The following is a 215751-nucleotide window of genomic DNA, read 5'->3' as shown; positions in this document are numbered from 1 at the left end:
ACCCCAGCCCGCGTCCGACAGAGCACTAACCGAACCCGACCCCAGCCCGCGTCCAACACAGCACTAACCGAACCAGACCCCAGCCCGCGTCCGACAGAGCACTAACCCTAACCCGACCCCAGCCTGACATGCATTTAAATATTTACGTCTGAGCCCAACCTATTTGTAGTACAAATAGTTTCTGTCCGAGCCCAGCACGCGTCCAACAGAGCACTAACCGAACCCGACCCCAGCCCGCGTCCGACAGAGCACTAACCGAACCCGACCCCAGCCCGCGTCCGACAGAGCACTAACCGAACCAGACCCCAGCCCGCGTCCGACACAGCACTAACCCTAACCCGACCCCAGCCTGACATGCATTTAAATATTTACGTCTGAGCCCAACCGGAGACAGACACTCATACTAATGACATGTACACGTAGCCTAATATGCACGTTTTGTTGTCACAGCTACATAAACAAATTTCTGCACACAGGAAGACAGATGTTAGGGTAATAGTTTAAATTTATTTTAATCACAAAAACGAACCTTTGCATCAAGTGAAACGGGCCCATTGGCTACCTACATAATAAGCTGATTTAAATTTAAAACGTTCAATGTCTTATCGCGCTGATGTGACCGAGGCCGACCCAAACCCCAACATCATTTCTAAATATCTGTCCGTACCCGTCGGGCTCGGGTATCCATCGTCTACTGTGGACCACATCGCTCCTATACAGCTGCAGTCAATGTAGTCCATGCAGCAATAAATATGTGGAATACGAGTTAGAGGGTGTTACTTTTCGTAGCTATATGTACGAATGGTTCATGAGAACAGCCTGGTCAACGTTATGAACGCAGCTTCAATCTATTCGGTACAGCCCTACAAATGTCTCATGTGCTGCTCACTTGTGTAAGAAAAATCCACAGAAATTAGGACATTAGGCGATGTCAAAGCTTGAAAAGAATCACAGGATAGTGACAATGACTTTGTATTTATATGCATAAAGGATTTCCTTTTTTTTTTTAAAAGTCAAACCATTCATAAATGCACATGTAGCAAATGTTTTATATCAAATAAAGAATGATCAAAACCTGGACAAAAGTGATGATTTTAATGATCATCATCCACACTGTTTAAAGCTACTGAAGAAGAGATTGAGAACCAAAACATTGTTTAACTGGTTGTTTGCGATGATTTAAATTCTTTGTGATTGCATATAAGGTCTGCACACACACCTGCAAACAGAAGAAATGGAATGCTCATCTGCTGTCATGCTCACTAGAGCAAATTAAAAAGAATTATAAAAACCAGAATGACATCTAGAAGTAAAGACACTAAAGACAACACTTCATTTCACATCCCTAAGCTTCACTTGTCTTGTGCGTTGCACTGTACAAGGGGACCAAGAATGTCTGACTGAGCGTGGAGCAGTAGGTCCGTGCTGATACAGACTTATACATTCATCCTATGCGTAAGGCTCCTCCTCGGGAATGATTTAACTGCCCACAGGGACAGCAGACAAATTAAGAGGGCGTTTCATAATGCAAGGCCATTACAATAAAGGACAAAGCATAATTAGCATTTTTTTTTCTCCCTCCTTTTCCCTGCATTAATACAGGAATACAAAACCAGAATCACCCAAAGCTGTTAAAAACAAACATACTCCAGAAAGTCACCTTTGTAGAGTATGTATATTAAAGCCACACTGCTATAACAGATAATTATGGCATTATTGTCCTTATTACCAAGGTTACGATTATTGGCATATCCATCCAGACACAGTGGTGGCTGCAGAGATAGAGCAGGAGTGCTTTTTGTTTAAGAGCTGTAGCTCTGTACTGCAGCAGAACTGACACCCCCGTGGTATCCATCTGCCTTCAGCCAGATCCTCACAATCACTCAAAAGGCAGCAGCCCACCATTTTATCATGTACAACACAGAATCTTCTCGCATGCATAAGCAGAGGGGTTTGTGTTTTTTTTTATGAGGGGAAAGGGGTGCCAAGACCCTGAGCAAACACTTCCAATTAAGGGTGATTTAAGAACAATGTTAAACTTCAAAAGATTTGTTGAACTAATTAATCACACATTATCTGTTTCAACCCACTTTTCAAAAGACTAAGCTAGAAAGGTATGGAGAGAAAATAAACACTGGTTTCATCCTGATCTTCTAGACTCGAGTGGGACAAATTGATATACAACAGTTAGTGAAATCAAAGAAGCCCACACACACATTTAGAATAAACAGAGAAATCATGTTACATCAGGCAGCTGTAAGTTGCGTTTTATCCTGTGAATGTTTCTACATTTGATCTGAAAGAGGGAAGAAAATGTCTGTTTTCTCACATTGCTTGAGGCTCTTATTCACTGATTATACCAACAGCACTGAAAAGAATGAGCCTCGCCTATGGAAACTCATCCATTTCAACTGAGAGAAGTCAATAAGACTGACTTCAGTCACTCCAGTACAGATGCATTGTGCTCCTCCTCTGGATCTATTCGACTTGCACACTCATGACACCTAAATTCAAATGATTTTGTTGCGTTTCTCTTTTTTCAAAACAAGCCCCGTGTTTAAAAATACATAAAAATGACAGGCTTTGAAAACAGGTGCAGTCAGATCAGGTAGTGTTTTGAAGAGGGAGCATGTGGGTGAAAGCAACATGTGAGCACGGCAGATGATCATAAGGTGCTGTTACTGAACGAGCTCCATTTATAGCATATATATCTATATTCTACAGACAGACTCAGTGAAGCAGGAACAGCTTTGGTGTACTGCTCACAGAATATTAATGCTACTCATCTTTCAACTTATGTGCATTGCAATTCAAGACATTTTTTTTTTTTTTGTTAGGCTGAGTGTGTCTGTATATGGCCTGGTAAACCCCACCCAAATCATGCCTATGCTGTGTATCTGAATGATACTGCTACAACCAGAAACAACTGTAGTGGTCAAATGCAGACAGAAATGTACAAAAGTATCAAGTGAACCCAGTCATATGATCAGAAACGACATTGTGTCGTGAAGATCATGAACGAAGAGGACAAGCTGTGAGGGCGACTTACTGTATAATGGAATCCAAAAGTATTTCTTTTGATAATTAACAACAAAGGGCGACATGAGTACAAATTGTAAACTTGAGAAAGAACAAATAATCTGAATATTTTCTCAGCCTGAAAACAATAACAACATAGCAAATTGTTTAAATGCCATCGTGTTAGACTTGCTGTTAGCTTGTTATCAATAATCTAGTCAACGTTAAAGCAGCATTCATGTTATATAGGTTTTGCTAATATCGAAAAGGTAACAGCATGTTTTTACTATTCTATTTAAAAACCAGTCCAAACAAAAGACAACATTAAATTAAAGATAAAAGCGATATTATAGCATTTTTAATTTGTGTTTGACTTCTCATTTCAACTGGCATTTCCCACATACAAAAGGACAATAAATTCACATTTTGGCTATCTAGAAATGCTATTTCTTTCTTCCCGGCATTCCTAATAAAATCACAATTGTAGCCAGACAAAACCTTGGCAGTTCGCTTGTGGCCAGCTGATATTATTTGGTCAACAATAAGAAGCTATTTTGCAGTTGACTGTCAGAGGTAAAACTGGTGCCTGGTAAAGTCAAACAATGAACCAAGAAGAAAAAGGTGTGCCTATGAAAGGATAGGAAATAAAGGATGAATAAAGGACATCTATAAACAGACAAATATTCTTATTTCAATATGCAGAGGACAAAAATATAAGACAAATGTGGTAACATAAGTCAAGTAAAAAAGGCCCAAAACCAGCAATCCCATGTGCCTTAGGGATGCTCAGAGATAAACAATAATCTCAACTATCATTAAACCCATTTCCCTGTATAGCATCCTACGATCCTAACCACACCAGGCCATCCCATATAATACAATACAACATCCTTCAGTAAATCAACGGATAATACAATCACTGCAGGGCAAACAGGGTGACTTTTGAGGAACTGTCAGTGTTTTCTGCATTAAGTTAGTCCATCTAAATTCAACAGACATGGATGGAAAAAATAGATATGCTTTTAACCGGTGGCAGAAAGCATATCTTTTCGGCCAGGCCCTGAGGTATTGTGGGGCGGGGTGCAGAAATTCCATGTAAAGATCAGGAAGGAGACAAAAATATCACAGGAAATTAATGGCACTTCTTACGTTTTGAGTTAGAATTGAAATCCCCTGAAATGGTTTGAAGTTGCAGATTTGACCAGCCAGTGTTCAGTGGTCATAAAAAGGTCACCATGGAGAGAAAAACGACACACAGAGGAATCAATGTATTTGTTAGCCGACTGGCCAGCCACCCACGATTCCCTACAGCAGGAAGTGGGGACAAGCATGTTGTAGGCGGAGATGTTCAACCCCTCACTGAGTGGACAGAGGCTCTGTGACAATGTAACGCTTACTGAAAAGACTTACTGTCTTTTTTGTTTGTTTTTTTGTTTGTTTCATCCATGGCTTCCAATCTCCCAGTTGACAGGAGTTCTTGTGCAACTGCGCCCACATACACTTGTCCAAAGAACAAAATCAGAAAAAGAAAAAAAAAATGAACGAATCTAACTATGAAGTAGGCAGGACCGTCCTCTGTATATTTGGGTTAAAATCCCAGCTGAGTGGTAGACAAAGTGTTGACTGTTTGGTTTGTGTGGGATATTCTTTTCCTCATTCAAGTGTCACTGATAAACAGGAAAGTAAACTCTTTGTGTCTGCACGTATGCAAGTGCGAGAGTGTGAATGTGCTGCTTAGCTCAACGGCAAAGAAGACAAGAGTTGAAGGTTGTCGGCTCTCCGTCCTCAGCCGGGCGGGACTCTTTGTGTGCTGTGTTGCCCTGGCTGGGCCTAAGGGGTGGGTCTCCCTCACTTCACCTCTCCTATCACCAGTTGGCTTTGACAGCTTTGACATCACTCACCAGGTTTTGAGCAAGGCAGATACCAAAAATCTGCAGAGGAACACACAGGACAACAGGTTAGAGAAAATGAGATCAGATGTTATAGTTACTTACAAAAAAGAGCAGACTGCTGTATTGCAGGGGTTTGCTTGACGTTACCCGTTGTCACCATGAGATGGCAGTGATTCCAATTCAGAACCCAGACATATTGCTACTTTTAGGTTAACACTTAATTTCAAATGCAATAGGTTTCCTCATGTAAATGTTTGCAAGAAAAAAACATCTACAAAAAAGGGATATCTTACCTGCAAAAGTGCAATACCAACAAAGATTCCAGCTACAATGATCAGGTTGTCCTGAAGCCATTTCTCAAACTGTCCCACACAGCCCTTAGTATAGATATATTTCTGCCGGTCCAGGTCCTTTTTTTAAAAACAGAAAAAGATTAGAAGTAAATTAAAATGAAGAGTGAATACATTGTTTCTTAAAACCACATTAGAATGATCAGATCCCAGAAAGGACATTGGCCTTTTGCATGATTTAAACAAACATCTGAACTCTTACCGATGACTAATGCTGAACAAAGCAAACAACACAGATAGCATTTTGCCCAGTGACTCCTTCACTGCTGAGGAGGGCATGAGGAAAGAGTGATGGCTGAGTCAATCGTAGATTACAGCGCGTCACTGTCTGGACATCATGGAGAATATCAAGGCAGTGTATTCAGTTTCTCTAAGGACACTGTCAGGGCTGAACAAACAGGCAGAAGCTGTTTCCTGTTATCGGACAGCTGGCAGTTTGTGTTGTCAGATTCAAACGATGATGTACATGGTCTATTCAGAGATGGACATAAAATGGTGTAATTTAGAGCTGCAAGGGGACTAAAATGGGGAGAGGGAATGGGTGTGAACAGGACCCTATACAATGCTCTCTTTGTTACTCTTCAAGACAAGTCAACCAGACAAACCCTTTGTTCTCTTCGCAAAACCTGAAAGCTAGCTGTCAACCAATCGGAGGTAAAGGGAGCCCCTTGGCAGCCAATAATAAAGCAGGAAACGCAATGTTGTTCTGGCTGTGAACTTCCTCTAAAGCTATTTCAGCACCTCTGCCTTTTTTGTGCTGCTGTCCTTCCCATGTCTCTTCCTCTTCTCCAGCATGCACTCCACAAACAAGCTGGATAGAAACTTACTGCACATCCCTGATAGTTTCAGCAAAATGTCAAGGCCAGGGCGTTAGCAGAAGAGCACACAGAAAAAATGAATTCATACCAACTCAGTGGCAGGTGGTTCACTGTATTGCAGTGCGCCTAGCAACAGCAATCTTTCCGACTGCAGTGCAGCGAGTTGTAACCACCACACCCACACACAGAGGAAAAGGGAACGGACTGGCATAACCCACTGAGTCACCAATTACAGAGTGTAGTAAGGCTGCTCTCTAGGCTATAACTGGAGCCTAATTATCCCTGTTAGAAGAACAATCTGTTATTAAGGCAAGCAGCACGAAGAGGAGCATGTGTGCGACTTAACCCTATACATTCTCTGTGTCTGCTGCATTGGCCAAATGTTTCTAGGTACACTTCTATTTTGTGTTTTTAAAAAAGGCAACTATTCCACATCCTTATCAAGAATATAAGTAAAGATGCTGTAAAATCTCAATTTGACTGATTCCATTCAATGTAATTTTATTTAAACCATTAATCCATTTTCACTGGGGGCTTGAGACAAGCAATCAAGCCTAAAACAAATGAACCTGATCGCTACTCCACCCTCCACGAATGCTTAGACTGTTTCAATCAAACAGGCTTGCAGCTTGTCAATCAGCTCGCCCTCAGAAGTAATTCCACTCAGCAGCTTCACTGTCCTTTTAAGGATGACACTGCCTGCCAATCATGCTACTGCCACTGACTGTACTGTGAATTAGGTTTTGGTTCTGTTTAACTGCTATCATTTTTAAAGACTTTTTAAATCTCGATTTATTTGAAAAATAACACAATAGAGCTAGGTCTTAGAGGATAAGAATAACTGGAGAGTGAAGTAAAACAAATATAGGGTTAAGTATATAGAGAGACCTAGAGATCTACAGAAGTGTTATAGTGCGTTCCATTTGTACTCGAAGTCGGGTTTTCCGAGGTCAAAGTCGGAAACGCCCCCTGACCTCGGTTTTCCGAGCTTGGAACTCGGACAATCACAGAGTACCCCGAGCTAAAAATCCAACTTGGCTGCTTGCCTAGTGCATCAACAGTAATGAAAGCTGTAGTAACATACAGATATAAGCACTTCTGTCCTGTTTGTGTCTCACTAAATCAGTCGTACACGCAGTCCTGTCCAACTTCTCTCTGTGGACCTGTTGTTACGCTGTTGGTATGCACAAAAAAACAGCGTAATGCATTGTTATAAACCGGTATTGCTAACAATGGTTAACCTGGCTAGAGCTAACCCCACAATGAAAAATCCGACTTGTAAATGGAACGCATTCGACTCGGGTGTGACGTCATTCCTAGCTTCGGCTTCTGAGTTCCGAGGTAAATGGAATGCACTATTAGAGACCAGAGATACAAACCCCTTGAAGCCGAACATCATAACCACACTGCGTGTTGATGACATCCTCCTGTAAGAACAATACAAAAATGTGAGAATCCTCTCCATTTCAACAACTGCTCACAGTGTTTGACATGTCGGAGTGACGAATAAACTTAACGACGATAAATTAAGAACTGCCTGCTTCATAAAGTAACTTCATAACAACGTGTTGATAAGACAATGGGTCAACTGAGTATGGAATAATACTACAATAATGCAATGAATAATGGCTACAATAATTATATAGCTATATATTGGAGTCATTATTTGTCTGAAAAAGCCAAAATACTCTTTTGTACTCCATCATGTCCATATTTTCTGAATTCAATTCTACAAGCCTTCAAAATGAATTAGAATGCTAAAAGAAATAAAAAAACTAGTTTAGGGCTACAATTTAGCTTTCTTTTCATTATCGGTTAATCTGCAGATTATTTTCTCGATTAATCTTTTTGTCTATACAATGCCAGAAAATAGTGAAAAATGTAAAAAAAAAAAAAAAATGACTCAAACTATTATTTGATTATCAAGATAGTTGCCGATTAATTTTCTGTTGATCGACCAATCCTTATAGCTCTAGATTATGAATTAAAATAATGATATATAATAATGCCCGATTAATCATGCATTACTATGGTTGAATGACTCACTGCAGGGTCTTTGACACAGCAGGAGAAGGGGACTCCACAGCGTTCCCTACTGGGGTTCAGGTCAGTGCAGTTGAAGTAGATGTTCAGGTTCCAGTCGTCGGGCCCGTGAGCTCCACAGCATGACCACTGAGACATCAGCAACAACAGGCAGAGATTAGGCAGCCAACTCCAGTTAACGGACAGATTTATTTTCTCTGATCTGGTCTTGAAACCTGGCTCAGGTCAGCTTGGGTGGGTAGCCAGCTTACTGTGGTGGGTAGAGACTACAGATAGTGAGACACAAATGGCGAGACAACAGCAGATCTAATTGCCTTTACAGTACGCCATGACAGAGCCCAGTGTTTACACCCGGGAGCCAATTATCTAAACTGTCTCATTCATGTAATTGGATAATCATTTGAGGGAAATACAATCACATTAATCACAAGATTTAATCCACAATTGCAGTGGCTGACTCAGTCTCCTCTCTGCCCAGAACTTAGCTAAGCTGATTGAAACTCATATAAACAACAACCTTTCTAAAGAAGGGAGTGACTCCTTCCAGCTAAGAAATGTTTTACTGTTATTGACACACAAGTTATAGCCAGTAGGTGTGGACTCACATATTCCTGGGCAAAATCAATGAGATTCTGCAAGTCTATGTCATCGCGGTAGGCCTTGACATTATTGTTGATAAAAAAGTTGAGCTGGTCTTTGATCCAGTCCTTAAAGACGAAGGCAAGGATCCCCGCAGTGAGCTCCAAGAAGAAGATCAAACCCAGGAACACAGAAAACTGGAAAGTACACAACACACACAAACATGAAACACACAAGCACTTAAACAATAAATCTGTCACTTCAATCAGGAGATGTGGGTGTGCCAAAGAGAATCCTGTTTTCTAAAGGATCACAACACTAATAACGTTCTTCTTCATTCAAGCATTTCTTGTAAAATAATGAAAAAGCAACAACTCTGACGTAATGTCCCTGTGCAGGTCTGGTTGTAGGTCTGGTTGTAGGGCCTGTCCTGATTTGCTGAGTGAGAGTGTGGCAACAAAAACCGCAGTCCCAGAGGTGCCATTATATTTTCCCTTTACAGTAAATGTAGGAGGAGACGGGGCTAATGATAAATGCACAAAAGCCACATTAGCTCCTCGCTCGGACGCCTGACTTACTGCTGCTAATGGACATCGGCTGGACTTAATAGCTACTCAGCATTGCAGGCAGCAATAAGACAAGTGTGTTTCCGTCAGTCACATGTAGTTATCAATACAGCTGAACCCAAACAGATCAGTGTTTCTGATCACTGCTTTCTGATGAAACAGGACTGGTTTAGTGATGAGATAACACATATTTGTGCCATGCAACCAGCATTTGGCTTGGGTGAGACAAAGTGACACCTGCTGCTGTGACAGGCTCAGCTCTGGTGTGAACTGCAGAAATAGCGGGGTGTGAAGTGGGTGAAAATGGTGTCTGCGTTGGGGAATTCGGGAGCTGGCTTACAAATTTGAGCAGGGAAGTGTTCTCTCTGAGTGCTCCGATACAGCCAGCGAAGCCCAGGATGAACATGACCCCTCCTACGACGATGAAGAGCCACACGGGGTCGAAGCCCCCTAGGTCTGTAATGGTTGACAGATTGGCCAGCACGCCCTGAGGGAAAGGAAAAAAAGACAAAAGAGAGTGGTTAAAATTCTGACTATAATACGTCCAAAATCAAACCTTACTATGTCTATTACAAGGTCCCATCAAAATCACTCTCTCTTCAAAAACACACAGTTAACCTTGAAAAGAGATTGTGGTATCAAAAAGAAATAGTGAGAATTTAACTAATCACACAGCCAAGAGACCAGCGGGGGTTGCCCTGTTCAGATATGCAGAAGCACAGCATGACAATCTATTAAAAGGCAATACTGTTATTTGATTAGAATGATATCTACCAAGTCTGTTGCTTCCTAAATACAATAACAGAGCCCCAGAGGGTTTTTTGATCAATTTATCTACAACACAATTTCACTCTCTGGCAGATCTCGGTCCAACCTATGAAACTAGTAACATTTATCAGAAGAGGCACAGTTCAGAGCCTTCAGCAAACATTCCCAAACGGACATCTGTCCTTCCTCTCTGCACATCCTGCCCTCACAGCCTCTGGGCCACAGTGCATCCAACATTTTTTCCTGTCAGTCTCTGGTCTGCATCATGCCTGCCTCTCATTCACACAATTATCTTGTTTATGTTTACCTTGTTCAGCTTCGTTCTCCTTGTTTTTAGCCATATGTCTATTTCTGTGCATGTACTCTGAGAGCAACAAAAAGCCAGGAGTCAAATTCCTTGTAAGTGTGTCACACTTACTTGGCCATTAAAACTGATTCTGAAATGACACCCTGACGTCAAAGAATGGGCTCCCTGGACGATGAGTCAATGTCACAGGGTAGCACATTAGAAGGAGGTGCAGTTTTGTGTGTAAAAGCAAGTGTTCATATATGACGTGTGTTCCGAGTTCATGCATTTGATCCCACCAGGGTAAATGTGGGCGCCTGCTCTTTCAGTTCTGACATCCTGTTTGCATGTCATATAGAGTGCACATGTCAAAAACTTGCAGCTAAAGCCCAAGAAGCTGAAATCTCATACTGTTTAGGTTAAGCTTCAACTGCACTGAGCTAAGGGACATCGATAGGATAGAGGCATAACTGCATTCTTGTGTTTTTATGGCACTCAAGCAGAATGAAGTGCCTTCATTTGAATTTAAGCATGAAGCCCAGAAACAATGTAGCCTGGCTGTTTTCTGGCTGAACGCAGCAGGCTAGAAACTAATCTCTTAGTCACAGAGACCCAAACTCACCATTATGCCTTTCCAGTACCCGCTATTCATCATTCGGCCTAATCCCTTTAAATTATTAATGCTGTTCCACCAAGGTACTCCGGTGCAGGCCTATTTGCACAAAGTTCATGACCAGACGTAACGAATCAGTACATGCTTCCACGCTGGTGCAGCATTTATTGAACAGACTGGTACAATTTCTAGCTAATTAATGAACAAATTGACTGTTAACTCAATTGGAAGGAGTTTTAAATGTGGCCACGACCCACTGCACATCAGAGGCTAATGGCAGCATCTGATCGCTGTAGCTGGTATACTGTGGTAAATAAACAATAACTAGTTCCCATGCAAATTTGAGGCATTCATTTTATGACGGGCAGAGGCATTGAATTCCTGGTGACTATGCGTCAAATGAGTTTGTAATGTTGGCCTTATGGCTCCTTATTTGTAGCTATGCCTATCACTAGCTTCAACAGCCACAAATCACACATAAGCTGCAGCAACATCATTTATTTCCTAAGAGTCAAGCATGACATGTTTACCAGGACTATTATCATGCAATATGCCTTGAAGTGCTACAAAGCATTACAGGAATAGTGCCTCTATTTTCCACGCCACTTCTCTTAAAAGCCCTGTTTTCATCTAATCTCTCACCTGCAAATTGTACTTCCATCTTATTCCCGACGGAATATGGAGAAGAATTTTAGCTATGCTGTTGTACTTCAACAGTATGCGTTTGTATGCATGTGTTTATACTTACCTTCTCCGCCCATGCCCACAGGCCTATGCCCAAGAATGCAGCTCCTAGTAACTGTAAAACAAAGCACAGAGGAGGCTTGGCTGTCAGATGGAAAGCGACGGTGAAATAATGAAGACATTAAATATTTTGGACTTAATAAGCATCAACTAAAGTTAAAAGATAGAAGGAAAAAAAACTTTCTCAGTGACAAATAATAGAACTGTCTATCACAAAAATGTGGATGTGGTGTGTTCACTTTTGATTTACAGTTGTGTCTCCCTGGCAACATATTATGCACACAACCCAACAACAACCTGTCTGTTGTTAAACTCTGATTGATCCATAGTAATCCATGGTATCACCCTTTTCCAACAGCCTCACCCACATCAAACACACGAGAAGAGCACAGTCAAATCTCTCAGTGAACATAACCAGTATTCTTCTAAAACAGGCAGATAAAAGTGTGTTCATGTAGAACTCCATCATCATTTATAGGAAAAAGCTAATTGAGAACATTGGCTTTAGGAACCTTTAACAAAACGGACTTCTGAGAAGATGTCTGGACTTGCTGTGAACAGAGTGAATCATTACATCTGTAGATTATTGCAGGTAAGAGTCATTGCACTGGGCAGTTTAAGAGGCTGGAGAATCTGATATCCTGAGAGTTAAGGAAAATCCCTTTGGCATTAGCCTCCCGTCCCAGTGAAGGATGGATGCAGGACTCACAGATTAAAATAAGACAACTTCAAAAGAGAACTGGGTGACTGCTTGAGATGGCCACAGTACCGGCCCACCCTATGTAAAGAAACAACATTTAAGAAAACAACAGTAAGGCTTCAGAATTATACTAACCAGAAAGCATATAGGTAAAGAAAATCATCATTTTTGGGTAGTGTGGTTTTACTCCTATAATGTTATTGTCTACTCAACTGCTTAGCTGCCACAAAATGTCATTCCTTAGAGATTTGGGACGGTAATGAACTTAACTGAGGCACACTATAATGGCAGAGCCTGAAATATAATAGCTCCATTGAAATTGGATTAAATCATATTGTTGAGAAGCTGATTAAATCTGGGGAAGCAGGTAAACTGATGGCAATCCGTCAGCACACATAACAAGAGCAACAATGTGACAGTATGCAACACAACAACAGCAACTGTGAGCGGTTAATGCAGGGTTGGCCTGCTAGTTACATAAAATGCTGTAGGGAAGGGTGTGGTGGCTTCAGATGGAAAGTGACATGCAGGAAGAGACAAGGTAAACATGTGGAGATCGAAGATTCAAAAGAGGGGACAAAAACACACAGAGAAAACAACTCTCACGTTACAGCCTGGAAACATACTCCTACACAACTCCATCTAAAGTATAATGTTACACAACGGTTCTTTAGATATTCTGGATAATTACCAGTTGTGAATGCTTAATCACAATTAATTATATAAACATTTAATAACTATTTTCATTTTAAACCAAAGAAAATCTGTAAATGTTGCCAATATTCTTTGATTCTTAACTGGGGAAATTAAAATAGGGATACAATTTACACTGCGCTATGAAGACTAGCTTCAGACAGACTTCGGCAACAGGAAATCAGGAAGAGTTGATTAAATTGGATGGGTAATATCTGCTCACATAAACGTGTATTTCCTTAACAATGGTTAATATTATCTTACCATTGATACAGTTGGGAAACATTTAAATTTGTCATAATTAGCCAGAGATCATTAAGAACAGCTTGAGCGGGAACATTACCACAATCTAGTGACGGCGTCGAGTGCTTCAAAAATGATTGCTATAATGTGGGGAGAGCAGACATTTCTGGTGATACCAGAGTGGCAGAAATGCAACATATAGGGAACAAAGAGCACAGAATCCATACTGACTGATGGTAGGCTGTGTCATTACAGTTTATCATGCAGTAGTCCATGTTAATTATAGGTACTTAAAATACATACACAACTACTTATGGCTAATGCGAACATTTAATTACAAGATGCCCTGGTGGTTCAGTACGGACGCATCACACTGTCATTTCCCATCTCTCCTGTGAACTATCCAATAAGGCAGAAAGAAAAATGATCCCTATTCACTCTGGTGCTTTTTAAAAAAAAAAAAAAAAAAAAACAGCCAGACACCAGAGAAGTACAAACCCAAATTCCAATGAAGTTGGGACGTTGTGTAAAACGTAAATTAAAACAGAATACAATGATTTGCAAATCCTTTCCAACCTATATTCAATTGAATACACTACAAAGACAAGATATTTAATGTTCAAACTGCTAAACTTTGTTTTTTCTTGCAAATATTCACTCATTTTGAATTTGATGTCTGTAACACATTCCAAAATGGCTGGGACAGGGGCAACAAAAGACTGGGAAAGTTGAGGAATAACAAATGCCTGTTTGGAACATTCCACAGGTGATCAGGTTAATTGTGATGACTGGGTATAAAAGGAGCATCCCAAAAAAGGCTCAGTGGTTCACAAGCAAGGATGGGGCGAGGGGCACCACTTTGTGAACAACTGTGTGAGAAAATAGTCCAACAGTTTAAGAACAAGGTTTCTCAACATACAATTGCAAGGAATTTAGGGATTTCATCATCTACAGTCCATAATACAAAAGATCCACAGAATCTGGGGAAATCCCTGCACGTAAGCGGCAAGGCCGAAAACCAACATTGAATGCCCGTGACCTTCGATCCCTCAGGCGGTACTGCATTAAAAACCAACATCATTATGTAAAGGATATTACCAAGTGGGCTCAGGAACACTTCGGAAAACCATCGTCACAACATCTACAAGTGCAAGTTAAAACTCTATACCATGCAATGCGAAAGCCATCAACACCCAGAAACGCCGCCGGCTTCTCTGGGCCCGAGCTCATCTGAGATGGACTGACGCAAAGTGAAAAAGTGTGCTGTGGTCCGACGAGTCCACATTTTAATTAGTTTTTGGAAAATCATGGACGTCATGTCCTCCGGGCCAAAGAGGAAAAGGACCATCCAGATTGTTATCAGCGCAAAATGGGTCAATATTTACAAAAAAATACATAAAACAAGTTGCATTTCCCACTGCTACAACTTGAGGCAACCTTGAAGGCAGCATTAAGTGAGACAGCTATGGAGGTATCCATGCCTGGTACCTTGCCATTTTGGCTTACCATTTCTTCCACTATTTCGCAATGTGTTTCTCTCCCACTGAATAGCTCCGTTAATTTTATTTATAAAACACACAATAATTGAGACCCTTTTTGGGAACTACTAGATAAGTAGAATGCAACACTCCTTTTTAGGGAGGCCAGACTGCTGAACAAAACTTAAAATTCACAACTAAAATGTAGTCAATTTAAGCACAAAAGAAAAATGAAGCTCAACTAAATGCATTTTCATTTTGATCACACTATTAAAAGAGACTAGACCTACCGTTACTTCAAAGTATCACTAAGCTGTGTTTTTTTATTCAGCCTAACACACTATTTAACATGTACGCATATTTGTACCGGTATTATGTCTTTTAAAGCCCTATCTGCAAACCAAACTTCCTCACGAGACAAAAAGGTTTCGATCAAAGTGAATTTGACTGAATGAGCACATTGAAACTGAACTTAACATGCCTTTGTACAGCACTTGCGTTATTTCCTTTTATCTAACTTATCCCACAGTGTGGGTAGCCAGTGTCAAATTCAGGTCACTTGGTGGCATTGAAACACACTACCTGTGCTAAACTCTGTCAATGCTACCCTGAGACTAAAATGTTCTACAGCTTTTAAGTGAGCAGTAAATAAAAAAACCAAGTGAAAATTAAACATAAAATGCTAATTTTACACGAGATCCACATAGGGCTGGGCGATATGGAGAAAATCAAATATCACAATATTTTTGACCAAAAACCTCTATATCAATACCGCAACGATATTGTAGTGTTGACTACTGGTGCTTTCACAAAATATTTACACAATGAGATTTTTGATAAATAATCATCAGTAATGTGGATATAATGACTAAGTGAGTAAAGGCAAATCATAGAACAGTTACAACAGTCTGGTAAGTTCAGAAAATGACATCACTTTACTGTAATGCAGCCTTTCAAACCAGGAAAAGACAACACTTATGCCATATTACGATATCCAAAATCGAAGACGATACCTAGTCTCATATCACAATATCGATATAATAATCAATATATTGCCCAGCTCTAGATCCACATCATATGTATCTCCTTGTATCTCTCAGCAATTAAAACAGTAAAACCAAGAAAAGCACAGTACTGCATCTTTCTTCTTGCTTTGTTTATACTCCATTGCTTCTGTTTATTTGGAGACAAGATGTTTTAAAAGACCATCAGGATTTGTTTCTTTAAATCTCACCTGCTCTAGTAAGTAAGTTGTTTCCCTTACTTCTGTACATTTGTATCATTCTATCTAATCTATGATCCTTTTATCCCTAAGCAAATAAACAAAGTCTGGAACTAGATGTCCCTGTATCCGCCTCGTAATTCAAATTAGGCTTTTCAGGTTATTTTTTTTTGTCAAGTGCTGCTGCAAGATGTGTGTGTCCCAGAGCGAGGGCTTCCTCTCCATGTGGACAGAGAGATTATCAACACTTGAGAAGATGCCTCCCTAAGCCAGCTGATCCCATTAACCTCAACTAACTAGCAGACAAACCAAGCTCCACGCTGCCTGGACACACACAAATACACAGAGTATAGACTTACTCAAGTGTGACTGCCCTTTCGCTGACTCCCTAAAAAGCTGAATCTCTAATGTGGCCGGCTGTGTGAACGCAGCCATTCTTGACGATATGATATCAATGGCGCTGGCAACAGGGTGAATAAAATGTGAAGCTCCCACATATTTTACATTCACACTTCTCAACACTTGATACTGCAAAATCAATGTATCAATTTGGCTGATTAATTACAACAGCATGTAACTAGAGATGCACCGATTACAATTTTCTAGGCCAATTCCGATTTTTCATTGAGTTTGACCTGCCAATACCGATTTTAGCCGATTCCAATTTCATTTTTTCTAACCACTTTACAGCGCACACAAAAATTTATTTTCTATCTTTATTATTTTTATCTTCTTCACACACACACTGAAGAATTTCCAAACAGCTGACATGTTGCAGGTTCATTCACAAGGTTTCCTACATGTGCGTTCCGTGTGCACATGTGATGCTGATGTTGCGCGATGTTAATCATGCGGCGCCCGAGTGCATTTGTACAAAAGGCCGTCTATAAGCAGTGATTGTTAGAGTGCATGTCAGGTCGGATTTTGGCCGACCTGACATGTTGCGTCGGAGGGTGGGCAGTCGGACTCCATGACCAATCTGATTGATGGAGATGTATTACAGGCTCAAGTCGGCGTCGCTTCGGTGTGTTCTGAGGCACTTTTTGGACCTCGGGGAGCCGACTGATCAGTCCGACTGCCTTTTCTGCCAACGGTCGGCCGTCGGGTTAGTGTGTCAGGGGCTTAAAACAAGTTTCAGGGCCAGAATGTATCTGACTGGAATGGACTATGGACACTCAAGGCTGAGGCTATAATGGAAAGAAGGTTATGTCCTGTTCAAAGTATTATCTTGTACTCAAATATATCAGATATTGTGTAGACCCAAATGAGACAGACTGTAGTTGACACGGAGTATCAGAACATATATCAAAATGAATCAGTGGAGTCAGAGTGGACTTTGACACCTTGTTCACATTTGATATTATCTGTGGGAAACGGCAAATACTCAAACAGAAAAACATACACATTTGACGTCAGACATGAGAATAGAAAAGAGGAAAACAGCTGTGGAGCCCTATGATTTCCCCCATGCGGAAAACATGGAAATAATTGGATTTGTACTGTACTGTAATTTTTTAAAATTAGGGTTTTCCCTACTATTTATTTTTTTACAGCGGCTATAAATGAACAGAAAAAAAATATATATGCTTCCGTGTTTTGGAATAAAACAGAAAACATGGAATTTGAGAAAAAATAAAATGGAATCTGGAAAATATTAAAACGGATTTCACAGCGCCCTATAGCCGTTATTTGGTGCCTTGTCTTGGATACAGACATTAACTAAGAGGTTTAGCACGCTACACACTGGGGGTGCAGGTGCAACTAGAACTGGGCGATATGGCCAAAATCTTCTATCACGATATGGGTTTCAAAATCTCAGCACAGTTCGGCCGCTGGTTTTTTGCCATCGCAATAGACACGATATAGAAAAATATCAAAATATATCATTTTGAGGCTATGTATCGTCATATCGCCCAGTCCTGGGTGCAACTAACAATTTCTTTTTATTATCGATTAACCCGCCAATTATATTGGTTTTGCCAAGAAGTTGTCTGAAAAAAGTGAAAATGGCCGTTCTGATTTCCCAGAGCCCAAGGCGACATATTCAAATTTGTGTTTTGTTTGACCAAAAGCCCAAAAACTCAATATATCCATATAACAATTCCATTAGACAAAGAAAAGCATCAAATGCTCCCATTTGAGAATCTATAACCAGCTAATCTAATTTATAGATCAACTAACTGAGTAATCATCTTATTATTTCAGCTCTACTATACGCACAGGCAAAAGTCTACTATGCTTTCTTCCATTGCAATCACAGATGCATACTGCGTATACAGAATGTGGAAACATGAATCCCAGTCAACCTCTAAATGTGGCTTGAGTGACATGTCCTCAAATGGCTGCATTCACACTTGGTTCTTTACAGCTGTCCACCTGTGATGTGATAACCCAATGTCCCTTTTAGACACTTATAACTGTAGCTGGCTACACTCAGCCTGCATCCAACCAACTCAGCAACTTGGTTACAGCTTAACAAGCTCTTAATTACAGCATGCAGAGCTTCCAAACATTTCAGCAGCTCAATATCAATATGATTAATTAAGTGGCTGTGAGGAAGGTGTCTATTGTAAGGACGAGAGAAGGTATGTCGTTCTTGGGTGAGAACGTCTGGCTGTCAACAGCGAGCTCAGGTGCTGGAGGAATTCACACAGAAAAGGAGGCACTAGGTTTTACTGCTCTATTTTGTTCACAAAATGTAGGGTCTTACAAGCATTCTGTCTCAATTTAGGCAGCATTTTCAAGCCTGACAAGATCACTTTAGGAAAGACAAATAGGTTGATTTGTAGAGAATAAACCCCATCTCTCTATCTCGGCAATGCACTAGCTTGTCTGTCAAATCCTGTTTCGCAGCACCACAGACAAGAGAACATCTTTTAGCAATTATGAACGGAAACAGCCAGCGAGCCGGAACTTGTTCTACAGTTTTATAGAGAGCTTAGACACAGGACTGTTAGCTTGGCCTGAGTATCAAAACAGTCTGAAAGAACACAATATGAGTCAAACATGACACTATAGCCCTATGACTCAATATTTCCTGTTTGATTACTCAGTCATACTGAACTTTTCATTTGTGAGGCCAATTGTAAAATGAATTAGTGCATTTAAAAAAAAACTCTGGCCTGTGACATGTTTGGCAGTTCATATCACCTTGGTTTCAGACAAAAAACATGACCGAGATTATAGTGTGATACTCGTCCTACATTTTGAAGGGGAGTGTTGAGGTTGAGAAATGAAAAGGTGGTGACGAAAGGACGACGAATAGGAAGCGTTCCAGTTGCATGTGGTCCCATGTGCCTGATGAGTCCGTCAGAACAAGCATATGAGGGGAGAAAACACAGAATCCCCCCCCCCCCCAGTCTTTGTTGGCACCATCCCTCTTTGTGCGTTAGTGGGTGTGTGAGTGAGAGAAACAATGCTGTCCCACAGAGCCGGAGCACTATAATGGTGGATGGAGTGAAAAGGGGTGCTTGAAAAGAGCAGGGCTGGGTGGTATTCAGGCCCATGTAGCCTTTTCCTTCCAACAGTGTGTGGGAAGACCCTCTGGGGCACACAGACACACCATTCCTTCACCCACAGACATTATAATACACCAGCCGCACAGATGCAATGCAGACGGGTGAGGAGGGTGGGGTGGAGGAAACTGAACAGAGGAATTTTTCAGACTGTGGAGGGATAAATATGGGGGGGGGGGGCATTGTGAAGGAGATGTGGGCTCACTTTCTACTGGTCTAACAATACAGACGAGACATGTCATTTCTCAAACACAATAGTACCAATCCTACTACCAAGTCAGAGCAGGGAGAGAAACTAGCACCAGCCCAGCTTTTGTCTGTGTAACTGTCCCTTCACCAGCTACTCTTAAAGATAATACAGCCATCATACTCTTCTAGAAACTATAATATTAGTTAGCCAATGAAGTACTGGTTATATTTGTGACTTAGCTTCAAGCCAAAAGTTAATTTCAGAGTTTCATCAAAGGAAAAGTTGCAGCTACCCAAATGCCAATAAAGAAAACACTTGGGAAAAAGTGGACGTCTGCTAAAAGAAGCGAAATTTAATATTTTAAACTAGTTACTTGTAAGCACACCTTACTACTACTATCCTTCGCCAAAAAGTAACGTTAATTAGCTAGCTAGTAACATCCTCTAGGACACTCCAGTAAACAATTTGTTATGCAAGTTACCACACATAAACAACAATACATGGCAGGAGAAAAGCTGATTTAATACTTCTTTAGTAACTTAAATGATATTGATAGGTGTATTACTGACACCTTAAAATTCGCCAACATCAACAGTGCTAACGTTAAGCTAACTTTACCAGAATATTAAGACTTTAAGTAAGAAACATTAGCGTTATTTACTTATGATATTGACAGACAAACCATACAAAGACTGTATTTACTTACCCAGAATAAAATGTTGAATCCAAATAAAAAGTATTTTACGCAGCAGCTGACTTCGGCTCCTTTAAAGTGACGGTGTTTTCTACTCATTCTTCCGAAGGTAGTGGTGGCTAACTGGCAAGCTAACTAGCTAGGTAACTAACTACTACGATTGGTACTTTAAAAGCTTAACCAAAGCTGCAGTTCTTGAACAAATGAAGCCAAGGTTAGCTGGCTCCATCAGCTACACAACGCCGAGTTTACTCGTCGGACAGCATTAAGTAAATCAAACATATGCGGCAAATTATCTTTTCCTCGCTTTAACTATTAGCTTGCTAGGCCAGCTAGCTCGCAACTTATATGGTTAGCATTAGCAGCTAACAACAACAAATGCAGGGGCACTTCAGGCACAGACATTCATCTGCAGTTGAGTCGATATTCAAATTGCCTGGCGTTAATTTCGTCGCGCACACCGGGAGATAGAGATAAAGCTGATGGCCTTTTAGCTAAACGTCTCCTCGGTTATCTCTGTTGTCGCATCGTCCATAGGAATCTTCATCCTTGTTGTTTTGTGCTGTAAAACAAGCCCCTGCTGTCAAACGAGGAAACCACTGCGCTGACTTTCGCCCTTTTCACCTCAAGAGCGGCCTCTTGTGTCTTAATGAAGACTTTCACTTTACTGTGTGGACAGCAAAATGGAAGAGAGGATATAAGCGCTATATTTCAAGTTAATAGGTGCAGCAGGGATCACAGAAGTTTATAATTTAATCCATGCAAAATAGAGGAAAAATAGAGTAACCAGTACCCAACAGTATTTCGACATGGTTCACTGTCCACCTTGTTGTTAATTTTGCCATCAACAGCAACATAGTTCCATTTAACAATACATGATTATTATACTATTCTTTATCTTATGGTGTAATATATATTTGGCAACACAAATCCGTAAAAAAAGAGAGGAGAGTTGTCAAGGGAAACTGCTCAGCTTTTGAATATGAGCTCCCAAACCTATTGTACATGCTGACTATATGCCACCTAATTTTCAGTTCTCTTGCAAGGCTTTCACTTTTTGAGTTGAATGATCTGATACCTAACACAGAGTTATCACTTTTTTCCCTTTAACAAAGCGGCTGTGCAGAATCACACAAGTTGTAATCATGGGATGTAAGAAGTGAGCATCCAGGTTAGTAGGAGTCTGTACCGGACTGAAATTGATAGGATAAAAGTATTCTTAATGTGGACACTGACACTGGGAAAGAATAGGAGATGACAGAATTTGATTTGTCATAGCAGGAAAAGCACAGGTGTTAATAATAACATTAACCATGACTGCATTTAGTTATTCCCTGTGGCTATGACATGTTAAAATGTCTGCAGTGAAAAATCTCAGTTTGGAATTACATTAATTTCTTACTTTGATAAGGGGATACTGAAGTGAAACTGTATATTTCATTTCTACTGTCTTATTTTTCTTGCCTCCTTTTCATTACTATGATACATTCTTTAAAAATATATAGATCATTAGATATGTGAAATGTTTCTTTTTAGAAACAGTTGCATGTGTACTCAAACAGTTCAGAGTTGCCTCATTTGAACTTCTGTTTGGAGTCCTACAGATGGCAGTCTATGAACCTGTGATGAATGTGGCTTTAGTTTTCTTTTCACCCTGAGGAGTTGCTGTAAGGGACATTTCAGGCCCTCTAACTATCACATTGACTATGTAGGATGTTGCACTGAAAGGGAAGTATGACACAAGACTGTAAAACTAAAGAAATATGTCTACTAATGTGGTGATTGATCCTGTACATATATGTCAGTACTTACTTTAAGAACCTATTCAAAGGGTAGTCCTCTAGTTATTATGTTGATGTCACATATTTTTACCTTATTTGCTCTGAGTACAATAAGGGTAAATGACATAAATAAATAAAAGACTAATTTAACAGTATTCATGTGTGGAGAAATGTGTTGTATATGAATTAATTCCATGAATTACCCAATTAATGTTTCATTTGGTACTGTATATTTAAAAAATGGAAAAGAAATACTACTACAGCTTTCATTATTTTCAATTGTACCAGTATTTTAAACACAGGGTGTTATGAAGTATATTAATAACACAAGAGACAAACATACATGTACATTATTTGAATTGGTGTGCCATCACTCTTTATTTAGCATTCATTTTCATACATCATACAGTTATGAATTGAGAGAAAAATTAGCTGTATTGAAAATAAAATGCAGGCATGCAATCACAGAACCAGAAAAATCCTGCTTGCAAAACTAAAAAAAATGCAATGATTATGTTCTGTGTTTGAGGATTTCAGCTGTGTTTGGTTTGTCCAGAGGAGACGCAGGTTGAAACCAATCCATGACAGTAATAGACTTAATCCTGCTGAAGGAGCCAGGTCATCATGTAGCTGGTGTCCCTGTCACTCAAAAGACACACAGAAGTAAATATTGAAAAATGTGCTGATGCTTCTGGCATGGATGTCAAGGAGTGATGGGATACTCTGTTGTGTGTGCTGGTACAGGACTGGGCAAAATGAGAATGGTGTAAACAGAAAGCCAGATGTGGTTTGAAGGCTACAGTCAGGTTTACAGCTAATTGCCACCATCAAGGTATTGAATTGTGCAAGAATGATCTCATTGTTAACAGTAGGATAATTATTTGCTGGTTTTATTGTGAATGACACCTTTTTGAGCAAATCAAGTTTTAAACAATGCCAATTTAGCCATTGAAATGGAATGAACAGAAGTGCAAATCAAGTATAAAAAGAAACTTCAGAAGTTAAAGAGAATGTACATTAGAGATATGTATTTAAAATACAATCCATTCCTCTTATTCTTTTCTCAAAAACACTTAGATTAATACTTCACAACATACAACATTCTTCTAACCTTTTTTCAACAATGCTTTGTTGTACCTTCTCTTACAGTACATACGCATTTGCTCCTAAACCTCATCCAAACAGGCAATTTGTACAATAAGTACAGGCACAAAATATGTTAATCTGTTCCTCATGAAAGACATTACAGGTGGTCAGCAAAAGCGACAACACTTAGGCATACAAACATTAACCTCCAATATGACTACTACAATCAATATGCCATTTCATTTGCACGTTGACGGCTAATATTTGTTCTTTGAATTGTTCATCAATATTTAAACTTCAGCAAAAAAACCTTTGGAATCTTTTTTTCTCCTGAATCATGGAAACAGTGTTTGAACAGGTGCGTCAATGCCCCATCGAACCTCCACACACAACTCTTCATCTCTTCATCTCATTCTCTGTCAATCTGTCTGTAAAGATTACATTCGTTTTAGCAAATGCGGTACATAAAGCAACATATAACATACATAACATAAGCTGTGTTAAATTGAATATTGCACTGCGATAATTATGCATATGATGTATTTCCCATTGATTAAAATGGATAATAAACTGTGGTGAATACTGTGACCATGTATGATAATGTGAATAGCATGTGCCCCATCTACCACTGTTTTTTCTTCTGTCATGGAAAAATAACTAATTTTACCCAGTATAATCTAAATCAATATTCCTTAAATTTGATCCTTTACTAATACAATGATAATGCCAAATTACTGTACAGTGCAATGAGCTATATATATTTATACATTATTCATTCCATATGCCCCTTCTATGCCTTAACATTTTTAAGTCTCTTCCCATTTGGACTTGCGTCAGACCAGCAAACATAATGATGATTCATTAATAACATTAAAAACAGATTTACTTAAACACTATTTAACCGGAACAATGGCTGTCAATGTATGTATGTTGTAAAGGTGTAGAACGTGTAATATCTTTGGCTACTGTATTTTGAGTCTTTATGGTATGTAAGAAGCGTACAAGCCACAGCAACTGCGTTATGTAAAAAGCTTGTTCTTGTCAGTCCATGCTATGAATGTGAGTCATACAAAATACTAATACTACCTTGATACAACGTTTACCATTGTCCAGGATCGGTATTCAAAGTTATAGAAGGGTATCTTCTATTAGTTTGATGAAATGCCATCACAAACTCCTTTACTGGTTGATCAAATGCCCCAAAAGTCTATGAAACTGATTTCATGCTTGATTGCCTGTCAGAAACACCCTCACAGATCAGTGGAGACGGTGGTTCTCTTCACCCTCAGGCTACCGCCCCAGCCGCGGGGACAGGTGTTGTAGGAGTGCAGGCCAGGCGATCGGAGGCCTGAGTCTTCAGACTCAACAGAGGCATCAGAGTCAGTGAGGGAGCGAGTGTTGTAGAGCCTCACAGGGGAGCAGATCCTCTGCGTTGGGGTTGGAGGAGGGCTAGTGAAGGTAGGGGACTGAGCCCCAAATGCCCGTGACTGGAAAGGGCTGATGGGTGGTTTGTGACAGTCGTAGCCATGGTGGGAATTCCCCAGAGGGGAGATGGGGAGGCTGTGACCGCTCAGTGCTCCAGGGGAGGGGCTGTTTTTACGTTTGGCTGCATTGATGATGTTCTTGGCCAGGAGGCGATGGTTGGCTTTAGAGTCTGGGTTATTAACAATGGGAGACATGCATCGACTGTCTTTGGGTGGGGAAACAGGAGAGGTGGCAGAAGATGTGTACAGAGGTTTAGTGGCGGGGAAGGATAAAGTGTGAGAAAGTGCAGGAGACTGGGAACGTGAGCCCCAAGGAGGAGAGACAGGAGATGTGGCTGTAGATGTTTGGGTTGGTTTGGAAGTAGGAACAAAGGAAATTTTGGAAGACTGGGTATTTTGGCTCACAATAGGGGACTGGCATCTTGATCCCCAAGGAGGAGAGGGGGATGTGGCTGTAGATGTTTGGGGGGGTCTGGACGTGGACATTGAGGTGACAGTGGAAAATTGGGTATGCTGGCTGACCATTGGGGACTGGCATCTTGAACCACAAGGAGGAGAAAGAGGGGAAGTAGTCATAAACGTTTGTGATAGTTTGGAACCAGGAATGGAGGAGATGCTGGAGGAATGGGTATTCTGGCTCACCATTGGGGACTGACTCCTTGAACCCCAAGGAAGAGAGCGTGAAGAGGTGGCTGTAGATGTTTGAGAGGATCTGGATGCTGCAGTGGAGGTAACCGGGGAAAATTGGATATTCTGACTGACCATAGGGGATTGGCATCTTGCACCTCTGGGAGAGGATACAGGGGAAGTAACTGAGCGGCTAGAGATGGTGGTGGAGGGCCGATTAGTTTGGAGGCTGGGAGTCCAGGTCCCAGTGGCGGGGCCCTCTGGGCTGTTGAAACGTCTGGTGAGTCTAGGCGTCCTGGTTGACGTGGGAGTCTCACTGGGGGTTTCAACTGGGGAGGATTCCTTTGGTGTCTATTGGACGATAACAAATAATATTTTTTTTAGATTCTTGGAAACCACACAAACACAAGAAAAGAGACATTTTTGTATAATGCTTGTACAACTTTGGTATAAATAAATGTCCTCATTAAGGAAATTCAAAGATTTTGATTTGACCATGACAAGATGTTTTGTTTTGCATTAACTCACAAAAGACCAATTTTACAGTAAAACAAACCATATATCTAGTCAATAAGACACATTTTAATTATACTAAATAAAGGAGTGGTAAAATAGTTAATAATGTGTTCAATGTGAGCCCCAGTGGCATTCAGGTCATCTCTGTGTGTTCCCTTCTTCTTCTTCATTAAGCCTGGCTGCCAGCACCCATGGGCCCAGTCTTTAGTGTCTCTCTCATGTTACTGTCATCTGGCCTTCCTGAGGTGGTTAACCTTAACAGGGATATGAAGTTACCCAACTGCAGCACGAGCAGCATTTCATCTTGTGCACATACCCTACCAATTAACACCACTCGTGATAATAATATGAAGACTGTCTGTAGTGTTAGACTGAACTGTTGTGCTCAGTATCATGAGAAGTTATGGTCTTTTGAGGTTTAATGTTACTGGTCACATTTCAACAGTTCAGGGACTCTGTGAAAGAAACAAGGCACAGGCCAAAGGTCATTCCATTTGTCTGAATGTCTGAGCCCCTCAAGACCAACAAGACCAAGGGCCAGGTCTTCTTATTAAAGTCTAAGATATCTTGCAATGCCAAGCTGAAATAATGATTTTCATTTAAAGGTCATATACTGTGTTCCAAAACAGATCTGTCTCTTGTGGCAAATTATCTGTGTACTTAATGGAGGCATAATGTTTATTGTGTTCCAAGTGTTTGCAGTGATTGCAAGAAAGGCAGGAAAGTGAAATCACAAACACTAAAGTGAAATTAATGGTTGAAAGAAGCCAGTGAAGTCAGGAAATGAGAAAAAGGAGAAAGAGGTCACAGCAGTGTGTTAGCATAAAGTTTTAATCAGAGAAGGAAAGACTCACGCTAACATAAAGAACTCAATCATAACAGACAGGATAACAGCAGAAGAGAGCAGTGAATCAAAGTTTATGAAATGAAATAAACATGAACCCTGTAGTCTAAAACAACTGTGATTGATGACGTCCTGTAAATAAATACTCTTTTAAGTCACAAAAACAATATATATGTAGGTCCATGATGCAAATTAGTTTGCAGCCTGCAGATTTGAAACATTAAAGAATCCACGTACACACCATATATTTAGGTAGAAAATGCTGAAAAGCAGAGTAAATTACCCTGAAGACATAAAGACATAAAAGGAGTTCTCTCGCTGCAACTTTCACGTCAGTGAGCGGCATTAAATTGCAAATCATAGATCATAAAGCAGATGCCAGACCATCTGTTAAAGTGCTTTGTTGAGCAGCAGCATCACCCTGGTGCCCACAGAATTGAGAGACAAAGTGGAAAAAGTGTGAGGTTATTTCTCATCATATTTCAAAACGTATTGAAAATTAGAATATTTTAGAACTGACGTGCTTAGAGGCTTTGCACGTTATCTGATTACATCAAGGCACATTTTTATTTAAACTGAGGGTAAATACTGCTCTTTATGTGTTTGTTACTGTGGAAAAAATACAATTAGAGATTCACTTAACAATTAGGATGTATTTACTTAGATAAGGTCTGGCCCTAACTGCAATTATTATTGTGTTGTTATACATTACATCAATTGCTTTCTGATACGTGAGGTTAAAAACGGATTCCACACGTTAAAAGATTCCACTCTGTTATATACTTACAATACAAGAGATAGTACTAGGAGAAGGCACGAGTTTAGCCATACTAAAATCTGTTTCAGTTTTCCAACCATCCCTCTGATGTAAACACATTTTCTAAAAACGGTACAGAGAGGGTTTCCACACCTGTGGGGCAATCCCTGCCTTCTTGGCAGAAAACGTGGGCCTTGGTGACTGGACCCCTGACCGAGGAGAGGACACTCGCTCTGGAGAAAAGGCCGACATAGGAGAGCTGATCCTTGGCTGCCCATAGGCTGGATTTGGTGGATATTCTGCTTCTCTTGTGGGGCTGAGAGGCAGCTGTGGAGACATACACTGGGTACTGTAGTGAGAAGGAGCGTTATTAGGTAAGGAAGTCTGTCTAGAGAAAGACTGGGTAGATATCAGGCTCTTGGACTGTGGTGCTCTTCTGGGTGGGGTACTAATGGGGTCCTTGACTGGGTTAAGGATGAAGAGGGAAGAGGAAAGCTGGTAGGGCTGGTGCCTTGACAGGTCCATCTCTATCTTGGAGCAGCCATTTTCTAAAGGAGGCGGCTCTGGAATTGGCTCTGGTGCTGGAGCTTTTCCCCTTGGTTTTTGCTTGACTGCTTGTTGGGTCTTTAGGGTTTGTGAAAGCTGAGCACTCATGTCAGAGTTTTTAGCAATGGCCTTGACTCTGCCAGGCATGTTTGACGGAAACACCCAAGATGGTGGCAGAGACATGGTGGGAGAAGGAGACCTAATTTGTGCTGCATTTTGCTTCTCAACAACGTATTTTTCCATCCTGGACTGACGCTTGGCAAACAGCTCAGCCCCCTTTCCTGATACATTGGTGAGGGTCTGCTCTGGCCTGTGCTCTGCCCTCGGACGAGTCCTGGAGGTCTTGAGGCAGGAAGCCCACTCTGGAGCTTTTGCCTCCTCTGCCCTGTCCTCTTCCTTGGCGAGGAAGTTGGAGGCCTCTGCACCCAGCGCCAGCAACTCTTCCTCGGATGCTGGCTCAGGCACAGATCTACATCCTTGCTTCTTCCTTTCATCCACCCCCTGCACCAGAGAGAGCAGCTCAGGGTTCGGAGCCACCACTGTCTTCTCTTTGAATGTGAACATTGCTTTCCTACTTCCCCTTCTAGCAGCACCCTCCTCAAGTATTCCTGTTTTGATTGGTGCTATTGGCATCCTCTCTCCAGCAGGCTGAGGAATGAAGGTGGAGGGCTTTGGGGCTGTGGGAGGGCCATAATGGGGCATGGGTGGGTACTGAGATACAGAAGACACAGGGAACTGAGATGGTGGAGGGGAGGAAGGAGACATGACAGGAGACATAGGAGGTGGACTGGAGTAGTAGGCCTGCGGGGGTTGGCTTGTAAAGGCCGGTAGAGGAGGTGTGGGATATGACGGAGGCGGAGGTGAGAACGCCAAAGGTTGAGGAGCAGTGAAAGCAGGGAGAGGAGGAGTGTTGTAAGAAGGAGGAGGGGGAATGTCCATGACCGGGCTGACTGCCTCTGGAGACTGCACTGTCAGCGGTGAGAAAAAGGGCCTGGCAGTTCGATTGATGATGGTGCTTGTCTGCTTGGATGTGGTAACAGACACCCTCTCAGGTCCAGAGGTACTGTGGCAGCCATTATGGATCTTTCCAGTGGGAAGTGGCCCTGTGTGGCTCCCATTTATCTCTGCTTCACCTTCAGCATGCCCCATCAGAACTGGATTAGTATAATGACTTCCAGGGGGAATTTCATCCTTGACTTTGTCCTCCTCATGGATTTTATCTCTTGCATTATCATCTCCCTCCTGCTCTTCCTTGACAGGGAGGAAATGTCTCTCTTGGATAACACTGTCCTCCATGTCGTCTTCCTTGTAGAGATCCTTACCTTGTTCCTCCATGATACCACCCACTGAATGTACTCTCCCAGGTGGTGACAAGACTGGATTGGTAGCGCTATTCTTAAAGTTCAGGTCTCTATCCTTTTCCTCAGTGCTCCTCTCTGCCCATGTTAGTTTGTTAAATGAGGGGTTTGTTTTCACATTCTCAGCTCTGCTCTCCTCTGACCCCTCTCCACAGCTTTCGAGCGTGAAGGCGCTGACCCTTTGCTTGCGCCGGTTAAAGAGCTGCACGCCTCTGGAGGTGGAGTTGGAAGGGACGGTGAGCTGTGCAGCGATGATCTGACTCCTGACACGAGCCTCCTTTAGCTCCTTGTCTGATAAACTGGCGCTCCTGGTCAGATCTGGAGTGAAAGAGACAAGGAGATAAAGTGGACAGCCTGATCAATGACAGAAACAAGAGATTGACTGACTTGTCCCCCTTCACAACAGAGATGTTTGATTTATGATAAAAGGAACCATAACTTTGGGAGACTTAGCAATGTGCTGCAACTGCTGTTTAAACAAAGACAACCCTCAACATCTTATTAAAGCTCACCAAACTGCTTTTATGTACAAATAGAGAAAACCAGCAAGGACAAATTTTTAACAAGTCTGGGATTAAATATTCTCTTTAAAAACTTTGTTTATGCACCATATGGTTTTGATTTTTCTTTGCAGCGCTTTTGATTCCAAATAATTGGCTTTTTGGACACTTGACTCAGCAGACAAAGAACTAACAGACGTATATAGGCAGAGAAACATTTTAATAAGCTTGTTGAATAAAGTTAATAAAAAAATGTAGGTCAATGTCTCCTACAGTACCAAAATAAATTGTTGTCAATCATGGCTTACACTGATGTTGCAGTTTTGCTGATTACCTTGAAATGATGTCTATGTTCAAATTGACTGTTTGTTTTTCTGAGCTTAAGAGCTCCATTCCAGGCAGCGGAGCTATTTCCTCTGCCATCTGCAGTAGTCCCTCCCTGAGCATTCCTCCACCGCTGAGAAAACTCCCTGCCTGAGCTTCCAACATGCCTTTGGTTTCTCTCTGTACTTAATTTGTGCAATACTGCAGCTCGAACCCTTAATAGACCACTTTTACAATCTACGGCTTCCAAAAATGACATCTTTGGACGGCTGTCTATAAACATACTATACAATCAAGTGTTCCCACCTTAAATATAGGGACTACACCATGCTTCAAAGTTCACAAGAGAAAAATCAAAGCTGCATCTTTGCCTTTTTATAAACAGAATAAAAACTGTAAGTTATAAGTCTCTGATTGAGATTTTAAAGGAGAATAACTGGTTGTGGTGACACATCTGGTAGGTTATTCATCTAATTTATGCAACTCTGACTGGTGGAATATATTCAATCAGTCTCTCCAGGAGGTTTGTCAGACAGCTGGCACAGCCATGACTTTTTCTTCATTAATAAGGTGACGGATCCAGATAGCTACATTATTTGATCTAACCATGTGCCAATCACAATGATTATGAGTAAATCAATCACTTGTAAAGCTTTCCTATAGAGCTCATTCTGCATGCAGTTTTTCCTGGCACAGAGTATAAAGCTAACACGATTTTTTCCCCGGTAAAAAGGAATAATATGCATCTGTCATTGATTTTACAGACTTTCAGTCTGCTCTCACAAAAATGTAATTAACTCTTTGTAGGTGACCCACGAGTTCCTTTTACATGAACCCACGTAAAGTTCAATTGCATATATCATCTCATTGTTCTAATATATAAAGAGGGACAATAGGGCCAATTTGGATTATGAACATTTGCAGTGCATTTTAAATGATACCCTTTGATGATGGCGGTGGTTATGGCTGCAGGGAAATACATCAATGTCAGCGTCAACTGTGGTTAATCAATCAACCTGACACGGACAGAGGAAAGACAGAATGTGACACTATTAGAGGGAGATATATCAACCACCTTACATATTTGTGACAACAATATAATAAGTATGAAAGCATTATTACACAACCCTTTAAACAAGCAGTCCTCTCACCACTATTGACATGAGCATAAATCACCTTCCTTTATAGACCGCTGCAGAGAACCTACCACACGGTATACTTACTGTATACTCAGCGCCTTTTATCAACATGGGTGGCAGTTCCACCACAGGCCCAAATGACATTTTTATTGGCTATTTCATTATTATAATTCAGACTACCTGTTTATACCAGAGCCGGAGCAGTGAGGCTTGAAATGAAATGCTCCCTCATTGTAAACACCTTTAGTACCTCTAGTGGGAGCCAGCCAGACTGGTTATCAAGTAACACGCAGGTGCAAATCCTATCAGTGATTTATAGAAATGACCGAAATAGTGAAAACAAGTGATAGCTTACTCTTTATGGAATGTGGCCTTTTGTTTAAGTTGAGTACATTTGTTCAGAAAAAGTTGGTCATTATTTGATTAAATGACACCTTGACATTCCCAGTAGCCTAATATGTAAACTAATAGAGCTGTTAATCAACAACCAATTAACGGAAATACATTTGGGTTGAAGAAATGAATTCATGTTCTTTAAGTTCCAGCGCATGTTACAGATCTCATAAGAACATTATGACACAGAACAGTTCAAAAGTTCAATGACTTCGGTTATAATTTTTTTTTTTCATTTATGAGAAAACAAATCACCTGAAGTTTATAGACGGTAGCCGATGTCTTCAGTTACAAAAAAAAAAACTAACTACTAACAAGTCATAGCTATATCTTCACAAAACCGGCAAACACGGGTTCTCCAGTTTCCTCAAAGTTAGCTGAACGTTGAACTGATCTTGCTCAGTGCCTGATCCCTTACCTTTTTCGTGTTCAAAATCAGAGCTCCGCTGTTTTGTTGTACTTCCACAAGAGTTTTCAATTTAACTGCGTCTGATCGCTTCACACCCCCTTTCTGCTGCGAGACACGGGATCGGATTTCTTTTTCTCCGCAGTCCCGGCACACAGGCAGGCACACAGGCAGGGAGGGAGGTGGTCTGTAGCTGGAGGCTGTGCTGTCTGTCATTCAGCCTCCAGATCGGTTTCACTTTTTCAAATGTGCACCTCCACCTCCACAGGGTTCCCAGTAATTATAAAAAACGGAGACGTAATTATGCCTCTAAGGAAAGAGCTCTTCTGTTGCCAAAGTATTGATGTTTTCCTAGTTGCACACGCAGACTTCCCTTTGTTTTGACAGTTCTGGAAAGGTGTCCAATCAATGGCAAGTATTGAGCGGCTTATCTCTGTCTAATGTCCTGTGATGGCAAAGAAGTGTCTGACCAAAGATACTTCAGTATGTATGGATTAGACCACTAAGACTCCAGAGATCCAGCTCCTGACCTCTGCTGCCCTCCGTGTCTGTCTGTCTGGATATCACCATGTAAGTGTGTGTTTATTGTGCACTCTCCCCAACCAAGTGTCTGCCCTCTCTGAACCGTCTGGGCCCTAAGCTCTAACCTGCAAGCACACAATAGGAATTTCCTGTCCTCCAGCAGAGACAAAACTCAGCCCTCGGCAATGAGCCTCCACATCTCATTGTTCACCCCCTCTTTCTTTCCCTACCTCATCCCTCTGCCCTTCGTCCCATCCCCTCATCCCTGCGTGGGTGAGAGCGGACGGCAAACTGCCCCCACAGAGGGAGGATTTAAATCAGGGGGCCAACCCTGCATTTGTGTATGAAAGGTCAGATTACCCTGTCGGATGTTATCTTTCTCCGGACGATGGCTGTGGGGTGAGCAGGATGACAGCACCGGCCCCCGTGGGTGATGTGTGAAGCGGTATGGAAAGACAAGGATTAACAGGGGTCCTGGGGTTTTTACCCGACTGAATGTGACTTAAAACTCTCAGTGGGGAAATAAAAGACCAAGCTCTGCTGCTCGTAGCGTTACTTTTGTGGGTTACGAAATGTCTCTGCAGAGGTGCAGTCGACTATTGACTGTGCTCGTGTTGTTTTTGGATGATCTGTGTTCCATTTGAGGAAACTAATTAGTGAGTAATGAGTGATGGGAACAGTGTTGGAGGTAGAGAGGCTATAGATCTATATCAGGTTATCTGATGGCCATGACCTTTTTGTTATGCTTCCTCACAACACAATGTCTTTTAACTCCCTTTGAATATTACATCTGACAGACTTGTCACAGCCCAGAGGTAATTATCTTTCCAGCTGAGTATTTGTTTCAGTGTTTTTCCATTTTGCCATGTAACAACAACATGTTGTTAGTGTTATTATTAGTGTGAACTCCTCTGTTTTTCATACTAATTTGGGGGCTGACAGCTGTGAAAGTAAAAAGAAACGTTTGAAGAAGTTTCCAAACAGCTTTTGCCCCAAGTTAGCCCATTATTGTCAGTGGCTGTGTTGTATATTAAGACTGGCCTTTAGCAGTGATGCATGATTGCATTTCCATTGGGCAGCCTGTATTTTTACGGCATGGAAACAGATGTTTCATAGAGAGCTTCGCTGTGTCAAGTTGCACTGAGGAGGCAGGGCTGCCTGTTTTCTCTATTTGCTGTCTACTCACCCTTAGTTATAGGTTTTCTGATATGATGATATACTGCAGTTCAAGCCACACTGTAGCATTAAGGCAGCACTGCAAACAAACCACCGGAAATGTATTTACAACCACAGTATTTCTGTGTAATGAAGTAACATAGTAACAATACACTTTCTTGCTTCTGCCTGGGCTCCCCGAATAAGGACGGCAAACGCCAGATAAACAAACACTTACTTGTTTTCCGGCTCATCTGTTCGTTGTTTAATCCTGTTGTCTCCCGTGATGCATTGCACTCTGTCCCAGGAGTATGCATGTTTTGTGTTGCCTGGAGAGGTTTTCTCAGTCCTCCTGGACTCCAGCTCACTCCTCTCCTAATAGACGTATGTCCCTTCTCCATCTCCATCGCCACGGTAAAATGCTTCTGCTTGCAGCAAAAACAAAAGCCCTCGGCAGGGAGATATGTGAGTGTTTCGTTCCAGTCAAGCTCAATCTTCTCTCCTGATAAGATGAAACTGTCGTTCCAGATGGAAGATGAAAGTTTTAGTCCTTGCTGGCAGGAAGTGAATATGTTTGGAAAAACAAGAAAACACACAAAAATGGACAAGGGAACAAACAGGGGACAAAGGAAAGGAGTAGCTTAGCTTTCCAAGTTGCTGCTTCCGGTTTTGGCTCCCCTTTCAGCAATAATCCTTCCAAATGTTGTCCTGCAGTCAGCTGAAATTTGACGGAAAAAGTGCGCTCTTACTTTGGTGTTAATGAAGTATTAGTCTCGATCTAACAGGACCTCCCCGGAGGGTCAGCTCCGATGTGCCTTGGATGAGTTCCCATGGACAACTGCCATGAAAATTGCACAAGTTTGTTGTGGTCTGTTGAAAATCTGGCAAAAAGGGCTGAGAAACAGTCTTCTCTATTCGCATCTCTCCAATACTCCTTTTTTTTCTTTCCCAGACGTTGCTCTTCCTCCTCAGCTATTTTGGTCACCAAAACATGCTTTTCGTCTGTGTCCCAATCTCCAGCCCACAGATTATTTTTCTTTCGGAGAAAAGGATCAGCCCTTTATCTTGGAGATCATAACTCTTCAGTGACGTGAAGGGAAACTGTGTATATGGCAGCTTCCTGCTGTTAGGTGCATGTGAGGAATAACATTGCACTCTGGAAAGGTCATTCCAGAGACTGTTTTGTATTCAGAGCTCCAATATATTCAAATAAAGTTGCTTTACTCTGGTGTTCTGTGTTATTTCTTATACATTAAAGCCAGACACAGCCTCTTAAGGAAGGATAATCAATTTTGTTCTTTTGTTTATTCACAAAACCACAATTGAGAAGGAAAGTTCTCATTTCTTCTGGTGGTAGTTTTGATTAATACTGAAATGCATCGGCACACTACAACAAGAATTCATCATGAATAAAGTAATTCTGCAGTTGGCAGCGCCACCAATCAGATTGTCAGTTTGTTTGTTTTGCTCCTTGTAGGAATGATTTGATGTCTGGGTTCTGATTGTTCCCCCAGTCTGTAAAAAAACAGTTTTAGTTTGGCGGACCAAACTTCAGCTGTAGATGATTGATTAATTCCTCTCCGTGTCCATTTTCTGTCCAGAACCACCTGCAATAAAGAGACATATGCAGGTTAAAATTCAGTTATGGACACTTTTCTTCAATTAGGCCTATTCTATTTAAATGTGACATTTGCAAAAACAAAAGCCGAATGTAACATCTACCCACAACTCTGGCAATCTGCAGCTTTGGCAAACAGCTGGTACAAGAATCCTACTCAAGTTTTCCATCATCAACCTTTGTGTAATGACATGAGTTTCAACCCACTGCTTTGTACAGGATTTAAAGTATTATCTGTGATGATTTCAAGACAGCAATCCAAATCAGAGTCGGCAGTTTTTTACAAATTGGAGAGTGTGACTCCAAAAAGAAAGAACAGTGGCTTATCTGATACTTTTAGTGAACATTGGTTTACTTCCAAAAAGCATAAATCTCAACCTGTCCATTTTTGAGACAATTGAAGTCCAATTCTCTGTCTTCAAAGATGAAAATCAGCCTTCTCACTTTGAACTGTAGTCAGACTAAAAGGGTGGAAAAGGAAGTGAGGAGACGCCTTTATAAATGTCTGAACGTGATAAACTCTGTTCTCTGTGATGTCTCCAAAGACGGAAGAAGGCCACAATTTATTAATGCTTTAAGGTCAGAAATGTGTATTAAACCTGCCCCCCAAAAAAAGCTTTTCTCTGCCTCGGGGTCTGTGATGAGATACAGAATGCTGAGAAATTGAATGTGGATTAAAGATTTCCACGCAGCAAGGAGTAAAGAAACAAACAAAGATGTAAATGTCCTACACTGACATCTGTGGTATCCATCCCTCTCATGTGATAAAGCATTTTCATTAGATCCACAGTGTCATGTTCCCCCTTCAAAGCTAATAATCCCCACTGGCAAAGTTTGTAATGATAAGCCAGTGTTTGCACGTCTCTCTCCTTGATCAGACTTGCCTCTCCTTGAAGCTGATGGCATTTGTTATTGCTCCTGAGTCACCACTGTAACACTCTGTGGGAGCGCTGTGCAGAGAACTACACACATAATCATTATTTTCCTTAGAGGCATAGCAGCCACGCTCACATTCACCTTTTTCTGAAAGGTGTGAACTTGTTGGCATCCCTTGAAGATTGTTTTTTGTAGAGACGCTCTCCTTCTGACATGACAGCTGAGTCATGACAGTCTGTAGGAGGAGTGCTGATGGGCCTCCTGAACACAATCAACCCAAACAAAACGCTGCCCCACCTCCATCCAGAAAAGAAACAACACTTACTGGCGTGATCGTGTCAAGTGAGAAGGGATGAAGGCCGGTATTGTTTAGACACACTGACAACAGCTCTTTGATTCCCCCAGATGTGTTTGGATCTATCTGGATCTAATTCAGAGACTGACATTGTCCTTTTAGATTAGCACCTCATAACGCTACATTTTCTTTATTCACAGTTGTCTTTGTTGTTCCAAGATTTCATGTTTACTGTAATCGATGAGAACAGAGAGGTGAACATATGTTGAGGGCGTGTCCTAACACTTGATTGATTAAAATATGGTTTGATTACATGTCTTTGATCCAGTCTGCAAATATTTGTTAACCGCCTGACAAAGAACAGCTGTAGGATACTCAACACTGACATGAGCAGAGATGCAGACTTAGCTCAAAAAGAACTGTGACATATGCCGAAAATCCTTTTTTTTTTCATTGGTCCCAGCTTGTTAATAATATCCAGCTTGCTTGTTGTATTTGTGATATCTACTCCACTCCAACTGATTTTATCTACTTGCCATACCTGAGATCTGATGTTATCCCTCTTTCCCCCCACCCTCCAATTACCTTCAAGTTCATAATATTTTTTCTTTTTTTACAGTGCACACCTGTCCCACCCCCACACAGCTTTCCTGTGCCACCTATTGACCTCCATGATTAGAGCCAGGGATATCATTTACAGTCTGGCCCGTAGGCCACTTTGGTGTGTAATCACAGAGTTCCTGTACATCGTCAACGCATGATGGATCCATACGTGGACAGCAAATCTATCCCACAGCTCTCTGCAGCTTGTCTCATATAGTGATGACGCACAAAAAAATGGCTTTGGCAGCCGTACAAACTGTAATCATTCATTTGTCCCTCATGGCCGTTGTCTTGTTCATTTATTACACATCTGCATCAATAGCCAACTTGTAGACAGCATGTCAGCCACCTTATAACTCATGCACTGCATGCATTTTCACCTCAGGTATGGAATCTGTACATCATCAGTTGCTCTGGGCACACATGTGTTGGTGTATGTGAGATGTGTGGATGTCAGGTGAGTGTGCATTCCACCTACTGTAAGACTTAAAAGTGTATCAGTTACCAAGCTTATAATGAGGCATCTGGTCACAACATTGACTGGCAAGCCTTTATGATTGAATCCCTTCGGGGCAGAGCTCCTGTGCATCTTTCCTTTTTGCCCGGATCCTTTACAGTATGGCAAGCAAAAATCATTCAGCCGTAAATGCTGAAGGCTTTAGCAAGGCCCTTTGCTCTCTCTCGCTCTTGCTCAGACAAAGAACCATTCAAGGGCCCTCACAGCACTACGAAATAATTTTGGGTAGTGCTCCAAAACTGGCATTCCTGGTTCATAATTCCTCAGGAGGCTGTGATAGTCAACATGCCTCGGCTTGTGCTGGCTGTTGACTGACATCTAACACACACTGCAAGGCACAGACTCCTATAAAAGTCACAAATGTCTCTGTTTCCCTTTTCACTTTTATGATCATATCAATCATAAATCATGCAGAGGAAAACCTTGTAATAAAGTGACTGCTTCATGTAGAGCTCATCCTAGTCTCAGAGTCACAGGTGGAGAACATCAAGAGGCAAAGATAAAAACTGTAAGTAGGTGTGTATGATCTGGTGCCAAGAGGGGGGAACCTTCTCAAACATCTGATCTAAACTGTTAGACATCAAAGGGGCAAAGTACAAGCACTTTTAAAAAATGTAAAATGTGTGCAAACAGTATAAATGCTGTGGTAATTATTTCCTGGGTGGTACTGACTTTAAGCATTGTTATTCTCTTCACAGTAAGACATTTGGCAAAACAAGTTTTCTACAGTTTCAAAGCACCTTCTGTCACGGCAGACTAAACGGGTATCATTAGTGAATATATCTATGGTAACATATGGCTGAAGAAAACCTACAGTTGCCCCCCTGTAAAGCAGTTAATGGGCCTCACCTGTTGTGTTAACAGGAAACAATTACTTATATATGTAAGTCAATACAGCTCCAGCCAGGTATTTCATTGGATACACCATCTAATGTTACACAGTGCAGTTCAAGTCTATAACCTGGCTACACAGCAGGCTCCACACGGTCAGGACAATAGGCTCGGATATCAGTGACCACAGTGCTAATGTAGCCAGTCAACCTCCTTCTGCAAATCTGCAGCCTGCACCGAGGGGGGAAAAACAGCGGCCACAGATGTTTGTCATCCACTCAAACAAAGACTTTCAAAGTTTCCCTCCTCTTCTGCTTCAGTTCACTGCATTTCCCCTGCACTCTCTCTCCCTCTCCAAACAAAGATAGTGTCTTACCCCGTAAAGCTAAATATAATGGGCTGCAGGTGACAAGGTCTGCAGCAATCACAGTTTCACAGCGACAGATAAAATTCCAGCATTCAGTGCTCCTTCCTGTTTGGTGTGTGTTGGTTTAGTCATGTTGCTCACCTGTACTCCGGTGGGTCTGGCTGTGTGAGGCAGCGAGTGTGTGTACTGCCCCTTTTCAGTTCCTACAACTCTGCACACACAACTCCCCCTTTTACCTCTCCTCTCTCCCTCTCTCTCTCTCTCTCCCTCTCTCTCTCTCACTTCTCTCTCTCTCAATTGAAGCAGACGAAGGATGAGGGTGGGAGGGGGTCAGTTGGAACACAGAAGGCTCTTTGTCTGGGATCTTTTCATATGGTTTCCTTCAAGCTTGCATACTGAACACATTATGCTATAATATATTTTCATATTCAGCACAGGGATGTTGAGGGACCAGTGCCCCTCAACATCACCCCCCCCCCCACCCTTTTCCTTTCTTAACTCATTTTCCCGCCGTACACACCGGGAAGAGAAATCCAAATAAAGAGTGAAAACTATGCGAGAAAAATGTAGATGAAGTTCCTGCTAAACCCACAGAAATTGTGGATGCAGTCCCTGGCTGTTTTTGAATAATAAAACTCAAACACAGACTTAAGAAAAGAAACATCAGCTACAAAGACCCTACAGGGCTTTTCACCATGTGTGCAGATTGCTCAGAACACACAACTCATGGACAGTTACATTCATTTTTGATGTACGGTACACAACTTTTAGCCACTCTGCAGGGATGTTAATTCTAAAATTATGATCCTCGCTAATGTAACTTTTGATCTCCAAACATTGATTTATTCAAAAGATCCCACAAGAGCCATGAAATGTCAGTAACATCTGGTTTACTGTATAGTGTCTGAGGCTTAGAAATGTTTCGATCTTTAGACTTTTATATCTGCAGTTTTCTGCAGAGAAACCTTTGGATGTATTTCGCTCATCTTTAACATCATTGAATCCTGAAGGCCCTCAGATGAGGACTGGCTGTGGGCACTGGGTTGCACAGTGGAGACTGTATGGCTGAGTCGTATAGTGGAAAAAAATGTATCTTGAACAGCTGCCGAGATTTAGGAGTATCATCTTAATCTCCTTTCAGACATAGGATAAGCTAACTTTACTTAATGGTGCAGTTACTCTGCTTGCGGTTCACCACTCTTTCAAACAGTAGGTCACACAGAGTTTACCAACCTCTACTTCCCAAATCAGTTTGGATCATTTTCAAAGCATTCTCCAGCATCTTTTATGACTCTGAAGGTGTTTTTGGTAAGGATTTTGATGTCATTTGTTTATCTGAACTTTTCTTTTTCACCAGCTTTCCTCACCTGACGGATGGTGCTGCTAAACTGCTCAGACAATCCATCACCTCAAGGCTACTTTAAGTAACGTCTAAGCACTGCCTCTTCTCCTCCTTAAACACTCCTTCCCTCTGCTCTCGCTCTTCCTCTCTGTATTCTTCTGTCATTTTCTTCTCTTTCCTCACATCTGTCAGCCCAGATCGATTTTCCTTCTCCTTATCTCTGTATTTTCTTTCTTTATAGTCTCACTTTAGGCTACTTATTCCTATTTCCCCCCTTCAATTTCTCTCTCTTCATCTCCATTCCTGTGTACACTCTCCTTTGCTCCAACATCTCCTGACATGTTTATATGTGCAAGACCCCATGCAGCTGGGAGAGCAGCCATTAGCAGCGGTGTCTATCTTTCCTTTCCCCCTCTGCCTTTTCAGTGGCCTGTGCTCTTTTGGCGTGTCTCTCTGAAGGGCAGCTGTGTGTGTGGGAGAGCAGGGAGCGGAGGGGAAATGTAAGCGCACATTCCTTCAGAAGAGGGGCTTTTGCTGCAAAGAGAGCGTTGTGGAATTTCCTAAGAGATCTGGTTTGCATTCCCTCTCAAGTCGGATCCATCTACAGAAGTTATTAGAGAGCGTTGGCTACAGCCGAGGCCTGCATTGATTAGAATCATACACAGGCCCCTCTCTGCTTTCTTGCTCACCATACCAACCCTCAGCTCATCCCTCTGGATGTAATGGGATACAGCCATGGGGCTGTTCAAAGGCACAGCTTCAGTATAAACACAGAGAGAGAAAGAGAGAATATTCATCATGCTTGTGGCTGTTTTGATGGGTAGATGTTTCTCATTGATAATGCTGCGCAACTCAGTCGAGCTCACATCTCATAAGAGTACAACTGCATACCGACAGTGTTGATTACCAATCTTCTGGGATACGGTATGTATGCAGGGCTAATTCGGTTAAGGCACACTCATGTTTCAGCGCTGCCTCTGTTTATTTTCAGTCAACCAGACATCTGTATTTCTCATAAACTACCTCAGAGGGTGTTGTGGTCTGAAGCAGAGATGAATAAAGCCTGGTAAAATGAGGGTGTGTCCACTTGTGGTTTGATGATGTAAACTACTGTAAGGCTTCATTAGAAAAGTCTAATTCCCAGTGGTGAAAAGTAACTAAGTACATTTACTCAAGTACTGTACTTAAGTACAATATTAAGGTACTTTACTTGAGTATGTTTCATTTCTTCATACTTCTACTCCACTACATTTATTTAATAACTTGTGTTACTATTTACCGACCCCGGATAAGCGGACGACGATGGATGGAGTTACTATTTACCTTGCAGATTCAGATTAATGAAACAAAATATAATCAACAAATAAATTATGATGTATTATTATAGGTTATGATAAAACTTCCCTGGGGGATTCACCAGCACTTAAAGTAGTTTGAAATTAGCCCCACCAACAGCTCAAAGTACACATTCATGCATCAATGATTGTAATCCAATAATATAATATGAAAGGGGCGATTCTGCATGAGTACTTTTACTTTTGGTACTTTAAGTAAATGTTGATGCTAATACTTTTGTACTTTTACTCAAGTAAAAAATTGAATGAATAGCTTTTACTACTTTTAAGTACTCTTGTACTAAGGACAAATCCGGCGCAAAATGAACCTAGGGGTTAATAACACATGTAGTCGACCGTTCTCTAAATAGCGGTTTGCGCTAAAACTGGTCACATTCGATTAGCATGAAAACATATCCCAGAGAACAGTCGACTCGGTACACGTGTTTTTAACCCCTAGGTTCATTTTGCGCCAGATTTGTCCTTTAAGTACAAGATGTCTTCCACCTCTGCTAATTTCTAGCTTGGATGCCAGCCTGGCGCCAGCTAATATATTCAACCCACACAAACTCCCCAAATTCAATATATACACTAAATATACTCCATTGTGGCACAAGTCCCACTACGACATAGTTTAGTGGTCTAAATTGCTTCCACAGGCTGGGCAGGGCATCTGAGCTGCTAGTGCACCCTGGAGTCATTTTTGTTGTTGTGTGTGTGCATCTACATTGTGTGTGTGTGCGTTCATTTATCAACTGTATGTGTTTGGCAGACTTAGACCCACAGCACCAGAAGCATACGGTGGGAGCCCCGGTGCACTAACACACAGACTGAGACTGAGCCCAAACCACAATCAGCTGGCTCAGTCTGTCTGTCTGTCTGGGTAATGTTGCAACACAGGCAGAGCCAACGATGCTATTTACACATAACAAAAAAATTTAATCAGCTATATGACAACATCACCTTCTCCCTAATATGTTCCTGGCAACAATGCTGCTCAGACATGAGGGAATCTGACTGAACTGCAAATGAATGTCATGGGCTTGCCCTGGACACAATCACCGATTCCTTCACTGCCAGCTCGTCTGGGTTTGATTTGTAATATTTTAATGTAATAAATTTCTGGTTCTGATTCAGTTTAAAATCACAATCATCAGTGTTCACATGGCTCGCGGCAGCCAAATCAAACAAACACCGGATGTGGCAAAAAAAAAAAAGAAGTTTGGTGAGTTTGATTTAGTCTCAGTTTATTAGTGGAAGAACAAACATGCATTTTGATTCCTTGTATTCATATATGGCCACCAAAAGACCACGTATGTCACATTTTAAAAGCTAAATGAGTATTTGTTAAGTGAAACTGAATTTATATGAAAGGTACAGGCATCACAGATCAGTGATTTGGGTGTGAGCAGCAGTACATAACAAGAGGTCTTTCACATCCAGTCAAGGTTGTAATCTGTACAGGACATTACTTAATTCAATGGAATGTCCTGCAACATTTATTCATTATTCACTCTATTGCAATGTTAAGTGTTAAAGAATAAATGGAAGTGGGTGGGAGCTCAAGTATTTAAAAAAAAAAAAGAAAACTCACACACTCACACATACTGTAACTTGTCACTTTGCTGAAGCCATGCTTTATCTTCTCTATGCTGCCTCCTTCCAGCCAATCAGGTTTCAGCATCCAAATTATTAAAAACCTGCACTTTTCATAGCAGCCTTTTATCCATCAAATCAGAATATGGATCAATAGATGTGACATTCTGGTCTGATTTGGTTCGGTTCAGCCCATTTCCATCTAAATGCCTTTCTGCTTAGTAGCCAGGCCGCGCTGCAGATGGGATAGGAACAAGGCAGGAATTATTCTCCTAACAAGAGGCTCACTCTTTGTTTGGATCAACGCTCTGCAGAATGTAATCAAAATTTACCGGGAGACAAAAACAAAATGCCAAACACTGCTATGGTTCAGTGCCATGCAAGCTAAGGACTTAATCTGTGTCACACAATGCAAGGTCCTGACAAAATATTGACTCGTCTTCCCTCCTGCAAATGACATTAGTGCGTGAGCCCAAAATATCTACTGCAGTCATTGTGCATGTGTAATGTAGTGAAATGCCAGGAAATCATAGGCACCAGTGTGTGTGTGTGTGTGTGTGTGTGTGTGTGTGTGTGTGTGTGTGTGTGTGAGAGTTTATTTCATGTCCTATTTTTTATTGTAAATTACGTTCTAGTGACGTCACTATAAGCCCCCCACGGGTCTTTCTATGTGAAAGAAATATGTTGTGATTTATGTTGTATTTTTTTATATGAATGTGTGCAAACTAATAAATAAATAAAATGTATAACAAATGTGTTTTCTAAGTGGTAATTACTGTAACACATCACTTAAAGGTCCAGTGTGTAACGTGTTTAGTTGTTCATTATCAAAATCTGTGTTGCCCGTTCACAAACTTTTTCATGAATATTTACCACCAACATCAATTCCAAGTATTCCTTTTGGCTTGAAATTTTACATTTGCATTCACATGAACTGGGGTAGACGCTGCCATCTTGAAATACGTTAGCCGGTAACGCCTTTCACGTTTTTGCTGTCACATGATAAACTCACAGATGCTGCTAATGCTGCTAATGGGTATCGTAGCTTCCCGGCCCTGGCAAGTTTGAAGAAGGAAACATGGACACACACATTCAAAATCCAAATTTCAGAAACAGGAGTCTTCTTCTTCGCCCAGAAAAAGGATATTGAAAAGAGCAAGAGACTGGCTTTTTGAAGTGTGAAGGCTACCGTAGCTGTAATACGTACTTTGAACTGCATGGTGCGAGTGTTGATTGCTATATATGATCTCAACGCTAGATGGGAGAAATTCCTACACATTGGACCTTTAATAAAAACAAGTTGCACCACAGAAGCAAATTTTTAGATTGAGATTAGTTGTTGAATATTTTACACTTTTTCATATGTGAACTCCGGACAATGTCCGAGGGATAAAGTCCCGTCATAGTTTACCTTTTACATAATATATGTAGCACACAACAGGAGATTGTCCGTGTCAGATGCGTTCTCACTTACTGGAAATACTTAGTACTAATACTTAAATACTTTGGTTTAGACGAGTGGTGGCTCTGGGTAGAGCCTGCAGCAGACAGGACATAACGCAGATTACACTGGTCATGGAACTGTTCGTAATTTAGTCATAAACAACTGAGTCCCTCACCGTTCCTCGAATTTCCTTTCATTAAAGTCTGACGATTTCGGCCCTTAGCGACAGAAGTTCCCGAATCTTGTTGTCTCTCCAGTTAGACATTTCTGTTGCCGTCTTTGTGTACATTACCCCTTCTTTTTTGTTTTCTTGCGGTTTTGCATGAGTCGCATAAAACATCCTCAAATTGCACACTCGCTTGCTGTGAATTCGCACACTTTGGGCTCCATCGGATATTACACATCCACAATAATGCATTTTTGTTTAAAAACGTATATCTTTTGCTAGATTTATGCTTGCGTCCAGACTACTACAGCGTGTCAGAGCCCGATCCAACTGATTTGGACATTTGCCGCCAGGTAATGTCTAGATAATTTCAGGTTTGCAGTGCATGTTTAAAGCGGCTTTAGAAACTGCTGTAATTGTTACTGACTTCTGACAAAGCTAACGTTAGCTTATATATCCCGTTTGTATTGAAGAGTAAAATACTGTTAAAATATGGTCGACATAGCTGACCTGACACTGAACTAGGAAGATTTTAAATTATGTTTCCCAAAAACAACACAAAATACATCATATTGCAAAACATTGTGCTAATAACGTCACACTAAATATTACAGTAAGTAGCGTCAGTTAGGTCAGGATAAATCAGATAGTTCCCGCTCATGCTGCATAAACTGCATAAAAACTACTAACTCTGAAACACATACATCTCCAATAAGATAATACAGACATTTTTCAAAAGTTTGATATATCATTTGGCCAACTAAAACTCTTATTTTTGAAAGTAATGCTACAGCTTGTGATGCTATAATGACTTTCTGTTTACATAGTTGGTTGCTTTTGATTTGAAAATGCTGCAGATGTGTCCTAGCAACCAATTACACAATAAGATCTTAAGTTTTAATGGTGCAACCCGATTTAGTAAATTACGAGTTTGATCTTGCTAGTACAGTAGTTACTAAGAATTGAGGAAGGACTTCACACACAAATAGTTATAGTAATGGATTTATGAATAGCTAGTGAAACCCTGGAGCGGAAAAGTCATAAATAGTGACATCAGTAGAGGGCTGTCATCACGCTGCCACAATGTTTCATGTTGCTGAAGATCTAACCAAAACCCATGGAGCAACTTTCAAGTCTCTCCTCTGTCTTGCTCTGACCTGATTTTGAAGAATTAAGACTTTGACCAGAGATTATGGGTCAGTGCTCAGTGTGATGGTGCTGCTTATGCCGACACCACAATTCATTTCAGTAATTCCTGACTTGTAAATAGTAAACCAGTAAATAGACTTGTAATAATATTCATCCCCATCGGAAATCTCTCAGGGTGTGTTTGTCCAGTTACAGTACCTTGTACCCCCCTCTGTTTGCATTGTGTCTGGAAGCAATTCAATTCATACCTTTCATACCATTTGGGGTCTGCATGGTCTTCTCACTTTTTTACTCTCTGAATTAAGAGACTAGGTTGAATCTTTTTTTCCATTCTGCGGGCTCATATGTATTCTCAAAACACTAGAGGCTTTGTATGTTCAGTTTTTCTTAGTCTCTTTTACATTTCTCAGAGAAATAAGCCACTGGAAAAGGTTTCAATCGCTCACCTGGGAATAACTTACTGTAACAAGATTTACTGAGTTAATGTACAAATATCGCAGCTGCAAAAACAATCATGTTAAATTATGTTATTAGATGGTTCATAGTGAGCCATGGTCTTGATGAATGATTTCATTCATAATGTAAAATCAGTTCACAGGGCATTTTAAAGAGAAATGTCATCAAAGAGCAAAAGCTAAAGCTCAGTGTCATTTCAGTTGCCAGGTAATGCCTCGTGGTTTGCCAGAAGGTGAGTCAGGCTGGAATAGGTGTTCCTGCTGTTCACATTTAGGCAGAGTCTCCACAGTATGCTCTGCTCATCACTGTCACGCCACAGGTTTAATGGTCTTTCACTGGCCTGCAGTGGATCCAATTACTTTGAGCTCAGTGCAGACACTGGCATGGACATGACTTTTCCATCAAGGAAAAAAGTGCTGAAAGAGTCCATGGAGGCCTATGGACGGGCCATGCCATGGTGAAGCTGCTTCATCAGATGCTGGAGATGGTTATTAATCCTCTTTGGACAGCCTAGAGAAACCACAGTGCCTAAAGAGGACCCCACTGAGCTGTCCACCAGCCGCCTGACAGATGGGACAAACAGCAACAGAGACAGCCTCCCCTACATCGTGGGAAAAAAATCACACTCAGGAACTGATAATGAGCAACATCTACCATCTCACTCTCAACAGCTTCTCACTTCCTTCTTTTTTTTTCTTTTTTTTTTTTATAGCTCTGCCCAACAGGAAGGTGTGAATTGCACAAGCCTTGACCAGAAAAGTTGCAGATACCCACTTGTGTTACACCTATTTAATAAGATTTTACATGATGCTTTAAATGCATGACGATTTGTGCATATGGATGTGTGTTTAGGATTAACCGCCGTCAGTAAGTGTCATGGAAGTTACCCACAAGCAGTGGGAGCTTGGTGACTCTTTTTATGGCCCTCAGGGATTGGCCTGTTTAACCACAATGACGTATTCAATAGTGGTTTGTGTCAGTAAAAAAGATTTTAAAAAATCCCCAATTCAAACCCCAGGAAGTTTTAGGAAAGAATTTCCTCTGTAAAAGTTACAGGCAACTTGATCACAGTTGTATGTAATGGAAAGTTTTGACACATTCAGGAAAGTTCACATGCAAAGTAAATCTGTGTGAACATCAATTTTAAAAAGGTTTTTTTGGGAATCCTACAAAGTAAAGGAATACTGGAGCTCATTGTGGAAGTGGTGGGGAGCCACATAGACAAAGTTTTGTCCATCACTTTGGGGTTCAGGGTATGTGCGCGTATGTGGATGTGTGTGTGTGTGTGTGTGTGTGTGTGTGTGTGTGTGTGTGTGTGTGTGTGTGTGTGTGTGTGTGTGTGTGTGTGTGCACATACAGAGCGTAGAGTGATGCTCCAGTCATCTAAATTACTAACATAGCTCACAAGGGCATAGAGAAAGGTGGTGTACCAAGTTCAAAGAGTTAATGTTTTTCGACTCCTCTTTTGTGCTTTCACAGACTGAATCATCCATCTGTGCGATTAAGAAATGTTTTCAGTCCTGTCTGGTATTTAGCTTCCCATGTGAACCATTTTATGAGTTATGCGTCATTTGAGAGTCGGTGTGTGTGTGTGTGTGTGTGTGTGTGTGTGTGTGTGTGTGTGTGTGTGTGTGTGTGTGTGTGTGTGTGTGTGTGTGTGTGTGAATATAGGTGATCACCATCTCTTTCATGTCTTTCATTTCTCAGGATGAGAATAATGACCGTAGTTTTTCAGCCCAAACTCTGAGAACTGGTCTGATTGGACACATTTTAGTCATTAGTCAGTGATGGCAGCCAATCATAAGGCCATTTAGGCACATTCAATAGTTGATTTGTTGAATGCACTCACGTAGTGCTTGTATGGGACCATCATTATGTAAATCTGTGTATTGTCTGCATAATTATGGTATCTGCATTATAGTGGGAACATGTATATATTAAACCTAAATCATGGTTGCAGCTGTCGCCGTGGTCCTGCTTGACGCCCTGCTACACCCTACTACAGCCTGCTACGCCCTGCAGTGCCCTGCTACGCCATTAACTACTACAACTACTATTTCTAGTCATAGTTCCATTATCTTTATTGTGACTATAATTCCCACTGTTCATTGTACCCCCAACTGGCACCGTCAGACAACCGCCCACCAAGAGCCTGGGTCTGTCTGAGGTTTCTGCCTTAAAGCTCCATTCAGTAATGTTTTGAGTTGATTCTTAGCAAAAAACCCTTTGTTCTTTCACAAATATGTGCTCATTCATGTATAATTACTTCCACCAACTAATCATAGTATTTTTGTAAGCGTAAAATCTGCCATTCAGAATCATTCAGAATACATACGGGCGAGTCGCTCGAATGACGGCCGCCATGTTTTGCCTCCATCTTTAAAATACATTAGCCAAAGAGGGACATACCTCCGCCTTTTGCGCTTTTACACTCAGTGGCACCGTGACGAATGCCAGGGAGTGGGAGAAGATTACTCGCGACTGCCGGCAGATTTGAAAGCCTGTTGAAGATGGAGGATCACACTTATTCTCAAGGACATGTAATGGAGTCGCCAAGGAAGTTAAAAAGAGAATTAAAACGACAACGCAACAAGCAAAGCAACAAGACCAAAGTTTGGGTGGCAGTAGCTCAGTCCGTTGGGAGTTTGGTTGGGAACCGGAGGGTCGCTGGTTCAAGTCCCAGTACGGACCAAAGTACAGAGTGTGGATTGGTAGCTGGAGAGATGCCAGTTCACCTCCTGCGCACTGCCAGGTGCTCTTGAGCAAGGCACCGTACCCCCCCAACCGCTCAGGGCACTGGTCCAGCACTGGCAGCCCACTCACTCTGACATCTCTCCAATAGTGCATGAATAGGTCCTGAGCATGTGTGTGTATTTCAGGCCTGTGTGTAGTGATTTCTAACGAACAGAGTGTAAATTGTAATTCCCCCACTGGGGATCAAAGAATAAAAAAATATTGGAGTGGCTTTTCCAAGCTGGAAAGAGCTCATAAGGAGCAAGGATTTTAAAAGGGATGCCGAAGTTGCCTGCTTTCTTCTCAAATGGTAATTCTGCCTATTTATGTAAATTCGAAGTTTTATAGTTGCTTGGCTAACTATAGCATGGTTGTGCATAACGCTAGAACGACGTCTAGGATACTTTTCCTCGCGTCAATGATGAAAAGGGATTGTCTACCTTGTAACGTAAACATAATCATATGTGTCGTGATTTCCCTGGCAGCTCACGTCATGTGCAGTTGCAACACAGACTAGCTACAGCTAGAACAGCTGCGTGTAAACGATGGAGATACTAAGAGCGAATTTCGGCTTCATTGATATTCAGCTGTTCATACTGCTCAGAGAAATATTTTAAAAACACAAACCTCCGTTGCTTCTCTCATAGCACTGATACTTCACTAACATTAGCTTGCATGTGTTTGGGAACCTGATAGCTGATGTTAGCAATGAAATGGTACCAAAAAAACGAAAACGTAAAACTATTATTACACTGGAAGGAACACTCACAGATGAAGTCGTACTTCTTGGAATAATACGGCCACCGTAGGAGTTAAAATGCGCTCGGAATGGGAGGGGCTAGAAAGTAATATTCAGTTGGTTGTCATATACAATTTCACCGCTAGATGGGAGAAATTCTTACACAATGTAGCTTTAAAGGAAGTTTTCCTCACCACTCGAGGTTTCTGCATAAAAGGAAGTTTTTCCTCGCCACTGTTGCACTAAATGCTTGCTCTTGGGGGAATTATTGGAATTGTTGGGTCTTTGTAAATTATAGTGTGGTCTAGACCTACTCTATCTGTAAAGTGTCTTGAGATAACTCTGGTTATGATTTGATACTATAAATAAAATTGAATTGAACAGATGAGGCCCGAAAATCCTTCAAATAGGATTCAAACCAGTTGGTCGACCGATAATACCAACTTAAAATTTTACTCCACCGCCTGTGTTTAAGTAGACGTCATTTAAGGCCTTAACAAGAGCAGTCTCTGTGCTGTGGTCCAAATCCTGACTGGAAAACATCATGACAATTGTTTAGGGCTAAGAGGGTCTTAGGCTGAGAGGGTTGATTCGGACCTGTGACTGTTCATTAGTGAGGTGTCTAGATTGTTCTTTAAGAGTGGCTTAATGACGTGATGAAGTTTTCAGGGGCTGTGGGAAATAACCTGAGAGTAGTGTTGATTATTTGCAGAAGATCTGATGCCATGCACCCTTATTGTGTGTGGGCTCCGTCCATAGTTATCCAGAATACAACACAGTTCGTTAGTGCTGCTGTCCTGGGGGTTGTCAACATGAATGTTAAAATCCCCAACAATAGCTACACAATCAAAGTCAATGCAGATGATAGACAGGAGTTCAGCAAGTCATCAAAACAGTTTGCACTGTATTTAGGTGGCCTCTAGATGTTTAGGAATTGAGGAATTCAAACATAATACATTTGATAAACTTGCAGAATTAGTTGCGTGCATCTTGTTTATTTTAATACTTCTCTAAACAGGAATAGGAACATTAAACCTTTGGTGACCTTGCTGGCCTTATCAGCGCAGGCAGGAGAGAGTTGTTTTCTGTTTTTGTCGTCTTTGTTATCAAGGTTGGTGTTACACAATGTGCTTGGTTGCGGTTGGGGTGGCAGTGACCAGGGATAAACGTAATTCCAGTGTTAACCAGCACTTCCATTTTGATCAAATCCTAAAAGGGGTGAGGCAGAGGAGAGAGAAGGAATTAGGAGACTAATACATAAGCTGGTTGTCAACATGCTGACATTGAGGCTGTGGTGTTTTGTCTTTGTGACACATAAGCTGCTGTGTGGGTCATGGGGCATCATCACTAGGCCTGGCCGGTGGGTGTCACAGACTGAATGAAAAATGGTCCATCAGTACTTGAACTCCAGATCTGCTTGGGCAGAGGCCATATGCCCGGAAAAGATGCCTGCATCCCCAGAAGAAGTTATAAATGTAGTTGATCCCTTTGAGACCACAGGTTTTGATGAGCCATGTGTTGAGTGCTAAGAGTCTGCTGAACTGGTTGAACCCTCTGTTGACCACTGGCAGCAGTCCACTAATAAAAAACTGGGCTTCCAATCTGTCTCCCCCAACCCATGAGACTTATAGGCATTCTCCATAATACTATGTCCAAACTCAGCAGTAGTCCTCTCCACTTCTGTCTCATTGAGATTTATTAAAAGTTCAAACCTGTTCTCCAGTTATAATGTCGGGGTTGACTGTGGTCTGTGTTTATGTCCACTTTTGGTTGTCCACCAGAAGTCCGGGGTAAAAGTTGGCTGAGCTAAATCCAGTGCTTACAGTGCGAATATCCAATCTTCTATAACAATTTATGACAGTCTGTGTGCTTCATCGATTCTGATGAGCAGAGAGCAGAGTGCACAGTTCTGTCTGTAGTCCATTAAGTTACTGTTTGGGTCACGTATGTAGCAGAAGGCAGTTCAAAGTAGATAATCACAGCCCATACTTGCTATAAATTCACCCCACAAATGATTTGAGTTGTAATAGGAAACATCCTTAAATGTGTTGTAGTTTGAGACGAGCGGCAAAACATTAAAAAAAACACAGTAAGGAAAAGAGAAGAGCGTCTGAACTGTAGCGATGCAGGAAGTGTACTTCTGAAGTTAAGTCTGAGAGGATGTACAGTAGATTTGTATGACAACCTTCACATTTAAAAAACAAACAAATATAATCACATTTTAATACCTTTATATTTTAAGGTTATGGGTAGAAAAAGTTAGAAAATTAGATTAGAAAATAGAAGCTACTGTGTGATGAATGAGTATACTGGTTCCACTGGGCAGCTGGAAAGACATTTACGTCCCCAGCAGAGGGGGGATATATTAAAATGAAGGTGATTATCCCTGCTTGTATCTGTTGGCTTATGGTCTATTATTTCATCCCAGAATCTCTCTCTGGTTGTTCTGATTTATTAGCTGGCTAATCAGCTTTATATGCCTCAGTGTTTTGGGAGGCGATATTACTGTCGGCTCATGCTGAGGACTCAGCATCCTTGGTGTATTCTCTGAACTCCTGTCAATGCCAGTCACAGCTTAGTGGTCATGTTAACACTGATGGCAGCGTAATCGTTTCTTAAAGATACAGCTCATTATTTATTTCACTCTGCACAAGTAGATTCTTTAAGAGGTTTACTTGTATAATCCTAAATACTAATACTAATAATAATAATAATAGAAGTTTTGGAAAAAGACAATTCTGTTTCATTGTCAGTCTCCGTTCTTTTTAACAGCATTCAATATACAGTTGTTATTTTTTAATAGTTGCTATTAATCACTATGGAACCAAAGCCAAAGCAAACCACAGCATGTGTTACTGTGCTGGAATGATGCATGACATTGTTCTCTACCATTGCTGTGTTTTACAGTTAAGGATTACAAACGACAGCTTCAACTAAAGTTAAGCCAAGTCTGACATGTAGAGTTGAGCCTGACATATCAGTACACACCAGCCATATTTTCCAGAGCAAATGAAACATGAGCTTGCAGATTTGTCTGGTTTCCAGGCTAGCAACAAACACAAGCAGTCAGAAAATCAGAGGGGTAGCAGTTAAACCGAAAGAGCACCCGTGATGTCACCAATAGTCCCTCATTACACAGTATGGTAGGTTATGTTGACCCAGGAGTTGGTCTATAAACTGTTATCAATGTTTACAATGGAGAGCTTGGGTAATAAGATTGTTTCCTGTATTTTTGTTTTCTCATCCAAATAATTTTGACTAACTAGGGGGTTTGTTTAGAGCCTGTAAGATTGTCTGGCCGTTCATGCTTGTTGCCCTGTTGGATTCATTTTAGTCCTAAAATCTCAGTAATTACTTTTGTCTGTACAGTGTTATCAAAACTGATAGAACCTATGGCAGGAGCTACAAAAAGAAAACAAAATTGAAATAAACTATAGTTTTACTTTAAATTAGGAAAGAACCCAGCCTTTAATCTAAATGCCTAACAAATGTTACACTTCTGCTCAAGTGGGAAGGATGTAAGAACGGCAAAGTCTCTGTATTTTATCCTTCCAACTATTGTTTTCTGATGCGTAATGATAATTACAGCCTCACAGTCTCTTGCGTGGTGAAAGATTTTTAGTCTTCATATTTTTTTTATAAACATACCAAAAGTAAAGAAGCAACTGAAGCGCTTCATCAGGATCTTCTCCATCAACTGTGACTGTAAATGACACATATCTCATAAAATGACTCACATGGGAAGCTAAATACCAGACAGGACTGAAAACATTTCTTAATCGCACAGATGGATGATTCAGTCTGTGAAAGCACAAAAGAGGAGTCAAAAAACATTAACTCTTTGAACACACACACACACACACACACACACCTTTACTAGAACTGTTAAATCAGCCTCAGGTGTATTCAGCCTTACTGACAGCAGACATCACCTCAACCGGATGTCTGGAGAAGACGCTGCCGCTCTGACATCATCGCCTCTTCCCATAAATACCAGATCCTCCATCATGTCTGCTCCTGCACCTGACCCCTGACAGGCACTTTGCAAGGCAGGACAATGTGGAATCAATACCCAAATTATTCACACAGCATGCAGAGGAAGTGTCCTTTTCAATTTAAAGTGAACTAATTTGTTATTGTAAAGAGGAGGTTACACCTTAGGCCATCCAAGTTGTTTATCCATAACTGCCTGTGAATACCGGTTAGGTTTAATCCCATCTGCTCAGCATATGTGTTTGAGAGAGAAGAAAACTGTCTTTGCTCTTTACAATGACCAATTAGGAAGACATGCTTTTTTTTTTTTTTTTTTTTTTACCAGACACAATTTTAATGGAAAAACTACGCCTCAAGAAAACCCCTCATCCACTGTTACCAGCCACCCACCTGGATGATGATACCGCTGTGGCCCTTCCGTGCAGCGCACTAAATAAAAACAGACACAGAGGCTCTTTTTTTTAGGCATTCCACACAAGCATGTTTTTAAGCTTTTGTCCCACTGGCATGACTGAGGGAGAAATGTAATTCATGCAAACTGCTGAATACCCATAACCTCTCTTGTGTGGATGCCATAGCCTGCAGCTCTCTTGATTATTGCTCTTTCAGTCAAATGCAAGCATTCCAGACAGCAGCAATGAGTGTGTTGTAAATAGACAAAACATGCTTTGACAGGCTTCCTACATGGTCTCCTATTTTTGTGACAGTTGCTTTCTTTTACTTCCCTCTCTATTTTGGTTTTTCCTACTCTACCTGCTTTATTAGTACTCTTAAAACCACATATATTCTCTGTGAACCAAGCCAGTTTGGTTCTGAAGATGGAGGGCAATGAATTGTCCTTTTATAATCGAGCCAATGCCTTAGCAGTTGGAGGGGGCTAAAGTCTCAGTGCTGCTTTCCCAAAAGCTCTTTGTGCATGACCTAGGGTTATTTTATTGGAGTTAAAGTGACAGCCGTCACAGCTCTGCGGTTCGTCTGTCTGTGAGAGGCAGATGGATGCAAACAAAGCTTCAGAAACAGTTAAAGTCACCACAGAAGAGAGGGAACCTTATGGATTGGCAGATGAGTGACAAATTAGATATACAATACTTTCAAGTGGATGTTTTGGCGCAGCACACATCTTTTTTGTGTTTTTTTATGTCTGTGGTGGCATTTGATTGTGTGCACTCATGAGCATGCAAGCACACAGTGCGTGCCTGTCTGTGTGCGAGTGTGTTTAGTCTACAGGCAGAGGAAAGGAGCTTGTGGTTTGACAAAGACAAATGGCCGAGTTTGTTCCTCTCCTGTGAACGCGTATCAGCATATGACATCATCACTTCCATTTTCATGCCGTCGCCTAACTGGGGGGGTCAATATGCTCGGGGCACGCTCAGGCACTGAAATATATAAAAAGTAGGATGAATGATTGGAAAGCCGAGGGAGTGAGAGAAAGACAGAGCGAGGTCGGGTGCAGTGGATGATTAGATAGGCGGTATGCCATTGTCACAGGACAGAGAAAGCTACTGTGGTATTACCAGAGGGTTAACTACATGTGCAACATCAGCACAAAAATATACGCTGAGCAACAGTAACAGTTTCTTTTGTGGAGAGAAAATCATTATATTGAAAATATAACACACTCACTTGGAGGGGGCAAAGAATGCTAAAGAGAAGCTGTGAATGCAGTTATCCATCCATCCATCCATCCATCTTCGTCCGCTTATCCGGTCTCGGGTCGCGGGGGTAGCAGCTCCAGCAGGGGACCCCAAACTTCCCTTTCCCGAGCCACATTAACCAGCTCCGACTGGGGGATCCCGAGGCGTTCCCAGGCCAGGTTGGAGATATAATCCCTCCACCTAGTCCTGGGTCTTCCCCGAGGCCTCCTCCCAGCTGGACGTGCCTGGAACACCTCCCTAGGGAGGCGCCCAGGGGGCATCCTTACCAGATGCCCGAACCACCTCAACTGGCTCCTTTCGACGCGAAGGAGCAGCGGCTCTACTCCGAGCTCCTCACGGATGACTGAGCTTCTCACCCTATCTCTAAGGGAGACACCAGCCACCCTCCTGAGGAAACCCATTTCGGCCGCTTGTACCCTGGATCTCGTTCTTTCGGTCATGACCCAACCTTCATGACCATAGGTGAGGGTAGGAACGAAAACTGACCGGTAGATTGAGAGCTTTGCCTTCTGGCTCAGCTCTCTTTTCGTCACAACGGTGCGATAAATTGAATGTAATACCGCACCCGCTGCGCCGATTCTCTGACCAATCTCCCGCTCCATTGTTCCCTCACTCGCAAACAAGACTCCAAGGTACTTGAACTCCTTCACTTGGGGTAAGGACTCATTCCCTACCTGGAGAAGGCACTCCATCGGTTTCCTGCTGAGAACCATGGCCTCCCATTTAGAGGTGCTGAACCTCATCCCAGCCGCTTCACACTCGGCTGCGAACCGATCCAGTGAGTGCTGAAGGTCACAGGCCGATGATGCCATCAGGACCACATCATCTGCAAAAAGCAGCGATGAGATCCCCAGCCCACCGAACTGCAACCCCTCTCCACCCCGACTACACCTCGATATCCTGTCCATAAATACTACAAACAGGATTGGTGACAAAGCGCAGCCCTGGCGGAGGCCAACTCTCACCTGAAACGAGTCCGACTTACTGCCGAGAACCCGGACACAGCTCTCGCTTTGGTTGTACAGAGATTGGATGGCCCTGAGAAGGGACCCCCTCACCCCATACTCCCGCAGCACCTCCCACAGTATCTCCCGGGGGACCCGGTCATAGGCCTTCTCCAGATCCACAAAGCACATGTAGACCGGTTGGGCATACTCCCAGGCTCCCTCCAGGATTCTTGCGAGAGTAAAGATCTGGTCCGTTGTTCCACGACCAGGACGGAATCCGCATTGTTCCTCTTCAACCTGAGGTTCGACTATCGACCGAACCCTCCTTTCCAGCACCTTGGAGAAGACTTTACCAGGGAGGCTGAGAAGTGTGATACCCCTATAATTGGCACACACCCGCTGGTCCCCCTTTTTGAAAAGGGGAACCACCACCCCGGTCTGCCACTCCTTAGGCACCGTCCCAGACTTCCACGCAATGTTGAAGAGGCGTGTCAACCAAGACAACCCCTCCACACCCAGAGCTTTAAGCATTTCTGGACGGATCTCATCAATCCCTGGGGCTTTGCCACTGTGGAGTTGTTTAACTACCTCAGCAACTTCCACCAGGGAAATTGACGACAATCCTCCATCATCCTCCAGCTCTGCCTCTACCATAGAGGGCGTATTAGTCGGATTTAGGAGTTCCTCAAAGTGCTCCTTCCACCGCCCTATTACCTCCTCAGTTGAGGTCAACAGCGCCCCATCCTTACTGTACACAGCTTGGATGGTTCCCCGCTTCCCCCTCCTGAGGTGGCGAACGGTTTTCCAGAAGCACCTTGGTGCCGACCGAAAGTCCTTCTCCATGTCTTCTCCGAACTTTTCCCACACCCGCTGCTTTGCCTCTTTCACGGCAGAGGCTGCAGCCCTTCGGGCCCTTCGGTACCTTGCCACTGCCTCCGGAGTCCTCTGGGATAACATATCCCGGAAAGACTCCTTCAGTCAGACGGCTTCCCTGACCACCGGTGTCCACCACGGTGTTCGTGGGTTACCGCCCCTTGAGGCACCTAACACCCTAAGACCACAGCTCCTCGCCGCAGCTTCAGCAATGGAAACTTTGAACATTATTCACTCGGGTTCAATGCCCCCAGCCTCCACAGGGATGCACGAAAAGCTCCGCCGGAGAGTTGAAAGTCTGTCGGACAGGGGCCTCCTCCAGACGTTCCCAATTTACCCGCACTACCTGTTTGGGCTTACCAGGTCTGTCCAGAGTCTTCCCCCACTCCCTGACCCAACTCACCACCAGATGGTGATCGGTTGACAGCTCCACCCCTCTCTTCACCCGAGTGTCCAAAACATACGGCCTCAGATCAGATGAAACAATTATAAAATCGATCATTGACTTTTGGCCTAGGGTGCTCTGGTACCAAGTACACTTATGAGCATCCCTATGTTCGAACATGGTGTTCGTTATAGACAATCCATGACTAGCACAGAAGTCCAACAACAAACAACCACTCTGGTTTAGATCAGGGAGGCCATTCCTCCCAATCACGCCTCTCCATGTGTCTCCATCATTGCCCATGTGCGCGTTGAAGTCCCCCAGCAGAACTATGGAGTCCCCCACTGGAGCCCCATACAGGACTCCACTCAAGGTCTCCAAGAAGGCGAATACTCCGAACTCTTGTTTGGTGCATATGCACAAACAACAGTCAGAGTTTTCCCCCCCACAACCCGCAGGCGTAGGGAGGCGACCCTCTCGTCCACCGGGGTAAACTCCAACGTAGCGGCGCTCAGCCGGGGGCTCGTGAGTATCCCCACACCCGCCCGGCGCCTCACACCCTGGGCAACTCCGGAGAAGAAAAGAGTCCAACCCCTATCCAGGAGTATGGTTCCAGAACCGAGACTGTGCGTAGAGGTAAGCCCCACCAGATCTAACCGGTAGCGCTCCACCTCCCGCACCAGTTCCGGCTCCTTCCCCCACAGAGAGGTGACATTCCACGTCCCCATAGCCAGCATCTGCTGCCCGGGTCTGGTCCGTCGAGGCCCCTGACCTTCACTGCCACCCATGTGGCAGCGCACCCGACCCCAGCGGTACCTCCCACAGGTGGTGGGCCCATGGGATGGAGTGCAGTTATAATCAGTCAAAACCCAGTAATATTTATGATAGTTTTACATTATTGCTAGCACAGACAGTATTTTGTCATGCAATTGATTACTTTTCAATAGACATGCAAAAACAAAATTGTTGGCTACTTGGGGGCAGCAGAAACAAAATTTAAACACAACACGGACATATCACCTTTTAAGTCGATATGACTAACTTGTCAACAATCAATTTACATACTTAGCATTCATTTGGAGTCTTGCATTTGGCCATCTGACAAATGTACAAGTTATCCTACCCATATGACCACATAGGTGGTTTAGTCCTACCCTCTAATACGACCCACAAAAAGTTTCCAAAATTAGTGCAGCAGATCAACACGTCCTCCACCTTAGGAGGTCAGTTTGAAACATGTGGTTAACCGTGGGTAAAAAAATCGTGGTTTAGCCCTGTAAGGCCCTTAGCTGCTATATTTCAACTTTACTTGTAGCCTAAAAGTGTAAATAAAATCTGTAATTGTTTTTTTAAAGACCACGTTCACATGGTCAATGGGTCCTACTGTCCTTTTAGTATGATAATAAGGGAGCATAACAGGCTAGCCAGACAGGGGATATAACAAGGGTCTCCTATGTCAAAGTTCTGCACTGATGAGAGTGGTGAGAGTGAACAAAAATAGAAAAGTTGTGGGCCATAAAACCAAAACAATGAGCTGAAAGTTAAAATGTTCTGTAGAGTTGAGGAGGAAGAGTCGGGTGATAATTCTCCCTGGGATCATCATGCTACAAGCGACCCCCTCCCCTACATTACACATCTTCTAATCCATTGTTATTATGAAAATAATGTGTTGGCTATGTTAAATAAAATACCAAATACCAAGCTATGTAAGGAAAATTAATTTGCATCGCTAATAATAATAAAAATATGTAAGAACGCTTATATTGTAGCCACTATACATACAGTCTACAGCTTGTCACTGTTTTACAAGCTATTTTGTCTTTAGTCCAATAATGTACAGCACCTCATAAAATGGCATTTAACTCAATCATATCACCATGTTCCCAGCAGAGAAAATAACAACTCAAGGCCTACAGTGAATTAGGTTGTTGGCTCTGAAGTCAAGAAGTGTAATTTGTTACTGTCGTTTGAGTCTTATCACAGTTCCTGTAGTCCCATTTCTCTCCTTGCTTGGGCTCACTAACATTTCCCGCCATATTCCTTTGATTAGGAGCACATCTGACTCCCATTAAAACTTCCACATGCACATCCAGGGGCTGCCTTGGAGCTGGATGGAAAAGGTTGTTGTTTTTTTCTCCTTTTTTTCTTTTTTTCCATCCAACAAGCGACCAACTCAAGCGTTCAGGAAAGAGAGCAGGATGCCTCACAGTAAGCATTTAAGTATAGGGAATAAAGTGTTAAATCAACCGTTTTCTCATTAACACTTTCGAATTTTAGTAATACGCTCCTGGCTTTTATCACTCAAAGCTGAACTTACCATCAAATGAGCAACTAAATGTTTCTTTAATGGTTTAACCAACACCATATACGGGTATGGTTTTGAAAGATTGTTGGATAAGTGCTGTCTGCCTTTGGCCACACAATAAAGTCCTTCGCCAAATGCCATTCAAAGCCTGGGAATTATAATGAAATGGATGACAGTTGCACTTTCCCAACTGTTAAAAGGGAAAGGAAAATCCAAAGCAAATAATGTTTTTGACAATGTGGACATGTGCTGACTGTGGCACAACCATAAGGCCATAAAAGCAGCCATGGCCAAAGAAGAGCTGCAGCCAAGTGGGCCACTGCCTGACAAGGACATTAGGAAGTGATATGACTAATCCACGGATTCCAGGGAGGAAATGACACACAGTGGAAAGCCTCAGAGGCCTTGAATCCCACGGAACATCAGGCAAGGTGGGGTCCACCCCTGAAGGAGAGGAAGTTATCTCAACAAGCTGGGCACACATAATTCCTGTGTTACTGTCCCTCTGGCCAGCGTGTCACTCTGACAGCAGTACAACGTGTAATACAAGAGATGAATTCTGTCAACTGAGTCATCATGATGTGTCGTCTTCATGTCTTCCAGTCCATCAGAGCTCTGCACCTCCATGCTCTATGTGTTTTACTGGAAACCATTACAGCATGAGTGTCTTTGCCTCTATCCTGTCTGTCTTTTGGTCAGTCAGCCTACCACTTGGTCTCAAACTGACATATCTCAACAACTATTGGATGGATTGCCATGCAATTTTGTGCAGATGATCACGGTTCCCAGATATGTATCCTACTGGCTTTGGCGATCCCTGTCACATTCATGTTCTCCTTAAGATTAATGGACCATTTTCACAGCAGACATTTTGACTTGTCATAGTAGGAAAAGCACAGCTGAAATTGATAACCTTAACGACGGCTCAATTCCATCAAGTGTGCCAGTAAGCTGTTTCAGTGAGTCAGCATGCACAATACCAGGGTCTCTCCTAAGTGGAATGCAGCCATCATTAATGGTTTTGAACTGTGCTTTTCCTATTATGACATGTCAACATGTCTGCCGTGAAAACGGTCTATAGTAATAACTTTGGTGATGCCTTCCCTTTTTATCAGGTCAACATTTCAGTTTGTCCAATATTTTGGTTTATGACCAAATACCTGCAAAACTAATGGCATTCCCATCAGCCTCAGCTGTACTTTGTGTTTAGTGCTAATGGACAATGTTAGCATGCTAACACTCTAAACTAAGATGGTGAACATTGTAAACATTGCAGCTAAACATCATGTTCTGATGTTAGCATTTAATGAACCACTGTGCAACTTAACAAATGACATTCTATACTTGAAACTTACATACGTATGTATTTTACAGGCCTCAGTATTTTTATACTCAATATTTTTAAAATTGAGGCCAACAAATGGCAACTAAAAAATAAAGGATTAAGTATTTCCCTTCCCTGAATGAATTCCTGGCAATGTGGTAAAGACTGTGAAATACCATAGAAATTACAGAAACTATTAGTCATTAGTTGACTGAAAAATATGATAATATAATGAAATATATATAAAAAAAATCCAAATAATTATTTATACAGTATGTGCACACGTCCATCACACACGCCTATTTAATCAATCTGAACAGAAGTCTTGAAATATTTAGACTTCTTACTGTGTCGATTAAAGCGTGGAATACCATATGGAATATATTACCATTCACACTCTGTTTCATATTGGCTACCAACCCCTCTATATCATAGCGGATTCATGGCACTGACAGACCAGCTATTTCAGGTCAGGCACCCCTGCCACATCAGCCCAAGCATGTTGTAATTTGAGCCTGTAGCCAGGAATTAATTGTCTACTTTTTTGCCAGAAAACATAAATCAGTTGTCTGCATCCTTTCAGTGTCAGCCCCCTTTTGCACAGTGAGAGGCAGCCAGGCCTGTGCACTTCTGACAAACAATAGGGTGGGCCATAACCAACCATGAAATCAGACATTCAGGATGCCAAGACAACATCTATGTAAAGGTTGAGTTCAAAGCCCTTAAAATAAAATATGTATAGAAGGGAAATAGCAGAAAAAAGTACTATGTATTTAATATTATTTGCCCCAGTTATCAATCTTTTTGCTTCTTTTATTTTTGTTATCTTAGTGTACTCAAAATGAAAACAAGATGTCCAATAACATCTGGACACATAATCAACAGCAACATATTTTTAATGAATGAGTTCAACATAATAATGATGCTGAACAAAGTTGCTTGTTTTCATAAGTCCCTATTTCCTGCATGTCTGGCTCTTTTCTAGGATTAGCCAAGTGTTCGAAAGGTCCAACTAAAACAAAGATGACGTTGGTAGCTCGAGCACTGCCCTAATCCACCATCCAATCTATCTGCTGATCTCAGCCTAGATCCTGTCCAGACAATACCCGGCTTCCCCGTGCTGCACCAATCAAAACACATGCCATTATATGGCAGCCGGGTGAGAGGCCTGGAGACGAAAAAAAACGAGAAAGGGAAGGTGACAGAAAGAGAAAAGAGAGGAGGAGGAGGCATTTAGACAGAAATACCAGGGTAAGCTCTTACTGCTGAAAAGCCAAAGTCATGAAATGAAGAGAGGCATTTGTGTAGTCTATTTAGACCACCCTCTCCGTCTTTGTTTAGTCTTTCGTAGTGTTTTCATACCCATGACTCTGCTGGCTGCATTGGCTCTACTCTCCAGTGCTCTCAAAGAAAACCCCTTCAGTGGGATGGAGAGCAGTCGCCCAGTAGCTGGCACTGTGCAGACCAGTGCTCTGATGAACTAAAAGGGACTGGGGCTGCAGGTCGGGGGCAATGAACTCGGTCCTCCCCTGGTGCTCTCTGACAGAGTCTAATCCATTTAGGTCGAGTCCTGGCAGAGAATCTGAGGTTTAACAAAGCCCAGCTCTGTCTCTGTGATCCAGCCCACTGAGTTTTAAGCTTTTACAGATGTGTGGAGAAAGTGGGCATGGAGCAGGCCCAGGCTCGGTTGGATGAATAACTGGACGCAGGGTGCTAAATCTGCCTTTCAACAACAGCCTGATGAATCCTTCGCGTCTGCAGAGCTAACCAACACACATATGAACTCAGACAGCCAGTGCCTGGTGGGTATTTCCAAAACTGATATGGCAGAATTTGGCTTTTTTGTTGTACAGGGCAGGCAGCCAAGCGTCTTATCAGCCCTGATGTTGTCTTTCTTGGTTTCTGTCTCAATGCTCTCCGTAGGCTACGCTCTTTGACTCAAATTTCCCTTCAGATCACTCATGAGCGATCGTCACACTGTTTTCAACAAACAAACCACTGAAAAATCTGAAAAGCTGTAGCTTCTCTCCAATCAGACTAGTCATAGCAGGCATTACTGTACGCCAAAAGTGATATGGAGGACATCAAAGCAGACAGGCAAAGTTGACTTTGATGACAGGCAGAACATCTAGATTATGCCATGGCAGCTGAGCACAAAAAGATTTATTTAACATGATGCTGAAACAGATGTCAGCAGTGTGCCATGTGAAAGCCCCTTTGTTTCATTTTCCACTCAGGAAAATGAGTTATGGGGCCTTCATGGTGAAATCCAGCTTCTCTTTGCCCCCCCAAAAATACTCTGTGAATCAATTTCATCTTGCTCTGATCAAGGCTAAAATGCAAACTTAGAAAGACAAGGCACATCATGAATCTATTAAACGGATGAAGGAATGAAAACAGCAACCTCTAGTGTACTAAGGTGTAATAATGGTGAGATACATTATCAGAGATACATGAGCTAGAGTAGCAAATCATTATTTCACTAAAAGCTGTACCCATGAGCCAAGATACACACCTACTCCAGTGGAAGGTCATATGTGAGCATATGACACACGATTTGGACAGGATAGACAGAGGGTGTGCAGGATGATAGACTGTGGGTGTGTGTGTGTTGAGAGATGCAGTGCATGAGGATGTGGTGGTTGACTGAAATAAAATAGGTTTGTTAGGTGTTATAGCAGCACTTTCCATGTTTCATTTCCTGGCCACCTGTTTGCCAGCGAGCATGAGTAAGACAGTACTGTGCTTCTCTAAGTTTGCGCTCCTCCTCCTCCTCCTCCTCCTCCTCCTCCTCCTCCTCCTAGCACGTAGAGCACAAGTTAGGTCAGACTCCCTTTGAGAAAAAGAGTAATCAACTATTCATTCTGCCAAACATTTCCTGAGAAATGGAGCAAGGTTTAAATGTTGTGTGGGCTGTATATTTTCAGATTTTCGGCTGAGACCAGCACGTCTTATAGGCCTGAGCCTAATATTTCAAGTAGACCAAATAGTTGGGAAATCAATGTTGAGAAAGTTACTAGAAGAGGAGTGGAAGTTTATCAGAAGGAGTGGATAAACAAGTCACAGCTAGATGCTTAAAAGAAAAAGAAAATTCAACTGTGTTAAAAAAAAGAATAGTTTGACATTTGGGAAATAACCTTACTCGCTTTCTTGCCGAGAGTTAGATGAGAAAATCAATACCACTCGAAAATGGTATCGATCATCCCAGTTTACTCTCGACAAGAAAGCAAAAAGGCGTATTTTGACAAAATGTTGAGTTATATCTTTTAAAGGTTTTGGCTATTTCTTTGTGCAAGGAGCTTGAGAGCATCATGCAACAAAAAACTAACCGTACTAAATGCAGTCAATGTGAGTAATCAAGTCGACACAAGACTGAAAGCCCACACCAGTGTAACACAATGCTATTATTGTCTGTAGAATCAAAAAAGAACCATTTCTTCTGGGATTAAATCCAAACCAGCATTCTGCCTCCTAAATCTGAGTCAGTACCATCGTGTGTGCTTTCCAATGGCATGCCCTAATTACTGGCTGCAGCCAAGGTTAACTGACAGTTTGGGTTCTACCATATTTCCCCTCATAAACCTTTAGTAACATGAGGCAACACCACACTACCAATTAAAAACAAGTATGTGACAAATACCTCTTTTTGCAGAAACTGCACACCCATAGGTTGCAGAGGTTGAAGAACGTGAAAGAAATGGGTTCAGCTCAGGTTATTTGACTGCAAAACTAAAATCATATTGTCACATGCAGCTGAATATACTATAATACTGTGTTTTCTTTCTCACTAGCAAGGGACTAATGCCAGGGTACAATATTTAAAAGAGCATCCAGGAAAAGAAAAAAAAACACTGGTGTGTAGAAACCGAGAAAAATCGAAATCTGAGAAAGTCCTCAGTCTAGCAAAAGTATAATGTGTAAAAAAAAGAATCCATAAAAAAGAATGAAAAACATCAAGTAAAATCGTTGGAAATGCAGTGCTGTTTGTAAACTCATCGGGTATTGATATAACAGCCATGTAAGTTATGAGAGTATCCCTGGAGACACACCCAAATATAAACAGCCTGAAATACACGCCTGCCAATCCAGCCAGCGGCAGCCATCTGGGCCTCTCCAGTTACAGTGCTGAATAAGAAAATGAGAAAATAAATAGCCAGCAGTACCAAGTTCCTGTTCAGGCTGACTCGAGAAAACCACCTTCCCCTGTTCCAGCCCACAGGTGATCAAGCCAATGTAAAAGCTCACTAATAAATTCAGCACCACGGTCCCCGAGGTGTCTGGGATTTGGGGGTCTTGATTGAGGGAATGTTTGACCTTCTGGTTGGAGCTCATTCTCTCCAGACGGCTGTTTTGAGCACTAAAAAGTCGTGCCTGGGTTTCAGTTTCGTGACCCACTTAAATGCTGTGTGCTGGCAAACGTGCCCGAAAGGTTTCTCGCCTGGCAGCAAACCTGCTTTGCTCGACTCGAGCTTAGCAACGCCTCTCTTATTTTGACTTCCCTCTAATTAGGGGCTGGGTGGACCCAGGAGGAGAGAAAGGAGGGATGGACAAATGAAAAAATGGCCAGAGAAACAAAGAAAAGGGAAAAGAAAGTAAAGGCATCTATAAAAGCTGTGAATAAAAAAGGGAGAGAATGAAAATGTATGGGGAGAGACGTCAATGATTTCTATTGTGTGCAGAAGGAATGCTTTGTTTCACTTTTCATGAGGTCATGTTACGATAACCCTCAGCAAGAAAATAAAATAATTTATGAACTCAGTGAAGTAAAGGGGAAGAAAATAACAGATCATGTTGGACATAAGTTCCTGCTAATAATGGTGTGCAAGCTACACCAGAAATATGAAGTCATTGCAGTCCTAAGGCTTACACCCACATGTTGTTTTACTCATTTAAAGGAATATCTCAGCAGCAACACAAAAGTCTCCATGTGACTCTAATCTGTATGAAACTACACCTCAGAGGTGGTCCCTCTTTCAACATGCAGCGAACAGAAAGCTTTTTAATGCTGAACAGAGTGATGTTGATACAGTGGGGAATGTGTTGCTCTTGGTCAGGGTCAAGTACTCAGGGGTCAAGCTCATCCATCCCCTGGCAAATGGAAAAATGTCAGGGATGTATTACTACTGCACGGCCTGCACTGCATTCCCATATACCTGTAGCTGTGGGTGAGCTGCTGTGTGCACACACTTTCCATTTCGTAGCCCTGCTAATGATCACATTATTGTAGATCTTGTTTCAAAACAAAAATAATAGTTTACAGAAACACATGTGCAAGCAAGGGCGTAAATCCCAGGAGGGTCGGGGGGTCAGGACACCCCCCCATCTAAGGGTTGTCCCCCCCCCCTATAAATATCATTAAAACAATGCTGTGTATTGTAAATAACATAATGATGTATACTTAAAATATCTGTGTAAGTAATAAAACAATACAAACCCCAAAAAATGCTTTTTAATTTAGAAACATTTTGAGTCCCCCCTCCCTTGCCTCACAGTGGTTTGGTGCACTGCCTGCTGTATGTTAGGAATCGGATCGGCACTCGTCTCACAGTCACATCGGGTAGTGACAGGTATGTAGTAAGTAAGTAGGCGGTTCAAGGCTGTTTTATTCACATTAAACATCGGATGAAGTTGTTCTTTTCTCAAATAGAAATTATGCTGAGTAATTAATGAATTAGTTATGACAAAAAGTTTGCTATGTTAGTGTAACATAATGTAACGTTAGCTAGCTTGTTTAATAGCTTGTTGGATAGAAATGCACCCACTACAACTAACGTTACCACGGCGATAAGCCTAACGTTATGTTTGTGAACTGATATTAGGGTTAATATTGGAGATCTACAGTTGTGTTTGAAGTGGCTGATCAGTGGGTTTGCTGCAGTTAAATATCCTCTGTCCCAGAAGAAACCTAATATTTATGCGGAGGACGCAAGATCATTTTATAATTAATATGACCGCGTGGTGAACCTATGAACCTAATTCATATTTGATGAGCTTTACTAGTGGCTCGCTAATTTAACAAGTGTACAAAAGTATTGTATTTCTTTTATATGGGAACACTTTTTCAAAATAAGTCATTATGTTTTAAGGTATTTTTGTGGCTTGTGTACACATGTCCTCTATGAGTATAATTGTGGCTGTATTATTTGTGTCCCCTTCAAAAATTGCTCTTTAGAAATTTTATGTTTATTGTCCCCCCCCTACTGTTAGATCAGATTTACGCCCATGTGTTCAAGAAGACCAATGTGAATTCAAATGAGCGGCTGAAGAAGTGAGATCCTATGAGGAGTCACTGTTGCTAGGTTTCAACCATTATCATGGAGGATGTTGCACAGGAAAGGAGTGACAGATGCTTCAGATTGGTCCCAGACCAAAATATTCCCCTCCTTTGAAGACATATTTTTTTCCCGCAGGGCTCCTCGCTCCCTCCCCGTCCTCAATCTTCATTAAGAGTCTCTGATTCCAGCTTCTTAAATGTGAATGTTTTCTAGTTTCTTAACTCCTCTATGAAACTAAACTGAATATCTTTCAGTTGTGGACAAAAGACATTTGTGGACGTCATCTTGGGCTTTGGAAAACAGTGATCGACATTTTACAGACCATACAACTAATCGATTACTCAAGAACATAATTGACAGATTCATTGACAATGAAAATAATCGTTAGTTGCAGCCCTAGTATAATGTATTATACTGTATATACCTACACTGGCTCTCCCATTTTCATTCTCTCCAATACACACTCTCCCACCAAGTCTTATCAAAAGTAAATTCTGAAATTACACATAACAGCGAGGCCTATCTTCCAACAGTGAAGGTGGTGGTGGTGGTGGTGGGGGGGGTTGGGGGCTAGTCTTAGATAAAGTCGCTGTGGTTTACTGAGGGGAAATTCTCCCCCACCAAAGTCAGCGGATTGGCAGCAAGATTATCTTTCCCGCGTAGGCAGGAAATCAAATCTGTGAGCCCCATCAACAGGAAATTAAAGAGAACAACATGGTTTAGACAAGAGCCAACAAACCCCGGTCTACCCAGATCCTCTCAGCAGCCACTTCAACCACTGACTAGGCCTGGCAATGCTTGAGGACATCCTGACAGTGGAACACTCCTCAGTCCAATCTGTAGATAAACAGCAGTTTGAGTACTCAGACAGCAGATATCCTTATGTAAATAATAAATGTTTGGACATTCCTACCTCAAACACTAGTAAATGCAGTCTACGTCCTCTTGTCAGGCTTATCGGGGCTCATTTCATTTATATCTCTGTTTCTGCTTTTAAAAGTTAATACGGCCTCTTAGATTTAGTTTTTCTACTTTTCAAACACCGTCTCTGACTACAATTAGCTTTCCCTTATCACACAAACTGTGTCATGATGATCTCAGTATATGTTCCTAGTGTTATTGTTTCAGTGGGGATTGCAAAGTATAATCTAGTCTTAAATTCCTTTTGTTCTTTGCCGATAGTTCCTGTGGGATCTTTACTTTGACTTTGTTTCCACAGCTGAGCTTGAGTATCTATAAAACTCTTTCACAGATGATGCTCTCATTAATTCAGTGGGTGCAGGTTTATAGTTAGTAGTGTGTGCAGGGGGAAAACAAGATCACTTTGGACTTAAAAAGAAAGAATACTGATTCAAAATCATCATCATCTGCTAGATAATTCATTATGCAGGAAATGTAATGAAACCTTACACTCCAAATGAGTTTGGCAAACAAAACCTACAAGAGTCATACCATATGTCCGCATGTAAATGTGCAATTAAATGTATGTATGAACGCACAGTATTTGTAGGTTTTGTCTTGCATGGTTATGGCCATGTTACAATATTACAATTATATCATGTAGTTTTGTATATAGTAGTTCAGAAACACGTCTTCTGCCCTCACTATGTGTATAGTTGCACATGTAAACACACTTCCAATAAAGGCTGAAGACAAGGAGCTGAACTTTCAAGTCTTCGCTGGAAGCAATTTACAGCAAAATAGACAACAAAATCAACGATTACAAGTCAGAGAAAGATGATAGCCTACCATAAAAACAACGACAAAAGGTGTTACACGTATAACATTAGTTGGATTGTCCCTCATGCCAGGAAGTAACAAATATTAAGTTCTCACAGGAAGAAAAACACAGTAACTTATCTATTAAAGGTCCTATGACATGCTGCTTTTTGGATGCTTTTATATAGGCCTTAGTGGTCCCCTAATACTGTATCTGAAGTCTCTTTTATATAGGCCTTAGTGGTCCCCTAATACTGTATCTGAAGTCTCTTTTCCGAAATTCAGCCTTGGTGCAGAATTACAGCCACTAGAGCCAGTCCCACAATGAGCTTGACTTAGGATGTGCCATTTCTGTGTCTGCAGCTTTAAATGCTATTGAGGAGGAGAGGGGGGGGCAAGGTGGATGGTGGGGGTGTGGCCTTGACCAACTGTCACTTTGCTTGTTTTCAACATAGACTGTATATATAATGGACCAACAGATCCCATTGCTCTGGACGGAGACCAGTGAAGGATTTTAGAAGCACTTTTCCGGTGAGCGCTGAGCGTTACTGCGCAGCTTCCAACTGAGACGGGTTAGGGTTAGAGACGACATAAATGTGACGTGAACAACCTGTCTGAAAGTTCTAAGTCTTGTGGTAGCTGTGCCAAGAGAAATCTCAATCATTCCCAATCTTGCAGAGACGGAGAGCGTAGGTATATGTAAGGAGATAACATGGGCACAGGCTAATTATTGCTAACTAAAATGCTAGTTAACATTAGTAAACTTAAACAGCTATGGGTTGTTGACAGACGCTTGCCCCCTTGATCTCCACAGCACTGGGGATTAAGGTCAGGCTACCCCAAACACAAATTTGGGGATAGGAGAAAAAAAAACAACCTTTCAGCTTGTTTGCATTTCTTTAAACCAATCACAATCATCTTAGGGGGCGCTAAGCTCCGGAAGCAATTACAGTGCCTCTTCAAAATAGTAGAAGGAACATTTGCATGTAGGCAAGCTCTGTAATGGTTAATTCCCCGCAAAAGAAAACACCACATACAACATTAACTGAAGTTACTGTTCACACAATACAGTAATGTTTATTTTATTTATATAATTAACTTATTATACAAATTATCCATTTAAACTAGCCAGATACATAGTTAAACTTAATTTGCTCTTACCAGTGTATCGCCATGTGTCCACAGCAATCCCCACCAATCGGTCCCGCTTCAGAACGTTGGCATTTGCAGGATGGCTCTGTTTCTATAGTTGCCAACGAATGTTTCTGGTAATACGTATACGATGGAGAACTGGCCAGCAGCAATTTTTTCATCCGTGTCTTTATCTTGCCTGGCGGAATAAGCTGCACCTAGCCCCCTTGACTGCAGGGTATTCAACTGGTCCTCCATCCACTAACTGCTGGTGACAGTATACAGCGTATATGCCACTAAAATACAGTTTTACGGTTCTAATTAGTGGTTCTCAACCTTTTGGTTTGTGCACTACTTGTGACCTGTCATCACAGGTTATGGCGTGTAGTCGTGGGATGGGAGTAGTGATTTTCTTCCTTCCTTTGATGTATTGTTCAAAGGCTTGAAAAGCTGAAAGTATCCAATATTCCAAAAGGTTTTATCTTGGGATACTTTGAGGGGTCCCAAGCCAAAGGTTGGGAACTTCTCAATACATCTCATATATTATACATCTCTCATTTAGAAAACAAAGTATAAGCTTTAATGATGCAAGTAAAAACACACTCATTGACACCTTTCAGTTCAAAAAGAGGACCCAAAAGCAGAACACCAGGCAGGTAGGATGACTGAACAAAAAGCAATCTTAAATGTAAAAGCTGGTTGCCGAAAACAAAACAGGCTGGCAACAAAACTGAAGGCACAGACTGAAGTACAAAGGAAAAACAAAAACTAAACTGAGAACAAACCTGGCACGATGAACCCAGGAAGGAAATCCAACAAGGAACCAAGGACGTAGGACAAAACTTCTGGGCCCCTATAGAAAAGCATTCTCTATGGTCCCCTCCCCGCATCCACAGCTATTCATTGTAGCATCTTTTTGGGTACTCAGTTCCCTTTCCCTACCCAGTACACCCCCACAAGGAACAGCGAACAAGCGAGTGACTAATGCAGAACTGACAAAAGATAAGGGGAGCACAAGGACTTAATACAGGAAAAGGTGATAACGAGCTCGGGACAGGTGACGGCAGGGTTGATGAGTAACAGGTAGGAAGCAAGGTATCTGAAATGAGAAGGAAGTGAGTATTTCAACGTAAAACAGGAAAAAAATAATAAATGACAAGAACCAATGAAAACAAACTTAGAGCAAAACGGGACATGACACGAATACTGTATGTGGATATACAGAAAAAGCTTTCAAATCTGTTGATGTTTACTCCTCAAGTCCAACTACAGTGGATTTTTAGGGCCTCTTCAGCCTGCAAAATATGCCACTGATAGAGTCTACAACAAATCCACATCTACACTTTGATATTTCATATCCCTGCACAGTAAATCCAATGAAGCTCCCATTGATTCCCTGCATTGATTTAACTTAGCCTCTCCTGTGTGAAATACGGCACTGCTCAGTGATGAGAACTTGTGTGTGTATATACTGGATGTGGATATACAATATTTGTGGTGTGGTGGCGGGTCATATATGGGCTGGGCTTCTGTGGGTTTGGCTGCATATCCCTGGGACTGCTGCACAGCGGAAACCAGCCGCCTTTGTCTTCAGTATCTATCCACAAGTTCTCAGCTGCCAACACACTTTCAGCAAGACCTAATGGGGCCAAGCTGCCCGAGAAGCCTCCGGTTATACCGTCCACAATGAGACAACAATAGTGCTTCTTACAAGTGTTGCCCTAATTGAAATCCTCTAATTATTGAACTTGCATTATTGCTAGCGTGTGGCTGGATTTCTTTGGGGCATGTAGTTCATTTTGGCAATTATTGAACCTTGTTTGGGTGGATACTGGTAGACTACAGAGCATTATCTTGTGCTTGGCATCATTGAATTAAGATCTTAGCGTGGCAGGTGCAAATGCATGATTCTTTTCTATAAATGTCAGAGGGTCATAAGCTCTGCTCTGTTTGCTAATATAGGCAAATAAATAAGTGTCAATGACTCATTGGTGTTTCAGGGTGAAATATCCTGTGACCAGAATGACGTACAAAGAGACCCAAAGCCTTTAGGGAAATTCAGGCCTAGGATTATGGTGTCAACACATAAGTACTACATAAGTGTAGGCGACATACTATAGTGGAAATCAACTCTTACTCAATATGGGAAAAGCTTTTTTTGCTTTTGCAGCTAGCAGCCGTTTAACTTAGCATAATTTAGCTAATCGGCGGCCGGCTCACACACCTTAGGGGATGAGTCAAAATGTTATTTTTTATTCAGCAACAGATTACATCTTCCAGGGTTATTTTGTGATCTGAATACTTTTTGCCCAAAATGATAAATTCAACATTTCCACAAACTGCGCCGTTCTTTACTCTTAGCTGGAATGAAAGCTGCTGTAGTCTTAGGAGAATTATTGTGTTTAAATGTTTTGCTTAAAACTGGTAAAACATTTCATCTTTTCTTTTCGGGACAGAAGACATCTGTGGGATCACAAAAATACCTTTGAAGGTAAAAGAAAATGGCGTTTTTGAATTCTCATTCGCTCATAACGTTTGCAAAAAGAACACTGTGTGACCAAAAAATGGAGCTATCTAATTTCCTTCACTAAATTAGACTAATTGTGATTGTCTGATTGTCTCTCCATTGAGTGGGAAGATGTGGAGCAAACAGCAGACTTTCAGCCCTCCCGTTGCTTCTGTGATTCCCCCGGGGGCCCCAATCTGTGGCACTGGCCTTAGCTCAGGTTGCTGACACACTTGTGCCCCTAACACACGTAATGCACCCGGTGAACAATTGAGCAAATAATAAAAGAAAGCAAAGAGCGAGCCTGCAGTCTGACAGGGGCTCAGAGGGGGTGTCGAAGGTCAGCTGCTTTCTCAGAGCGATCTTTTTCAACCAGGCGTCCAAAGTCAACATTCCAACTAACCTACAGCCATCAGAATGAAGACTGAATGAAAGCGAGAGGAAATGGAGGGAGATGGAGAGAAAATAAAAAAAAAAAAAAGAGGATCGTGGAGAGTTTTCTTTCCTCCTGAAAAGCTAATGTTTCACAGGTTTGGCTTTCCAAGCTTTGGAAGCCCACATGCCTACAGTTATTCGTCTGGGTAGACATCATCCATTACCTCTAATTAACCAGATGATGGTCTGGTGAGCAGAAAATGAAGGAGGCGATTAATCACTCACAGCACCTCCAGGCCTACTGCTCACCCTAACAAAAAGGGGGAAATGATCGAGAAAAAAGCTCTTGGGCTTTTTTGCGCTTCTCCTCCTCATGCCCAGAGACAGGACATGTCAAAATTATTCTGGAAAATAGAGACTCCTTTGAGGATTAGCAATATCCATGCACCTGACAGATCTAATGAAGAAAGCACATCATATACTCATACATATTGTACACACTGTACAGTTGATCCGTGAGAGGAGTAATACAAAGAGAAATGGTAGTCGTGCAGGCTTCTATATGCCATCTTTTTATTAGATAGAGGAAATTTACTGCCTCTGTTGAGGTATAGTTTTTCTCTTCTTCCGCTTGTTTGTGTCATGCTTCTTCTGCGGGTGAGTTACTGGCGGTTTGGGTGATGACGTAATTGTGGAAAGGTCCTGGGTGCAGTCAAACTTGTAATTCAGTGAAGAATTTCTCATCTGGTCAAGGCTGGCCGGGTCTGTCTTTATAAATAAAGATGTTAGTCTTCAAAAGACGAAAAACAGAGTTAGAGGAGAGCAAAGGAGAGACATGAAAGCCCTTTACTAAACCACTTACACACTCAACACTGCTGGAGAACTAGGATATTCATTTCTAATCCCCATAACATGGTCACAGGTCAGATTTCTGTGCTGTTTACAGTATGAGGTTCTACAAATAAGAACACGCTGATGCTGAGCATGAAATAATTGGAGTCTTGATCCAGGAAAATATTATCCTGACCAGAGGAATCCAAAATTTGTCTTCCAGACAGTTTTGGGGGAATTGTTCAAGGTCTGTTCATAACGAATAAATCTCCACTGCCATATGCAATATGAGTAATTTTCAATCACTGTCTTCTTTGTTTATCTGAATTAAATTAAGGACATGACTATATATAAGTTTAGCATAGCAGGCGTTCATCTTTTAAATAAAATATATTTCTAGCAGGAAAGCGACCTCCCAGCATGTGGTACAGCAGGTACAGCACACCACTGCTGTGTGCACTGAATGTCAGCTACTGCTATCATCAGCTGTGTTTGAAGTGGGAGTCTGGGCTGTTTCAGTGGTATGGTCTCGCCCCATGCATGCTTTATTACCTCATCTTCAGTGGTGATATATGGCTCTCACACAGGCCACTCTTCTGAGCTGTTTAGATCTGCCGAAGATAAAAGAAAATCATGGCTTTATTACCCAGACGGAGTGGGTCTGTTTACACAGCAGACAGGCCACAATTGGAGAGCTGCAACAGGTCTGCATGCACATATCTGGTCTGCCTTTTCAGAGGCAATAAACTGTGCAAAGCATTACTGAACAGGACTGATATGTGTTAAATAGAAAACGTTATCTGTTGGAACACACATTCCATTATTATCTACTCCCTAATGTTGACAAGTAGACATTTTATCCTCATGACTCACATCCTGAAAAGAAACATCCAGCTTTGCTTGGATTATTATACAAATTCTTCTATTTGGATCAGTGTCTTGTACCTTCTCAGTCAATCATAATTATAATTAGACATACGGTTTTATTTTGTAGGGAAATTCAAGATCATACTAAAGAACACATGTCCCTGTATGCTCTTGAGTCTTTCCAAAGCCCTCTGACATGCTGCTATTAATCTGTTTGCCTGCAGTGCCATCCTGTGGTGAGAATTAAAAACAACCATCACAAAGCATTGCGTGATCCAAAGAGCCGCAATTCATGACAAAAAAATGCATGCTTTAAAAGTTATGTCAGCCCTCAAAAAAAGAAAAAGTCAAGAGGTCTGTTACAGTATGACATTATTTTATTAGCCGATACAGAATTAAGATTAACTGTGTTGTGAGGCTATGTTTTACTAACACGCTTGAGACCAAAAATAACAGCAGCTTACGATATACACTGCCACAGAGGTCAGTGAGTTCTACAAACCAGGATACATTTTTTAAATCAGAAAAAAAAATGATAGTGTCTCAATACATTTAAATAATGAACACTTTGTCTTCATGTAATTTACAGAGCTCGGCATACATCCTCTCCATAGTGCTAGTGATGGTTACTGTTTGACTTCAGACAAAAGTAAAAGTATGTGCAGGTCTCACCTTCAACCAAAGAACCTTTCTGCTCAGGATCAGTAACTGTGATGACTTGTCTACCGTGTGCGATATTTACTATAGTTAAAGCATGCGAGTTAATACAATATTACTGTCTGCACAAAAGAATGTTGACGAGGATACATAAGCTGAAATTGCAGTGTGTGCTGCATGGTCTGGGATCGTTTGGATTGTTCTCAATTATGATTTCTGATTCTGCTCATTTATTCTCTACAATTTCTATAATCTCGATGCCGTTGTATAAATGTATAACCTCTCATCTTTGAACATAAACTGCTATTTTCTACAAACTATAAAGACTCACTCCAAAAGTCCACAGCTAATACTTTGAAAATGACATATTTTGTAGTTGCTTTGCCATTTAAGAAAATACTGTATGTAGTACTAAGCAAAGTAAGCACATCAGTGGAATTTCTAAACAAAACGTAACATGTTTTAACAAGTCATTTTATGTATATATAAGGTTGTTTCCTGTAGGTAACCTCACACTAAAAGTGCTTTTTACCGATAGATGCTATAGTATTTAAGCTGAGGAGAATGATGATGTTGTAAAACACTATATATCGCCATGTTTTTGGCTAACAAAACAAAACAAAAAAAATCAGTAAGTCAAGTTAAACGTGATGCACTTAGCAGTCTGCAATCAGTCATGGTTTCCTGTAGTTTTATAAACTGGGCTATCATGCAATCACTGTATGTTCTACAATGTATCTGGTGACGCAGCTTGAGCTACAACTCTGAAACAACTATGTCAGGCAGATCATAAATAGTTCTTACAGATCAATGAGCAGAATCAGAAATCATTTTTGTAAATTAAATTCATCCCACAGGTTTACAGAAATTAGTTAAAAGAACTCAACAGTAGGACTGTTTGATAGTAAATAGATAGTATTCATGTTCAGGGAGCGAGTGGTCCCAGCCTCAGCTCTACGTGGTGCGTGAGCCAAATGGCCTCAGCGGTGGTTTCGGCTCCCTCCTCGCTCTGCCTGACGGGAGCTGCGAGGTTGCGGAAGTCGTGTCGGATCTTAAATGAAACGGTGACATCCGCATCCTCTTCTTTCTGTGGGATCACTTTGATGAAGAAACCAATCTTGTTGGATTTCCTGAAGGCAACAACACTGTGGAAAGAACAAAGGGGTCAGGTTAAGAGCTACCTCACGCGACATGGGCAGGAGTAACCATGCCAATGTCCCCAAGACTATGCCTTTTGGGAGATAAAACAGAAACACCAACCCTGACAAAAAGCACACATTCAGTTCTGATGGTTGGGATAGCCTCTGCTGCCAGAATTATATTGAGATACTGGAAATCACCCATAAACAATGCGGGAGTAGAAACTCCTCATGAGTGAGACAGCATCATATGAGGTTATGCTGGCTAGAATAAGGGGCAAAGAGCTTGAGACTCTAGGGATTTGGGATTACTTTATGGTCCATCTGACCTCTAACTAGTAGCCTGATTATGGGACTGTAACCGGATCTTTATGCCATCTCTAACTTACTGACATTTTGTTTGATTGTTTTATTTAACTAATACCACTGTACTTTCTGTCTGCTCATCTTGTACATTTTTAATTTTTTACACTCCTTGTGATCAGGATATCCTATGCTTTGGCTGGAATGTTATTTCACTATCTGACCTCTGTCTTATTTGTCTTCTGTAAACTGTACCGCATGAGCTGTTATTTGTCATATTTGCAAATAAAAATTTTAATTACAAAAATAGTTTGTTTATGTGTGTATGTGTGTGTGTGTGTGTGTGTGTGTGTGTGTGTGTGTGTACTTACTCAGGGTCATCCTGGAAGTCCTGAGGTTCAGCCAGTTCATCGTACTCAGCAGCAGCATCCTTTCCTGCCAAGACCAGTTCTTTCCTGGGTACCATAACCTAGAAGAGACAGTCAACCTAGATTTTAAAACATCATATAGCTTCTCTGTTTTGAAGCAAGCCAATGTCAACTTATGTGTTTTTTGGAAAAAAAAAAAAAAAATCCCCCTCCACTCAAAAAATGTGTTTTGCTTATTGTTGCATCACTTGGAAGTTTCCCCTTCACTGTGCAGAATGATGGATGTGCAGACTCTTGTCACTAGAAGGCTGTTTTACAATTCATCTGCTGAAGGAGGAAAGTTTTTCTGTGCTCACCTTAAAACTGAGTTTAACAGAGGGTGGGGGGTAGGAGAGGGTTTTTGTTCTTGTTCAATTTGTGTTTATCTGTTCTGTGCACCATCTGCTATTACCAGTCACATGTTGTGTAATTTGTTTTTTATGTCTGAAGGTGGCAATAAAAATTTTTTAAGACATGGGGCCCTATCTTACACCCGGCGTAGTGCAAAGCCCGACGCAAGTGTCTTTGCTCGTTTAACAGTCCTTCCAGAAAAACAAGTTTTTTTGTGACTGTTGCGGGCAAAAATCCTTGATTATGCGGCACGTTTTCTTAAGAAATGCGATGGAATAGGCGGGATATTAATGCAATTTTATGCGATGAAATTGCGGGAACTTGCAAAAACGGTGGTTTCATCATGGCTTCATCGCGGGGTTTGCAGCAGCTTTTCGATGATGTTCACGTCGCGTAATTACGTCACTTCATAACATTCCCATGGCAACAGGGGCAAATGGCTTGTGTGAAGTAAACGCAACATTTTTCAACTTTCTGCTAAGATATATGTGACTTTTTTGCAACGATAATGCAGGGACTATGAAATCATGCAAGCCCCGCATATTTTGCGCGGAAATCGGCAATTTATGCAGCGAAAGTGCATCGTATTTGAAAAAATGTGGCCCCCACATAAATATGTGGACTTTGGCTGATTATGCATTGAATTATGTGATCGCATAATTGCGTTTTTCTGGCGGGACTGGTTTAAGACTGAAGCAGTTGTCAGTTTCCCATCCAGCGCCCACGGCGTTTAAATAGCAAATGCACCTGCGCCCATCTTTGCGCCCATCTTTGCGCCCATGGGCGTGCTGGTCTTACAGCGAGGTGTGTTCAGGTGAATTGTTGGCGTATTCCTATCTTGAGGCAGCGGGAACTGATCGCGCCATTGACCAACGAAAACCTGGTCTAAAGTCAATAGCGCAGCATTTCTTTGTTATTTTAACAGCGAATTGGTAAAATGCGCCTAGGCTCGTGCACAGCGCGTGCACACTATGCTTGTTACACACACACACACACACACACACAGGGAAGCGCAGCAGCACACAAACATGCAAAAGATTACAAATAAAAATATTACAGTGCAAATCCGCCATCATAATAGCAATGTGCCAAGGTACAAACACGCCTGGCATTTAAAGGGAATGGGAGAGGACACTCTGACTGGTTGCACGTTACGCCCAAAACACACCTGATTAATGAGGACACTAAGTACAACCCTTTTGAACCATGCACCTGGCGCATGGACCCTTTTTTCTGCCGTCAAACTAGCAAAAGTGGATGTTGTGTTGTTGTGATGTCTATGTATATGTATATGTATATGTATATGTATGTATGTATGTATGTATGTAAGAGGTGAGCGCAGTCAGCCTGGGAAAAAGCTGGTCGATAAAATCAACCAAGCATGGCTCGCTGTGGTTCATGCTGCCCTCCAGGTGTTTGACTATCAGATCAAGCAGAATGACAGGACTGCACTCCGTTTGGCCACTATGTAAATGGAAATGGGTCATGGAGATGCTCTGTTTTGGCTGGGAGCTCTTCCTTACCCAGTCTGGCCCATGACTTCATCGCTAAAGTAGCCAAGACAAACAGCCTGTAGCTCGCCGAGAGCCTCGCAGCAGCTGCTGGCCGCTCAGCAGACCGTTTACCACAGGAACACGGCACACTTGGCCGTGTGTGACAGCTGACAGATGGAGGTAAAAATGGGACCCAACTGCTCTGCATATAAGATGATGACAAGGCTACCTACTCCATAAGGAACAGGCTGTGTGAAGGAGCAGACCACCCCACGCTCTCTTAAGCTGGCTGGTAAGATTGCAGGATTTGATAGAATATGCAATATTTAAGAGTAGGCAGGTGGTAAACAACTGCCACAGTCTGTGACTTTGCACTTTTGTTATACTCTGTATTTGAGCCATGATGCTCTTTCCAGCTCAATTTATTGGTGTTTGGCCACCATGTGGGGCAGAAGTACTCCCAAACAAGCTGATAAACACACAGCCCTGACATATTATTGCCTCATAAAGTGGCTTGGTATAAACAACTGCGTACCCAGCAGAGAACATTGAACACAATTATCACCCCAGTGAAATGTTTCTGACTATTTGACAAATTTAGGACAAATGTTCACTGGCCTTTAAACTCAGTCTCAACATATCTGGGTTTTTAGCTGTTAGACTGCAGAGCTGGGTTATCATTCTCTATAGATTTGTCATGAGAGACCACTTTCAGATTTAACATATTCTTTAGATTCAGTATGGATTCACACCATTAATGTTTAAATCATAGTGTCAATATTTAGTAGTAGTTGGGCAGGTAATTAGTATTCACAGTAATTCTCACTACTTGAAACTTTCTGTGACTACAGTTTGTTTCAACAAATAAAAGGAAAACGTAGAGTTAAATACCTTCGCAGTGCTATTGATATCATCAGGATCGTCGTCCTCACAGGCAGCCAATGTGACGTGGGTGATGTTCTCCACCGGGTTGGTCAGGGTCAGCAGCACTTGGCTCTCCTAAATAGAAAGGATGAGGAAAAAGACAAAAGTTGAACCCAAATTACCTTTCAAAGCTAAGTTCACTTATAAGGCCTGGTCTTCTTTTGATCAATAGAGTAGACCATCTAACTCAGTAAATGTAGAACTAGGAATTCTTGTTGAGGACAAGGTTTTGTCCTGATCAGGTATGCTTGTAGCTAGCAGGTTCTTAGGGACGCGAGTTGCATTTCAGCCTTTTCTCACCAACTCTTGCATTAGTACTTCGATCTATGGGCATCACGCTTGACAAGTACTAAAAGATGCGGTGTCTCCTTAGTGTTACAACCCCGTCCTAAAACACAATACCTCACTCTTACATCATACTAGGGTTGGGTACCGAAACGCGGTGCCAGTAGGGCACCGGTTCCGCCGTAAACAGTAGTAACAAGACCGAATAAGAACGAAAATTTCGGTGAGCGGGGGGACGCTACGTTACCGTTAGCTAGTAGCTGGATGGTTAAAATGCTGACAGTTTACGTTAAGCGGTGTAAAGTGTGACAGTATTTCCCTGTAGAGGATTCCAACACCGAGACGTAACAGTCCGCAGCTGCCGTTATCGGAAAAACAACACACAGGCGGTGCGTTCACTTGAAACTCGCCAGCCTTGTGGTGCATTCAAAGTTATTGTAAAATACCCATTTCCCATTTGGTGCTTGTTTTTGTCGTTTACCAGCAATTTACTGGTGAAAAAAGTTGTTATAAGTCATTGTTAGTACATTATTAATCAATCATTTAATTTTTACCATATGGCCTTAGCAATTGTTATCGTGTGGTCGTATGTATGTATGTATGTATGTATGTATGTATGTATGTATGTATGTATATATATATATATATATATATATATATATATATATATATATATATATAGGTTCAGGCACCGGCACCATTTTAAAAGTATCGTTTTAGCACCGGTATCGGAAAAAACCCAAACGATACCCAACCCTACATCATACACTCTGCTAGTAGCCTCTGTAATGTTTAAATGTCCTTTATTATCGTATTTTTTTAATTTAATTTGTTACTTTTATTTTATTAGTTAACAACGTATGCACTTTTTTTTCATAGATCTGAGTGACAGTTTTTATACCTGAACTTCAAAGCAAATTTCCCTGTAGGACAATAAAAATAGAGACTGACTTGACTTGAGCTCAAAAAGCTTAGTTACTGGTGAGTTACTAGTTAGTGCAGTGCAGGGGGTAAAGCAAGAAACCACTTGTGAGCCTGAAATGCTGCCCTGGAGGACATGTGAACAATGTATTAAATTAAGTATTATATAAATGTAAAACTGCTCAGGCATGGTGCCTGACAACTTTAGGCCCTGTGCAGTGTACAGCATGTTACAGACTCAACTTCTTGAGGTTGAAGGGGAATTTTAGTATTTTTCAACCTGCACCCTATTTTCCCAATTTTTTTAATGGGAACAACACTGCAGCCAGCAGCCGTGAACCGGGCTGCAATGTAATCCTATGGGGCAACAGCGACCGTCATTGTACGTCCACTGAAAGTGCCTGTTTTTGCCACTGACAAGCTCAGATTGTTATTCTAAGTGTCTGACTACATTATGGAAAGATGGTGAAGTTTCCGTTAAAGGAACACGCCGACTTATTGGGATTTCAGCTTATTCACCGTATCCCCCAGAGTTAGATAAGTCCATGCATACCCTTCTCATCTCCCGGCGTGTCATAACTCTGTCTGACGCACCCACCAGTAGCCTAGCTTAGCCCAGATCCTGGAGTTAACCGGCTCCCTGTAGCCTTCTGCTCCCAATAAGTGACAAAATAACGCCAACATTTTCCTATTTACATGTTGTGATTTGTATAGTCACAGCGTGTACAAATAAGGTCACATGAGACACAGCCATCTTCTAACCGTATACAAACTGGGAACTATATTCTCAGAAGGCGAAGCACTGCTACTTCTGCTACTTGGGCGGAGTGATTTGCATGCAGCACCTGAGAAGCGCCATGATGAGGAGCAGAGAGTAACAACGGTGCTTTTCAGGTGTTGAGCTAATCACTCTGCCCAAGTAGCACACAACACACACTCTACCCAGCACTGCTCTTTCCAACTCTCTCACTCATGTTCCACACCACTGTCTTCTGGCAACAAGTCACCTCGCGAGATTTCCGATCAAGACTTCACCATCTTTCCATAATGTTTTCAGACACTTGTAATAACAATCTGAGCCTGTCAGTGGCAAAACAAGCACTTTTAGTGAACGTACAGTACATTGATAGATCGTAATTGCCCCATAGGATTACATTGCAACCCGTTTCGCAGCTGTTGGCTGCATGGCTCTCCAGTACTGGACCAATTTAAAGAAACTGTTGTTCCCATTAGTCACTTAGACACAAATACATGGGAAATTAGGGTCCAGGTTGAAAAATACAGAAATGCCCCTTTAAGATTATGAACAGAAGAAACATGACATTAAAAATATATATTCAACGTGCCAGAACCAGTACACACACTGACCTTCAGGTTCCGGAGATTTGGAATGGACATAATTCTCACTTCAGGGAGGTAACTCCTGTGGGAGGAACAACACAAGGCCAATCAATAGCCAATCAATCACAGCTACACTCAAACACACTGGCCTTGTTCAACACAGCATTCAGCCAGACTCACTAAAAGCTGAGAATTGATCGTTGGTGCTATCAGCTAAAATGCGACCATTCACAAACAACGTGAACCTGAGAACGACAACATGCTATTTGTGCCGTATGGATTACCCCAAATCAGTCAATTGGATTTATTTTCCAGGACACCATTTTGGATCATGTATCATTTTTGGTTATTTTCCCTTTAACAATAACAAAATGTGTTTTAAGATGGAGCTACTTTTTCATGGATAATTTCCTGAACAGGTGATTATAGTTGATCTTGGCTACAATGTAACTTTAGGACCTCAATCTAATTAAACTACATCAGACTTCAGGCTGATTTATATTTTTTAAAAAAAAAAAAAAAAAAAAAAAAAGGATCAGCATCATCATGAAGACACGTGTTTAGGACAGAATCTGACGACCAGTACTCACACAGCCACCAGCTGGATTTTAAACTTGATTGAAGTAGGATTAAACTCTGGCTTGCTCAAGTTGTGCTCACATTTCTGGAGGAGGAAATTAAGAAAACAAAATGTTATCTAAATGTGATCTACATAAAAACAACAGCCATTGATTGATTACAGGAGAGTAAAACACGGAAGTGGTACCGACCCTGCAGCGCAGTGAGCGCTTCATCAGGAGGTGTTTGTGTCTGGGGTGGAGCTGAGATGCCACTGCAGGCTGGAAGTCTGGCTGCAGAAGCCGCTGGCGCAGCGTGGTCACTGGAAGGACACAACACAACTTAGACTCAACTCTACTGCAATTAGAGAGACACAAACTATCAGTGTTGTTTAATGAGCCCCAAACAAACGCTTACCCTCCGGTAAGCTGATGGGCCTGGTATAACAGTCTTCAGGCAGGGGTTCCACTTCATCAAGGGCCTGGGCAGGTTCGATGGTGATCTCCTTCTGGTCCTCACCCTCTTTAAGGCTGGTGAAGTTACACAAATACTGCTATCAACATTCTGTTGTATCTAATGTATTTATTATAAGATGGCAATTTAATGTAAACTGAAAACTGTAAAGCATAGTGAGATTTTCTAATGTTTACACCAATCAGACCACATACACGTTACAACAAATGTACTAACAGTGTAGGGTTTTTTTTTTTAAGTTTTAGCACATTAACTACTAATAACCTATGTTTATCTTAAATTGCCACTGAGTACTTTCCCAGCATAAAGTAAGGCTTTAGACTTATTTTGTACTTTCTTGGTAGCCACTGGTTTAACAACGTACAAAGACTTGACCCAATATGTGAGGTAGGTTATGCAGTTGGCAGTCCAGACCAGCAGCTATTTTTTAGTCAAGTTTAAATTAAAATTGCATGGTTATGCAGTTGAGAAAAGAGACTTTTGAGAATGCAGCGTTGGTGCCTGCTAGGGCACTTTGACATCTGAGATTTTAGACTTGGCTACTGAACGGCAACCTTTTCAGACCAGAGACCAACGTCACTTAATTACTTTCATGTTTTACGTGTCTCCTGGATCTGACAGCAAACTTTGTCAATAAAGTGCCTTTTGTCAGCCAATTATTAATTTCCAGACGTTAAGCAGGGTCCTTAGAATGCATCCCGGTGGTGGAATATAAAGATGGTGATCACTCACAACTGTATTGGTGATGACGTAACTTTGAAAAAAAAATAAGGGTGACGAACTGTTCACTGTGATGGATTACCTATGAATCTCAGTCCAAGTTTCTTTCAAGACTCTACAAATTAAATTAACTAAAATTAATAAAACAATGGCTGCTGGATGGTAAGAAATCAATTCATCTAAGTCATCAATAATAATTTAATAAGTTATACTCTTTATTGATCCCCAATGGGGAAATTATAATTTACATTCTGTTGTTATTACACACAGTCCTGGACACACACACACACACACACTCTCTAATGGAGAGATGTCAGAGTGAGTGGGCTGTGACTGCTGAACAGGCGCCCTGAGTGGTTCGGGGGGGGGGTTTGGTGCCTTGCTCAAGGGCACCTTGGCAGTGCCCAGGAGGTGAACTGGCACCTCTCCAGCTACCAGTCCACCTCCATATTTCGGTCCATACGGGGACTTGAACCAGCGACCCAACTCCCTACAGACTGAGCTACTGCCACCCCCCAATAATATGCATGTACTATACTATGAAAATAAATGTTCCATGTGTGGAGTCAAAAGCAGCAGTAATTCCCTGTATTAGACAAAAGACCACTCACGAAAGGCCAGACAGGCTTGATATGGGAGCTCCAGGCCTCTGCCTCTGCAGTCTGGTTCCAAGGCCATATTTTTCCTGAGTGAATTAAAGGGGGGGGGGGAGAGAACAAGATCAGGCATTTTCCCCGTTGAAAATAAAGGAGTACTTAAGACAATTTATGAAATTACATAACCATTTTTCTACATGACTACTTTTAACACAAAGTCTTGCCCCCCCCCCCCCCCCCCAAAGGGGAATTTTTACTTTGCTTTAAAAAACAAAAATGGAAAGAAATGGTATTTGTCATTTAAATAAACAAATAAGCCAAAAACAATTCCATTTGTCTTGTGGTAAGAAACCAAACAAGAGCCTTACTGCCCAGGATAGTGAGAGAGACTCTCTGACAGACTGAGGGTGCAGGACGTAATTAGTATAACAAATATTGTGATCTGGTTACACAGATTTCAACAAAGTCTTCTATTTCTTCTCTCCCTCTAACCACTAGAAAGGCTCCCATTGTGTGGATCTCAGTCTCATTTACCCAAGGAGACATTCATGTGACCTTACTCAGTAAGGGATTAGACACAAACAGAGGTAAAAGAGAAGACAGTGCTACTCTAAAGAAGACTATCCAAGTTGTGAAAAATACAACTCACCACCACATGAATAGTGTGTTGCTGGGGAGCAAAAATCAAAATGTCAGAGTGCATTAGCAAAGAAAAAAAGAGAGAATAAAGAACAAGGTGAAACCAAAGCAGTTTAGCAAACATTAGTGGCATTTGGTGACATGCAACAGCAACAGAAATGCATCAGTGATGGAAAACAACAGCGAGACATCACAGCGTTAAGTGTTTCAAATGGTTCCATTACACAATAGGAAAGACGGGTTTGCATTATTGAATGTGAATTATTGTAGAAGCAGAATGCAGGAGGTGTAAAACCATGAGCCAACAAGCTCAAGAAGCATGAAGACCATGTCCACACCAGGGCAACTACATTCCTTTGTCCAATAGACGGACTGAGCTGACTTTTTGCTGCTGTTTTGGAATTTCAATGTGGATGGAGAACTTTTTGAAAGCAACCCAAAAATGTTGACGTTGTTTCCACAAGTAAACAGCATTTTCATACTTATCCACCTTACTATAGACATGGTGTAAATTTTGCACTCCAACCAAGCACTACAGCAGCTGATATAGATCCTGCTTTGATTAAAGGTGAGCTAATCATATAATATTCTCAACGGCACATACTTTGAGTATAACTTTGATAGTGTTATTGAGATTACGGTAGAACCTCTGTATCAAATAAATCTCTTAAATGCATATAATTGTTGATATAAATTCTGCTCCGACAGTACCTGCACACATTGTAAGAGATTACAGTGAGACAACAGCTGTTTGACATTTAAAAGGGTTAGGAGGAAGGTATGGAATTTGTGAAAAGGCTGAACTGGGCTCAGATGGAGTAGAGTACCGAGAACGCCAGAGGCATGCACTGTCGTCTCCTGGCCAGCTTCTTCCGATCTCTCTCCTGCTTCTCTCGGTGGGCCAACTGCTGGTAATACTCGATCAGCTTGTTGATCTGTTGGAAACAAATATTTTCATTCAGAGAGTGGTCATCAATGTATTTATTTTAACCTAGCACTACATATTGTCCGGTTACACAACAGTTTGCAGGGTTTGAGGTAAGTAAATATAATTTAAAAGGGAACACATGTTGACCACCTGTACAATAGACGCCTCTGTTACATGTTTGTGTTGTGAAGCAACCAATTGTAGCACTATGTCCAATACAAATTTCCCCTCAGGGACAATAAAGTGTTTTCTATTCTGTAAACTGTAAAATACAGCACACCAGGATTTTACATCTGTGATGTACTTTTATGTCACACAATAATCCAGGAGGTATCGGGTAATTTAACTTGTAAAATGTGGTGCAGAATAATGATCAACTCCTATTACAAATTACTAAAAACACAAAAAATTATTTTGTACAATTGAAGGTGTATAAATTAAAATAAATGCACAATTTTACTAGATCATTTGCTTTTCTAGATAACCACTTTAATTATTCAAATTGAGAAGGGGGCATTAATGGTTTGTTACTTGTGGCGCATTTGTGGCCTCAGCAACTAAGCAACCACTTAGTTTGCTTTTGCCTCTGGCCGACTTTGTGTCACTTATTCAGAGACATATCTATTCAAAAACAAGTAATGCATGATCAGGAAACATGTGAGAAACTTGTGAGAATTTAAATGACTACAGGCGAAAACTTACCCGCTGAGTATGAGGGTTCTCTGGCTCCTGCCATCCACCGCTGGCTGCAGTGAACAGAATTAACCAAAGCATGAGACTTAAGACAGCCATAACCAACAAATCCAACGGATAATAGCTTTCTTCATGAGCTGAGTTAATGAGCAAATGTAGACGTATAGCAGGACTTGGACACATGGTGGTATTATTGTAATGCTGATGCTTCTTACTGGTATTTGAAGTTGAAATTGTGGAAATACTGTAACTATGACCACATGCATGTGTCTACATTATATCAGCACCCACCAACTGATTTGTCAGCCATTCCCACGTCCCTGGAGGTCCAGCGACAGAAGCCACAGGCCAGGTAGTAGGCCTTTTTCATGGCCGTCTTGGTAGGATCATCAGGCAGAGGAGCTGGGATGTTTGTAGCTCGCGTAGACAGTGTGTGCATGCAACTCGGGCAGTCGAAACAATTTGCACACCTACAGCAGAGCACAGATAATCAGGAATGAGTGAAAGGGCATTAATGACATAAATATGAAGTATGGAGACCAGTCAGGTCAACAGTGACCTGCACGAGTGCTGTATGTATGTAGCTTTTTTTATGTTTGTGCATGTCAGTCTCACCTGTTCTTTTTAAGCTTAGCCTCTGCAGATGGCATGTTCTCCAGGCAGCTTGGACAATAGTGGGAGTCCACCTGATCACCAAAAACAGGGGTACAAGAGAAGAGTCAGTCAAACTGTGCAGCCACATATTAAAGTTATTGTTACACAGTGGCTTCCTAACTAGGATCATCAAAGACTAGCATCAAACATCGTTAGCATGTATTTGGGCAGTGTGGTACAATGACGAAGATGGGAGCTGAATATTATTTTCAGGAGGCAAGCTTGGCGTTCTTTGTATTCTCTGTTACGTTAAGCAATCCCATGTTTACAAAGAAAAGTCACTGATGTGATCTGTAGTTGCAATAGGTGCCAAATCTAAAGCACTCTGGGTGTGGTGTCCATAACTGTGAGCCACGTTAACAAGATGGATTTTGATAGCGAGTACGGTAGCTAGGGTGGACTAATGTTGTTAACAAATAGATTTACTTGTCGGACATAGTCTTTGTGTATGAGCTAAGCGAACACTTGAATGTTGAGCTCAAAAATGGCAAGTTGTTCGTTCATTTATGCTGTGCTCAACATAACGCTAAGACCCACGGAAGTTAAACCGTCGCTTGCAGCCAATGAGATGAGTAGACTGTTGGGAAAAAAACTTGATTGACATGCGGCTTAGCCATACAATGCGCGAGTTTGTTAGACTAATCCCACCTACCTCAAAGCTACTAGCAAGCCGGCTAACAACAAAGTAGCTGCTGACTAAATTAAGCTAACGGCTAGCTTGAGCATAGTGAGGGGAAAATGTTAACGTACCTCGTGAGACACACATTCCAGAGACCGTAGCTCACTACAGTAGCGACAGAAATAAAGTTGAGATAAAGGGGCTCTAATCCTTTTCTCTCCACGAACCAGATAGACAACTCTATCTGGCTGCAGAAGGGACGCCATCTCTGAGCAGCACAGCCGAGTCCGTGGATCACTGTCTGCACTGCTAGTATTGATGTCACCGCTAGTTGTCTGGCCCTTGAGGAAACAGAAACAGTGTGCTCAATGTTGACCTCATGTGGTCAATATTGAAACTGCCAGCCCCACACCCAGGAAGAGATGAACTAATACCTTATATTTATGGCAATGACTAATACAGAATGGACGTATAGCTAGCTTTGTAGCCTATGGTTTCAGCTTTCAACCAACAGCTTAGCCATTCTTGCTCACACCAGACTAGTTTTTGTAGATTATTATATGCTAAAAAGTTATAGGTGTGATACAGAAATAAATAGACCAAAATCTCCATAAGAGATTATGATTGATAGTGTTTTGTACTCATTGCAACAGTGTTGCGTGCAGTCATAGAGGTGTTGGTTAAAAGTTCTCCGGGCGAGACACATCTGCATTTCCAACAAAGGAAACTGTTTTAGCTTAAGCGGTAAATATAAGATAGTTAAGGTCACAGTGGCATCAAGAAAAGTACAACAACAAGTACAATCAGGAACAGAATGTACCGCTCGTGTGAGCAGAAGAACGAAAAATATTTTGGCCGGCATTTTGACAGCACCGCAGGTTTTACAGAAGCGCCCGCTCCTAATTGCTAGCTGGGAAAAAGCAACACAGCACAGTGGCCCCGACCCTGGCGTGTGTTGTGAGAAGGTAACAGTCCCGGTGCGGGACAAGAAGACTACGCCCCAGAGCGAGGGCGGGGGGGGGGGGGGGATAAGAGTTAGGGAAAGGATAGAACGGGGGGCTCACTCGGCTGAAGAGATACTGGACAGACTCCTACTATTTGTCTGTTGCTAGGGAAACTTAGTCTCTGTTTTGTGATCCCACAGATCTGCAGATCATGCTTGACTAATTAAAACGTACTCGTTCAAAATAGTACTATTGTCTCATTGATTCTTGTGTAGGATCAGTGTAAAACCAATTTAAGAATACACGGGGAAGAGTAATTGGAGTCAGGTTTTGGTACCCTTTTTAGGGACACATGGATATCCCCAACATTTTGCATGAAAACGTCAACATATTTTTTTTATTTAATCATTTTGCCAGTCCAATTAAATAAAATTTGAACTGTAAAAGATAGGCTAGTCAAATTTGGACATAGGCCTAGCTAGGTCTTAGTTCTGAGTCATAGCCTACAATGTAACTTACCTGTATGCCTATATTTTTATTAAAAATACTCAATGCTGTAATAGTGTCTGCTGTCTAACGTTAACTAGCAGCTCCAGGGTCCGTCACTCTGGGATTATAACATAGGCCTGAAATATATATTTTTAAATCCCTCAAAGAGACTGGACAAATTCACAAATGTATTATGGCTTTATGTTGCCCTGCTAGAAATTGAATGCATGTGGCCTTATCTAAACTGAACCCTGTGTAAAAGGTCTGTCAGCCACTCACAGGGCATAAGTAGCTCACCATGGCAACAGCTAAACCATACAGAGAAGAAATTATCCCTGAATAAAAATCAAACCAACAGTAGTTCTCCTTTTTTCAGAAAAGCTGATGCTTATAATCTTGTATACTATTCATTATAAGATTCAGTTCAACTTGCCTCTCCAATAGACTCTTTTATTCATTTGTATCTTATATAATTTTAATTTTTTTGTACACTACCGGTCAAAAGTTTGGGGTCACTTAGAAATTTCCATTCCACTCCATTACAGATAGAATACCAACTGAGATCAGTTGCATTGTTTTTTTTTAATCAGGGCAGCAGTTTTCAGATTACATCATGTGCTTACATAATTGCAAAAGGGTTCTCTACTGTTGTAGAAAGAAGTGGCTGATCTTTAATGCAGTATCTACATTGCCCATTATCACCAACCATTCATCCAATGTTCCAAAGGCACATTCTGTTTACTAATCTGATATCATTTTAAAAGGCTAACTGAGAAAACATTGGAGAACCCTTTTGCAATTATGTAAGACCATAATGTAATCTGAAAACTGCTGCCCTGATTAAAAAAACAATGCAACTGATCTCAGCTGGTATTCTATCTGTAATGGAGTGGAATGGAAATTTCTAAGTGACCCCAAACTTTTGACCGGTAGTGTATATGAATGCTTTTTATGGGCAGCTCACACACAGAGACCTAGTTGATTAGGTGTGCTTTGTTTTTGGCAGATTCAATTAATTATGGGAAGGGAGAACTTCATTCAGTTAAATAATCATTGGGCTACTAAATAATAGAGATATCGATTGCCCCATGAGAGCTCTCAAACAGTGGCTCCTCCTCATGTGAATGCTATGAAACCAGAAGAGTTATCTATCTACTACTACTAACCCTAACTTTCCGCCTAGCCTACCCATAGACAGTTAAAGAAACTAGATGCATTTATTGGGCCTTTTGCATGGTACACGTTACGTCAGCAGTGGGCGTCATCTTAGCCAGCTGTGCGCCACCTTCGCCCCCTTCCAGAGCAGTTATTTATCGTGAGGGAGAAGTGGACAGTGAGCAGTCGAGTCTCGGGGAAGGAGGGCATGATGCGACACTTCTTACCGCTGCTGTTGCTAGGTCTGCTGCGACCCTGTACCGCCGAAGCAACGTTAACACAGGTAGGCTACCTGCTGATATCCACAGACACGCACGGCAATTTCTTTTTATCAATCCAGATAGATATAGGCTAGACAGACGTGACAACTTGACTCCAGATGACATCACCTATTTTCTAATAATACACCGTTCACACCTGCGCTGTGTTAAACTGAAGCAGGAAAAAGTATTTCTTTGTTTAAATGTATGGTGTGACCTACAAAGTAGACTAAGTAGGCTAGCTGTAACCTGTATTGTGTGACACAATTTGTGTCATAATTTGATTTAGGACCTAAATGTTAAAACAATATAATAAACACTAAATCACAATCCAACTTCTACAGTAGCCTATTTCGCTTGGTATTTAACAGCACCTGTCATTTCTTATATTCCATGTAGTGTTGACATTATTGTGACTATATCTGGGCTTGCCAGGCATTCTCTCAGCAACATATGGCACAATCAGCCACAACAAAAAGTTAGTTAATCCACATTGAGTGATTACAGCTGTTTTCTGCAGCTTGTTTTTAAGTGTATCAAATACAAGTAATGTTTTAAATAATGGCAAATGTTGGCCTCAGTGGTTTACATGTTTGTACAAATGACATATAAAGCAAACAGAACAAGGACACCCATGTTACAGACAGTCCCAGCTTCTCTTTTCCACCTCTTATACTGTATACAATTATGTTTGTTATGGTTTATTGCAAGATATAGAGGGCATTATTTCCCAATGGGTATAAATAAATTTAAAATTTAATTTTTAGTGTTAATGTGCCTCTGGTTCTTTGATAGCAATGTCCTGTGGCTCTGTTGACACTGGGCTTGTGTTTTGCAGTTGGACAGATGTCAGTAGCCTAGCCCACATAACAACTAAGGTAGTAGGAGGAAGAAGGTCAAAGTGTAGCAGCTGTTACTGATGTGTCTTTTTTTGGTGGCGTTGGGATCCATTTGGTAAATAAGCCCCTGATGTTTGCATTGCAACAGGTCACACAGACCTGTCAACAGTGGAACTGTCTGGTTGATCTTTTCAGTGCATTACAAATATGATTTTGTTTTCAATATAAGATATATACATATATTTGGGACACATGTAGGGCTGCATCTAACTTTATATATTATAAATTATTGTTTTAAAAGTTCAATGAAATTGACTCAGGTGAAAAAAAATCATTAAAAGGAGTAGGCGATTGAAATGTTACAACAGCACACCACCCATAATCAAACATTTGTATTAAGTGAGAGAGGTCAAGGCCTACTATCGGCTAGAAAATGGGCATTGTAGAGAATAATAAACTAAGACAAATAATAATGGACATATCATCCAGTCTGTTGGAGCCATTACACAACTTTGTTTTGTTTATATACCACGTTGGTTATGCTAATTAATCTGCACTTTCATGTTTGAGCACTGGGTGGAGCATTGCCTTTGGGAAGGCATATGGGTCACAGCCAGGGATACACAGGTGTGTGGCTAGGGGGAAAAGCAGACAGCTTTTTACCGTGTCAGGATTGCATGTCATTGTTTGATTTGCAAAAGAAAATGAATGGAACTAAACCAGAAATGAAATGAAATCGACTGTATTGCTTGTGCTTCGGTGAGCAGGCCGTCAGGAAAATAAATGGGTCACAGCACCGAAATGCAGACAGATTGCGGACATCGATTACTGGCACGCAGAACACGCGTCAAAGCAAGTTCTTCCCTGGTCCCACCTCATTGGCCTAATGTAGGAGTTGGTAAAAGACTCTACACAGTCCATATGCAAGAAATGCATACATACAGAAAGCATCTTTTATAAGCAAAAATTCTACACAGAAGAAATACTGATGGATGATTGTGTTAGCTGTTGGCCAATTAAAACAAATACATAACCTGCGTTGACCTGTGTATGTACTTCCAGCGGTGTGAATCCACACATGGCACCATTTACAAATACCAGGCAAAGACTCTAAACCAGAGTCGCACTGTGAACTTCAGTGACTACACGGGCAAGAGTGTCCTCTTCATCAACGTGGCCACCTACTGAGGATACACCTTCCAGTATGTGGGTAAGAAACGGCACGACTAACATTATTTTGTTTTGCAGTATAAAAAAAACAAACAAGCTTCTCTACCTGAATACGTTTAACTTTTTATTATCAGAACTGAATGCACTACACGAGGAGATGAAACCTCTTGGACTCACCATTCTTGGCTTCCCTTGCAACCAATTTGGGAAACAGGAACCAGGGACAAACCGTGAAATTCTGCCAGGTTTAAAGTGAGAAATGTTTCTCTTTAAATGCAAATGAATATCAGATCAACCACAACTCACTGAATGAAAACACCAGAAACATAACAAAACAAGTAGGTTAAAGCCATATATCATTTCAGTTAGGTAAAAGAAAATATCAGCTTTTTGGAAACTTAAAAGGCCTTTTTATACTGGAATGTTTTTCAGCTTGTAGAAGTAAAAATGTGAAAACATGAGAATCCCCTAAATTTCAATCGCAAGCTTCTCACACGACAGTATATATATTGTAATGTTCTGTAACATAAAACCTGCAAAGCTGGATGTAGAGAGGAATTTGCAATATTTGTAAATCCTCTGTCAATCAGCAAAGCTTCATTTAATCAGGTAAAACATTCTTTGTTAATAAGATCAGTTTCTGTTAGAGGCCTCTCTAACACGCTTAGAATGTATGTCTCAGGTTCCATCAGTACTCTTCTATCCATAGCAAAGCCATTGCTATAGACTTGTGTGGAGTTTTCTCAGCTTGTAGTGAATCTAGGGCAGCTGCCAAGCCATAAAGTGCTCAGAGGCTCATCTACTGATAAGCTGCCCTCTTTCTGGATTCCAGGCATGTTAGACCGGGCAATGGATTTGTTCCAAACTTCCTGCTGTTCGAGAAGGGTGATGTAAATGGAAAAGACGAGCAAGAGGTTTTCACTTTCCTGAAGGTACGTTATGGTCTGTGTGTGTGTGTGTGTGTGTGTGAATAAAAACTTTAATGTATACTGTAATGGAGGTAGCCTGTTTATAGTTTATATCCGCATATATTTGTGTATTACGAATGCTCAGAGGTGGAATGTAACTAAGTACATTTACTCAAGTACCGTACTTTAGTACAATTATGAGGTACTTTACTTGAGTATTTCCCTTTTTATGTTATTTCATACTTTTACTCCATTTTGAAGGCCAATGTTGTACTTTTTACTCTTTTTACTTTTTTATTTATTTAACATTAGTTACTCGTTACTTTACATATTCAAAATATAAACTAATAAATTATGATGTCACATTATTAAGCTACCTGTCGGTATATAAAGTAGTTGAAATGAACCCTGCCTTTACCAGCTTCAGCATCACTAATTATAATCCAGTAATATGATATATATTATTTTTGAAATGATCCATTCTGCATAATGTGTACTTTTACTTCTGGTACTTTAAGTATATTTTGGTGTCTATACTTTTGTACTTTTTCTTGTTTAGAATTTTGACTGCAGGACTTGTAACAGAGTATTTTTATACTGTGGTATTACTACTTTACTTTCTACTAAAGATCTGAATACTTCTTCCACCACTGCTAATGCTATACAGTACTCCAGCTCTGCACAAACTCTTCAGAATCTCATTACTACTAGCTATTAACAGATATGAATAGGTCTTTGATTTTAATGTATGATCCACTGGAAAACATCCCCACTAGGTTTCCTGTAATGGATGAAGAGCAAGGAGTTATTATAGCATCATGAAAATTATTAATTTACTTAACAAAATAGATGTAATTTGCAAATCCAAGTCATTTCTGGGCCCATACCCGTAAGGTGGTTGGTCACTTGACAGTGCACAGAATTTGCTGCTTTTTCATTATAATCTTGTGCTTTATGCCATGCAGAACTCCTGCCCTCCAGTTGGAGACGTCTTGGGTAACCCCACCAGAATGTTCTGGGACCCTGTGAAGCTCAGCGACATCAAGTGGAACTTTGAAAAGTTTCTGGTGGGACCAGACGGAAAGCCAGCAATGAGGTGGCATCCAAGTGTCAACATTTCTGAGGTCCAAGCTGACATTCGCAAATACCTGCTCCAACTATACACACAGGAGGTGTTTAATTAGAGCTCTGATTCAACATATGGTATTGTCCATCTAATGAAGTACCTGTAATGATATACACAGGATAAGTAGAGCTAGTGTAGAATGTAAAAGAGCAAATGTTAACAGATTCTGATACACGAAGATGGCATGTTGAATGAAGAGGAGGCTTGAAAACAGGAACTCTGTGGTGCCTCTTCGGAGTCTGGGGTTCAGGACAGCTCTTTAGTGCATTCAGGCTACCCTGAAATCTCACAGCATCATGTCATCTTCTCATCCCAGGACCTGTTAGTCATTACAGCTTAAATGTTATTTACTTCTAATAAATCAGAGAACACACTGATGACCTGACCTTTTTTTCTTTCTTTTTTTTTAACGAGAAACGGATATAATCTGGGTGTCACGTCATGGAAAGGTGAACATGATGTAGCAAATTTGTGGCGCGACATTTCTATTGTGCAATAAAAATAGAAAAAAAAAACTGAACATGAATAAGCAGGGTAAGATGCTTATAGACATTTAGAATAGATTTATTAAGCCAGTCAAATACAAAAAGTCTCACATGTGCTTTTGCCTACAGCAAAAAAGAAAAAGGGCTACAAACCAAGAAAATACAACTGCCAGTAATTACAGCATACCTTTCAAAGTGCAATTCTTCTAGTTTCAGCTCTCACCCATCAGGAATTTGTTCCCTGTAACCTGTTTGATAAACTGGAGCCTTTTCTAATTCATCTGCACACATTTTGAAGCCCTTCATCTGACTACTTGACATACACTATACTAAAGGAAATGTAATGGGTATTCAGTTAAAACAATGGCTTGATTTGAGATTGGATCTTCCTTTTTAAAATGGCAACACACATCTTGAGGTGTGGATCCTATGTCTGTTATCCGGGCTCTTGACTTAATGTTACAGCAGTACACGGGACTGCATGGCACGGCATGGATTGCTGGTTGTTGAAGTGGCACATAGCGCAAAGCCAGATATCCTGGCAGAGGTTTTCCTCTGACGAGCGGCTGTACTGCTGCAACACTAGATCTAGGGCCTCCAAATCTTCCCCTTTCTGTTGCTTGAGCCATACTAGGTGTACTAGTTGCACTGATTACAACTCAATAAGTAAACATGGAATGTATGAAGAGGAATACCTTTCATCGCTGCTGCCTAAAGGTTTTGGTGCTGTAACTTCTGGATACTCTATGTTGGGGCTAAACTGTGGGCAATAGTAGAAGATGCAGTAAGATGAGTATGAATGAGTGGTCAAATCATCAAATCAATTGTGGTCAAGTAGAAGTGTTGTGTTTAATGAGATTAGGTCCATCATCATGGGGGAAAAAAGGTTGTGTATGTACTGTGCATTGTATATTGTGTCTGATACAAACATACAATGTCAATAGCTCCAATATATTGGGATTACACTAACAACATAGAAAGAACAGCATTACTAAAGACAATGATTTACACTTAGTCAATGCAACTATCAAAACAGCAGGTTATAAATAAATTATCAATAATCACAATCATGTTTTTGGTATGAAACCATCAAAATTCATTTCCCAAATTTTTTGTTTTTCCAACAACCACTTTTGAACAGTTACACGTATGGGACATTTCTATAACATCGATGGTACGGAAGCAATCTTCATAAATCAATCAACATTCACATTGTAAATTCTAAGGTTCAATGTACTATATATTCATTCATTGTTGGAATGAGTATATGTTGTCTTAGTCATATTGGGGAATGGCTTCCTGTAACCCTACAAGTAACAAAGTGTATAGTTGTTACACACTTGCAGAGATACAAGCACATAGGTATATTTCCTGGAGAAAAAAAAAATGAACAATGTTAATTATTCCAACCCATTTAACAAATGACTTCAGTTCCTGATAAAAAAAAAAAAAAAAAAATCTAAATAATATTTCATGTACATATATTCAGAATAGCGAAGTGTTTCACAAATAGCCTTATAAAACGCAAGTATAAACAACATTACAATAGGATATCTACAGTTCAGTAGGAAAATTATAGATCAAATCACACCTTGTCAACTCAAAAACAAACTGATTTCATGCTACTACTCAGACTCCATTTGGTGGGTACGGTGATGCGTTAGTGCTTTCCAGGGTCAATGTTCTGTCTGTCCCTTTTTCCAAATCCTGCTGCTGCTGCAGCTGCTGCTGCCGCTGCCACTGCCGCAGACTGATCTGCAGACGCACAAAGAAACAAGACGGCATTATCTTCACAGTCACAAACTTTGCTGCTACACACGACCTTTCATGTGAAATGAATACAGTAAACATTTAACCATTTTGTGGTGTAATCTCATGAGTCGATGAGGATTTGCAAGAAAGGATAATGATGGCAATATTCTACATTTTTCTTATCTATAAATTTAAATTTGTAGCCACAGACGGGGAACTCAAAGTATTGAGAGATGGACTACTACTACAAACACACTGTTGGTTCTGGTCTTTTGATGGATTTTTAGCAATGAAACCTTACAAAAATGTTATTTATAACAAACATTAAGAACAAAATGTTGTACTTTGCTGGCTGTACCATACCTGCATTCTCTGGTGGTGGTCTTGAACTCTCTCCTACTGCTCTGGCCCCTCTCGGCTGCGGGAATGACGACTGCCAAGGAAAACCCTGACCAAAGAGAAAGCACCACCTTAGTTGAAATCACTAAATACACCAATTCACCACAAACAGCAGCCCTCAAAGTCTTTGCCTTAACCTAACAATGGTTATTGAATGTAAGCGTGGCTAGGTTGAGCTACAGGTAGACCTAATTACAACTGCTTGTTAAGGGGAGTAGAGGTAAGAGAGAAAGTAGCCTTGTTTCCTCAGTGAACCAGAGTCACTCCAGAGACAGAGACAGAGGGGCCTTAGAGGACCCTTACCGGGGTAACAGGCTGGAAGTCTCGTACAGGGGGTGGTGCTGCGGCTGCGGCTGCGGCGGCTGCGGCGCCTGCTGCATTGGGCATCCGGGGAGGGAAGTGTATGGGCCAGCCCTCAAGGCCCTGCGGTCCCACCTGCACAAAGGGACCACAGTAGGGAGGGCTCAGCGGGCCGTTCACTGAGCCTGACGTGGGGTCTGAGGTACGTCTTTCCTGCTGCTGCCCCTACGAGGGATCACAAGTACACACGTGATCCCCAATCAGTGCACGGCTGCTACTCTCGGCGAGCGCAGTGGCCCTTTCATGGCATGGGCCACTGCTAACCAACCTTACTGCAGCTGCCTCCCACTGAGGAGTGGGACTGTTCCACCTGCTGATCCCGAATGCACTGACAAACAACCTAGTCGGGGTGAGGCTCTTGTGCTTGAGTATTATTTGTTCAGTATGAACTCATTACAGTCAACATCTATATGACTGCATTCTATCACTAGGGGGCGCTAGTCTGCAAGATTTACAATAACTTATCCTACTACAAGATGCATCCCGAAGGCTTGTAGAGCAACTTTCAGTCAATGCCTTGGCCCTAATCAATTAGTTGAAAGCATGGCCAAAATGGCCGTATCACCTATGCAGGCTGACGGCACCATTTCATTTAAGAAATGTCTGCAATGCTACCAGGCTCAGACCTGAGCTGCAGCCAGTACCTGTTTGTGATGCTGCATCTGCAGTCTCTCCAGTTTACATCTTTCCGTACGTTCTCTCTGACACTCGTTCTGTGCCTGATGAAGCTGAATAACAAACACACAATAACAAAAACAAATCCCACATTAGAGAGCACTTCAGTTATATTTGCAATTCAGTGCAAGAAACAAAAACTAAAGCATAATCATGCCACATATACAGGAGAGTATGCTGTAAACACAGCTTACCTGATTGGTCAAATTAGTAATCTGACCCTGGAGTCTCTCAACTTGCCGCCTCAAATCCTCTTTTTCCTCATTCATTCGCTCCCTGTCACTCCTCTCTTTTCTGAAGTCCTCTTCAAAGATCTTTACCTGAAGTACAAAACAATTAAAAAGCAGTTGAGGGAATATTTGTATAATTGCATGTATAGAATACAGAATGCATGTATGTGATTATGTTTTGTTGCTTGTCTGACCTGTTCCTTCAGTACAGCAATTTGAGTGAGCAGTTCCTGTTTCTTCAGGTTATTGGCTGCATCGGCAAAGTTACCCTGACCAGGTGGTTGTTGGGAGGATGAAGGGGTGTGCAGGTTTAAGGCTTCCTCTAAAGCCTGAAGTAAGACAAAACCAGTATTACACAGAAGGTAATGTAGCGGTGAAAGAGCTGCAGAAAGAGAGAGAGAGAGAGAGATGAAGTACACTCACTCTGTTTAGGCGCTGGATCTCCTTCTCCTGGTACTCCCTCTGTTTGCTGAGGGGCAGCAGCTGATCTTGCAGGTAGCGAATCTTCTGCTTCAGCTCAGTGGTCTCAGAGTTGAGGCACTCCTTCTCCCCCTGACATATACAAACCCAAAACATTGAAAACGCCTTTCATAAAAAGTATCCTGAAGCTGTCTTTTTCCCCCATGATTCTGTGTCCTGGGTTTTAAAGGCGACATATTATGCTTTCCGTATTTTCGGTCATATCTAGGTTATAATGTCAGATTTCCATGTTAAACGTGGCCAATACCTAGTTGGCCTTCTATGATTGGTCATCTGCTTCAGGCAGGAACTACTGGAGTGTTTTGGGTTTTTTTAAAGCTAGTGTGGCGTTAACATTGTTGCATGTAGCTACATGCTAACGGCAGTAAAAGATGTAATCTTGGCTGCCAATGTTAAATTCTCCCCAATTCCGCGTCACATTACTCTGGAAACATTTCCCATAATGTAGTATTTGGTTCAGAAGCCTCTTTTTTTGACTGTAGATAGTGCTGCTATATTCTATTACTGCCCACTGCTAACTATAGTAGCTGCATGCTAAGCCAAGGAAACCTGTAATCTTGGCTCCCAATGTTGTTAAATTCTCCCCAATTTCGGGTCACATTACTTTCTAAACATGTCTGGTTGGGTAGTATTTGGTTCAGAAGCCTTATTACTTTTTGATGGTAGAAAGTGCTGCTCCATTCCATTACAAACTAACGTTAGCCTACTGCTAACTATTAAGTAGCTGCATGCTGACGGCAGATAGCTGTAATCTTGGTGGCCAATGTTGGTAATTTCCCCCCAGTTTCGGGTAACATTTCTGCTGGTACATGTCAGATTGTGTAGTATTTTGTTTAGAAGCCTTTATTGGTGATTTCTCATGGTACAAAGTCCTGCTATATGCTCTGCTGCAGTCAGTCTCCAGCTGCAACGAGTGCAAAGACAGTGGAGATTCCAGGAGACTCATACCCCGTTTACACGTACATGGTTATTTAGAAAAACTGAGACATTTCCCTTCGTTTACACGCAAACGGAGAATTCGCCTCTGAAAACGATTCTTTCTAAAAACTCCGGCAAGAGTGGAGATTTTAGAAAACGTTTTCACATGTAAACTGAGACAAACGGAGGTTTAGGCAGCCGACGTCACAGTATTTAACAGGAGCTCTACCGCCTGGTCAGTCCATATGAATGATGATCCTGGCTCCATCTTTGTTTAAAAGAGAAAGAAGTGATTTGTTGCTGCTGTTGCTATTTTCCAAGGGGTTAAGCCTCTCCCCAAAACATGAACCTCCTATGACGCCATTTTGATGCTACCAAGCCATCACCTCCCGTTAGCATTCCATTGACTGCCATTCATTTTGGCGCCACTTTGACAGCGAATAACTTTACATCTGAAGCGTTTAAAAGACTTTATTTGTCCATTGTTTATTTCTAAAGAAACACGACAATGTATAAAGGGCTCCATTACCTTGTACCTCACGTTATGGCTCCGTAGCAGACGTTTTTGTAAAAATAGGCTAAAGATTATGTCATAACCACACAACTTACTGTCGCATAGAGGAATTACCGTATAGTACAGGAGAAGCTCGCAGGCAGTTTCGACTCACATTAGCTGTTTAAGTTTAATTACTAATGTTAACTAGCATTTTAGTTAGCAATAATTAGCCTGTGCCTATGTTATCTCCTTACATATACCTATGCTCTCCGTCTCTGCAAGATTGGGAATGATTGAGATTTCTCTTGGCACAGCTACCAGAAGACTTCCAACTTTCAGACAGGTTGCTCACGTCACATCTACGTCTTCAAGCTCAGTTGGAGGCTGCGCAGTAACGCTCAGCCATCACCGGAAAAGTGCTTCTAATACCCTTCACTGGTCTCCGTCCAGAGCAATGGGATCTGTTGGTCCAGTTTATATACTGTCTATGCTATTTTCGGGATTCTGATTAGCTAACATGGGCTTGAGCTTCTCGTTACACTGCCACCTACAGGTTTGGCATGCTCTTGACGGCATATATACACGGGTTCGTGTAAACGAACACTTTTCTGAAAACTGACAGGTGTGCATGATGTTATTTTTGAAAAAGGAGAGGGTGAAATGTCCGTTTATGAAAATAGCCGGCCACGTGTAAACGTAGTCTCAGAGATGCGTAAACCCGCTGACCAATCAGAGCAGACTGGGCTTTTTCAGGAGGGGGGCTCAAAGAGACAGACGCTCCAACAGAGCGTCTCAGACAGAGGGTGAATACAGGAGCACTAGCCAAGGGCAGTATAAGAAAAATAAAGTGTTTTTGAACATTAAAGCATGTAAACATGTTCTAGTACAAAACACAAAATACAAGTATGAACCTGAAAATGCTATGTAATATGTCACTTTTAAAATGTTAGACCAATTTCACCTGGGCTTTGTGTCCTTGCACTCTCACCTGTACATTTTCAATCTTGGACTTGGCCAGCAGCAGCTTCTTGTCATAGTCGCGCTGCCTCTGCTCTCGCTCTGCCTCCAGCTCAAGCACAGTTTTCTGGGACTCAGCCAGCCGTTGTCTGAGGTCTGTGATCTGAGGGACAACGTAAACCATTTAGTTAAGGACAGCATTCACCGAGTCCACTAACCACAGTTCTAAGAGACAATTCTCATAAACAAACCAAAAAAAAAAAAAAAAAAGATTTAGTGATAACAATCTCTGGTTAAGATAAACATCAGCTGTTACATGTGTTAGGATACGGCTTTAGATATGCGTGTTGTGAAATTATAAACTAAACCACAGCAACAAGGACACATTTGCAAACACACGCAGTTCTGTTTTTGTGTAAAATATGAACAAACCTAGTGACGCAAATGGATATATCTAGGGTTCTGTGGTCTAAACCCAAGGCTGCATGGTGTCCCCGTCTCAACAAAGTGTGAATGTAGGTCTGTTCATGATTGCAAGTGTGCACACGCAGAGGTGTGTGAGTACGAGTGTGAGAGTGTGTACATGTGTGTCTCTGCTGCCCTCTGACTGCACCACAGGAGGAAGTCAGCGGGTACCAGAGAGGTGAGGGGAATTCTTACTGAGGTGTGACAGGCCTTGTGGTAAGTATGCTCAGATAGCGAGCTATTGCAAGATTGCACCTTTCCACTGGACAAGCATATAGAAAACACACACGCAGCTGCTTCACCGCCAACTGATGCACACTAACATCAGAGTCCTCTGTTCTTTAAAGATATTCCCGAATTAGTAAATCCCTGCCATCGTCATTTCACTTCTTTTATAAAAAAAAAAACAAAACAAAAAAAACATTAATGGTAAAAGAAAGATAATTATATATTATTCCACTGGCATAATGCAAAATGTGTTAAATAGTTATTTTTTAACTAGGGTTGCAGCGGTACACCGGTTTCACAGTATACCGTGGTAAGAAAATGTACAGTTATCATACCATGTACATTTGCTTATCTACAGGTACGGAAAAAAATATTTCATTTATTTTCAAATGGCAGACTTTTTACACATACTTCCTTTCAAAAAAATGGTTTCAAGTTTTAATTATAAAAAAGTGCATGCCACAAAGCCCTTCTGTTTTCATTCCTTTAAGGATCATTGTAACTGACAATAAAAATAATAATTGTGTAATACCGTACAGTATAGCACAACATTTTCTTATCCTACTGTTGCAACCCTATTTTCAACCTATGGCAACAGATAAAGAACTGTCCATTCTAAGGACATACATTAATTATATTGTGTGAGGACAGTTTCATGGAAAACGCAGAATAAATACTCCCATGTACTTTTTGTACTGTTCATGTAGATGGATTTCTGTACAATTTATTTTTTGTGCTTTGAATACATTTGCTTTGAATCTAATAAGAACCGTGGCAGGCCAAAGGTCCTAAAAATTAAACAATTCAAATGATGCGATTTCATAAAAATAAACAAAATGTTTGAGGTGAGATTTTGAAATGACAAAAATGTAAAATGTTTTTCAGAAGAATTTGGAGAAAATTAGGTATTAGTTCTCCTTCAGCAGCTCTATATCAGTCGAGGACACACTGATGTCTTCCCACATCCTTCACACATCCTTCACAACAGCTGTAAAGTCATTACTGTACCTTCTGTTCAAACTGTGACTTCATGGAGTTCCACTGAATGTCCCACTGCTTGTTCACCTCCAGTACCTGTAAGCAGCGACAGAAAGTGAAACAAATGACACTGAACATATAGGAAACTAAATGCACACAGACTTTCCCCTATGGCAAAAGAGGATGAGCAGTAAGAGCTTAAAAAAAAAAAAAAAAAAAGACTCACATCCTTTCTCTGCTTCTCCAAAAGCTTGATTTTCTTCTCATACACCTCTACATCACAAGATTTAGTTGGGGTTTTCTCTGCAGCTTTTCCACTCTGGGGGCACACAACACGTTCCTAATCCACAACATTCCTCCATTACTTTAATCCCACATGGTACGAGTTAATGAGCGGAGGACTTTTAAAATCACTCAAGTTCACTGACAAGAACCCTGCATTGCTAAATAGAGTCACATATGTATTAATGTGGAGGTAAAGTGTGTCTGTACATAACAAAAAAAAATATTTACCATGTAATTGAATTTAAACTACCTTCTGCGGTGTGGTGGCCTCCATCTTGGGTCTTACAGCGGCTGATTCCTCCTTCACAGGCTCCTCTTTGGCCTCCGGAGCTTCGGTGTCAGATGGCGCTGCAGACGATGCTGCTGCTGCTGCTGCTGCTGCTGCTCCCGTGACCAGCTCCTTAAGTTTCTGATTCTCCTGTCTGAATCGGCAAGAAAATGAAAATGATAGTGTTTGTGAGCCATGTCCCTTCCCAGAGTTTGTTGAAGTTTTCACACAGCTTCAGGATGTCATTTGGGAAGAACCTACGATACCCGCTGGGCACAATGACGCCAACAGAAAGCAGTGGAATAATTCCCCATCAAAAGTGAAAGCATTGTCACCGGTCAACATCCAGGACAAAGTCAAAGTTGTGTAGGGTTTTGTCATCCAAAACATTAATGGTGGGTTGATTCCAGTTGCATTCAAAAGGTCATGAGAAACTAAATTGTCCCACAGTTAAAAAATAAAATAGACCAGAGAAATGAGAATGAGGCGTTTGTATTATCTGAAGGATAGATACATATATAGCAGATCTCACAATGTTTTCTCTTTGTCCTTACTAACAATACCGTTTCTGCTCCAGCAGAAGCAACAAAGCCCAGTCAAATGTAAAAGAGAAGGAAACATTACCTCAGCTGTTCCAAATCTCGATTCCTGATATGATGATCCTCTTCCATTTTCTTTCGAAGCTCATTGTTCTCCTGTCTGAGCTGCTCGCATAGAGTCTATAAAACCAAAAAAATTTGATTTTTATTTTACATCTGTATGCCCACACAGAAGCAATTACCTTTAACACAATGCTACAACGCAAAAGTTACTTGAGTGAAATTATGTTGGATACTGTACATGTGTATGAGCAGATTCGTGAGGAAATACCTCCCACCTCTGAGGCACAAGATACTCTTTTTGAGACATATTGTCTAGAGCTGGGCGATATGGAAAAAGTTTAATATCACGATATTGTTGACCAAATACCTCAATATCGATACTGCGGCGATATTGTAGGGTTGACAATTGGTGCTTACAAAAAAATATTTACAGAATGAGATTTTTGATAAATAATCATCATCATCAATGTGTATATAATAACTAAGTGGGTAAAGGCAAATAATAGAAAAGCTAGAACAGTCTGGTAAATAAAAAAAAAAAAATGACATCACTTTACTGTAATCCAGCCATTAAAACCAGGGACAGATAACACTTGCGTCATATCACGATATCCAAAATCTAAAACGATATCCAGTCTCATATCACGATATTAATATAATATCGATATATTGTCCAGCCCTAATATGGTGCTATATTTCAGTGAAAACCATGACTTTTCTATATAGACCAAATCCCTACAAATACTGCTTTACTTTTTGTATATTAAAATTAGGCCGTAATGCGTTTCAGAAGCTCCAAGTGCACTTCCACTGGTACTGGCTACGAATCCACAATCTCCTCTTTATGCAAACATCGATGTAACAAGATTGATATTGACAGTGTTTTTTTTCATGTCATACTGTTACTCTGCTTATGTTGTAAAGCACTTTGTAAAATTGTTTAGAAATGTGCTATAGCAATTAAGTTATTACGGTTAAAATGACAATTTGTTCAACTAAAGAAAGCTTGTGTTGTGTGCCAGTAGTAGTAGTTGTAGTCGATTATGCAAATGCCAAGCCCACACGGACTGTGTAAGACACCAAAACTACGTTTGCAGTGGGAAAATAACATTTGTCAGAAAAGAATATAACTTTGTATATGTCATTACATTAAAAACAAAAATACTTTTGTCCTCTAGCTACAAATAAAATCTACCACCAAAAGACTCATTTCCTGAAACACAGCTCACATCTTTTACAGTTTGCAGAGATTATGTACATTTTACTATAAAACGTAGCCCTTAAAATGATCATATAATCATATCTATGAATCCATAATGTCATTAAAGTCAATGTGTAGCATTTCATGTAAATCAGCCTGTAAATGGTTTGCAGTTAATACATTACATTTTATGAAATTCAATTAAACATGATAAATCATTCTGTATACACATTTCCCCACTGTATAATGCTAATTAAACAACAACTCTCAAGTGCCTATAAAGTCATGTTGGAGAACTAGCTTAAATCTAAGGAGTGGGACGGTTGCTTTGGCATGCATTTATTTCTGTCATACCGTCGTCGTGTGGTGCTGTGTACCTGTAGGAGGGAAGTCCTCTGCTCATTCTTTTGGACCTTAGAGGAAAGATGGTGAAACTCCACAGCCATGCGACCGAGGTGAGCCAACAGCTGGTTTGGGTTGGACTCCTCTGCGAATATGCTGAAGGAGCTCTCTAGTCTCTTCAGCTGGCTGGCTAGCTCGATGTTCTCCTGAGGCAGGACAGGGATTACGGCTGCCACCGACGCGGCCTGGAGATAACCACACAGGTAAACAGTCAGTCAGTCCTCCCGCTCAAGCCAACTCAGTTGAGAAGTATTTCAACCAGCACAAGACTGAAAGATCAAAACCGCTGTAAGAGTCATCGTGATACTATTTCTATGAAGTGCAGCAGCTGATTTATCTAAAGTCAAACCAGTTTATCCTGTTGGATCTAAATTTAGATCTCACAGAATATGGTTGCCTGTGGTAACACTTTGACCAAAGATATTCTGCTCAGGTGTGATACTGTGCCGAAGTAAAGCTATAGAATTTTACAATACGACACGCTAGTCAATAACAGTTTTGGCAACGTGTGCTTCGAATATACTGACATAGTGTCCTATTAACACATCCTCTAGGATGTAGTGTGTGAATGAATCAACAGTGTATTTCTAGTCAGTAATAATCCTGGACTTTCCCCTGGCTGACTCAGGCTGGAGCTACCAGTATTGAGTTTGTTTGTGAGTCACCACCCCAAGGATATGTTCCTAATATTAAGGAAATGGCTATATATAAAAAAAAAAAAAAAGGCAAGGTTGAATTTATCCTAAATGAATAACGCAAAAATAATTCCTGTTGGGAGTCAGCATCAAGAGCATTGAGATATCTCAACATAACAGATAACATATCAAAATGTTTGGTCAAATTAAAGATTCTTTGGAACTACAAAAAAAAAATTTAAAAAATTGAGTTACTGTGCTAGTTGGAATATTATTCATCATTTGCGTCACAAAAAGTCTTGTACGTACAGTCAAGGCTTCTGAAGTCTTCCCATCTACATTCACAACCTCAAACTCTGCTGACGCCTCCTGTTAAGACCAAAAAGTAGCATTATAGTACACACAGTGACTGTAATGGCATCAATTAACTTGTATATAAATAATAAAGTAAATATCCTCCATTTGAGAGCTGCCAGGTGTCAGTCTCTTATGTCTGCATCTAATGTTATTTATAATTCTGCAATCATCATAAAGTTGTTCCTGCCTGTACCAAAAGCTCTCACTTGCAGTACAAATGACTTACATTGGGCTTCTCAGGCTGGAGGGTCTTCCCTAAACAGCTTGTTTGCTCCTCCTTCTGTTCTGCAGTGGGGTGTAAACAGGGTCTACCTGAAATAAGCCATACCAAAACCAAGGTTAATGCAAGTTTCAGTAAAGTACAACAGCATGCCGTTTGATTGCAACACTGTCCAGAGTAATAATCCACAAATATGAAAATATGTCTACAAGTTTAATTCACAATTACCATCGAGTATGTGAGACCTACTTTGTGTTTCAGCATGAATGTGCCCTCCCATACACAGACTGGCGGCAAAGCTGGAGGACTTAAGGGCCTCGTTGTCTCTCACAAGTTCCTCCACTCGCTGCCGAAGCCTTGATGCCTCTGATTGAGACTCTTCCAGCAAATCACCTGCAAGTTTCAGAGAGATCTTGTCTCTGTCCAGCAGCCCTTCATTTGAATTCCACTTGATCTAACTTAATTCTTTCAACAAACACTAGCTAAGACTAGATCTATCAGCATGAGCAGTCATCAAATGTGATATGGTAGAAGTATAGTGAGAAATTACGTGCAATAGCACTCCTTTGGTGAGTCACAAAAGGAGCTATCAGGCCGTTCACCTCGCATGCAAGCTTTTCAACAAACTACCAATGAAGATCATCAGGTTGAACTACATTCCACATCATTTGGGGCACGACAGTTTCCCTCCTGCATTTGCAAATTTTGACTGGAAATTCAGTCATGTAATCTGTTATGGAAGGCGTCTTTGTGGGTGTATCAAGTTAAAATCAAATCACGATTAATTTAGTGCTGCTACAAAATGCAAGCTAGACACCGTTTCTGTTATATACTTAACAAGTTATAGTCAAAAATTGAATCACACACACACACACACACACACTTTATATTATACTAATTTATTGATCCCTGAGGGGAAATTCAATTATTTCACTCTATACACATGCATTAAATGAAGAGATGTCAGAGCTAGGGGGCTGCCCATGGACAGCTCCCCGAGCAGCCCTCCATCCACAGCTTTAGGAACCTACCTAAACTCTTAAGTCCCTTCATTCGCTCCCGCAGTATGCTGTTCTCCTCCAGTAGCTGTCGATAGCTGCTTCCCCCTCCGGCCTCCTCCCTGGCCCTGACCTCACTCCCACCTGGATCATAGATGCGATACGGGCCTTTCCCTTCCATTGCCGTTGCTCACTTCCTAGACATGGTCCTCTGAACTGTGGAAAGAAGAGGAAAAACTGTTATTTTGAGCTTAATTAAAAACAAAGCGCCAGAAACTACTCAGCGGAAGATAACAGATTTTTTTTTAAATGCAAGGGTAGCTGACAAAGAAAGTGGGAAAAAAGTGCTGATAGTAACACCTTTAAATTTAGAGGACTGAGGACTTGTGGTCCTCCACCCTTTGTAATAAGAGAAGCAACTTTAGCACTGAAAACAAATCACATTTGAATCCTAAGTTAAACATGTACTGCTTATAGAGGCAATTTGAAAGTATAGTAGGTACAGCATGAGAGCAAACAGCAAATGTCGACACCCAATTGTTTATGCTGAGGAAGGAACCAGTTGAACAGAAACATAAGCTGTAACGTTACAGTAGGAGAGAACATAATCTAAACATTAAGTTACCTCTTGGTTCTCATAGTCCTAACGTTACAGTAAAAAATCCCCTTAAACCACAATTTATGGTGTAGCAATATTACAACCACCAATAACAAATTACACCATAACAAATGATGTACCCTTTACTTTTGATCGCAGATTAAATAAATACCACCCACTCAGACATGCTACTGTATGTAACGTAACGTTACTGTTAGTTACCCAGCTAGAAAAAAAAAAACCTTTGCTGCCCTTGTGTCAGTTTATAATTTAACGTTATAGCAGGACGAATAAACTATCGGGGAAGCCTGGTGAAGAGACAAAAGACCAACCGACAGCAGAGAGGACAAAAGCAGCAACAATACACCCGTGACGTTAGATCTAACCCTGCCAGAGTGAAACATTATGGCAAGAATGTGCTAATGTTAGTAATAGCTAAATATGATAACTACAATCTTCATATCCGAGAGTAAAAAGGACAAAAGCAGAGAAAAATATACTAAATGTTACGTAAACTCCGCTAACAAACATATATACAATAGACGAGAGTGAAATACAGCACAATCTAGCAAATGATAGCTACCTTGATTGGCTGAAGAAGGCTAATATTAGTTTTCGCTGTTGTCATGCAAATTGCTAGCAACATCTTCGTTAGCTCTCGGCTAGCTAACACTAGATGACAGTGCGGGACAGGAAGCCGCTAGCTCTTCTTTTTTTTACCCACTACAGATACTTTTATCGATGCAGTAAGTCAGTCGGAAAGCGGAGTTTAATGACAAACAAAAGAACAAAGAGGTGTCTTTTGTCTGGATACCTTTCAGCTCGCAGTGGCCTCGTCTCTCTGCCCAGACATCTATTGCGGAAGTGGTCTACTGGTCTATGCTGTAACCCGGGAATTTCCACCTCGTTTGATGTAAACAGCGATTGATTGACAGCCCGGCGGACCAATCAGGGCACAGTTCTCTGTCAGCGGGGCACCAACAGGAACCACTGACCGTAATGTAAACAATGGAGCAAAATGCTTCACATAATCATATTTCACGGTAGAGATTTTACTAGAATAACACAGAATGGACTTTTAAATATGTAAATGACTATTCATATATAGCAAGAATGGTTCATATGGCACGAGCGTGAGAAAAACTGATCATCAAAACAAGCCTGATGTTTCTCTTGAGTCGTAATGATTTTAATAAAACAACTTCTTATTCTTCGTTTTACTTCTGGAAACTCACCCCTACACCCCCATGGCGCAGGGACAAACCCGACCATTTTCACAGAATAACTTTTTTCTTCATTGATAAATTTAGAGAAGGGGCTGGTGGGGGTTTCTGTGATTGCATCACACATTTCCTCTGAACTAGGAGGCCTACTTCAAGTTACACTTAGTTTAAATCCACACAAGAAATATTTGGTATGAAAGATGCTGTGAGATTTATACAGTAATGTCCATATTGTGATTTGGGCAACACATTATTATTTTCATTATTGATTAATCTGACGATCATTTCTTGATCAATTAATTGTTCAGTCTATAACATAGGCCTACATATAAAACAAAAATAGTAAAAAAAAAAAAAAAAAATGGCCATGAAGCTAAAATTGACGTTTTTAAACTGATTGCTTTGTCCAAAAAAGTCTGAAACCTAAAGGCACTCCGATTACTATCAAAACAATAATACACTATACACAGCAATACACTAAATATTCATATTTAAGGATTAAAAAATGATGCTAAACAATTAATCCATTATCAAAATAGTTACTTATTAGTTTTCTGTCAATCGACTAATTGATTAATTAACTAATCATTTCAGCTTTGACTGTGATACGTTAATATTACATGGGATTTTGGTTACTTTAAAATAAACCACAATGGGCGCCTGGGTAGCTCACCTGGTAGAGCAGGTGCACATAAATAGAGGTTTACTCCTCGATGCCGCAGCCGTGGGTTCAACTCCGCCCTTTGCTGCATCTCATACCCCCTCTCTCTCTCCCCTTTCATGTCTTCAGCTGTCATATACAAATAAAGGCCTAAAATGCCCCCAAAAAACACAATTAAGTTCAAATGTCATGTTTTCCTGGTCTTGAAGTCAAATGTAATATTTTTTGTCAGTCACAGGTTAGTCTCAGGTTAGAACAAGTTTGTTGAGGGGCCCTGTGCCACAGTGCCACAGTTGTCAGAACTTAGTTTCAGGCTCCTGACTGACCAAACATGAATGATTTAGAGCAATAGTGACATCTTGTGGGAATAAACAAACAGGTAATCTGCGGTCATATTTACGAAGATCATTATTCTCAGTTAACTGAATGCACAAACTATTTCTGATGCAATTAATCTAATTACTGCACACAATTAGACTAATCCATACTAGGGTACTTAATAATCCAAACTCAGTAGTGCATGTTTTTAAAGCTCTCTAATGGGTCTAATTAATTAATTTAACTACCAAAAAGTCTTATATGAAACACAAGTAAAAACATACTGCTACGTGTCCACAAAGACAATTAGGACAAACACCCTCCATAAGGATTTCAAAGCATCAGCCTTGAAGGTCTTATCGGGAAGAATACTGTGTTGACAGGAAACACCCAGTTTCCAAATTATGTTACACTAAACATGACATGATTTATGATGAATAAATCTAAACTAATCTGAATCACACCCTTGTTTTTCTCTTTATTTGCCCACCCTTATTACTTTCTGTAGGGCAAAAAAGTACTAATACTGAGGTACAGCTAATGTTAAAACTCCTGTGATAGAGAAATAGCTTATATAATTAAATTAAATAGCTTCCACAGCTAATCATTTAAAATAGGATGTAATATACTACTACTGTACTCACTAAAATTGTAAAGAAAGAGTATAAGTGAATTAGTGAGAATACAAGAAAGTGGGTCGACAGCCTGTAATGTGTGTACGCTGTAATGTGTGTGCTTTAATAACATTTATGAATTCCTTTTCATAAATAGCAATGCAGCTTAAACTGCTTTAGATTCAATTGAAGATTCCCCTGCTTGCAATTAAAACCACATACAACAACTAAAACGACCGACAATAACATTTTAGACCATATAGTATGTAGAACAGCAGTGACAACACTGCTAACATGTGATCTTGTGTTCCCAAAAGAGTTTTCAGCTTGCAACAGGAAAAAACAAAACATTCAGTTCACACGGCATGCCACCAAACCAAACACCTTATCCTTGTTTATAGATGCACAATGTTCCAATCTCAGGCTGCTGAAATAATAAACAGGCCTGCCAGCACAAAAACAAAAGCCAGAGGATATAGGAAATCAATGTCCCATATCATTTAGTCCTCCTGGGTAACAGACTTTGTTTCCTCCTCCCATTTACTTTTTCCAAACTATTTTAAAGCATTTTCTTTATTGCACAAAGACAGAAGAGTGCACAGATGACATGTGAGAAGGGGTAATCATCAGATTGAAGTCCACAGTGTCACAAGTACAGAGTATGCACCCCACCCTGCTGAGACACAAGGACAGTCCAGTCTCCCATCTCCTTACAGCAGAAATCAGCAGCTGATAGTCATTAGCTCTGTGCTGCTTAATACAAAATGTCCTTTTGTTAGCTGACTAGTGACTAACGCTGTCCTCTCGAGGCCTTGAACCAGGGACATCTTCGCTGAAGAGTCTCTATCACTATGCCAAAAATGTGGACAACATTTAGATATGCCTCAATGTTAACTCTAACAGGGACTTCATATCACTTTTTATTTTACAGTAACTCTAGACTTTAACAAAAAAAACAGTGTGACAGATTGCCAAATACATTTCTCTCAGGCTTATGTATAAATAAAAATAAAATGTATTCATTATCATTATTATTTTTAAGCTACATTTTTTATTTTATTCTTAACATGGATTTAGCAACATGTCCATATTTATGTTGTAATTCATTTTCCATTTACCACAGAGTATTTGCTTAGGCAAGCAATACAGTACCCTCTAAGACAGAAAATACCATACAAATATAGCTTATGGCATTTTTTTTCTGGCATATAGGGCAGAAATCAATCTTTTCATTATATAACGTTTTACTCCCATGTAATGTTCTAACACAGAACAACACCACTTATTTCAGTGACAACATAAAGTTATTCAACCTGCCCTGAATAAACAATGATGACAAATGACAACAAATGATTATATATCTAATATGCTCCGTTACTGCACCTAAAATGTTAAAACAAATAAACAACAACTCACCCACACATTCAGCTTGTGTCAGAGAGAGGCACTTTTTAAGGAAACTGGTGAATGGGGGGGAAGCAATTTCAGTGAGACTTGGGGAATTCCCATAACCCAGTAAAATGGCCTGATGCTGTAGCTAAAAGCTTGAACACAACCTGGTGTTTGTCCAACTGTGTGGCCCGCCTTTATTCAGTAACACACACACACACACACACAAAAACTGAATGCATTTAATGACTCTTTGTACAGGTGCTTGCTGCACGTACGCCACGCTGCATACATTCATTAATGCATGTCAACAAAACTGAATGAAAGAACAAGGCCACAAACATATCACATCATGATGCCACTATAATCTTGGAGACTAGATAAAAAAAAAGTCCAAGGCCAAAGCAACAAACCAAAACTCTCTTAGAGGACGTAACAGCTTTGAAATATGTAAATTTCAATCTACCTGCTGTGCAAGCTGCACTGAACAACACCACAGTACAAACCTCCCCCAGCTGTCAAAAGGGAAATTCAAAATTGTATATTTTGACATTGGCTGCATTTAACAATGTGCTATTGAAGTGATCTTTTAATCTTACTAATTATCATCAAATAGAGCAATTTCAGGTTGGGTGTGCCATTAAAACCAGAGTGTGAATTACTGCTGCAGACTCTATTTGTTGCCTTGGTTTTTTTGGCGTACTGCAGGGGATTTCCTCACCACATACGTCTTTTTTCTTCTTTCCTCTTTCCTCTTTTAACTCAAAGATGGCCTGACAGCAGCTGCGCTCACACATACGCAATGAACTGAGACATTGACAAGAACAGAGACAGCTGTCTTGTACTTTTAGTTTACTGCACTTTCAAGTAAACAAGTCCAACTGAGACACATGAAATGAAGTGTTGAGTGTAAACTACTTTTTTTCTTTTTTCTCATTTAAATGTGTAGGGGTATAGATAACTGTTCAGTTACGGTATGGTAGTCAGGTAGCCAAGGAAGTCATGCTATACTTCTACAGTGTGTTTAAAAGGGCTAACAAGAGCCTGATTTGTTCAGAATTAGGCCTAAAAACTTTAGCTGCTATCAAAATATCAGTTTGAATGAATTATTATTCTGTAAATGCCACCCTTTATTTCACATAGTTAACCTTTATGAACAACAATAACATATGGGTATTTTTAAGTTTGTTAAGCAGAAGAGGCATTGAATTAGAGTGGGAGTTTCCTGATGTTAAATATTCTAGTTCTCATTCTGCTCAGCCCATTGCTGTTGCCAGTATCAACACAGCTAATCATCGAACTGCCCTGCCAAACACAAACCAGGGCACCCCACCCTGAAAACATACTGTAAGAAAGGGCAATGAGCTTGAGTTAGCATGATTTACATTTATGAATCTTAGTCATACAATAAAATGTATTCAAATGTTTTCCAAGAAGAAGAGCGATAAACACACATTTCTTTGTATTTTTAATCATTTTATTCTACATGACACCTTAAAATCACAGTAATCATTGGACGGCCTGCAATCTGAAGGCACTATTCAACTGGTTAATTTCCAATATGATGCTCATGTGAAGCACCTTACTACACGGACGTGAACATCTTCATGTTACATATGACTGTGTAAAAAAAGAAAAGAAAGACATCATCCTGACGGACAGGACGATCTGACATGAGAGCAGAGAACTGGTTTGGAAGGCTGGGAGGTCATAGGTCACTTGGTTTGGCTGAGGAGTGGCAGCAGTTTAGGGACAGTGACAACAGATACTGACATTAACCACCGCAGTTTCACCGTGTGATCAGGCTGAGTCTCGTGGTTTTTCATGGTTGTTTGTCTGTGAACGGAGCTGCAGAGTTGACAAGTTTAATCTTCCCCTCCACAGAGCACCAGCAGGGTTTTACGGTAGTCTCCTGAGGTATCACCCTGAACAATGGTGGAGAACACACACAAAAGGAGCTTGAATGAATGGGGAATACTGTTTTTGTTTGCTGCCATTTGGTCATCACAGAGCTGACAATGGAAAACAGGGTCTAACAAAAAAAAGCAAAACACTGTTTATCTTTCACTAATGTTGAATGAATGTGAGTCATGGGGACAAAGAGAACTCACAAGCCACAAGTCATGAAATCAACTCAAATCAACAAGGGAGTTAAAAGTGGAATTACCCTTTATATCAGTTGACACTCATATATAGAGATTTATATCTTTATACTCATCCTCACAATTATTAAGACTACATCTTTTTAAAGGACTAGCTCCTCATTTTGGGAACTACAGTAATTGGATTTCTTGCAAAGAGTTCAATGAAAAGTTGTGAAATGTGCAAATGTGAAGCTACAGTCAGCAGCCAGTTAGCTTAGCTTAGCACAAAGACTGGAAACAAGGATAAACTGCTAGCCTGGCTCTATATGAACAAAATCCACCTACCAGCACTTCTAAAGCTGGAGCTGGTAGCTTTAGAGCTGCTGGTAGATAGCATTACTGGATCGATTTGTATGGATCTCCTCATCTCAGTCTCAGCAAGAAAGCGAATAAGCATAAAATATCCCATAATGTCAACTTCATTTATTTTATTTTTTTTTTAAATGCACCTGCTTGCATGTCAGTGACACAACCCTTTCTGTTCTGCACATCTCTAAAAAAAATAATTTACAAAAGATTGTAATTTTTGTTCACTAAATACACACTTTAGAATAAACAATATATAGCAACCCTTGCTGTTGCATAATCTGATAATATTTCTGACAAAGCCAATCCAGGGCACCCTACTTGCTTATTGGTGTCACGCAGATTTCATCTGTAAGTTATTATAGAACTGCATCTGGGTACTTCCTGTCTCTGCGTCTGTCAGCCAATCACACAGCGGATATAGAGGAAGTTAAGCATACAAGGGAAATTCCTAAACAGCTGTGCAATAGCCACAGACCCATAGTCCACCACAGAAAGCTATAGATTACCCCACACACCCACACACACACACACACACACACACACACACACACACACACGGCAGCAGAAGAAGGATGTGCAACACACACACTCACACAAAGATGGGATGAGAACACAACAACACACCAAACAGGAGTGTTAGTTGACAAGGACTCCGACTTACGATCATAGTTTCTACCTGGATGAATTCATGGAGGGAGACATCATGTGTATCCTTGAATTCTTTGCGAATGTTGAAAAGGTCGACCTCACTACGGGACACCATGATGCGGATCAGCGCTCTGTCGTCTGTACCAAGGCCCTGCAGCGGAGATCAATAAATACTTATGTATCTATGTTCTATGTACAGTTTATTCTGATTTAGTTACAGTATGTGCTACTGTCTGGGAGCACTCAGCAGCATTATTACCAAGAAAGTATGAAGAAAAAGACCCAAAACCTAAATATATTACATCATTAACAAATATGACCTTATCACTATCTGGCATCCAAGGCCCTTATGGTGTGCTGCAGAACTGCAGTTAGAATTATACAACTGCATATTAATCTGCCATATTATTGTGAATAAATACCTTCATAGCTTTGTACAGACGGTCTGCAAAGTAAGAGGGCTGGTTCTTTACACTGCGAACTGTAAAGAAAAGAGAGAGCAAAAAAGGGCTGAGGAGGAGTCACAGAATTGTTGTCAGTAGTGACAGTTGTCAGCAGTATACACTGTGACACACACAAAAGTAAAATAAAGTCAAAGATTACCTATGGCACAAAAGGCATTTTTGACATCTCCTGACATCTCATTCCTGATAACCTGTTCAATGTCCTTGTTGGAGCATCTCACAAACTCCTGGAATACTGTGAATAGCAAGGAGTATGATCAGTTATCATGAGCTGGATTGATTATATTTTTTGTTTAGAGAAACACACACATTTAGATTTGTGATCTGTGATCTATCTGTCTTGACATTTACCTTTCCTAAGATGGGGGAAGCTTCTGGTGCACAGAATACTCATGAACTTCAGCTCCATTTCATCAGATTCGGCATTGCATGCATCGGCAAGTTCCTGATGAGTTCAGGAAGAACAAAAATTTAAACCCATTCTTTAATTTCATATTTTAGCACAGTAAAATGTTATAAATTCATACAGTAAATCACCTGAGCATCTGCACTAGCTCTTTCCTCATCTGCAGGGCCCTCCTCCCTTGCACCCTGAACAGAGTAAAGACGGTTAAATACTCAACTTTGATCTATTAAATATCAGTGGTTCACTGAGAACATTTGGTTTTCCTTTAATATGTAACAGAAGACCGTGTGAAAGAAAACTGTTTAAATTGTTCGCTTGCTACAGTCAGCAGACAGACTGCAACCAGTGAGTGGGCGTGGAAACAAGACACAGTCTGAGTTCTCATGATGATGAACATACCTGCACGAGAGAAACAAGGATGCGACAAAAGAAGCCTGATGTGTCTGAATGAAGGGCTTCCTCCATGGACTTCTTATAGGCTGTGATGTAAGAGGTTTGCATGTAAAAAGTTTCCAGAACAAGAAAGTGATGTGAATGTCTTTTTTGGTATCAAACTCACCATTCTTATAAGCAGCATTCATGGCAAGTATTTCCTCATTGCTCCTGGTGACCAGGATCTCAATTAGAGAATGTTCATCTGTCCCAGCCCCCTGTTCAAAATATTAAGAGTATTAAGAACATAAAAAGGTAGGGGAAGTTTCACAAATGCAACAAAAAACTAGAACTGCAAGCAGTTATGAACAGGGTCCAAGCCTCCCCGGCGCCAGTCCCCCTGGCGTGAGTCGCCCCTGACGACGCTAAGAGCCCACGGAAGCGGAGCCCGCGAAAGGAGAACCCAAAGCACGATGGCGGCAAGGTAAAAGTCAGGAAATTTGACCACGTGTGAGGTACAAAGTCTGTAGTGAAATGCAATTGCAAATTTCCTCTTCATTGCGTAAAAGGCCAAAACACTCCTACCTCAATTATAGCGCCCCCTAAAGGGCGATCATCACCAAATCTGGTGGAGAGCCACAGAGTGGCATGTCGAACAATAATCTCAAGTTTTGTGATGATAGCATTTACTGCAGCAGAGATATTTCCATTGCAAATTATTCCCATTTAAATGCATTGACTTATTTGCCAAAAGGCCTCTACGTTCATTATAGCGCCCCCTAACGGCCGATTTTCATCAAATTTGGTAGGGAGGCTTCGAGTGGGATGTCGAACAATAGTACCGAGTTTTCCCCAATACCTATTGATTTGGCCGAGATATGCTAACGTTCGTGTTTTGTGGCTAGCTACGAAAATTAGTTTGCTTGTAAATTGTGAATGGTGTAACGTAGCCAAATTATTTTGATAACTTTAGGTCAGGTCCGTATGGAGATGCTACCTACCAAGTTTCGTGCCAATACCTCGCACGGCCTAGGAGGAGATAGAAAAAGTTTGTTTTGCGCATTGCGCGATATTGCGAAAAAACTTCTTAGCGCAAATGGGCAAGGCCTATATTGTCAGACTCAGATGGATTCAAGGAACACGTGGATATAAGGGTTTCTAATCTGCGATGTAGACTGTGGGAGTTATAGGCAAAAGCACGTTTTTATGTCATTATAGCGCCACCTAGTGGTCCATGTGTGTAATTTTTGGTAGGTAAGGTCCATGAACCATTGTCCATCTACACTGTAAATGTTAAGTTGCTCACATTAGTGTAGTGGTGAATCCAAACCTGGGTCCCATAGGCCACGCCCACTTTGACGAATCAGTACCCAACTGTAGGCGTGGCCTCAGGAGTGGGCCGAGATGGTACACTCAAAATTTCGTAAAAATCGGATGAGCCGTTCATGAGATATAAACTTTTTGTACTTGTAGCGCCCCCTAGTGGCCATTTCTTTGTAAAATTGGTTGGGGAGCATTAGAGGGTCATGACAAACAAGAATCTAAAGATTCGCGATTATACCATTTATTTTGGCCGAGATATGGCAACATTTGTGTCTTCATAGCTAGCTACACAAATTTGTTTGTGCGTAATTTATGCAATTTTCATCCGACAAAAATTCTTTTGATAACTTTTTGTCAGGTCGGTCTGGAGATGCTGTACCAAGTTTCATGCAGATCGGTCGCACGGTCTAGAAGGAGTAAGAAAAAGCAGGTTTACGATAAATCACGATTTTACACGCATAAAAGTCGGAAATGGGCGTGGCCTATATCATGTGATTCAGTTGGATCCAGGGAACGCGTAGATGTATGGTTTTTGAATGTCGGGTGTACGGTGTGGGAGTTATAAGGCCAAACGCATTTGTTCTGCTATAGCACCACCTAGTGGTGTAAGTGGCTGGATTTTTTTGCCCGAGGTCCTTGCAGGGATCTGGACCAGTCCTGAAAACGGCACCCCCCCCACCATGTACGGTTTAGGCTGTAGCATCTGTTTTATCGGCGGAAGAATAATAATAATAAGAAACCTTAGAAAAGCAATAGGGTTCCACAGCCCTGCTGTGCGAACGGCGTAGCTTCGCTACCGCCCGTTCTTCCAGCCTCGGGCTTGGACCCCTAAAAAAAAAAACTTATTCTAACCCTAACCACATAAACAAGAACCGCACCACACTGCTAAGGAAGAGAGTGCGTGTGAACTGTGCCTCTTCGTATCTACTGACAAAATCCATGTTTAGCTATTTTTGTTCCATTTTATAATCTCCATTTGTACTTTAATGACAGATCTTCCTGAAACTGTTGATATATATTTAGTCCTCGTATTGATTCATATTTTCCTATATGTTCAGAGTAATGGATGAGCCAGGTTTCTACACAAGGCAATTCAGTCAGTGTTTGATAAGTTATAAATGCCTAAAATGTAAAGTTATTTGACTTCCAAATACATTCTGTGTAAATGTCATGCCATCCAAGCATCAACTATACCTCTCTGGGCCTGACATCAACCATCACAGACTTGGAAAATAATTAACTGTGTATTTATGAAGGTGTAAATTCCACCCACAAGCTTCTCTTTTTACTGTACTGTAAATCAACAATAAAAAAATCATTAGGTGACTTGGATCAACTGTACCTCCATTGCCTTCCTCATCATTTTGGCATCAAACTCTGCAGGTGTCAACATGAGCCCAATGATCAGCCTCTCTAAGTTCTTTGACAGCTCAGACTTCAGGTCCTTCATCAGATCCTGAGGACAAAACATCAAAAACACACTAGGTTACATGTGCAGGAAACAGCTTAAAGCAAATAACCAATGAGATTGGGTTGAGTTTGAGATGTTGAGTTTAAAACATCCGGTGGTCCATGTAACATGAAGAGGTAGGACATATCTTCCAGCTTGATTATGTCAATTATTTTTGTTGAGGTTTTGATTTTCAACAGTTCATGTCTCTCACCCTTCCCAGTAGGGATTTGAAGGCCTGTCTGATCTCTTGCCTCTGGGCATTGCTTCTCTGTGCAACAATATCAATGATCGCATCTTCGTCTGTTCCTGTAGGAAGTAATAGGCAGTAACAATTGTAAAACTTGTTTTGTAAAAGTTGTAGCGGTGTAAATGTGCCTTTCAGGGTTGCATACCGAATCCCTTCATAGCTTTCCTCAGAGCTTGTGCGTCAGCAGCAGGGTCAAAACTGGGTGCAGGGCGGACTGTTGGCCTCAGCTAAGGTAGTGGGATGACACGATTAGAAGTGTGAGATTCAATCATTACATCCACACATAATGTGGAGTGGCAAAGTGAGACAGTTTCACTTGATACATTCATATTCAATTAAATATGGCAAATACCCCAGCTGTGTAAGTTTAAAGCACTTGCAAAACACACATGCAAAAGAGAAAAGAGTTTGTTGAGGGGGAGTGTGCCCTCTCGAGGTTAGAAGCCATGACACCACCGACAATGAAAAGGTGGGTAGGCTGAAAAACATCTACATTTTATAGAGCGTTACTGAGACGAGCTTTTGTTGCAAAATGCTGAGATCTATTTGACATTCACTCCAAGGACAAAGCGATGCAAACGGTGGTTTGGAGAGCGCATTATAACAAAATCGATTTGTATTTGAGTAAACAGCATTCTGATCTTATCCACAGTTACACAAAGCCTTCGCTGTGTCGACATGGCAGAAAGTTTGTGCAGAACTACACAACTCTTAACGCTGCGCTGCACTGCACTGCACGAAGCAGGTCATTGCAGTGCCAGCAGGTAATTAGGATGCATGCCACTGCCAAGTTAAACATGCAATGACACATCTAAAGTGGGTGCAGATGGGGCCCAAACCTGGACTTTGGTCATGGCACTTGTTTCCCACATCTTGTAGGCTATCTGAGCAGCTTCAGGGAAGAACTCTCCAGCTAAACTGCAATGATCAGTTTGACACAAGACAACACGGTCAGCAAAGCCAAAACTTCAAGTGGTACAGAGTGGGTGCATTTTCTGGGGACAGGGATCTATTATTAAATACACTGCTGCTTCACTGCTGCTTTACTTTCAGACAATCTTTGGATATCAACTTCAGCATGTAGTTCTCACGTCTCTTCACTGTTCCAATCTTCTCCCATATGTCAATAAACGTAGTTATACTCCCCTCAGAAAACAATAATTCCTGAAAAGTGATGCTCTATCACCCCCATCTGGTTGCTGATGTTGCCTGCAGCCATACTGTAACTTACTCATCATCTCCTCCACACAGATTAAGGAGAGTCCTCTTGTAATCCCCAGATGTGTCATCCTGAGAGGTTTAAACATACACAGAATCAGGATATAGGTGTACGATCTTCTGATGCTATTTCATTCAATTTAAAAAACATAGTTTTAATGTTTAACCAACCTTTATCATGTTATAAAGTGACTTTTCATATGCTAAACGGAAACACTCTCGAATGTCCAACATGTCTATTTCAGAGCGAGAAATCATGATCCTGATCAGGGTGTTGTCAGCTGTACCGAGACCCTGGGAATGAAGGAGAGGACAAGTGTTCAGGGTCAGGACACTAAGGCAACTTTAAGTAATCCTGATCAATGTTAATATCATATCAAAATATCTGCCACTGAGAAGAAAAATGTGTGTGACTGTGTTACAAAGGCATATCTGTCTACAAATAGTTTGGTACTAGACTGAATGGCTACTTTACTTTTTGTTTACCTTCATTGACTTGTAAAGGCGCTTGGCAAAGAACATGGGGACATTCCTTATGCACTGGACTGTGATAAAAACCAAGAGAGAGAGAGCACTGTGTTAAATTGACAACTTGACACCCCGCAGTGTAACTTTAAGTGTTTCTTACCAACAGCCAGCATCAGCCTCTCAAAGTCCCCAGACAACTCATTCTTTATGCTGTCCTCTATGGACATGTCTGCAATCTTCTCGTATGCATCGAAAACTAAACAAACAGAAGACAACATTTTATAATGTTATTTATCTCATGCTAATTGAGTTATCTTAATGTTCTGAGAATAATGATACCAAGGTTCCACTAAGATGGTGAGCCTGGTTAATATTATCTTCTAAACATCAGCATGTTAGCATTATCATTGTGAGCATATTAGCATGCTTAGCTTAAAGCACCACTGTGCCTAGTTCAGCCTCTTTACTATGAACAGATGCTACAATTGGCTTCCACTTCTGCCATATTTCTTCTTTATCTTTCATGATCTCATCTCTGTGATGCACGTGTTTTAATTTCAGCTCTGAACAGCAGGCCTCAGACAGTTGTCTTGGCATTAGACAGTGGTAAAGGACAACAATGTTTAAAGTGCCATTAACTCTTAAAGAGATTTGTGGTCACAGTGGGAATGTGTGGATGCCTCACTGTGGTGTTAGTTATGCTGAGAGCTGTGCTTACCCATGCGGAGGTGGGTCACACTGCGGCTTCCCAGGATCATGATGAATTTGGCCTCGTCAGTCCCCCACTGCTCTTCTCCGGCTGCATACAGATCCTACGCAGAGGTAAGAAAGCAAAGGATGATAATGTAAAAGAAAAAAAGAAAGAAACAAAATAGTTACCTAATCGTACATTGCTAATTAACATCATAAATGGGTACTAATTTGGTTCATTTGGTGAGACTGTTTTTTTGCTATGCTACAACATAGGCTTTAGGCATTGGAATGTTAGTCAGTTGGTTGGTTGGTCGGTCCACAACCTGGATTTAACTAAAATATCTCACCCACTGTTGGATGGATGCAGACAGTCATGGTCCCTAGAGGATGCAATCTACTGACTTTCACAATCCCCTGACTTTTCATTTAGCATCATCATCAGGTCAAAATGTCTCAAAATCAATGCAATTCCCCATCTGTACTTTTGGGTTTTGTGCTAATTAACAAATGTTAGCATGTTAACATGCTAAATTAAGATGGATCAACATAACAACTGCTAGCATTGTCATTGTCAGCATGTTAGCATGCTGCTGTTAGCATTTAGCTCAAAGCACCCAGCACCAGTGTTGAAAGAACAGCCTTACAGAGACACTACAGTAGCATGGATGCAGGGTCTTAGTCAAATGCTACAATTGGCATCCAGTAGGCTGTAGACTCTTAGTCTTGTTGATATATACATTATGTTTCAACAATGTGTTGAATAATAGGCACAATCGTTTGGTACAAAGTGACAATGTGTTATAATGAGGCCATTCAACTGTCATGCTACTTTAAAAGATTTTTAAGACAATTATACACGCAAAGGTAAAAAAAAAAAAATTAAATTACTTTTTGAATAAAGTAAATAAACCCAAGCATGCTGCATTTCTCTGCTAATCATAAAGTGTTCAAATTCTCACTTGCGCATCCTGCTCCACCAGGTCTGCGTCCACCACTCCTGACTCATCTCTGGTCCCCTGGAACCATCACACCAAAACAATCTGTCAGCGGTTAAAGCTACTTTGGCTAAGACATTAAGTGTATGGTTGACTGGATACTTCCCTGGTGATTACATCAACTCCTCAGTGAACTGACCTGAAGTAAAACAACCAGCATCTTCTTAAAGTGACCTGATGTGTCTGCGATTACATCCTCCTCCATGTCTCTGCCATAGGCTGGAGACACAGACATAAATGTCAAATGTTGAGAGATGCTAAGCAAATAATATGTTGATTTAAAATGACATCTTTTTTAACAGGCCTTACCGTCCTTGTATGCTGCAACCATCTCAAGAATCTGTCTGTTGTTTCTAGATGCCAGGATTTCAATGAGGCATCTCTCGTTTGTTCCTACTCCCTTGAAAAAGAGCATTAAGTTAAATATGAAGTAGCTTCTGCTTTATTAGATGTGACTTAAGTATTATAAAGAATCTAACTATGAGGTAAATGTCTTACTTTGAGTGCATCATGGATTTCTTTGGCATCATGGTAGGCTGAGGTTTTCATCAGACTGACAATAAGACGCTCAAATTTGCCCGTCAGCTCATACTTCAGATCCGCAATCAGATCCTGTCGAAACAACAAAAACATAATGGAGTTTTAACTACTGTCTAAATGTACTGTATATGTACAGTATGTACTTTTTTTTTAATCTCTGAATTTTTTTTCTTCTATTTTAGCAAACAAAAATCAGAGATGAGATGACCTGTCCAAAGCTGCATTTGTATGCTGCAACGACTTCCTGCCTCTGTGCATTGCTTCTTGAGGTGACCAGTTCCAATATGGCCTCTTTATCACTGCCTGAGGAACATAAGGAAACATTTTATTTTTGACTGCATCACTGTCATGACTGCTGTGTGAAATTCTTTGGGAGATCATTTCTAACGAGTGGAGAAGATGAAAGATGACCTTTCCTCCTCCGCGACCAAAAAGCACAGAGGAGTGAGGCACTCACCGATGCCTTTCATAGCATTGTAAAGGGCCTCGGCGTCAGTGGTGGGATCAAAGTCCGGAGCATCTGTTATTGTGCCTCTGAACACCTGGGGAAAAAAAGTTCAACTTGATTTCAGAAGTGAGATATTTTTATTTGTGATGATTCAAAAACACAAAGTGTAAATAGTACTGTGTATGTGTAACAGGAGGATATGTAATGATGTTTGGGAATGAGTCTTAACTGTGGGTGTGTCATATTGGAGTTGACAGCGGCCAGCTGGGTTGTGGCTATTGAGTCGAGGCTACTAGCCACTGCTTAGGAAAGTCTAAAAGTCATAGCAACAACAATAATGGCAGGCAGGGTTTAAAATTAGCACCATTTACCAGCCAAATGGTGGTAAAATATACAAGTGGCTGGTAGATTTGCTTTACTCACCAGCCAAAATAGCAATGGCAGTCAGTTATTGAGTGGCTGGTAAAATTTGAACATTCACTAGCCATTTGGCTGGTAAAGTTAATTTTGAACCCTGATGGCAGGAGAAAGTTACAAAAACCAAAAACAGTACAGCCGGGGGAAACAACATTGTCCGCTTAAAGGTATAAATCTGTATAAATGGTTTGCTCTGCATATCTCTTTTACATATCTCTTTTAACAGTGCACTGGCTTGACCAACACATACTTGCAGGGTGTGAGTAGTGGACTGTATAAAAGTGTGTGTGTGTGTGTGTGTGTGTGTGTGTGGCCGGTGCATGCGTGTGGGGGTGGGACAGCGGCCTTGTAGCAGCAGCAGGGAGTCAGGTTGCACGCAAAGTAGCTCTCTTTGAAGGGGTCTATCATACAGCAGCTCAAAATGTCAGAGTATGCATACAAACTCCACTGGCCATGCAAGGAAAATATAAAGATCTGGGACATAGTTTTTAAAATGAAAGCTACAGCACACATTTGAAAATAATCATTTCTCTATCATTTTGGCCATGTGAAGTTGTGATGTTTATTCACTGTGGGCCTGCATTTTGAAAGCTCAAACTGCAGCTGCTGCCGTAGAAATTACTGCTGCATTGAGGCAGTCAGCCAAAATATGCTAACCACACTGGTGAGGGGCCACTGCACATGCTCTGATTGTCTGCTTCACTACAGCGACTATCACTCTTCACGACAGCTGGAGAGCTTCACCCACATAGCAACAGGTCCACAAATATCAGCCCCTAGCAACAGGCCTTTAACTAAACTAATCGCATTTCTTATGATGGATCTTATGTGGAAATAGTCCTAATGTGATTAAAAGCTAAATGTCTTCCCCTTCCATCCTCACTGGGTGCTGGGTTGCCAAGGCCCCAACTGTGCAGAGTATAATTAAGAGGAAGTGTGTGTTTCACCTCAAGTAAGGTCAGAATGACAGGACACTGACTTACAGATCGGACAATAAAGTTGGACGACAAAGCCTTTGAAAAGATGTTGACAACCTAGATGTGCAGGCGCCACAGGTAGCACTGACACCCGACCCTACACTGCTGCCTTTCTGATGGGGAGGACTTGCATGATGGCAGAAAAACGACCTCACTCTGCCCACACCTCATTCAATGGTAGACAAAACCATCTGTGTTCCACTGACACAAGATCTGCTCAGCAGTATGATACAATCCACATTATACGTACATAATGCAAGATGGGAAGGGTCCGGTCCACTTACCATCTCTATATTTGGTCTTCTGTGTCAACACTGTGCAGTAATCAATTGTTTCAGGCTAGAGAGAGAGAGAGAGAGATGCTGATGTAGGGCTGGATAGCAGCATTGCAAAAAAAACTGTCCTTGGTGTCATTACCCTCTAATGTGCAAGAAATTGTGTTGCAAAGACATGTTATGCATGATGATGATTCCTCCTTTTCCTGAGTACATTTAATGAGGTGGTCTGCCTGGTTACAAGTGATCACCACATGCAGTCATTGTGAACAAGAGCACAGCTGAACAGCACAAGGAACAGAACAGGGAGACGAGTTTCTATCATGTTTCTATAAGACCTCACATTCACCTAAATGACACATTGGTGGATGGAATTTGCATTAAGTCAATTGGCAGGGAAATTATTTAGTCACATTTTCCGTGCTGCCATACTCCAACAAATAATGCAGCCATTCAGTATAGCATATGGAGGCAGCTGCTACAGAAAAACTACTTCTGCTAACTTTTCTTGACTGACTATATTTAGAATCACAGTGCTAAATTACAATACATTTCTACAGCTAAGATCAAACTAAAGAAAGGACAAATGTAAACTAATACCTGTTTAGCTTTTCTACTGAGAAAAATGGATTTAAATGCTGCTGTTTGTTTAAGACAGAAGTTAAGCTCTCCCAAAATAGCATGCACAGTTTAACTTAATGTCAGAATCAAGGTCTGGGGAGTATGAGAGTGGGCCTCTATACAGAGCCACACCCTTCTCTGTACCCCACTATTAAATAAACGTTGGAGGCTTTGTATTAATATGGGTCTCTCTAACTTAAGACTTGTCTCTGCAACAATACAAAGACGTTGTAGTTGTATATGATATCGCTTCTATATCCACTAATTCACTAAATGAAATTCTTTCAGGGAAATCTTGCTGTCTACTGCAATTCTGACATATTAAATAACGAGAGCATGATCTTTCGAGAAAACAGTTTGGCTTAAGACTTAAGAGGTTTCCAAATAACAATGATAATGGCTTACCTTCTGTGTGCATGAAGTATGCAGTGGTCCTGGTCCTGCAGTCTCTGCTCTGTGCCTCCGGTCAGGCAGTCCCGTTACGTGTCCTATGTGACGCAACGACTGCGTCGCTTTTTCGCGCAGCTTCTTATATTAGAAGTGTGTGTGTGTGTGTGTGTGTGTGTGTGTGTGTGTGTGTGTGTGTGTGTGTGTGTGTGTGTGTGTGTGTGTGTGTGTGTGTGTGTGAGAGAGAGAGAGAGAGAGAGAGAGAGAGAGAGAGAGAGAGTCTGAATGTAGCGGGGTAATGTCTTACAGTAAAGAATACTATTTAAAACACACGTGAAGGGGTTACATTCCGACCTAACTGAAACCTAACGAACGGAGGCTGCGCAATTTTCCGCACATCTTTTTTCCGCATTCTCCTATTTATTTTGCTGCAAAACGCGTACCTCTTTGTAAAAATACGTAAAAGCTATTTAAATACGTCAAGCGTCGGTAACACGCAAACCTTCCTGTTGTGCTTGGAAGAAGACAGTTTTCACTTTAAACTCGTTTGTCGGAATTTCTGAACTTTGTCTCATGACTGCAGAGTTCAAATGTGATTTTAACAGAGGGGAGCGGGGAGCTTGCCTGCTCTATTTCTGTCCTGTCAGGCGTCTGTTCCAGTAAAAGGGGTAGAGAGACACCGGGGGGGGGGATCAAGGGAGAGAGGCCATGTCAGCATTGTGGAGTACAGAAAATGATAACTTGAAACAAATAGTACAGGTTCAGTCTCAGTCTCAGTGGTTATTGGTTATGGGGCACAGACGTTGATACAAACTTGTTTTATGTAGCCTATATGGCATCAGAAATTATTTTTATTTATAGCCACCAGATTTAATTGAAACATGTAAGGCCAGACACAGAAAAGGCCATTTTGAGCAAGCTGTACCTGATTACAGTAGCCTACAAAACAATAATAGCACACACACAAGTTGCAATCTGCAGAATAGTGTAGTGTTTATTTTTTATATTATTTATAATATGAGCCAATTTCCCAATCTCAGTATAAACATAATGATTTTTAAGGACCAAATAGTTTTAGGACCTGGTGCAGTAAAAATGATCTGTCATGTGTGTGTGTGTGTGTGTGTGTGTGTGTGTGTGTGTGTGTGTGTGTGTGTGTGTGTAGCTTATGTTATGTTTTATGCAAAGAATTTTGTATCTACTGCTTTAATTATTGGTAAGAATTGTATGGAGTTTGTCAAAAGAGATGTTGAGAGAGGAGAGGTGACTCCCAGGAAGCCCACAGGCTTACAGACAGTCCAGTGGCACACATAGCAGAAGCATGACTCAGTATGTTTCATCCTGACTGGAAGTCAATATCAGTGTCATTGGCTTTGTGGTTACTATTTTTTTTTCCTGACACCACCTGACCTCAGCTTACTGTATGAACATGAAGGACACTTTTTCATTCATGCCTTTACTTGAACAGGTCCTGTTGTACACAGCCTATCAGGAAAACATATAGTTGTTTCTGACTTGCTTTCCTTTATTTTATCATATCATATTATCCTGGAGCTTCTTTAAATTTCTCTCTGCCGGTGTTCAGAGGGAGAGGGGCCCATATAAGGTAAACAGATGGAGGTGGAAGGCACCAGTGACGATGGTGCCTTCCAAATGTAATTGTTGTATACTGACCTCTTCTGCTTTGAAAATGTATTACATGAGAATCTGACCGTAACTCAGACAGAGCTAGAAGAACTTGCCAGCCCAAATGCAATCTAGTACAGACAACAATTGGACTCAATAACATCGGGACACTAACTAAGGTTCATAAGGTTGTTATAATGTACAGAAAATGTGTGTATTATGTATTTAAACTTTTGAAATATTTTATGATTCATTGCACACCCATGATTTCACAATCTATGTTGTCTTTTCTTCCCTTTTAGATATGTTTACCCAAACTAACAGTTGTTAATTATGTCAATAACAAAATCTATTTATCCATCACCCCAAATTCATAAATAATAATAAAAAAAAAATGGAATAAACACTTGTGAAAACAAAATAACAAATGAAGTGAGCACAAAAGCATTTTTGACATTCTGAATGGGATTTGCTGTTCACAATTCTCACCCTGTGCCTTCCATGCAATAATGAGCACATTATGATCCAAACTGGACGGGAGTGAGAAAGGCTACTTTGTAAGTAATTCCATTGAGTGGGAGGGTCACGCAGGCCAGTCTTGTATATATCGCAGTAAAAAATCATGTTTCCTTCATCCAAGTCAACAGCACGGATATTTTTGCTTCACTGCGCTGTTTTCACCACACAGTCACCAGTCACTCCTCGTGGGACTGAAGACAAGGTAAACAACTTGTGTATCTACTGAATAAAGTGACCAGTCAGATTTTAATCCCTGACCTCTGCTTTGACTTCTGTGAATTTGAATGCTGGACTGCAATATTTGTCTGTAACGCTGTATCTCAATATGTTTTTTTTTAAATGCACAGTAGACAGCCATAAATAACATTTTGATGATCATTAACTGAGCTTCACTGAGGTCCACATCAACCTTCTGATCATAAAGCTGGACATCACGTGCGTAGTAGCTGTTATTTAGTTAAGCATTACCACATTGTCCTTCTGGAAACCATATCTCAACCTGTGAGATCTGCAGATAGGAAGCCTGAGCTTTAAGTTTGGTCATAAGGTACTTTGACCGTCCACACAGGCTGCTTTCCTACTCCCTTCCTGCTTGCTGAAGTGGATGCCAGGAGGGATTAGGTGATCTGAAATCCCCTGATGGGAGATGAGAAGGCGAAAGCTACCTTTCAAAGAGTAAGTGTGTAGCCTGCCTGCTGCATGCATAAGCCATGAAAGCTGCTTTGTCCTCCTCTGTTTCATTAACTCTCAGGGCCGTTAGTCTGGCCAGCTCACACCTCCAGGTAGAGATGGGGACACGGCTCGTATAAGCAGTAAATGTCCAACATAGCTGCAGTGATACGGTCACAGGCTGTTTCTACGCAACACGTGCATGTAAACACACTTTGAGAACATACAGTGTAGTTTTGTGGGCAATGACGTGGCCTACCGTCTGAAAAGCAACAACACTGCATACATCTATAATAAATAACCGTGTTTTATTGATGAGTGCCAGAAACTGGAAATTTAGACCAAGTTTTACTCAGTTTTTACTGTGGCCACATTCAGATGTTTCTTTTTTTTATTGGTTCTTATTTGCGAAGGACAAAATCCAAAGTCATAGACGAATGTGTACCTTAATGCCTTGGATTATCTTGAAAGCATAATCATGAAAAGATTAACAAAGCCACAGCTCTCTCTTACATTACAAGCACAAGAAGCAAAAAGAACATGCAAAAAGATTCATACTAAAAAAAGAGCAAGAAACAAAACAGACAAACGTAACGCTGTCCCTGTTTCATTTTCTTAGAGGTTTGTTCTTTTCCTTCTTTTCATTTATTTTGCATCAGATATTGTAAATATGGGTTAAATAATCGAATTACTTCTGGTTTAGATGCTTAAAAGCAGTAATAAAAACAGTTTTTTATTACTTTACAAACTGTCCAGCAGGTGTAATCATATAGAATAAGTAAAGAAAATAAAAAAAGGCTTTTTTTCATGCAAAACAAGCATGTCAACACAGGTAATGTAAACACGGAGAGGAGGGATTATCTCTGAGTATCTATGATACTACTCTGGTGAGGTGAGAACACACTTTGCAAATTAGAAAATAATTATTTTTTTTTATTGCCAGGGGAAGAACATATTCAAGAAATGTTCAAGGAAGTAATTGTGTAAGTAATTGAAGGTTGAGTAAAAGGGCAGTACTTTTGTAGTGTGGGCGGCAATGAAAACTCCAGGCATCAGCACTATCATATCAGGGTGGTGATAAAGAAGGGCACGTATAAAAGAATAATGTGATTTAGAGGAATGACAGATCCTATTAACGTAATTGACTCTCCTAAGCACACCTGTGAGGCAAGGGATTATACAGGAGAGGTGAGTGAATTCAGTCTTTTTTTGTCCTTAATATGAATTCAGTAAAATATTAATTGAGCATTTGAGTTACATTTTATCATGTAATCACAATTAAGCTTTAATTAAAAATGGAATATGTTGAAGTCTCTGTAGTTACTGGTCTTCTTTGATGCCTTAATAAATAGTTCCTTTTGCCACTGTTACATTAACAATAGATAAGATAATAATGTTTCTTTGAAGAGGAAATGTTCTACTGTGAGGCTGACCTGACAATTATTTACTGAAAAGTTCACCCTTTTCTCCCCCTCTCCTCTCTCCTCCCTCTTTCTCCACAACATCAAACTGCACTCCCACCTGTCTGTTCCTTTATCATTCCCACATCTTTCCATCCTGATCCAAACCCATAGAAGCATGCCGTGCGGTATGGTGAAGTCCTTTCTGGTGAGCCTGTCTCGGAGGAAGCCCCTGGAGCCAGAGGGGGAGCAGTCCACGTTTAACCGATGCCTGACCACTCTAGACCTGGTGGCCCTTGGTGTGGGCAGCACCCTGGGGGCAGGGGTCTACGTCCTCTCCGGAGAGGTGGCCAGAGACACTGCTGGACCCAGCATCATCATCTCCTTCTTCATCGCGGCCATGGCATCCATATTCGCCGGGCTGTGCTATGCAGAGTTTGGGTCGCGAGTTCCCAAAACAGGCTCAGCATACCTCTACAGCTATGTGACTGTTGGAGAGCTGCTGGCTTTTATCACTGGCTGGAATCTATTACTCTCCTACATCATAGGCAAGTGTGATACACAGGATTTGTTTCATACATTATCAATTATAATATATGATCATGTATATTATTCAGTGATGTAGGTTTTTTTCTCCTCTTATAATTTTATTATTTTGAAAAGGTTGCCAACCATGTACAGAAAATACCAGAATTATAATTTAATCTCTGCCTTTCTATTAATCTCTGGCTCAAATTTGTGATTTTTCCTCTTCTAAACAGATATTTCCCTCTTATAAAACATGTTTGGCTCACTGGGAACCCATAAATGATCAACCATAAACATGAGACTCTTAACTCTGTGACCTTTCACATGCTCCACAGGCTTTTCTTAATTTTTTACCCCACTTGTGAAATTCATTGCTTGCTTTTCAATATGGCCATAAACCAGCATTATGGCTTGAAATAACTGAGTCATGAAGTGTAAAAGACGCAGAGAGGAACTATCACCATTGGTATTTTCTGTTTATGACTACAGTTAGATTGTGGCTAAATTAATTTATTGCATCTTTCCCCCACTATCTGCTCAGGGACATCTAGTGTTGCACTGGCATGGAGTGGGACATTTGATGACCTTATAGGGGGCCACATATCTAAATACTTAGAAGAACACGCAGCCATGGGCCTCCCTGGCCTGGCACCTTACCCAGATGTCTTTGCTGCTGCTCTCGTCATGATACTGTCAGGTAAAATGATGAAACTGGTGTCGTTTTGCTGGCGGCAGTAATGCATACAAACAAAAATAACATTCACCATGTTTCCCATTAAGGTGTGCTGGCATTTGGAGTGAAAGAGTCAACAACAATCAACAAGATCTTTACAGCAGTCAATATCGTGGTGCTGCTGTTTGTGGCCATCTCTGGATTTATCAAGGGGGACATTTCCAACTGGAAAATCAGCGAAGAGGCTCTGATAAACGCCACAGCAGAAATCCAGTAATGTTAAAGAGCAATATAAGCCTGTCTGTGTTTGGGTGTGTGCAGTAGCATTGTTCTCCTGGTTATCTCACTGTAAATAAACACAAAATAATGCTCTCTCCCCACTGCAGAAACTTGAGCTCTACTGCCAATGTGACGAGTGTGTATGGAGTGGGTGGATTTTTCCCTTATGGCTTAAGTGGAACGGTGGCCGGAGCTGCAACATGTTTCTACGCTTTTGTTGGATTTGACTGCATCGCTACAACAGGCAAGAGGGTCAAAGATCAAATACAAATGTCACATTGTAATACTGCATGTACAGTGACAAAGCAGAAATATGTGCCAAACGTTGCAGTGTAGCAACAGATTTCAATAGGTTTGCTGTATTATTGCTGAAATATGATACAATTGTAAAGATTTTACGATTCCTTTTCTAGAGCTTTGATCCATATCTTGTGGCCATCATCTGATGGAGTTTGCTCACTTATCTCGGAGATGGTTCAGCTGTTATCATGTGACCTGATAACAACTGAAGCATCTATGTGACAAATTCCATCTGATGACTGTTATCAATCAATTAATTTTTACTTGACAGTAACGCAGTAAAATGTTACCCAATCAGCTTTTTGAATGAGATGTTAACTGGCTAAAAGTGCCAGTTGCCTTAAATTCCAAACCTGAGTTTGTCCCTTGTGCTAAATATTTACCTAAACTCAGGGGTTAATTTAGTAGCATTGCATAAAGGCTTTACTGTCTGCACTTCAGTTACCATGGTTTAGCTTCAATTACATCACCATCCTTTTATGTTACTTGACAGCATTACTGTCAGTGTTGGCTAGCTACAACTGAACTGGATATGAGAATGTTGTTCTACTCCAAAAATATGGTAGGCACAAGCACATAATCCAAAGTAAATTTAACTTAAGGTCTGATTCAAATGTTGCAGAGATTTTAAAGATAGACTGATGGTCAAATCTATTCTCTAGAACAAGTTGTGCATCGCTCAGTGTCCAGTGGGTTTTTTCTGTAGAATATAAAATGCGTGTTGACCTCCTCCTCCTCTTCAATAACCATAAATTCAGCAATTGTCTTATGTTTCACGTTTTTTTTTTCACTTTTAAGAGACTGGTATGGGTCCCTTAAAATAATTCTCAGGAAAATAGTTACTAAGGACCTGTAGCAAGCAATATAGGAATACTTAAGTATTGGGGCAAACACTTAAGATCAAAAGGTTATTTTTTTCCCTTACAACATCCTAAGGAAATCCTTATGGTGATTTTACCCAACTCATTTCTTTCTAAGGGATCCATAGATGAAAATTTAAGGGCAGCTGTATTCAAAGTGGTTTTATGCAACTGGGTACTGGACATTTTCCAATAAGTGGACCTTTGAATTTTGTTTGTCAAACTACTATGTACATGACAGTCTCGAAGCTGGTTATCAAATTATTACAGGTTTTGTCATATTTGTGGGATATTCCTCTTTCATTTCATGTAACCCCAAACAGCTGAAAGAAGAATATCATTAAAAGTGTCACTGACTTTTGTTTTGTTTCTTCATTAGGTGAGGAGGTGAAGAACCCCCAGAAGGCCATCCCTCTGGGCATTGTGGCTTCACTACTTATCTGTTTCCTGGCCTACTTTGCGGTTTCTGCTGCTCTCACCCTGATGATGCCCTACTACTTGCTCAATAAAAAAAGCCCCCTGCCAGTGGCCTTTGATTACATTGGCTGGGGTCCTGCCAAATATGTTGTGGCTGTGGGATCACTGTGTGCCCTGTCCACCAGGTAAGAAACCACTGGTAGTACAGTTGTGGTCATGGGATGTGACTGTCATTGGAGAAAACATGTGGGCTATAGATATTTAACTTTTAGCCACGCTAGCAGCAGTTCAGTTCCATTCAGTTCAATTCTATTTATATAGCACATTTAAAAACAACCATAGTTGACCAAAGTGCTTAACAAGCTCAAAAAAAAAAAAAAAAAATGAAAATATACACACACAATATACAATGCAAAATAACCAACAGTAGAAAAAAAGAAAAAAAAAAGGTGTCAAAGTTCAACTTGAATTGAAAGCCAATGAATAGTAGTGGGTCTTAAGAAAGGACTTGAATGTTTCAACGGTCCAAGGTGTTCTTATATGAATAGGTAAACTATTCCAGAGGTTTGGAGCAGCCACTGCAAAGGCTCGGTCACCTTTATTTTTAACCTGGATCTGGGCACATCGAGGAGCATCTGATTGGAAGACCTCAGTGCCTTGACAGGTCACGCTTTTTGGTCCCGGTTAAAAGTCGAGCTGCTGCGTTCTGGACTAACTGTAACTGACGAAGGGATGACTGATCCAGTCCAACATATAAAGAGTTACAGTAGTCTAATCGAGACGTAATTACTGCATGTATGACTCTTTCAAAGTCTTTGCATAGCAGCAGGATCATTTGGTCAACACCTTGGTCCAGACTGAAATATCTCAACAACTATTGGATGGATTGCCATTAACTTTAGTACAGACATTCATGGTCAGCAGAGGACGTATCGTAATGACTTTGTTAATCGACTCTTTCGAACATTTGTGGTTTTGAGTGAAATGTCTCCAGAACTATAGATAGAATAGATTGCCATAAAATGTGATAAACATTCTTTTCCATTCAGGATGAATTGTCATCAGATCAAAATTTCAATTTATCCAATACTCTGGTTTAAGACTTAAAGCCAGGGTTGGTAACAAGCTAGCAAGATTTGAAAGTAGCATCTCCTCGGGGCTCCGTCTAATCCCTCCTTCTGCCCTCGGGGCTCCGACCCACACACACAGACGTGCACGAACACCGCCGTGTCGCTGCTTCAGAGCAGAGCGGAGAAAGGGGTCGAGTTTGTGCAACGTGGCAAGGAGGCATGTCATTGGTTCTTTCCAAGCGGGGCCGCGAGGCAGTGATTGGTAGGCATTCTTACCGTGAAGCAGTGATTGGTGGGCCTTCTTAGAGGATTAGAGCAGCTACAGATGTCTTTTTCGCTCCTTTTTCAAAGCCCATAAGTTATTTATTGCTGTTGGGGTGTAAAGACCATTTCAAACAAGATATGAAAAAGTGTATATTGAAAATAGTTACCAACCTGCAAAACTAATGACTTTCCAATCAGCCTCAGCTGTACTTTGTGTTTAGTGCTAGTTAGCCAATGTTAGTATGCTAACACTAAACCAAGTAAAACATCAGCATATTCAGATTGTCATTGTGAGCATGTTAGCATGCTGTTAGCATTTAGCTCAAAGCACCACTGGGTCTAAGTACAACGTCACAGACCCAGAAGTTAAAGCCCGAGCAAGAACAATCTTTGCTGAGTTTTGTTGGTGGCCATGATGTTGTGACCCTCCTCCCTACGGGGTTTGGGAAAAGTTTGATTTTCCAGCTCGCTCTGTTAGTGGTGAAGGAGGAAGAAGGCTAAGGCTAACTCTAGCGGTGCTAATGCTAATAGCCTTGACAGTCTCCCCTCTTGTTGCACATGACATACGTCACGACCAAACGTTAGCGATTGGTTACTGCAGATCCAGAGTGGCTCTGGGCATATCCAATAGTTTTAAACTTCAACAAAGTACCCGCCTTCAAGGAAGTTAACATTTGTCAATGGAGAGAGGCCAGACTCTGTACAAATGAAATGTACGAGAGTCTGGTAGGACCAGGCTAAGGTTAGGGTGGTGGATAGGAAAAACACAGGACTTTCACCCAGGAGACTGGGATTACTGACCTTTGTCGATCAAAAAAACAGACAGATTCAGCAAATGTTTTCAGAAACACGTTTCGGTGAACTATTTTCGTAAAATACGAGATCGCATTCCGAACAAGCTGCTATTATGGTCTGGCTTTGAAATTCGGGAGAAGCCAGACCCACGTGACGCATTCGTCATTTTCGGTTTTCATTTTTTGGGCGACAATACAGATTAGCGCCGCCTGCTGTTATGGAGATATTATGTCTCGCGCACGCACAGAACGTACGCTCAAGTCGGTGTCGCTTTGGTGTGTTCCGAGGCACTTTTTGGACCGACAGGAGCCAAATGATAAGTCCTACCGCCTTTTCTGCCGACGGTTGGCCGTTGGGTTGGTGTGTCAGAGCCTTTACTCATACATCTAAAGAATGCAAAAACCTGCCACTGATTTTGCTTAATGAAACAAATACAAAGCCAATGCTGTTTATTCCATGCATTTCAGTGGAAAATCTGACTACATAAAAAAAAAAAAATCTTTCTGTAATACTCTACTACAATGTACTCTACTGAAATAACAAAGTGTGCTCTGCAGCACAATTTACCCAGAAAATCAACTTCACACATAGTCTGAAAAGCATTCAAGGCTGCTACATGGTGTGCAGAACCACCAGGTCACTTGATTGCTAACTTAGCGTAGCCCAAGACTAATATGGTCAGCTATGATTCTTATAAAACGTGTCTGACAGAATGTAAAAGAAAGTTTGTGAGTTCAATGAAAAACGTTTATTGTTAACTAAGAACTGATAAACTATACATATGCTGTCACCCAGCTTATTTAAAACTAACTCTGTCATGGCCAGAGTTTTTACTGTTTTCTCAGATTAGACTGATACCAACAAAAGTTTCTGTTGGCAACGACTGTAGCATTTGTTTCTAACAATTGGAGCGTGTAGCACCAGCATGGCTGCCAGAAGTTTTGTTTCCTTGTCTGACAAGGGATCGCAACCCAGCTCATATGCTGCAACAAAGAATCAAAAGTAATCAATCATAACTCACATGCTGTGCGGAAAAGACATAGGGAGAAGCAACCCACGCGTAGCGGCACAGACACACAGATTCATTAATCAGGAAAGGGTAGGGCCTTATATAACCTTACATTAGAAAACACTTTCCTAAACGTCATCATGTCATTGAGACAGAATGCCAACAAAGAAATTTCGGGGTAGGATTAACAAATCTGCATAGAAATGTTGAAGGGAAAAATCTGTTATTCTACATTGAAGAGAAGGTATACTGGTCGTTGACTGACCCTGTTTGCGTTTTGTTTCTCCAGCCTGCTGGGTTCAATGTTCCCAATGCCCCGTGTGCTCTTCGCCATGGCAAGAGACGGCCTGCTTTTCCAGCCCCTGACCAAAGTCACCTCAAAGGGCAGTCCTGCTATAGCTACCATATCGTCTGGAACTGTGTCAGGTAAAGATGTTCCAGCTGTTCATCAGCTTCTATGTACATGTGGTGAGGTTTATGGACTTAAAGTAACTCTGTATTCCCTGGTTGTCATCTTTAGCCATCATGGCTCTACTGTTTGACCTGGAAGCCTTGGTGGAAATGATGTCCATCGGCACTCTGTTTGCTTACACACTTGTGGCCATATGCATCTTAATACTGAGGTATATTTATTTAATATTTCCTCTCCCACTGCTTTACCTAGAATACTGTGCAAAACTCAGTGTATGTGACACACTTTTTTTTTTTCAATCAAGGTACCAAGAAGGTCCATCTAAAGACACAGACCTACAGATCAGAGAACCAAACACCAAGTTTGGCTTCCTGAAACCTCCGTCATCTCCCAATTCATCCACCTCAAGAAGAGTCACAACCTTGACTATAATCACTGGTACGCAAGGCAAACATAACTGAAGCACTTGTGGCTTTTTATTTCTTAAGCACTCTAGTACCATTTGTTGACCACAAATTTCTTTGTCTCTCAGGTCCACAAACTGACCTCTCTCATACATCTTTTCTTTTTCTGCAGTTGCATTTGTAGTCGCACTGTGTGTCACCATGAGTCAAGCCATAGATGCTCTGTCCCGTATGGAAGCATGGAGTCTGGCGGTTGTCTGCATCCTCGCCTTCATTGTGCTGCTCAACACGTTCCTCATCTGGAGGCACCCACAAAACAGCACCAAGGCATCTTTCATGGTGAGAATGTTTCAATGGTGTTTCTGAGAAAGTAGAGCCACATTTTGTGTGTATGTTCTCATAAACATCAACAAGAAAATCCTTTCACATCTTCTATTGTCTATTCACAGGTGCCCTTACTCCCTGCTCTGCCGTTACTGAGTACATTCATCAACGTCTACCTAATGGTCCAGTTAGGTGGGGAAACATGGGTGCGATATGCTATTTGGATGCTAGTGGGTAAGAACATCTTTCTGCTTGAAAGGTTTGCAGGGCTTTTATCAAGTTAGTTGCTGAACTGTAATGACCCCCCTCTTCTCTCTCCAGGGTTATGCATCTATTTTATCTACGGTGTCCGTCACAGTGTTCAGAGGAAGCGTCACATGGCCAACCAGAAACAGATTGAAACCGTCAGCGACAAAATAGACAAGGACATTGTTAAAGAAGAAAAGTTCTGAGCTCTGCTGGAGCGGAGCGACATAGATTGAGATGTTACACTGAGGAACTGCAAGTGTGTAACTACTGTTTTACATGCATTGAGCGTTGCTGATCTGTTCCTACGCCGTCTAACATCTGAGAGTGGAACAGGTGTTGAAATGCAGACAAGTGGGCAGACTTGTTAACTTTATTCCACATTATGATGGAGTTTGTAGTATATCTAAATATTCTCGATGCCAACCTCAAACTGATGCCTGACGTATTTTTGGACCTGTATATGTTGCCTGTATTAATGTCAGAGCTGTGTCCTGGACACCTGTGTTTATAAAGAAAAAAGGCCTCAAGCTATTTTCTGTTGTTAATTTCTATTTTATTACACTTAAATAACAACTTTACACGTTTCATATCAATTGTGAAATGTAGAAATGTATTTTAATTTGATACAATTCTAATTATGATTATGAATAACAAGAGAATTGTTTTTTACATATCAAAATATGGAGTAAGACTGTACAAAAGTAAGTACAATGTAGATACAGAAAATCATTTTTTGCTCTTAGCCTGTTTAAAGTTTCACTTTATTAATTGTTTGTTGTTTCAAAGTGTAAATACGGAAACTGTACATGTTTTATAATTATATATTGAAAATGTATTCCTAAATTAAAAAGAAAGAATCCAGTTTTTAAGACGACTACAATCTGGAGTTAATTTTCTGCAGGGTATGTTAATAAAAAGTCCAGTTCCACTCGTAATCTTTAATAGAGCACCAGAGCCGGCTCACTAACCAGAGTTCACTGAGAACAAAAGAACCTTTCACAGAAGCGTACCTGTGTGTCATGGTCAAGATGGTGGCTTAGGTAGTCACTGAAAAGGAAGGGTTTACATTGTTCTCACTGGGTTCAGCATGCTATGGATTTAATCAAATGTACAAAACCTGAATTTATTTTCCTGTTTAAAAACATGTACTTTTACAGATGAGAAGGATTGAGTATATAAATAGTATCAATATTTCTATTTTTATTTTTAAAGCCTAAAATCTCAAGTTCTTCTCAGAGGGCATTACAATCTGTGCTGCAGGTTATTGGTTGTAGTTGATGGATTTTCACAATAAAATATAGTTTTATTAGAATTATTTCACAATAGAAAGGATGCATTACACCAAACATACCATCACATTAAAAGCATATAAAATAAGTTGGGAAAAAATGTGATTTTGTGCATTTTATATGGGTCTAAAGCTGGCCAAGCCTGTGATTTGTTTTACCACTGCAAAGACAATCAGTGAATGTAGTACAAAAGGTTTATTGGGTGCCAAATGCTTTTTAATACCCTTGCCAAACAGTCTTCGTCTGGGCTGTGTGGTGTGTTTCGGAGGGCCAGACACTTCCAGTCCAGCAGCTAAGCAAACAGGCTGTGTGATTCCACACGGAGAGGCCTCTGTCTCTGGACCCTCATTGGTCCGGACAGGCTTGAAAGCCTCCATTGAGTCAGTCAGAAGGAATTTGGGGTACTAATGCTACTCTCAGGAGGAGGAATTTGTGTGATTCTGGTAAACAGCTGACCGCTCACTTTGCAGGCTCTGCCCTCCTCCTCTTCTCTCTGGTTCCTGCAGTACCTTCTCTGTGTTCAACAGCATGAACTAACAATGCACAGACTTTAATTTTATTCCACTGATCAATCATGCCTTTGGTGAACTTGTTTGGATCAAAGGGGAGGCTTGTGCTTAGCGCTCTCCTTTTTTGTGCCGTAATCTTCGAGTTAGGTAAGTGACTTTTATTCACTTGCTGAGCAGTTCTGTGAATATGTGAATCACTAAAGAGGGGAGATTTCTGTTGGCTTAAAGCAGGATGCTGCTTACCATGAAACCATGACCAACTTTTTCATAGTTATTAACTACTTATTAGTCAATTCATACCATCAACTATTTGCCTGCATCTTATGAACTATTAATGCATCATGTGCTCTTTATGCTGTGTAGCTCATTGTCAAAAAGAAGCCCAAGAACAGAGGACTACTCCAGGGAGGAAGCCCAAGTCAAGCAAACCCAAACTTGGGAAATCAACAAATAAAGGGCCCAGAGCTGTAACAGCCAAACCCAAAATCAAAGCTACATCTGCACAGACCTTCCTCACACAGGTATGTCATCTAGGACACAAGAAGTTTGTTCAAGGAACATTCATTAAGCACAGAACAATGACTGCATCACTGAATAACTGTGTGATTTTATATCTGACACATGCAGGTGTTTAAGAAAGGGAAGTTTAAGAAGGTGGGAGAAACTATAAGTGTGCAGACAGGAGACACTCTGGAGCTGAGGTGCAGGGGCAAACCTGTTCAGTGGAGCGTCCCCACGTACCTGGAGGAGGATGATGATGGAAGGCTCAGGTAAGCTCTATAAGCTGTCGATACATCTTTATTATGCATGATGTACAATTTATTCTTCTAAATATAGAATCATACAATCTGTTGAAGAGTCAGTGTGTTCTTTGGCTGTTTCCTGTTTTGGCTCTGCAGGACTGTACAACATGAACGCTATGGCGTTCTGACATTAGTCAACACTACTGGTGCGGACACAGGGGAATACAGCTGTTATCCTATGTACTGTGAAGACACAGACTGCAGGAAGGAGTATGACAAAGCTGTAAAAGTCTTCGTCTTCTTTCCCGGTGCAGTGAATCAACTTTATTGATGCTTACATGTGCACTTCTCAGAAGCCTTTTTCATACTCACATTATCTTATCGTCAGTCTTGCCATATCTTCTCACTGTACCGATCAGACCCACAGGAGCTATTTGTTCCGTCGTCTGACTACTACGAGGCGATTCAGCTGAGAACCAACTGGCCGACGCTCCTCCCCTGCCAGGTGACGTCGCCTGAGGCTAAAGTGACTCTGCACCGCGAGTTTCCACTAGTGGAGGTGGCGGTGGACGGGACTGAGATCTCCTTTAACGTCAAGAGGGGCTTCACCATTCATCGACCCCGGCCTTATCATGCTGGAGCTTTGTACTGTGTCGCCAGCCTGGGCAACCTGAGGCAGAGCTCCACCAAGTACATGCTCATCTATGTTAACTGTGAGTGCTGCCACTAAGTCATCCTTTTCCTTTAATCGCAAATTAATCTGTTGCCTATTACTGATCAGGGACAAAGCGTCTCCCAGCATGCATCAAACAGGAGGACAGATAAATACTATGTACAAGTAGACAAATCAGCACAGGGCTGACAAATGTTCTTTTTTTTGTTTTGTATACTTTATGTACTTTGGGGTTTTGACTGTTGACTGGTCAAAACAACCAACTGACATTTCAAATCCTTTCAAACCTTCCACATCGACTGACAAACTCTTTCAGGTCTCAGATCTTCACATTTTGAACAACTACAAAAAAAAAAGTATTTTCTCCAGATCCTCTGACTCCCACACCTTCCACTGCCCATTCTCAATTTACTTCAACTGCTTTCAGTGCTTTCCCTTCACTTCACGCCGACATCAGTTGATACATTTGAACTGGCAATAGTTTATCTCAGGACTTTCACTTCAACTGACACTTCCAGGCCATTTTTTTTACACTTCCACTGATATTTCAACTCTTTTCTGCATTTTCATTTCAGCATTCAACTCCAATTCATACTTGAATTTCATTCAGCACTTAGATTTAAAAACGGATAATTCAACTTCTTCAACTTTGCTGTTTCAGTATTTTAACTTTTCAGTAGCAAACTTTCAGCAGCAAATGTTCCTCAGAAATCCTTAATTGCAGCACTAGAAGTGAATATATGTATTAGCGCTCTTGTTACTGCTCGAGGAGGGCATTGTCCAACTCCATATCTATGTGCATTTTTAAGAATGCAGGACAAAACCAGACTAAACAGGCATAACATGCAAACTCCACGCAAAAAATTGCCGGTCACAGACAAAGTTTCATTATGCTGACTAATGCAAGTCACTGTTAAATTATTTTTTTGCTTACTTATCACTTAAACAGTCACTGAAATTCTGAAACATTTGCCATCAGACCCCATGGCTCCTCCTGCTCCAGTGATCCAGGCCTCGTCAGGCTCGTTGACTGTGGGGGGGGATCTGCGTGTCAGCTGCTCTGTGGTGGGGGAACAGGACGTGCTCGTAGAGTTCAACTGGGAATACCCAGGACAGCGGGTGAGACACTCAAGGACAATATGGCATACTTACTAAAGTACTACTAAACTACACATTTGAGGCTGGTTGTGAGACAAAATAAGTGAAGGATATGTCTTTTTAGCTAAATTGTTATTAGTTACGAGGCATCTAACCTATGGACTGCAGAGCATCCAGGCCTATAACCATACATTAATGATTTATTAACATATTAACTTATTATAAAGGGGTCCCTTTCTCCCGTGCTGTATGTGTTGTGCTGTATGTGTTTAATGCAAACTGAACTGAGCGCCTGTACTGGTTGCAGATCGGGAGGCCTCTGAACACACAGGAGAGCATCACTCCAGTCGGCGGAGGAGCGGCTCGACAGCAGTCTCAGTCTGTCCTCCTGGTGGAAGAGGTGAGGGACGTGGACCAGGGAACATACACCTGCACCGCCCACAACCTGCTAGGAGACAAATCTGTGTCCACCACTGTTACAGTGGTCCCCAAAGCCAAACCTAAGAAACCATGAATCATCAAAACTGGATGATATCACTGGAGTGGTGGAGATCAGGTGCAACACTCTGCTCCGTCACAGTATTAAACAGTATTTTATCAGTCACATATGAATATATAAAAATAACAACAGATCTTCTTCTGTAGCTATGAGTAGTGGAAACACACTGCAGCATCACAATGATAACAGAGATGATGTTGTTTAGATGAATGTATGTGAATTGTTGTGCATTAGATTTGTGTTTTCAAAGCTTTATTGTTGCCTGCCTTTTTCTACTTATTTCTTATTGTGCATGCCACCGCCTAACATGAGGGCATAGAAAATAAAATAAACTGTTGTGATGATATTATTATTATAAGGAAAATTGTTTTATTTTTCTTTGAGTGAGGTATTGTATCAATAAATACATAGCTTGACATGTAATGTCTCAATATTGTGATATATTAAGTAATGATTATATTGATAATTCTTTTTATAATTATTTTCCATAATAACCATCATTATTAATCTAAAGAATTCAGAAAATTCAGAATGTTGACAATTACAATAAAAGAGAAATGATGTTATACAAAGAAACAAAGCAACAATTATGAGTGAATATTTTTGATTTTTACAAAAATGCAAGTTAGCTAGTGGCCTAAATCAACAACAAAAAATGACCTGAAACAATACTAATTATTTGAAAAATTAAATAATCCATTGTAATTTTTAAGCAAAAATGTAAAACATTTCCTCTTTCCATTTTTGTCATTTCATTAGTTTTTGTAATTTGAATATCTTTGGGTTTCTCACTGTTGGTCAGACAAAACAAGACATTTGATGACACGTTGAGCTTTAGGAAATTGTGGTATACATTTTTCACTATTTTGTGACTAAAGAATTGATCTGAAAAAAAAAAAATCAATATTGAAAATAATAGTTAGTTAGTTAGTTACACAATATAATGACGTTTTCCTGGTAAATGGCTGTATTAGTCTGTTAGGGTTAGTAGGGTAGTAGTCTACACATGGCAGCTTCATTATTATCTCAATTAGTTTGTGGCAAAACATTATTTAGGAATTTGCACCATATGAGCAGAATATGAACTAGTCTTAAAACATTTTGACACAGGGCCCCTCTCGAAGACAGGCTGACAACATTAGCTAAGAATGCAGGACCTGCCTTAGTTGATATTTACGGAAAAGGATTAGGGCCACAGGTGAAAAATGTTCTTGAGTTCTGAATTTAAAGTTAGAATTCTGAGATTTTTTTTTTTTTTATACTGTGTTTATTAGTTTTCAGAACACATAAGTTTTACAGATCTGTGCAATGCAAATAACATTTTTTTTTAAAGGTGGAAAAAACAAGAGACAAAAGATTATAGTAAAAAATCTGAGAAAATAAATCACAAAATAGATGAATATACACATACACACATACATACATGTGCATTCATTAATAAATAAATTATAATCAATAAAATAAATAAATAAATAAATAAATAAAAATAAAATAAATAATAATAATAATAATAATAATAATAATAATAATAATAATAATAATAATATTAGTTCGAATTCTGAGATTTAAAAAAATAATAATAATAATTGTTTTAAGAAATAATCTCAGAATTCTGAGATTAAATTTAGAACTCAAATAACATTTTCACGTGGCCCTTTCAGTAACTTATTGTACATGATCAATAAAATTACCAAAACCAATTGACAAATGAGCTGGGTGTTTCTCTTTTGTTTGTTTATGTGCCACATGCACCTACTTGCCTGGTCGCTAGAGGGCGTCGCCCTCCTTTACAGCTGGAAGTGTGTCTGTGTCCAGCCACCAGGCACATGTTTCTCTGCCTCTCATGTTTCCTCTCACTCTGTTCAAACCTCCGAGAGGGAAACAGAGACCGTCCCAGTCTGCGCTTCTCTCTCCAGCAGGCTGATCACTGTCTGCTGCTCCGCATTAAGTCCTGGAAAATATCCTGCGGAGCCACGTAAACGCCGTTTCTTTCATTATATAACCAGCGAGAGACAAAACTGCAGCAGAGTTCCAGTGGTGGTCCAGGAGATGTCCTGCAAGCAGAATATGGTGAGCGCCAATTTTTCTAATCTTTTCGTTATCCGTCCCCCCCAGCACATGCAGCACTGCAGCCCGAATCTGTGTCATTATTAGGGCATGGTTTATTGTGGTCCATTGTGATGGCATGTGTACAACTTTCTCCTGCCCATACTTGAATAAATCAACTTGAAGATATGCTTGACTGTGTAGATTAAAGCCTGTAAAGGATAGACAGTGCTGCTCTCATAGAGTTTTAGTCCCTAAATCAGGGTTAATCCTTACAGTTTGTTTTCACTGTTGACTGGCAACTGGCAGTGTATTTGTGTCTGTGTGTGAGAGACAAAAGAGGAGAAGGAGACTGATGTATGAACAATGATTTATTTATTTTTTTGTCATTTATTTCCTGTCACTTTGCAGCTATGGTGGTCTCCGCTGCAATGCAATTGAATAGTGTTTGGCCTGCACAGCTGTAAATGTTTGGGTTGAAGCTCACAGTCCCAGAGTCTCTTTTGATGCACAGGAGTTTGGGGACAAAAGCTGTTTCTGTGTGTGAGAGAGCCTGAGTGAGTGACTGAGTGAGCGTGTGTGGGTGAAGGGGGAGACACCGGCCCAGTCTAAGGGACTGCCAGGCTGTTGTCGTGGAGACCAGAGGCCACAGGTGACCTCTGACCTGAGGACTCATGGAGCGTTGCAGGAAGAGTCCTTTGAGTGTGGTGGCTGTGGGTGCGTACTGACGTAAGTGAAGGAGCAGGTCTGAGAATAGAGAGACAATAGACGTGTGATCTGTTGTTGGAGACTACGTGGAAACCATTCCTGTCATTAAGGAATGGATTATAGGATAATTCAAAGAGGTGATAGTGGGTGATAAACTGCTGTCTCTGCTGGTGTGAATGACTGATCCCTGCATGACAATCACTGAGACAGCTTAAGTATTGTTTAGGGTTCAAGTCATCGCCCAAAAATGCATTTCTCCATCTCAGCCAGCCCACTTCTTTATGACACAGAGCTGACTGAGGGATGAGATTTTGCAATCAGTTCTCCGTTATCATCAACTGCAAAAACAAATCTAATAGTGCAGTGTTAGCTAGAGTTGTGTGAGGTCAGGATTGACTGCGAGATTACAGTTTTGAGGGTCAGTTCTCCCAAATCCCACACAGTTTGTTTTTACCTCAGTGGTATCTATCCACGCAGATAGCTTTAGGTTTTTTTGAGCTGAAGTTTTGAGTTACTAGTGTCTGGAACTTCTGCCACCAACCCAAGAAAATAAAGATAAGTGGAATTAAATTTGTGCTGCTAAAGAAATTGACATTTGACTGCAGCAGCACTACGGTTATGTGACTGAATGTAGTTGTTTCTGTGATTTGGGTGAACTGACCCTTAAAGGCTGCATTAAAATAAAGTGTTGTAGCAGTTTTGGCATCAACCTGCTTAGCCGAGTACTCGATCAGTGAATCTACAGAAAACTAATTTCCAAACATTTTGATCATCAATTGATTGTTTAGGTAATTTATCAAGCAAATACAGCGATAAGTCAAGCCAAAACCATGCAACGCCCACTGGCCAACTGGCCGGAAGCAAAATGTATCATTTTACAGCTAAACAGAACACTAAAATATGCTTCTGAAAATACAAAATAGGCAATGCAGTAACAGAATCTTGATTCATATTTGATCAGCGCAGCATAGTTTGACAATTTGATCGGAGTTCACGAGCAGTCATCGACACTGCGATAGAGATTCCTCGGCTCTGATTGGTTGTTTTCCTTATGCCATTAGGAGCACCAAGAGGAGGCTGAGGAACATGATTTTTTTCACAGATGATCTGATTCATGAACTACTGTCTGTCAGAACATAGTGACCATTTCAGCAAATATTATTTTTTATGAAAGTTACCAACTGTAGCTTTAAAAGAAAAATCAAAATATTTTTTTAATCTTTAAAAAAAAAAAAAGAGGTGACAATGATTATTGCCACATTATCAACGTTGGGATATTCGATCAAAAGTAGCATGATGCTTGATTTTATCAATATTGCAAAGCCCATCTGTTAGCTAAAAGCTCATCGGGAGATTTTTGACGACAACCTATTAGCACAGTCTCTCTGCTGCTCTTCTCTCAGTAGAATCAGCCAGACAGCTGATGTGATGTCTTCGTTCAGCTGTTTGAGCTCCCAGGGGGCTGACACTCCCCTGTGTGCGTGTGTGTGTGTGTGTGTGTGTGTGTGTGTGTGTGTGTGTGTGTGTGTGTGTGTGTGTGTGTGTGTGTGCACGCGTGTGCATGTGTCTCCTTAAAGTACTGGCAGCTGATGAAGCACTAATTCTGCTGAACGGTCAGATGCCTGCTGACCATTTGCTTCTTGTTGCCTAACCCAAAGAGAGGAGGATACAAACTCCTCTCCATCAAGCACATGAAGTTTGAATAAACTCTGTCTTCCCCCAGTATGATGTTAGTCCTGATGTAAAGCTTAAATAAAGGGTGCAGCTAAATACTTGTCAAGTCAGAGCCCAATAAACCCAACATCCACACTGTGAACTACAGCACAATGCACTGCTAGGCTTTTACTCGTTGTGTAGCGTGTAAGTGCATAGAAGGTCAGTCATGCATACTACAGTCTAGCAGATGGTGTAGCAGGGAGAGCTTAGCTATAATGGCACTGTGTTGGTTGACAGAGATTTCCCCTCAGGCCAGCCTGCTAATCAAACACTAATCAGCCCTTCTTCTACACGCTGAGTTCGGTCTGTCTCCCCTCCTCAACTCAGTTTTCCTCAGATTCTCCTCCCCTTGCTCCCCATTTTCTCATTGTTTGCTCTTAATCTTGGGCTCATCCTATTACCCTATTCTGTCCCTCCTGTCTGCCCTCATCTCATAGACTCTTTATAGACAAGGCCATGCCTGATCGCTCTGAAGAGAAAGTGTCATGCTCTTACATTTAGAGCTTTCACTCCTTGGTCATCCCACTGCCTGTGGCTAGCCTGATCCGCTCTCTGGGCCGTCTGTCGCTGCGATTAAAGCCTAGCCGGGTTAAGAAAATCACTGTGGGGCTTGGCCAGGGTGTGAAAGGCCGCCTGTCTAGATTCTGCCACTGTTGGATATAAGGCTGTTTAGCTCAAAGCTATCACAGTAAATTGTAATAGTTTGCATGGCATTCATTTCAGTATAATCAAAAGATTTGTCTGTGTTAGGGACTGCCAGAAAATATACTTCTTATGTAATCCTGCACTAGATGATTATTTTTCAAGTGCCAATACAGAGCACACACCCAAGTTAATCATTATACCCAAGCGGCAGGTGTTTCCTTTCAGTTGAAGATTGATACGTATGTTGCCATTCCTGACATTTCCTCTTGACAAATTTAAAATTAAAATATAATAAAACTACAACTACTTGTCCTAGAGACACCAAAAAGACAACGAAAAACTACCCACTGAGAATTATCACCCAGCTCTGTAGTTCTCTTCAGCTCTACAGAGCTTTTAAGCATCTTTCAGCTCATTGTTTTGGTTTTACAGTCTGCAACTTTACAGCTTTGGTTTTGGCAGGCAGCGTTTTCATCAAAACAGCCACTGTACTCTATACCTGCCCAGCTCCCAATGCCAGACACAAAATTAGCGACTAGCACATTAGTATTAGCATTTAGCATTTCTTTCCCTCAGAAGTTGGAGAAGACCAAACCAGAGCCAAAGGGAGAGTGAATACTGAAATGTTTGCTAACACCTTAGCCATAACAACTTTATCTGGTGATATTATGTTAGTGTTTGTGTTTGCAGCTTGTTCCGATGGCACCAAGTGGCCAAAATAAATTCTATTTCTAAACAAGTAAGCATACATTTGGTGGGGTATTTTTAATACCTGTGGGTCAAATATGGATATTGTCAAGTTCTATGGGTGTCAATGTCTAAATAAGCAGTAGATAAGGCAGGTTAAGGCAGGAAAGCCAAGTCTGTTAAAGTACTATGATCACAAATTAACACCTGAAATGCAAACATCAGAGATCCCTGATATGGGACAGCGTGCGGCATCTTAGCAAAAGTACATTTTCTCTGCTTTCCTTGTCTAATCCAAAGAGGTCAGAGCTTTTTCGAGACACTTTAAATATAAAGCATCTGTCCACTTTCTGCAACCATCATACCTGCTGTCTACATCAATTAGATAAGCATTGTGATTGTGTAGCCATACCTTTGATTTCTACATTCATTTTTAGATGAAGCCACATTATCTGCCAGAAAACTTTTCACAACACAACACTTAAAGAAAGCACAGAACATCACAGATTGATGAGATATAAGTGTAAGTGTGAGTATGCATGGGTGGATTTGGCATAATGAGGAGCTTTCTTGGTGGCCCACATGCTTATTTCTATCAATCAAAATCTATTCTGCTGCCAGATAAACCTGGCATAAATTTTAAAATGTAAGCATGGCAAAGTACTCTGTGTCCTGTATTTCCTGGGTTATTACTGACTGCGTGGTTGGTTGACACGCCACCTGACTGCTGAACAATAGTTTAATTCTCATGGGACAAACGGGACCCCCTGACCTATGGAGGTGAGAGGTCTGAGAGTGTAGGAGGGTGGGCAGACCCCATGCTGTGGCCTTTGTCTATAAATGTCACCAACTCTGAGGGCACACGGAAATAGTTGCTAACTGTGGCAGCATCTCATCATGGGGCTATTGTCTTGTTAACGATGTAGCCTCTATTCCCTGTTAGTCAGGCCAGCCTTATCATTTCCTTGCGTTTTTATTGATCGGGCTTATCTCCCAGTGAGGAGAAGCGCCCCGCTCACCTGCCTTCTACAGCAGCAATGGTTACCGTGTGTGTGTGTGTGTGTGTGTGTGTGTGTTGGGATGAATTATGTGCATGCAGAATACTTGGCCCTTGTCTCTTTTATTTAGTCTGAAGAGTTGTAGCGTCGCGGAACAAAAGGCCATAAAGTCGAAGCCCTCCTCTGCGAGTGGGCATTGTTGTTTATTTATAGCTGCGTGTACATGTAGCAGTCGTCAAGGCAGCCACAGCTCTGTTCTCTTCGACAGCATTTCAGTTTGCTGTTACTTCCTGTTCTTTTACATTAAATCAATACGGTGGATTTAAAGGTTACATTCGGTTACCGTGACCTGCACCTCACTCAGGTCACACAGGGAGTAAAGTGGAACAGTGGACTCACTGGCACTGTAATTTTACCTGTCTTGTTTTCGGTTTATTTTAAAGAATAGTTTGACATTTTGGAAAATACATGTATTTGTTTTCTTGCTGAGAGTTAGATGACAACACTGATATATCGCTTTGTAATATTTGTTCCGTAACTATGAATATACAGGCAGCAGCTGGTTAGCTTAGCTTATCACAAAGACTGGAAACAGGGGGAAACAGGTAGCCTGGCTGTGGCCAACAGCAACAAAATATGCCTTGTCTTTTTTAACTTTGGGTTTGCTACAAAAACAACGTTTTTGTTGTTAATGAGCTTTAGAGGTGCTGGTAAGTGGATTTTTCTTACTTACAGCTTAGAGCCAGGTTAGCTGTTTCATTATGTTTCCAGTATTTGCGCTAAGCTAAGCTAAACGTATGCTGGTTCTAGCTTTAGATTTACCATACAGACCTGAGAGTGGCATTAGTGTTCTCATCGAACTTACTCCAAATGTAAACTATTCCTTTAAGAATGGAACTATTCTTAAATTATTATTTTTTGTTTATTTTATGTGAAATCTGTCTCTGTGAATAAAGATAGTCCTGCTATCTTCTTGAAATCCCAACTGACAGAATTTGAAAATGTCATGTCATGTCTTTCTAAAAGAATTGATGGACACACCAAGCTCAGGGGCGTGTCTTAACAAGGATTATGTTATTTCTCAAGAGCCAGACATCCCGCATGCCTCCCATAGTTGATTCCTGTAATGTTATTGTCCAGAGAGCTTAGGCAGAGGAAATGAGTCTAGCTTGGGTTGTTGTCTCGTCTAGTTGACTGGTCAGACAGGTACAGTATCGCAAGCAGGCCCTGACTCGTCCCTCTTTGTTGTTTCTGCTTGTGTTTCCATCTATCGACCTCCACATTCCTATTCTCGTTTCGCACTGTCCTCCCCTTTTGCTGCTGCAGCCATTGTTCCATCCATACACACACACACACACACACACACACACACACACACACACACACACACACACACACACACACACATGCATGCACCACCTTTACACCTCCTCCAGGTTCCCAGATCATTCTTGGCGCTGCTCTGCTGGCCAGCTCAGAGACTTACAACTGAGAATCTGTGGAATTTGAGACTGGATATGCCTGTGGGGCACAGAGGTAATGACAGGGGTAAAGCCAGCGGCACCTGCTCAAGTGTTAGACTGGGCTGACTAGCTTTGATGGGGTTATCCCCTCCTTTCATTTTCCAGCAGATTTTCTTGAAATTGCTTTTAGCAGGCCAAAGGGCACCACAAAACATCACATTCTTGCTTTGGAATGCCCTTAATAGCGCGCCAATCACTATATTGTGCATCTCTGGTTGGCAAGGTGCTTTATTAACTGGGATTCCTGTGTGCCCACCTATTGGTGCCAGCTTTAGGAAGTCCAGATACCTCCTTCACTCCCCTCAGCTCTGCGGCCTGCATCACATGGCGAAGAAAGGAGTGGCTCTCTCCTGGTAAAGGAGCAGTGAACAATGTCCTCTTTTTCCCCCTCCCTCAGATGCGAGCGTCTCCAGTTTGAGTTATGTAACTTGATACGATGCAGAAACCGTCCAGCAACCCAGCATTAGTAAGGGGGACTTACACTCAGACTATTGTCCAGACAGTCCACGCATGCTCTCATTTTCCATTCCTTCCTCATCTACACTCTCTTATTTTTTCCGACCCTCATCCCTCTTTCTCTATGTTCCTGCTGTCTTGTGTCTCTTAACGCAAGTCCTATCCCTCAATATTGTCTTATTATCTGTGAGCAAACAAGACACATTGTACTGTTGGTATCTGTCCGGTGAAGCTGGCTCTTGAATGTCAATACAGGTTTTTGTTTGTGAAACTGGGAGAACAAGTCCAACCACACCGGCATCTGAGAGGGCTGTAAGAGCACAAAGAGATTAGCAGGTGAGGCGGGTAAGAGGAGGGAAAAGGAGAGAGGGTTTAGGTTGAGCAGGAAAGTACCAGGTTCTCTCAGGGGAGTCAAAACTGACTTATAGCTGCTGCAGAGGTCGACCTAGTGATTACTCCCAGTTCCCTATATAAAACACACACAGGTATATCTCCAGTGATGCTGCTGTCTGTATTGAACCTACCCTCACGTACAGCTTAAGATCAGCTTAGTCTTTTATTTAGATCAGAGCAAAGTCATCTTGTGGCCTGCAGGTCAGTGGTTAGGTCCAGGCAGCTCCCTCCCATCCGTACACCTCCCAACTGCCATCACTGACTAGAAACAGGAAGTCATGTGGCGAGATAATCAGTAGCACGAGCATGAGACAGAAAGAGAGAGAAATAGAGTGAGCATTTTATCAGGAGCAGAGAAGTGAAGTCTCAGGTGGACAAACAGACGAGGTAAATAGGTGACTTTTTTTCCTACCTTTTCTTTTTTATCTCTATTATTTGGGTTTTTGTATGCTTACAAAAGTCAGTCTTCTAATACTGAAAGTATCGTAACTCCAAACTGTGTCATATTAAGTTTCAGATATCAAGAACTCGCCTAACCTGTGTGTATATATATTTATACAATCCTTAGCTTATTTACATTTACATGTTGAGCCAGCAGGCTCAACATGCTCTGAACTTACTGTGATTTAAGGCTGCATCGTCAGAAGAACAGAGTAAGCTGCAGAGAAAAGAGGAAAGCAGCCTGATTGTTAATTAGTCATCCCTCGAGGCATGCTTGTTTGCAGCAGAGTTGAATTGGAATTAGCTAACTTTTTAACTAAATCTTTTCTCCTGGGTGAATGACGTCACACTGAGCAGCAGCCTCAGCCTCCCCATTCACTTCCAGCACAGAACAGATATGCTAATTAACTGTTAATTATTGAACGTCCCAAAATGGAGCAACATGGTGCTGAAAGAACAATATATAGGATTATCTGCTCTGCTGAGCTGGGCACCTTGATTACTTCAGTAAAACCTCTTTCCATTACGTACTTTTTCTGTGTGTGTTTTTGATTGTCGGTCTGATGGTCTATTTGTGTCCCTGGAATTCCCCCTGAGGAATATTCATGTCTCAATGGTGTACCCAAGCTGTGTAACAAGATTGCATTGGGCTGACTTGTATTATTATTATGTCAAAGGTAAAATTCTCCTCATGTTTCCTGTTGCTTTGTTGTCATTGTTAACAGTAAAGTTGTGTCCCGTGTTGGCTTAACAAGTGGATTTTCAGTAGTTCCCATTGTGCTGCTTCTCACCACTAACAAACAGCAGACACCTTTATTTACAGAGAAACTCCACAGGAGAAAAAAGTGCTGATCCTCTGACTCTGCATCAGCATGCGTCAGCATCAGTGTTTACTACCTGACACGCAGCCTGCTCGGCTCGTCCTCTGGTGTTAAGTGCAGATGGATCAAAGAAAAAGTTTGCAGGGATATGATCAGCTTTTTATGTTTGTGGTTTATTTAGGCTTGGATTGCAAAGCATTAACATTAAAGCAGTCATACTATGGGTAAATCCATATCTGTGTATTCCTCTGAATCGAATTTTCAGGTGCAGTCTACACATCTCCCTGTTTGTGTTTGTGCTGAGTGTGTGGTCTAACATTGAGGGTGTGTGTGTGTGGATGTGCACAGTCGCTGCGGCTGTTAAGTGGAACTGGTTCAGGTGTGGGTCGATGTGGGAACCACTCGATATCTATCTCTGTAATCACAGAACGGTGACTCCTACATGAACCGCTCCAGGAAACAAAGAAGCCACAGTGAGAAAAGAGAAAGAGAGTCTCTGCTCATGTCCCCCCCCCCCCCCCATCCTCGCTCTAATGAATTTAATAAGAAGCTATCTCTCATGCTTTTGTCTCTATCAGCTCAATTTAACATTGTATGGCTCCCCCGCTCTGATTATGTGATAGAATTATCAGTCATTAAATGTCTGATATTACCAACTTAGCTCTCATGGGAACTAAGGTGCTTTGGATAATATACATTTTATTATCACTTGAGGGCCCCAAGCAGAGAAACAGGCCCCTGTCTACGTCCCCCATTTCAGTGCTGATGTGAAGGCACATTAATAATTACCTGGTGAGAAATGTAAGGAATGTGAGTTTGTTTCCTCATATGGCTCTCTCCCTTTACATTCTTCACTCTGAACTTGAGCTATGTGGCGAACACACTGCTGATAGCAGCAGTTGGCAAACACTGTACAAGCTTTGCTTGTTAACAAGCTGAACAGAAACCAGAGAACTTACACTGGATTCAAGATAAGGGGAAATAAATAGCATGCCTCTATTGTTTGCTTTCTCACAAATTCCAATGAAGTTAGTGAGGAAATATTTCTGTATGGTGCTGGGTTTTTTTTGTTTCTTTTTTTATAGTTGTTGACCTCCTTGATGACATCATGGAAAGACCAAGATCTAAAAATGCTGGTGATAGGCTGTCTCACGTCACATGTTGTATGCATGCACGAAAAACTCCATATAGTAGTAGGAACTTAAAAATAAATAAAAAGATTTGTGCCATAATGTAATGTTATTTCTTTTTGTTAAAATGGATTTTATGAAATTGGTATTGAAAAAAAGTATTGTTCAAGAACCGGTATCACGTTAGTCACAGCATTGGTATCGCACATTTTTTTTTTAACGATACCCAGCCCTAGTTAGCTAGCTAGCAAGTAACGCAGGACATGACGCAGATTTCTTGTGGTCACATAGCCACTGCTTAATTTGGTCAAAAATAACCGAGTCTCTTGCTGTTTTTGGCGTCTTTGTGTAAATGGACCTTTCCTCTTTACCCTCGGATGTTTGTTTTCACCTGGTTTCATGTGACCGGCATGATAGAAACATCAACATGCTCACTCGCTCGCTGTGAATTCTCCGGACAATGACCTGCTCTATTCACACATGGGCTCAAACGGACATTACACAGACTTTGTACTAGGAAGCTGGCAGGCTAAAGTCCGTTTAATGTCCTGTCCAACTGATTCGGATATTTGCGTTCTCTCACATGCAGCTCCTTTAGGTAATGTCTAGATAAGTTCGGGCTAGCAACAACAGTAACTAATGCATGACTCACTGTTTCTTGTGATGGTGGAGCAGGTGGATAGTGTGAGACATGCAGCTGCTGCTGGATACATAAAAAAATAGAAATTCTATTTTAGTGAAGGAACACAGTGTGTTTTTAAATGATATTTGCCTTTATCAGATTTACCTCTAGTATCAGATGTATTGTGTGTTGTATTATGTATGTATTGATTTGGTCAGCATGTTGTTTTTACCACTCAAGGTGATTGATAGATTAGTAGTGTTTACGTGTGTGTGTGTGTGTGTGTGTGTGTGTGTGTGTGTGTGTGTGTGTGTGTGTGATGAGTGAAGTGCAAGTGGATGTCACTTAAAACAACACTGAGGTCAGGTACTTATCCTTATGCTTCTAGTACTAATCTCTCTTTAACACACACACACACACACACACACACACACACACACACACACACACACACACACACACACACACACACACACACACTCATCAGTAGAAGTTGAACTTGTAACCTCACTGGGGGGATCAACACAGGCATTCATCTAAACAAAATAAGGGATTATGCAACCAAGCCTTTTTCACACTACTATTGAAGACTCTTTGATATTTTTAACAAAACAGACTCTTTGTACTGTTGGAAGAGAACCAGAAAATGGTTGTTGTTGTTGTTGTTGTTGTTGAATAAATAAAGTCCCCATACATTACACTAATAATGCATTTGGAGGTAAAAGGTGGTCCTGTGTGAGCACACTCCCTCGGGTGCCATCTCCTCACACTGAAGCAGCATTATGTAACATCGGTCAGATCCAGATCAAAAAGGTTCCATGAAACACCAGTCCAACCAGTCACCCTAGATAACCCTAACAATGATAGAGTAGTCAGAGCCAGTATTTGAATTCTGGGCAGAAACAACAATACTGTAAAGTCAGCAGAGGCAGTAAAGGCCAACGCATGGCAGACCGCCATCACTACGCTTATAGATGCAAAGCAAGCTACCCACCTCAGCTAGTCCGCCTCAGAGGAGGTCCTGACAGCTGGTTTCATCGAGTGAGTCCAGGTCAAAGCCAGCCAGTCATGATCAGGATGGTGAGACTTTTAAACAGAGTTGTGGAGCTCATAAAAATAGTGTAATTGCAAATCCTCTCAGGAAGCCATTGTTTTCCCAATTTGTCCCAAATTTTAAGTGTTCAAGGTTTTCTCTTCTGGATCAGTAATAATAGAGGCTGCTGGGGAAATAATTAATGAGAGTTTGATAGCATTTTGTTTCATCTATCTACTCAGCACAGAGAGCAATTTGAAGAGGGAGCCAGCTCAGATCCATTAAACCACTAAAATGTTAAATATAGATAGTATGTTGAAATAATAAGACGGATGAGAAAGGATGTATCTTTCAATTGGTCCAATATACTTACTGGACAGACTACCTTTTACATTTTCAGTCATATTTCGGGATAAATCTTAAGTTTTGTCCACAAAATTAAAGTGAACTAGAGACTAAGGCACAATGAAAATGTGCAACATGAAACTCAGAGGTTGCTCCGAAATCACATGAGCATGGCCTTATGTGATTTCGGAAATGGTATTTAAAATGCCAAAACCATAAAAAGGTGTTCTAAAATGGATTACTATTACAGTATTGATCATAAAGCATTTAGAAAAAGTATCAAAATGTCCGCAACTGTCAGTATTGGACAAGAACAGTGTTTTAATCAATCCAGCTGTCTATGCCTCACTTTTCACTCATAACTATGACCCATAGTGTATTTTTACACTTCGTCTTTTTTTCCGTTTTTGTTGTTGTTGTGTAGACACTGTTAAATTTAAGATTATACGCATATGTATGTAAGGTTGTTTAGCAACTGCTTTGTAAGACTCTTATTAAATTGTGTGATTATAATATTGCTTAAAAAAAACATATCAGTGCAATACACGCTGCCAGGAAAATAGTTTGGTGGTGTAGTATGGTATACAAGCTGCTCCAGTGTTCCCTAAAATGTGTCAGTTCTCCCCTGTCAGAACTCAGAATAAAACGTCTGCTCTGAACTGTCTGTGTGCTCAATAGCGCCTTGTATCTACAGCCATGACCAAATACGACCCGTTGACCTATGTAAAGACTCAAGTGTGGCTCATCAATAGAGACAGTGTGAGACTGAACACTGGGCCTTCAGCTTAAGCACCACCACGTCTAACCACCAGTGAATTAGGTCCCATGTTTCACAGAGACTGCTCATCATCTTGAGTGTCATGAAATGAAAGTCGACATTTTACTCGAAGTTCTGTCTGCCCTCTCATTCAGAAAACCGAAGACAAGAATCACCTCGAGGCAGTTTAGTTTGAGGCATTTGACTCCATTTCTATGAATGTGTGTAGCTTGCCAGATTTTACAGATGTATGACACTACAAGACATACAAACTGCCTTCAGACGCACAGAAGAAGGAACATTGCACGACCCTGCTTTTCAACGTCTTGGCTCCCCTAAAAGGCCTGAGGGTCTGGGGACAGGAACGAGGTCTGTCTGCATGATTGTTTCCCATCCATAATGAATAACCTGCTAACAATTAGAGCCTACTGCTGAGCACTCCTCTGCTGTCATGCCCCAAAGCCAGAGACACTCTCACACTCACTCATTACACGCTAGCATGTAATTAGGGCTGCACGATTATGGCCAAAATGATAATCACGATTATTTTGATCAATATATTGATCACGATAATTATCACGATTATTTGTTGATTTTAACCAAAACTAATTTTATTGTCACATAGGCTAATCATAACTGCTTTCACATCCATATTGTGCTACATTCCTCCTTTGTTGAAGGATACTATGAAGGAGTATGCCATTTCAGCTGTTGTGCGACCGCTTTCCAAACATGCGCGTTTGCCGTGAAAAGATACAAGCAATGCAATTTTCTGTTCACGTTAACGCCGCATGTTAAAATCCGGTGCCAATATGGCAGCGGTGCCCGGTATCTACCGGACGAAATAGCAACGCGGATTACGGTGCCACTTAAATGTCTGCATTGCGCTCTGATGCTGCATGTCACGCTAGTTAACACTAATAACACGTTACACAGCAGCTAACGTTAACCTACCATTAGCTACAGTAGTAACTGGATTAAACGCGGCTAAAATGCTGACAGTTAAACGGTGTAGTGTGATTGTATTTCACTGTAGAGGATTCCAACAACGGGACGTACAACAGTCTGCCGCTAAAGCTATGAGCTAAAAGACTCAAACTAGCACTGGTCACTGCTGTTGTCTGAAAAACAACACAGACGGGACAAAATGTTGCGTTTACTGGTAAACTGCTATCTGTTGTGGAATTTTCCTCACGTTACTCTGTCCTCTGTGACTGTCTACATCTAAACCAGTGTTGCTAACATCATATCATACGCTCATTTGCATATTTTTGACGTCATTACGCAATCATTTGTATAAAGCTTAGTGGTTGTGTCAGCAAGGTAGATAGAAAGAAATAGAACTCTTTAGCCAAATAATCACAAATTCAATGCAGGAATTTATTTTACCTTATAATTATTACTTAGGTAGCCTATCTTTGAAGTAAAAAAAATGAAATTCTACAAAGGGAGGGAAAAAGATCGATAAAGAATTCTCAAAGAAGTCTGGCTTGCCCAGGTCCAGGCCAGCTCAGCGGCGTCTTTCTCCCGTCGCGTCCCACTGTCTCTCCTACCGGCCCCCGCACACCCTGTCCCCCTCCCCTTCTAACTACCTGCACACTGTGCGCAGTGCTGCTGCACATGAGGAGAGAGGGGAGAGGCTGCTCCTCTGTCACAGAACAGAAGACTGTTTTGGCGGCTACAGGAGAGAAATACCTTGCGTGCTCGCTGGACAATACTGATGACTTTTCTACAGAAAGTCGCCAGATTTGTCGCTAGTCGCTTTTTTGAAAAAAAGTCGCTAAGGGGGTCTGAAAAGTTAAATCTCGCTAAAGTCGCTAAATTGGCAACACTGATCTAAACTAAGCTGCACGGTGCAGGGAACAACTCTGATTGGTTCATGGAGGCACGTGATCAGAGAGTGTTTTACGGAGCTTTGGAAAAAAAACAAACTTTGATACAGAGCGTTCTATGAACGGAATGAAACATTTTAAATATCGCTCGATCACGTGAATTTGATCGTGGGAAGCCAAAATCGTGATCGTGATTAAAATTTGATTAATTGTGCAGCCCTACATGTAATAGTCAATCAGAGTGTGAAGCACTCCTTTGCTTCACGTGTAGGATAGTTCCTTCTTAGTTGGCCTCCGGCATAGTACACCCTGCTGCTGCTGGCTGACAGATTTAGAAAGTCGAAACAGATATAAGTCACACTAGAATTTACCTGAATTTCATTTTGTGCTCTCAGTGGTAGAAACGGGTCATCCAGAATATCCATTTTTTTGGGGGGTAATTGATGAGATCCTTGTTTTTCTCCAAACATGTAGAAAAGTTGCACTGGTTGGCTTTGATTGTAAGAACTTGTGTTAACTTGTTTGATTTCGGCAACATGTTTAGTATGAAAAAGTTACTCCTCTGGCTTCTTTGTGCCACTGTTCCCACAGATGCCCAGAGATCACTCGGCAGGTAATGTGCATAATTAGCCTGTCTTGGTTGTGAAAGGCATACTTTGCCAATTTTAAACCAGCTCTGTGTCATCTTTGTGTGGGCAGTGTGTTTAGATGAATGGTGTTTTGCTTCCCTACTTGGAGCCAGTGCACAGAGATCCCAACAGAGCAGAACAGTGGCGATCTGCCGGATGACGCGAAACGCGTAAAGCCAAACACCGTTTATCTAAACACACTGCCCACACAAAGATGACACAGAGCTAGATTTTAAACAGCAAAATATCTCTTCAAATGTGGCAGAAGTATCTCTCTTAGCATGATGCATCAAACCTTTGACACTGCAATAAACCACCATGATATCCTCATGGCAGAGTAGGAGTTAAATATAACACTGAAATAAGGCCAGTGGCTGATTTGGTAATCACTCTATTGTGTTTTACACAACCAACAGCTGTGAAAACTAACAAGCACAGCTTTAATAGAGCTTATATAATGTAACAGTGCGCTGTGTGGGAGTTTTACATGTAACCTGCAAAGTTACCCCACAAAGGTAAACAAACTTTGATCATAGATCAGGGGAGAGAGAGTGCTGAGGGAAGAGGGCAGAGGATCTGGAGCTGCGAGCCGTGCATATGCTTTTTTCGGGGCTGTGTTGAGTGACCTGCGCACACACAAATGTGTGAGTGAGCGTCCGTGGGAGTGAGCACTTTGTGCATCAAAAGCTGACGAGCCCGAGCTTGTGTTGTGTAAAGCATTTTTGGAATTTGGCTTCCTCGTCCTTCTCTTCTCTGTCTCAGTCCCGGTGCTGACCCTTGTGTCTCTCGGGGTTTGAAATGTCCCCTCTTCACGCTCAAGCATTTCAATGCAAGCTTTGTTTTCCCCTCAGGACACCTGATTACAATATTTTAGGAGAGTGTCCTTAAAACCCTGCTCTTGAAGGCTGCATGTTTTGTTTTCTTTGTGATTATAGTGAAGTGGCAGTTGTATGGTTTTCTTGAAGAGTTAGGGTATCATCCTGAGAAAACTTGAGCCAAAACCTCACTGAAAGGCATTAGAGACTCACACCTCTCAGCAGCATGTTCACATCTTTCCTCTTTAGTATGCACTGCTCTATATCACAAGGACTGTACAGTATCGACAAAAATAATGTGATTGTATACCTCAGCGAATTGCAGTATTCAGTATCACCCTTTCCCTGTTTCAAGATAAACTGTGCAGTCCCACATAGTAATTATACTAATGCTCAGCTACATTCAGCAGGCTGACAATGTGTGCTGACCAGATATAGTCAGAAAATGACTTTCATTCATGTACTAATTTTACTTTAGAGCTCCAGTTTACAGCATTTCATTTTTTGAAGGAGGCCACTAGAAACAAGCGCAGCAGCAGCAGATGCAGGTAAAGGTGAGCAGCATCAGAGGAATAAAGAGCCTCATCTGTTACCTACACAGCACTTTGATACACTGATTTAGCTTTTGATCAAAGTTAGCAGCTTTTGAAAAAGCCCGTCACTGCTTTGAAAGATGCATAAATCAAGAACAGAGCACTTTTCAATTAGACCATAACTGTTCAAGGCTGTCAGGAAGCACTGCTTTGATCCGTGCGTGTGTGCGTGTGTGTGTGTGTGTGTGTGTGTGTGTGTGTGTGTGTGTGTGTGTGTGTGTGTGTGTGTATAATTTAAAGATGTGTGTTGCATTTCTGGGCCCCATGGTTAGTTGGGGCTGGGCTGTAAATCTTGCTGTGTCTCTTACTCGGGCCCATAAACTAGAAGGCAATTATGGAAAACAACTGGATGCAAGATATTTTCAGTCCTGCCAGATTTGTGGTTGCAGCCTAAAAGGATTTTTACCTTCCTATCTACCCTAAAGGAATTGCTTTTCCTCACCTCATCCCCCAGCTTCCCGTCAAGCATCGATTGGCCTCTCATGTCTTTGGCAGATACAAGACACAAACAGAGTAAAATACCGTACCTAAAAATACTGTGTCAGACCTTGGCTAGTGGCCATTAGGTTTGGCACACTCATGATTTATTCATAATGGTGTCAGACACATACACACTCAGCATGACCTGCAATGACTCAAATCCATCATGTCTTACTCTGACCCGAGACACAGAAAGACTTCCTAGTTGGACAGCACCAGAGAAGTACCTAGTTGTCACATTGTACTTGATTATATTCATCATAATTGATTATCAGGTTTCTTTCCTCAGCTTGAGTTCAGCATGTATTATTATTTTGGCTAATTAGGAGCTGGATGCTTTAGTGGAAAGTTTTACATTGGGAAAAATTGTACCTCATGAATATAAACATGAGCAGCTTGGGCTGCTTTGATCTGGGACTGGCTGAGAGCCCTGAGTGGAGTGGGCTGGAGCTGCCATTGCACAGCTCTCTCTCTGCCTATTTTAACCATTTGCATAATTGTTAGAACTATGCAAAGCACTTGATGAATGTGGCTTGTATTAGAAGGAAGAGGAGATCCCAGAGTGTCACTGTGGGTGTATGTGCTCATACATAGTATATTTCTGTGTGACAGCGAGAAAGAAAAATTGCTTTAAGATATACGAGTGTGTCATGACTGTGTACTGAGTGAGAACTGATGGTCAGGCAGCATGATGGCCCAGTCATTAATCTGGATGAGCCTAGTTTTGATCTCCCAAGCAGCCATGCCCCCTGCCAAAGCACTGTAGAGCAACCACCATACTGTATGTGCATGTTTCATTAAAAAAAATCCTGTTGATAATGAACATTTTACGTAAAACAAGTTTCCAAAACTTGATTTCTTAATTTATAGGCACTTGGATCAACTAATTTCACTATTTTATATATATATATATATATATATAAAAAAAAAAAAAAACTAACTTGTAGACCTGAAACCTGCTTGAGATATGTGATCAATCCATCACCAATCCACCATGTTCTGCTTTATTTTTCTGTTAAGTTCTGTTATTGCTTCATATTAAATACAGATGCCAGCTCTGAGATCTGAGGCTTAAGAGTCACCTGTCAAACAGCACCCTTTCTTATGCAAGAACAAAAACAGCATTAATTTTGCTTATTGGTGATCCTTCAGGTTGGATCTTGTGACAACATACCTTTACAGTAGAGTAGCTTTTGGCAGCCATATCTCAAATATCAGATGTCTTTGAATGGACGAAGGAAGGAAGAAAGGAGCTACAAGTAAGGAAATTAATCCTAATATTTGTTGTGTGGTTTGAAAAATGGTTAGCAGTAATGTTATATTCAAGATTGGTAGTTAATGGGCAAGAAACAAATAAATGTCCAATACTACATGAGCTGGCTGAGCACAAAAGATCAGATTGCCTCCCCTGGTGCTGTTTATAGTCAGAGGGACTGTGGCGTGTTTGTGTGTTTTATGGTCTGGAGAATGTTTTATGGCTGCTGGGGGTGTTTATGAACGGGAAAGAGAGAGGGTCAAAGGGTGAACTCAATAGTGAGTCTTAATGAAGTTGTCTGAAAAGAAGGAAGGAAGTGGATATGTGGGTGATTTGACAGACAATGTTGAGAAAAGATTTGCGGCGTAGAGCTGAAGAGGCTCAAACTCAAATTGACAAACAGTAGTGTCTCTAAGGTAGGTGTTGAGGTAGCTTGGCAACTGGTTTAGTTCTGTCAAAGTCGAGAGAAAACGTTAGTCATTGTATTGTTTCTTTTCTCTACAAAATGTTGACTGCGGTGACTGACAGGAAACTAAATCTCACACAGACAGCCATCATATCTGTGGGAAACATAATCAGGCCATGCTAGACATATGAAGACACATTGTATGATTGGTACATTTGGATACACATGCTTTTCATGAGAGACAAGAACATTTGCAAACCAAATAAGTTTCGTAGCAGGATTGTGATGTGATGCTGCCCTACCACAGAAAAAAACACCTCCCTGATTCACTTGACACTGTAGTCTTTTGATGTGCCTGCCTGTTGTGAAAATGTAACATGAGCTTCTGAGAGGCACAACATTTGCTGTAAGTAACAACTGCATTATGAAATAGACATTTTCATTCGGGATTTATCCTCTTTGTAAAGACATCCTTTTACATTCATTGTTCTCCTATAATAGGGTTTTGGTGCAGGTCGTGTTGTGTGCGTGTTTCATAGTGAAATGCTACGCTGTGATGTTGTGAGAAGCTGAGTTGTTCTAGCTGTGCTCTGAGACAGCTGTCTGTACAGAGAAACACAGCTGATGAAACGTCCGTCACTTCATGCTCTACCTCCAGAGAGCAACATCAACCCAGGGTCATAATGGGGCAAGAGGTGGAGTTTATTTCAGTAAAGAAGGAAAGACACAGCTTCACTTAGGTCCAGACCGAAATAGCTTAACAACTATTCCAACTACGATGGATTGTACAAATATCCATGATCCCTAGAGGTTAAAGTATAATGACTTTGTTGATCCCTTGACTTTTCATCTAGCGCCACTGTGTGGTTGACATTTCGTGTTTTTTGTGAATTCAATTCAATTCAATTTTATTTATAGTATCAAATCATAATCAAGACACTTTACAGATATAATTTACAAAGACGCTCTATAATTTACAAAGACAAAGACCCAGAATATCCATAAAGTGAAGTGCAGGTATTCCAGATGCATCCTAAAGATTGTGTCTTTTGTTCTGTTTAGTCCTAATTAGCAAATCCTGCTATGTAAATGCATGCTAACACACTAAAATAACATAGTAACACGTTAAACATTATATGTGCTAAATATCAGCATTTTACCATTGTTAGTGTGAGCTTGTTAGCATGCTGATATTAGCATTTAGCTCAAAGCACCACTGTGCCTAAGAACAACCTCACAGAGCAGCTAGCATCGATTTATGGTTTTTAGTAATTTTTTAAAGAAAGAATGCCAAAATTCTCTGGGTCCATTCTCTCAAATGTGTATATTTTCTGGCTTCCTTAAGGCCGTTTTACAGTCGCCGCATCAGAGCTTGCACACGCCAATGTGACGTCAAAATGACGTAGATCTCGCTGGCGCGCCAGAATTTTGAGTGTGCGTCCACTCTATTTTTTCAGCAGCTCACGACAAAGCGAAAACAGGAAGCCTGAACGAGCTGAAGGGTAACCGGATGCCGGGACTCTCAGAGTGACTGCAAGTCTCTCTTGTAAACTCACTGGGTTAAGATGAGTTCTTTTATGGTGAATGAAAGGCTTGATCCGATGAAGTACGTCATCGAATCAAATCGAAGCATTGACGTCAATGCTGCTGCCAGTTCTGCCGTTGTTTACCTTTTTCTTCTTGTTCTAGTCCATAGAAATAGCAAAGTCGGTAGCCTTTCCTCATTAGCGCCACCTCTGTTCAGGAGAAAACTGCAACTAGTGTTGCCACCACCACGCGGGAGTATAAACAGTTACAGTGCTCCCATGACGTCACACTGACCCTCGACAGGTCGGCTGCGGCTACTATACTGCACGTTTGAGTCCTCTATGACAGTAGACTGAAGGTCTTTGGGTTTTGGACTGTTGGTCGGACAAAACAGGCCATTTGAAGATGTCACCTTGGGTGTTGAGAATTTGTGATGGGCATTTTATTTACCATTTCCTGACATTTAAGAGACAAACAACTAATCAATTAATTGAGAAAACAATTACCAGATTAATCCATAATGAACATAATTTGCAGCCCTAAAAAGCCCAGAATGAACAGTTAGTTGACATTTAAAATGTTAAATATGCTAGACAGTTTGCCAAGAAGCAGGGAATATCTTAAACAGTAAGCCTATAATGATACGTTGACCAGAGCATGGTCATCATGGTCATTAGCTTATTATTTACTAAACATGTCTACATACTTCACCTTTGACTTTTTCTCTTTTTTCACAGAGCACCTTACCCCCACACAGAGCCCTGTAACTAATGGCAACCTCAGTCCAGACTCTTCCTCTGACCCGTGGCCCCAACAAAAACTTCCGTAACCCGTTGCCCCTCTCGTCCCGTTGCGGCATGGGAAGTGTAGGCAGTCTGGTGGAGAGGCCAGATGTGTCTCCGACTAAAGGCAGCCGTGCAGTGCCCCAGGTGAGACCCAAACAGACCAACGGCCTCCTGAAGAAAGGCTTCACCCAAAGAGAGCTACTCAACTACCTCAACATCACCAGGTGAGTGCTGCTCTAAAGAAGCAGATGCTTTCGTACAACATTTCACATGCTGCAACTTTGAAGGCGAAGTATTCTGCAAGGTACTATAAAACGTGACAGGACTTGACGCCAGTTGACCTACTGTGCTTCCAAACAGAAAAGAGCCTAAAGCAAACACAAGCAGGGACGGTAAGAAGGACGTTATCCCTGGCCTCAGCTCTGCCAGTGGCCGCAAGGAGGAAAACTTATACGCCAAGGTCTACCATAAAGACGGCACCGAAGTAGATTTGACAAAGAACTCACTGCCAAGTGGGGGCAAGTATGAAAAGGTGATGATTAAATCTGATGTTTTGTCAAAGAAACATGATTTTGTTAGATTATCAAACTCTATTATCATTTGAGTAAAATAGATAACTTAAATGAATCAGGGCAATCTTGAAAGTATTACATTTTAAAGGTACTACAAAGCATCCTCTAAAGCAGTAGGTATGAGAAGGGCTGAGTATTATTCACCAATTCAGTCACAGCTGAATGCTGCATCCATTGTGTTCTTTTTATGAATGATATACAGCCAGCGAGTGGCTGCTGGGGCTGTGTTAGATTGATCAGTATCACATTTATACATCTCTGGCAGCGTGGTGCAACATAGCCTGTTACCAGCATAAATCAACCTTAAATCACCTCGTGCTCACCAGCATAGATTGAGAATCTGCCACTTGCTGTGTTGCTGAATTTATTGCAGCAATCAAATCTCACCGTTTTTTGCTTGAATTGATCAACTCTAAGAACACAGAGGGTGGGACAGCATTGATTTAATAGAAACATTGTGATTCATTGTTCCTTAGCTCAGCCCCGGTTGCTGTAAGGTCTCTCTATCATCTCTTATCCTCTAAAAGTGCCCTGAACTTTGCCAACTCTTGGTTCTTTTTCCCCAGGCTCGTTTAAGGTCTGCCTTCAAGCCAGTCACCCCCAAAAATTTCAGCTCCATGCAAAACCTCTATCCATCTTCCAAATCGGAGGATGTGGAACATGGCCTTTCCAACGGGCTGCACAGAGCCTACGCCCACGTTCCCAAAGCTGTCTCCACCTCTTCCTCCTCTTCCACACCCTCCCGTCATGGAGTACCGACATCCAGTGGTAACAAGGTATCTTAACACATGATCGTAATTTTAAGTCTTGATCCAGTTCCCGTGAATCGCTGTCCATGCCCAGTTATTGCCTCTGCAAAGGAGGTGGCTAGTCTATTTATCTGGCTGTTTACTTATCAAAAGCTTTTTTATAGACTTAAATTGAGCTCTGGGCCAGTGAACAAGTGAATTATGTTTGTAGCGAGGATCCAGTTTTGGTGCATTGATTACAGAAGCAAAAACAATTAACTTCCCATGATTTATCACTTTATTCAGCCATTATTTGGGACTAAAATTAATCTTTTCTCAACCTATTAATGTTACAGTGATGAATAACTGTATAATTATGACTGTGTAGGCCCTCTCCTCGGTGCGTGGGATGAGCCAGGAGGATGATAACCTGTCAGACTCGGGCCATAACTCCATGAGCAGCCTGCCGCCATACCGGCCTCCCTTCCGCCCACACCTGTCTCACATCAGGTCATTATTGTCTACTTTTTATTCAAGAGTGTTGCTATAATTGATTTTTTTTTTTTTTTTTTTAGACATAATGACTGTGTGGGTGTTGATAATAGAAGAGACTTTAATGGCCATGGGGGTTTCTTTTTTTACCCTAGTGCATCTATGGGCCACATCAACACCATCGGCTCCCTGGACCGCACCGCTCTGGGCCCAAAGGCTGTAGGGCCAGGGGGCGGGGCCATAGGGGAGATGGCGTGTCGGAGCATGGCAACCCTGAGCCGTCTGGCTCCATGTGGAGGGGAGGCTCCACCTCCTTATGAATGGACACTCTCCCTGTCTGTTGAGGAAGTGGTGAGCACTGGATGGATGGATGGATGGATGGATGAATGAGCCAATCAGAATGATTTTCAGACTGGTAAGTCATTCATGTTGTCTTTTCCAGGTCCGGGATCTGGAGGAGCGCCTGGTGGAGAAAGAACATGAGCTGAAACAGATGAAAAGAAACCTGGATGAGAGTGAGGGCGCCATCGCTCAGGTGAATCTCATTGTCTGTTCTTCACCATCAATCTATGCATCCACCTAACTGCCTTTCTTTTGAAGTTTGACCCCCCCATCTGCTCGCCACATGCAGGTGTTTGAAGGGAAACAGCGTCTGTGGGAGAAGGAGGTGGAGGAGCTGAAACTCCTGTATGCCGCCAAGCTGCGTCAGGTTTCCCAGCATGCCCAGCGCTCCCAGCGCAGCCTGCAGTTGCAGCTGTTCAAGGCCCAGCAGGAGAAGAACCGACTGCAAGAGGAGCTCAACAGCCTGAGTAGGGAAAGGAGTCAGGAGGCTGAAGCCATGGCAAAGCGAACCAGTCCCACTCTGGAGGAGACACAGTGGGAGGTATGGCCTTGGGAAGATGGGGGGGGGGTGCACTGTATGGCAGGGAGAAGCACGTAGAAAGTAGTAATTACAGGGGGACAGTGGAGATAACTGAATTCCTTTCTCGTTTGTCCTGTTAAAATGATCACAACAAGGTCCGTAGATTCAGTAAAAATGTTTCTTCTGCTCCTATCCCTTATTTTCCTCTCAGGTTTGCCAGAAGTCAGGGGAGATCTCCTTGTTGAAGCAGCAGCTGAGGGACTCCCAGGCGGAGGTGACCCAGAAGCTGAGTGAGATCTTCCAGCTGAAGACGCAGCTCAGGGAGACCCGCACAGATCTGCGTAACAGGGAGGGCCAGATAGATGCACTGAAGCTAGTCGTGCAGGGGACACAGCGTCGCAGGTGCCCCTCTCAGACTGCACATGAGGATGGAAAAGGAGCAGAAGAGAGTCCTTCAGCTGGGGCAACAGGTAGATTTATGTCTCTGTCTCTTACCTGTGTGTACATATTGCCACTGGCGGTGTTTAAACTACGTGCTTTGATGGTTAAAAGGAATACGCCTTACTTAAGTCATGCTGAGGCGACACAAGCGCAGAAAAGAGTTGAAGCTCATTTGTTGACACAGCACTTTACCAAAAACAAGTCTCAAAGGACTCTACATAAAAGTAACTAGATCTAACTGATCAACATTCAACCAACAAAAAAAATAACAACAAATATAAAATAAGTATTTCAAACCTATTTAAGCCTGCAAATGCCAAGCTGACATACTGTACATAAGGGAAAAAAAGTTTTTAAAAAGCAAGATAATTATACGCCACAGATGTCTGTTTACTATTCCAGCAAGTGAGGCATCCAAACTGTGTTTCTTATCAATGCAGCTGGATCTTGTCTGGGTTATTTTGAGTTACAATATGCTTGGACCCAAAATCAGGTTATTTGACTAACCAGGTCAAGAGCAGAGTTCTGTGCACATTTCAAAGCAGCCAATGTCTTTCATTATGTGTCCCCTGCGGCTCTGCTGGACTGTAGTTGAAGCCATGTGAACTTTTGTGTTGCAGGAGGGTGCGGGGGCACCACGGAGGAGCGCCTGCGCGCAGAGCTCCTGCTGGAGCGACGCCAGAGCGAGGCCCAGGCCACGGCTTTCGAGGAAGAGAGGCAGACATGGCAGGCAGAAAAGGACAAGGTTATTCGCTACCAGAAGGAGCTGCAGGCCAGCTACTTAGAGATGTATCACCGCAATGAAGCGCTGGAGAGGGAACTGCACCAGCTGAGGGCAGGCAGAGAGAGAGGAGGAGGTGGAGGCAGCGGCAGCAGAAATGGGACATTGGAAAGAGAAGTGCCAGAGCTGAGGAGTGAGAGAGCGGGTGAAAAACAAGAGGACAGACCTTCCTCTGGTTTGCCGTGGATAGAGAGAATAGAATCATCTGAAATTTGAATGTGACAGACTTAACCGGCATTTGTAAGGCAAATAGTTTTATCCAGGAAACATGTTTTCTACAGAAGTCCAAAAATAGACTAAGTTAAAATGATGAGATAAGTAAACATTTTTACTTACTAAGACTTGCTAAACATTTTAAGAACTAAGTTTTGACCTAAGTCAGAAATTATTAAAGATACCACTTTAGTAATTATGACTAAATAATTTACATTTTCAGTTACTAAGTCAAAATGCTTTATTGAACACATTTCTTAAACAAAATGATGAGGTCCTGGGTCAAAATTTTGATCTGCTATGTGAAAATGATGACATACTCAGTCAAAATGACGAGACATTAAGTCAAGATTGAGATCATAGTATCTCAAAAGTTTGACTAATAATTATCTCATAATTTTGACTTTGATGAGTATTCGTATTTTTATCATGCATAACTTTTCATCTATTTTTCTTCTTCTGCCGGCAAAAACATGGGCTTCCATAGTTTCCTGTCCGTTTGCCATTCTCTGCCCATGCACCCTTGTTGATTGTTTAATGCCCTGATCCTGCAAAGACCGGACCAACAACCCCTACAGAACACACTAAGAAATACTGTCTGAGCCTCATCTGTCCTTGGCAGAAGAATCGAGTCAACTCTGTAAAAAATACAGCCAAACACCGAGACAATTTATATCCTGGTTGTTACTATTTTGTGTTCATTTGGTAGTTACTTTATGGTTTGGACTGCTTGACAGTAACCAAAGGATTCAAAGGGATTTAGTGTGGCCCAGTAACATCTCAGCACCTGTTCAGTCTGTGGTTCTGTGGATTCAGGGTTCACCTGGGTTCTGTGAGGAAAGCTGCATCTCTGGGTTAAGTATAGGTATCGGGGATTAAAGCGATCTGGTGCCAAGGTACAAATGCTATTTCTTTGCCATCAGGAAAACTGTGTACCATACTTAAGAAACTGGAAATGTTGGACTTTTTTCCAGCTCCTGTCAGGTGATATCAATATATTTTGTACATAATATTATTTTGATTTGATTGGCCTTTTGTCATTGTATTTCAAGCACACTGTTGTCTTAAATGGGCATATTTCCACATCTTTTGATTGCAGTGGAAGCAATCAGCAGATTAGGATAGTGAACATAACTGCCCTGCTTATTGGTGCACATACCCAGCCAACAGCAATTCAATGCATGACATAGGTGAAGTTGTTCTCTTGTATTGTTTATTAGTAATATATGAACATTCAGAAGCCAGCTCTCAACCAACGTTTCAACATACTGTGACTCTTGTCTATTTACTGGAATTAAAACTGTACAGTATAAATATATATGTTTGTTTTGGATTCATAAAAAACCTTATGAAGCGGTTTAAAAGCTGTTTAGTTGGTGCTTACCCTGACGCCATTTTCTGGTGTAAATCAAGGCTGCAAAATGCTTTATAATAGGCTATTCTGTCCACCGTTGTCTGAATTAAACTCCCCAGAAATCACTTGTCGAAATGTTAGCAGTGTAACTGATGACATTCACCCGAGGGCTCAGACGCCTGTCTGCTCTGAAGGGGCTTAAAATCTCCACAGAGCGTGCCAATAAAACCCAAGGACAGGAGATTTATGACAGAATGAACAACCGAGCGGTGGAGGCTTTTGGGACTAATGTGGCTTTTAGAGGTTGAGCCTTGAATCCTTATCTCAGCCTCTCCCTTAGGCCCTCCTGCTCTACCCCAGCCAGTCCTCACATACCATCTCCTGCAGTACAGACAGCGAGGAGCTGGAAGGTCAGCTGAGATGGAAACATAGGACGATCCCTGTTTGCCCAAGAAAATAAGCATTTAATATGGAAACCACCAAAGTAGAACGGGGTGCCAAGGATATCATGGCCGAGATGAGAGCTTAACACTTGGCTCTTTTTAAATTCCTGCGTTATGTTAATGGCTATGCATGAGTGAAAGCATATCTATAAAAGAGTGTTAAAAGTGAGGGATAGCACATGCAAGTCCATAACGTAGGTTTATTTTGTACACACGATCATAATCTGAATAGCTATGAGCTGTGGCTGACTCACAAAGCCCTTACCTTGGCATTTAAACATTATATAAACTGGGGATGAATATAACTGCGCGGGTCAGGAGTGGTGTACTGTAGTGGGATGAGAAAGGATTCTTACCTCACGTTACCAGTCTGTAGGAGGGTTGCAATGCTGAATGCCATCAGTACTGTTTATCTGATGAGTTCCCATGATTATTAAACAGTGTATAATTCATGTAGGGGACAACTGGATCATTGTGTGAAACTCATTTCAAATTAAAACCTCTAGCCTGAGATCTAATAGATTTGAAGGCTATTTAATCCGGAGTGTGGATATTACAGCAATAGCGCCACCAAGTGGTGATGAAAGGAGGGCCGAGCAGCTGTAAAACCAAGAAGAAAAATGGTCAGTGAGTTATGATAGGAGCAGGCCACCACCGAACGCCATCACACGCCTCCAAAACTGACTTGGAGTATAAATTTTTATTTTCATTTCAGATGCAAGTATATGAAACATGTTAGAGGATAAATATTTACAATAAAAGTTGCATAACACACAGAAAGCAGGAAATGCAAACATTCAACAGAAACATTACGACAGGAGTACAGAGCGCTAGCAGTCTATCTGAAGGATCACTCAAAGAAGCAATGAATGATTGTCAACCAAAGAAAGAAAAACAGAGGAAATTCAGTGAAAGTCCACACAAAACATGTGTGTTAACCCATTTCCAAAATAAAACCAAGATTTGAAAAAAATGTGTATCTTAAACTCTGACTTAAAACTATGTGTAATGTTGCATTGCCAGTGTGAGCTCTGCTGGTGCGGTGCTTGCTGAACAAATTAGCCTCACTAGAGTGTGAGGTGACATCACCATTTTCAAGAGGACATCGGGAACTTGCACTAATAGTATTAATCATCTAAACATACTGTATTGTACATCCAAACGCCTTGGACCTCGTGACACACTTTCCCCCTGGAGGATGCTTACACATCACCAGCTTAACAATACATACAAACTTTAATCACACCCAAACTATCAGCCTCACCAGTGAAATATCTCTGTTCAAGACTCCTTATATAAATGTACAACTTTAATACTAACTGCAAAGTGTGGTATGAACTGTTACAATGAGCCCTGAGGAAATGTATGGTTTTTAATGTTTCTGTTCTGTCTCCATCTCAAATAAAAGCTATGCAGCAGAGGCATTTTTCTTCAGTATATATTAAAACAACAGCCACAATGATCAGAGAGGACGTCCCCACCCACGACGATTAAAGCTGAATCACAAGCCTAGTCACTGCAAGTCAGACCATACGGCTACCATCACACCACTTTACATCTCCAAATCACATGGCTTGCAAGCTTAGGATACACAATGCAGGGCAGAGTGTGGCGATGGCACCACCGTGATGTGATGTGAACTGTTGAGTCGATAGTTCTGTTAGTTACGCAGTAGTGTTGATTATGCATGTTGCCGTTCAGTTAAATTCACTATTTTACATGAGCCGTTGTGGCAGTTGCAATGAAAAATAGAAACAAAGCACATTTCACAGTAGTATATATTTTTTGTTTCCTTTTTGTCACGGTTTGTTAAATACATACATAGAACAAGACAAATGGCTTCTACAATGAGGAAAATCTTGCTGGTGCAGTCAGTCACAAAAAAAATAAAATTAAAAAAAAAGGAAATAAAAATGCTGTTCCACCATTGTGAGTTAATTGTTTTACTGATCAAACAGATACATCAGCCAACAGTGACTTTCAAGCTACGTGAGGCCTTTATTACATTATGGAGGAGCAATGGGTCACAATCAAGAGAGACCTCCACAGTTCCCTTCACCAGCAAATAATAAACCTTCAACACAGTTTGTTTTTCTGTGGTTTTTCTCATGTATAATAGAAGTTTATTATCATTCTGAAATCAGAAACTGCCTATCTATACCATTTACCCACAGTCACCCATCCATAATCATTCAACTGCTTCAGTCACAAAAAAAAAGGAGGAAAAAAAAGAAGCAGTCATCCAACTCAGTTGATAAAGCAGAGAAAAACAAACACTATAAAGTATTACTTACTTTAAAAAGATACGCCTATAACTCTGCAGGCATTTGCAAATGAGTTTCAATGAATGAACCTTTTTAAGAGGTGCTTCTTCGTGAGGATGTTCTCATTACTGACAGACTCCTCACTCTACTACAGGCTGTAGTTGGACCATCCTCGCTGGACTCTGTATACTACGCAAAGTTGGAGGGTCCGAGGTGGGTTACGGGATGGCCAAGGCTGTCCAAAGGAGCACTGGGATAAAACCTTAATGCTTACAATAACAGGCCAAGAGGCCAGGGACAGAGGAAAAGGGCCAGAGCAAATGGTCCTGGAAATGCAAAGAGCTCCAGGGAACTTCATCCTTACTCATGAAGAAAGTGTGCGGTATCAAAAGTAGATCTGCTTGGCATGTGACGGATTCTGCTCCATGGGGCAGTACGGACATTTCAACCTGAGGACGAGACAGAGGGGAGGGGAGGAGAGGAGAGCAGGAACAGGATGTTACACTGTGTGGTTTGTTAGTATTAATAGACCATATCAGTTATTTTGGCTGATAAATCTTGTACGCTTTATACAGCTGCCCATTTTCTAAAATGAACTCTTCATTTTTGGATTGACTTCCTAATTTATAGAAAGCCACTGGTTTCCATTCATTTCACCACATTAATGTAGGCTTAAAAACGTGCTTGCCTTTTCTGCCGAAATTGTATTATCGCTGTGGGACTATTTTGAAAAGTGTCCCTTCCTAGAAACTGTGAAGTTGCTCGGCTGAATTACATTTTTTTAATGCAAGAAACCACCAGTAATCGTTTCACAACGTCCATGTTTTGCTAGCCCTCCTGTAAGTGTGATTTTCTAACAATATACACAACCTTATCCTGCACATCTCTAGCAATCAACTGGCCTGTATTGCTGACTTACTTCCCAGCATTAGTCAGTTTGTTGAGGGCATCTCTGGAGATGACGTGGCCACAGATGAGCTTCATGGGAGGATTGCTCTCTGAGGTCTGCTGCCTGAGGATCGGGCAGGCGAACACAGAGTGGTACCAGCACTTCTTCCCGAGGTCAATTTCAATCTACAGGAATAGACATGATGGAAATCATGACATGGTGAATAAGAATGGAAAGGAGCGCTAGACGTCGTCTGGAAATTCAGAGGGACTTACAGGCAGCTCATCTTTGTGCGTCCAGACTCCGCTGCACTGTCTCTGCTCGATCACCTGCTTGATGTTCATCAGCACTGGCAAGGCCATACAGCCTGATGCAAAACTGCAGAGAAATCGACATGGCAGCATTGATCGAGTTTGACTGTAGTTGAAATCTTTTAAGCATACAGGCCTAAATAAGACAACAAGGTGATGACAATGCAATGGCACAGTTTAAACTTCATCCTGAACTGAAAAACAAATATACTGATACATTGTTTTAACTTTAGTCTTAACTTTGATATAAATGTAAAGAATTTTAAAAGGAACTCCGAGAAGATGTTTTGTGTGTTGTCCGTGGTTTTCTAACCTAACACTGAGTGGAGACTCTACAGAGAGACCCAGTAAAGCGCAGGCGTCCCTGGTGAAGATGTTACAGATCTCGGCCCACTGATTTGTCTCCAGCAGACTGCGGTACGGAGAGTTATCAATGCCATGACGCAGGTACACCAGACTACCCATCAGAATCTGAATATCTGCAGGGACAAAAAGTACAGGTGTGGAACAGGTAAGCCTCAGAATAACCACGTAGTATTTGCCTTAAGAACACTTTCATTCCTTCTTGGTTGCTATTATACAACTCCCAAATTGTTGCGAGAGCCTCAAATTCTTCCAAATTTAAAGAAAAACAGTGAAACACAGCCCAAGTTTAGCATCTTTGTGTGTTTGTGTCAGGAATGTCACAAGGATGCCACTGTGTAGTGTCTACCTCTCTGGTGCTGAGAGGCGAAGGGCTGGAAGTGCCTGGCATACTGCAGAGCCTCCATTTGGTTGCTGATTCCCCCACTGAGCAGGCTGATGAAGTACAAGCGGTGCAACTTGAACTCTAGACTGCTGTTCAGGTCCAAAAGGCGCTGCCGATTCGTCACAGCCCACCTAAGAAGGCACAGACATGAATAAGTACAGACACCTATGTTGACGCTTATAATATAGCGATCAACACCCTAGAGGGAGTTTTTTTTTTTTTTCAATCATCATTATGTTTTCAAAAGTGACATGTCAAACCAAAGTAAACCTAATCCCAATAGAAATAGACATTTTTCAGCATATTTGGGCTTTATAAAACGTGGTAACTTCTACTAAGTGCCCAGAGAGTTCCCCAAAGTTTGAGGAGTCAGCCAGATGGGAAAAGTAGCTTAAGTATTTTTGCAACTACGAAACAACTTTCTCGTGTATGCTCATGTTTCCCGTGCTACGTTGTACTGACAAAGGTTTTTGTACTTCTTGTAGCGAATTTTAACGTAAAGCTAAAATGTCAGTCTCTGTGTGTGAAAATAGTCATTTCATTCTCTTTACAAAGATGGTCTACATACTCTAGTGCCGGCCTGAGGTCCTGCATCCTCAGAGCTTCAAGGATTCTGTTCAGCTCCAGGAAAGGCTGCTTCATACTCATATCTATGACTACACCAGACTCCTAGAAAACAGACACAGGTATTTTAAGTTATCAAGAGGTCTTACATTAATTGTCCTGGCAAAAAAAACAAGGATTACGCTAGATGTAAAGTCCCATAATGTTGCTTTAATTCATTCGCATTGCTACTTTTCAGAAAGGGATCTCTAGGTTAGGTTTAGGTTGCGTTCACATCAAAAACATTTTGAAGGCTTCACGGTTACTTACTTGACAAAGATCCTCTGCTACACTGAGCATCCCTTGTCTGTACAGGTGTTCCACAATGGTCTCACTCAGGTATTTCTGTCTCTCTGGGGTGTCCCACACCGTCTCTGCCACCACGGCACTGATCTCTGCATCAAAATTCTGCAGAGAAGCATATCAGAGGTTAAGTATATGTAGGCCAAATGATAAAATGTTGAAGAACATTGCCACCTGTCCTTACCCTGTCAATGGCTTTGCCCACTTTTGACACACTGCCGTGGATGTCCTTATGTCGGGAGGCTAGCATCTGAACTGTTTCTTTGATATTCTTACAACACTGTGCCATAGTCTGGGATAGGACTGATAAGTCTGCATCTTGTACTCCTGCAAGAGGCAAAAAGAAAAAGCCTTCACTCTGCATGTCTACAATAATATGTGCCTGATGATCAATTATGATACAGCACGAATAAAGCAAACTAACAAAACATCATTGTAATTTAAATACAAAGAAATTAAAACGGTTATGAACATAAAATCCAATTCACTTAATATAATAATACATATTATGTCTTCATAGTGTTCAGTCTTTGTGTGCATCAGTTTTTTCTTACCAAAAGCAACTAGCTGTCCTCGTATCTCACAGACACTGTGCAGGAGCTCGTCTAGCCTCTCCTCAGACTGGTGGCCGTACATTACAAAGCGATGAAGCACTTTCTCCAGCTCCCGCTCAACACACGCGCACTGTTCCATGGTTCGGACTGGAACGCTCACACACAAAACAACAACACCTAGATTTAAGAATAAAAACAGAGAAAGATTCAAGTCAAAGTCAGTGAACTAGTAATATAACAATAAAACATATGTTATTTAGAATTTTTTTTTTAGGGCTGCAACTAACATATTTTCATTGCAGATTAATGTGCCAATTATTTTCTCAATTAGTTGTTTCATCAACGATCAAAGAATGTTGAAAAATGTTGAATTTCCTAAAGCCCAAGGTTACGGCTTTTTTTTTTTTTGCATTTCTTGTCCGACTAGCAGCTCAAAACCCAAAGATATGCAGTTTACGATTACAAAAAACACAGACAAAACAGCAAGTCCTCACATCTGAGAAGCTGTAACTAGGTTATGTCAATCAACTAATCAATGAAGTTCTTTTTTTACCTAAATACAAAAGCATATACTTTTTTATAACAATCCCTTTAAATTAGTTTTTTAAGAATTGTGACCAAAATGTACTAGACGGGACCCCCTTAATGTTGAAAAATAAACTTGTCAGTGCAACGTAATGGCAAGACTGTTTCTAAACTAGCAACCGGCCAACAGGCATGCCAATAGTGATATATTAGCCCAGGTGATGTATTAGTCAGTCTCACACAATTCATGTTTTTTTTTTCTCTGTAGTTTGCTGCAGTGGATTCAACACAACATAAAATTCTACAAATTTGGATTGTGAACCTATAGTAAGATGTAGGATCACATTCCATTATTTCAATATCACATACCTGCAGCATTTGACAAAACTGATATCATACTGACAGCCCCATGATTGTCACACAGCTGACAGCCCAAGCGCTGAGGTACAATGTTTTAAAAGGACCTTTGACAGCTGGTGGACAAGACATTAATTTTTTTTATCAAGAGAAGAAAAAGGTAAACCGTCCCAGTACTGCCCTGATGAAAAGTTTGGCCTGGTGTTAACACTGCCAACAACTAGCAAGGCCTTAACAACGTTAAACGTAGGCGCACAGTGCACTCTGCGGCCTGGTGTTTACTAGCTAACGTTAGTCGCCACTAGAGTCTCAACAATACGAAGGTATAATTTAAGAATCAGGCAACGAAAGAAAATATGGATCTGGGATTTTGTTTGAGCAGCTGGTCTGCATTCAGATAGTATTACTTTCTTGTTAGAACAACATCAAATTATTGATAGGCATTGCTTTGCTGTAACTCACTGCTTATAAGCTGGATACAGAAAATGTCCACCTAGCAGTTAACGTTACCGCAATACAGCTAACGTTAACTAACATAAGCAAACTACATTTATATTCCAATAGTGAAATACCACATTTCGTATTTTTATCACTTACGAACAATGATAAATACGAAGTGTCTAAAACTACTAACCATGTATTTTGATTCGATGCGGTAATTTAGAAAATCAAGGTGTCGCAAAGCTAACATAAACAAACGGTATCACAGTGGCTGGCTAGCTACAGAAGCTCGCTATTGCTAGCAGCTACTTAGCTAGTTGATGTTAGCCAGCTGCCGACTGACATGGTCGGAGTAATTTCAGGAGAGAATGACAACCCGCTTGTCTACATTATTTTGCATTACCCCAACACTTATAACATCTGTCGCCCCTTAACTGAATTATAAGATATGTTTGAATAAACGCCACTCACCTATCCTGCTAATTAGTTAGCAAACATTAGCGTTAGCCACTTGCCTGTTATGGCAACACTTCACCAGCAGTCGTAATGCGGATCTTCCTGTGTCGCATTCTGCCTTAACTGGACATTTCATAATAAAAGTAATTTTCTCTGCGACATCAAACAATTACACCTCTTAGCATACATTATGATTTTCACTTGAATCAGATTTCTCTCTTGCACACAGGCGTTTTGAAGCTGTCACAACGTATACGTTAAAGGTTGGCAGAGAAAGGATACTTATGTGTCACCATGTAAACAACATTTTAATGTTATGGTCAATATAGAGCCAATTGTAACTATTTTATATGGTATTGGGTAGTTCCATCTCTAAATGCATTATATTTTTTAAGCCAATCATATAATGTATGTAAAGTCATAGTAATAGCAGTCAACTCTATTTAGTGTAGTAAAAGATACATGTTTCATTATGAAATGTAGTGGACTGAAAATATAGCATAAATATATAAATATTGCTAATATTAGCAGTGGTGGAGGAAGTATTCAGATCATTTACTTAAGTAGAAATACTCCAAAACACTCAAGAAAACATATTCTCAGGAAAATGTGCTTAAAGGATCAAAAGGATTAAATTGCCCCTGTGAGTGTATATAGTATTAATGTCATACCATAATATAATATATTAAATAAAATATGTATAGATAATAATAGTATAATAATAAGTACTATTTTATTGCATTAGATTATTATTACTCATGCATTCATGTTTAAGCAGCATTTTATTCTTGTAGTTGGTTGAGATGGAGCTGATATTTTTTTAATAGGGCTGACAATAATGGTTATTTTTAATATGAATAAAGAATACATGTATTGAATACATTGTTCTTGAAGTCATACTGTCATAAAGGAAAATGAGCAATATTAATATAAACGAATGAATTTGTTAGTAGTGATAAGTATCCTAATATTTTATATTTGTTTAAAGCTGTAGTGCGTAGTTTCTGTCTCCCCACCATGAGGAATTCTAGTAATGACAACAAAACTGTCGGTGCATCCACCTGATACAAGCCTTCCGTGATCGCGCACCACCCCCACCCCTCCTCCACGCAGTTGCTAGTAGCCAAGGAGGACACGGAGGATTGATAAAACATGATGAACTCTTCAGAAGAGGTCATTATCTTCACTTGATTTTCTGCCCGCGATTTGCCAGACGACACCAGTTTCTGAACATAGCCATACTAAGAAATACAGAGAGTTTTGTGGAGCTGTTATCTTAATTAGCTTTGTAGCAACTCATTCGGCAATGACTTGAATGTAATGAATGTAATGTAACTTTTTGTGACGTTAAAAAGTTACGCACTAAAGCTTTAACTTAACATGCTTATTTTAGACAACATGACTCCAGAAAAAAATATTTATGTTTACTAATGATTTTTAGTAATGACTACTAATGTAAACTTGATTTGTCTACTGCATCAATTTACCGCTCTGCGTTAATACAACTTGACCTGATAAGTTTCATCTTTTGTAAAAACTTCCATGCACATTCCTAGTAAAGTCAACTAATTTGGGATAACAGTGCATTGGCTCCACATGTGGCTGCTGAGCATCAGCCTCTCTGCCAAGCCCGTTGATTTAGAAGGTTGTTTGTCCGCTTATAGATGCCCACACAGCATATTGTTTATGCACAGCTTAATGGTATGTGTTGCATTGCTGAGAGTGGGTGAGGTCTTTGGACTTGAGCAAGCTGGCGTGACTAATCTATCAGTGATGTAGACTAAAGCTCCCCATTGCTGAGCTGCTCATCATTATTTCCCTATGACTCCTCCTCCAGTCTACTGTGCTGACATAGCCACATAGGTTCAAATTTATCAGCATGTCAATGCACTTTAGATCACACTATCTCATATCCAGCACACACATGCATGCATGTTGTCTTTTCCAACCTTTAAAACTTTATGTTTTACACTTTCACTCTGTTTTTCAAGTGATCTCTGTGTTTATTTTTAACACATAATGAAATAGTGTATACCAGTTTACTCTATGAGTTCTAATCATATCATCCATCCTCTCTTTATTGCCTCATAAGAGTTCAGAGGGATGATAATGTATGTTTGTCATGCCGTTAGAAATATGAAACCATTTACAAGATATCTCTGAAAGGTCTATAAACAATAATGTGTTTAAACTGAGTTAATTATGTAAAAATAATGCTATTAATGTTATAGCTCTGTGAATAGAGCCATCCAACAAGGTCATTGCATCAGTTCCCATTTTGGCTAGCCACACCTATAATGTGTGCACTTGAGGCAATGATACTTCAGACAGAAAAGGGGGGCCAAATTACATATGTATGATGCCATACATATAATGGATAGTTGACTTTTCAGTGTTAAGAGCTTGATATAACTGACATAATATACCCTCAGCTTTATGCAACATTCAGTCGGGCTGCAATCAAAGATTTTCCATTGGCTTGCCCTGAGTGACTTAATGACTGAGAATGAATGGTAATCTCATGAGGTATTAGGTTAGGGACAGAGGGCTTATACAAGCTCCCTACCATTAAACATGCCCAGACAGTAACAATGTGGCTCAAAGGGTACTGCTATTGTAGCAACAATAATAAGTACAGTAAAATACCATGATCCCTTTTGATCAAACGTCTGGCATGTGTTGACAGGAAAGCTCAAATGTGAATTTGAAACAAAAAATAATAATTGGCTGTGGTGATCCTGAAACGTAAAATATCCAGACAAGAAAAGGAAAAACTTGACCTAAAAGATGTGAGAGAAACTTACCAAGTGTTGTCAGTTACCTTGCAGTGCAGGAGTTCTGCATGTGAGCTGTCAAAGTTGGATGGTCTATGTTAACCTTTGACCTGTTGTACCACAGATACACTTTACAGTAGCATTCACACACACATATATATATATACACACACACACACACACACACACACACAAACACAAACAAACACACACACACATATACACGCGTACATACACACACACATATAAGCATTAACCACATCCTTCATGTTAGTAATAGTATAACAAGTATAACCTCATATGTAGAGGTTAAGTGGACAATGTGGGCTGTACTTCAAGCTTTGTATTTCCCCTTTCTTTCCACACCAGCATTCCCAGGCAAACAGCTAAAGCTATGGCTATCTGGCCCTGACAGTACTGGGCTATATATAGAGGGGCCCTGTGACTGATCTGGCTCTAAGTGTCAGATTCCAGGCACACTCATCTGTCCTGGCCGAATCAGCACCTGCTGCTAACTATAAACCCACTCACGCCCAGCGCCGCCCCCTAGCCCAGCTCACACAGGAAAGCCAATGTCCAACCAAACCCCAGTCTGGAGAAGAAAGAAGATCTAGGTTACTCTGTAAGCAGTTTCCCCCAGGCCAGCTTGGAGGGGAGGGGCAGAAATAGAGATTGGAGCATTAGAGGATGTAATGGGTCTGAGTGAGATGCCCCTCATTGCTTTTTCTATTCAAGTCTAACATGGCAGTGCCTTTTACATCCTGAAGTTGTCTAGCCAGTGTGGCTCTGCCAGACTGTGCAGAGCTGCTCAGTCCTGGATCGACAAATTCACAGAGGTCTTGTAAACGAGGAATGTGCTGTGGATTTTGAGAGACAGTTTGGTGAATGAGGGGCAGATATTGCAACACAGAGGAACTCCATGCACTTGGGAAAGCCTCATCATTGGCCAAAGGTACAGTACCAATCAATCTGTCTTTCTCTGCTTGCACGAGGAGCAGGATCTCTAGTCAGTCCTACACCAAGGCAATGTGGAAGGTTTAGATAAAGGGCATGTATTTGGCAGAGCTAATTTAACCATTGTCAGTTTCCATATGTAAGATGAATAAATCTGAGTCTTTGTAATTGTAACAAAAAAATGTATAATGTCTACATGAAATATTGTGAGCTTTAATTTATGGTTTCAACTTTTGTATTGTGTTGTGTTAATTTCATGTTGCTTGCTACCGCTTTTTTCTTGCTCTTAAGGGCATAGTGACAGTTATATTTACATTCTAAACCCCTTTTGGAAGTTTACAATATCTCTGTGTAGCCTACTGCTGGTATTTTCAGAACATTTGAGGGTTAAAAGCTAAATTTGCTGTTGGCAAGCTAACAAAACAGAAACAATGCACAGTTTAGAATCTATAGTTGCTATTAATAAGCTTTTGCCTCTCAATGATATTCATTGGTGTTACTGGTGATATAAATGAATAAGCTACACATCTTCCAGATGACCATATCTGATTTCCAGTCCAGGAACAGAGCCCAGAGCAGAGTAGAGGAGGAGACTGGACTGGCCGCAGTGAAAATTTGGAGCTTGTGGACGAGCGATGGACAGCTGGACTCTCCAGGGGGACAGCTACTCCTTCCTGCGCAGTGCACCCCGCCACACCTATTCCCTGTGCCATCGTGACGGCACCCCCAACCACGTTGAAATCTTCGACATCATCAACGTCCCTAGTCAGCGCAGTGCCATTTCCGAGACCACCTGCCTGTGTGACATTTTTGGAGACGATTGTGAGTCGCCCTCGCTCTCAAGCAGCCCTGCTGTAGTGGCTTTTCTCCCTTCCCAGAGGGAGGTGGACTGGACAGCTGCTGCATCACCTCTGGTGGATGATCTGAACGACTCGGGCTCTTACCACACTGCACCAGGCTCCAGTGAAGGAGAGGAGGGCTTTGAAGATTCAAGAGAAAGGCTTCACACCCCCCTGTTGCAGAGTGAGTCTTCAGAGAGGAGGCAGACAGAGGGTGAGGGACTGAGCTCAGGACATCCAGAGGTTTCTGAGGACAGTAGCCCAAATTTAGAGACAAAAAGCAAATCACCAGTACCTCAGCTTAGTACAGCTAGCCCATCATCTGAAGTCCTTAACACTGGTGAGAGCACCCCCTCTCCTGGATATAACAGCCCCTCTATCCTCAGCACAGAGGGAAGGGCGTCATCCTTGTCTTCTTCCTCAGTTGAAAAAAGATGTTCTCCATCCTCAACTAGTTCTAGACAAGCTCATTCAGACACTGAACCAAGGAGAACCACTCCCACTGTCAAAGTTAGACATTACAGTCCATCGCATCAGTCTTTATCTCCAAGTCCCTCCCCTGAGCCTAGGAACTGTTTCTGCTCCTCCTCCTCTGAATTAGTGAACACCCAATCGTTACCTGAGTTCAGAGTCGCACGCGGCTCGCCTAAGCCAGAGAGTAGCTACTTAAATCAACACAGCAGTCCCTCACCTAAGGCCACATCCAAAGATTTTTCTCTCGATTTAACAGAATCCGACTTTGAATCCAGATCCACCCTTTCATCTCCTTTACCTTCACACAGTAGTAGAGAGTCATCATCCCAGTCGAGAGAAACACTGGCCTCCCCTGAGCTGAAGAATAGGCCCTACTCTCCTAATTCTCAAGCATCATCTCCTTTTTCTGAGCAAAGAGAGAGGGTCTCCCTGCCTGATCTCCTCAGCAGAGGCTCCACACCAGATATCAAAGATTGTACCCACACCTCTGAGCTGATTTCTGATCCTTCCACTGCAGGAAAAGACACCACGACTACTCCTGAGAGCCAAGATACAAGGTTATCAGCTGAACCTGTTAGTACTGGGTCTACACCTGCCCCACGATACACCCCCCCCTCACCTGTCATTTCAATAGCATCATCTCCTAAGCTTGTGGAGAGTAGTGCCTCACCTGAATTAAGACACACAGCTCCTTCACCTGGCCTGCTCAGCGCTTCTCCTCCGGCTAAGACTGGGACAAGAACTCCCTCTCCCAGCCCCTCACGTAAAATAAGACACATTTCAACACCTTCTGAAAGCAGGACCCAGGTGTCTTCGCCTGTGGTAAGTTACAGTTTATCTCCATCGCCTGAAGTTACGAACAACAGCTCCTCCATAGAGCACAGACATACTGCTCCCTCACCTGAAATCCGGATTACAGCATCCTCACCTGTGGTCAGAAGGCGAGAGTGGTCTTCTGAAGTGGAGACAACATCAGTGTCTCCTTTCCTAGAGCTTCACCCTGACTCTGACCCTGACTCATCAAGAAGCCTCACTTCATCCCCTCACATCACAGGGATTTCTTACTCCATTGTTCAGCCCGAGGACAGGGACACTCCCCCATTTCCTGAGCTCTCTCGTCTCTCCACCCCTGAGCCTGATAGGACACTTGTGTCCCCTGAAGCAAGGAGCCCTACCCCAAGCAGGGACAGTATACAGAGCAGTATAGCAGAGTCCACTGGTTCACCAAGAGACTCACCTTATATATCAGGCTTCACAAGCTCTGTCCTGCAGCCTGAAATAACTCTGTCGCACCAAGCTAGGTATCAAACACCTTCACCTCAGCCAAAGCATCACACTCCCTCACCTGAGCCAAGGTATCAAACCCCTTCATCGGAAAAATATCAAAGTCCATCACCTCAGCAAAGAAGTAGAGAGCCATCACCAGTGGCCCCATCTCCTGAGCAGAAGTATCAGCAGCGTTCACCAGCAACCCTCTCCACTGAGTACAACCCTCAGTATAAACAGCCCACTCCTTCTTTAAGAAATACACCTGAGGTTGAGGAGGATTCCACTTCAGCTGATATTACAGAAACACAATACCCCACACATTTGGCAGAAGAGAGTGTGTCACCCTCATTTCAATTAGACAGGGCAGAAAAATCTGTTGTAGCTGAAATCAAAAGCAGTTCACCAGTGGTGGCAGTTCAGTCACCTGTATCTACTTCACCTTTCTTAGCTGAGGAAAAGGTAGAGAGCTCACTGAAACAACAACGCACAGAGAGAGACGCAACACCAAAGGAAGCTAACCTTCAAGATCACTTGAGTTTAGTCTCCCTCCCAGAGGAAAAACAAACCATTAGCCCCACTTTTGTTCAGAAAGAAGACACTTATAATAATCCCCCCATTGAAACCAAGTCTCCCTCCCCTAATCTCCTTGTCTCTAAAGACAGGAGTTCAAACATTTCACCTGTCCACAGGGCTACATCTAACTCACCTTTGCAGAGACTGGAAAACCCACAGCCTCAGTTCACTATTTATCCCCTTACTTCTGAAAGCAGCAGCTCATTAAAATCTAAAAGCTCAGCTTGTACACCTGAGCCTGCGAGAAGACAGCTGTCAACCAAAGTTAAACGTGGAAACAGAGAGAATATAACAGAGGACATGGCCCACCATGTAAACAGGAGGCGGACTCCCTCTCCGCCACTCACCAGGTTTACACCTGTCCACATCATAGCCCCTGAGAAACCATACAGACAGTGGCAGAACAGAAGCCGTAGCTCCTCTCAGGTTGTAGCGGCCCCACCGAGTGGTAATTTTAAGAAAGCGGTGACAAATAGGGAAAGCCCCAATGTTGCTTATGTTGACAATAATAGCCAGGACCACTGGGTCAAGCAAGGAAGGCAATTCGAGATGGACAGGGAAATACAGCTGGAGGAGGATAGGGAGGCAGGAAGGGAGAGGCAAAGGGAGATGGAGAGAGAGAGAAAGAGGGAGGAGCGGGTTTCTGAAAAGGGGAAGGGTTGGCAGGGGGATGTCAGTTACAGAGGGGAACAGGTTGAGCTGTCATTCAATGCCAGGAATAGAAAAGGGCCTGCGAGTCGCAGTACAGCTCCCACAAGCAGAGAGACCCGTCAGGGACTGCCAACAGTGCATTCCTATTCAGAGAGCTTGCTTGCGACCAGACAGCAACAACATAGCCTGCTTAGACTTGCTTCCCATCAAGACACCAGGGGTGGTGGTCCTGGCAGACGGCTTCAACCTCCTGCACCCCACAACAAGAACAGTGTTCCTGGACGTGTGGCTGCAAACAGGCCCTGCCGGAGTTCCAGCTCCAGCATGGGAAGTGAGCTTGATGAAGCAGACGATGAGGTGAAGTGGTTTACAGACTTTGCTTTCCGCAGCCTGTCAAGCCCTGAGGTAGATTACCTTGACATGTACAACTCCAGCCACCGTTCATCCACCAACATTTCTCAACCATCTACCCAGGAGAGCCCAGCTGGGGTCAGTGCCGCATGGCCAGCCTATGCTGACTTCAGGGGTTCTGCTCCACAGCTGGACAATGATGAACTCTCCTTCCAGCAACCATCTGCATACTACTCAGATGGCCTAGATCCATCAAGGCGCCATGAGATGGGCAGCTTTGAGTGTGTAGATGTGGCCGTGGAAAGAGAGGACTCCAGGAGAGTGAGAAGAGGAGTGCCAAAGAGACAGATCCAGCTGAAAAGAAAGAGTGATGCTGAAAGGAAGCAGGATGAAAGCAGTGAAAATAGTAGTCCTGGGATGGTGGAAAGCCCGTCTCTAGAGAGTCACTCCAGAGAGACATTCATTAGACAACACAGTACACCAGCAGCAATGCAAGAATGCTACCCTTCTGAGCGCAGCCCTGAGCCCAGTCAACAAAATGAAAGAAAATCTAAACTCCAGAAATCTGCTTCTCTGGATGAAACAAGCACTAAAACCAAGATGGCCACTTGTCTCATCAAGAGTGTGTTGTCCAAGAAGATGCAGAGTGTTGATAAACAACCTGTTGAGCATGCAGGAGAAAAAGAAAGTGCCGCTTTGGAGGAAAACAGCCCACCAACAATGAGTGCAGCGGCACCACTGAAAGAGTCCCCAAAACCTGACCCATATAACCTCAGTTCCAGTCTTCAGTCAGATTATAGTGTTTCATCTGAGGGTCTCCCTGTGAGAGCAGAACCAAGCACAAAGGATGAAGCCAAACCACCAAAAAGCTTTGGAGTGAGATCCAGTAACAGGCCAAGTTCATCCAGCAGCAGCCGAAGTGTTAACTTTTCACAGACTGAGAGTGAAGAGGCTGATTCTCAGAGCAGGAATGCAACCTCATCAAGATCTGAAATGAGATCAGAATTGAAAGTGCCATTTGATAGTAAACAGTCAAGAACTGGAGTACAACGAGCAGATGACAGTGAAACATGGGACGGAGGGGAAGGTGGTGACTCAGCAAATGCCACTGCAGGGAACACTGGAGCTTCTTCTGCCCCTAAAGCCAGCAGCACGCAGGCCTGGGTGACAAACAGAGACCAGGAATGTGAAAACACAAAGGACCATAAACAACTACAACAGGGTGCCAAGGGCGCCTTCATGTCACAAACACAGGAGATTACACTTAAAGCCATGGAGAAAAAGAAAGCCTCTCTAAATGTCTGTCTCACACCTGAAGCAGAAAACAAACCTGAGGCTTCTTCGCCAGATACAAAGGAGGAAAGGCTAGAGGCCGGTGTAGATGAGAAAACAGAGGAAGAAGAAGGGAATTGGAATAATAAAATGAAGGTCCCCATTCACAAAGTTAGAGATGTGAGGCGGCTTGTGAAAAATACATATAATCTGTCCTTCAAGGCAACTAGTGCTGTAATGCCATCACATGTGGATGAAGAAAGGATGGACATTATTAATGAGGGAAGGAGGGAAGAAATAAAAGAGGAAAGGAGGGAAGAGGTCATAGCACAGGAGGAGATTGAGGCAAGGCAAGAGATGAGGGGGGAGAGGAGAGAGGAGAGGGGAGAGGAGTGGAGGGGGGAGGGGAAAGAGGAGGTAAAAGACTCAAAGCTGCTACATTTTTCTCCACGTCTTCAGAGCAAAGGAAGTCCTCTATCTCGTCCACAGCCAATGCAAATAGAATACAAGGCTGTTTGCTGGAAAGAAGACAAAAATAAAATGTCATGCAGCAAGAAAGACTTAGAGAACCCAGGTGACAAACACCAGGCCTCTCCAAAGCTCTTCAAACAGGTAGGCAGAGAATCACCACTGAATGCAAACACACTGAATTACACAACAGGAGACAATGCAATTGCAAAGCCATGTAAACATGATCTAAACATGGCAGCAGAAACACAAGAGACTATGACAGAAACGCATAAAGTGTCAGACAATGAGGACAAACCTGTGGTAGTGAGAACAGACCGAAAACCTCCGATGCTCGGGAGCTTCCCCAAACTGCCCAATAAGGAAAGAGAGGTGTCCACTGCTGTAGTGTTAATAAGGGATGGATCAAGCAAGACCAAGGCATCTGCATCTCCAGCCCAGGAAGAGATTCCCACCCCACTCCAAGACCCAGCTGCTTCACCTTCACCTGGGCCCACTATCCCTGGCGGTACCCGTGGTAGCAGTGGCCACTCAGTTTCCATGTTATTAAAGGAAAAGGGTTACCAAGCTGACATTGGAGCAGTGGTGGGGGCCAACCAGAATGCAACTGGAGGTAAAGGTGTACCCCGGAAGCATGTGAACTGCCTAGAGATCCCACTGCAGACAACCACTCCTTCAGATGGAGTTCGGATTGAGTCTCATAGAGAGAGGACATTCTCCTCCTCATCCACCACGTCTGGCCCCTCAGCGGCATCTGACAACACAGACACTCTTACAAAGACCAGAGAAGACGAGGGACTTAGCAGTAAGCCTACAGTAAAGGACACAGCAAAGCAAAAAAGTGCCTCTCCGCTAAGGAATACGCAGGAGCAAACACCACCTCTCACCAAACAGAAAGAACTTGGAGATTTTGAAGCAATGAAAAGACAGGATCCAACTTTCCCCCCAAAGTCCCCCGCAGTAAGGAGATTCAGACCACAGCCAATTGAGGTTAAGTCACTGTCTAAAGAAACACAAAAACAAGAGACGCCCACAAACTCTACAGGAAACAGCAGGCCCCAAACCATTGAAGTCAAATCTATAGCTAAAAATTCTCAAAAACCAGTGGTGCCTCCAAAACCAAGCTGCAAATTTAAACCTGCAGATTTAGGAGCAATGCCAAATGAAGCACAGAGACCATCAGCAATAACATCGACTGTAAACCCACAAGGTGAGGAAAGGCCTCAAACAATTGTAGTGTCCTCACCGACAATCTACAGAAAGATCTCCAATGAGTCCACATCAACATCAAACTATACAAGAAAACTAGCTGTGTCTGCAGTATCCAGTCTCAAACCTCCACCTTGTAAAACAACAGCAACCACCGTCTCCAATCTGTCAAACCAGTCAACAGCGCCATCAGTGACAGAGGCATCTCATGACAGAGGTCAGCAGCAAAGGCCAGTAGCCTCGCCTCAGAGCTCTAGATATACACAAAGACCCAGAACCTTAGCTACAGCTCCAATATCAGCTACTGGGCCAGGTTCAACCTCAGCTCCAGGTCCAGTGTCTGACCCAAAAGCAAAGCCTGTCCCTGGACCTGAATCAGCTGGAGCCAACCAGACAAACCAGCCAGCTGTTATGGATCCAGACAGCCAACCACAGTATCCTAGGACGGCATACCATCATGAACAAGCTATGCCGGTAACGTCAAACAATGCAAAACAACCTGCAGCTGTTTCCACAACACAAGTGCCAGGATACACACACCAACCATATTGCAGATCACTCTCCAGCGAGCGCGCCCAAAGGACAGAGGACCTGCGTTTTTATGCCTCAGATGACCCTCCGAGCTACGATGAAAGAGAGAGCTTCAGTCCCCTCATGCTCCCAGATCTGACTTCCAGGAGGTCAAATCGTTATCAACCCTCCTCCCGCCCTCCTCCCTGCTCCTGCACAGCTAGCTGCCCTTCCCACCCTGGTCTCACCCCTTCTCACCATCACCACAGCCCCCATAACATCACCCCTCCTGCCCCTCCACACTCTCCAGGCCAGGCACTACCTTACCCAGTGGCCCAGCCCCCCCCTCTCCGTCCCCACCAGTGCAGACCTGACCCTCAGCCAATGAGCTACCAGCCTGGCTCTCCCAAATCAAGTCCTCTTGGTCCAAGCCAACCACCGGCCATGTACCAGCCTCTCCACCAGCCTCCTCCCTGCCCTCCCCACCCCTCACTAATGCAGGTCTGCCCTGCTGACCGCCAATTGCAGCTACCTCAGCATATTGACCCTCGACGACCCCCTGCCCACAGATCTCCTCAGCATCAGCCACTAGGCATGGCTGGGGCTCCTTACAGCGATCCTGGCCACGGCCACTCTCCTAGCCTTCCTCCTATGGATCCCCAGTACCTGTGTGGCCCTCAAAGCCTGGGGCCGTCCTATGGCTCTGACTATGGGGGTGACAGCTCCAGTTTGTACTCAGAGAGTAGCTATGGACAGACACCTCGCAGAGTGCTCCTGGATCCTGAGACAGGGAAGTATTTTTACATTGAGGTGCCTGTACAGCCACTGAGGAAAATGTTGTTTGACCCAGAGACTGGGCAATATGTGGAAGTGCTCATCCCACAGCAAGCAATGTCACATTCAGGCCTGTATCCTCCTTCAGCAGCCCCCTACACATCTCTCCACAACCCCAACATGTACGCTCCTGCTCCGCAGTACATGCCCTATGCAGCTCCTCCTCCCCAAGCCCACCCCCAGGCTCAGCCACCTCGATATCCCGAGGCCTCTGCTGCAGCAACAATGCACCCAGGTGGGCCTGGGGTCAGCTACAGGAATACCTCTGGTCAGGGGTCCAAGCCAGAGCCCCAGAACCATCCACCACTGGACCAGAGCTACCTGGAGAGTATGTATTATGTCCCTACAGGGATGAATGCGAGCCCCAATCCCACCCCACCAGACTATTACCACAAACATCTCCCCAACCTACCCCCAACAGGAGGGAAAAGGTCCTGAAATAGAGGACAGAGTCCGCCTTCCTGGAGCCTGTTGGGTTTTAAATACACAGTGTATGAAGGGGGTGTCTAATGTTAGCCTGTAATGTTATTTGAGTTTTCACATTGCAACTGAAGAGAGCAATTCTTTGGTTGTTGTTTATTTGCTGCTGCTTGTTCTGTGCTTTAGGTTGCTTTAAAAGCACAATATATACAGTATATGATTCTTGAGTTAATAGTTTTGAAAACACAAGACAGTAAGGCTTTTTTTATGAGGTGTTCTTAAGATTATTACTTAAATCTAACATGATCTATTACAACTTTTGTCACTTTACATCATACTGTACGGTCAACAGTAATGCACAGGCACTACAAATCAATAGGTTTACTGATTTACTGATGTGTGTACTTTAACAACAAATATCTCCAAAAAGACTTGAAAATTCTGTTTTGAAAGAACCTCATATTTATTTTATTATTGTGTTTCTCTATTATTGGATGAGTGATTTTGTGCACATGATGTCTGCAACTACAATGCCAATAAAATATGTCACATATTGGGTTGCTCTGCTCTGTCAGGCCTTCATCTATTTTTCTACATATTATTTCAATAGTTCACTATCTCTGCATTTATTTACTAGCCAGGTCATGTAAAGTGATACATACTGCGGCTTTCAAGCTAATATCTTGCAAGACCCTCCTATAAAATGTTAGTTTAATCAGTAACTTCATTAGAGATGCATTGATTTCAGAAATAAACTATGCAATGTCTAATGCATGTTTTCAGGAAAATATTGTAATGCTTTGTCAAATATTATAAAGTCAGTGGTTTTAATAATCAAATGTTAAACCAAGCAGTGGGAGATCTGTCTAGAATGGACAATAAAAACAGGGAGTGAATGTAAAGACTTCATTTTAAGTGACTCTTTTTAAGCAGGTTTCACATGAAGCGTGTGCATAATAGACACTGGTATTGGCAAACTAAATTAATGCACCAAATGTATACATAAATACAATATAAAAAAGGCTACAATGTGGGATATATTAAACCAAATATTAGTTTTAATAATCCATTAAACAGTCTGACATCCAATTACAACAAAATATACAGAGACTTTGCAGATAAAGTGTGTAAAAGGAAGTTATTGCCAGACATGTCCACTATAATGCATCAAATGTTGCCTTGCTGCTGCTTTGATACCAGCTTTGCAAAAAGAAGCAGAACGAAAGAAGAAGAAGAAGAAGAAGAAGAAGAAGAAGAAGAAGAAGAAGAAGAAGAAGAAGAAGAAGAAGAAAGTGCGTCTGAGCTCTTTCTTGTTTTGCCTTTAGAGGGCACTGTCACTATTACAGCAACAAACAAAAAACAGAAATGAACCTCTGTTTATAATATTAATTTATCAACCAGTGGTTTTGGTCCTGATTTGGAATCACTAGGTCATAGGACATGGACGTTATTGAAAAACAATTATAACTCCCCAGGACTTTTGTAAGACAGAGAAAGCATTCATATTTAGTATAGTGAGGTGTCCCCTACATGCTGTTGTGAATTTGTAGCAGCACATTGTACTACCGTGACCACTGGAGGGTGCCAGAGACCACCAGAGCAGCACAGGAAGTCCCATCCTGAAGGTACGTCTAAATCTACCAGCCTCTTATGAGAAATCCCAGTCACTGTAAAACACAGTTTAATGATTTGATTTCCTAATCAAAACCTGGCCTTGTTAACTGAAACCAGAGCCCAATTTGTTAGTCCAAAGGGACAAAATGGGTATCCCCTTTCTTTGATGTGGATGGCAGTAAAATTAATGAGAGGTCTGACCAGAAGCTGAGAGGGCCTTATGTGCGTGGTTGTGTGGCTGTGTGTATGATTGAACAAAACAGTTTCATCTGAAAGAAGCAACTCAAAGCCCCACAGGAACACATCTGAATGAGGATATAACACTGACAGCACCTGGCAAAATGTGTGGTGTCTGTATGTGGGTAATTTTCAGTCCTGGAGACCTATCCACAACTCTTTATCATTAGGAATGCCTACTGAATCAGAATAAAGATTCTGTGACGTCCTACTGATTAAAAAGAGACTGAATCCCCACAACAGCCAACGTGTTACTAAGGAGGATACTGGACCTGTGTAATTATTTATGGCAGGTCATATTACTAAGAAGACCAAGTTAATCAGTTAAAAAGTAATCATTGCACAGCAACAGCAACAAACACTAGCATAGCGCACAGGTTAAAAATAATCTCAAAATCCAAATTGCCCCAAGTTTGTTAAAAGTTTGTAGAAAATAAACTTCAATTCATCTCCCGTCAACTTCCTCCTGGTTAATGGAATGCAATGTTTAGCTAGTCACATTTATTGCCTTGATCCTGAATTGTAACAACCTGGAAAACGATTAGAGACACACCTTAGGAACACACATTTATCTGTATAAACCTACAGTACTGGCACACCTACGCTAAATCACTTCCAGACAAATACACACACTTCCACACACCTTGGGCCTGTTCCAAGAGGCAGGCAGCTTTTCTGAGTAAAACCCAGAACCTGCGCAAATCTGATGTAAAAAGACCTGTTCTGCAACATTTTTTAGATAATTCAGCAAACCTGCTTCTTAAAACAGATCCCAGCACAGTGTGGCTTTATTTTATGTTTTGTAAAGGCAGTCTCTGTCAATAAAGAGAGACTACGTGAGACCCTCAGGACAGTGATGACAGCATTGCTTTAACTTACTTGTGCTATAAACACTATAACAAGGCTATAACAAGTGGCTATAACAAGGTTTATTGCTTTAAATTTGAAAAAAAACATTTTTTTATTTGAATAGTGTAGCTTCATCCTAATAATCATTTAACAATAATCAACATTTTTCCAGACACATCCTTCCCATCCTGTGTGTGTGTGTGACTACAGTGAATTTCAATCATACATACACACTAAACAGACACCATGACATAATTTGGATGGCTCTGGGCTCTTTCCAGTGCGTCTGTTATTGTTATGGTTCTGTGACCACTTTCCTACCCCACAATGTGAGGACACACACACACAAACTGTCTAAGAGTCCCATCATCCATGCCGCACCCAGGAGTGAGTGGGTGGGTGGGTGGGTTTTGACTCCGGAGCCCGATTGATGTGGACTGACTGGGGGGCTGATTGGTCACTGGAAAAGTCTTCTCTACATTGTCTTTCTGGTATCAGGAATGTAGAAAAGAGTGGGTGGCATGGGCAGTCACCTAGATAACAAGCAGAGTTTTAAGTGATGATAAGTAAGTTGTTTGGAATAAAATCTGCAAAGTGCTTCCTGACATTTTCCAGCAGGTGCTCTCTGCTTGTGTGGCCAGAGATAAGATGTCAATAGTTTATATAAAAAGTGAAATTCTAAGTAATGACTGTATCGCAGACTCAGAGAGAAATAAAGGGGCGTTTTGTGTGTCAGTCAGTCTGTCAATGACTGTCTGTGTGTGTGATGTATCGATCAAAGGGAGGAAACCAAATGATGAGGTGAATGTCTGGTCTCTGTCAGACATTGATATTAGTAACCTGTGTCTGGCTGGAATCCTTTAGTGTGAACATAGAGAGGTCAATCCTAGCTGAAAAAAAAAAAAAAAAAGCCCACTATTAATATATGCACTTTTTTTGTTTTAAACACCTGATTTGAAACACAAGTCCTGTACAGTCTTCTTAATTTGTAACCTGTCAAAATGCAGCAGTCCACTTGTCACAGGTTGTATGCGTCTATGAGTTGTAAGCATTCCACCTGAGAGCAATTTTCCCCTCTCAGCGTCTCAGATTGTTTCATTTGAATACTTGTAAAACAAAAACTATAACTATACTAAAACTATTTCACAAGATAAAGCAAGAAAAAATAAAAGTCAGAATTACTGACTTTTATCCTGAAGAAGCTAAAATGTGCTGAAATGTTGATCTGAGAAGTTTAAATAAAAATACTGCATCTGAGTTATGAGTGTACAGCTTTCCTCTCCTTGTTTGATGTCTACCAGCAACACCAGTTTAACTTCAGCTCTATATTGGGAACCTTTCATTGCCTGGCACTGCTGTGTCACAAAGGCAAACAAATTTATTATGACAGTCCATAAAAAGTAGAAGACTCTTTGAGAAATGCCGTTTAACTAGAGAGAGCAAAGAAAATTCACTACTCTTTATCTCAAAGGTTGCCTTACCTGCAGGCTACGCCCGGGTCAATGCCCATGAAAGGCTTTTTCTAGGAGGAAGTGGGAGGGGTTACGGGCAGCGTGTTCATGCATGAGCATGTGCTGATTGTGACAGAAGGTGAGTGAAGCAAGAAGAGCGGAGATAAGAGAAAGGAGGGCCATTATGTGAGATGCCGGTGAACACCTGAAACCATGCCTTCCGGCATTCACCTTGTTGCCTAACAACCACAGAGCATAATAATGATGACTCTGTGTTGTGTGTCATAAAGACGTCCCTCTCTCTCCACCAGGTGGGGTGCCTACCTGTCTGATTTCACGTCATGTCCTGTGATTGCTTCAGCTCAAACTCCTGTAATAATATTAATCAGCCAGAAATTATTAAGCTTTACATGACTCACCTGTACGGTAACTACAACATTTGTTTCTAATTATTGATTTTGGCCAAGTGCTAACATACACAGAGAAGCTCTAGCCTGAGATTACTGTTATATGATCTGCAACAGATAACTAATAACGGACTCTGTAAGAATGTTTTCCTTTATAGTTGAATTCATTAGTCTAGACTAGTCTAGTCTCTTTGGTGTCCCAGGACCCCTCATGTCTAGGGAGGAAATTGTTGCTTATAGTGTGAGTCTAGCCTCGTCTCTGAGACTGGGGCACACTCACACACCATACACGTGAACACACTTGTTGAGGATGAGGTAGCCACAAAATGATGTAATAGCCTGATCACTTTACCCGTCCTCCTCCTCCTCTTCCTCCCAGGACCTGAATGGCAGATCAATGAGGAATGGAAGGAATGAGAAGAGAGAGAATGGGTGCATGTGTGTGTAAGTGGCTGGTGAGAGAGAGAGAGAAAGAGAGAGAGAGAGAGAGAGAGAGAGAGAGAGAGAGAGAGAGAGAGCGAGAGAGAGAGAGAGAGAGAGAGAGAGAGAGAGGTGAGTTATTGACAGGAACAAGCTGTTTGCTGCCTCCTTCCTGTATCATTCAGAGCTGATGACATGTCTAAATTCTTATTGATACCATGTCAGCTATTCGCTACACTGTTTCTTAAAGCTCTGCATATTGAGTTGGACAGCAATGTTAGCCCACATGGGCTGCAGCCAACTGCAGAGAGGTCTGGCTTGTTATTAACGTGAGGGAATCTCCTGGGAATCAGCCTTTGGTCTCGTTCAGTGGTCAGGTCCGTTATTGGCTGGTGTGTGTGGGTCACTGGATTCCTCGAGCATGAGGTAAAAGTAATGAGTCATTCAAGGGTGGCCCCGGCCATAGACATATAATAATGCAACTATTAGACATTAGAGCAGAAACCAATAACAGTAATGCATCAGTTGTATATATATATATATATATATATATATATATGTGTGTGTGTGTGTGTGTGTGTGTGTTCCTTTTCTCACTTAAGAATCTCCATGGAATGCTTTAGAGGACTTAAGAACCTGCAGCATAACAATATGTATGAAACTATGCAGTGTTACCACAAGTTAACACCACGGTGCCAAACAGTTGGTAGAGAGGTGGGTGTAAGCTAGATAGAGGGTGCCAAATGATCAGTCATAGAGGTGACCAGGCAAAGAGGTGGACGTCACGCTTGCACTGTTCATCAAGTCTAATATTCATTTATTAAGTGGGTAAAAAATGACAAGTAGAAGTTCTTCATGAATATAATTTTGTGAAATATCTAAGTTCAGTCCAAAAATAAACAGGGAAACCAGCACAGAAGAAGTCAGCAACTAATTTATGATCCCACAGTTTTACTAGAATAGTAGAAATAATGGATTGGAGACATTTTGGAAATAATAAATCATTCCTGAAACAGTTCCCCATCAGTGTTATCTGAACACTTAAAGGTCCCATGACATGGTGCTCTTTGGATGCTTTTATATAGATCTTAGTGGTCCCCTAATACTATATCTGAAGTCTCTTTCTCGAAATTCAGCCTTGGTGCAGAATTACAGCCACTAGAGCCAGTCCCACAATGAGCTTTCCTTAGGATGTGCCATTTCTGTGTCTGTAGCTATTGAGGAGGAGAGGGGGGGGGGGTGTGCCTGCTTGAGTGTGAAATTGTCATGCTCCTTCTCAGCAAATGGTGATGCAACTCAGAACTGTAACAGGGGCATAAAATGGTCAAAAACACTTTGTCACACCCGTAAGAAATTCTTCAACATGCTTTGACAGATTCTTTTGGTTACTTGGAGGTATCTAACAGATAAAAAACAACATTAGCCTTCATTTGGAGTTGTGTTTGTGTCAAAATGGCATTTAAGTTCAATATTCACTTTTTTTTTAGCTCTGTTTTGGTCTCCACCAGCTCCTGGGAAACTATATGCAGCTTTAGCTTAATTTAAGCTACCTAGCAGAACTTGAGGAGCAGGACCATGCCTCAACCTAGTCACTCCCTGCATTTCCATAAATACTAGTTTAACCAACTCGTCCTGTTCCGCCATAGTATTCTGCATCCCCCCCTTCCAACCCTTTTTTTCTAATTCTTCCTCTTATAGAATCCTGAGAACTTTGTTGTGCCCGAGTGCTACGGCAGATTCCCATCAAAGCTTACCCCAATGCATTAAGCAAAGCGAACACGCTTCTTCAAGCTCAAATCTCAACTATTAATCATGCATTCACTTTAATACATTGTGAAATGTATCTTGTAAATGGTGTGGTCGTGGTGAATGATATGTTCACCAGCTAGTTGCTAACTTTGTCTGTCTGCTGTTTGCAGTGTGCATAGTGTTCATCAGATCTTTTTCGCTAGAAACAGCTGCAAATGAGGCTGATGACAGCAGTGGGCCTGAACCTTTGGACAGTAAAACCACTAAAAAAGAGCTGAAGGACACTGAAAAGCTCTGTAGAACTGAGGGGGTCTGGGTACCTGGGAAGCTAACCTTGTAGAGCACGCACCCATATATAGAGGTGCACTCCTTGATGCGGTGGCTGCGGATTCGACTCCGTCCTGCGGCCCTTTGCTGCATGTCATTCCTTCTCTCCCCATTCATGTCTTCAGCTGCCCTATACGGATAAAGGCCTAAAATGCCCAAAAAATAATCTTTTAAAAAAAAGAACTGAGGGGGGTCTGACACACTGACAGATTCCAATTTTAAGTGACTAGTGAACATAAATTACAGGGGTGAACCCTTTAGATGGGATCTAATAACCAATGATATCCCAGTGGTCACAGAAACACATTACCAAGACAAGCAGCCAGTGTGGCAACGAACAATACATGCAGGAAACTCAACTTAATAGTTTTGTTGACTGAATAATTTGTCATGCAGGTTTTCAACCCGGGATTGTTTGAGGTCAGTATCGGATCTGTGTTGTGCGTGTTTTCGTCCACGCCTGAGCCAAAGTAATGTTTTTTCAGGCAACATGCAACATATTAGCAAATGTTAAGAAAAGCAAAAACACAGTTTGTTATTGTTTTTAATCTTAAGAAGTCCGGTCCGTGTACTTGGTGGCCAACGGATTTTCGTTTTGAAAGGAAAAAAACAAAAACGAAAAACGGCCAGTTTCCCAATTACCATTAGTAAATAGGAAAACAAAAAACGGAAAACAACCCATTATTCGTTTTTTGTTTTGATATTAAAAAACGGAGAACGAAAAACAATCTCGTTATCCGATTGTCTTTGATGTATTTGTAGATGGAACTCGGAAATTAAAATACGTGTGTATAAGTCGTATTCCTTAATTTTGCATTGGTATTTTTTTCGTGACCCGGAAGTTACTCCCGCCACGCCAAGACCCGCCCTTCAATAGCATTTATTGACCAGTACCGCCTGTAAGATCCGTTCTGTGGATGCGCATAATTACGTAGTAGAAAACTAACAATGTCCCTGTGCGATTTGTAACTGTCGGTACACGATCCGTTCTGCCTGCACGATAGACTGTATATAAGTAACATGTGTCAACACTTTATGACCAAACATTACAACTTTTTTATTAAATCTTTTTTTATTAAATCTTTATTATACAATAGTCATAGCTACAAACATTCGAAACTTGTCACTGATCCAAAACCGTGTAGCGACATCGTTGTTGTGTTGTTTACGTTAATGTTTTTACCTAATACTTCGTTTTGACTAATAACCATAGACTGTCTATTATTAATGCCATGAAGTGTAAACGTACATAAGTGTCCTTTTGAAGATGGGATGACAGCTCTCCCAGCCACCACTGCTGTATACCACTATAGTAGCTACATGCTAACGGCAGTAAACACTATAGTAACTACATGCTAACGGTCATCTTAGCTGGCAATGTTGTTAAATTCTCCCCAATTCCGGGTCACATTCCTGCTGAAACATGTCCGATTGTGTAGTGTTTGGTCTGCGATTTTTGACGTTAGAAAGTGCTGCTTCGTTCCACTACAATCTAACGTTAGCATACTCATAGCTAACTATTGTAGCTGCATGCTAACGCGACATAGCGGAGCATATATAGCTAGCTATGTACGTCTGTAGCAGGACTTTGTACCGTAAAAAATCACCAATAAAGGCTTCTAAACCAAATACTAAACAAATACAGTAAAGTGACCGGAATTAGGGGTGAAATGTCCAGCATTGAGCTACATAATAGTTTGCTAGGAGTATGCTGGTCTCTCACAGAGATCTCATTTGTAGCCCTGTTTTTACCTGATACTTTCATAAAAGTACAAACACATGAAGTGAGAGGTATACACATGCTTAAACTTTATTTAAAACATGGTTAACCTGAAGCAGGACGGAGTCATGACTTATAACACCAAAGCAAGGCTTCTAGCTCAGGCTAGCTAGCGTTAGCAAATTACCTTCAAAGTTGTAAAGAAATGACGAAACGTAAAATTTGAAGCCTTTATTTAATTTGCTACATGGTGTTGTACTGGATGGCCGGACGACCTCCGTATATCATTGACAGATACTTTAGGCAACTCCAGCAAACACCTTGTAAACTTCATCTTTGCCATCATAACGGTCTACTGTCACTGTCTAATGTTTTCTTCCGGTAACCGGGAATGTCCAAACATCCTTATGCCAATGCGTGCATAGAGCTGTGAAGTTTGCCGGTGTTCGCGCAAGCGTAGAACTGATCAGGCAGTGCACAGAACGGATTTTACAGGCGGTACAGATCGGGTACTGACAAAGGAATAAGATTTATACACGTATTTTAATTTCCGAGTTCCATCTACAAATACATCAAAGAAAATCGGATAACGAGATTGTTTTTCGTTTTCCGTTTTTTAATATCAAAACAAAAAACGAATAATGGGTTGTTTTCCGTTTTTTGTTTTCCTATTTACTAGTAATTGGGAAACTGGCCGTTTTTCGTTTTTGTTTTTTTCTTTTCAAAACGAAAATCCGTTGGCCACCAAGTACACGGACCAAGTCCCCCATAATCTCCCTTTTGAGACATGTGACTGTTATTGCGTTGATGGGTGGAGGTACAGTGTGATAACAGGTTATTGAGCTCTCTGTCATACCTTCCCTTCAGCACTAAGCGGCACTGCTATGGCTTAACATTTATTTTTGATATTAATTGACAGGACATGCAGTGCCAACCAAGAGAAAATAAACATCAGTCAAAAAGCTGTTTTGGAAAATGTTATGCAGGTTGGTGTACTCCCTGCAGAACAAAATAAGCAACTAACAATGGGCCCTTCTTGAAAACATACTGACATGTCACAGCAGGAAAAGCCCAGGTCTAGATAATAAAATTAAAGCAACATTATATAACTATTTTACCTTAAAGGACAATTCCAGCGCAAAATGAACCTAGGGGTTAATAACGCAGACATGTGTCTACCGTTCTCTGGGACATGTTTCCATTCTCGGGCTTTTAACAAGCTACCGCAAAACCGGTGGTTACCTGCTAACGCTAGCTTTCGGGGCACTTGGTAAATCGCTATGTTCTACCACTAACAAGTCTCAAAATAGCACCACACTTAAACGGTAGCAAACATGCAAACCAAAGCATTGAGAACTTTGTAAGTATACAGACAGTTTATTAAAAAGATAGATTATAAAGACAGTAGCGTTCGTGTTTATTTGGCCGCCATCTTGGAAAACAGTCATGAGCAGTTGAACCACAAACGCCGGGCGACCAGTAACCAGTAGCTCAAACACAGCGTTCGTGACACAGCTAGCATTAGCAGGTAACCACCGGTTTTGCGGTAGCTTGTTAAAAGCTAGAGACGCATTTGATTAGCATGAAAACATGTCCCAGAGAAACGCATTTGATTAGCATGAAAACATGTCCCAGAGAACAATTGACTCGGTACACATATGTTATTAACCCCTAGGTTCATGTTACGCCAGAATTGTCCTTTAAATAATTTTATGCTGCACTGACTTGTAATAAGGAGAATGGTGGTGCCTCTGTCATTCCCGAACTTCCCGGACTTTATGGCACAATCACTGATTTTGGTGAACATTTTTTTTCTGGTTTTCCCTCTAATGTCTGGCTGCTCTGCCTTGACTCTGTGATTAAGGAGTTTCCTAATAGAGAGAGAGTGTACTTGTTGTTAAAGCGGTTAGTGCTAAGGCTAACCGCTAAGTGTTGCTAACTGTAGCTCCCGGCGTCAGCTAGCTAATTAGCTCAGTTAGTCATGCAGACTGGGAACGCAGAGCACTGGGGGAGTGTTGATGTTTAGCTACACTGCTAGCACAGGAGCTTTGGGCCACTGGAAGGAGTAGTTTTTTTGGGCCCGGTGCAGGGGGGAATACTGGCGGGGAGCGCTGGTGTCGTGCCAGAACCATAGCCGGACGAGCAAACTGAACCGATTTCAGCAGCCTCTAGAGACATTATGGCAGAGGCAAAGAGACCGAAGAGGACACGGAGGAAGCTAGGAATAGAATAGGAGAGAGTCACTAAGCAAGCCGGGACGCCTTTTAGTTGTTGCCGAAAAGCTTCGCGAAATAGCAAGACTGACGGAGAGCTGGCCATCTTGCTGTTGGATTAGTAAGTAATATTAGCTGGCTTACTGTGTCTTGTGTGGTTGCACTTGCTTGATGTTTGGCTGTGTTAGCAAAGTTGTGGATTCGCTAGTTTTCGATAAGTAATGGTATCATAATAAATACATGTGTTCAGCTGTCTATATTTACGACCACAGTGTAGAAGTGAATAGCACTTTGAAACTGTAGGGGTGCCAAATTGCAAAAAAAATCAAATGTTAAGCAGTGCTGCTTTAATGATAGCTGAATTGGGTCCTGGTATTGTGCCCGTTGCCTCTCTGTCCCACTGCCGTGGTTTACTGTGACACTTGAATAAATGGAGCCATTGTTAATGTTATTAAAAACACCTGTACTTAAACAAGTCAAAATGTCTAAGTTCAGTTCCTAACACATTGTTTGTGGAGTTTGTATTTTCGCAGCACTACAAGAAGTTACTCTACCTCTATACATTGAATAGGTACTATGCCATAGTGCAAAGCCTGCACTAATGGATGTCAATATAGCTACAAGTCCATATCATGATACATTAGGTTTTTTTGTTTTTGTTTTGAGCTGTCAACAGATTCATTGCATCGTTGTCACCATGAACACTTTGGGTTCATTTTATCTAAGACGTGAAGAGCTCTTCCGTGTCTGTTCCTCATTAAACCATCAACAGCACACCAAAATGTTTGGTGACTGTATGCAGTCTGCATTTTGAAAATTGTACAAATACTTTACCATACCCTGTAGAAATGTCTACCACTAGTGGCGCTATGGAGCTATGTTTTTATGAGCGGATTCCCCTTTTGTATCATGCATGCGTACGAGGACGCACATGCGCCTGTTTCATGCTATTGATCGACAGTTGGCAGCGCTCACACAAAAAAAAGAGTGGCAATGTACGAAGGAAAGAAGTTAAGCAGGAGACTACTAGCTAGTAAACATGGATGTAGACAATGTATTATTATTTTTTAAATCGGCTTGGTAAATGTTTTGTGCATTTGTTTCATAGCGTGTTTATTAGACCTCAAGGATACATACAATGCTTTTTGGTTAGTAACACTGAATGTTTTAGAATATTTACAAGAACATTCCACAGTGCCCCTTTAAAATGTCAATTTTCCAGTGTGTCATGCTCAAAGCATAGATAGAATTACTACATAGTAATGCGTTATTGCAGGGAATGATTGCAGCCAGGTGATATCAGGTGTGTACAATCAATTTTTAGGAAAACCTTATAAGTTTAGTAAAATGTTGGCACGTCTATACTTTCTCATGCATAGGCCTTAATAGGTGATGATGTAGGATGCAAGTCTAAACAGCAGTGGAGGGGAACAACCGGAGACATTTTTGGGTGTAGCGCAGCGAGTCAGCAGGGGCGGAAAAGGCCTTCTATTGTTGTGGACAGAATGGAAACTCTCACACAGCCAGATTCCATCCTACCAGTGCGGTCACAGTGGCAGTACTCTGATAAGCTTCTTCTGAACCATTCTCAAAGACTCTGTTGTCTTGTTCTGCCAGATCAAAATTATTTCCCCCTTTTGAATACCTCTGTGGCCTGTTTTCAGACAACAGCTCACAGATTTGATGGTTGGCACAGTGTCCTGGGCTTGTGAATGCGTACATTGATGCCTGTTTGATCTGATAAAGCGTCTGTATTGACATTTCACCTGTAGGAAGTGACATTGTTCTTCTGTCTGTATCAACTGCATGAAGCAGGTGTGGTGGTTCACCGCTGTTTGGTATAATCACACCTGAATGAACTTTTGAGTTCCCCACCATAGCCTCTCCACTTGCGTCACTAACTGCGGTCACCGCTGGCTGGCTAACTCCATTTCTCCACCCACAGCATCCATTCCACAGTATCAGTGCATTTGAACACAAAATCAGAGTTTGGATGGAAACCATGGCAATGACTTGTTACCACAGCAGTGACTTGCCACCACAGTCACCACAGCTCTGGGCAAAGCTTCTGTAGACAGTTGCAGAACCACAGTGTTTTCCTCTACTGGTCTCTAAAAAAGGTATCACTCTATCGTTTCTAGCCTTTTTGATTCTGCAATGTTTACACCATGGTCATTGCTTTATTACAAAACGTTTTTCTAACTCTTATTCTATGTGAGATATATGCTACAGCCTGTCTAAACAACAGTTGAGAATTGAATCTGGAAGTATTTATTTTGGATATATATTTAGCTTGTGACCACTAGCCCAGATCATGCCAACCATGCTAACTAGCTGGGGCAGGGCTATATTTACGGAGGGCTGGGCATCCATCATCGCAACGCAAAAGCACAGACAGGCAGAGAGCGAGGAAGGGAAAGTGTGGCCCATCAGTCACCACAGTCCAATCCCAGGGCTTGCCTATTTAAAACACCTCACAATTTGACCACAACAGTGCCACAGGTCACGCTGTACTACTGGACCTACAGAGCAGCACTAAACATCTGCATCCTTACACCATCCCATCTAATATGCACATGTGCATACTTGTAGTCATGCTCATATTGCATGTTTTTTTGGCATGCACATGTGCATGCATCCCGAGGAAACCCAGACTGGAAGGTATCATGTGACAGAAGAAAGGGCAAGAGGGGGAAAAAAAGCTGATGGTGACACCTGGGCTTTCTGCCTTGGCACACTGCACCTGAATGACATCACTCAGTGGCACAGACAAAATAACACATCGACTGTCAAAAACAAACGGGGATAGACTGTCTGATACTGCAAATAGATGGCCAGACAGACAGCCTGCAATGACAGATAGTATTAGAGCAGACAGACAGATGGACGGACAGGCACAAGGTCAGGGAATGACTGACAGACAGAGTACAAACATGCTGTATCACTTTTTGAGACAGACTGGCATTCCCGCATTATATGTTTGACCCAAAGCATGAGTGTAATTATGTGGAGAATTCCAAGGATGCATGATGGATCTCATATATAAATGTATTTAATACATACATTTTTTTTGCATGATTTTTTAATACATTTTGCGCCAATTACAGAGCATAATAGTTGAATAAGAAAAATACCAAGAAATTAATCACTATAAAAAATAACTACAACACAGAGAAAGGAGAACAATATATTTCAAATTCAACAGAATTCAACCTCAACTGTAGTTTTTGTGCATATTGTTTTTATTGCTTGTGTTGTTGTTTTGCCTTTACTTAGACAAGAGACGCTGACTGTGCATATATGCTCTTTCTGGGAGCTGCCCAGTACAACCACAGTCTCCTGCTGCTGACCACTGAACAGTCCCAGCGGAGCAGTTGGGGCTTAAGTACCTTGTTTACCACAATAATCACTGTTGAGGTAGATGACAGTGGTTGTCATCCATCCCACACAGATTTCCCCAGGCCCTCAGGGGATTTGAATCACATTCAAAGCAAACCTGTGACCCTCCAGTCACAAGATGCCCAGTTTGCATCCAACTCGCACTCTGCCCTATGTGTGGCTGTGCACGCGTGCTTGCTCAGCTATCAGATCGTATAGGTTGCACCAATGCCCTGCAGCATGGGGTCCGATGGGTTGGCATTTTCAGTGTGGGGCCAAGTCGTTAGCACATTGGAGTGGAGAAGAAACCCGCCATGTAGGGACATTTGTCTGTGAGCTCAGAAACACTGAAACCAAAGAAGCCTCTCAAATCCCCCTAACTGACCGCCTCTGGGGTATTAATAACACACCCATATATACACACTCTCGTCCAACTACTGATTAACAATGACCCCAAGCACCCCAAGTTTTTATTTTGATGAGTGCTGAGAAAAGTTGTCATTGCATGCCGATTCCTTGGATCGTGAAAGTCAGAAAAACAGCACCTTTTCACCCTTTGCCTGCTGCATGCATACTGTACACACTTTAAACGCAGTGCATGGGGTTCAATGTAAGGGTCAACTTTGGGCTGTGATAAGGGTGTGTGTATGTGTCCAGTTTAATGACATCATGTAGATTAACACCCCTGCTACCCGCCGTCCCCTGACCATGTAAATGCATCAGCCTCCTGAATGGTGAGATCATGATGGTCTGCAGATCCTTGTTATTGGGGGGGGGGGGCTACTAAATACCGAGAAAGGTTGGGGGGAATGCTGGCTATTCTCATCCAGTATACTGTATGCTATGTTTGGTTACCCTACCGTCACCTTTGTATTCCCACTTACAACACCTACTGTGTGTATTATTCTAAAGCTGTCGGATGCTAAACTGCACTGCATGTTGTGTATTTCTTTAGATGCACTGGGGTAGAAATTGTAATATTAAAAGCCAATATTGTCTTCTTGGCAATAAACTTGAGCCACAGCTGCTTCAGCCAGTGAGCACTTTGTTTTACGACCTCTGGGCTATGAACAGAGACTACACATTACAGTGGCTCAGACATACTGTATAGGTGCTATAAATCGTGCATGTGTTGATAGCTGTAATCTGTGACGTGTGTGTTTGTGTGATGGTATTAGTAGTGTGTCAGGCTCAAGAAACAAAACTACAGGGAAAAGAACACACAGGAGGCGAAGAGTAAAAGTGTTTAGTTATCGGCAAGCAAAGTTTATTGTTAAATCTGTTATTCCTCTTGTGTTACTAAATTACTCCAGCTGTGCTTTACAGATGGGGGAATCCTGCGCTGCATTCCTGAGTCATAAGTAATAATCACTCAGTGTGATGTCATGACAGGTTGCTAGGTTGTGCTCACATACATGTCCAGACAGAGCACCGATGTCAACACCTCGCCACACACCTTCACCAGACAGGACAATTTTATTTCCTCTACACGTCAGTGGTCTGATAAGAACATTGTGTCCATGATACATTACAGCAACAGAAATGAATAATGAAGATACACTAAAACAGCAGTGACTTTTCCTCTAGCGCTATCATCAGGTCAAACATTTAATTAATTAAATACTATGCATGATTGCCAAAAACATAATGCTCTTCCCCATCCTCAGTGATAGCCTCCGTGCTAATAAGCAAATGAGGTGAACATGCTAGCATTGTAATTGAGAGCATGTGAGCATTTAGCTTAATGGAACACTGTGCTTGTGCAGCCTCACAGAGCCGCTAGCTCGGCTGTAGACTCTTAGTTTTGTTAAGGCTGTACGTGCTGTCGACCTACCTGTTTTTAAGCGTTTATCAGTGTTTTAAGCCCCCAACGTCTCCTTCCAGGCAGCGCTGCCTGGAAGGCACTAGGATTAGGCAATGGTTATGGTTAGGGTTAGGGTTAAGGTTAGGGTTAGGTGCCTTGAAGTCAACAGTCGCAGCGCTGCCTTGAAGGAGACGTTGGGGGCTTAAAACACCATTGAGCTTTTTAAGCACAATTTTATTTTGAAAAGTTTTTACACTTGGTTGAGGTGGTAAAAGTTAGCGTGTTATGTCAGCATGCTAACCCGCTAAACTCAGATGGTTACGATGGTAAACGTTATAACTGCTAAACATCAACATGTTAGCATTGTCATTGTAAGCATGTTAGCATACTAGTGTTAGCGTTTAGGTCAGAGCACAGTGCAGAGCCTCACAGAGCTGCTAGCATGGCTGTAGAGTAGAACCACTCGGAGAGTTGCTCGTCTATATCGAGAGTTGCTGCAGGTGTTCAAAATGATCAAACGTGTAAAAGTGGATCTGATAGGTGTGGACTTGTAATAACACTGGCATAGTGACAAGTGTGCTGTTTGTTATTGGTGTGTGAACCAAAATGATGTCCCAATATCTAAAATGTCAAACCCATAACATTTCCACTCATGTCTGGAGTGACAAATACAAGCGCTGATATGATCTGTGATGCGGGTGAACTCTCTTTCCCTACTTTATCACAGTGGCCAGCTCCTGTGTGTCAGCTAAGTCATCAGATAGTTTGTCTGCTTGGATTGTTTTTTATTTCCAGTATCATTCACGTCAAACAGAATATGTCTGTCTCCCACACATCCTCTGCATATTTCGCATAATCCATGAGGCGCAGCTGAGACCGCCGCTGTATTCCATCCCTGCAGGATGTGAGTCTGGTTCATGGTAGAAAAAACAAACCAGGCTTTTCATCATGGGAGGCATCACTCAGTCAAGGAAACCCAGGCAGACAGACATTTCTTACTTGTGACAAATGTTTTTTCTCTCCCTTTTTTATCTAAAGCAACACACTTTTGTTCCATATATCCATTTTATGCTGGCTTGTGAAAGAGTAAAAAAAACCACATTGTCCAAAATAAAAGTCTGCCGAGTCTATAGAGCACGCTTATGTTGGCAAAATGCACTGTTTAATTGCTGGTCTTGTAAAAGACACTATATGTTTCAGGGATTCCCCCTCTCATACGACGCACACACACACTGCGCGCGCGCAGAGACATTTAGTCTTTCAAAAGCAGCATTGTGTGAAGGTCAGGAGAGTCTGTGGAATGGAGATCTATCGTTGTGACATTCTCCATTCTTTGAGAAAGGCTGGGCAGCCAGCTCCTGTTACATAGGCACCAGAGGAGAGCTGGATAGAGTGTATTAGCTTTGCTGTATGTGTGTGTGCATGTGTGCGTGTGTGTGTGTGTGTGTGTGTGTGTGTGTGTGTGTGTGTGTGTGTGTGTGTGTGTGTGTGTGTGAACAGACCAGAGAGCATCAGTGAGACAGTGACTACTGAGATTCTGATCTTATTATGACTGACTGCCTTTCAGACAGATCAAAGATGAGTGAGTAAAGGTCCTGACACACCAAGCTGATGGTCGGCCGTCGGCCTAGTCTGTGCGTTGTATCCCGCACTGTCAGCCTTCGTCAGCCTGTTTTTGGTTGTTTCGGTTGTCAACGTCGGCTGAACAGCCAATTCATCTGATTGGCTGTTCAGCTTGGAAACAAGAGTGAGGAAAACAAACGATTGTGGCAGGCACACGCAAGGCTCTTTTTATTTTTTATCTCATCTGATTAATCCAATACAAATAAGAGCTGTCAAAAACAAGATTACGAGCATAGCAACCAAGCAAGCTAGCTTACCAGCCAGCCTCTAAATTAGTAAAATATAAGAACTTAATGTTTAATTCACACACTCTTGTCAAATCTAAGGAAAGCACATTGCTATCGCCAGATGAGTGACATGTTTGTTTGGCTTATTTTACGGTAACCAGTGTATTGAAGGCATGTTGGGTGGAGGAAATTAGCAAGCTTATGTTAGCTAACGAGCCAGTAGCGGGCCATTCGGTCGATCTGCTCCCACTGTAGGGAGACTTCTTTGCTGAGAGAACGGACGACAGCCTGGGAGAGGCACAGTCCAGTTAGCCATCTCCGCTATCTTCCCAGCAGGGAGTGAAGCAGAGGGACCGTAGGCTCTGTTCGGTTCTGCCGCTGCTGGCTAGAGCAAACGCTATTTGGTTGTGGGTATATCATAGCAAAGGTTTACGGTATACGGTTTACCTTGTGTTGTTGAATGATGAATAGATTACCGCCGCCTGCTGGTATGGGGAGTTATTTCATTGCACGCATGCGCAAAACGTATATGGTACTTGGCAGTCGGCTGTAGTTTGTGCCAACACATTCTCACTCCCATCGCGTAAAATACGGATGCTTGGTCATGTGCCTTTGGCGTTGTTATTGACGCTAAAAGTCTCCTTTAGCGTCATATCTAAACACGCTTTATCTAAACACGCTAGGTCGGGACTATTGGCGTCACTTTTGACGCAGTTAGGTTAAGGTTAAGGTCGTGGGTGGGCTTATGTTTCCATGACATGCGGGACAACAACGGGACGGTTGGTTTTAGGAAAAGAAGAACAGGACGGTTGGGTTTAGGAAAAGAAGAACAGGACGGTTGGGTTCAGGAAAAGAAGAACGGGACGGTTGGGTTTAGGAAAAGAAGAACGGGACGGTTGGGTTTAGTAAAAGAAGAAAACGAAGGTTGGGTTTAGGAAATGTGACACGCAGGACACGATCCCCGCTGTCCTGGATGAAAGTCCTGTTTTGTTTGACCCTTGCACCACCCAAACCAACCTCCCTATGCGGATTTTCGGGCTTTCATACTACTCATTACCATAGTTGCTCTTAATGCTACGTCATCTTCATACGCCATGTAGCTGCTGCTCTTTCCAGTGCGTTCTACACACACACACTGAAAGCCGCTTTTTTCGTCGTATCTGACACTGACAGCCACTGCTCAAATGTCCATATTTTACGAGTTCGGAGTGAGAACGGGTTGTCTGTGCAGTGTGTTCCAGTGCTAATTTTTGGCACAGACAAAAGCGACTAGGGCCGAGGCGGCGGTAGTCGGTGGCCATCGGCTTGGTGTTTCAGGGCCTTAAGACACAGGGGTATCAGTGATTTCTTTCTTCAAAGGATGTCTTCACAAAAAGGACCACACATGCTCCATAAACACAAGCTTTTGTCCCGATACCGGTTCTGTCAAATATTAATGGAAAGGGGGGTTGGTTATCGTTTCCCAAACTTGTAACTTAACTTGCAGACACTGCAGTATAAGCTAATCCTGATGATGCTATCAGTTCAGTAAATTTATACAACATGACATCAGAAAGCTGCAAAGTCCACCATGTACCCAAGACTGCTGTCATGGGACACTGTAACATAGGTCAGTGTTTGAGATATGTTTGTGGTTACTGGGTTTATTTTATAATGAGTGAACTTTGAGCATCTTTAAAGAAATAAAGTTTAACAAAGGATTTGTCAAATCCTGGACATAAAAGTATCTGCATGGCTAGATACAAGTAGGGAAGTGAGAAAATGTGTGTTTTGTAATTTGGGTTAAAAAAAAAAATCTCTTAACCAATATCGTAATGTTAAGGGGCGTGAGAAAGATGATGATGAAAGATTTAGCGAAATGAAACCTCAGGAAGGACCATGATAGAGGAAATATGTTACAAAACAAGTCAAAGGAGAACCACACCCTGCCCTTTTCACTTTCTTTCTCTCTGTATCTTCCTCTTTTTCGTTCTCCCTGTATTTCTTCCCCCTACATTCCTTTCCAGGTCTATCATTACACTGCATTTTTTAGTAAATGACCCTCTGTATATTTCCAGGTTAAATATTGGCAGATGTGGCCTGTTAGCTCAGTTGGTAGAGCGGGCGCACATGTGCAGAGGTTTGTTCCTCGATGTAGAAGATCCAGGGTTAGAATCCAACCTGTGACAGTTTTCCTGCATGTCTTTCCCCCCTCTCTCTCCCCTTTCATATCTCAGCTTTCCTCTCTAATAAAGGCAGAAATGCCCAAACATTAAAAAATAAAAAAAGGAATAATTTACAAGAATGACATGAGCAACTGAGAGCTGACAAGCGAACAATATCAATCTTTGTCACTAAGCTGCACTTAAGCTGCACTTTACGCTTTCCGTTTCAGTGTGACCACTGAGATGTGATATCAACACAAAATATTCTTTAGCCACACAAAGGCTATTAACTTCTGATCACTCCCATTTCTGTCTTTTTTTCTACATTTTATATCAGTGAACTTGTTTCTATGTGCCCTACCATTGAGCAATGCCCCAATCAAACAAGTGTAACACAATTGAGTTTTGCTCAGGAATAGTGGAGGCTTTACAGGCCAGCGGTGCTTCCTAGGTGTGTCTGAATCCATTCAGCCTACCTGAATCACTGGGTCATCCTGCTCAGCTTAGCCCAACCCTAAACTGTTAGAGCCCAGACCAGTTTTGCGGTAGTCCATATGAATATTCCCCTTTGGCCTCCACTCACTGATAAAACACAGCAACAATAAATACCTAGGAATTTGCAGCGCCTTAACATTCAACATGGACTTTAAAGAGTGGCTCATTTTCTGCATAGACAATGTTAGGTGACTTGTAGTTGGAGCACTTCCAGAGCTTGGATGAGTATGAAACTCTCCCGGTTGAATCATCATTGCAAAAGATGAGGAACTACATTACAAAATGTCAGTTGTTTTAAGTTTTGTAACACAATTTACAAGAGTAAGCTTGAGTATATATGAAAAATGTAAGTTAAGAAGTCAACTAAGAGCACTAAGCACAACTCTATTTAAGAAACAATCACTGATCTTATAATTAACGAGTGGAAACTATGGATTTTTAAAAGATGATTTAGCAGTTTAAATCCGTTATTATGGGCTAATGTTAGATGAATGCAGTAACTCTGGTGCAGTGTTTTGATCCCGATGGCTTTCTGAGTTCTCAATTTGCTTCAGCTCTGATTTGCATTCTTCTCCTTAGAAATCAGTGGCTGAGGCTTATGGGTAAAAATATGGTTATCCTGTGTGCTTACTATTACTTTGACTATAATATGCATCTCTGCCATACTAATTACCCATGCTGTGTCTCTCTGCCTCTGTATCCAACTGATGCAATATCGGTCTGAATTGTGCCACATGCCACTTTCTCGATTGTCACTGAATTGCATCACATCCCCCTCCTGATGTGATGCAATGACCGAGTGAATCACTAGCTGTTTGGCCACTCTACCAAGAACCCTGGTTCAGTTTTATCAGGTGCTCCACTGTAGTTTCAGTGATGTAGTTCCTAGCAGATGTGAGAACATACCTGACATGCATTTGCAAGGCCTGAGACAAACAATTTAGACAATCCATGGATTGCTCTGCTTAGCATTTAGAGGAATGCTGTAAACCTCTAAGTATTCCATCCTCGTTCAAGACATTGATGATGCTCTTTGTCATAGTAAACGCATGTGAACATCTTGTTTCTGCCATATTGTTCTTCCTCTATATTCACCAGGTGTGTCAGAGTGAGATCAAATTTCAATAAAGCCCTACATGACCACAACAAGCTCTTCATCTGTTTTGTGCCACCCTGGAGAGCCAGAGCAGTGTTCCTAGTGATCAAAGGATTCACCACTGATTCTCCTTGGTGTCAAACAAAAGCGATTAAACACGGCCTCCAGCTGAAAGCGTTTCTGGGGCAGTGGAACATTCCAGCAGAGAAATGTGATATGTTTGCTGAAAAATGAGCTTTGAAGTTACCTGAGTGCTGCTGCCTCATCACATGCATACTCAGGTTGCTACAGCTGGCTCCGAAGGCCTGCACATACAGGGCCAAAGAGAGAGAGAGAGATAGGACAACAAAACAGCTGCGTGAAACAGTGTAATCTCTGTGAGTCAGTCCTTGTGTAAATTGAGTTCCATTCATGTCTTACCCTTACAGTTTTTATGCTCCACATATCTGGAACAAACTCCCAGAAAATTGCAGGTCCACCGCAACTCTCAGTTCTTTTAAATCAAGTCTGAAGACC

The 215751-nt window shown here is 41.5% G+C and overlaps 11 protein-coding genes across 31 annotated transcripts in view; 5 read left to right on the top strand and 6 right to left on the bottom strand.

Annotated features, from left to right (window-relative positions):
- tspan17 (tetraspanin 17) overlaps positions 1–21041 on the bottom strand; it is a 22071-nt gene extending 1030 nt beyond the window's left edge. Inside the window, exons 1-9 of one of the 2 annotated variants that reach the window (XR_004897994.1) lie at positions 20425–21041; positions 11682–11732; positions 9607–9753; positions 8727–8897; positions 8125–8250; positions 7458–7505; positions 5204–5320; positions 3175–4949; positions 1–3140 (exon numbers count right to left, since the gene is read on the bottom strand). The exon at positions 1–3140 is cut by the window's left edge and continues 1030 nt beyond it. Coding sequence is in view for 1 of the 2 variants with exons in the window: in XM_031319294.2 (XP_031175154.1) it covers positions 4884–4949; positions 5204–5320; positions 7458–7505; positions 8125–8250; positions 8727–8897; positions 9607–9753; positions 11682–11732; positions 20425–20511 (813 nt within the window). In the remaining variant the exon portion in view is untranslated. Of the gene's footprint in view, positions 4950–5203; positions 5321–7457; positions 7506–8124; positions 8251–8726; positions 8898–9606; positions 9754–11681; positions 11733–20424 lie in introns of both variants that reach the window. The other variant, XM_031319294.2, reaches the window with a different exon arrangement.
- A 1502-nt stretch (positions 21042–22543) lies between these two features.
- Positions 22544–39216, bottom strand: LOC116064264 (synaptopodin). Of its 4 annotated transcripts, XM_031319336.2 has the most exons (5): positions 38967–39111; positions 34369–35457; positions 34089–34336; positions 27661–29729; positions 22544–25741 (listed from the first exon to the last, which is right to left on the bottom strand). In XM_031319336.2, the coding sequence occupies exons 3-5, from the start codon at positions 34255–34257 to the stop codon at positions 24530–24532; spliced, it is 3450 nt and encodes a 1149-aa protein (XP_031175196.1). In that variant the 5' UTR covers positions 34258–34336; positions 34369–35457; positions 38967–39111; the 3' UTR covers positions 22544–24529. The 4 variants fall into 4 exon arrangements, with proteins under 4 accessions (XP_031175196.1, XP_031175195.1, XP_035859877.1 ...); XM_031319335.2 differs by having other exon boundaries at positions 34089–35457; positions 39099–39216; XM_036003984.1 differs by lacking the exons at positions 34089–34336; positions 34369–35457; positions 38967–39111 and adding an exon at positions 32186–32936.
- Positions 39217–75460: 36244 nt separating this feature from the next.
- Positions 75461–89174, bottom strand: dctn4 (dynactin 4). Of its 2 annotated transcripts, XM_031319558.2 has the most exons (14): positions 88936–89174; positions 88147–88217; positions 87823–88001; positions 87541–87584; positions 86738–86845; positions 85921–85941; positions 85287–85360; positions 83899–84011; positions 83694–83803; positions 83514–83587; positions 82951–83005; positions 80344–80451; positions 77573–77670; positions 75461–76904 (listed from the first exon to the last, which is right to left on the bottom strand). In XM_031319558.2, exons 1-14 carry the CDS (start codon positions 89068–89070, stop codon positions 76685–76687), a joined length of 1410 nt encoding a protein of 469 aa, XP_031175418.1. In that variant the 5' UTR covers positions 89071–89174; the 3' UTR covers positions 75461–76684. The 2 variants fall into 2 exon arrangements, with proteins under 2 accessions (XP_031175418.1, XP_031175419.1); XM_031319559.2 differs by lacking the exon at positions 85921–85941.
- Positions 89175–91448: 2274 nt separating this feature from the next.
- gpx3 (glutathione peroxidase 3) lies at positions 91449–96073 on the top strand. 2 transcript variants are annotated; one of them, XM_031319710.2, is made up of 5 exons: positions 91449–91675; positions 93554–93701; positions 93796–93913; positions 94494–94593; positions 95535–96073. In XM_031319710.2, the coding sequence occupies exons 1-5, from the start codon at positions 91601–91603 to the stop codon at positions 95751–95753; spliced, it is 660 nt and encodes a 219-aa protein (XP_031175570.1). In that variant the 5' UTR covers positions 91449–91600; the 3' UTR covers positions 95754–96073. The 2 variants fall into 2 exon arrangements, with proteins under 2 accessions (XP_031175570.1, XP_031175571.1); XM_031319711.2 differs by having other exon boundaries at positions 91542–91675; positions 93557–93701.
- A 170-nt stretch (positions 96074–96243) lies between these two features.
- tnip1 (TNFAIP3 interacting protein 1) lies at positions 96244–114056 on the bottom strand. Of its 6 annotated transcripts, none has more exons than XM_036003953.1 (18): positions 113917–114056; positions 109120–109302; positions 108338–108481; positions 108095–108180; positions 107821–107880; positions 106852–107061; positions 105296–105390; positions 104654–104825; positions 104345–104437; positions 104149–104214; positions 102479–102610; positions 100020–100148; positions 99791–99925; positions 99561–99686; positions 99336–99419; positions 98635–98856; positions 98296–98380; positions 96244–97935 (listed from the first exon to the last, which is right to left on the bottom strand). In XM_036003953.1, exons 2-18 carry the CDS (start codon positions 109265–109267, stop codon positions 97841–97843), a joined length of 2082 nt encoding a protein of 693 aa, XP_035859846.1. In that variant the 5' UTR covers positions 109268–109302; positions 113917–114056; the 3' UTR covers positions 96244–97840. The 6 variants fall into 6 exon arrangements, with proteins under 6 accessions (XP_035859846.1, XP_031175564.2, XP_031175565.2 ...); XM_031319704.2 differs by lacking the exon at positions 113917–114056 and adding an exon at positions 110499–110647; XM_031319705.2 differs by lacking the exon at positions 113917–114056 and adding an exon at positions 110499–110647 and having other exon boundaries at positions 98635–98766.
- Positions 114057–115340: 1284 nt separating this feature from the next.
- On the bottom strand, positions 115341–128548 carry anxa6 (annexin A6). 3 transcript variants are annotated; one of them, XM_031319707.2, is made up of 25 exons: positions 128313–128548; positions 127296–127350; positions 125627–125711; positions 125378–125472; positions 125128–125241; positions 124939–125029; positions 124769–124848; positions 124594–124650; positions 123660–123753; positions 123102–123197; positions 122960–123018; positions 122645–122767; positions 122487–122545; positions 122095–122173; positions 121401–121482; positions 121220–121314; positions 120898–121011; positions 118420–118510; positions 118260–118339; positions 117992–118045; positions 117806–117899; positions 117594–117689; positions 117413–117471; positions 117004–117141; positions 115341–115814 (listed from the first exon to the last, which is right to left on the bottom strand). In XM_031319707.2, the coding sequence occupies exons 2-25, from the start codon at positions 127296–127298 to the stop codon at positions 115755–115757; spliced, it is 1998 nt and encodes a 665-aa protein (XP_031175567.1). In that variant the 5' UTR covers positions 127299–127350; positions 128313–128548; the 3' UTR covers positions 115341–115754. The 3 variants fall into 3 exon arrangements, 2 of the variants coding, with proteins under 2 accessions (XP_031175567.1, XP_031175568.1); XM_031319708.2 differs by having other exon boundaries at positions 117019–117141; XR_004897989.1 differs by lacking the exons at positions 115341–115814; positions 117004–117141; positions 117413–117471; ... (4 more) ...; positions 118420–118510; positions 122095–122173 and having other exon boundaries at positions 120993–121011.
- A 1945-nt stretch (positions 128549–130493) lies between these two features.
- LOC116064456 (cationic amino acid transporter 2-like) lies at positions 130494–140938 on the top strand. Of its 4 annotated transcripts, XR_004897985.1 has the most exons (14): positions 130495–130641; positions 131008–131114; positions 132677–133056; positions 133578–133733; positions 133817–133982; positions 134096–134232; positions 135528–135750; positions 138993–139129; positions 139224–139326; positions 139420–139553; positions 139692–139858; positions 139969–140077; positions 140165–140423; positions 140467–140938. XR_004897985.1 is itself a non-coding variant. In XM_036003929.1 (13 exons), exons 2-13 carry the CDS (start codon positions 131086–131088, stop codon positions 140293–140295), a joined length of 1872 nt encoding a protein of 623 aa, XP_035859822.1. In that variant the 5' UTR covers positions 130494–130641; positions 131008–131085; the 3' UTR covers positions 140296–140935. The 4 variants fall into 4 exon arrangements, 3 of the variants coding, with proteins under 3 accessions (XP_035859822.1, XP_035859830.1, XP_031175547.1); XM_036003929.1 differs by having other exon boundaries at positions 130494–130641; positions 140165–140935; XM_036003937.1 differs by having other exon boundaries at positions 132683–133056; positions 140165–140934.
- Positions 140939–141761: 823 nt separating this feature from the next.
- Positions 141762–145322, top strand: LOC116064475 (platelet-derived growth factor receptor-like protein). Its single transcript, XM_031319713.2, has 7 exons — positions 141762–142037; positions 142254–142411; positions 142518–142660; positions 142790–142941; positions 143053–143346; positions 144286–144425; positions 144712–145322. The coding sequence occupies exons 1-7, from the start codon at positions 141956–141958 to the stop codon at positions 144916–144918; spliced, it is 1176 nt and encodes a 391-aa protein (XP_031175573.1). The 5' UTR covers positions 141762–141955; the 3' UTR covers positions 144919–145322.
- Positions 145323–146717: 1395 nt separating this feature from the next.
- n4bp3 (NEDD4 binding protein 3) lies at positions 146718–174397 on the top strand. 2 transcript variants are annotated; one of them, XM_031319327.2, is made up of 10 exons: positions 146718–146973; positions 167499–167770; positions 167907–168078; positions 168685–168894; positions 169235–169356; positions 169494–169689; positions 169781–169873; positions 169970–170221; positions 170412–170670; positions 171262–174397. In XM_031319327.2, the coding sequence occupies exons 2-10, from the start codon at positions 167532–167534 to the stop codon at positions 171636–171638; spliced, it is 1920 nt and encodes a 639-aa protein (XP_031175187.1). In that variant the 5' UTR covers positions 146718–146973; positions 167499–167531; the 3' UTR covers positions 171639–174397. The 2 variants fall into 2 exon arrangements, with proteins under 2 accessions (XP_031175187.1, XP_031175188.1); XM_031319328.2 differs by lacking the exon at positions 146718–146973 and adding an exon at positions 154186–154462.
- Positions 174398–174800: 403 nt separating this feature from the next.
- On the bottom strand, positions 174801–181076 carry rmnd5b (required for meiotic nuclear division 5 homolog B). 3 transcript variants are annotated; one of them, XM_031319329.2, is made up of 10 exons: positions 180899–181076; positions 179105–179281; positions 178735–178877; positions 178518–178655; positions 178213–178313; positions 177609–177775; positions 177210–177375; positions 176861–176963; positions 176616–176770; positions 174801–176145 (listed from the first exon to the last, which is right to left on the bottom strand). In XM_031319329.2, exons 2-10 carry the CDS (start codon positions 179241–179243, stop codon positions 176082–176084), a joined length of 1176 nt encoding a protein of 391 aa, XP_031175189.1. In that variant the 5' UTR covers positions 179244–179281; positions 180899–181076; the 3' UTR covers positions 174801–176081. The 3 variants fall into 3 exon arrangements, with proteins under 3 accessions (XP_031175189.1, XP_031175190.1, XP_035859816.1); XM_031319330.2 differs by having other exon boundaries at positions 180943–181065; XM_036003923.1 differs by lacking the exon at positions 180899–181076 and adding an exon at positions 180621–180744.
- Positions 181077–184164: 3088 nt separating this feature from the next.
- si:ch73-43g23.1 lies at positions 184165–194386 on the top strand. Of its 2 annotated transcripts, none has more exons than XM_031319592.2 (2): positions 184165–184609; positions 185168–194386. In XM_031319592.2, the coding sequence occupies exon 2, from the start codon at positions 185247–185249 to the stop codon at positions 193497–193499; it is 8253 nt and encodes a 2750-aa protein (XP_031175452.1). In that variant the 5' UTR covers positions 184165–184609; positions 185168–185246; the 3' UTR covers positions 193500–194386. The 2 variants fall into 2 exon arrangements, with proteins under 2 accessions (XP_031175452.1, XP_031175453.1); XM_031319593.2 differs by having other exon boundaries at positions 185147–194386.
- Positions 194387–215751: the final 21365 nt, after the last annotated feature.

This window comes from Sander lucioperca, chromosome 1 (assembly GCF_008315115.2).
Source record: "Sander lucioperca isolate FBNREF2018 chromosome 1, SLUC_FBN_1.2, whole genome shotgun sequence".
In the NCBI taxonomy this organism is placed as follows: domain Eukaryota; kingdom Metazoa; phylum Chordata; class Actinopteri; order Perciformes; family Percidae; genus Sander; species Sander lucioperca.
The sequence above is the reverse complement of the archived record's forward strand: the minus strand, read 5'-3'. Positions and strand labels throughout refer to the sequence as shown.

Coding starts and splice junctions, on each gene's coding strand:
- rmnd5b (XM_031319329.2), bottom strand. CDS start 179,243: ATGGAACAGTGCGCGTGTGTTGAGCGGGAGCTGGAGAAAGTGCTTCAT. Junction 178,878..179,104: donor AGGACAGCTAGTTGCTTTTG/GTAAGAAAAAAC, acceptor TGCCTCTTGCAG/GAGTACAAGATGCAGACTTA. Junction 176,146..176,615: donor AAACTGACTAATGCTGGGAA/GTAAGTCAGCAA, acceptor TCTCGTCCTCAG/GTTGAAATGTCCGTACTGCC.
- anxa6 (XM_031319707.2), bottom strand. Junction 125,242..125,377: donor ACAAATGCAGCTTTGGACAG/GTCATCTCATCT, acceptor TTGTTTCGACAG/GATCTGATTGCGGATCTGAA. Junction 123,198..123,659: donor TGTGACCCACCTCCGCATGG/GTAAGCACAGCT, acceptor CTGTTTGTTTAG/TTTTCGATGCATACGAGAAG.
- n4bp3 (XM_031319327.2), top strand. CDS start 167,532: ATGGCAACCTCAGTCCAGACTCTTCCTCTGACCCGTGGCCCCAACAAA. Junction 168,895..169,234: donor CGACATCCAGTGGTAACAAG/GTATCTTAACAC, acceptor ATGACTGTGTAG/GCCCTCTCCTCGGTGCGTGG. Junction 169,357..169,493: donor CCACACCTGTCTCACATCAG/GTCATTATTGTC, acceptor TTTTTACCCTAG/TGCATCTATGGGCCACATCA.
- LOC116064456 (XM_036003929.1), top strand. CDS start 131,086: ATGAGAAGGCGAAAGCTACCTTTCAAAGA. Junction 139,327..139,419: donor ATATGCATCTTAATACTGAG/GTATATTTATTT, acceptor TTTTCAATCAAG/GTACCAAGAAGGTCCATCTA. Junction 139,554..139,691: donor AACCTTGACTATAATCACTG/GTACGCAAGGCA, acceptor CTTTTTCTGCAG/TTGCATTTGTAGTCGCACTG.
- si:ch73-43g23.1 (XM_031319592.2), top strand. CDS start 185,247: ATGGACAGCTGGACTCTCCAGGGGGACAGCTACTCCTTCCTGCGCAGT.
- dctn4 (XM_031319558.2), bottom strand. CDS start 89,070: ATGGCGTCCCTTCTGCAGCCAGATAGAGTTGTCTATCTGGTTCGTGGA. Junction 88,218..88,935: donor TGGAATGTGTGTCTCACGAG/GTACGTTAACAT, acceptor TTTGGTGATCAG/GTGGACTCCCACTATTGTCC. Junction 86,846..87,540: donor AGAACCCTCATACTCAGCGG/GTAAGTTTTCGC, acceptor TGTTTCCAACAG/ATCAACAAGCTGATCGAGTA.
- LOC116064475 (XM_031319713.2), top strand. CDS start 141,956: ATGCCTTTGGTGAACTTGTTTGGATCAAAGGGGAGGCTTGTGCTTAGC. Junction 142,412..142,517: donor CACAGACCTTCCTCACACAG/GTATGTCATCTA, acceptor TGACACATGCAG/GTGTTTAAGAAAGGGAAGTT. Junction 142,661..142,789: donor GATGATGATGGAAGGCTCAG/GTAAGCTCTATA, acceptor TTGGCTCTGCAG/GACTGTACAACATGAACGCT.
- tnip1 (XM_036003953.1), bottom strand. CDS start 109,267: ATGGAAGGGAAAGGCCCGTATCGCATCTATGATCCAGGTGGGAGTGAG. Junction 107,881..108,094: donor TCCAGCCTGAGAAGCCCAAT/GTAAGTCATTTG, acceptor TGGTCTTAACAG/GAGGCGTCAGCAGAGTTTGA. Junction 104,438..104,653: donor AGGCCACCACACCGCAGAAG/GTAGTTTAAATT, acceptor GTGTGCCCCCAG/AGTGGAAAAGCTGCAGAGAA.
- LOC116064264 (XM_031319335.2), bottom strand. CDS start 34,257: ATGGAGATGGAGAAGGGACATACGTCTATTAGGAGAGGAGTGAGCTGG. Junction 29,730..34,088: donor ACAGATGAGCCGGAAAACAA/GTAAGTGTTTGT, acceptor CTTTCACTCCAG/ATCTGACCAGGAGCGCCAGT. Junction 25,742..27,660: donor AGGCAGGGATTGCCCCACAG/GTGTGGAAACCC, acceptor ATCGTCCAATAG/ACACCAAAGGAATCCTCCCC.